General features: G+C 47.3%; 3 protein-coding genes across 6 annotated transcripts in view; all 3 read left to right on the forward strand.

Moving 5' to 3' along the window:
• Window positions 1–10,449: 10,449 nt before the first annotated feature.
• ARRDC1 (arrestin domain containing 1) lies at window positions 10,450–37,269 on the forward strand. Its single transcript, XM_088460939.1, has 8 exons — window positions 10,450–10,668; window positions 25,436–25,546; window positions 28,014–28,064; window positions 28,942–29,096; window positions 29,535–29,717; window positions 29,809–29,985; window positions 35,467–35,887; window positions 36,875–37,269. The coding sequence occupies exons 1-8, from the start codon at window positions 10,551–10,553 to the stop codon at window positions 36,931–36,933; spliced, it is 1,275 nt and encodes a 424-aa protein (XP_088317065.1). The 5' UTR covers window positions 10,450–10,550; the 3' UTR covers window positions 36,934–37,269.
• A 56,110-nt stretch (window positions 37,270–93,379) lies between these two features.
• On the forward strand, window positions 93,380–206,242 carry EHMT1 (euchromatic histone lysine methyltransferase 1). 4 transcript variants are annotated; one of them, XM_088460943.1, is made up of 27 exons: window positions 93,380–93,465; window positions 137,336–137,405; window positions 139,074–139,603; window positions 142,946–143,117; window positions 145,688–145,824; window positions 145,966–146,145; window positions 146,581–146,676; window positions 149,330–149,426; window positions 150,345–150,437; window positions 152,036–152,181; window positions 154,612–154,755; window positions 155,275–155,504; window positions 159,307–159,474; window positions 160,678–160,760; window positions 166,557–166,663; window positions 167,008–167,130; window positions 167,212–167,313; window positions 167,865–167,969; window positions 169,089–169,243; window positions 169,396–169,551; window positions 169,643–169,787; window positions 169,896–169,973; window positions 170,382–170,497; window positions 195,924–196,010; window positions 200,249–200,327; window positions 201,840–202,015; window positions 203,261–206,242. In XM_088460943.1, exons 1-27 carry the CDS (start codon window positions 93,445–93,447, stop codon window positions 203,445–203,447), a joined length of 3,783 nt encoding a protein of 1,260 aa, XP_088317069.1. In that variant the 5' UTR covers window positions 93,380–93,444; the 3' UTR covers window positions 203,448–206,242. The 4 variants fall into 4 exon arrangements, with proteins under 4 accessions (XP_088317069.1, XP_088317070.1, XP_088317071.1 ...); XM_088460944.1 differs by lacking the exon at window positions 93,380–93,465 and adding an exon at window positions 122,466–122,515; XM_088460945.1 differs by lacking the exon at window positions 93,380–93,465 and adding an exon at window positions 132,473–132,659.
• A 30,355-nt stretch (window positions 206,243–236,597) lies between these two features.
• The window catches only part of CACNA1B (calcium voltage-gated channel subunit alpha1 B), a 364,867-nt gene continuing 313,106 nt past the window's right edge, over window positions 236,598–288,358 (forward strand). The window contains exons 1-3 of the mRNA XM_088460941.1: window positions 236,598–236,675; window positions 269,483–269,743; window positions 279,430–279,535. Of these exons, the coding sequence (XP_088317067.1) occupies window positions 236,653–236,675; window positions 269,483–269,743; window positions 279,430–279,535 (390 nt within the window). The 5' untranslated portion in view covers window positions 236,598–236,652. The remainder of the gene's footprint in view (window positions 236,676–269,482; window positions 269,744–279,429; window positions 279,536–288,358) is intronic.

Raw genomic sequence — 288,358 nt, forward strand, 5'->3', positions numbered from 1 at the left:
GTACACACATCTCTCTCTCTCTCTCTCTCTCTCTCTCAGTACACACATCTCTCTCTCTCTCTCTCTCTCTCATCTCTCTCATCTCTCTCTCTCTCTCTCAGTACACACATCTCTCTCTCTCTCTCTCTCTCTCTCTCTCAGTACACACATCTCTCTCTCTCTCAGTACACACATCTCTCTCTCTCTCAGTACACACATCTCTCTCTCTCTCTCTCTCTCTCTCTCTCAGTACACACATCTCTCTCTCTCAGTACACACTCTCTCTCTCTCTCTCTCTCTCAGTACACACATCTCTCTCTCTCTCTCTCTCTCTCTCAGTACACACATCTCTCTCTCTCTCTCTCTCTCTCTCTCTCTCAGTACACACATCTCTCTCTCTCTCTCTCTCTCTCTCAGTACACACATCTCTCTCTCTCAGTACACACATCTCTCTCTCTCTCTCTCTCTCTCTCTCTCTCAGTACACACATCTCTCTCTCTCAGTACACACATCTCTCTCTCTCTCTCTCTCTCTCAGTACACCATCTCTCTCTCAGTACACATCTCTCTCTCTCTCTCTCTCTCTCAGTACACACATCTCTCTCTCTCAGTACACACATCTCTCTCTCTCTCTCTCTCTCTCAGTACACACATCTCCTCTCTCTCAGTACACACATCTCTCTCTCTCTCTCTCTCTCAGTACACACATCTCTCTCTCTCAGTACACACATCTCTCTCTCTCTCTCTCAGTACACACATCTCTCTCTCTCAGTACACACATCTCTCTCTCTCTCTCTCTCTCTCTCTCAGTACACACATCTCTCTCTCTCTCAGTACACACATCTCTCTCTCTCTCTCTCTCTCTCTCAGTACACACATCTCTCTCTCTCAGTACACACATCTCTCTCTCTCTCTCTCTCTCTCTCAGTACACACATCTCTCTCTCTCAGTACACACATCTCTCTCTCTCTCTCTCAGTACACACATCTCTCTCTCTCAGTACACACATCTCTCTCTCTCTCTCTCTCTCTCTCAGTACACACATCTCTCTCTCTCAGTACACACATCTCTCTCTCTCTCTCTCTCTCTCTCAGTACACACATCTCTCTCTCTCAGTACACACATCTCTCTCTCTCTCTCTCTCTCTCAGTACACACATCTCTCTCTCTCAGTACACACATCTCTCTCTCTCTCTCTCTCTCTCTCAGTACACACATCTCTCTCTCTCTCTCTCAGTACACACATCTCTCTCTCTCTCTCTCTCTCTCTCTCTCTCAGTACACACATCCTCACTCTCTCTCTCTCTCTCAGTACACACATCTCTCTCTCTCTCTCTCTCTCTCTCTCAGTACACACATCTCTCTCTCTCAGTACACACATCTCTCTCTCTCTCTCTCTCTCTCTCAGTACACACATCTCTCTCTCTCAGTACACACATCTCTCTCTCTCTCTCTCTCTCTCAGTACACACATCTCTCTCTCAGTACACACATCTCTCTCTCTCTCTCTCTCTCTCTCTCAGTACACACATCTCTCTCTCTCAGTACACACATCTCTCTCTCTCTCTCTCTCTCTCTCAGTACACACATCTCTCTCTCTCAGTACACACATCTCTCTCTCTCTCTCTCTCAGTACACACATCTCTCTCTCAGTACACTCTCTCTCTCTCTCTCAGTACACACATCTCTCTCTCTCTCTCTCTCTCTCAGTACACACATCTCTCTCTCTCTCTCTCTCTCTCTCTCTCTCAGTACACACATCTCTCTCTCTCTCAGTACACACATCTCTCTCTCTCTCAGTACACACATCTCTCTCTCTCTCTCTCTCTCTCTCTCTCTCTCTCAGTACACACATCTCTCTCTCTCTCTCTCTCTCAGTACACACATCTCTCTCTCTCTCTCTCTCTCTCTCTCTCTCTCAGTACACACATCTCTCTCTCTCTCTCTCTCAGTACACACATCTCTCTCTCTCTCTCTCTCTCTCTCAGTACACACATCTCTCTCTCTCAGTACACATCTCTCTCTCTCTCTCTCTCAGTACACACATCTCTCTCTCTCAGTACACACATCTCTCTCTCTCTCTCTCTCTCTCTCAGTACACACATCTCTCTCTCTCAGTACACACATCTCTCTCTCTCTCTCTCTCTCTCTCAGTACACACATCTCTCTCTCTCAGTACACACATCTCTCTCTCTCTCTCTCTCTCTCTCTCAGTACACACATCTCTCTCTCTCAGTACACACATCTCTCTCTCTCTCTCTCTCTCTCTCTCAGTACACACATCTCTCTCTCTCTCTCTCTCAGTACACACATCTGTCTCTCTCTCTCTCTCTCTCTCTCTCTCTCAGTACACACATCTCTCTCTCTCTCAGTACACACATCTCTCTCTCTCTCTCTCTCAGTACACACATCTCTCTCTCTCAGTACACACATCTCTCTCTCTCTCTCTCTCTCTCTCAGTACACACATCTCTCTCTCTCAGTACACACATCTCTCTCTCTCTCTCTCTCTCTCTCAGTACACACATCTCTCTCTCTCAGTACACACATCTCTCTCTCTCTCTCTCTCTCTCAGTACACACATCTCTCTCTCTCAGTACACACATCTCTCTCTCTCTCTCTCTCTCTCTCAGTACACACATCTCTCTCTCTCAGTACACACATCTCTCTCTCTCTCTCTCTCTCTCTCTCTCTCTCTCTCAGTACACACATCTCTCTCTCTCAGTACACACATCTCTCTCTCTCTCTCTCTCTCTCTCTCAGTACACACATCTCTCTCTCTCAGTACACACATCTCTCTCTCTCTCTCTCTCTCTCTCAGTACACACATCTCTCTCTCTCAGTACACACATCTCTCTCTCTCTCTCTCTCTCAGTACACACATCTCTCTCTCTCAGTACACACATCTCTCTCTCTCTCTCTCTCTCTCTCTCTCAGTACACACATCTCTCTCTCTCAGTACACACATCTCTCTCTCTCTCTCTCTCTCTCTCTCTCAGTACACACATCTCTCTCTCTCAGTACACACATCTCTCTCTCTCTCTCTCTCTCTCTCTCAGTACACACATCTCTCTCTCTCAGTACACACATCTCTCTCTCTCTCTCTCTCTCAGTACACACACTCTCCTCTCTCTCTCTCTCAGTACACACATCTCTCTCTCTCAGTACACACATCTCTCTCTCTCTCTCAGTACACACATCTCTCTCTCTCAGTACACACATCTCTCTCTCTCTCTCTCTCTCTCTCTCTCTCTCAGTACACACATCTCTCTCTCTCAGTACACACATCTCTCTCTCTCTCTCTCTCTCTCTCAGTACACACATCTCTCTCTCTCAGTACACACATCTCTCTCTCTCTCTCTCTCTCTCTCAGTACACACATCTCTCTCTCTCAGTACACACATCTCTCTCTCTCTCTCTCTCTCTCTCTCTCAGTACACACATCTCTCTCTCTCAGTACACACATCTCTCTCTCTCTCTCTCAGTACACACATCTCTCTCTCTCAGTACACACATCTCTCTCTCTCTCTCTCTCTCAGTACACACATCTCTCTCTCTCAGTACACACATCTCTCTCTCTCTCTCTCTCTCTCTCTCAGTACACACATCTCTCTCTCTCAGTACACACATCTCTCTCTCTCTCTCTCTCTCTCAGTACACACATCTCTCTCTCTCAGTACACACATCTCTCTCTCTCTCTCTCTCTCTCTCAGTACACACATCTCTCTCTCTCAGTACACACATCTGTCTCTCTCTCTCTCTCTCTCTCAGTACACACATCTCTCTCTCTCAGTACACACATCTCTCTCTCTCTCTCTCAGTACACACATCTCTCTCTCACTCTCTCTCTCTCTCAGTACACACATCTCTCTCTCTCAGTACACACATCTCTCTCTCTCTCTCTCTCTCTCTCAGTACACACATCTCTCTCTCTCAGTACACACATCTCTCTCTCTCTCTCTCTCTCTCTCTCTCAGTACACACATCTCTCTCTCTCAGTACACACATCTCTCTCTCTCTCTCTCTCTCTCTCAGTACACACATCTCTCTCTCTCAGTACACACATCTCTCTCTCTCTCTCTCTCTCATACACTCTCTCTCTCTCACACACTCTCTCTCTCTCAGTACACACATCTCTCTCTCTCTCTCTCTCTCTCTCTCAGTACACACATCTCTCTCTCTCAGTACACACATCTCTCTCTCTCTCTCTCTCTCTCAGTACACACATCTCTCTCTCTCAGTACACACATCTCTCTCTCTCTCTCTCTCTCTCTCTCTCTCAGTACACACATCTCTCTCTCTCAGTACACACATCTCTCTCTCTCTCTCTCTCAGTACACACATCTCTCTCTCTCAGTACACACATCTCTCTCTCTCTCTCTCTCTCTCTCTCAGTACACACATCTCTCTCTCTCAGTACACACATCTCTCTCTCTCTCTCTCTCTCTCAGTACACACATCTCTCTCTCTCAGTACACACATCTCTCTCTCTCTCTCTCTCTCTCTCTCAGTACACACATCTCTCTCTCTCAGTACACACATCTCTCTCTCTCTCTCTCTCTCTCTCTCTCAGTACACACATCTCTCTCTCTCAGTACACACATCTCTCTCTCTCTCTCTCAGTACACACATCTCTCTCTCTCAGTACACACATCTCTCTCTCTCTCTCTCTCTCTCTCAGTACACACATCTCTCTCTCTCAGTACACACATCTCTCTCTCTCTCTCTCTCTCTCTCAGTACACACATCTCTCTCTCTCAGTACACACATCTCTCTCTCTCTCTCTCTCTCTCTCTCTCTCTCTCAGTACACACATCTCTCTCTCTCAGTACACACATCTGTCTCTCTCTCTCTCTCTCTCTCTCTCAGTACACACATCTCTCTCTCTCAGTACACACATCTCTCTCTCTCTCTCTCTCTCTCTCTCTCTCAGTACACACATCTCTCTCTCTCAGTACACACATCTCTCTCTCTCTCTCTCAGTACACACATCTCTCTCTCTCTCTCTCTCTCTCAGTACACACATCTCTCTCTCTCAGTACACACATCTCTCTCTCTCTCTCTCTCTCTCTCTCTCTCTCAGTACACACATCTCTCTCTCTCAGTACACACATCTCTCTCTCTCTCTCTCTCTCTCTCTCTCAGTACACACATCTCTCTCTCTCAGTACACACATCTCTCTCTCTCTCTCTCTCTCTCAGTACACACATCTCTCTCTCTCAGTACACACATCTCTCTCTCTCTCTCTCTCTCTCTCTCTCAGTACACACATCTCTCTCTCTCAGTACACACATCTCTCTCTCTCTCTCTCTCTCTCTCAGTACACACATCTCTCTCTCTCAGTACACACATCTCTCTCTCTCTCTCTCTCTCTCTCTCTCAGTACACACATCTCTCTCTCTCTCAGTACACACATCTCTCTCTCTCTCTCTCTCTCTCAGTACACACATCTCTCTCTCTCAGTACACACATCTCTCTCTCTCTCTCTCTCTCTCTCTCTCAGTACACACATCTCTCTCTCTCAGTACACACATCTCTCCTCTCTCTCTCTCTCTCTCTCTCTCAGTACACACATCTCTCTCTCTCAGTACACACATCTGTCTCTCTCTCTCTCTCTCTCTCTCAGTACACACATCTCTCTCTCTCAGTACACACATCTCTCTCTCTCTCTCTCTCTCTCTCAGTACACACATCTCTCTCTCTCAGTACACACATCTCTCTCTCTCTCTCTCTCTCTCTCAGTACACACATCTCTCTCTCTCTCTCTCTCTCTCTCAGTACACACATCTCTCTCTCTCAGTACACACATCTCTCTCTCTCTCTCTCTCTCAGTACACACATCTCTCTCTCTCAGTACACACATCTCTCTCTCTCTCTCTCTCTCTCTCAGTACACACATCTCTCTCTCTCAGTACACACATCTCTCTCTCTCTCTCTCTCTCTCTCTCAGTACACACATCTCTCTCTCTCAGTACACACATCTCTCTCTCTCTCTCTCTCTCTCTCTCTCAGTACACACATCTCTCTCTCTCTCTCTCTCTCTCAGTACACACATCTCTCTCTCTCTCAGTACACACATCTCTCTCTCTCTCTCTCTCTCTCAGTACACACATCTCTCTCTCTCAGTACACACATCTCTCTCTCTCTCTCTCTCTCTCTCTCAGTACACACATCTCTCTCTCTCAGTACACACATCTCTCTCTCTCTCTCTCTCTCTCTCTCTCTCTCTCTCAGTACACACATCTCTCTCTCTCAGTACACACATCTCTCTCTCTCTCTCTCTCTCTCTCTCAGTACACACATCTCTCTCTCTCAGTACACACATCTCTCTCTCTCTCTCTCTCTCTCTCAGTACACACATCTCTCTCTCTCAGTACACACATCTCTCTCTCTCTCTCTCTCTCTCTCAGTACACACATCTCTCTCTCTCTCTCTCTCTCTCTCTCAGTACACACATCTCTCTCTCTCAGTACACACATCTCTCTCTCTCTCTCTCTCTCTCTCTCTCTCAGTACACACATCTCTCTCTCTCAGTACACACATCTCTCTCTCTCTCTCTCTCTCTCTCTCAGTACACACATCTCTCTCTCTCAGTACACACATCTCTCTCTCTCTCTCTCTCTCTCTCTCAGTACACACATCTCTCTCTCTCAGTACACACATCTCTCTCTCTCTCTCTCTCTCTCTCAGTACACACATCTCTCTCTCTCAGTACACACATCTCTCTCTCTCTCTCTCTCTCTCTCTCTCTCAGTACACACATCTCTCTCTCTCAGTACACACATCTCTCTCTCTCTCTCTCTCTCTCAGTACACACATCTCTCTCTCTCAGTACACACATCTCTCTCTCTCTCTCTCTCTCTCTCAGTACACACATCTCTCTCTCTCAGTACACACATCTCTCTCTCTCTCTCTCTCTCTCTCTCAGTACACACATCTCTCTCTCTCAGTACACACATCTCTCTCTCTCTCTCTCTCTCTCTCTCAGTACACACATCTCTCTCTCTCAGTACACACATCTGTCTCTCTCCTCTCTCTCTCTCTCTCTCTCTCAGTACACACATCTCTCTCTCTCAGTACACACATCTCTCTCTCTCTCTCTCTCTCTCTCTCAGTACACACATCTCTCTCTCTCAGTACACACATCTCTCTCTCTCTCTCTCTCTCTCTCAGTACACACATCTCTCTCTCTCAGTACACACATCTCTCTCTCTCTCTCTCTCTCTCTCTCTCTCTCTCAGTACACACATCTCTCTCTCTCAGTACACACATCTCTCTCTCTCTCTCTCTCTCTCTCTCAGTACACACATCTCTCTCTCTCAGTACACACATCTCTCTCTCTCTCTCTCAGTACACACATCTCTCTCTCTCTCTCTCTCTCAGTACACACATCTCTCTCTCTCTCTCTCTCTCTCTCAGTACACACATCTCTCTCTCTCAGTACACACATCTCTCTCTCTCTCTCTCTCAGTACACACATCTCTCTCTCTCAGTACACACATCTCTCTCTCTCTCTCTCTCTCTCTCTCAGTACACACATCTCTCTCTCTCAGTACACACATCTCTCTCTCTCTCAGTACACACATCTCTCTCTCAGTACACACATCTCTCTCTCTCTCTCTCTCTCTCAGTACACACATCTCTCTCTCTCAGTACACACATCTCTCTCTCTCTCTCTCTCTCTCAGTACACACATCTCTCTCTCTCAGTACACACATCTCTCTCTCTCTCTCTCTCTCTCTCAGTACACACATCTCTCTCTCTCAGTACACACATCTCTCTCTCTCTCTCTCTCTCTCTCTCAGTACACACATCTCTCTCTCTCTCTCTCAGTACACACATCTCTCTCTCTCAGTACACACATCTCTCTCTCTCTCTCTCTCTCAGTACACACATCTCTCTCTCTCAGTACACACATCTCTCTCTCTCTCTCTCTCTCTCTCTCAGTACACACATCTCTCTCTCTCAGTACACACATCTCTCTCTCTCTCTCTCTCTCTCTCTCTCTCAGTACACACATCTCTCTCTCTCAGTACACACATCTGTCTCTCTCTCTCTCTCTCTCAGTACACACATCTCTCTCTCTCAGTACACACATCTCTCTCTCTCTCTCTCTCTCTCTCTCTCTCTCAGTACACACATCTCTCTCTCTCAGTACACACATCTCTCTCTCTCTCTCTCTCTCAGTACACACATCTCTCTCTCTCTCTCTCTCTCTCTCTCTCTCTCAGTACACACATCTCTCTCTCTCAGTACACACATCTCTCTCTCTCTCTCTCTCTCTCTCTCTCAGTACACACATCTCTCTCTCTCAGTACACACATCTCTCTCTCTCTCTCTCTCTCTCTCTCAGTACACACATCTCTCTCTCTCAGTACACACATCTCTCTCTCTCTCTCTCTCTCTCAGTACACACATCTCTCTCTCTCAGTACACACATCTCTCTCTCTCTCTCTCTCTCTCAGTACACACATCTCTCTCTCTCAGTACACACATCTGTCTCTCTCTCTCTCTCTCAGTACACACATCTCTCTCTCTCAGTACACACATCTCTCTCTCTCTCTCTCTCTCTCTCAGTACACACATCTCTCTCTCTCAGTACACACATCTCTCTCTCTCTCTCTCTCTCAGTACACACATCTCTCTCTCTCAGTACACACATCTCTCTCTCTCTCTCTCTCTCTCTCTCTCAGTACACACATCTCTCTCTCTCAGTACACACATCTCTCTCTCTCTCTCTCTCTCTCTCAGTACACACATCTCTCTCTCTCAGTACACACATCTGTCTCTCTCTCTCTCTCTCTCTCTCTCAGTACACACATCTCTCTCTCTCAGTACACACATCTCTCTCTCTCTCTCTCTCTCTCTCAGTACACACATCTCTCTCTCTCAGTACACACATCTCTCTCTCTCTCTCTCTCTCAGTACACACATCTCTCTCTCTCTCTCTCTCTCTCAGTACACACATCTCTCTCTCTCAGTACACACATCTCTCTCTCTCTCTCTCTCTCTCTCAGTACACACATCTCTCTCTCTCAGTACACACATCTGTCTCTCTCTCTCTCTCTCTCTCTCAGTACACACATCTCTCTCTCTCTCTCTCTCTCTCTCAGTACACACATCTCTCTCTCTCAGTACACACATCTCTCTCTCTCTCTCTCTCTCTCTCTCAGTACACACATCTCTCTCTCTCTCTCTCTCTCTCAGTACACACATCTCTCTCTCTCTCTCTCTCTCTCAGTACACACATCTCTCTCTCTCTCTCTCTCTCAGTACACACATCTCTCTCTCTCAGTACACACATCTCTCTCTCTCTCTCTCTCTCTCTCAGTACACACATCTCTCTCTCTCAGTACACACATCTCTCTCTCTCTCTCTCTCTCTCTCTCTCTCTCAGTACACACATCTCTCTCTCTCAGTACACACATCTGTCTCTCTCTCTCTCTCTCTCTCTCAGTACACACATCTCTCTCTCTCAGTACACACATCTCTCTCTCTCTCTCTCTCTCTCTCAGTACACACATCTCTCTCTCTCAGTACACACATCTCTCTCTCTCTCTCTCTCTCAGTACACACATCTCTCTCTCTCTCTCTCTCTCTCTCTCAGTACACACATCTCTCTCTCTCAGTACACACATCTCTCTCTCTCTCTCTCTCTCTCTCTCTCTCAGTACACACATCTCTCTCTCTCAGTACACACATCTCTCTCTCTCTCTCTCTCTCTCTCTCTCTCTCTCTCTCTCAGTACACACATCTCTCTCTCTCAGTACACACATCTCTCTCTCTCTCTCTCTCTCTCAGTACACACATCTCTCTCTCTCAGTACACACATCTCTCTCTCTCTCTCTCTCTCAGTACACACATCTCTCTCTCTCAGTACACACATCTGTCTCTCTCTCTCTCTCTCTCTCTCTCTCTCAGTACACACATCTCTCTCTCTCAGTACACACATCTCTCTCTCTCTCTCTCTCTCTCTCAGTACACACATCTCTCTCTCTCAGTACACACATCTCTCTCTCTCTCTCTCTCTCTCTCAGTACACACATCTCTCTCTCTCAGTACACACATCTCTCTCTCTCTCTCTCTCTCTCTCTCTCTCTCTCTCTCTCTCAGTACACACATCTCTCTCTCTCAGTACACACATCTCTCTCTCTCTCTCTCTCTCTCTCTCTCTCTCTCTCTCTCTCTCTCAGTACACACATCTCTCTCTCTCAGTACACACATCTGTCTCTCTCTCTCTCTCTCTCTCTCAGTACACACATCTCTCTCTCTCAGTACACACATCTCTCTCTCTCTCTCTCTCTCTCTCAGTACACACATCTCTCTCTCTCAGTACACACATCTCTCTCTCTCTCTCTCTCTCTCTCTCTCAGTACACACATCTCTCTCTCTCTCTCTCTCTCCATGGTGACAGCTGACGGCGCCCGGAGGCGTGGCTGAGGACAGACATGGGGCGTGACCCTGGTGACGCTGGGGGCGGGGCTGTGACGTTACCGGGGCCGTGCTGCTGCTGCTGCTGCTGGATGCGGCTCCGGTCCCGGGCTCTCAGCCCTCAGTCAGCGCTCAGCACCGGCCATGGGGAAGCTGCAGCTGTTCGAGATCAACCTGCGGGAGAGCCGGGTCATCTACAGCCCGGGGGAGGCGCTGTGCGGCACGGTCACCATCCGGAACACCGCTGCCCTGCCCTACAAAGGTGAGACCCCGGGAGCCCGCGTACCTGGCCCCATCCCTGCCAGGGGCGCCTCTCCCTCTGCCCCATCCCTGCCAGGGGCGCCTCTCCCTCTGCCCCATCCCTGCCAGGGGCGCCTCTCCCTCTGCCCCATCCCTGCCAGGGGCGCCTCTCCCTCTGCCCCATCCCTGCCAGGGGCGCCTCTCCCTCTGCCCCATCCCTGCCAGGGGCGCCTCTCCCTCTGCCCCATCCCTGCCAGGGGCGCCTCTCCCTCTGCCCCATCCCTGCCAGGGGCGCCTCTCCCTCTGCCCCATCCCTGCCAGGGGCGCCTCTCCCTCTGCCCCATCCCTGCCAGGGGCGCCTCTCCCTCTGCCCCATCCCTGCCAGGGGCGCCTCTCCCTCTGCCCCATCCCTGCCAGGGGCGCCTCTCCCTCTGCCCCATCCCTGCCAGGGGCGCCTCTCCCTCCGCTTACACCCAATTCCCCTCTCCCCCAGCACTGTATATGGGACATGCTGAGAGTTGTAGTTCCACAGCAGCAACAACACTTACTGCACATACCTGTATCATGGCTGTCACCTGGGGGTGCTCCCTAGATGGGGGAGGGTCCCACAGCGCCCCCTGCACTGAGTCCCCTTTAATTCCCCCCACCCCCTGTGAGCAGCTCTGACCTCCCCCCTCCTCTCCTGCTAATCCAGATTACAGCCTCTCCTGTATGCTCTCACATTCCATGTAATAAGTCACAATCCCCCCCCCCCCCCCCCCTCATATACAGCTCAGGTTACAGCATGTCCCCCCCTCATATACAGCTCAGGTTACAGCATGTACCCCCCCCCATATACAGCTCAGGTTACAGCATGTCCCCCCTCATATACAGCTCAGGTTACAGCATGTCCCCCCTCATATACAGCTCAGGTTACAGCATGTACCCCCCCCCATATACAGCTCAGGTTACAGCATGTACCCCCCCCATATACAGCTCAGGTTACAGCATGTACCCCCCCCATATACAGCTCAGGTTACAGCATGTACCCCCCCCATATACAGCTCAGGTTACAGCATGTACCCCCCCCCATATACAGCTCAGGTTACAGCTTGTCTCCCCCCCTACCCCCCCCCCTCCTCTGTGCCAGCCAAGCAGGAACTCCCCTGCCCACCAGCGCCTGTGGGATGTGACCCCCGGAATCCCCACACCTGGGGGGTAATGGCCTTGGTGCCGCCGTCTGTGGGATCTGGTTACAGCCTGAGCTCGCCAGGTGCTGCTGACTTGTGCTGTGGTTACAGGAATCGGGGAGAATCCTCCTCCTATTGTATCATTACTGAGAAGATTATTTGGAGACCTCTTTAAATCACACAAGTCCTATGTTTGAGTAGAGTGCAAGCTCTGTGGCTCGCAGAGTACAGTACAGGGAGCCATGATGTTGGTACAGGCTGCGCTAGTCCTTATTTTGTATTTATATAACTGGACATTGCGAGTAGCCGCTGAGCTTGTGATGTACATTACAGTGTCCGTGACACTACAACCCCCATCAGCATCATATGCAGTTTATATGGAATTCTCACTGTCTCCGTGACACTACAACTCCCATCAGCCTCATGTGTAGTTTATATGGTAGTGTCACAGAGACAGTGAGAATACAACTCCCATCAGCCTCATGTGTAGTTTATATGGTATTCTCACTGTCTCCGTGACACTACAACTCCCATCAGCCTCATGTGTAGTTTATATGGTATTCTCACTGTCTCCGTGACACTACAACTCCCATCAGCCTCACGTGTAGTTTATAGGGAAAACTGTCTCCGTGACACAACTATACCTCCCATCAGCCTCGTGGAGCTTATAATGCGTTGTCACGGTCTTCCTGACACAATAGGGAATGATTACTGTATCCCTGACACTACAACTCCCATCATTCTACTCTCTGTATTTCATATCAGGAATTGGACAAAAGTGAATTTAGTATTTGGTACCAGTGATTTGCTGTAAGGCGACAATATAGTTAATATTATGAACCTCTATATAGAGGAACATACGTTACATTGCTCTACAGAGGACGGAAGGAACCCTTGTACACCCTCACCCTTATTTACATGACCTCATCGTTACTGTAATAAATCTTGTCTTCTATGTCGGCCGAGGCGATAGGACTTGTTTTATTGTGGGACTTGTTCATTAGTTTCCATATATTGTGTAACTGTTATCTCTGGTTATTCCATCCATGCCGGATGGGGGAGTGCGCCCATGTGATGGCGGTGAGACTGGTCCTCACGTTTGTTTATATAGTACCCGCTAAAACGACCTTTTTTGGAATGAAGTCTGAGTAAGAGCAGACAACCTTACTTACCTGCGCACCCTCAGCCGCCATACGGACAACTGCCACATCGGGAGATTCTCCCTCTTCTTATTTGTTTTTGGCAACAGCTGGTAACGTTGTCAAGGCCCCTCCCAGCTACATTTTGAGTTAGAGAATGAAGCGCAGGGGGTGGAGCTTTGACAACTACAATGGAGATTGATAGTTTGGCGCTAGAGGGAGGAGCTGCTGTTTGGGTGGTTACCGGCATCGGGGGGGGGCGCGGGCCTTATTTATATCTCATAATAACTACACTTTAAACTACATTTTGAATTTTTATTTCCGAGCAGTCGGGGGACGGTCTAATTTGAAGGGGGGGATAATCTGGGCGCCACAGTTGTAGTTTAGCTTGTTATATAAGATCCCCATATGTTATCGCTTTCCATCAACTTGCACCCCTGTTCTGCAGCACGGAAGCCGTCGCTGTCTCTCAGACCCTAATGGGTTACTACTTTTCAATCCCTATTTCCAAAAGTACAGGGCTGGGCATCATGGTCTATCAGTGCCTACTTCCCTATAGAGTGTAAGCCTGCGAGCACAGAGCGGGGCCCTCTCTCTCGGTCTGTTCTCACCCAGTCGCGTTTTTTTCCCGTTTTTGTAGAGCGCAGCAGAATACACTGGTGCTATATGTGTGATATTTAATAACCAGAATGAGCGCGGTCACCGGTGATGGCAGGTAAACGGCTAATAGCGGACACTTGTGTGACTCTAGTTAGGATCTTTTAAGACGTTCTGGAAGATCGATGGCCATGAAAACCCCTTTTTAGACTCCTTTGCCTTGTTCAGTAAGGATACTGGCCTAGTGCTGGCCGGCAGAGCCACAGTCCCCTCCCCAGCGGAGCTTACAATCTAATTTAGCTAGCACAGGCATGCAGCAGGGTCGGTTTCTCATTATTGGACTTGTATGTCGCTGGACCATGCGTGGAATGGAGGAAATCCGCTGAAACGCAGGGAGAACATACAACACTCATACAGACAGCAGCCTGGGTCACATAGACGCCTAACGTCACATAGACGGAGGCCTCTGAAGTCACTGAAACGCCTTGTACACTACAGGCAGAGATCTTCTGCTTTTGCTGCCACTTTGTCCCCGGAACAAAGCGATTTCCTCATCCCTGTACTTCTCAGAATGATTGTTTATATGTCAGCAGCTTAAACCTTCTCCCAGCAGCCCCCTCTGCCCAGTATTAATGTTTTATCGCATATGAGGCCGGAAATTGAGGTTATGTCACCGTCTATCACAGAGATGAGGCTCCGCTTAGTTTCTCGTCATGTAAGGAAGATCATTTCATGGCTATTTCTGTAGCTTATAGTTTAGAGGAACATTTAGGGCAGGTGGGTGTCTGACATGTGGGCATTGCCGTCCCAATTATTTATTAATAAAGTCTGGGTTGGCAACATGTGGACGGAATGTTTTGTGTATATAATTTATATTCTCTACATAAAGCCTATATAATCTATATAGGATTTATAGCAGATCAGGGACAGCCAGAAAACAACACCATTTATTGGGGCACAGGTCCCAGTACTCACCTGCTGAGAGTTGTAGTTCCCCTAGAGTACTTGGAATTGTGGCGTTAATATGGTAGCTGGCAGCACAGCAGGTGTATATAGCAAACTTTGTGCTATTGCATCTTGTATGTATGATATATATGCAGTAATGTAACGCTCTTTGCAGGAGCGTATAGAGGAACGACATGCATGCGTGATTTACTTTTACTGAACATGCGGCAACAGGCAACTGATACCAGAGAGAGGAAACACGATCTCTGCCAAACCACCACTCCCAGTGTGGACTTTGAGCCATTACGTCAGGCATGCAAGGTGGTTAGTAAATAAAGGGGGTTAGTCTCACACATGTGATTCTCTGAACCCACTGGGGTCTAGCACCTGCGTGATCAATAAATTAGGAGTTCTCAAAGTATCTGCTTGAGAAGGAACCTCGGCCCTCTCTTGTGTGTTGAGAGAACTGATTGGACGCAGTGGTAACCATCCAATCGGTGCTCTTGATACAAGGGGTGTCACCGTGTTCCGCCAGTAGCAGGATTGACGGCTACACAGGTGCCAGTGGGGTGTCCGAGGAGCGGCCGGGCCACACACCCTTCTGTTAGTTGGGTTCAGGGGGATTATACTGTGTAATAAGGGTCGGGGCGGAATTGCTATTGAGTGTAATGGCAGCGTTGCAGTGGTGGTTTGCCGCATCGCATATCGCTGGCTGCGTTGACGTCTGTCACTTTATTTGAATGTCTGGCTCACGCTTGGTTTTGCATCGTTCTAAAAACAAACTGATAGGCGGCTTCGATGTTATAGTGTGCGCCTGTAACTTAGGGAATTCAGGACCTCATTCAGAGTCTCGGTAGCGCTGTGCGCTCGCAAGCGGAGTGATGGTTTGCATGCGCACGCTTCGTTCTGCGCGTGCGCGAACTACTCTGTGTGATCGCAGGCCGCTCGCTCGTCCAGCAAAGACAGCCCAGTGAAATGAGTGACAGGAGAGGCCGTTTGTGGGTGGTAACAGGGGCAGGACACTAATAACGGGGGGAGTGCAGGTGCGAACGCAGGCGTGCCTGAGTGTTCCAACGCCATTTTAGAGGCGTGCATAATTAACACGCAGCGTCATAGTACACGTCACCTGCCTGTTTTTTACACTGAAGTCCTCGCAGTGCTTGCGGCAGGGTAAGGCAACCACAAGCGCTGCGATCGCTTCCGACTGTCCTCGATGTACCAATGTTTTAATACATTTCCTGGAGCTGACGTGTGCTGCTGAGCGGCGCTGCCTGTGCGATTCGGCGTACGCTGGCCGCTTGCTAAGACATGGTGGGCGTGCTTGTGCCTTGGCGAGCGATCGCTTCCCGTGGCGTCACTTTGACAAATTTGCATACGCCGGGGGCGAGATAGCGAGAGACTCTGAATGAGGTCCTCAGACCGTTAGCTCTGAGGGGCAAAGTGATGGGGAAAAAAAGTGCTGAATTATATGTTTGTTATAAAAATAAGGAATAATAATACATAAATATATAAATGCTGCACTTATTACATTATTCTTCTAAATGAGAGAAGTTTTATAAATAAATAGTTGGAAGTCCAGTTGCATCTTATCTATGACGCAGTTGGGTCTGACTATCCAGGTAGTGACGGTAATATCTGCGCAGTGTATACGATGGCGTGCAGGTACCACCTGTTGTGTAAGTCCGCAGCTGCCTTTGGGTGTAAGTACTGTAGCTTTACCTCTAAGTCTGTACCCTCCCCACACTTCTCCTGCCTCGGTACAGCACACCGGGTGATCACCGGGGATGTGGTAGACGTGGGGTTAAATAGCGCTGTTTGTGTGCTGGGAGAGGTGATCTGGAGACCTTGTAATGGGAGAAGTGCAGTTCTGAGGGGGAGGGGGGCCGCTGTGAGTCAGATTCTGGGACTAGGCCCAGATCTCTCCCTTTGTTTACAGCCGGAGTGAGCAGCACTGGAAACAGGCGATCCTTCTGTGTGTAATCCTACCATGGGATAATCCCGGGGTGACTGGACATTCTGGGGGGGGGGGGGGGGGGCTACGGATGGGCTATAGCCTCACTTGTTGCTCTATACATGACCATGATATATGTGGTAGAACTACTCGGCAATTCTTATCATTTACTTGTATAGCACCACCGTATATTGCAGCGGTGTCCTGGCTATTTGCCCCAGTACAACTTCTAACCACCAGGTGGAGCTGTAGACATTCTTGCATTGTGCAATATGTAGAGTGTTGTAGATTAAAATCCTACACCTGCGTATCAGGGAGGGGTGGAGGCAGTGCAGACTCCTGGGCAAAGCAATGCACTGGGGCCCCTATTAAACAATCCTCTGCCGGGACGGTATGCTATCGGTGGAGGCTGTGCCGAGGGGGGGGGGGTCATGGCTATCGGCAGAAAAACAGAAGTCATTTACAGGAAAAAACACAAGTCACAATCTGAACATGTACAGTACAACATTAATCCTATGCAGTGCCCCCAGTAGTGGTCCCCCTATGCAGTGCCCCCAGTAGTGGTCCCCCCCAATGCAGTGCCCCCAGTAGCACCCCCCTATGCTCTGCGAGTCCCCGTGACCTCTTACACACACACTTACCTGATCCCCGCTCCTGCCGACAACCGCATCTGTCCACTCCTCCGGGCCCGCTCTGCACTATGGGCTGGGAGAGACATTACGACGTTTCACTGTGGTCTGCCCTACACTTGGGGCTCAGGGGACACTAGCGGGGGTGGAATGCACCGCCCTCAGCCGGTACCCGCCTCTGCCTCCTCCCCATGCAGGACTATCAGCGGTGCCAGTTTTGCGATGGGGGGGTAGGGGTGCTATCGGCCACAGGCCCTTGGAATCCTGGGGCCCTTGGGCAACTGCCCATTTAGCCTATAGGTAGAGACGGGCCTGGTTGGAGGACAGAAAGTATAGTATAAAACAGGATTTATTTAGTCAAATATACCAGCTAGGAATATGTTTTTTAAAGCCAGTGAATAGGTGCATCCATTGGCCTCATCGTAAGTCCCGAGTAGTCCTTTTCAGCTCCTGGATTGGGATTGGAAATATATTATGTGTAAATTGTACATATCAAAACGATATCTGATCATTGTCTGAACGTCCCGTGTGTACGGGCCATTTGATATGGAAGCTATAAAAGGTTAGGTGGGCGGTTCTGGAATCTGATAAGCTTGTCTGAAGAGGTGAGTTTTCAGAGAACGCTTGAGTGTTTGGAGACTAGTGGAAAGTCTTATTGTGCGTGGGAGGGCAGGTTGGGTGCAGCCCGGAAAAAAGTCCTGTAACCGTGCATGGGAACAAGTAATACGCGGGGATGAGAGACACAGACCTTGTGCAGAACGGAGATGTCGGGTTGGAAGATATTGTGAGATAAGTGAAGAGATGTATGTTGGTGTGGTTTGGTTAATAGCTTTATGTGTGAGTGTAAGTATATTTTATATTGAATACGGTAGAAGACCGGCCGCATTAGAGGGACTGACAGAGCGGATCAGAATGACACTGAACGTTTGGTGAGCGAGATCAGCCTCGCAGCTGCATTCAGGATTGTAATGGCGATAGCCTGTTTTTGGGAAGACCAGTAAGGAGACTATTGCAGTAGTCAATGCGGTAAATAATAAGTGCATGGATTACAGTGTTTGCAGTGTCTTGCGTAAGATATGGTTGAATTTTGGATATATTTTTTAGATGTATGTAACATGATTTAGAGACAGATTGAATGTGGGGAACAAAGGACAGTTCAGAGTCAAGGATGACACCAAGGCAACGAGCTTGTGGGGTTGATTGTTGAGTTGTCAACAGTGATAGAGAGATCAGGTTGGTAACTGTTATTGGCTGGTGGAGATATAATTAATTCTGTTTTAGAAATATTAAGTTTCAGGTGGCGAGATGACATCCAAGATGAAATGGCAGAAATACATTCAGTGACACGGACCAATACAGATGGTGATAAATCTGGAGAGGATAGGTAGATTTGAGTATCATCCGCATACAGATGGTACTGAAATCCAAAAGAGCGGATTAGTTTGCCAAGAGAGGTGGTATAGATTGAGAATAACAGAGGACCTAAGACAGAGCCTTGTGGTCTCCAACTGATAGAGGTAACGAAGAGGAGGCAGAGCCAGAAAAACGAACAGTAAAAGAGCGATCAGATAGGTAGGAAGAGAACCAAGAAAGAGCTGTGTCCTTAGGACCTAGGGATTGTAATGTTTGTATGAGAACAGAGTGGTCAACAGTGTCACATACAGCAGAGAGATCTAGAAGAATTAGGAGTGAGTAATGGCCTTTAGCCTCGGCAGTGACCAGATCATTTACTACCTTAGTCAGTGCTGTCTCTGTGGAGTGTTGGGAACGAAAGCCAGACTGAAGTGGGTCCAATAAGTTGCGGGTGTTAAAGTGTGTGAGGTGAGTGTAGGCAAGTCTCTCCAGTAGCTTGGAGGGGCATGGGAGCTGGGCGATAGACAGTAATTTGAGAGAGTTAGGGTAAGAATTTAGTTTTTTCAAAATGGGAGTGATCACTGCATGCTTGTACAGTGATGGAAATATACCAGTAGATAGAGAGAGATTACAGATTTTAGTTAAGTGTGGAATGAGCACAGGAGACAGAGCTTTACTGATTTCTGAGGGTATAGGATCCGGAGGAGAGGTAGTAGAGTAGGAGGGTGAGAAGAGTGTAGATACTTCATCTTCATTAGTGGGGTCAAATGATGAGAACATGTCACTGGGTTCAGGTATGGAATTGAGCAGGTCCCTGGCTGACGAAGTGCGTACCATTTCATTTCGGATATCAACAATCTATTCCTTGAAATAGGAAGCAAGCTCTTGTGCACAGATTGTAGCAGGTGGGTTGGGTGATGGTGGGGTAAGAAGTGATTTAAATGTATTAAAAAGTCGCTTGGGCAGAGATGACAGATTGGAAATATGTCTGTTTGGCATTATACAGTGCATTACGATAAGTGTTAGATCGTCTTGTATGTGAGGAAGTCACTTGGAGTATGAGATTTACACCACTGACGTTCTACTTTACATAAGCGTTTTTGTAGGTGTCTTGTCAATTTGGAATGCCACGGTTGACGTCTAAGTCTACGTGGTGTGTGATGGGTATCTGGAGCTACTTCATCAAGGATAGAATGAAAGATGGAGTAACTTGTCCCCTGTGTACTCGTGTAGCAGTGTACGCGCTTTTTATGCTTCCTTTCCTACGCTGTACATGCTTTAGCGCCCAAAACCGCTGTCTTGTGTACAAACAGCGCGTAAGCTGGCGTAGTGGTGCAATGATGGGCACCTACTAGACGGGCGCTCACGTGTTACCGCTGAAATGGGTTCTCCTCCACAACTTGGCTTCTGCAATCTTTTCCGTTATGTACATAAATGGAAACTTTTTAATACGTTAATCTGGGTACACAGTATATGATCCGTTATACGCTATATCATCCATCGCCGATCGGAACGATGTATCGTATGGATTGTGCAGTATGTACGCCTGATCCGTACGGCAGCCGTTCATTACATTCTCATTTTCTGTTCTACACGACAGATGGGACGATGCAATGAATGATGCGATACATTCTGCCATTGTACAAGTGTACGACGTGCGCAATGTGTCGTTCCGTCGCTGGGTACACACGTCGTATAGTGTGTACATGGGCCTGGGTAAGCAAGCGGTACCCTTTGGGGGTATTCGGGCAGAGCAGACTCCGTCAGATTAAGGCAAGGACTTTCAACTGGAATATTTATGGGGAATCGGTATGTTATACCGACAGGTGGGATTCAGGCGGTGAGAATCCCAATGCCAGGATCCTGACAGGGTTAACATACCGACACTTGGTGGCCAGTATGCTAACCCTCCCCCTCTCCCTCCCCTAACCCTCCCTCCCTGGTGCCTGAACCTTACTTCCCCCTCCTTAGTGCCTAAAACTAACTTCCCCGCACTGTAAACCTAACACTCTCCCCCCACCCCGCTATTTACCTTCGGCACCCCGACGGTTGGGATGTCGGCGTCGGGATTCTGACCGGCGTCTGTATTCTGGCGCTGATAAAGTAAGTGCTGGCATCCAGACTGCCGGGATGCCGAACGAATACCATTTATGGTAAATATTTGCCAAGCACCCGCTATTAAGGCCAAAATGAAATGGAGGCACCTCGGAAAGGCTCGGGTCTCTATTAGTCTGAATATAAGGTTTGGGATAAATGTAACAGCGGATAGTACGGCTTGGAGAATATGTAACACATTGCCCATCGCTGATCTGACAGATAACGCTTAGTACAATGCATGTAAGTGGGGCCAAATAATACAAAAACATGACGCCCACTTGCTGGTTATATTCTTTTTGTTCCTCTTTCATTTTTTCCCTCTTTAATCACCTCCTGTGAACAGTCGGAGCCCATCCTATATCCTACGGTGAGAGCAGCCACAGCGCACGCAGACTGTTTCCCGGCCTTTTTTTTCTTCCCGACTTCATTCAGTACACGGTATTTTTTCATAATTTAAAATAACTTAATGCGTCTGATAGGCCTTTAAAACCCATCATTTTATTCCTTCCTACATCTCGCGATAGGGATAGGATACGCATTGCAAGCAAATCCCTACAACATCAGGATATAGATATATATGTGTGGTTCATTCTAGCACCCTGCACCTATCACAGCCCGGGCAGTTCCTCTTTTCCGCCTGTGGCGCTGCGCTCTGGTGCTTCTAGCACACTCAGCTGATGCAACAAACTGCCAGCTACAGAGCAGAGAGCGCCACCCCAGGCAGGAAAGAGGAAGTGCGCGGGCTGTGACAAGTGCAGGGTGCTAGAATGATCACCACGTACCCTTACATATAAGGAAGATACTGGTAACTTATTTTAGCTGAGTTTAGGGCAGAGCTCTTCTATGTTTATCGCATAATCCATGCAGATGATACTTGTGTACCGGTGTAAATGGAAGGTAATTTTTATTTCCATTAAATCCCATTATGGTATCTTTCATCTTTCCCTTGTGATGGTGACCGGCGCTGCCTCTCTGTATTTACGGGTTCCCTGCGATTTTACATCTGGGATTAGTCACTGGTGAACGTTGTACATACTAAACACAGGGAGAGCGGGAAATCTCCTGCTGGTTTGTGAAGCGGCGACAACGAGTGTAAGCTCCTGTTCCCCGGTATTAGTCTCCCAATGTGGGGCGTCGTACTACCCTGTGCTCTCCTGGTGCCAGGCGTGCACCCTGCAATATGCCGTACTAGTGATTTGCCAATCCCGTTTATATGAAATAGCAGAAATGGAGAGAGTAACGGAGTTGTGTCTCTGGTTGTCGACAAGATGGTATTTTTCCTGGTGATGACACAAACGGGGCTAATTCCACTCAAAACTTTCAAAAGGGAACGAAACGTCAAATGTTCATGAGCTTTAGCCAGGGCCCTGATGGGAGTAATGGTCTGCAGCTGAAGATCTCCTCTCCTACTTGGCTTGTTCAGTGTTGTCAGAGCCCCGCCCCTGTCAGAGCCCCGCCCCTGTGGAGCGTATTCCCATGAGTATGAAGTTACTTTACTGGAGCCCTTGGCAATTCTGGTGTCAGTGTGAATGGGCCCCTCTGAGCGGGATGGAGGATATTGTGATAACGACCGTTAATTGAATCGGGGAATCCGCCAAACCGCAGTTGGGTATATTGTTTTGTGTTACCCAGGACTATTTTTGTTTTCATGTGGTGTTTATTTTTTTCCTCCGTGTAAAGAATACGCCTGTAGCGCTGTGGATTAGCATTATTATACAGTATACAGCCAGGGAATCCCGCAGGTCACATACAGCAGATTAAGTTGTCAGGTTTCATCCGTTCCGTGTATCCGATTGCCGCCCGTCACAGGACATTATAAAATGTCATCTACGTGTTGTCCTCATGTTCCTGCCCGTGCTGTGTGTTTCCCTTTCTGCTGTGTCTGGATAACGCAGCGTGGCCTAGAGGCCGCGGCGAGGGGAACCGCTTGGCTGAATGCGCCTCGGGTGCCAGCTGCAAATAGATTTATGTATAGGAGCCGCTAGGAGCACGGCAGACCGTGGTAATAGCAGTATCCTTAGTAATAGATGGTGCATGGAGGTTTTGGCGTCTGCGCCGGCTGGTAACACAGCGCCTATTTGCAGGGAGGCAGGTAACAAGGTTATATACAGAACACGCGACTGAAATAAAATGTAATGGTCAGTGTGCGCAATTATTATATACAAGAAAATGTCGCCATTGCGCTCCCTTTGGTCCCACCCATTGGTGATATCGGGGACGCCTGTATTTGACGTAACCATTGTTAATTTATGTTAATAACATTACGTGCACAGACTTGTGTGGATTTCGCATTATATGGAGAAAGGGACTTTACCGAATTACAAATAGCGCTGATATCGGCCCATATCCGGGTGGTTCATATATTTTATCTTGTAAAACGTCTGAGATAAGGGTACAGCGATATGGGCTTATCCTGTCCTCATGAGAAAAGCCCCCCCTAGGTGCGCCCATTGCCCCGTGTAAGTGTCGGTCGCCATTTATGGATGCTGTAAAAGATATAGCGCATTTTTTCTGTCAGAACACAAAGTTTTCCCTGAGTTTAAACACATGACGAAAAAGAGGGTTGTGAGGGAACTGGATACAGGAGAGGGGCTGATATGTTTGCCCACCACACCAGCTGTATTACAGGGCAGAGGGGCCGCACATTACAGGTGAAGCCCACCACGGCCCCCACAGCTGGGAGTCTAGGCCTAGGTACCCACAGCTATTTATAGGCCAGCTTTCTCCATCTGTCCGTGTTACCAGGGGAACCCTGCGCCCCCTCCAATGTAGGGAAAACTGCACAGGAAAACAGGGGCGCAGCGGTGGCATTTAACCCATTGCGTTCTGGATAGGTATTTTCGTCTTTAGCAGGTACACAATACCCTGCGGCATTATCCTGCTCATATTTACATTTCATTATTACAACGGCGTTATGTCCACTTTGGTGAGTGAGACCGGATTCAGCGTTTGGGGGCTGACTATTGGTAATGATGGGGGGGTTTGAGATACCCCCCACCTCCTTCACCGCTATTGTCATTTCTATATAGTGTTGTTATTCAATAGAGGATATTGGATTTGATTCTCTCACATACTATGCTGTAAAAGCAGCTTAAATAGTGATGTATGTTTATGCGGTTTCTGGATGTCCATCTGCGGGGGTGGGGCATAGACTGCGGGGGTGGGGCATAGACTGCGGGGGTGGGGCATAGACTGGACTAATAAGCTTTCATAGCTAATGACCCAGTGTCTGAATTGGACAAATAGGTCACCAATGCAGTTAAGAATCTGATGCGAGGGCGGTGTGAAGGATCCACCCGTACCGCGTGAGAGGAGCTTTTATAGCCGATATTTATATAGACCACACAGATTCCGTAGTACTTTACAGAGAATATTTCAGTCCTTCGCATCAGTCCCTGCGCCAGTGGAGCTTACAATCTATATTCCCTATGCACACACAGACACTAGGGTTAATTTTTGTCAGAATTCAAAAAAACCTACCACTACGTTTGGTTGGAAACCTTAGTACACGGCAAAAACCCACGCAAACATATGGAGAGCATACAAACTCTACACTGATAGCGTCCAATTGAACCCATGCCCCAATACTGTGAGGGAGCAGATCCAACCATTGCACCACCATGATTACATAGAAATCCTACATGTAATGATGTCATGTGACCATGGTTACCATGACGTATGACCTCATCATCTCTGTGACTATGGTTACCATGACGTATGACCTCCTCATCCCTTAAAAAGACCTCGCTGTGCCCGTTGCATGGGTGAAAGCTGCCGGATCTAACCGACCATGTAATCAGACCGCAATAACATCTTTGGTGCTTTACAAACAAAATAGTACAAAAAAGTGAATCCTGCAAATCCAGTATCTAGGGTGCTGATCTGTCCCTAATCTTCATTCATTCTAGCACCTGCCTCACCCCGTGCAGTTGCTCTCTCCTGTCTGGGATGTCGCTCTCTGCTCTGGTGCTTCTAGCACACTCAGCTGATGCAGCAAACTGCTCGGATACATACCAGTGTGTGCTAGAAGCACCAGAACACCACAGACAGGAAAGAGGAAGTGCAGGGAGCTAGAATGAACACTCTCCCTATCCTTCCCCAGAGAGTCCCAGCTACAGGGATACATGGGAGTAGGTCCCTAGAGCTGTTTTTGTTTTGTGGGGTCCTAAAAAGCAGTTTGATGTTTGTCACATGGACGTCACCCTGATTTGTGTTAATTACAGAACGATCGGAGCCCGGATGTGACCCCTGATACTTACGCTCAAACTCGTTCTGGTTTGCCGCCCCTTTATATTCTAGCCGCGCTCCAAGTTAGAAGTGACGAGTTGCAGCTATCACAGACAGACCCAGCAGAGGCCATCATGTCGTGGACTTAATTAAGAGTTAGATGCAGCCTATTTAAGCGCTAGAATGTGGTGACGGCACTGAGGCGCGTCATAACCCACAGACACCCGGAACGGGCTTCCTAGTGAATGGATAGGCTGCCTTCGCCGGAATATGGTCTCCCACGAAACGCCTGCCTTCCCTGTGTACAGGGGAGGGAGCTCTTATACGTGAGGGCAGGATAGTTACCTAAATGGGGCCCTAAATTTCTGAGATAAGGAATCCAGCCCCCGTTACACAGGCTGCAATAATAGCGCCCAAGGAACCAAGAATTTAGACTGTAAAGTGGATTAGACCAGGAGCACAAGATGTGTGTGATACCCTATATCTGTTCTACACTGTTACCATCTCCTCTACCGCGAGCGGAACCGGTGATTTGGCAATTGGTTCTCTCCCATTGCATCGGTCATGAGGTAATCCAGACAATGATGTTTTCTGTCCTGCTCGCCCTCAGTTTCATTTCCTGCGCGTCTACAAGGAGTTGTATTATGTTTGTGTGAGCCCCGTTCTCCCTCCTTCTCACCAGCCATCAAGGTGAACTGCGTGGGGTCGTGCGGAGTGTCCAACAAGGTCAACGAGACATCATGGAACGTGGAAGAGCAATACTTCAACGGGACGTTCTCACTGGCCGACAAAGGTAAACACATGAGGTCTAGGTCGTTTTTCCTTTTCGGAGGTAGAGCCGACTGTATAACCAATGGCTGGAGATGACGTTTTGGAGCAAGTTCATGTCATAGATTTTATGCATATAAACCACAGCCCAGAATTCCACTGACTGAAAGTTCTTTTTAGTGGTCTCTAATACTTTGGCACGACGTAGCCCATTGTCTTTCCTTGGCTGTCTGGTCAGACCAGTGGTTAGAAACTGATATGACTGCGGTAAAACGGCATACTAAGCGCCAGTGTCCGAGACACCGAATTACATCATGCACTCCCCTGATGTGCTGCCTGGCCTGCAGCTTCAGTGTATGCAGTGTCTACAACGCCTCCTATTTTATGTTTTTCCTTTATAAATGCTGCATCTGGTTATACACAAGCATCCGGGTGTCATGAGAGCGACTTCTCTCTCCCCGTACAGAGTTGCTCAGCATTAGCTGTAGAACTGACCGCATTGTACCTTTATATTGTCACAGTGGCTCACACTCCATATTGTCAGTATGCGTAGGGGGCTCATAAACACTGGGGTCAGGCACCGCCTGAGGGTGTCTGTACTTGCCGTACGCCAGCCGCACTCATAATGGAAATCTGGATGGTATATAATCCATCTGTTGCCAACGTGATTCTGCCCTAATCCTGCACTGCACAAGGGGGTACGGATGGTCTTCCTGGGAAATATGCAAATGACATATGCAAAGCGCAGAAGGCGGGAGCTAAATTTAGAAAGATCCGGAGGAAGAGGAGATCTGAACATGTGGCCGCTCCCAGCGCGCTTCAGAAGCTGGAGCTAATGGTACCTGCTGGGTGCCCCACCTAGTGCCATTATGTTACATTATAAGATTAATGCACGGTGACTTTATTATGTAAGCAAATAATCTGCCTTGGTCCAAACAGAGCCAGATAAGCGCCTAATGTGCAGCGGAGCAGTGTTACATCCCCGAGATTGGCATCACTGTATTAGCACTATGCCCTCCTCATACAATAAAGGGCCACCTCATGGCACAAACTGTGCTTCTAGATACATCGCAGGTACCCCATGGCACGGACTGTGGATTTAGCCACATTGCGGGTAGCCCGTGGCACAGACACTGGGTTGAGCCACATTGCATGTAGCCCGTGGCACAGACAGTGGGTTGAGCCACATTGCATGTAGCCCGTGGCACAGACAGTGGGTTGAGCCACTTTGCGGGTACCCCGTGGCACAGACACTGGGTTGAGCCACTTTGCGGGTACCCCGTGGCACAGACACTGGGTTGAGCCACTTTGCGGGTACCAAGTGGCACAGACACTGGGTTGAGCCACATTGCGGGTACCCCGTGGCGCAAACAGTGGATTGTAGCAGAGAGACATAACCGCTGACTTATAACTCTGCGTACACAAAGGAAACTAGCGTACAAGACTGTAGAGCAACCTTGGTTCCTAGTGAGGAGTTTGTAGGTCTGTGCCAGTCCTGCCCATTCTGGCTGCTTTGCCCCTAGAGTCATAGCCCATATCCTGGGCCTAAACACACCTGTCCTGTCCTTTCCTTCTAAGAACAGCGCCCTGTACTGATAGACCTTTAAAGTCATTATAAAGACAGGCAAATGCTTTATTATAACCTTATTGTACGTAATGAGATTACCAGCAGCTGGGTCACGTTCCCAGCAAGTTATGTGGAACCGCAAAGCGTCCTCTGCACAAGAGGTTTGGAGTGGCCGAGTCCCATCTGTTTCATTAACGCTCCTCGCCATTCATGCAATGACGCTGCGTCCATCAGCCACGTAAGCTGCGTTCTCAAACTATAGTGGCCATGACACATTCCTGGTCTGCAGCTTTGCTATAGATTTGTGTTTCGTTATTTCATTTAAAGTTGAGATTTAATCCATACATTCCTCTTCCCACTGCGCATCTTTTCTTGGAAACGTAAAAACAAAAACCCTCAGCGTACGGGATCCATATTAGATGTGAGGTTCTTCTGGTTCTTCTCAAACGTCTAATAAACATAAGCAGAGACCGGCAATCAATCAATCAATCAATCAAGCGTCTGCTTTCATCTAGAAAAGTCTGTTGCTGTGGGTTACGGTTTCCTCGCCGAGCTCCTGTTTTCCCAGATGCCTGCGATACTACGGCGAATGCCTGGACCTTAAAGGATAATGATACACAAGCTCCTTACTGCTATAATGTTATTGTCTCTGGACAAATCTTTAATGTTCGGAGACTCCATGGAGCCTTAGGCAAGAAGCATGACCTCGCTGTCCACATCGATCCCCTCTGTTTTGCAAAAATAACAAAAATGGGTTACAGTACGTGGCCCGCTGGGACCTAGATTCCTACTGGATGATCCGGCCCCGGATTGTGAACCCTCCAGGGTGGTTTTATGACCTGTTTTATTGTGTTTGTGTTATTGCAGACGTGTGGTAAGAGTTTATTCTCTGGCTGCTGTGTAAATAAACTTTGTTGTGTTTCAGGAACCCTCCAGCCAGGAGAACACACCTTCCCCTTCCAGTTTCTGCTACCCGGTAATGTAATGGGCGGGGACGAGTGCTCACATTCCAGACATTAACCGTTTTGTAGGACGTAAATGCTCCGTCCAGCCGTGAAAATTATGTTTTAAAGAAAATTCCACCCAAAAACAAATATAAATATTTTCCCTCCCCCTTACCGTGCTAACTGGAGCCGCACTGACGCCTCTCCAGAGGGGCGAGGGTTCCAAATTGCGCTGACTGTATAGCTAAGTGCTCAGTGCCAGAGTACGCTGCAATGTATAGCATCCCTGCTAGGCTGTTTTACTGGGGCTCGTACCCTGCCCGATGATAAAATCCGCCCTGCCCTTATGGCAGCGCTTTGCTGAAACAGCTGGCCGGGTGCCGTCCCCACCCGCAGGCCGCAGTGTCCTGCGGAGGCTAACATTGCGATGTAACAATCGCCTTCAGGTGAATAGGTGCCATGTGCATGCTTTCGGCACATGCAATAGTGCCCTTGTTACCAACAGGCGCCCTGCCCTAGAGTGACCACTAATGTAGACCCCCAAAGCTTTGCTAGTTGGGGACAAATATAGTTTTATTTAAAAAAATAAAATAAAATTTATTTAGTATTATTTTCAGTAGCTCCTATTAGTAGCAGAGATTGGGGTCCCACTTTGTCCCCCGGGTTATGGCTTTTGTGCCCCATGTGCTGATAATACATAGTGGTGGGGCTACAGCTCCCCCCCCCCCCCCCATGCTGAAATCTGGATAATTCTAGGGCCTTCATCTCCGGATTGGGGGCGTCTTGGGCAAACTCTGCAAAAGATGCCCCAAAATTTATACGTTAACGGTGGGTGATCCTGTAATTTAGCAGCTGGTAATGGTCCCTTGTAAGTGTTCCCTGATGATGCCAACTGTACTTTCTGTGCAGCCTCCGCTCCGACCTCGTTTGAGGGGCCGTTCGGGAAGGTGATGCATCAGGTCAAGGCGGTTATAGAAACCCGGAAACTCTCCAAGGACTACAAAAGTATCAAATCCTTCTACATGCTGAGACCCCTCGACCTGAATGAAATACCCGACATTGAGGTGGGTGCTGTCAGTCCTATCAATGTTTTAAGGGCACAAAGGCGGGTTTCACCTTCAAATGATATCTGTTGACTTTGTACAAGCCCTCTTGTATATTTTACTAAAATCATTGTTTTATCTGCCTGTGTTCTGTGCTTTTCAGCCAAACGTATCATCTGGCAAAATTGACTATTTCACTTTCCCATGGGTACAAAACTTAAGGTACTGTACGTTTTATAATGGTATCCCATGCAAAGTTCTGATGCCTAAAGCCACCAAAAATACAACGGACTATATAAGACATGGCTGAAAAGCACGGAATTTAGTGGCAAAGAAATGGTTAGTAAAAGTTGCCGAGGGCATGTACAAGCCAATAAACTAAGCCGTCCAAAGGTGACCAGCTGTCGCAAAGGCCAGACTGCGATAAGACCGATTTGACGCCTGTTCCTGTTTCTCCAGCAACTCAGCTGTGCGTCCGCCACGAAGAAGTTTAACTACAAGTTGGTGAAGTCTGGTCAGCTGCTGCTCAGTGTGACCTCTGACCTGAGGGGCTACGTGGTGGGACAGGCTATCAAACTCCATACTGAGGTGGAGAACAAGTCTGGCCGGGACACTGGAACGATCATGGCGTGTCTCATCCAGGTGAGGGGACCGCGAACGACTGGAGATTGGGGTACGTCAGAAATGTTCTGCTACGCATCTCCGGGCTTACGCTTTTCTGTTTCTGTCTCAGAAAGTCGCTTACCGCTCCAAACGTTGCATCTATGACCTGAGGACCATTGCGGAGGTGGAAGGGGCGCCGGTTAAGGCCTGGAAACACGCGGTATGGGACGAGCAGATCCTTGTGCCCGCCCTTCCTCAGTCCATTCTACAGGGCTGCAACCTCATCCAAATAGACTATTACCTGCAGGTGAGACTCCGCTGGTGGCTGAGGCTGATGATAGAGGGGGCTGCACAGGTAGGGGGGATGGGAAAGGGGTGGAAGAGTGTCGGATGTTTCTCTGGCACTTTGCGGCCAAAAACATTACAGGAAAATCTGCAATGCTGAGAATTCTCTGGGGAGGGGGCATCCGAACAGCGCGGGGAGCGAGTACAGGATAAAATCAGTACCGACCATCGCCAGCTCCTCCAACACTCATGCTGGGAATGTTAAACTTGGCCGATACGGATTTGAGTTGGTAAAATGCTTCGGGGGGGGGGGGGGGAATGTACATTATGTAAATATATTTTTGCTATGTCAGTAAGATACATTTTTCTATTTTACTGACGTTTCCGCACTAGTGTTCCGTAAATCACATGGAATTATGATCAGATCAGTTATCGTAATGGCTAAAAGTGTTAGAACCCCCCCCCCCAGGCATGTGTGTGTGTATGTGTATATATATATATAGCACTTGGAATCGCTGGGCCGTAATGGAGTCTTCCTGCTCAGCGCCCAATAACTGGGAGAAGCGTCCGTAAAGGCAGCGCAGCGTTATATATGTCCTATAAGCTGCCGCACACTGGGCTGTGGGTGTGTAGGACACGCAGTGCAGCTGCCTGGGGGGAGGGGACGTAACAGGGTATTCTCTTGTTGGGGGCAGGGGGAAGGGGAGTAACGGTATTCTCTTGTTGGGGGAGGGGGTGTAACAGGGTATTCTCTTGTTGGGGGGAGAGGGTGTAACAGGGTATTCTCTTGTTGGGGGCGGGGGAAGGGGAGTAACGGTATTCTCTTGTTGGGGGGAGGGAGTGTAACAGGGTATTCTCTTGTTGGGGGCAGGGGGAAGGGGAGTAACGGTATTCTCTTGTTGGGGGAGGGGGTGTAACAGGGTATCCTCTTGTTGGGGGAAGGGGGTGTAACAGGGTATTCTCTTGTTGGGGGCAGGGGGAAGGGGAGTAACGGTATTCTCTTGTTGGGGGGAGGGAGTGTAACAGGGTATTCTCTTGTTGGGGGCAGGGGGAAGGGGAGTAACGGTATTCTCTTGTTGGGGGAGGGGGTGTAACAGGGTATTCTCTTGTTGGGGGGAGAGGGTGTAACAGGGTATTCTCTTGTTGGGGGCAGGGGGAAGGGGAGTAACGGTATTCTCTTGTTGGGGGGAGGGAGTGTAACAGGGTATTCTCTTGTTGGGGGCAGGGGGAAGGGGAGTAACGGTATTCTCTTGTTGGGGGAGGGGGTGTAACAGGGTATTCTCTTGTTGGGGGGAGAGGGTGTAACAGGGTATTCTCTTGTTGGGGGCGGGGGAAGGGGAGTAACGGTATTCTCTTGTTGGGGGAGGGGTTGTAACAGGGTATCCTCTTGTTGGGGGAAGGGGGTGTAACAGGGTATTCTCTTGTTGGGGGCGGGGGAAGGGGAGTAACGGTATTCTCTTGTTGGGGGGAGGGGGTGTAACAGGGTATTCTCTTGTTGGGGGCGGGGGAAGGGGAGTAACGGTATTCTCTTGTTGGGGGAGGGGGTGTAACAGGGTATCCTCTTGTTGGGGGAAGGGGGTGTAACAGGGTATTCTCTTGGGGGCGGGGGAAGGGGAGTAACGCCATTCTCTTGTTGGGGGGAGGGGGTGTAACAGGGTATTCTCTTGTTGGGGGCGGGGGAAGGGGAGTAACGGTATTCTCTTGTTGGGGGGAGGGGGTGTAACAGGGTATTCTCTTGTTAGGAGAGAAGGGTTCATGGTTTGAGCCTGGGGGTTCCCGTTCCGTCACGCTGGAACCAGTCTTTCTTGTACAACTTCCTCAGTGAGCTCATTACATTGGAGGAATTTATAGCTCCTGTGATTCAATCTGTGCAAACAGTGAGGACGTCAGACCTGTCCTCCAGGAATAACCTAAGAGCGAGATCTCTCCCTGAGACCGTCCCGAGCGGCAGCTTTATCTCCTCCAACTGAATTATTGCTGCGTCACAGGATCAGACCTTGTGATCGTGTCCCGTCCCTGCAGACTATTGCACAGCTCCAAGTACAGGTGCAGTTACATTATGCACCGCTTATGGGTAACGTCCCAGCTCTAATCTCTAGGCACCAGTGTTCCTGTTAGCGCCCTCTGTATGTAGGGCAACACGTGTATAGGTGTAGTGCTCTATTACAGTAACCTTATTATGTGTACCATATATATATATAATGTGTGTGTTACTGAGATTAGCTCTTCAGCCCAACTATTGGTGTCAACAATCTCTCACAATTCTCTTATAATATTATCCTTTATATCGCGCCACAAGGTGTCCGCAGCGCCTTACAGAGTACAGAAACCGAACAAGGAACAAGTGACTTACTGCAGAGAACATAGCAGGACATGGACAAGGGTTATAACATGGCCGCAGCAGTCATAGCACCCACATACGCAGCGGGGCGGCAGAGCCCAAAGGATAGGAGCTACTGTAGGCAGTGAGGAAGAGATGATGGTATAATTGAGGGACGAGGGCCCTGCTCGATCTGATTCCTGTCAGTCTTATTCATGTGCTGTTTTTTTTGTTTTTGTTTAAATGCAGCCGCTTAGAGGCTTTGCCTGGTGCGTGTCTGACATTCGGCGTCATGTTTTGTCAGTGGGATGAGGCCGGGTCCAGGCATGTTATACAGGCGAAGTTCCCCAAGTGTTACAGATGTAGAGTCCGATCATTTCATTTCTGATGTAAGTTTGCGAAGCTTCAATCTATACTTTTCTGTTACTCCCAATACTGCTCTTTATGTGGAACGCACCGTTACCGCCTTCTAATCCACTAAGGAGGCAAATCCCCAACTCGCTGTCAGATTGCAACGGTGTCATTACCATTATTTAGTGTTTTGTCTACTAAAGATCATAGTGCATATAATTCTGCAAGATAGTCGCAGAGAACATTCTTACTATATGCGAGTTATCGCCCTGTCCCATAATGAGCGGCGATGCCATTTTATTGGCGTTTTTCTCCCTCATTAGGCAGAACGCGATCAGGTGCCATTACGCACGCACCAAACTGCGCTGCCTCTGTATGGCTCATTATCCGTCTGTAGCACCTGTGGCCGCTCTTCTGTACTTATATGCACAAACGTAATCCGAATTGTAGGATGCTTTCAGGATGTATAAATGATTTCTATACATTTTATCACAAACTTCTAGATCTCAGTGATGTCACTGGCTCCTAGTGAATCTATAGGCTGCACTCTCACTGATGTCACTGGCTCCTAGTGAATGGATAGGCTGCACTCTCAGTGATGTCACTGGCTCCTAGTGACTGGATGGGCTGCATTCTCAGTGATGTCACTGGCTCCTAGTGACTGGATAGGCTGCATTCTCAGTGATGTCACTGGCTCCTAGTGACTGGATAGGCTGCATTCTCAGTGATGTCACTGGCTCCTAGTGACTGGATAGGCTGCATTCTCAGTGATGTCACTGGCTCCTAGTGAATGGATAGGCTGCACTCTCAGTGATGTCACTGGCTCCTAGTGACTGGATGGACTGCAGTCTCAGTGACGTCACTGGCTCCTAGTGACTGGATAGGCTGCTTTCTCAGTGATGTCACTGGCTCCTAGTGACTGGATAGGCTGCATTCTCAGTGATGTCACTGGCTCCTAGTGACTGGATAGGCTGCATTCTCAGTGATGTCACTGGCTCCTAGTGAATGGATAGGCTGCACTCTCAGTGATGTCACTGGCTCCTAGTGACTGGATGGACTGCAGTCTCAGTGACGTCACTGGCTCCTAGTGACTGGATAGGCTGCTTTCTCAGTGATGTCACTGGCTCCTAGTGACTGGATAGGCTGCATTCTCAGTGATGTCACTGGCTCCTAGTGACTGGATAGGCTGCATTCTCAGTGATGTCACTGGCTCCTAGTGAATGGATAGGCTGCACTCTCAGTGATGTCACTGGCTCCTAGTGACTGGATGGACTGCAGTCTCAGTGACGTCACTGGCTCCTAGTGACTGGATAGGCTGCTTTCTCAGTGATGTCACTGGCTCCTAGTGACTGGATAGGCTGCTCTCTCTGTAGCAAAAAAAGCGGATTTTGTGTCCGCATGGGCATAACTGCACATGATTGCGTCAGCAGAATCCGTAACTTTCCCTTGTAAATGTATATGTACTGTTTGTGTATAGGAAAAGTCAATTTTTCCTTAAAGAAGTGGGGCCTGATACAGAATAATGTGAATGTACATGTGTCTCTCTCTGTAGGAAGGTGTATCTGTATGTCATGCTAAAGTCTAATGTGAGGTGTCAAAACCCTTAGTGTAGGTCTTTGAAGCTGAGATGAATGGCAGATGGGATTTCCTTCCCATAGCATCATAAAACTTGGTCAACTGTTAAAATCTGTGGTTGTGGGTATTGAACACAACGTACAGGGTCTGTTCATAGCCCCAGGGGACCAGGATTTGCGACCACCAGCCATAAAAATCCCTGTGCCCTGTTTAGGAACAGAGATCAAACCAATATTGCTTATACCAGAGACACACTGTCGTTTTAAGGGCGTGTATTTCCTCACCTAAGTCCAGGGGTATGTTTATTGAAATAAGCCTTGGAGCTAAACTTCAGAAAGGGCTGAAAGGTAATTAAAATAACCCCTGTCTGAATGAGAGAGAGACCCCAAAGATCCAACCAGCTGGACAACCCTCTCTGAGTTGACAAGGGTTAAAATCACCTCAGGGAGGGGGGGTTGGGGGGTGCCTGGAGAAACGGGCATAAAACTAGCTGACTTCTGGGTCATAGTTCTTTTCTGAGGGGCTATCGTCAAAGGTACAGACTGAATCTGAGTTCGTCACTAGGGACGGCCCCTGTCCCCAAATCCCCTAAGACAGAAAGTGTGGTTTGTTTTTTTTTCCCTTGATTTTATTTCTGAAATTGTAAGCAACTTGTGTGCAAACTTTTATTTAATATTAGTATAATCTTGTAACTTTTTGTAACTAAGCTTTGAAGGTATTCTTGAATTAAAACATTAATTCTAGTTCTGGAACTGTGTTTTTATGACCCAAAGGCCTCATGTTTGGCATGTTACCTATGTTTAAACATTGATAAGTTGTGTGTACAGGTGAGCGCAGAAGCTTGCCTTGCGCTTTAGCGTTAAATTGGTCTTCTGCTGGTGGCAGTTACCAGGGTTAATAACCACAAGCGCCGAGTTAACTGGTATAAGTCACGGGGGGTGATTCTCAGATTGGCGTATCTGGAGAGTTCGACCGGAGGTCTGTGACACTCTCAGTGATGTCACTGGCACCTAGTGAATGGATAGGCTGTACGGCAGTGGTGTCAACGTCGGGCCCTTAAGCTGCTGTGGGACTACATATCCCAGCATGCCCTAAAACCAAAACTTTGGCAGTGCATGCTGGGACGTGTAGTTCCACTGCAGCTGGAAGGGTCCGAGTTTGACACCACTGCTGTGCGGCCATTAATATTGGTGCAGCCTACAGAATTGCTGCTTCCATAGTGTGTAACTGTCTAACATGTGGGATCTTTCTCTCTAGGTTACCGTTAAAAACCCGGAGGTGTCCGTCACGTTACCAATCTACATTGGAAATATACCAGTGAGCCAGGCACGCCTTGGCCTAAGACATTCTATATCGCATGCCCCATCCCCTATTGTTCCCTCTGCACCCCCTGCTGACGATCAGTGTAGCAGCAGCCAGTCTATGGACAACGTCTCTATATCCACCAAGTGCCACTCGCAGCAGCAGTCAAACGCAAACGCCCCATTCTGCTACGCCTCTGAGCTCAACTTCCCGGACTCGCAGGACGCAGAAACGCTGGGCTCTCCCTCCCGCCCTACTCTCTGCCTATCTACGGGGGCCACAGTCCCTTACTACGCTGACGGAGCAGTTGTTCCAGTACCCACGGCCAGTGCGCTAATTTTACCCCCTGAATACAGCACGTGGGGGTATCCTTATGGTAAGTGCAACACTCAGCAGTGGTCTCTGTGATGAAAGTGATAAATGCAGGACTCCTTCCTTATATGTGACAGTAACTGCTAGTATCCTTCCTTTACCTAATACACACGTTTAATTGCTCAGAGAACCTGGTTACTGTATAATTAAAGTTCTTTAACTCAAGTCCGAGCCGCCACTTAGCATAAGGTCTATTAATATCCGCCGTAGCCTGGTGCAGCAGCGCCCTCTGGTGTTCAGTTCCTGAAACATTTCCTTTAAATGAGTTCCTGCTATTGTTCTGTTCATATTGGAAAACAAGATCGAATGCTGTTATCTCCTTTACTTCCCCAGCCCGGAGGGACTTGTGTACCCAGTTTGTGGATGAGAGGCGAGGGAGGGGGCTTTCGGTCAGGTCCTAAATACTCGACATGTCCTGAATTCCTGTGCCTTAGACATCAGATGTTTTATATGGTGGTTTTGCAGCCAGGAAATTAATGGGAGAATAGAACTAATTAAGTAGATATTTTTTTACAAGTGTTTTTAACCTTTAAATAGACAAAATAAAAACGGTGTATGTGCCAGGGACATTTCTGTGCAGCTTGGGTGGTGAGATTAATCATCAAAGCATTTCATAGGCAGTAACAGCAATAGTGCCCCCTGTGGTCACTTTTAAAAGACAAAAAATGCATTTAAACTTTGCGACTCTATATCTAACCTTCTGTTCACTATTAAATAACACAAGAACATTGTTTTTCTTTTTTTCCTTCCTTTGTTCATAATTTGGTTTTATTCATTATATTCTATTTATTGCATTTGCTGTACGCTTAGAAACTGCGCCAAGGATGGAATTTGTGACTCGTGCCTCTGTGAGATCACTGCTTCCTAGTGACTTGATTGGCAGCAACCTCATGAATATTAGCGTACCTCAAAATGGCTGCCTGTAATGTGAGGACACTTTAACCATTCTATGGCTCCACCCTGACACTTGGTGCACGTGTTTTCTCCGCAGATGCGCCTCCATCGTACGAGCAGAGCTGCAACGAGGCCGCAGTCAGCAACGGCAACTGAATGCTCCGCCCCCCGATGACTTCCGCTGCAGAACACTCCGCCTTTAAGCCGACTGCTCCAGGGACAGTTTTATTTTTAGGGAGGGTTTTATTTTATTTTATTTCCTCTTTTTTGCTACTGTAGGTAACTGGAAACTCTTCCCGAGCAATTTTATTTCAAGTTTTTATTAAATCGGGAGGCGCTGCAGCTGGAACCTATATCGGCAGAGACTCCCGACCTTGTTGTACATTTGTAGACGACCTAAGTTATAGTATTTTAAGCACCTGTGATGCCTTATTAAAACGGAACTTTTAAAATATATGTAAATATACAAATATATACGAATACCGATTGCAAGTTTGTGTTGTGAAATGTTTTTATTTTATTATTTTCTTTTGATTCTCTTTGGTGAATGTTGATTTAAAAAAAAAAAAAAAAAAAAAAACACAAAGATGACGCTTGAACTACAGATCTCCGATTTCTGCTGCGCACAGACGCACCTGTATGTCTATAGCGCAATCTGTACGTTTGTATGGGATCACTGTACTGTACATGCACCTGTATGTCTATAGCGCAATCTGTACGTTTGTATGGGATCACTGTACTGTACATGCACCTGTATGTCTATAGCGCAATCTGTACGTTTGTACGGGATCACTGTACTGTACACGCACCTGTATGTCTATAGCGCAATCTGTACGTTTGTACGATGATCACTACTGTACACGCACCTGTATGTCTACAGCGCAATCTGTACGTTTGTACGGGATCACTGTACTGTACATGCACCTGTATGTCTACAGCGCAATCTGTACGTTTGTACGGGATCACTGTACTGTACATGCACCTGTATGTCTACAGTGCAATCTGTACGTTTGTACGGGATCACTGTACTGTACATGCACCTGTATGTCTATAGCGCAATTTGTACGGGATCACTGTACTGTACATGCACCTGTATGTCTATAGCGCAATTTGTACGGGATCACTGTACTGTACACGCACCTGTATGTCTATAGCGCAATCTGTACGTTTGTACGGGATCACTGAACTGTACATGCACCTGTATGTCTATAGCGCAATCTGTACGGGATCACTGTACTGTACATGCACCTGTATGTCTATAGCGCAATCTGTACGGGATCACTGTACTGTACATGCACCTGTATGTCTATAGCGCAATCTGTACGGGATCACTGTACTGTACATGCACCTGTATGTCTATAGCGCAATCTGTACGGGATCACTGTACTGTACATGCACCTGTATGTCTATAGCGCAATCTGTACGGGATCACTGTACTGTACATGCACCTGTATGTCTATAGCGCAATCTGTACGGGATCACTGTACTGTACATGCACCTGTATGTCTATAGCGCAATCTGTACGGGATCACTGTACTGTACATGCACCTGTATGTCTATAGCGCAATCTGTACGGGATCACTGTACTGTACATGCACCTGTATGTCTATAGCGCAATCTGTACGGGATCACTGTACTGTACATGCACCTGTATGTCTATAGCGCAATCTGTACGGGATCACTGTACTGTACTGTACATGCACCTGTATGTCTATAGCGCAATCTGTACGTTTGTACGGGATCACTGTACTGTACATGCACCTTGTGGCTTTCCACCTTTATTATTATCATCGTTTTATATGGTGCCACAAGGGTTCCCCAGCACCTTACAGAGTACATGGAGAACGGTGACTTGCAGGACATGGTATATAAACATTGCTACTGCAGAAACCAAGGGTTAGGTGCCATTGTAGGCAGTGGGGAGGAGATGATGGTATAAGGAAGGGAAGGAAAAGCATATGAGTGACGAGGGCCCTGCTCGTGAGAGCTTACATTCTAAGGGAGCGGGAGACAGGGGTCACACAGATGGGGGAGACAGTGAGCAAGGAGCAGTGGGTTAAGATGAGAAGTGGGTCTTGAGAGCCCATTTAAGTTTTGTGGAGAGTTTGATGGGAAGAGGGAGAGAGTTCCAAAGGTAAGGAGCAGCACAGGGAAAATCTTGTAGGCGGGAGTGGGAGGAAGTAATCAGTTGGCAGGAGATGCGGCATTTGTAGAGCGAAAAGGGTGGGTGGGGATGTGAAGTGAGATGAGGTCAGAGATGGAAATGGGTGAGGGCTTTGTAAGTGAGTGTAAGAAGGGGAAGGGGAGCCAGTGTAGGGCCTGTAGTAGAGGGGAGGCAGATGTAGAGGGGAAGATGAGCTGAGCAGCAGCATTGAGATCAGACTGGAGTGAAGAGAGATGGGAGTCTGGGAGGCAAGATAGGAGGCGGTAATAGTCCAATCTGGAGATGACCACCAGTGAGTGGATGATGGTCTTGGTAGCATCCTGGGTGAGAAAGGGTCTGATCCTGGGACTATTTCTCAGATGGAAGCGGCAGGACTGTGAGAGATACTGAATGTGTGACGTGAAGGAGAGGGAAGGGTCCAGGATAACTCCAAGACAGCGCACTTGGGGGCTAGAGGAGATCGTTGTGGTGTCAATAGATAATGAAATCGTGGGAAGTGAGGTTAATAGGGTGGAAAGATGATCAGCTCAGTCTTAGACATATTAAGTTTAAGAAAGCGCTGGGACATCCATGAAGAGATATGAGTGAAGAAAGAGGCCAGGGGAGTGGATGTGCTCACCTAAAGAAGATGTATAGAGCGAGAATAGGATGGGTCCAAGAACAGAACCTTGGAGGACATCTACTGGCAGGGGAAGTGGAGTCATGAGAGGATCGGTCAGAGAGGTAGGAGGACAGCCAGGAGAGGGCAGTGTCACATAGACCAAGGGAGTGAAGGATCTGCAGCAGGAGAGGGTGGTCCAAAGTATCAAAAGCAGCAGTGAGGTTGAGGAGAATGAGCAGAGAGTAGTGACCCTTGGATTTGGCAGCAAGGAGGTCGTTGCTCATTTCTATGAGGGCAGTATCAGTGGAGTGGAGAGTACGGAAGCCAGACTGAAATGTTTTAAGCACGGAGTGGGAGGAAAGAGACGGTAAAGTGGTTGTAAACAATACGCTCTATAAGTTTGGAGGCAAATGGGAGGAGAGAGTTGGGTCAGTAGTTGGAGCGAGTGTTGCGGTCGAGGGTGGAATTTTTAAGAAAGAGGGAGACCAGGGAATGAATGCAGAGGAGACAGTGCCAGATGGGAGAGATTGAAGACATGGGCAAGATAGGAACTGACAACATGGGAGGGGATAGGGTTATGGGGGGAGAGTCATGACTTCATCTTCAGATACTGGTGAGAAAGAAGTCAGATTAGGTAAGATGGATGGGGAGGGGTAGGCAGGGTGAGGGCCTGGGGGCTGAAATGCTGGTGGGATGGGATGTTGCGGCGTATGGAGTAAAATTTAGGTGTGAAGTGGGTGGCAAAGTCTTGGGCAAAGAGCGAGGAGGGAGTTGAAAGTGGCAAAAAGACAACAGGTTGGAGGATTAGGAGGAGTTTAGGAAGTCTGCATTGAAGAGTGATTTCCTCCATTGTCGCTCTGGGGTTTATGAGCACTTTTGTAGGTATCTGGTGCATTTGGAATGCCAATGTTGAGGATCTGCGTAGTTTAGTGATCGCCGGAGCAGAAGGGAGGCATTGTATAGAGAAGCGGCTTGGTCAGGACAGGTGAGCGGGATAATGGTGGAGAGAAGCGAGTCAAGTAAGGAGGATGAGGATAGACTCAAGGTTATGCTTCGTGTTGGGAGGCAGAGGCATAGGGGTGAGAGAGGAGATGATGGTCAGAGAGGGAATAGCTGTACACAACAGTGAGCAAAAACCAGATCAAGTGAGTATCCACTCACATGGTAGGGTGAGGTGGTCCATTGGGAGAGACCAAATGATGATCTGAATAGAGGCAGATTATTCTGGGGGACATCGATCGAGATATTGAAGTCACCTAAGATGAGGGAGCCAGGAAGCAAAGTTGTCAAAGAATTTGGAGGGAGGTTCAGGGGGACAATAAATGACCGCTACATGACGGCAAACTGGTTCAAAGAGGTGACTAGGATGGATCTCGAACGTAGAGACTGAAAGGGACGATTCTGCGCGTGTGAGTTGGTAGGTTTAACTGGAGGATAGAAGGTCCCCAACACCACCACCATGGTGACCCCCGAGCCGGGGGGTGTGAGAGAAGGTGAGGCCCCCAGAGGAGAGAGCAGCAGTGTCAGGTGGGGGGAGGAGAGTCAGGGAGCTGGAGATGAAGAGGTCATGAGTGGGGACCGGTTTGTTACAGACACATCTGGCATTCCAGATGGCACAAGAGAGAGGGACCTGCTTGGAACTACAAGTCCCAGCATGCTGGGTGTAATACAGTTCCAAAACTAAACCCCAATATCTTTCTTGGGGATCACAGTTATGGAATGTTAATTAGCGGAAGATGCTGCGGTTGTAAGGTCACAACCTTAACGTGAAAGACGTCTATATTTGGAATTAGACCGCGTTGAAGTTTTTTTAGATCAATATTTTAAGTATATTGTTTTGTGAGTTTGACACCTGAAATTAACAAACAAAATACATAAAACGTTGATTTAAACAAACGTCTTTCCGCACTAATTAGGATTATGAAAGATGTTTAACCCCACGGTGGATGGTCTCCCAGAACGCGTTTAGTCAGTCACTTGCGTATTACCGTCTTTGAAGTGCATCCACCACCGATATACCGCAGCACGGCTAATGGTTTCTACACCGTATGCTTACCGTAACATTTCATGTTTCATTTCCGCTTTTTCCAAGTTTAACACACAATACAATCACACACATCTGACCTAATCTCACAGACACGTCTTCCTCATCCGCCATGATGGAACGCACGAAGATCTTCCACTCGCTGTGACTAAACAGATAAGACTACGGCAGTCCCACCGCAGGTTCAGACACATCCATGTATGAGCGTTACAACCAGCATAGCGTTGCCACGTCTACCTATGGGACAGTAACACAGAGGCGGTCTCATTACTTTTCTATCAGCCCTCGTAATACTATAGCGACTGACATCTTTGTTGTGTAGATCTTCGGATGGGGCGGCTGAGAGGTGCGCGCAGACACTTATGGTGCATACACCCGGTCAGACTGGCTAGATCAACGATGAACGATTTTACCAACAATTTCATGAACGATTTCTGACAGCATTTAAATGAATGAAATCGTCCAAATCTGACTGCGAACAGAGTCGATTTCAGAAATCGTTTTCTGACGTGTGGGTACGCGCATCGTAAGTCGTTGCATGCCAACGATGTAACGATTTTTACAATCGTTACTGTTCATATCTTCCAGAAAATCTGACCGTGTGTACCCTGCTTCTGGGGGGTTTATTTACTAAAGTGCGGGTATTTAGAAGAACTTCTGAAGTTGCCCATAGTAACCAATCAGATTCTATTGATCATTAATCTAGCACCTTCTAGACTGAGGATAATACGTAGAATCTGATTGGTTGCTATAGGCAACATCTCCACTTCTAAAAACCCGCACGTTAGTACATATACCCCTTATTGGGTAAGCTATCAGTCACAGGAGCGAGAAGAGTGTGGGCATAGAACAACAACTTTATATCAGATATTTGGTGGGAGAAGCAGCTTTTACTGTATTTCCTTTCTGTTAAATGACTTATTAAATTAGACTGATAAAGAATGTTCTGTATTTGTAGAACTATCATGGTAGATATATACTGTAATAAAGTCGCCCGGACGTTTTGGGCATCATTATAATGGGGTTCTTTTCTCTATTTTTTGTTTTAATGAGAATATAGGATGTTAGCGCAGGAATCGGTTTCAGCGCGGGGCCCTAATGTCTTCCAGGTAGGAGCCCCCTGATGTTTTCTTTGTATTACAGGACAAAGAGCGACCACACAGGAACGCTGGGCAGCAGGTTACAGGCGCGGGGCAGAGACAGATGAATGATTTACATCCTGACCACGCTGTACGGTAACAACGTCCAGATAAACGCAGAATTCACGGCTGTATCGGAGATACGGCTTTTCCAGCTGAATGAGGCAAACGTCGCAGCCATTGAGGATTACGCCTCAGCTTTATAAATATACCAGCGGTACGTGTGAATGGATCCATGTAAGCAATATGAATACACAATACACGTCCCATTAATCTCCACAACAGTGGGACACAGCTTTGGTATAGTGGTTACTCTAGGTCCGGCGCCGGACCTAGAAATTGCACTTCATCAAAATGGGGCGTGACCATGAGAAAAGGGGGTGTATCTTTAAGACGCACTCCCTTTCATCACTCTTGGGGGGAGTGCCCAGCACTGACGGACATGTCGGGCTGCCCCCAGACTATCCTCTCTTTGTGAATAGATGCCATCCTCACCTGTGCTCAGTCTCAGCAATCATCGGTTCATCTGCCAGCCTCACCTGTACTCAGCAATCATCGGTTCATCTGCCAGCCTCACCTGTGCTCAGCAATCATCGGTTCATCTGCCAGCCTCACCTGTACTCAGCAATCATCGGTTCATCTGCCAGCCTCACCTGTGCTCAGCAATCATCGGTTAATCTGCCATCCTCACCTGTGCTCAGCAATCATCGGTTAATCTGCCATCCTCCCCTGTGCTCAGCCTCACCTGTGCTCAGCAATCATCGGTTCATCTGCCAGCCTCACCTGTGTTCAGCAATCATCGGTTCATCTGCCATCCTCACCTGTGCTCAGCAATCATCGGTTCATTTGCCAGCCTCACCTGTGCTCAGCAATCATCAGTTCATCTGCCAGCCTCACCTGTGCTCAGCAATCATCGGTTCATTTGCCAGCATCACCTGTGCTCAGCCTCAGCAATCATCGGTTCATCTGCCAGCCTCACCTGTGCTCAGCCTCAGCAATCATCGGTTCATCTGCCAGCCTCACCTGTGCTCAGCAATCATCGGTTCATCTGCCATCCTCACCTGTGCTCAGCAATCATCGGTTCATCTGCCATCCTCACCTGTGCTCAGCAATCATCGGTTCATCTGCCATCCTCACCTGTGCTCAGCAATCATCGGTTCATTTGCCAGCCTCACCTGTGCTCAGCAATCATCGGTTCATTTGCCAGCCTCACCTGTGCTCAGCCTCAGCAATCATCGGTTCATCTGCCAGCCTCACCTGTGCTCAGCAATCATCGGTTCATTTGCCAGCCTCACCTGTGCTCAGCAATCATCAGTTCATCTGCCAGCCTCACCTGTGCTCAGCCTCAGCAATCATCCAGTCATCTGCCAGCCTCACCTGTGCTCAGCCTCAGCAATCATCGGTTCATCTGCCATCCTCACCTGTGCTCAGCCTCAGCCATCATCGGTTCATCTGCCATCCTCACCTGTGCTCAGCAATCATCAGTTCATCTGCCAGCCTCACCTGTGCTCAGCCTCAGCAATCATCGGTTCATCTGCCAGCCTCACCTGTGCTCAGCAATCATCGGTTCATCTGCCATCCTCACCTGTGCTCAGCAATCATCGGTTCATCTGCCATCCTCACCTGTGCTCAGCAATCATCGGTTCATTTGCCAGCCTCACCTGTGCTCAGCCTCAGCAATCATCGGATCATCTGCCAGCCTCACCTGTGCTCAGCCTCAGCAATCATCGGTTCATCTGCCAGCCTCACCTGTGCTCAGCAATCATCGGTTCATTTGCCAGCCTCACCTGAGCTCAGCCTCAGCAATCATCGGTTCATCTGCCAGCCTCACCTGTGCTCAGCAATCATCGGTTCATTTGCCAGCTTCACCTGTGCTCAGCAATCATCGGTTCATTTGCCAGCCTCACCTGTGCTCAGCAATCATCGGTTCATTTGCCAGCCTCACCTGTGCTCACTCTCAGCAATCATCGGTTCATCTGCCAGCCTCACCTGTGCTCAGTCTCAGCAATCATCGGTTCATTTGCCATCCTCACCTGTGCTCAGTCTCAGCAATCATCGGTTCATCTACCATCCTCACCTGTGCTCAGCAATCATCGGTTCATCTGCCAGCCTCACCTGTGCTCATCCTCAGCAATCATCGGTTCATCTGCCAGCCTCACCTGTGCTCAGCCTCAGCAATCATCGGTTCATCTGCCAGCCTCACCTGTGCTCAGCCTCAGCAATCATCCGATCATCTGCCATCCTCACCTGTGCTCAGCAATCATCGGTTCATTTGCCAGCCTCACCTGTGCTCTCAGCGGGCTACCACACACCTGCCAGCCTCACCTGTGTACTATGCAGCCTTCTGCATTCCGCCCTTCTTAATGCACCCACTGGCTTAATTTTTTTGCGGTTATCACCAGGATTGTCTCCAACATCTAGTGCTTATCTGGAAGTTTGTCCTCCATAGGCTGATACTGTGGCTGGTTACTTCTGTTCTGAGTATCTATACTGAGGCTGTTCCTGGGTTTCAAAAGGTCTGGTTCCAGGGCTGTGGCGGGCTGCAGTTTCCCGCATCGCTCAGCTGTTCCAGTCGGGGGTCCGGGTTAACCTACCTCTCCTCTCAGTCCCGGGTTGGTTCCAGGCTTGTGTGCTGGAGTGTGGGTTCTGAGGTGTTCCAGCCCCTGTGGTAGCTCGTTCTAAGTTCCCCCCATTCCTGACACTGGTTCTGGGTACTATGCAGCCTCCTCAGTAGTGGGTTCCAGCCTTAAGCTCCTGCCACCAGGTACCAGGGCTGAGTTCTGTACGATCGGTTCCGGGTTCTCACGGCTGATTCCAGTTCTGTATCCTGGAGTCTAGAAATGCCGTCTCATGCTGCCAGGCTTGCCAAGGATGCTCAAGCACCTCAGATTCTGCCCATTTCTGCTCCATAAGCAGACAACACATTAAGCCTCCCAGTGTCACCCACACGGTCCCAAGACGGATCTCAAACCATCGATACCCGTGACAATCACTCTTACACAAATAAATGACACACATCACTGACTGAGGGGAGACCAGGCCGCATAGCATGGCACCATTAGCATCAGAGCCAGCCCTGGGGCATAGGCCATATAGGTGACTGCCTAGGCACTACTGCTTCCGGGGCACACCCAGAACGTGCAGCGGAGGCATTGGTTGCACCAGCTAAAATATTACCCAGGGCACCAAATTGGCCAGGGTAGGGCCTGGTTAACACCTTGTGGTTCTGCCATTGTGGAACTACAAGTCTTGTAATGCACGGACATAGGGCCTGATTCAGAGCCACTCGTGAGCGCACAGCGCTCGCAAGCGACTCAATGTTCCCCCCTGCGCATGCGTCGCGTCCGGATGCACGAGCCCCGCCGAGCGACTGAGCTTCGGTCGCTGCGGGGCTCGCAACAAGGCAGGGCGGCTGTCGATGGTGAGTGACAGCTTGCCCAGTTTTGTAGGCGGGGAGGGTGGGTGGCCGGACAAATGCAGGCGTGCCTTGCGTTTGTGGGAGGCCCTACTGACATAATTACGGATGTCAGTAGTAGACTTCTGCTCTATTAGAAGTCCACTCAGCCTTGCGGTAGCCGAGACCCTACCACAGGGTCTCGTCACAAGGCCGATGGTCGCGATAATCATAGACGGCCTCCTGGCCGCTCGCACAAGCTGTGGGAGGTCTCCCACAGCTTAGTGAGTGGCCAGAGAAAAAAAAACCACGCCCATCAGACCTGTCTGAATCAGGCCCATATTGTTCCTAAGCCGCTGCAGAGTCACCGGTGCCCAGCCTATAGCCTGCTTTGTATTATTCTTCCTCTGCCGACATACAAAAATATCCAAAACCAAAACAGTCTACCGGGCAGTGAATGAATGGAAAGCCAAATCCCTGTATTAAAACTGTGAAATGATGTTTATTTTATTTACATTTATTTTTCTATTAGAACGTAGACTGAGATAAATTACATGGAAATGGGTTATGAATTCCACATTCATCTCTTGCTGCTATAATGTGGATGACATACTCTCGGCCTGCCACTTGATGGCGCTGTTGAATCACCTATAGTTATTTATTATGTCACTTCTCAAAGTTTATTCAGACACTATGTGTAATGTAATAAGTTACTCAGACGTACCTGTGCTGTGATCGGGACCAGTAGATGTTGGTATATGGTGACATTTTCATGTGGTTTACACCATATCCTGGTTCTGCCACTGCGGGAACTAGGCGCATTAGAAGTTCCGCCATATCCCAGAATCCATCGTTCTGATTAATCAAAAAGTGCAAAAAAAACCAAAATGGGCAACCAGGGCTTTCTGTGAGGCCGCTGCCCGACCTGGAGGGGATTTGCTTGCTTGTTCCTTCATTATTTAGCCCTTTCACCCAATGGTCCTGCGTGACGCTGGCCCTGCTGTGACTGAGGGGGTGTATTTACCAATAAGCCCCTCTCTCCGTCTATCAGGTTTTTTTTAATCACCACTTATAATCGCAATATACAAAAGACATCACCGGGGCGGCTGAGTGACACTGGCCGGAAGCGGAGAGGGCAGCATCCACAGATAGGCGCAAGCTTGGGCAGGTTTGCGTCTACACAGTGGAAATTAAAACGATGGGGTCTATTTACTAAGTCTTGGATGGAGATAAAGTGCCAACCATACAGCTCCTGTCATTTTCAAACACAGTCTGTGCCATAGCAGTTATTAGCTGATTGGCTGGTACTTTATCTCAGTTCACTTCCATCCAAGTCTTAGTAAATTAACCCCAAAATACGGGAGCCATCGGTGGAGCTACGGCTCTGTTATAATAATAACCCTTTGTTTTATAGGGCAAAAACGGGTGCTCGCCCTTTGGTAAATTGGGCTGTATGAGCAGCGGCATAGTTTGTGGCACAGTAATAGACATACATGGTGCATACAGACATCCAGCATTCTGGCAGCGATGGATGAGAGCCTTTTGTTCGGTCACTTAGAAGTCGCTGGAGGTCTGTAACTGGGGCCAACAGGTTACAGCGCACAAAGGTCACTAGTGGTCATTTCCAGCTGCGCTTATTGGGCATCGCTGTCATAGAGAAGACACATACTGTGTAATGGGGCCATTTGTCTGCGGAAGATGACGGGATTGCAGTAATGTGCTAAACCCCTAAATATTCACATATGAACTTTGAGAGTAAAATATCCAAAAGATACTGTCAGTGTAACCCTGAAATCCCATCGCACGTCTGTGTAATATCCTCTCCCCCCAATACAGAGAGCTGCATCGTCTCACACATCGGAGACTGCAGTCATTGCTCTCATGTATGGGTCTGCCAGGGCGCGCACTGCGCTGGAAATCTGCAAGGGCCATTTATACAAGTGCAACAATCCATAGGAGTTGTGCAGAATGTGGCTGTACCTTGCTATATATAGATTAAGGCCCGCTCGCAGGTCTGATGGGCGGTTTTGTTTTTTTTTTGGTCCGGCCTCAAGGCCGCTCGCACAGCTGTAGGTGACCACCCACAGCTTGTGCGAGCGGCCTGGCAATGGTCACGATTATCTCGACTATCGAGCTTGCAACGAGACCCTTGTGGTAGGGTCTCATCCACTGCAAGCCCCAGTGAACTTCCTGCTCTAATAGAGTACATTAAGTTGGATTAATTAGTAGAAATAGATCGGTCCTACAAAAGGTTGGTCCTAAAGCAGAAATAGGTTGGACTATAGTGGAAGTAGGTTGGTCCTAAAGCAGAAGTAGGTTGGTCCTAAAGCAGAAGTAGGTTGGACTATAGTGTAAGTAGGTTGGTCCTAAAGCAGAAGTTTTACTATAGTGGAAGTAGGTTGGTCCTAAAGCAGAAGTAGGTTGGACTATAGTGTAAGTAGGTTGGTCCTAAAGCAGAAGTAGGTTGGACTATAGTGGATGTAGGTTGGTCCTAAAGCAGAAGTAGGTTGGACTATAGTGTAAGTAGGTTGGTCCTAAAGCAGAAGTAGGTTGGACTATAGTGTAAGTAGGTTGGTCCTAAAGCAGAAGTAGGTTGGACTATAGTGGATGTAGGTTGGTCCTAAAGCAGAAGTAGGTTGGTCCTAAAGAGGCAGTAGGCTGGACTATAGTGTAAGTAGGTTGGTCCTAAAGCAGAAATAGGTTGGACTATAGTGGAAGTAGGTTGGACTATAGTGTAAGTAGATTGGTCCTAAAGCAGAAGTAGGTTGGACTATAGTGGAAGTAGGTTGGTCCTAAAGCAGAAGTAGGTTGGACTATAGTGTAAGTAGGTTGGTCCTAAAGCAGAAGTAGGTTGGTCCTAAAGAAGAAGTAGGTTGGTCCTAAACCAGAAGTAGGTTGGTCCTAAAGCAGATGTAGGTTGGTCCTAAAGCAGAAGTAGGTTGGACTATAGCGCAAGTAGGTTGGTCCTAAAGCAGAAGTAGGTTGGTCCTAAAGAAGAAGTAGGTTGGACTATAGTGGAAGTAGGTTGGTCCTAAAGCAGAAATAGGTTGGACTATAGTGGAAGTAGGTTGGTCCTAAAGCAGAACTAGGTTGGACTATAGTGGATGTAGGTTGGTCCTAAAGCAGAAATAGGTTGGACTATAGTGGAAGTAGATTGGTCCTAAAGCAGAAGTAGGTTGGACTATAGTGTAAGTAGGTTGGTCCTAAAGCAGAAGTAGGTTGGACTATAGTGGATGTAGGTTGGTCCTAAAGCAGAAGTAGGTTGGACTATAGTGGAAGTAGGTTGGTCCTAAAGAGGCAGTAGGCTGGACTATAGTGTAAGTAGGTTGGTCCTAAAGCAGAAATAGGTTGGACTATAGTGGAAGTAGGTTGGACTATAGTGTAAGTAGGTTGGTCCTAAAGCAGAAGTAGGTTGGACTATAGTGGAAGTAGGTTGGTCCTAAAGCAGAAGTAGGTTGGACTATAGTGTAAGTAGGTTGGTCCTAAAGCAGAAGTAGGTTGGTCCTAAAGAAGAAGTAGGTTGGACTATAGTGGAAGTAGGTTGGTCCTAAACCAGAAGTAGGTTGGTCCTAAAGCAGATGTAGGTTGGTCCTAAAGCAGAAGTAGGTTAGTCCTAAAGAAGAAGTAGGTTGGACTATAGTGGATGTAGGTTGGTCCTAAAGCAGAAGTAGGTTGGTCCTAAAGCAGAAATAGGTTGGACTATAGTGGAAGTAGGTTGGTCCTAAAGCAGAACTAGGTTGGACTATAGTGGATGTAGGTTGGTCCTAAAGCAGAAATAGGTTGGATTATAATGGAAGTAGGTTGGTTCTAAAGCAGAAGTAGGTTGGCCCTAAAGCAGAAGTAGTACTATAGTGGAAGTAGGTTGGTCCTAAAGCAGAAGTAGTTTGGACTATAGTGGAAGTAGGTTGGTCCTAAAGCAGAAGTAGGTAGGACTTGATGTGACGTTTTTACTCTTTCCAACAAGGAAATTGGCTCCAATCAAGCGCTGTCCACAGGGTATGGCATTATTTTGGCATGGCTTTGAAAAATGGAGTGATTGCCTTTCTTATTCAAAATCCCTTTTACCTTGTACAAATCTCCCACTTTACCAGCACCAAAGCAGCCCCAGACCATCACATTACCTCCACCATGCTTGACAGATTGCGTCAGGCACTCTTCCAGCACCTTTTCACTTGTTCTGCGTCTCACAAATGTTCTTCTGTGTGATCCAAACACCTCAAACTTCGATTCTTCTGTCCATAACACATTTTTCCAATCTTCCTCTGTCCAATGTTCGTGTTCTTTTGCCCATATTAATATTTTCCTTTTATTGGCCAGTCTCAGATATGGCTTTTTCTTTGCCAATCTGTCTAGAAGGCCAGAATCCCGGAGTTGCCTCTTCACTGTAGATGTTGACACTGGCGTTTTGCGGCTACCATTTAATGAAGCTGCCAGTTGAGGACTTGTGAGGCGCCTATTTCTCAAACTAGATACTCTAATGTACTTGTCTTCTTGCACAGTTGTGCACTGGGGCCTCCCATTTCTCTTTCTACTCTGGTTAAAGCCTGTTTGTGCTGTTCTCTGAAGGGAGAAGTACACACCGTTGTAGGAAATGTTCAGTTTCTTGGCAATTTGCATGGAAGAGCCTTCATTTCTAAGAACAAGAATAGACTGTCGAGTATCACATGAAAGTTCTCTCTTTCTGGCCATTTGGAGAGTATAATCGAACCCACAAATGTGATGCTCCAGATACTCAACTAGCTCAAAGGAAGGCCAGTTTTATAGCTTCTCTAACATGCAAACCCGTTTTCAGCTGTGCTAACCTAATTGCACAAGGGTTTTCAAATCATCCATTAGTCTTCTAACGCGCTTAGCAAACACAATGTACCATTAGAACACTGGAGTGATGGTTGCTGGAAATGGGCCTATATACACCTATGTAGATATTCCTTTAAAAACCAGATATTTGCAGCTAGTATAGTCATTTACCACATTAACAATGTATAGAGTGTATTTCTGATTCATTTAATGTTATATTCATTGAAAAAAACAGTGCTTTTCCTTAAAAAATAAGGACATTTCTAAGTGACCCCAAACTTTTGAACAGTAGTGTAGGTGGTGACATATTTCCCTTTCCAAGTACAAGGAAGTGTGAGCCTTTGGGGCACATGTAAGCCTACAGAAAGGTGGCAGGGTTACCCTATATTTTGCGTACTGTAACAATGGGCCTGATTCAGCAAGGAACGCAAAGGAGAGAACGCAATGCATTTGGCCAATGTTTTTACACTACGGGTGTGCGAACTAGCCAGAGCGATCGGGTTATGGGTATGCAGACCCTTCCAAAATCGATTGACAGGTAGTGCCATTTGTCTGTGGTGACGAGGGGGGTGGTCAGGCGAACGCAGGAGTTAAAACAGCGTTATAGGGGCGTGCATAATTAAGGCAGTGTGGCGGCATACGCAGCCATACCGTAAGGTGTACACAGGAAGCGGACAAATTCCTGCGTCAGGTCAGGTCAACCATTATTGTGCTAATGGGTCCGATGGTTCTCGATGTTACCGATGTTTACGCTATCTTGCGTGCTGATCAGGCTGTGATTAAAGGTAGATGGGCGGCTTAGTATGGGGCTGGGCGTCTGCAACTTGTGTTGCGGTCTCTGTATGCATAGATTCTCGCAGCGGACGGGTGTGCGTTCTGCATTCGTGCGTTCCTTGCTGAATCAGGCCCAATGTCTGCCCCAACTAATGAGTTTACATTAGACATTCTCAACACGTAACTTTAATATGTAATAAAGCAGAGTCTGCAGGACGTGTCTCTGGGTAGCCGGGAACGCAGCTCGGAGTTAGTCAGCCGCAGCACCGGAGGAAATCGCTCATTATCCGGGCACATCCAATTTATCAATTTCTGCTGGAAAACCAAATCTGTGCAAATGTCCCATCTAAGAGGGATTTAATTTGTGGGCAGACGCGGGGCCCTGCTTTATTGGGACGTCAGTCACTGTGTTCATTAGCTGGGAGCAGAGACGAGGACATCTCTGGGGCAGAGACGGCTACAGAGAGACGCAGAGAGATCAGCACTAATTCATTTCTCCTGGTTTAATCGGCAAAGTTTTAACTCTCAATGACCAGTCATCACGTGGACGGCAAAACTCACGTCTTTGGGGTTGTAAAGTAGGGAATAAAGGCCCTCATTCAGAGCCGCTCGCTATTTGCGGTCGTTCGTTCTAAAACAAGGGGTGGCTATTCAAATGAACCGTTCGCTCATTGCGGTCTGTTCACGCCTCTAAGTCTGAACGAGCGAGCAAAACTTGCGGTTGTTATTTTCAAAAAATACGCCCCCTGGCCGCTCGCATCCTACGTCATGTCCGCTATTTAATAGATTAATCGAGTACATCGAACAGCGTATGAACTGCTCGCTATTCTTGTGGTTGGTTTTTTCAACCGCTATTTTGCGAGCAGTTCAGAGTAAAAAAAAAACAAGTGACGTGGTCAATGATGCTGCTGTATTAATTATGCACACCCATAAAACGCCCGTTTTGACCTTTAAGCACTCCTGTGTTCGGATCTCCACTCCCCGTTTTCAAGCACCTTCCCGTTACCACCCACATACGCCTCATTCTATCACTCAAAATAGCAGGCACTCGCTATATAGCGAACAAACGATTTTCGGCCGCACTGACTGGTTCGCGCATGCGTACTAAAAACCGTACGCATGCGCAGATGTGCAAATATCGCTCGGAACGAGCGTACTGCCGCTTACGAGCGGCTCTGAATCAGGGCCAAAATGTGAAAACAACTATTTATTATTCAAAGGCAACCGGTCACAGACACATGGAGGCGGCATCCATTTCATGGGCTGAACTACGATTCATGTGATTGCGGCCAATCCACGTCTGTTTTGTGGATGGAGCCTGCGATTTTGCGCACTGCCATTGTGTCCAAGCCAAGCGTAGGCAACTATGAGCAACTAAGGGTGATTATGAGTCATACAAAACTCTGGGCCTGATTCAGACCGCTCGCAAGCGGGTCGATGTTGCCCAAGTGCGCACGACGGAGGTGACTCCGTCGTGCGCATACGCGAGACCCGAATAACAACGGCTAAGCCAAAAGGGGGCGTGCTGTCGATGGTGATTGACAGCACGCCCCCTTGGTGGGCGTGCTGGGGGCGTGGCTGCCCAGACGGAGGCGTTCCCATGGGAACGCCTACCGTCTGGGGCCGGCCCCACTGACATCACTAGTGATGTCAGTGGGAGTGATTTTGGTTCTGATTGAGCCAAAAGCACTCCTGGGCTTGCGGCAGATGAGACCCTACCACAAGGGTCTCGTCGCAAGCCCGATGGTGGCGATGGTCTTGACCATCGCAACCATCATTTTGGCCGCTCGCTATAGCTGTGGGTGGTCACCCATAGCTATGCGAGCGGACGGGAGGCCGCTCCAAAAAGAAGGAGGGATGGCCCTGAATCAGAGCGAGCGCTCTGTCATAGCGTCCGGCTCTGAATCAGGGCCTCTGTCTCATATCTACATGAGGATAAAAGGGGCATGACTGGGTGACAACTGGGCGTTTGCTCGTAGGGTGTCTTGTGGGCAGAATTGGCGGCACAACAACATAGCGACCCCGCAAATGACGAGTCCGTAATACTAGTATTAATACTTTTCCTGTATTGTTCAACTGTCTCTTACATGGGGAAGAGAGTAACTCAGCGCAGAACATTGACGCTGTAAAATGTGATGGCGGTTTTGCACCCACCATGATATAGAGACCAAAATAACAGCAGCAGAAGCCTGCGCAGATGAGGAGTCGGGCGATATTCTTAGCGCAGTACTGACTCATTGTGCAGAGCGACATTTTATTTTATAGGCCAAGATTATTAGTGTGTGGTAAACAGGTGGAGAAGAAACAAATTAGGGAGTTTCACTTAATGAAAGGTGAGATAATAAGGTGACAGGAGAGAGGACGCTGTAGGTTTTGTCTCCTCTCCGCGCACTTCAGCCAATGTCTGTAGCGAGGAGATAGCAGCCAGGCACCTCCGTTGAGCTTCATAAATGGCTGCCGGCGGAGAAAGATATTGCGTCTGCGCTGCCAGCGTTCACCAGGATGCAGCCTACCAACCCACCTCTTTGCCACCTCACCTTTTAATTCGGGACACCTATGAATTTACACAGGGTCTGCGGCTGACTAAATGCCCCCCCATACACTGGGCCTGATTCAGACCCGGTCGCAAGCGCTGAGCGCTCGCAACCTGGTCGATGTTAGCCTACTGGGCATGTGCATGACTGAACCGGCTCCGTCGTGCGCATGCGCGAGACCTGGCTAGCGATGGGTGCCCTGTCGCTCCGGGTCTCGCACCAAAGGGGACAAGCTGTCGATGGTGATTGACAGCTCGCCCCGTTTGGTAGGCGGGCAGGGAGGGTGGCTGGCCAAACGGAGGCGTTCCTGAAGTAACGCCTGCCGTTCGTGGGCGGCCCCTCTGACATCACCAGTGATGTCAGTGGGAGAGCTTCCGGATCTATTAGAGCCAGAAGCTCTCTGGGGCTTGCGGCCACGAGACCCTACCACAAGGGTCTCGTCGCAAGCCCGAGCGTCGCGATGGTCTTGACCATCGCGACCATCAACCTGGCCGCTTGCAATAGCTGTGAGTGGTCACCCACAGCTATGCGAGCGGCCAGGAGTCCGCACACACAAAAAAAAAAGCCCTGATTCAGAGCGAGCGCTCGTTCAGAGCGTCCGGCTCTGATTCAGGCCCACTATCCGATAGATGGCCAGATCCGGCAATGGAATCGGAAACGTCGATCCGCCGGTCTAAAATGCCGACCGGCGGCCATCGATGTTCTGTGAGCCGTCAGAGGATGAGTGAAATTATACATATAAAATTTCACCAATTTGCAAATCGTGATCGGCAAATCGGTGAAATCCAACATGTTCAATTTCACTGATCCAGAGATGCCGGGGTGGAAGAATTGCAGGAACGCAGGCGATCCATCGCTAGTGTATGGGCCCCTTAACTTCAAGTCTTCATTTCACCTGGCTCTAATCAGCCACAGAACCTGTGTAATTCACTTGTGTCCCGAATGAAAGGACGATCTGGCCGGCCACCGTTACAGGGATCTTACTCAGACTGACTCACAGAGGAATAAAATGGCATTTCTTGTAAGTGAGCAAAGCAAGGAGAACAATTAGCCGGTGTGCAGGAATGGGCTTCATGTTACAGATTCCATTACTCATTGCACACGGACTGATCTTCCCCGATATTTGCTGATTTTTAAGTAGATTTTTTTTTATTGTGTTACAAATCTACGGACGCCACTTGCTTCTACATAATGTAGGTACTTTTATAGGAACGATATATTGTGCGAATCGCAAAGTGTGTACGGCCGTCCGCGGGTCGTTCATGGCATCGTCCCACCTCCTGTGCAGCACTGCAGACGGCACGGTGAGATGAACCACGCTATGCTGATAAATGCAGCATGGACCAACACATCGCTCCGTTATTCACTGCATCGGACGGCGCTATGTATCGCGCCGTCGCATTGTGTCTTTGCTGGGTACGCACATCGTGTCCTGTGTACCCAGCATAAGTCAGTGACTTCAAATGGGGAACTGGACATTCCTAATAATATGGCAACACACAATGAGCAACTTCTAAAGATTATTTTAATAAACAGAATTATGACACTGAAGCTGTTACCTCCATCGATCTGGAGATGTTTCTAGCAGAACTGGAGGAGTTTCTATTGTAAAGCATAAATGTCATTTACTTACTGTACCCCTAATGCCCAGATGCAAAGCTGCTTCTATACAGAGAATAACTTGTGTTTTTAGAGCAGAAACCATCTCAGAAAGGACGCAGTTTATGGCTTAATCCTGCCCATGCGGCCCCCCACTCAGCCTCAGGAGGGCATATATCACCTGCCAGGCTCCCTCTCGCTACAAGTACCCAGAGTTGCCCCCCTGCTGTGCCAGAGGCCTGTACAGTTATTCTAAAAGGACATAAAACACAGCAGACACTTTTTGGGATGGATGGAGAGGTGAACGTATGCCCATTTGTATAGTGTATCTATACCTACACACCGCAGGAGCACAATGGGGGTGTGATTGGGCACTCTCATATAGGCACAGACTGTCTGATCCCATCTATACCTACACACCGCAGGAGCACAATGGGGGTGTGATTGGGCACTCTCATATAGGCGCAGACTGTCTGATCCCATCTATACCTACACACCGCAGGAGCACAATGGGGGTGTGATTGGGCACTCTCATATAGGCACAGACAGTCTGATCCCATCTATACCTACACACCGCAGGAGCACAATGGGGGTGTGATTGGGCACTCTCATATAGGCACAGGCTGTCTGATCCCATCTATACCTACACACCGCAGGAGCACAATGGGGGTGTGATTGGGCACTCTCATATAGGCACAGACAGTCTGATCCCATCTATACCTACACACCGCAGGAGCACAATGGGGGAGTGATTGGGCACTCTCATATAGGCACAGGCTGTCTGATCCCATCTATACCTACAGACCGCAGGAGCACAATGGGGGTGTGATTGGGCACTCTCATATAGGCACAGACTGTCTGATCCCATCTATACCTACACACCGCAGGAGCACAATGGGGGTGTGATTGGGCACTCTCATATAGGCGCAGACTGTCTGATCCCATCTATACCTACACACCGCAGGAGCACAATGGGGGTGTGATTGGGCACTCTCATATAGGCACAGACAGTCTGATCCCATCTATACCTACACACCGCAGGAGCACAATGGGGGAGTGATTGGGCACTCTCATATAGGCACAGACTGTCTGATCCCATCTATACCTACACACCGCAGGAGCACAATGGGGGTGTGATTGGGCACTCTCATATAGGCACAGACAGTCTGATCCCATCTATACCTACACACCGCAGGAGCACAATGGGGGTGTGATTGGGCACTCTCATATAGGCACAGACAGTCTGATCCCATCTATACCTACACACCGCAGGAGCACAATGGGGGTGTGATTGGGCACTCTCATATAGGCACAGACTGTCTGATCCCATCTATACCTACACACCGCAGGAGCACAATGGGGGTGTGATTGGGCACTCTCATATAGGCGCAGACTGTCTGATCCCATCTATACCTACACACCGCAGGAGCACAATGGGGGTGTGATTGGGCACTCTCATATAGGCACAGACAGTCTGATCCCATCTATACCTACACACCGCAGGAGCACAATGGGGGTGTGATTGGGCACTCTCATATAGGCACAGGCTGTCTGATCCCATCTATACCTACACACCGCAGGAGCACAATGGGGGTGTGATTGGGAACTCTCATATAGGCACAGACAGTCTGATCCCATCTATACCTACACACCGCAGGAGCACAATGGGGGAGTGATTGGGCACTCTCATATAGGCACAGGCTGTCTGATCCCATCTATACCTACAGACCGCAGGAGCACAATGGGGGTGTGATTGGGCACTCTCATATAGGCACAGACTGTCTGATCCCATCTATACCTACACACCGCAGGAGCACAATGGGGGAGTGATTGGGCACTCTCATATAGGCGCAGACTGTCTGATCCCATCTATACCTACACACCGCAGGAGCACAATGGGGGTGTGATTGGGCACTCTCATATAGGCACAGACAGTCTGATCCCATCTATACCTACACACCGCAGGAGCACAATGGGGGTGTGATTGGGCACTCTCATATAGGCACAGACAGTCTGATCCCATCTATACCTACACACCGCAGGAGCACAATGGGGGTGTGATTGGGCACTCTCATATAGGCACAGACAGTCTGATCCCATCTATACCTACACACCGCAGGAGCACAATGGGGGTGTGATTGGGCACTCTCATATAGGCGCAGACTGTCTGATCCCATCTATACCTACACACCGCAGGAGCACAATGGGGGTGTGATTGGGCACTCTCATATAGGCACAGACAGTCTGATCCCATCTATACCTACACACCGCAGGAGCACAATGGGGGAGTGATTGGGCACTCTCATATAGGCACAGGCTGTCTGATCCCATCTATACCTACAGACCGCAGGAGCACAATGGGGGTGTGATTGGGCACTCTCATATAGGCACAGACTGTCTGATCCCATCTATACCTACACACCGCAGGACCACAATGGGGGAGTGATTGGGCACTCTCATATAGGCGCAGACTGTCTGATCCCATCTATACCTACACACCGCAGGAGCACAATGGGGGTGTGATTGGGCACTCTCATATAGGCACTGACTGTCTGATCCCATCTATACCTACACACCGCAGGAGCACAATGGGGGAGTGATTGGGCACTCTCATATAGGCACAGACTGTCTGATCCCATCTATACCTACACACCGCAGGAGCACAATGGGGGTGTGATTGGGCACTCTCATATAGGCACAGACAGTCTGATCCCATCTATACCTACACACCGCAGGAGCACAATGGGGGTGTGATTGGGCACTCTCATATAGGCGCAGACTGTCTGATCCCATCTATACCTACACACCGCAGGAGCACAATGGGGGTGTGATTGGGCACTCTCATATAGGCGCAGACTGTCTGATCCCATCTATACCTACACACCGCAGGAGCACAATGGGGGTGTGATTGGGCACTCTCATATAGGCGCAGACAGTCTGATCCCATCTATACCTACACACCGCAGGAGCACAATGGGGGAGTGATTGGGCACTCTCATATAGGCACAGACTGTCTGATCCCATCTATACCTACACACCGCAGGAGCACAATGGGGGTGTGATTGGGCACTCTCATATAGGCGCAGACTGTCTGATCCCATCTATACCTACACACCGCAGGAGCACAATGGGGGGAGTGATTGGGCACTCTCATATAGGCACAGACAGTCTGATCCCATCTATACCTACACACCGCAGGAGCACAATGGGGGTGTGATTGGGCACTCTCATATAGGCACAGACTGTCTGATCCCATCTATACCTACACACCGCAGGAGCACAATGGGGGAGTGATTGGGCACTCTCATATAGGCACAGACAGTCTGATCCCATCTATACCTACACACCGCAGGAGCACAATGGGGGGAGTGATTGGGCACTCTCATATAGGCACAGACTGTCTGATCCCAGCTATACCTACACACCGCAGGAGCACAATGGGGGTGTGATTGGGCACTCTCATATAGGCACTGACAGTCTGATCCCATCTATATCTACACACCATAGGAGCACAATGGGGGTGTGATTGGGCACTCTCATATAGGCACAGGCTGTCTGATCCCATCTATACCTACACACCGCAGGAGCACAATGGGGGAGTGATTGGGCACTCTCATATAGGCACAGACAGTCTGATCCCATCTATACCTACACACCGCAGGAGCACAATGGGGGTGTGATTGGGCACTCTCATATAGGCACAGACAGTCTGATCCCATCTATACCTACACACCGCAGGAGCACAATGGGGGTGTGATTGGGCACTCTCATATAGGCACAGACAGTCTGATCCCATTTATACCTACACACCGCAGGAGCACAATGGGGGTGTGATTGGGCACTCTCATATAGGCACAGACAGTCTGATCCCATCTATACCTACACACCGCAGGAGCACAATGGGGGTGTGATTGGGCACTCTCATATAGGCGCAGACTGTCTGATCCCATCTATACCTACACACCGCAGGAGCACAATGGGGGTGTGATTGGGCACTCTCATATAGGCACAGACAGTCTGATCCCATCTATACCTACACACCGCAGGAGCACAATGGGGGAGTGATTGGGCACTCTCATATAGGCACAGACTGTCTGATCCCATCTATACCTACACACCGCAGGAGCACAATGGGGGTGTGATTGGGCACTCTCATATAGGCGCAGACTGTCTGATCCCATCTATACCTACACACCGCAGGAGCACAATGGGGGTGTGATTGGGCACTCTCATATAGGCGCAGACAGTCTGATCCCATCTATACCTACAGACCGCAGGAGCACAATGGGGGTGTGATTGGGCACTCTCATATAGGCACAGACAGTCTGATCCCATCTATACCTACACACCGCAGGAGCACAATGGGGGTGTGATTGGGCACTCTCATATAGGCACAGGCTGTCTGATCCCATCTATACCTACAGACCGCAGGAGCACAATGGGGGTGATTGGGCACTCTCATATAGGCACAGACAGTCTGATCCCATCTATACCTACACACCGCAGGAGCACAATGGGGGTGTGATTGGGCACTCTCATATAGGCACAGACTGTCTGATCCCATCTATACCTACACACCACAGCACAATGGGGGTGTGATTGGGCACTCTCATATAGGCACAGGCTGTCTGATCCCATCTATACCTACAGACCGCAGGAGCACAATGGGGGTGTGATTGGGCACTCTCATATAGGCACAGGCTGTCTGATCCCATCTATACCTACAGACAGCAGGAGCACAATGGGGGTGTGATTGGGCACTCTCATATAGGCACAGACAGTCTGATCCCATCTATACCTACACACCATAGGAGCACAATGGGGGTGTGATTGGGCACTCTCATATAGGCACAGACTGTCTGATCCCATCTATACCTACACACCGCAGGAGCACAATGGGGGAGTGATTGGGCACTCTCATATAGGCACAGGCTGTCTGATCCCATCTATATCTACACACCGCAGGAGCACAATGGGGGTGTGATTGGGCACTCTCATATAGGCACAGACTGTCTGATGCCAGCTATATCTACACACCGCAGGAGCACAATGGGGGAGTGATTGGGCACTCTCATATAGGCACAGGCTGTCTGATCCCATCTATATCTACACACTGCAGGAGCACAATGGGGGTGTGATTGGGCACTCTCATATAGGCACAGACAGTCTGATCCCATCTATACCTACACACCGCAGGAGCACAATGGGGGTGTGATTGGGCACTCTCATATAGGCACAGGCTGTCTGATCCCATCTATACCTACACACCACAGCACAATGGGGGTGTGATTGGGCACTCTCATATAGGCACTGACAGTCTGATCCCATCTATACCTAACCGCAGGAGCACAATGGGGGAGTGATTGGGCACTCTCATATAGGCACAGACTGTCTGATCCCAGCTATACCTACACACCGCAGGAGCACAATGGGGGTGTGATTGGGCACTCTCATATAGGCACAGACAGTCTGATCCCATCTATACCTACACACCGCAGGAGCACAATGGGGGTGTGATTGGGCACTCTCATATAGGCACAGACTGTCTGATCCCATCTATACCTACACACCGCAGGAGCACAATGGGGGTGTGATTGGGCACTCTCATATAGGCACAGGCTGTCTGATCCCATCTATACCTACAGACCGCAGGAGCACAATGGGGGTGTGATTGGGCACTCTCATATAGGCACAGACTGTCTGATCCCATCTATACCTACACACCGCAGGACCACAATGGGGGAGTGATTGGGCACTCTCATATAGGCACAGGCTGTCTGATCCCATCTATACCTACAGACCGCAGGAGCACAATGGGGGTGTGATTGGGCACTCTCATATAGGCACTGACTGTCTGATCCCATCTATACCTACACACCGCAGGAGCACAATGGGGGAGTGATTGGGCACTCTCATATAGGCACAGACTGTCTGATCCCAGCTATACCTACACACCGCAGGAGCACAATGGGGGTGTGATTGGGCACTCTCATATAGGCACAGACAGTCTGATCCCATCTATACCTACACACCGCAGGAGCACAATGGGGGTGTGATTGGGCACTCTCATATAGGCGCAGACTGTCTGATCCCATCTATACCTACACACCGCAGGAGCACAATGGGGGTGTGATTGGGCACTCTCATATAGGCACAGACAGTCTGATCCCATCTATACCTACACACCGCAGGAGCACAATGGGGGTGTGATTGGGCACTCTCATATAGGCGCAGACTGTCTGATCCCATCTATACCTACACACCGCAGGAGCACAATGGGGGTGTGATTGGGCACTCTCATATAGGCGCAGACTGTCTGATCCCATCTATACCTACACACCGCAGGAGCACAATGGGGGTGTGATTGGGCACTCTCATATAGGCGCAGACAGTCTGATCCCATCTATACCTACACACCGCAGGAGCACAATGGGGGAGTGATTGGGCACTCTCATATAGGCACAGACTGTCTGATCCCATCTATACCTACACACCGCAGGAGCACAATGGGGGGAGTGATTGGGCACTCTCATATAGGCACAGACAGTCTGATCCCATCTATACCTACACACCGCAGGAGCACAATGGGGGTGTGATTGGGCACTCTCATATAGGCGCAGACTGTCTGATCCCATCTATACCTACACACCGCAGGAGCACAATGGGGGTGTGATTGGGCACTCTCATATAGGCGCAGACTGTCTGATCCCATCTATACCTACACACCGCAGGAGCACAATGGGGGTGTGATTGGGCACTCTCATATAGGCGCAGACAGTCTGATCCCATCTATACCTACACACCGCAGGAGCACAATGGGGGAGTGATTGGGCACTCTCATATAGGCACAGACTGTCTGATCCCATCTATACCTACACACCGCAGGAGCACAATGGGGGTGTGATTGGGCACTCTCATATAGGCGCAGACTGTCTGATCCCATCTATACCTACACACCGCAGGAGCACAATGGGGGGAGTGATTGGGCACTCTCATATAGGCACAGACAGTCTGATCCCATCTATACCTACACACCGCAGGAGCACAATGGGGGTGTGATTGGGCACTCTCATATAGGCACAGACTGTCTGATCCCATCTATACCTACACACCGCAGGAGCACAATGGGGGAGTGATTGGGCACTCTCATATAGGCACAGACAGTCTGATCCCATCTATACCTACACACCGCAGGAGCACAATGGGGGGAGTGATTGGGCACTCTCATATAGGCACAGACTGTCTGATCCCAGCTATACCTACACACCGCAGGAGCACAATGGGGGTGTGATTGGGCACTCTCATATAGGCACTGACAGTCTGATCCCATCTATATCTACACACCATAGGAGCACAATGGGGGTGTGATTGGGCACTCTCATATAGGCACAGACAGTCTGATCCCATCTATACCTACACACCGCAGGAGCACAATGGGGGTGTGATTGGGCACTCTCATATAGGCACAGACAGTCTGATCCCATCTATACCTACACACCGCAGGAGCACAATGGGGGTGTGATTGGGCACTCTCATATAGGCACAGACAGTCTGATCCCATTTATACCTACACACCGCAGGAGCACAATGGGGGTGTGATTGGGCACTCTCATATAGGCACAGACAGTCTGATCCCATCTATACCTACACACCGCAGGAGCACAATGGGGGTGTGATTGGGCACTCTCATATAGGCGCAGACTGTCTGATCCCATCTATACCTACACACCGCAGGAGCACAATGGGGGTGTGATTGGGCACTCTCATATAGGCACAGACAGTCTGATCCCATCTATACCTACACACCGCAGGAGCACAATGGGGGAGTGATTGGGCACTCTCATATAGGCACAGACTGTCTGATCCCATCTATACCTACACACCGCAGGAGCACAATGGGGGTGTGATTGGGCACTCTCATATAGGCGCAGACTGTCTGATCCCATCTATACCTACACACCGCAGGAGCACAATGGGGGTGTGATTGGGCACTCTCATATAGGCGCAGACAGTCTGATCCCATCTATACCTACAGACCGCAGGAGCACAATGGGGGTGTGATTGGGCACTCTCATATAGGCACAGACAGTCTGATCCCATCTATACCTACACACCGCAGGAGCACAATGGGGGTGTGATTGGGCACTCTCATATAGGCACAGGCTGTCTGATCCCATCTATACCTACAGACCGCAGGAGCACAATGGGGGTGATTGGGCACTCTCATATAGGCACAGACAGTCTGATCCCATCTATACCTACACACCGCAGGAGCACAATGGGGGTGTGATTGGGCACTCTCATATAGGCACAGACTGTCTGATCCCATCTATACCTACACACCACAGCACAATGGGGGTGTGATTGGGCACTCTCATATAGGCACAGGCTGTCTGATCCCATCTATACCTACAGACCGCAGGAGCACAATGGGGGTGTGATTGGGCACTCTCATATAGGCACAGGCTGTCTGATCCCATCTATACCTACAGACAGCAGGAGCACAATGGGGGTGTGATTGGGCACTCTCATATAGGCACAGACAGTCTGATCCCATCTATACCTACACACCGCAGGAGCACAATGGGGGTGTGATTGGGCACTCTCATATAGGCACAGACAGTCTGATCCCATCTATACCTACACACCGCAGGAGCACAATGGGGGTGTGATTGGGCACTCTCATATAGGCACAGGCTGTCTGATCCCATCTATACCTACACACCACAGCACAATGGGGGTGTGATTGGGCACTCTCATATAGGCACTGACAGTCTGATCCCATCTATACCTAACCGCAGGAGCACAATGGGGGAGTGATTGGGCACTCTCATATAGGCACAGACTGTCTGATCCCAGCTATACCTACACACCGCAGGAGCACAATGGGGGTGTGATTGGGCACTCTCATATAGGCACAGACAGTCTGATCCCATCTATACCTACACACCGCAGGAGCACAATGGGGGTGTGATTGGGCACTCTCATATAGGCACAGACTGTCTGATCCCATCTATACCTACACACCGCAGGAGCACAATGGGGGTGTGATTGGGCACTCTCATATAGGCACAGGCTGTCTGATCCCATCTATACCTACAGACCGCAGGAGCACAATGGGGGTGTGATTGGGCACTCTCATATAGGCACAGACTGTCTGATCCCATCTATACCTACACACCGCAGGACCACAATGGGGGAGTGATTGGGCACTCTCATATAGGCACAGGCTGTCTGATCCCATCTATACCTACAGACCGGAGGAGCACAATGGGGGTGTGATTGGGCACTCTCATATAGGCACAGACTGTCTGATCCCATCTATACCTACACACCACAGCACAATGGGGGTGTGATTGGGCACTCTCATATAGGCACAGGCTGTCTGATCCCATCTATACCTACAGACCGCAGGAGCACAATGGGGGAGTGATTGGGCACTCTCATATAGGCACAGACTGTCTGATCCCATCTATACCTACAGACAGCAGGAGCACAATGGGGGTGTGATTGGGCACTCTCATATAGGCACAGACAGTCTGATCCCATCTATACCTACACACCATAGGAGCACAATGGGGGTGTGATTGGGCACTCTCATATAGGCACAGACTGTCTGATCCCATCTATACCTACAGACCGCAGGAGCACAATGGGGGTGATTGGGCACTCTCATATAGGCACAGACTGTCTGATCCCATCTATACCTACACACCACAGCACAATGGGGGTGTGATTGGGCACTCTCATATAGGCACAGGCTGTCTGATCCCATCTATACCTACAGACCGCAGGAGCACAATGGGGGTGTGATTGGGCACTCTCATATAGGCACAGGCTGTCTGATCCCATCTATACCTACAGACAGCAGGAGCACAATGGGGGTGTGATTGGGCACTCTCATATAGGCACAGACAGTCTGATCCCATCTATACCTACACACCATAGGAGCACAATGGGGGTGTGATTGGGCACTCTCATATAGGCACAGACTGTCTGATCCCATCTATACCTACACACCGCAGGAGCACAATGGGGGAGTGATTGGGCACTCTCATATAGGCACAGGCTGTCTGATCCCATCTATATCTACACACCGCAGGAGCACAATGGGGGTGTGATTGGGCACTCTCATATAGGCACAGACTGTCTGATCCCAGCTATATCTACACACCGCAGGAGCACAATGGGGGAGTGATTGGGCACTCTCATATAGGCACAGGCTGTCTGATCCCATCTATATCTACAGACCGCAGGAGCACAATGGGGGTGTGATTGGGCACTCTCATATAGGCACAGACAGTCTGATCCCATCTATACCTACACACCGCAGGAGCACAATGGGGGTGTGATTGGGCACTCTCATATAGGCACAGACAGTCTGATCCCATCTATACCTACACACCGCAGGAGCACAATGGGGGTGTGATTGGGCACTCTCATATAGGCACTGACAGTCTGATCCCATCTATACCTAACCGCAGGAGCACAATGGGGGAGTGATTGGGCACTCTCATATAGGCACAGACTGTCTGATCCCAGCTATACCTACACACCGCAGGAGCACAATGGGGGTGTGATTGGGCACTCTCATATAGGCACAGACAGTCTGATCCCATCTATACCTACACACCGCAGGAGCACAATGGGGGTGTGATTGGGCACTCTCATATAGGCACAGACTGTCTGATCCCATCTATACCTACACACCGCAGGAGCACAATGGGGGAGTGATTGGGCACTCTCATATAGGCACAGACAGTCTGATCCCATCTATACCTACACACCATAGGAGCACAATGGGGGTGTGATTGGGCACTCTCATATAGGCACAGACAGTCTGATCCCATCTATACCTACACACCGCAGGAGCACAATGGGGGTGTGATTGGGCACTCTCATATAGGCGCAGACTGTCTGATCCCATCTATACCTACACACCGCAGGAGCACAATGGGGGTGTGATTGGGCACTCTCATATAGGCGCAGACAGTCTGATCCCATCTATACCTACACACCGCAGGAGCACAATGGGGGAGTGATTGGGCACTCTCATATAGGCACAGACTGTCTGATCCCATCTATACCTACACACCGCAGGAGCACAATGGGGGGAGTGATTGGGCACTCTCATATAGGCACAGACAGTCTGATCCCATCTATACCTACACACCGCAGGAGCACAATGGGGGTGTGATTGGGCACTCTCATATAGGCACAGACTGTCTGATCCCATCTATACCTACACACCGCAGGAGCACAATGGGGGAGTGATTGGGCACTCTCATATAGGCACAGACAGTCTGATCCCATCTATACCTACACACCGCAGGAGCACAATGGGGGGAGTGATTGGGCACTCTCATATAGGCACAGACAGTCTGATCCCATCTATACCTACACACCGCAGGAGCACAATGGGGGTGTGATTGGGCACTCTCATATAGGCACAGACAGTCTGATCCCATCTATACCTACACACCGCAGGAGCACAATGGGGGTGTGATTGGGCACTCTCATATAGGCACAGACAGTCTGATCCCATTTATACCTACACACCGCAGGAGCACAATGGGGGTGTGATTGGGCACTCTCATATAGGCGCAGACAGTCTGATCCCATCTATACCTACACACCGCAGGAGCACAATGGGGGTGTGATTGGGCACTCTCATATAGGCGCAGACTGTCTGATCCCATCTATACCTACACACCGCAGGAGCACAATGGGGGTGTGATTGGGCACTCTCATATAGGCACAGACAGTCTGATCCCATCTATACCTACACACCGCAGGAGCACAATGGGGGAGTGATTGGGCACTCTCATATAGGCGCAGACTGTCTGATCCCATCTATACCTACACACCGCAGGAGCACAATGGGGGTGTGATTGGGCACTCTCATATAGGCGCAGACTGTCTGATCCCATCTATACCTACACACCGCAGGAGCACAATGGGGGTGTGATTGGGCACTCTCATATAGGCGCAGACAGTCTGATCCCATCTATACCTACAGACCGCAGGAGCACAATGGGGGTGTGATTGGGCACTCTCATATAGGCACAGACAGTCTGATCCCATCTATACCTACACACCGCAGGAGCACAATGGGGGTGTGATTGGGCACTCTCATATAGGCACAGGCTGTCTGATCCCATCTATACCTACAGACCGCAGGAGCACAATGGGGGTGATTGGGCACTCTCATATAGGCACAGACTGTCTGATCCCATCTATACCTACACACCACAGCACAATGGGGGTGTGATTGGGCACTCTCATATAGGCACAGGCTGTCTGATCCCATCTATACCTACAGACCGCAGGAGCACAATGGGGGTGTGATTGGGCACTCTCATATAGGCACAGGCTGTCTGATCCCATCTATACCTACAGACAGCAGGAGCACAATGGGGGTGTGATTGGGCACTCTCATATAGGCACAGACAGTCTGATCCCATCTATACCTACACACCATAGGAGCACAATGGGGGTGTGATTGGGCACTCTCATATAGGCACAGACTGTCTGATCCCATCTATACCTACAGACCGCAGGAGCACAATGGGGGTGATTGGGCACTCTCATATAGGCACAGACTGTCTGATCCCATCTATACCTACACACCACAGCACAATGGGGGTGTGATTGGGCACTCTCATATAGGCACAGGCTGTCTGATCCCATCTATACCTACAGACCGCAGGAGCACAATGGGGGTGTGATTGGGCACTCTCATATAGGCACAGGCTGTCTGATCCCATCTATACCTACAGACAGCAGGAGCACAATGGGGGTGTGATTGGGCACTCTCATATAGGCACAGACAGTCTGATCCCATCTATACCTACACACCATAGGAGCACAATGGGGGTGTGATTGGGCACTCTCATATAGGCACAGACTGTCTGATCCCATCTATACCTACACACCGCAGGAGCACAATGGGGGAGTGATTGGGCACTCTCATATAGGCACAGGCTGTCTGATCCCATCTATATCTACACACCGCAGGAGCACAATGGGGGTGTGATTGGGCACTCTCATATAGGCACAGACTGTCTGATCCCAGCTATATCTACACACCGCAGGAGCACAATGGGGGAGTGATTGGGCACTCTCATATAGGCACAGGCTGTCTGATCCCATCTATATCTACACACCGCAGGAGCACAATGGGGGTGTGATTGGGCACTCTCATATAGGCACAGACAGTCTGATCCCATCTATACCTACACACCGCAGGAGCACAATGGGGGTGTGATTGGGCACTCTCATATAGGCACAGACAGTCTGATCCCATCTATACCTACACACCGCAGGAGCACAATGGGGGTGTGATTGGGCACTCTCATATAGGCACAGGCTGTCTGATCCCATCTATACCTACACACCACAGCACAATGGGGGTGTGATTGGGCACTCTCATATAGGCACTGACAGTCTGATCCCATCTATACCTAACCGCAGGAGCACAATGGGGGAGTGATTGGGCACTCTCATATAGGCACAGACTGTCTGATCCCAGCTATACCTACACACCGCAGGAGCACAATGGGGGTGTGATTGGGCACTCTCATATAGGCACAGACAGTCTGATCCCATCTATACCTACACACCGCAGGAGCACAATGGGGGTGTGATTGGGCACTCTCATATAGGCACAGACTGTCTGATCCCATCTATACCTACACACCGCAGGAGCACAATGGGGGAGTGATTGGGCACTCTCATATAGGCACAGACAGTCTGATCCCATCTATACCTACACACCATAGGAGCACAATGGGGGTGTGATTGGGCACTCTCATATAGGCACAGACAGTCTGATCCCATCTATACCTACACACCGCAGGAGCACAATGGGGGTGTGATTGGGCACTCTCATATAGGCACAGACTGTCTGATCCCATCTATACCTACACACCACAGCACAATGGGGGTGTGATTGGGCACTCTCATATAGGCACAGGCTGTCTGATCCCATCTATACCTACAGACCGCAGGAGCACAATGGGGGTGTGATTGGGCACTCTCATATAGGCACAGGCTGTCTGATCCCATCTATACCTACAGACCGCAGGAGCACAATGGGGGTGTGATTGGGCACTCTCATATAGGCACAGGCTGTCTGATCCCATCTATACCTACAGACCGCAGGAGCACAATGGGGGTGTGATTGGGCACTCTCATATAGGCACAGACAGTCTGATCCCATCTATACCTACACACCATAGGAGCACAATGGGGGTGTGATTGGGCACTCTCATATAGGCACAGACTGTCTGATCCCATCTATACCTACACACCGCAGGAGCACAATGGGGGAGTGATTGGGCACTCTCATATAGGCACAGACTGTCTGATCCCAGCTATACCTACACACCGCAGGAGCACAATGGGGGTGTGATTGGGCACTCTCATACAGGCACTGACAGTCTGATCCCATCTATATCTACACATCGCAGGAGCACAATGGGGGAGTGATTTGGCACTCTCATATAGGCACAGACTGTCTGATCCCAGCTATACCTACACACCGCAGGAGCACAATGGGGGTGTGATTGGGCACTCTCATACAGGCACTGACAGTCTGATCCCATCTATATCTACACATCGCAGGAGCACAATGGGGGTGTGATTGGGCACTCTCATATAGGCACAGTCTGATCCCATCTATACCTACACACCGCAGGAGCACAATGGGGGTGTGATTGGGCACTCTCATACAGGCACTGACAGTCTGATCCCATCTATATCTACACATCGCAGGAGCACAATGGGGGTGTGATTGGGCACTCTCATATAGGCACAGACAGTCTGATCCCATCTATACCTACACACCGCAGGAGCACAATGGGGGTGTGATTGGGCACTCTCATACAGGCACTGACAGTCTGATCCCATCTATATCTACACACCGCAGGAGCACAATGGGGGAGTGATTGGGCACTCTCATATAGGCACAGACTGTCTGATCCCATCTATACCTACACACCGCAGGAGCACAATGGGGGTGTGATTGGGCACTCTCATATAGGCACAGACAGTCTGATCCCATCTATACCTACACACCGCAGGAGCACAATGGGGGAGTGATTGGGCACTCTCATATAGGCACAGACAGTCTGATCCCATCTACACCTACACACCGCAGGAGCACAATGGGGGTGTGATTGGGCACTCTCATATAGGCGCAGACTGTCTGATCCCATCTATACCTACACACCGCAGGAGCACAATGGGGGTGTGATTGGGCACTCTCATATAGGCACAGACAGTCTGATCCCATCTATACCTACACACCGCAGGAGCACAATGGGGGTGTGATTGGGCACTCTCATATAGGCGCAGACTGTCTGATCCCATCTATACCTACACACCGCAGGAGCACAATGGGGGAGTGATTGGGCACTCTCATATAGGCACAGACTGTCTGATCCCATCTATACCTACACACCGCAGGAGCACAATGGGGGTGTGATTGGGCACTCTCATATAGGCACAGACAGTCTGATCCCATCTATACCTACACACCGCAGGAGCACAATGGGGGAGTGATTGGGCACTCTCATATAGGCACAGACAGTCTGATCCCATCTATACCTACACACCGCAGGAGCACAATGGGGGTGTGATTGGGCACTCTCATATAGGCACAGACAGTCTGATCCCATCTATACCTACACACCGCAGGAGCACAATGGGGGTGTGATTGGGCACTCTCATATAGGCACAGACAGTCTGATCCCATCTATACCTACACACCGCAGGAGCACAATGGGGGAGTGATTGGGCACTCTCATATAGGCACAGACAGTCTGATCCCATCTATACCTACACACCGCAGGAGCACAATGGGGGTGTGATTGGGCACTCTCATATAGGCACAGATCAGTAAGGGCGTGCAGCCGTATTCAAGTAGAAGCGAAAAGCCGAGATCCGCGAAGTATCGCCGATTGCGACTTTTCACCTGTCGGAAAATTATCGCCGTATTCAATTCCATCCGCTTTTTGTGTACACGGTAACTCAATGCAATGTAATAGGCAAAAAAGATTCGCCTCTGAATAGGTGGAGAAAAGTGCAACATTTATTTGGGGGTGCAAAGGTGAAGAAACCACTCAGCACCCTTGGGACAACCAAAGAACCCCCAAAGGACAACTGCGTCAAAAAATTCCTAAAAACCTTAAGAACACCCCAAAAAAGTACTTTGAATTTGGGGGTGAAAAAGTGCAAAGTGAGAAGTTCACAAACTAGCGAAATAAGGTTCTGGGGGTGCTCTAAGAAGGGGTCAAGTGTTTTGGGGGTTGTAGGTGCATTTTTGGGGGTGGAATTTCATTTTATTTAAAAGTTCACTTTAGAGACATTAAAATATGCTCGCACCCATTTTCTGGTACCCCAAATGTACCAGGACTACTTACTTTCTCCAAAAAATCCTGCTTTATGCCATTCTTCACCACTTGTGCAAAGACGCTAATTAGAGACAATTGTGCGAACTTAAGTTTTATTAGGGGTAATCGGGCACTGCTACATTGACCCCCAATGTTTCTGCATCTTTTTGGGGGGGTTCAGGCTGATTTCCCAGATTCTGACACCACTTTTTGCCTGTTCTGACTTCACGTGTCACCGTTTTCGTGTGTTTTGGAATTAAATACGGCGAATAGTGGGGGCGTGCACAATAAGTTTCCGCGGCTAAAAAACGCGATGTAGGCAAAGTCTGGCAGACAAAACTTTGAGGGTGCAAAACTAATTGACTACGGCCCATAGCGTATATACGCCTATTAGGAGCTATATCTGTTACACCCATATAGGACAGATGCAAAATGCAAAGACGGAACATACAGAAAAGCGTACCGTGCTGCTTGTGTGCTAAAATACGCTATTTTTCCCACGCGCAATTCTTGCGAGTACTGTGAGTTACTTCCAACTGTAATGGCCCCTAAATGAGGAACCTGCTCACTTACACCCTAAAGGAGAAACAGGGACTGGTATTCCGGGGGTCCCCTTCCAGCATCGGTGGGAATATACAGTGCATCCGGAAACGCTTCACTTTTTCCACATTTTGTTATGTTACAGCCTTATTCCAAAATGGAATAAATTCATTTTTGTCCTCAAAATTCTACACACAGTACCCCATAATGACAACGTGTAAAGTTTCTTTGAGATTTTTGCAAATTTAATAAAAAAAAAAACCCACTAAGTAATCACATGTACATAAGTATTCACAGCCTTTGCCATGAAGCTCAAAATTGAGCTCAGGTGCATCCTGTTTCCACTGATCATCCTTGAGATGTTCCTACAGCTTATTTGGAGTCCACCTGTGGTAAATTCAGTTGATTGGACATGATTTTTAAAGGCATACACCTGTCTATATAAGGTCCCGCACTTGACATTGCATGTCAGAGCACAAACCAAGCATGAAGTCCAAGGAATTGTCTGTAGACCTCCGAGATAGGATTGTCTCGAGGCACAAATCTGGGGAAGGGTACAGAAAAATATCTGTTGTTTTGAAGGTCCCAATGAGCACAGTGGCCTCCATCATCCGTAAATGGAAGAAGTTCGGAACCAACAGGACTCTTCCTAGAGTTGGCCGGCCGTCTAAACTGAGTGATCAGGGGAGAAGGACCCTAGTCAGGGAGGTGACCAAGAACCCGATGGTCACTCTGTCAGAGCTACAGCATTCCTCTGTGGAGAGAGGAGAATCTTCCAGAAGGACAACCATCTCTGCAGCAATCCACGAATCAGGCCTGTATATTAGAGTGGCCAGACGGAAGCCACTCCTTAGTAAAAAGCACATGGCAGCCCGCCTGGAGTTTGCCAAAATGCACCTGAAGGACTCTCAGACCATGAGAGACAAATATTGAACTCTTTGGTGTGAATGCCAGGCGTTATGTTTGGAAGAAACCAGGCACCGCTCATCACCAGGCCAATACCATCCCTACAGTGAAGCATGGTGGTGGCAGCATCATGCTGTGGGGTTGTTTATCAGCGGTAGGAACTGGGAGACTAGTCAGGATAGAGGGAAAGATGAATGCAGCAATGTACAGAGACATCCTGGATGAAAACCTGCTCCAGAGCGCTCTTGACCTCATACTTGGGCGACGTTTCATCTTTCAGCAGGACAACGACCCTAAGCACACAGCCAAGATAAGGAGTGGCTGCAGGACAACTGTGAATGTCCTTGAGTGGCCCAGCCAGAGCCCAGACTTGAATTCGATTGAACATCTCTGGAGAGATCTGAAAATGGCTGTGCACCGACGCTTCCCATCCAACCTGATGGAGCTTGAGAGGTACTGCAAAGAGGAATGGGCGAAACTGCCAAAAGATAGGTGTGCCAAGCTTGTGGCATCATATTCAAAAAGACTTGAGGCTGTAATTGCTGCCAAAGGTGCATCAGCAAAGTATTGAGCAAAGGCTGTGACTACTTATGTACATGTGTTTTCTTTTTTTTTTTTAATTAAATTTGCAGAAATAGCAAATAAACTTTTTACACGCTGTCGTTATAGGGTATTGTGTGTAGAATTTTGAGGACAAATATGAATTTATTCCATTTTGGAATAAGGCTGTAACATAACAAAATGTGGAAAAAGTGAAGCGTTGTGAATACTTTCCGGATGCACTGTAACCGGTGGGACTCATGAACTCGGCAATCCTTTGTTCCATGGGAGTAGCAGAACAGGCACAAATCAGATTCAGAACTACAACTCCCAGCATTCTGTGACATCTCCAGGATTAACCACCAACAATAACTCAGTACCATTATAGAATTATTATTATTATAAGTACTTTTTCTATAAAACATACACAGTGGTACTAACCTGCTGACGGTCCCTTGGCCACATTAGTGTCTCCCTGGTCTTCTAAGTAGCTGGATGATGGAGATGGGTGGTAAATACAGCAACAATGATGGTTCTCAGTACCGCGAAGTATGTTACACAATACTGATTAATATCTATTATTATAGCGCATGCAACCTACTAGTATATTTTTTGAGACTGAATGGAAAAGATGGATCCCAGTGGAGAGAACATAAAGACTCTGCACAGATAGGGCAATGGTGGGTATCAGAACCCATGGTTGTGAAGGCACCAATATGATGCACTATGTCACCACGCATTGGTTGTGAAGGCACCAATATGATGCACTATGTCACCACGCATGGTTGTGAAGGCACCAATATGATGCACTCTGTCACCACGCATTGGTTGTGAAGGCACCAATATGATGCACTATGTCACCACGCATTGGTTGTGAAGGCACCAATATGATGCACTATGTCACCACGCATTGGTTGTGAAGGCACCAATATGATGCACTATGTCACCACGCATTGGTTGTGAAGGCACCAATATGATGCACTATGTCACCACGCATTGGTTGTGAAGGCACCAATATGATGCACAATGTCACCACGCATTGGTTGTGAAGGCACCAATATGATGCACTATGTCACCACGCATTGGTTGTGAAGGCACCAATATGATGCACTATGTCACCACGCATTGGTTGTGAAGGCACCAATATGATGCACTATGTCACCACGCATTGGTTGTGAAGGCACCAATATGATGCACTATGTCACCACGCATTGCCTAGTGGCCAGCAGACCCATTATTACATTTGTCAGCTTAGGTACTTTATCTCTCGCAGTGTCCAGCAGACTCCATAGAAGGCGCATTCCAGTGATCCAGGCAGACGGGCACATGACGCCACCAGTGTCATCAGCCCCTGCCAACCTCTATGGTAGGGGTGTGATGTCATGAAGTGCTCATCGGCAGCGCCATCCATTGTTTGCAGAGGTGGGTTGGCCTTAATGGAATGACGGGTTATCCATTTAATGACGAGGCATGCCATCCGGTCCTCCCAACCTCCTCCTCTTCTACCTCGCCCACGTATCTGGCTAAAAATGAGGTAGAATAGTCCAGTGTTTGTTAAAAGGGCTGATGGGCCGGAGTGAGGACTGGGTGCCCCGCGGCTGCTCACACATATTCCATGGCCTGCTTTTATCAAACCAGACTTGGGCCACGGCCATTGTGCTGTATGAGCCCTTACTGGTGACTTGGGCCACGGCCATTGTGCTGTGCGAGCCCCTACTGGTGACTTGGGCCACGGCCATTGTGCTGCATGAGCCCCTTCTGGTGACTTGGGCCACGGCCATTGTGCTGCATGAGCCCCTACTGGTGACTTGGGTCACGGCCATTGTGCTGTATGAGCCCTTACTGGTGACTTGGGCCACGGCCATTGTGCTGTATGAGCCCCTACTGGTGACTTGGGCCACGGCCATTGTGCTGTATGAGCCCCTTCTGGTGACTTGGGCCACGGCCATTGTGCTGTATGAGCCCTTACTGGTGACTTGGGCCACGGCCATTGTGCTGTATGAGCCCCTACTGGTGACTTGGGCCACGGCCATTGTGCTGTATGAGCCCCTACTGGTGACTTGGGCCACGGCCATTGTGCTGTATGAGCCCTTACTGGTGACTTGGGCCACGGCCGTTGTGCTGTACAAGCCCTTACTGGTGACTTGGGCCACGGCCGTTGTGCTGTACGAGCCCCTACTGGTGACTTGGGCCACGGCCATTGTGCTGTATGAGCCCTTACCGGTGACTTGGGCCACGGCCGTTGTGCTGTATGAGCCCCTTACTGGTGACTTGGGCCAACGGTGGTGCTGACAGTCACATTGCTAAGTGAGCGACGGGCCTCTAAGTGACATCATTCAGCTGGAGAAATGCTTGGAGACGCCCATGAATGTAGGTCGACATGCCATCTGCGCCAGGGGTGGCTTCCTATTCCCAATATATTTTGTTGCCCTATTCATTATATTCTGCACAAATTAAAGTCACTAAAAGGATTACAGGATAATGAAACCTGAACGGACTAGGAGACGTCATTTGCGTCCAATGGAGGGAGAGCTGGAAGAGCGGTGTCACAGGGGCAGAGAGATGAGGCCCCACAGTGAGTGCCCCGCATCCCCAGCTGCTGAGAGGCCAATGGGTCTGCTGTTAGGTATAAAATGGGGTGGTATTTACATTTGGCCAGTGTCTCAGTCTCAGACGCTGGTGGATCACCTGGCTTTTGCTCTTGACTACAGGTCTGCTCCTGGGGACTTTTATTTTGGAAAGCTGCCTCCATGACGTATTCTGCACAGTGACCATGAGGTGGCGACCTACCACCGGCTATGTGGGATTCGGTCTCCTGGCTCTGCTGGGATAATGAGAGCTGTATATCGCGGGCTTCTGCATGATCACTCACATGATGGTTGCCCTGGGCCTCTCTCCCCTCTGGAGTCTTTATGTTTCCCCGTCCGTGTGTAACTCAGCTGTCATTTGTCAGAGTCTGGGACGGTGATATCTGTGAGGAGAAGGCGAATGGCCAGATCTGACATTTCCATGCTGCCAGTCCTGTTTTATCCCTGTGATTTGCAGGTCTGAGCGAGTCCCGGCTTCATAACATGGTGCGACATCTCACACACCAGGTAACGGCTCCACGCGCAGCAGAAAACGCCTCGGCTTCCAGGTGCTAACTTGCTCGCCGCTCTGCAGAGACGTCTCCACAGACTAGGAGCCCGGGTCACCTAGAAATATTATTTTTGCACCAGTCTGCAAAGCTAGACAGAGCGATGCTCCTACTCCACGCACCGGCACGAACGCCCTAACCATCGTCCCACGCAGTTCTGCTTTTTCACCAGCAGCAGGCTCCACCGACCCACGCCTACGGGGTGCAATCCAGAAGCACCTGTAGAAATCGGGGTGCTCCAGGACAGACGTATCAATGCTGCCTGCACAATTCCATGAGCGTATCAGCCGACGCAGCACAACGGGCGCTTATAGCCTGGTGTGTGCGCTATTTCTAGTTTGCACATGAAATTTCCCACATTTGCTTCACACATTGCACCTGGTGCGAGGAGGACTTTGCCAAAATCGCTCCCTCTGTATCGCTCGCCATTCCGTTTCTAACCTTGGTCTACGTGACAGCGCTCCGTTACGCCTACTCAGTTGGCATTGCAAACAAAATGCGCTCCAATCTGCATTGCCCGTACCGGTGCTTACGCTCAGTCACATCTGTAGATGCATCCAGCTTTATAACCCTAACGTGCGCCAGGATGAGCAAGTGGGAATTACGCCAAAGGACAGCGCAGAGACGTGACATAACAGTGTTACTAGACAAATGTGAAATTCGCATCACCCTATTTGTTCCCGGTATAATACTGTAATGAAGCGTCACATACAGACAGAATCGTGTTATAAATAAATACAGAAGTCTCGCTTACAAGGTAATACACAAAGTACAAATTTAATTACACAAACATCGACACACCCGCACATAACACGCCTCCTGATCCCCACACAACACACCTCCTGACACCCCCCGCACGACACGCCTCCTGACCCCCACACATGACACGCCTCCTGACCTGCGCACATGACCGCCTCCTGACCCCCACACGTCACACCTCCTGACACCCCCCGCACATGACACGCCTCCTGACACCCCCCGCAGCACATGACACGCCTCCTGACCTCCACACATGACACGCCTCCTGACCCCCGCACATGACACGCCTCATGACACCCCCCGCAGCACATGACACGCCTCCTGACCTCCGTACATGACACGCCTCCTGACCTCCACACATGACACGCCTCCTGACCTCCACACACGTCACGCCTCCCGACCCCGGCACACCTCCAGACCCTCACACGACACACCTCCTGACCCCCACACATGACACGCCTTCTGACCTCCACACATGACACGCCTCCGGACCCCCACACATGACACGCCTCCGGACCCCCACACATGACACGCCTCCGGACACCCCCCGCAGCACATGACACGCCTCCTGACCCCCGCACATGACACGCCTCATGACACCCCCCGCAGCACATGACATGCCTCCTGACCTCCACACGACATGCCTCCTGACCCCCACACATGATCGCCTCCTGACCTCCGCACATGACATGCCTCCTGACCCCCGCACATGAAACGCCTCCTGACACTCCCTCCGCACATGACACACCTCCTGACACTCCCTCCGCACATGACACGCCTCCTGACCTCCGCACATGACACGCCTCCTGACCCCCACACATGACACGCCTCCTGACCTCCACACATGACACGCCTCCTGACCTCCACACACAACACGCCTCCCGACCCCGGCACACCTCCTGACCCTCACACGACACACCTCCTGACCCCCACACATGACACGCCTTCTGACCTCCACACATGACACGCCTCCGGACCCCCACACATGACACGCCTCCGGACCCCCACACACGACACGCCTCCGGACCCCCACACACGTCACGCCTCCTGACCCCCACACACGACACGCCTCCTGACCCCCACACATGACACGCCTCCTGACACTCCCTCCGCACATGACACACCTCCTGACACTCCCTCCGCACATGACACGCCTCCTGACCTCCGCACATGACACGCCTCCTGACCCCCACACATGACACGCCTCCTGACCTCCACACACGACAAGCCTCCCGACCCCGGCACACCTCCTGACCCTCACACGACACACCTCCTGACCCCCACACATGACACGCCTTCTGACCTCCACACGACACGCCTCCGGACCCCCACACATGACACGCCTCCGGACCCCACACACGTCACGCCTCCTGACCCCCACACATGACATGCCTCCTGACAAGTGTTTGTGTGTCCAGGTCTGACTCATTTATGAAAATACTACATTAAAGCGTTGACCTACATTTGCGCAGCCCCCATTCCGCCTCTCTACGTGTAAGGAGCTGTAAGATGTGTCTGAATCTGCGTACGGAAAAGCTTATATTTTTGTGCGCGTGCGCAGTACATAAATGCGTGTTCTAAACAAAAAAGAAACACAAGTCATAAGGCCATGGGTGTCCAGCAATGAGACGATTGTTAGCTCCATGTACACAGTACAGCGTTCTACCAACCAATCCTTTGGTTCATCCTTCTTTGCCCTCTATGTTATACCGTTACACCGCCATCTTTTCCCGTTTCTGCCCCTTTCTATGTTAATGAGCAAAAAAGTGGGCGTGGCTTAGTTGCAGCAATAATAATAATAATAATAAAAACAGAGTCACTTTCCCTAATTCACCTCAATGAATGAAAAGTTACTGGAATCTATTCCCACTAAAAATGGAAGAGATCGTAGCCACTGAGCCACCTCATTAGCCTGTACATGGCAGCGCACGACTGCATCATGCCGCCAGCCGGTGATTGTGATGTGACTCTGGCGTCTGATCCCAGTCTTATTACCGCTATAGGGACTGATTTTCAGGGGACATGTGACCGTCCTATTTTACACGCAGTTATTCTAGGCCTCCTGCTCCTGTACAGAGGGATCCTGAGCCGTGCGCTGCAGAATAAATGGTGACACTTCGCAGCAGTAATTACATAGATGGGGATCTTATTACTGCGCACGGCTCGGATGAGATGCTTTGTATGACTGGACAGAGGAGACAATGAGGTTTATCATGATAATGTAGAGACTTATGGAGTAGGTCACATGCCAATTATGCTGGTGGGTTAGACATGGACGTATACGTCTCATGTCCTCAGGTTACCTGCAGTTATCGGTCTTCTCTACCAGGATTCCCAGCGGCCTTCGCTCCAGCCAAATCCCCTCTCTAGCCAAATCCCCTCTCCAGCCAAATCCCCGCTGCAGCCAAATGGCGTCTCCAGCCAAATCCCCTCTCCAGCCAAATCTCCGCTCCAGCCAATGGCGTCTCCAGCCAAATCCCCTCTCCAGCCAATGGCGTCTCCAGCCAAATCCCCTCTCCAGCCAAATCCCCGCTGCAGCCAAATCCCCGCTGCAGCCAAATCCCCTCTGCAGCAAAATCCCCTCTGCAGCAAAATCCCCTCTCCAGCCAAATCCCCTCTGCAGCCAATGGCGTCCCCAGCCAAATCCCCGCTCCAGCCAAATCTCCTCTGCAGCCAAATCCCCTCTCCAGCCAAATCCCCTCTCCAGCCAAATCCCTGCTGCAGCCAATGGCGTCTCCAGCCAAATCCCCGCTCCAGCCAAATCTCCTCTGCAGCCAAATCCCCTCTCCAGCCAAATCCCCTCTCCAGCCAAATCCCCGCTGCAGCCAATGTCGTCTCCAGCCAAATCCCCGCTCCAGCCAAATCCCCTCTCCAGCCAAATCCCCTCTCCAGCCAAATCGCACCTCCAGCCAAATCGCACCTCCAGCCCGGTTTATGGAAAGCTTTGTTAAAGGAGACAAAAATGACTGGCCGGCACTGTTTTGGAGATGGGTTTGCGATTATTAGCACTGCGAATCCCCCGTGGCTGAGGGAACGCATCTATGAGCAACTACGGAGACATACGTGTCTCGGTCCCATCTCCATATGTAGTTGTAACTAGGAGCCTGCGCGTAGGCTACGTGCTCCGGGGGGCGATGGTCAGTATTCCGGACGGATCTCTTACGCCAGATATAGGCGCTGACAGTGATGACGGAACTTCAACAAGCAGATGGATTAGGGAGGTGTAGCCACATAAATGCGGCAACTGACAGAGTCTCCGCATTTATTTCTGCACACGCAATACGCTCATGCTTGCATGCAACTGTGACCCAGCCCCATAGATTAGGGCGACAGACAATTCCCTCTGCTCTGCAGTATGACTGGTGAGGAATTTAACAGACAAATGCACCATATAAATAAATGTTAATAATAATAATACTACAAATATTACATAGAAGAGTCTTTAAAATGCGGCTCATCTATAGCTGGGAGAATAAATTCTGCATTTCAGAGTAATGACAGTCACTTTCCACCCGCGCTCTCAGTAACATACTCCGCACTGAACCACCCAGAAAGGACATTTCATTTCAAATGAGGAACTTCACTAACAACCCGAAAATGACAGCAGCATTTTTCTTTCTCCCAGCGCAGGATAAGCAGCCGCCATCTTCCTAGAGACCGCTTCTAATGGCGATGTCCTCCGAGTCGTATAAAATCATATGTCTTTAGTTGCAGACATTTTGCTTTACTACAATAAATATTTGAACCCGATCGTTAAAAAAAATAAATAGTATTTTACGCCATGTTTCTTTGACAGTGACAATCTATACAATGTATCACGGTAGGGACAATTGGAAACGGATGGATCCCCCTTTTAAAAAATTGGTTTCATTTATTCATTCAACACAGCTATAAATCCAGGCATTAGTGGCATTTATATACATGGTGGCTATACGAGTGCACCTCCCTGTATAACATCATTCTGTTATTGCCTGGCATTAACGGCTCAGGCGGAAATATTGTATTAATAGGAATTTTTTATTTATGTTAGTGAATTTGTTTCCCTGCGATTTATGAACAGTGCTGGGACTATCTCTGCTGATAAATAATTTATCTTGCAGAAAACCCAATTACATTATAATCAGTAGAACGCGGGACTCCCTGTAGCCAGGACATCAGCCGTTGAGCATCGTAGCAACGTCCTGTTTATATAAATGGTTTACATGCCATTTTACTACATATTAATGGTCTGGAAAGCTTATAACTGTCATAAGTAAATACCAGGGCCGGGCGCGGGAGTTGTGGGTGACCCAGACCACCCCTTTTGTCCTCGCATGGTGAATAGAGATCAGTTAGGGTAGGGTTGGTTAGTAGGCTCCTTCTGTGGTAATTGCTTGAAAAGAACACTATAATCCCGAGTGTATTCTTGTTACCACAGTGACTATTAGCGCTATTACCAAAATGTTTCACCTAAAGATACTGTATAACCTAAGGAGGCTGACACATAAAGGTGGCTCGGTGTAACCGGCCAGCTGGCATGTAAGAGCCAATATCTACCTAGTATGCTCACGTTAGGGCCCACGTTTCCCTCACATGTTAGTACCCATGTTTCCCTCACATATTTGTGCCCATGTTTCCCTCACATATTTGTGCCCATGTTTCCCTCACATGTTAGTACCCATGTTTCCCTCACATGTTAGTACCCATGTTTCCCTCACATGTTAGTACCCACGTTTCCCTCACATATTAGTACCCATGTTTCCCTCACATATTTGTGCCCATGTTTCCCTCACATGTTAGTACCCATGTTTCCCTCACATGTTAGTACCCATGTTTCCCTCACATGTTAGTACCCATGTTTCCCTCACATATTTGTGCCCATGTTTCCCTCACATGTTAGTACCCATGTTTCCCTCACATATTTGTGCCCATGTTTCCCTCACATGTTAGTACCCATGTTTCCCTCACATGTTAGTACCCACGTTTCCCTCACATATTAGTACCCATGTTTCCCTCACATATTTGTGCCCATGTTTCCCTCACATGTTAGTACCCATGTTTCCCTCACATGTTAGTACCCATGTTTCCCTCACATATTTGTGCCCATGTTTCCCTCACATGTTAGTACCCATGTTTCCCTCACATGTTAGTACCCATGTTTCCCTCACATATTTGTGCCCATGTTTCCCTCACATGTTAGTACCCATGTTTCCCTCACATGTTAGTACCCATGTTTCCCTCTCGTTAGTGCCCATGTTTCCCTCACAAGTTAGTGCCCATGTTTCCCTCACACCTTAGTGCCCATGTTTCCCTCACACCTTAGTGCCCATGTTTCCCTCACACCTTAGTGCCCATGTTTCCCTCACACCTTAGTGCCCATGTTTCCCTCACATGTTAGTGCCCATGTTTCCCTCACATGTTAGTGCCCATGTTTCCCTCTCGTTAGTGCCCATGTTTCCCTCACATGTTAGTGCCCATGTTTCCCTCACATTAGTGTCCATGTTTCCCTCATATGTTAGTACCAATGTTTCCCTCACATGTTAGTACCAATGTTTCCCTCACATGTTAGTACCCATGTTTCCCTCACGTTAGTACCCATGTTTCCCTCACGTTAGTACCCATGTTTCCCTCACACCTTAGTGCCCATGTTTCCCTCACACCTTAGTGCCCATGTTTCCCTCACACCTTAGTGCCCATGTTTCCTTCACGTTAGTACCCATGTTTCCCTCACATGTTAAGGCATACGCTGGATGGAAAGCTCCCCAGAATCTAGGAGAATGCACAAGTGTGAAATGGAAGGACAGACGCCCTCATGTTATCCGCGGGGACAAGGACAGACGCCCTCATGTTATCCGCGGGGACAAGGACAGACTGAACTTAGTATATCACTTGCAAATATGATCAGAAATTCTGGGCTATAATAGAGGTTTCCCCCTGGAGAGCAGGAAATGACCTAACTGTCCTATGGATGGGGAACGTTCTCCTGGCTCCCTAGGTTTATCCTATGTTTGGCAGCGGAACCATAAGGTGTGGCCCAGTAGTGTAATTGGAGGAGAAACATTGGCAAAGATTCAGTTTATGAGGAAAATATAAGGAGCCGTCACTTATACATTAATTTAGTCCTCAGGTCACTGCCCTATCCTGGTTCTCACCCTCCGTCACTGTATGTCTCTGAGAATTCACCTCCACAAATCCTTCCCTACTGGTCTTCTCCTAACCGGACTTCTCATTTATTCCATCGGCTAAACTCATCCTCCTCACTTCTCATTACTGCTCCATTCCCATGTGTAGGGCGTATTCTGTGCTGTACCCACGCTGGGGAATCACACATGGAGGCTCTCTTCCAACCTCCAAACGGTCCTAGAAAACTCACCTCTTATCAAAATCCTGAACCCCCCACATAACCTCCATTAGGTAATCTGCTATAATTACCCCCACAATACACAACGCACTGACCCCCAAATCAGCATTACTGTGAGACTGAAGGGCCCTTTAATTAATAATCGCATTTGCAATGTGGCATGATATTAGCGCCATGATTACACTGCAGGATGCGACCATACCGGCCGGATGCAACCAAAACCACCAGCAGGGGACGAATGCTCTGATAGGATCCTGTCCCGATGATGTGCTGGGAGTGAAGTTGCATTCCAGAAGTTGGTGAATATGGCAGCATTGCACCCACCATAGAAACGTATGGGCGTTGCGACTGCCGCTGGGAATATCTGCTGCAGTCCCTCCGTCACACATTCGAGGGATACTAAATAATTGTGGTTATAAGCCGCAAATATTTATTGATAAATGGGCCATTCTAGGCACCCTGATAGCCAGATGAGGCTAGCAGAATAAAGCGTAGAGGACCAGACCAAATGATTCCGCGGACCTGATATGGCCCCCGAGGCCTGAGGTTCCCCATCCCTGCTCTAAACAGTCAAACAAAGATGCTTCATCAATGAGTAAAGGACAATGGGGGTCATTCAGACCCACTCGCGAGCGGCAGTACGCTCGCAAGTGGGTCGATGTTCCCCACTGCGCATGCGCACGACGGAGTGAGCTCCGTCGTGCGCATGCGCGAGACCCGACGAGCGAAGGACTTTCCTTCGCTCGGAGTGTCTCATCAAAGGGGGCGTGCTGTCGATGGTGACTGACAGCACGCCCCCTTTGGTGGGTGTGCCGGGGGCGTGCCTGCCAGACGGAGGTGTTCCCAAGGGAACGCCTACCGTCTGAAGCCAGCCCCACTAACATCACTAGTGATGTCAGTGGGAGTGATTTTGGCTCTGACAGAGCCAAAATCACTCCTGGCCTTGCGGTTGAGAAACTCAACCGCAGGCTTTTACTCGCAGTTCCGATGGTCGCGATGGTCAAGACCATCGCGATCATCATTTTGCATGCTCGTATATGCTGTGGGTGGTGACCCACAGCTATACGAGCGCCCAGGAGGACGCTCCATATTAATGGAGGTGGGCCCTGATTCAGAGCGAGCGCTCTGGTCAGAGCGTCCGGCTCTGAATCAGGGCCAATGTCTGGGTGTAGTTATACAGCTTGGCATAATAAAATAAATGACATACCAACCCGGTGACTCTGAAAAAACATTATTAATAGAATGGAGACTTTGGGTCGGCCAGCGTGCATTCAGGGCCTGATTCATAACGGATCGCAACTGCGATTACACACGCAGTCTGGCTGCGATGATATGCTAATCCATTGTGATCACTATGGTGTTGCAGCACTACATAGGGACGCCCACTTTACTTTACACACATCCGGAATGTTTAGCAATACTGCGAAACCATCAGTAACATGGAGTACCATCACATCCTCACACACACTTACACAGGCTCTGACCTTACTCAGGAATTACTAACCTCATCACACACAGTGATTACACAAGACTGAGACACCATCAGTAACATGGAGTACCATCACATCCTCACACACACTTACACAGGCTCTGACCTTACTCAGGAATTACTAACCTCATCACACACAGTGATAACACAAGACTGAGATACCATCAGTAACATGGAGTACCATCACAGCCTCACACACACTTACACAGGCTCTGACCTTACTCAGGAATTACTAACCTCATCACACACAGTGATTACACAGGACTGAGATACCATCAGTAACATGGAGTACCATCACATCCTCACACACACTTACACAGGCTCTGACCTTACTCAGGAATTACTAACCTCATCACACACAGTGATTACACAAGACTGAGAGACCATCAGTAACATGGAGTACCATCACATCCTCACACACACTTACACAGGCTCTGACCTTACTCAGGAATTACTAACCTCATCACACGCAGTGATTACACAAGACTGAGATACCATCAGTAACATGGAGTACCATCACATCCTCACACACACTTACACAGGCTCTGACCTTACTCAGGAATTACTAACCTCATCACACGCAGTGATTACACAAGACTGAGACACCATCAGTAACATGGAGTACCATCACAGCCTCACACACTTACACAGGCTCTGACCTTACTCAGGAATTACTAACCTCATCACACACAGTGATTACACAAGACTGAGATACCATCAGTAACATGGAGTACCATCACATCCTCACACACACTTACACAGGCTCTGACCTTACTCTGGAATTACTAACCTCATCACACACAGTGATTACACAAGACTGAGATACCATCAGTAACATGGAGTACCATCACAGCCTCACACACACTTACACAGGCTCTGACCTTACTCAGGAATTACTAACCTCATCACACACAGTGATTACACAAGACTGAGAGACCATCAGTAACATGGAGTACCATCACATCCTCACACACACTTACACAGGCTCTGACCTTACTCTGGAATTACTAACCTCATCACACACAGTGATTACACAAGACTGAGACACCATCAGTAACATGGAGTACCATCACATCCTCACACACACTTACACAGGCTCTGACCTTACTCAGGAATTACTAACCTCATCACACACAGTGATTACACAAGACTGAGATACCATCAGTAACATGGAGTACCATCACATCCTCACACACACTTACACAGGCTCTGACCTTACTCTGGAATTACTAACCTCATCACACGCAGTGATTACACAAGACTGAGACACCATCAGTAACATGGAGTACCATCACATCCTCACACACACTTACACAGGCTCTGACCTTACTCAGGAATTACTAACCTCATCACACACAGTGATTACACAAGACTGAGATACCATCAGTAACATGGAGTACCATCACATCCTCACACACTTACACAGGCTCTGACCTTACTCTGGAATTACTAACCTCATCACACACAGTGATTACACAAGACTGAGACACCATCAGTAACATGGAGTACCATCACATCCTCACACACACTTACACAGGCTCTGACCTTACTCAGGAATTACTAACCTCATCACACACAGTGATTACACAAGACTGAGATACCATCAGTAACATGGAGTACCATCACAGCCTCACACACACTTACACAGGCTCTGACCTTACTCAGGAATTACTAACCTCATCACACACAGTGATTACACAAGACTGAGACACCATCAGTAACATGGAGTACCATCATATCCTCACACACACTTACACAGGCTCTGACCTTACTCAGGAATTACTAACCTCATCACACGCAGTGATTACACAAGACTGAGAGACCATCAGTAACATGGAGTACCATCACAGCCTCACACACACTTACACAGGCTCTGACCTTACTCAGGAATTACTAACCTCATCACACACAGTGATTACACAAGACTGAGAGATCATCAGTAACATGGAGTACCATCACAGCCTCACACACACTTACACAGGCTCTGACCTTACTCGGGAATTACTAACCTCATCACACACAGTGATTACACAAGACTGAGACACCATCAGTAACATGGAGTACTATCACATCCTCACACACACTTACACAGGCTCTGACCTACTCAGGAATTACTAACCTCATCACACACAGTGATTACACAAGACTGAGACACCATCAGTAACATGGAGTACCATCACAGCCTCACACACACTTACACAGGCTCTGACCTTACTCAGGAATTACTAACCTCATCACACACAGTGACTACACAAGACTGAGAAACCATCAGTAACATGGAGTACCATCACATCCTCACACACACTTACACAGGCTCTGACCATACTCAGGAATTACTAACCTCATCACACACAGTGATTACACAAGACTGAGACACCATCAGTAACATGGAGTACCATCACATCCTCACACACACTTACACAGGCTCTGACCTTACTCAGGAATTACTAACCTCATCACACGCAGTGATTACACAAGACTGAGAGACCATCAGTAACATGGAGTACCATCACAGCCTCACACACACTTACACAGGCTCTGACCTTACTCAGGAATTACTAACCTCATCACACACAGTGATTACACAAGACTGAGACACCATCAGTAACATGGAGTACCATCACAGCCTCACACACACTTACACAGGCTCTGACCTTACTCGGGAATTACTAACCTCATCACACACAGTGATTACACAAGACTGAGATACCATCAGTAACATGGAGTACCATCACATCATCACACACACTTACACAGGCTCTGACCTTACTCAGGAATTACTAACCTCATCACACACAGTGACTACACAAGACTGAGAAACCATCAGTAACATGGAGTACCATCACAGCCTCACACACACTTACACAGGCTCTGACCTTACTCAGGAATTACTAACCCCATCACACACAGTGATTACACAAGACTGAGATACCATCAGTAACATGGAGTACCATCACATCCTCACACACACTTACACAGGCTCTGACCATACTCAGGAATTACTAACATCATCACTCACAGTGACTACACAAGACTGAGATACCATCAGTAACATGGAGTACCATCACATCCTCACACACACTTACACAGGCTCTGACCTTACTCAGGAATTACTAACCTCATCACACACAGTGATTACACAAGACTGAGATACCATCAGTAACATGGAGTACCATCACATCCTCACACACACTTACACAGGCTCTGACCTTACTCTGGAATTACTAACCTCATCACACACAGTGACTACACAAGACTGAGAAACCATCAGTAACATGGAGTACCATCACATCCTCACACACACTTACACAGGCTCTGACCTTACTCAGGAATTACTAACCTCATCACACGCAGTGATTACACAAGACTGAGACACCATCAGTAACATGGAGTACCATCACATCCTCACACACACTTACACAGGCTCTGACCTTACTCAGGAATTACTAACCTCATCACACACAGTGATTACACAAGACTGAGACCCCATCAGTAACATGGAGTACCATCACATCCTCACACACACTTACACAGGCTCTGACCTTACCCAGGAATTACTAACCTCATCACACACAGTGATTACACAAGACTGAGACACCATCAGTAACATGGAGTACCATCACATCCTCACACACACTTACACAGGCTCTGACCTTACTCAGGAATTACTAACCTCATCACACACAGTGATTACACAAGACTGAGACACCATCAGTAACATGGAGTACCATCACATCCTCACACACACTTACACAGGCTCTGACCTTACTCAGGAATTACTAACCTCATCACACACAGTGATTACACAAGACTGAGACACCATCAGTAACATGGAGTACCATCACATCCTCACACACACTTACACAGGCTCTGACCTTACTCAGGAATTGCTAACTTCATAGCACGCACTGAGTACTCGAGCTGCGCAAGGCATCGCAGTGGATAATTTATGTACGCCCCTGCAACGGCGTTCAAACGCACAGGCACGCGTGCGTTTTGCCAACTACCCCGTCACCTCCCCCAAGCGGCACTTCCTGTCAATCACTCTGCGTAGTCTCTGATCGCAGTCCCGATCGCAGTGGCTGGTTCACACAATGCATACGCAGAACGCCACGATCGGCCAATTGTGTGTGTAATCGCTGTTGCGGTCCGCACTGAATCTCACCCTCAAGCAGGATATATATGAATAGGACATTGCTAAACATAAGAATATAAAACTTGGGGGGAATTTAATTCCTCGCGATAGCCGCAAAGCGCCTCCGGAACTGTTGAGCAAGGGAACTTCATGACCTGTATCTTCCCCTCCTTTTCCCTGGTCCCCATAAAAGTGCGTAAGGAAAATGACTGAATCTACCGTAATAGACGGCAATGTGCGCAGCTGGACCTCGCAGCGATTTCTGGCTGCAGAGGTCTCCGAAATGAATTCTGCCCTCAGAACAGACAAGTGAGGGTCTAACAAAATATCACACATCCAGCAGGGTGATGTGCCTGGCAGATTACTTCTATACTGACAATCAGGAGTTATCTTTTCCATACTACAGCAATGAGAAGTAAGGAGTGTAATTCGTGTCATAGGACGGTCTGCTTCCATTATGTATCCACAGAAAGTGGCTGTACAGCTCCTGCTGTCTTTAGGTGATTAGTGAGTCAGTCTCCATGGGGTATAGCTGGGATAAACAAGTAAGCAGTATAATATACCCAGCGAATCCGCAGAACATTATTAATATAATGATCAGCAAGAGTTGACTAACAAATCCCATTTTCAACTCTCCAATATTCAGACTATAAGACAGGTGAGATGCGGAACGTCCAGAGAGACTAGCCGCTACTGTGGCTCAAATATAATCATCACCTATAACTCAAGGGTCCCTTATTCTGCTTATATTAATAACTAGTAAAGGGACCTAGCACATGCCGATGCACCTCAGTCAGACCCCGCCGCTTGTAGTCCTTCTGTAGCCTCTCTCAATGACCACCTGGGTACTATCTTAAACAGGGCCAGTTATCCATTAGGCAGAGCAGGCTGCTGCGTAGTATTCTGTTGTACAGCCCAAGGCAGTGTTGGCTAGCCTTGACACTCCAGCTGTTGTGGAACTACATAACCCAGCATGCACTGCTACAGTTTTGCTATTAGGGCATGCTAAAACTGTGGCAGGGCATGCTGGGATATATAGTTCCACAACAGCTGGAGTGTCAAGGTTAGCCAACACTGGCCCAAGGGATATGATGTTAGACAGAGGGGCAGCTTCAATCACTGTAGCTATGGGACCTTCTATGTGGCTGCAGTTCTGCCCTGAGCTATTCATTCACAATAACGGTACTAGAGGGTCTTATATTTGGCGTTACATGGATTGACGCATGCAGGAGATGGACGTGTGAGTGCGGGGGTTCGATGGCAGGCCCTCCCAGAGACATCAGTGTACCAGGCTCATGATTTCTGTTGCCAGCCGTGGCTACAATAGGGTAGGTTGAAGTTGGCATTACTGGGTAACAATGCGCTGGGGGCAAGGTGCAGAGGCCCAGCCCCAGTTAGGCCAAAGCCTTGTTTTCAGGAGGCCATGAAGCACATTAATCCAGAAGGAGGGGAGACAAGAGTATAGCAGGAGCCTCTCCGGTATTTAGACCCAGATGTAATGGTAGGCTGTAGGGCCGGCAGGCACAGTGGTTATAAGGAACAAATCAATGAATGCAGAGAAATAACAGCGGTAAATAAACAGTGTAGAGTCAGCGATGGCAGTTCTGGTATCCAGGACAGCAATGGGGGGAACTAATTTACCTTCTCAAAGAAAGGCCTGAGGACTTCAGGGTGAGAGGTACATCCTTCTGGCTCCGTTTAGATTAATTTATCATTTAAATTACCGAGTGCTACAGCACACTGATGCTATGTTTATTACCCGTGGTTACTTTTGTGATTTAACGTTTTTAATTCCATTGGCTGATGAGTGCCGAGAAATCTGCTTTCTGCTATAAACAGTGTTGGTAGCTGCAAAATGCATTCTTTATAGTATAGGCCTCGGGCCTAGTTTCCGCACCTCCAAAGACGTGTATAAATGATGTAGCACGCGCTAATTGGAGAATGCAATGAACTGCGGGGACGCTCCCATCAAGAGACGCAAAATGCAGCACTACCCCAGACACTGCCATCTTGGACGGCAAATCAAGGGCCTGATACTACTCAGTTCAATGTCAATGACATGTAGCCTGTAAAGATGAATTAATCCAGCAGAGGTAATTACGTGGGGAATTAAGGATCAGGCTGGAGGGTCTCCAAACATGCTGCCTGCAGGTGGAGTCATAGCAATGAGACCATACAGCTGGAGCTAGGACGGCCATCGGGCCAGGACTAATATGAAAGATTAGATAGTCTCTGTCAAATGGCTGCATAATGGTAACATTTATTTATTAACAATTATATAGTGAGAGCCATATTCCATTGCGCGTTAGAAATGGGAACAAAACAGTAATAAAATGAGACTGCGCAATACAGACAGAAAAAGCGGTAAGAGGGCCCTGCTCGCCATCTACAGGCGAATGGTGAGACGATGCGCTGTACGGGGATCTTTAAGTAGTAGACGCATATTACACCACGTCCTGAGTGACGCGGGCTCTTCCTGGGGCACAACTTGCACCTGTGTGTTTGACTTAAAATACGGCCGACCCTACAAGCGTCTGAGCTCTGATAAAGCGGCGCGCAGTCACGCAGATCTCAGCGGCCGATCGCCTATGACTACACTGCCCTGATCTATAGGTGGCTGGCACCGCGGGAGACGCCAGGAATATCACCCTGATAGATAAAGTAATAATAATAATAATAATCATTATTAGAATAATAAATGGAAAAAAGTAAAATTACACCCTGACTTATACAGTTACAGATATTTGTCCTGCCTCCAGTACCGTACAGCCTGCGTCTCTCCGGGGGTTGTGGAACTACAAGTCCCAGCTTGCTCTGCCAGCGGATGCGGTATGCTGGGACTTGTAGTGTCCCAACACTTGGGGAGCCACAGGCAGCTCTGCTAGATGAAAAATGGGGAGTAAACACGATTATAATAATAGATGTATTCTAATATTCTCCCAGTAAATCAGTATAATAACCCACCGTACCCAGCAATCACCATGTCTGCCAGACTATAGCTTTCCAGCTGCTGTGGAACCACAAGTCCCAGAACACCCTGTCAGCTGGATTCTGTCTGTGAGGTAGATATTCTGCGGCCAGGCCCTGGGATGAGTCCCCATCCTCCCACTCACAGGCCCTGGCCAGAGGGAGACTGAGAGAGCCGCTGAGATGCCGGCTGTGGGGGGGAAGAGGACGGATTGGGCGCCGCATTTGTACGTCAAGCAAAGGGCGCCGCCATGTTGTTGTACGGACTGGGCAGCAGCAGCACCTTCCGCGCATGCGCGGGATCCTCATCTCCCCCTCCGGCCCCGGGAGACTGCTCAGCCCAGGTCTGAGGGAGAGTGGGCGGGCTCGGTGACGTAACGGGCGGCAGGGCGGGGCTACGCTCGGGGTCGGAGCCATGGCCACACTGGATGCTGAGGTAAGAGGGATGGCGGGGGACGCGGGAGGGATCTGGGGCTCCGCAGGATGGGGCCCCGGGAGACTGCAGGGGGGACATAGGGCCGCCACGCACCGAGCGTGGGGCAGAGGCGCCGGGGAGGCGGCTGATTGGCCCGTGCGAGGTGCTGGAGGTGGGGACTGGGAAACAATCACACGGCGGCTGTTATTCCATGTGTGGGCCCCCTCCTGGCCGACCTATTATTTACCTGCTACCCCCCTGCTCCTGTGTAACCTGCACCCCAATACCCCCTCTCCCTGTGTAACCTGCACCCCCCATACCCTCTCCCCCTGTGTAACCTGCACCCCCATACCCCTCTCCCCCTGTGTAACCTGCACCCCCATACCCCTCTCCCCCTGTGTAACCTGCACCCCCCATACATCCCTCCCCCTGTGTAACCTGCACCCCCCATATCCCCTCCCCCTGTGTAACCTGCACCCCCCATATCCCCTCCCCCTGTGTAACCTGCACCCCCATACCCCCCTCCCCCTGTGTAACCTGCACCCCCCATACATCCCTCCCCCTGTGTAACCTGCACCCCCCATATCCCCTCCCCCTGTGTAACCTGCACCCCCCATATCCCCTCCCCCTGTGTAACCTGCACCCCCCATATCCCCTCCCCCTGTGTAACCTGCACCCCCATACCCCCCTCCCCCTGTAACCTGCACCCCCCCATACCCCCCTCCCCCTGTGTAACCTGCACCCCCATACATCCCTCCCCCTGTAACCTGCACCCCCCCATACCCCCCTCCCCCTGTGTAACCTGCACCCCCCATACCCCTCTCCCCCTGTGTAACCTGCACCCCCCATACATCCCTCCCCCTGTGTAACCTGCACCCCCCATATCCCCTCCCCCTGTGTAACCTGCACCCCCCATATCCCCTCCCCCTGTGTAACCTGCACCCCCATACCCCCCTCCCCCTGTGTAACCTGCACCCCCCATACTGCCTCTCTCTGTGTAACCAGCACCCCCCATACATCCCTCCCCCTGTGTAACCTGCACCCCCCATGCTCCCTCCCCCTGTGTAACCTGCACCCCCATACCCCTCTCCCCCTGTGTAACCTGCACCCCCCATACATCCCTCCCCCTGTGTAACCTGCACCCCCCATATCCCCTCCCCCTGTGTAACCTGCACCCCCCATATCCCCTCCCCCTGTGTAACCTGCACCCCCATACCCCCCTCCCCCTGTGTAACCTGCACCCCCCATACATCCCTCCCCCTGTGTAACCTGCACCCCCCATATCCCCTCCCCCTGTGTAACCTGCACCCCCCATATCCCCTCCCCCTGTGTAACCTGCACCCCCCATATCCCCTCCCCCTGTGTAACCTGCACCCCCATACCCCCCTCCCCCTGTAACCTGCACCCCCCCATACCCCCCTCCCCCTGTGTAACCTGCACCCCCATACATCCCTCCCCCTGTAACCTGCACCCCCCCATACCCCCCTCCCCCTGTGTAACCTGCACCCCCCATACCCCTCTCCCCCTGTGTAACCTGCACCCCCCATACATCCCTCCCCCTGTGTAACCTGCACCCCCCATATCCCCTCCCCCTGTGTAACCTGCACCCCCCATATCCCCTCCCCCTGTGTAACCTGCACCCCCATACCCCCCTCCCCCTGTGTAACCTGCACCCCCCATACTGCCTCTCTCTGTGTAACCAGCACCCCCCATACATCCCTCCCCCTGTGTAACCTGCACCCCCCATGCTCCCTCCCCCTGTGTAACCTGCACCCCCATACCCCCCTCCCTCTGTGTAACCAGCACCCCCCATACATCCCTCCCCCTGTGTAACCTGCACCCCCATGCTCCCTCCCCCTGTGTAACCTGCACCCCCATGCTCCCTCCCCCTGTGTAACCTGCACCCCCATACATCCCTCCCCCTGTAACCTGCACCCCCCCATACTCCCTCCCCCTGTGTAACCTGCACCCCCATACCCCCCTCCCCCTGTGTAACCTGCACCCCCATACCCCCTCCCCCTGTGTAACCAGCACCCCCCATACATCCCTCCCCCTGTGTAACCTGCACCCCCCACTCCCCTCTCACATGACTATCTTGCACCCCCTCCCCTTGTGTAACCTGCACCCCCCATTCTCTCCCCCTGTGTAACCTGCACCCCACTCCCTCTTTCCTCTGTGTATCCTGCACCCAACTCTCACTGCCCCCTGTGTAACCTGCACCCCCGTCCCATCTCCTCCCGGGTAACCTGCACCCCCCACTCCCCTCTCGCATGACTATCTTGCACCCCCTCCCCTTGTGTAACCTGCACCCCCCATTCTCTCCCCCTGTGTAACCTGCACCCCACTCCCTCTTTCCTCTGTGTATCCTGCACCCAACTCTCACTGCCCCCTGTGTAACCTGCACCCCCGTCCCATCTCCTCCCGGGTAACCTGCACCCCCCACTCCCCTCTCGCATGACTATCTTGCACCCCCTCCCCTTGTGTAACCTGCACCCCCCATTCTCTCCCCCTGTGTAACCTGCACCCCACTCCCTCTTTCCTCTGTGTATCCTGCACCCAACTCTCACTGCCCCCTGTGTAACCTGCACCCCCGTCCCATCTCCTCCCGGGTAACCTGCACCCCCGTCCCATCTCCTCCCGGGTAACCTGCACCCCCGTCCCATCTCCTCCCGGGTAACCTGCACCCCCGTCCCATCTCCTCCCGGGTAACCTGCACCCCCGTCCCATCTCCTCCCGGGTAACCTGCACCCCCGTCCCATCTCCTCCCGGGTAACCTGCACCCCCGTCCCATCTCCTCCCGGGTAACCTGCACCCCCGTCCCATCTCCTCCCGGGTAACCTGCACCCCCGTCCCATCTCCTCCCGGGTAACCTGCACCCCCGTCCCATCTCCTCCCGGGTAACCTGCACCCCCGTCCCATCTCCTCCCGGGTAACCTGCACCCCCGTCCCATCTCCTCCCGGGTAACCTGCACCCCCGTCCCATCTCCTCCCGGGTAACCTGCACCCCCGTCCCATCTCCTCCCGGGTAACCTGCACCCCCGTCCCATCTCCTCCCGGGTAACCTGCACCCCCGTCCCATCTCCTCCCGGGTAACCTGCACCCCCGTCCCATCTCCTCCCGGGTAACCTGCACCCCCGTCCCATCTCCTCCCGGGTAACCTGCACCCCCGTCCCATCTCCTCCCGGGTAACCTGCACCCCCGTCCCATCTCCTCCCGGGTAACCTGCACCCCCGTCCCATCTCCTCCCGGGTAACCTGCACCCCCGTCCCATCTCCTCCCGGGTAACCTGCACCCCCGTCCCATCTCCTCCCGGGTAACCTGCACCCCCGTCCCATCTCCTCCCGGGTAACCTGCACCCCCGTCCCATCTCCTCCCGGGTAACCTGCACCCCCGTCCCATCTCCTCCCGGGTAACCTGCACCCCCGTCCCATCTCCTCCCGGGTAACCTGCACCCCCGTCCCATCTCCTCCCGGGTAACCTGCACCCCCGTCCCATCTCCTCCCGGGTAACCTGCACCCCCGTCCCATCTCCTCATGTGTAACTTGCACCTCACCTCTCATCTCTCTGTGTAGCCTTCACCCCTCCTCAACACCCCCTCTCTCCCCAGGCAACCTACACGATAACACTGTAAACTGCCATCATCTTTACTTCCCCCTGCAGCCCGTACCTCATACCCACACCTCCTCCCATCCTCACCCCAACTCATGTTACCTGCACCTTATCACGCTCCCATGTAACCTGCATGCCCCCACTATCAGCCGTCATTACGTTTCCCCTCAACCCCATCCTGTGTAGTATGTGTCCCCATCAACCACCACTATTACCCCTTCCTGTGTAACCTCCATCCCATATTTCTGTGTGACTTCCTTTGCCCGTCCTACACGGTAATTTTATGGTTTAGTGCTATAAAATAATCCAGCAGCACAGATCTACGTAATAATGTAAATCGGCCATCAGTGTGCCCCATGGCATTGGTATAATCTATAACTACATTTCATGAGTTTATCTTTGATTCATATCTCCTTCCACCCCATGGCCTTCAGCCTCTCCCCCATGATCCCGTACCCCATGGCCTTCAGCCTCTCCCCCATGATCCCGTACCCCATGGCCTTCAGCCTCTCCCCATTATCCCGTACCCCATGGCCTTCAGCCTCTCCCCCATTATCCCATACCCATGGCCTTCAGCCTCTCCCTCATCATCCTGTACCCCATGGCCTTCAGCCTCTCCCCCATTATCCCATACCCATGGCCTTCAGCCTCTCCCCCATCATCCCGTACCCCATGGCCTTCAGCCTCTCCCCCATCATCCCGTACCCCGTGGCCTTCAGCCTCTCCCCCATCATCCCATACCCCATGCCGTTCAGCCTCTCCCCCATCATCCCATACCCCATGCCCTTCAGCCTCTCCCCCATCATCCCATGCCCTTCAGCCTCTCCCCCATCATCCCATACCCCATGCCCTTCAGCCTCTCCCCCATCATCCCGTACCCCATGCCCTTCAGCCTCTCCCCCATCATCCCGTAACCCATGGGTTTCCAACATTTTGGGTGCTGTACCCAACCAGCTGATACGAATGTCACATGGTTTGTTCTAGTCATTACAATAATGTGTTTAATAACCACAAAATCAGATTGTTGGAAAACGAAGAGAATTACAGCTATTTTATTTAGATTACAATGAAACTGTAGTATGCAATTCCAGGGCCACACGCTATATCAGTGCTTCCCAAACCCCGTCCTCATGGAACCCGGTGTATGTTTTCCAGATTATCTAGCTGAAGCCCAGGTGTGTTAATTGACGAATGCAAGAGCTCTACAGGTGGTACTAATTATTTCTCAGGATATCTTGAAAACACGCACTGCTAGGGTTCTGTGAGTTTGAGAAACACTGCACTGTATAATTCAGTTTGCCAGTGCCTGCCATAAATCAGTGTATGTGGACGCTAAATGCAGGAGGCTGATGGCGGTATCTGATCGTGTATTTGGTCATTTTCGAAAATATGGATTGGTAGTATCCAAATTTTCTACCTGAGCGCTATTGGGGTGGATCTATTATATTGCGCTGGACATATAGGACTGTTTATGGCCAACATAAGAGCGTTCACAAAATCCAATAAAGTATAAAATGTGTATGTCCTCCTCGTAGGTTTAATAAGATTTAATTGTGTCTATGGAGCACTCTTTTTCCACATAATAAAGGTACATTGCAGAAACTGATAAATATGACTTACCGTATATACTGGAGTATAAGTCGACCCGAATATAAGCCGAGCTACCTACTTTTACCCCAAAAAACTGGGAAAACTTACTGACTCGAGTATAAGCCTAGTGTGGGAAATGGCAGCAGCTGGTAGTGCCCCCAGTAGTAACCCCTCCTGGTAGTGCCCCCAGTGGTAATCCCCCCTTTCAGTGCCTCCAGTAGTAACCCCCCCTGGTAGTACCCCCAGTAGTAATCCCCCCCTGGTAGTGCCCCCTGTAGTAATCCCCCCCTTGTAGTTCCCCCAGTGGTAATCCCCCCTTTTAGTGCCCCCTGTAGTAATCGCCCCCTGATAATGCCCCTTGGTAGTGCCCCCTGTAGTAATCGCCCCCTGTAGTAATCACCCCCTGGTAATGCCCCCTGTAGTCATCGCCCCCTGGTAGTGCCCCCTGTAGTCGTCCCCCCCCCCCCCCCTAGTAGAGAGAGACGTGAAAAGAATAAAAAAAAAAATAAACACTTACCTTAAACTCCTGGTCCTGCCGCTGTCCGCTCCTCCGGACGCCTTGCATGGGAGAGACGTCGTCATGACGACGTCTCTCCCATTACCCACTGCGGGAGCCGGAAGATGGCTCCCGCAGTGGGAGCAGCAGCAGCCGCTGAGAGTCTGACAGACTCTCAGCGGCTGCTGATTACACCAAACACGCAGCTGCCGGCTCCGGCGGCTGTGTGTTTGGCAGTGTGTAGCGCTGACCGAACTCCGTCCGGTCAGCGCTACACTTGACTCGAGTATAAGCCGAGGGGGTACTTTTTCAGCGCATTTTTTGTGCTGAAAAACTCGGCTTATACTCGAGTATATACGGTAATCTAAAAACAATATTATTAATGTCATTGATTTACAAGGTGTCGTGGTGGTGGTCAGTGGGGAAAACAGTATGCATGGGCAATACAAGGTGTCGTGGTGGTGGGTCTACCAGTGTGAGTAGGATAGCTGGGAGTAGGGGAGGTGTGAGGGTGTATTAGTGGGAGTAGTGTAGGGGAGGTGTGAGGGTGTACCAGTGGGAGTAGTGTAGGGGAGGTGTGAGGGTGTACCAGTGTGAGTAGTATAGGTAGGAGTAGGGTAGGTGTGAGGGTGTACCAGTGTGAGTAGTATAGGTAGGAGTAGAGTAAGTGTGAGGGTGTACCAGTGTGAGTAGTATAGGTAGGAGTAGGGGAGGTGTGAGGGTGTACCAGTGTGAGTAGTATAGGTGTGAGGTTGTACCAGTGTGAGTAGTATAGGTGGGAGTAGGGGAGGTGTGAGGGTGTACCAGTGTGAGTAGTATAGGTGGGAGTAGTACAGGTGGGAGTACGGGAGGTGTGAGGGTGTACCAGTGTGAGTAGTATAGGTAGGAGTAGGGTAGGTGTGAGGGTGTACCAGTGTGAGTAGGATAGGTAGGAGTAGGGGAGGTGTGAGGGTGTACCAGTGTGAGTAGTATAGGTAGGAGTAGGGGAGGTGTGAGGTTGTACCAGTGTGAGTAGTATAGTATGAGGGTGTACCAGTGTGAGTAGTATAGGTAGGAGTAGGGGAGGTGTGAGGGTGTACCAGTGTGAGTAGTATAGGTGGGAGTAGGGGAGGTGTGAGGGTGTACCAGTGTGAGTAGTATAGGTGGGAGTAGGGTAGATGTGAGGGTGTAGCAGTGTGAGTAGTATAGGTAGGAGTAGGGTAGGTGTGAGGGTGTACCAGTGTGAGTAGTATAGGTGGGAGTAGGGTAGGTGTGAGGATGTACCAGTGTGAGTAGTACAGGTAGGAGTATGGTAGGTGTGAGGGTGTACCAGTGTGAGTAGTATAGGTGGGAGTAGGGGAGGTGTGAGGGTGTACCAGTGTGAGTAGTATAGGTGGGAGTAGGGGAGGTGTGAGGTGTACCAGTGTGAGTAGTATAGGTAGGAGTAGGGGAGGTGTGAGGATGTACCAGTGTGAGTAGTATAGGTGGGAGTAGGGGAGGTGTGAGGGTGTACCAGTGTGAGTAGTATAGGTGGGAGTAGGGGAGGTGTGAGGGTGTACCAGTGTGAGTAGTATAGGTGTGAGTAGGGCAGGTGTGAGGGTGTACCAGTGTGAGTAGTATAGGTGGGAGTAGGGGAGGTGTGAGGGTGTACCAGTGTGAGTAGTATAGGTGGGAGTAGGGGAGGTGTGAGGGTGTACCAGTGTGAGTAGTATAGGTGGCAGTAGGGGAGGTGTGAGGGTGTACCAGTGTGAGTAGTATAGGTGGGACTAGGGGACGTGTGAGGGTGTACCAGTGTGAGTAGTATAGGTGGGAGTAGGGGAGGTGTGAGGGTGTACCAGTGTGAGTAGTATAGGTGGGAGTAGGGGAGGTGTGAGGGTGTACCAGTGTGAGTAGTATAGGTTGGGAGTAGGGGAGGTGTGAGGGTGTACCAGTGTGAGTAGTATAGGTAGGAGTAGGGGAGGTGTGAGGGTGTACCAGTGTGAGTAGTATAGGTGGGAGTAGGGGAGGTGTGAGGGTGTACCAGTGTGAGTAGTATAGGTGGGAGTAGGGGAGGTGTGAGGGTGTACCAGTGTGAGTAGTATAGGTAGGAGTAGAGTACGTGTGAGGGTGTACCAGTGTGAGTAGTATAGGTAGGAGTAGGGGAGGTGTGAGGGTGTACCAGTGTGAGTAGTATAGGTGGGAGTAGGGTAGGTGTGAGGGTGTACCAGTGTGAGTAGTATAGGTTGGGAGTAGGGGAGGTGTGAGGGTGTACCAGTGTGAGTAGTATAGGTAGGAGTAGGGGAGGTGTGAGGGTGTACCAGTGTGAGTAGTATAGGTGGGAGTAGTGGAGGTGTGAGGGTGTACCAGTGTGAGTAGTATAGGTAGGAGTAGGGTAGGTGTGAGGGTGTACCAGTGTGAGTAGTATAGGTAGGAGTAGAGTACGTGTGAGGGTGTACCAGTGTGAGTAGTAGGTGTGAGGGTGTACCAGTGTGAGTAGTAGGTGTGAGGGTGTACCAGTGTGAGTAGGGTAGGTGTGAGGGTGTACCAGTGTGAGTAGTATAGGTGGGAGTAAGGTAGGTGTGAGGGTGTACCAGTGTGAGTAGTATAGTGTGAGTAGTATAGGTGGGAGTAGGGTAGGTGTGAGGGTGTATCAGTGTGAGTAGTATAGGTAGGAGTAGGGGAGGTGTGAGGGTGTACCAGTGTGAGTAGTATAGTGTGAGTAGTATAGGTGGGAGTAGGGTAGGTGTGAGGGTGTATCAGTGTGAGGAGTATAGTTGGGAGTAGGGTAGGTGTGAGGATGTACCAGTGTGAGTAGTATAGGTAGGAGTAGGGGAGGTGTGAGGATGTACCAGTGTGAGTAGTATAGGTGGGAGTAGGGTAGGTGTGAGGGTGTATCAGTGTGAGTAGTATAGGTAGGAGTAGGGGAGGTGTGAGGATGTACCAGTGTGAGTAGTATAGGTGGGAGTAGGGTAGGTGTGAGGGTGTATCAGTGTGAGTAGTATAGGTAGGAGTAGGGGAGGTGTGAGGATGTACCAGTGTGAGTAGTATAGGTGGGAGTAGGGTAGGTGTGAGGATGTACCAGTGTGAGTAGTATAGGTGGGAGTAGGGTAGGTGTGAGGATGTACCAGTGTGAGTAGTATAGGTGGGAGTAGGGGAGGTGTGAGGATGTACCAGTGTGAGGAGTATAGTTGGGAGTAGGGTAGGTGTGAGGATGTACCAGTGTGAGTAGTATAGGTGGGAGTAGGGGAGGTGTGAGGATGTACCAGTGTGAGTAGTATAGGTGGGAGTAGGGTAGGTGTGAGGGTGTATCAGTGTGAGTAGTATAGGTAGGAGTAGGGGAGGTGTGAGGATGTACCAGTGTGAGTAGTATAGGTAGGAGTAGGGGAGGTGTGAGGATGTACCAGTGTGAGTAGTATAGGTGGGAGTAGGGGAGGTGTGAGGGTGTACCAGTGTGAGTAGTATAGGTGGGAGTAGGGGAGGTGTGAGGGTGTACCAGTGTGAGTAGTATAGGTGGGAGTAGGGGAGGTGTGAGGGTGTACCAGTGTGAGTAGTATAGGTGGGAGTAGGGGAGGTGTGAGGGTGTACCAGTGTGAGTAGTATAGGTGGGAGTAGGGGAGGTGTGAGGGTGTACCAGTGTGAGTAGTATAGGTGGGAGTAGGGGAGGTGTGAGGGTGTACCAGTGTGAGTAGTATAGGTGGGAGTAGGGGAGGTGTGAGGGTGTACCAGTGTGAGTAGTATAGGTGTGAGGGTGTACCAGTGTGAGTAGTATAGATAGGAGTAGGTTATTAATGATAATGTGTAATACATAGATGTAGTCTCCTGCAGGTAATTTTTCTTCATACTGCCCGGCGGCAATAAATAGTAATATAATAGAACTCCACTACTACCACCCATCCAAATGTCTGCGTTCTCCCTTTAGAAAGTAGGGTGGGGCGAGAGGTTGGGGAAGCATGGTGGCCGGGATCAGACGGCGGTGACAAGTATACCTATAGGTAGTTCACACTTCAGCTTTACGTTTCCGTGGAGAAACCCTTAAGTATACGCCTTTACATTGCTAAAGGGATTTCCCCCTCCTGTGGCTTGATGTGTCCTTTGCTAGTTTTTATACTTTATACTTATCATTATGCAGAGTGGTGGCCCGCAGTGTGATTTAATTTTATTTTATTTTTTATTTAGAGAGCAGCTGTGTATCGTGACCAGTAAACTGGTCTCCCTAATGATATAAATACAAGGATAAAAAGCAGACACGGCTGTGTATTTAGTAAAGGTTGCAGGACATTCCCAGTTGGAAAACCCCTTTAAAAACACTTCATAGTCTTTGAAAAATTGGTTACATAGAGGCTGGCAATATCCGCCAAGTGCCGCCAGGACGGTCGGAACATCAGCACTTCACAACCATCAACATCAGCAAGTTTAGATAGAGATGCACAGGAAAATAGTTATGTGCACAGCTGCCCTTACTGTGATGTCTTCTGGGAGGGTCCCTTACCGTGATGTCTTCTGGGAGGGTCCCTTACCGTGATGTCTCCTGGGAGGGTCCCTTACCGTGATGTCTCCTGGGAGGGTCCCTTACCGTGATGTCTCCTGGGAGGGTCCCTTACAGTGATGTCTCCTGGGAGGGTCCCTTACCGTGATGTCTCCTGGGAGGGTCCCTTACCGTGATGTCTCCTGGGAGGGTCCCTTACTGTGATGTCGTCTGGGAGGGTCCCTTACTGTGATGTCGTCTGGGAGGGTCCCTTACTGTGATGTCGTCTGGGAGGGTCCCTTACTGTGATGTCGTCTGGGAGGGTCCCTTACTGTGATGTCGTCTGGGAGGGTCCCTTACTGTGATGTCGTCTGGGAGGGTCCCTTACTGTGATGTCGTCTGGGAGGGTCCCTTACTGTGATGTCGTCTGGGAGGGTCCCTTACTGTGATGTCGTCTGGGAGGGTCCCTTACTGTGATGTCGTCTGGGAGGGTCCCTTACTGTGATGTCGTCTGGGAGGGTCCCTTACTGTGATGTCGTCTGGGAGGGTCCCTTACTGTGATGTCGTCTGGGAGGGTCCCTTACTGTGATGTCGTCTGGGAGGGTCCCTTACTGTGATGTCGTCTGGGAGGGTCCCTTACTGTGATGTCGTCTGGGAGGGCCCCTTCATGTGATGTCTCCTGGGAGGGTCCCTTACTGTGATGTCTCCTGGATAAGGTCTCTAGAATCAAGTCTATTCAGGATGTAGTCAGCAAGCCGACGGTCTAAATACCAGCCGCCGGCTTCCCGACTCTCTAATCCTGGCGTGGTGCTAATGACAGGCATCGAAAACTCGACGCCTGTCATTATCCATACATCGGAAGACCAACGCCCGGTATACCGAACGAAAGTAAGCGGGCACGGACAGCCCCGAGGGGGGTTAGGTCTTAGGGCTCCTGTGGGGACTTAGGGTTATGCCCCCCCCCCCGGGGAGGGTTAGGTTTAGGCTAGGGGACGGGAGGGTTAGGGTTAGGCACCCCCCCGGGAGACTTAGGTTTAGGCTGCGGGGAAGGCGGGGTTAGGTTTAGGCACTTAGGGGAGGATTAGGGTTAGGCACCCCTAAGGGAGGGTTAGGGGGTAGAATGAGGTTAGCGATACTTACCTCTTGACCGGGATTTTCACCCTTGCCGGGCTGCCACTGTCGGGATTTGAACCCGGCGGTAATACCTACAACACCAGTCTATTCCGCCTTTGTTCATTTACTTATTGCCCTCTGGTTATGGGTCAGTTAAAGTAGAGCTCTATGCGTATTGGTCCACCAGCCTAATATTTTCTGGGTATGGGTCCATTAAACCAGCGCCCTCCAGGTACGGGTCCATTAAACCAGCGCCCTCCAGGTACGGGTCCATTAGACCAGCGCCCTCCGGGTACGGGTCCATTAGACCAGCGCCCTCCAGGTACGGGTCCATTAGACCAGCGCCCTCCGGGTACGGGTCCATTAGACCAGCGCCCTCCGGGTACGGGTCCATTAGACCAGCGCCCTCCGGGTACGGGTCCATTAGACCAGCGCCCTCCGGGTTCGGGTCCATTAGACCAGCGCCCTCCGGGTTCGGGTCCATTAGACCAGCGCCCTCCGGGTTCGGGTCCATTAGACCAACGCCCTCCGGGTACGGGTCCATTAGATCAGCACCCTTTGTGTCCAGGCCCATTAGACCAGTGCCCTCTGGCTATGAGTCGATTAGACCAGCGCCTTCTGGGAATGGGTCCATAAAGCCTGGTACACAATGGAGCGATGGGGGGCATTTCGTAACGACATATCGCCTACATCGCTCAGTGTGTACCGGCCATTGCACGCTCCCATGGTCGCTAGTGACCGTCGCCAGGTTGGCTGTGCTGCACATCAAACCTAGCGATATCTCTAGCAGCCAGTGCATTGTTAATGAATTACGTAACGGTGACCTTTCCGTTGCTCCAGTGTGCACCCAGCCTTTGAACAGCGCCTCTGGGTATGGGTCCCTTAGACCATCACCCTCTGGGAATGAGTCCATTAGATCAGCACCCTCTGGGTATGGGTCCATTAGACCGGTGCCTTCTGGGTATGGGTCCATTAGCCTATTGCCCTTTGGTTATGGTCCATTTGCATATAACCCTCTGGTTATGGGTCCATTAGCTCATTGCCCTCTGGGTATGGATCCATTGGAATAGAACCCTCTGGTATGGGTCAATTAGAATATAACTCTTTGATTATGGGTCCATTAGCCTATTACTCTCTAGGTATGTGTCCATTAGAATAGAACCCTTTGTTATAGGTCCATTAGCCTATTGCCCTGGGTATGGGTCCACTAGAATAGATCCCTCTGGTTATTCATCCATTAGAATAGAACACTCTGGTTATGGGTCCATTAGCCTACAGTTTCTGGGTATGGGTCCATTAGCCTACTGCCCTCTGGGTATGGTCCATTAGAATAGAACACTCTGGTTATGGGTCCATTAGCCTACAGTTCTCTGGGTATGGGTCCATTAGCCTACTGCCCTCTGGGTATGGTCCATTAGAATAGAACACTCTGGTTATGGGTCCATTAGCCTATTGGCCTCTGGGTATGGTCCATTAGAATGGAACACTCTGGTTATGGGTCCATTAGCCTATTGGCCTCTGGGTATGGTCCATTAGCCTACTGCCCTCTGGCTATGGGTCCATTAGCCTACTGCCCTCTAGCTATGGGTCCATTAGCCTACTGCCCTCTAGCTATGGGTCCATTAGCCTACTGCCCTCTGGCTATGGGTCCATTAGCCTACTGCCCTCTGGCTATGGGTCCATTAGCCTACTGCCCTCTGGCTATGGGTCCATTAGCCTACTGCCCTCTGGCTATGGGTCCATTAGCCTACTGCCCTCTGGCTATGGGTCCATTAGCCTACTGCCCTCTGGCTATGGGTCCATTAGCCTACTGCCCTCTGGCTATGGGTCCATTAGCCTACTGCCCTCTGGCTATGGGTCCATTAGCCTACTGCCCTCTGGCTATGGGTCCATTAGCCTACTGCCCTCTGGCTATGGGTCCATTAGCCTACTGCCCTCTGGCTATGGGTCCATTAGCCTACTGCCCTCTGGCTATGGGTCCATTAGCCTACTGCCCCCTGGCTATGGGTCCATTAGCCTACTGCCCCCTGGCTATGGGTCCATTAGCCTACTGCCCCCTGGGTATGGGTCCATTAGCCTACTGCCCCCTGGGTATGGGTCCATTAGCCTACTACCCTCTGTCTATGGGTCCATTAGCCTACTGCCCTCTGGGTATGGGTCCATTAGCCTACTGCCCTCTGGCTATGGATCCATTAGACCAGCGGGTTGGCATACATAATGTGCATCTTTCTATTACTGCGTTATCCCGTTCTTTGCAGTGTCCATGTGGGTGGCCTCCCTGGCTGATGACATTACATATTTCTGGTTGGTCTGATAATTAGAGTTGGCAGACAGCATTATACCCTAGTCCCATCTGTGCAGATTAGTAGTAGGGACGCAGTCAGACAGATGTCTGTACAGTGGGGTGTGCATGGAATCCTTATAGAGAGCTTAGGAGGGGCTCATAGGTTAGGATCACATTACAGAAGCATTTCTGCAAAACATGTTAACCCCTCGTCTGCATTACTGTACTTGTCAGCTCGGGGCTCATCTGTTACACCTAACATAAAGGGACAATATATTCAAATATTCTGTATTCTACAAACAGTGTATGGTTTATGGAGCTAGTAATAGATTAACGGAGGCGTTCGTCTGCAAATGATGTCTCTGGCCACAATAACCTCTTTTGTGTATTTCGGATCCTTATTAAATAGGATTTTTTTTCCTTTTAATCGGATAACAGGCCCCGTGGTTACGTCACATGTGTTTACATCCTGCAGTCACGGGTTAAAATCCTGTCTTCTCCTCAGAGTCTGCAGGCAATTAGCGTGTAATAAGACGGTAATGGCGAGATTAATACTTGCACTCAGGAGACCTGCGTCTCGTAGGGATCGGGACCTGCCAGGTATGGTACAGGTCTGAAAGGGGAGATAAGAGATTGGCTTCTCTTGGGTGGTCCCCATCAGGCACTATAGTCTTATTTTATCAGCGCTGAACACCTTCTGGAAATATAAATGTAGTTAATAGCCTGATTATTCTGCACAGTCCTGTGGTGATAGGAATCAGCAGCCATGTACGGGGCTGTATAGTGCAGGTTATAGCATTCTTGTGTAAATGTTTATTAAACCTGTAGCCCTGCACAAAATAAGACGTTTGCGCTTGTGTGTTTATTCATCAGTATCATGGGGACTCTGATGTTACTGTAATGAGGCAGAATAGCGCCACCAAGTGGTCACATTACCATGAGGAATTGCAGTATGCCTGCGTGGTACCGTTTTTATCCAACTTCCCTTCGGTTTATTGCTGTTTTTCACAACGAGAATTATCTTACAAAGCTTAAAGATACGTTACTGACGGGGGGATTTATTTATAGGGGTTTTCTCCAACACACACAAAACCAACTGAATACCCCTCCCCCCTCCCCTTTGAGACCTTTCAGAGAAAAGTGCTGTATAATTAATAATGATTATTTTATGCAATTGTTACATCTACAGCAAAGTGATGGGAGGATAAAGCAGCTAGGCATTGAGGCCACAGGTGGGGGCTTGGTGGGCATCGCTGGTGTAGCCGATGGAAACAGAACGTCATTTAATGGATAGATGGGGGCCGTGCGCTGCTGAAGGAGCACAAGGGAGGCGAATCGCAGAGCACAGACCTGATTGTAGTCACCAAAATCACCTGTACTGACCGCTAGCAGAGATTCTACAACCCTTTATATAAATGTGCTGTGCATAGGATGCCTGGGGAAGACATTAGTAAATCATCAGAAATGCAAAGAAATATATAAAGAACCTGTATTGTTATGTCCTCCCTATGGACCCTGAGTAACGTATATGGATAATGCCCGCTAGTTAGTGCCCTGTGCTGCCACTATGATTACCTGTAATGGCCATGTCACCCACCTGTCACAGACGCCAGTGTCCAACGTTGGACGCAGGACCGGTCTATGGGCCTCATTCAGATGTGGACGCTAATGCATTAGCAGCTGCAATCCTGTACGCAGCTTCCGTGCGAAAATATACTAACGCTACAGCCACCTGACAATGTACTGAGAGGCCCACCGGCCGCCTCGCAGATCTAAGCTCGTGCGCTTACCAATACACAGCACCCATCGCAGATCCAAGCACGTGCGCTTACCAATACGCAACAACAGTCACAGATCCATGCACGTGCGTACAAATACGCAGACAGACGCAGATCCTTTCATAATGAACCATGGAGAATGGACGCGGGGATGGAGACGCTGGCGCCATATTTACTGCGTATGCAATCGCAGGTGTAGGTAGATACGCACCCTGAAAACAGTCACAGCGCACCGTCATTTTTTGCGCCACTCCCTGCTACCTCCTACAAAAGGGTCCCGGCCTGTCCATCTCTAGCGAATAAATCCTCACTACAACCGTAGTCCCATCTGATCACAATGCAATCACAGCGTGTGCGCATAGCGGCTAAGACACTTGCGCAGTCCACCGATAATCGCGTGCGTGAACACCGAAATAGCGCCCACATCTGCAACAGGCCCTACGTGTACCTGCAGTGTCAGCAGGCGTTTAGCGAATGATGAACGCTGCCGTGTATTAGTACATGTGCTGCACTGTGAGCGCATTCCGCCATGATGGCGCTGTTGCAAAAAGACAATTTAACATTTTGGCACCTTTTATTACTTCTTTCTCTCTATACACCCCCTGCTACCTGCTGTATGGAGATGGTGACTGATAATGGACCTATTACATGGGGTAATAAAGGCGCTGTGTATGAGTGAGGCCTCGGGCCTGGTGACGCAGAGAATGGGGCTTATGCTGTGGGCATTGAGCAGACATGCCTTTTACTGATGGATTTTGTTATCTGACGGCCACTTAGATCATTTATCCTCCGTTTCTCTTCATTGATTCAGATATTGGTCAGATATTTAGCATTGTCTAAACTCTTAATCACTAAACAAATCCGTATAATGATGGGAGAGAATCGTGTACTCTCTCTCTATTTTCTGCTTCTGCCCATTAGTTAGAAAGAAATATTATATTGACGGAAAACTGTTGTACATCCTCTGTGTTTGTGCCCGATATAACCAGCCATGTGTGACGTGCGCCGACCGGACGCACACGCCATCTGCCATTGCTCATCTTACTGCAGCGAACACAATTTTTGGTGTTTTCGCAAACGACCACGGCACAATCTTGCGGCAGCGCTGAGCTGGTCTTCAGTACATTTTTCTCAATGATGTTTTAAATAAAATGTCAGCAATTTCTTCCACAGATTTTACCTTCTCGGGGCAGGCTGGGAGAATTGGGTTAATCCCTACAATCACGGTGTGGGTTATACTCCAGCATGATGGTAGATGGGCCCAATTGTCCAGTCATGTGATTGCCTATAGTTTGGCCCTCCTGAGCCACTTGCTGCGTCGTGTGCACGGTTATTAGTCTGTACATGTCGGTCACACACCGAGAGACGCATCGCCAGCAGTACTTTGGATAGTGAGGGAAACGGTAGCAAGTGTCCAGGTGCCAGAATTAGCAAAATCATATGTACAATATCATATGTAAGCGTTCCAATTCCCAATGTAAAATCCAGAGGCTATAGCTATCCTGGGGACTACAAATCCCAGCAGATAATGTCAGCTAATACTGTAATTACTTGCTTAATTCATTAATTTGTGGGGTTTAATTGGCTGGATAGATCTGCGTAATAGAAATAAATACTTTTAAGGGAGCACTAAACTAAGTGTTTCATGTAAAATGTCTGAGTAATGCATTAATTTACATGGTATAAGACAAGATCACTAGCAGTAATGTTAGGAATAATTAACCTGATTGCCTGTTACAGTAGTGAGGGAATGAGCCACTGAGATAAGCCCTGGTGGTGGCTCCGGCTGACCACAGTGCCTCGTCCTCGGGTAACACTGCTGAGCAAGCTCTTGGACTCGCCAGCCTAGGCCCGGACAGCTCTTGGACTCGCCAGCCTAGGCCCCGGCAGCTCTTGGACTCGCCAGCCTAGGCCCCCGGTAGCTCTTGGACTCGCCAGCCTAGGCCCCCGGTAGCTCTTGGACTCGCCAGCCTAGGCCCCCGGTAGCTCTTGGACTCGCCAGCCTAGGCCCCCGGTAGCTCTTGGACTCGCCAGCCTAGGCCCCCGGTAGCTCTTGGACTCGCCAGCCTAGGCCCCCGGCAGCTCTTGGACTCGCCAGCCTAGGCCCCCGGCAGCTCTTGGACTCGCCAGCCTAGGCCCCCGGCAGCTCTTGGACTCGCCAGCCTAGGCCACAGCAGCTCTTGGACTCGCCAGCCTAGGCCACGGCAGCTCTTTGACTATTAGATAATTAGAGAAATTAGTATTAATAAAGTATAATTTTCTTTATTTTGTGCTTGTCCCATAAAACACCATATTATTGCCACCCTTTGGGTCAATATATTTAGCTGTGAAGTATGCGAGTTGCCGTTGCCATGGCATTAAAACGCTGACAACAGCACCTCATCTCGCACCTGTCGCGGCTCTCTCAGCTCAAATTTGCTCAATTTTGCTGACACTTTTCAGTGATTTCGAGCTGCCGTAAAGTGCAGCTGTTGCTGCAATGACGCTGCTCATTGGATTGACCCCTTTGAGTCTATTTAAATAAACGATTAAACTAAATAGCGTAGATCTGAATCACCTTTTATTATACTTGTTTATTTTTCGCATTCCTGTACAGGAAAAATTTCAGTCATTCCCACCAGCACATGCCCCAGTGGAGCTTACAATCTATATTCCCTATCACATGAGCACATGCATACAAACTAGTGCAGTGGTTCTCAAACTCTGTCCTCTGAACCCCAAAAAGTTCACGTTTCCCAGGTCACCCAGCAGGTGCACAGGTGTACTCATTATTCACGGATACATTTTGCAAGATCCAGAAGTGGAGCTAATTATTTCACTTGTGATTCTGTGAGGAGACCAGGAAAACGAGCACTGCTTGGGGTCCTCAGGACCGTTTGAGAACCTGTGCGCTAGGGGAAATAGTCAGAAACCAATTAGTGTGTTTTTAGGAATGTGGGAAGAAGCCCACACAAACACAGGGAGAACATACAAACTCCAAACAGGGATCTTATCGGGAATAAAATATGTTTTATGTGACAAGCACAAAATTGTAATAAATACTAGCTTCTGTAATTAAACTTTGATTACTGCAATTTTATGGGTAAAAATATTTAGTTCATTATGACTTTGGTCTTAAATTCTTGATATGTCCCTTTTAAAAAAACAAATTTCACCCCAAATGTAAAATATAATACAGTAAATTAAGGTACAATATAATACAGAGTTCCGTTTACCTATTGGTGTAACCATCCGGTGAGTTGCCAGAATGTCTCCCTCTCCTAAAACTGTTGGGCAGTATTGTTAGTGCCCCTCCCGCAAGATCTAGTTGGGGGAGGGGGAGAGGGGTCGAGCACAGAAGCTGTGATACAGCCTTAGGAGGGAGGAGTGTAGGCTTTGGGTCATCAGGAGAGTGCAGGTAATTAGGTTTCTATTATACATTGTGAGTGTAGTTATGCTTTATGTATGGAGAAACATTCTTATCACTGGCATGCAGTCACAAAGCTTGTTCATGTAGTTCACCTTTATTTGACACCACCTGAAGGAATATATTGTATCATGTGGCTCTCACCTGAATTTCCTCATGGTAACATTGAGTATTTTGGGGAAAATTGTGTCCATGTTAATTCCGACCATCGTTCCAGTGACTGAAGCCTTAAGCCGCATATCCACTTGCCGATTAAACAGAGTGATTGAACGATAACGACATCATTATCGTTCAATCGCTCATTAATCGTGCACAAATCTTGTGCACCCCAATGTCGGAAACGACCAGCGATGCGCGTTCCCACTGGTCGTTTTCCACATCAATCATCGCCTGAACATGCCGGTCAATCTGCCGATAATGACACATTGGCCATGTTCGGGGATGAGGGAGGGTGCCTGCACTGAACGTCATATCGGTCAGGGTAGGCACTACAGAGGATGAGGAACAACTGTACGATTACAAAGTTGTAATCGTACTGTCGTTCCAAGATCTGCAAGTGGATACGCACATTTAAAACAAAGAGTTGCTACTAGTTGTAGGGGAGACCTGTATCTTACAGATGGTTGTAATGCTCTGCAGTGCCCCCCAGCTTAAGGAAGCGACAGTCCCTCCTGGGTTTCTCTTTAGGCCCTGTGTAGAGGTAATAGCCGGTGTGGTAGGTAGGTGATACTTTGTAGCCGCTGAAACATTAGGTAGTGAGAATGTTTTGCTGCCATGAGAGGAATTCTCAGTCCCTTGTAACTTTTATACAATCTATCAAACCCCAATAAATAAATACTAAAGGTGCATACACACACAACGATTTTTTGAACGATTATCGTTATTGATATCGTTCAGTTGTTGAAAAAAAATCGTTCACTTTCTGAGTTAGAACGATTATCGTTCATGCGCGTTCACGTTTGTAGTTCAGTCAGACTGACCAACTGAACGATTTTCAGTAAGGGAATATGCAAAAATCGTTTGTAGTTCAAAAAAAAAAATAGTTAATTACATTTATTAAATGAACGATTTTAGTAAACGATTTTCGTTCATATTTCCATTGAATAAATGAACTAAAATCGTTTACTAAAATCGTTAATTTACAAAATCGTTGTGTGTGTACGCAGCTTAAGAATTCTAAGCAGAAGCACACAGGAGATACTCCATAAGCTGTAACAGAGCAGCAGGTGTGACTTTCCTGGTAATTAGTGTAGTCTGCTGCACCAGTGAGGGAATGAGCCACTGAGATGGGCCCTGGTGGTGGCTCCTGCTGATCACAGTGCCTCGTCCTCAGGTGACACATTATAACACAGCAGCCATGAGCTGATTTCCTGCTGGAGGGAAGATCCTCTCACTGAGCTCCTGGCATCAGCCAGCTAGGCCTCATCATCTCTGAACTCACCAGTGTAGGTCCCAGCAGCACCAGTGTAGGCCTCTGCAGCTCCTGGACTCCCCAGCGTAAGTCCCAGCAGCACCAGTTTAGGTCTCTGCAGCTCCTGGACTCCCCAGCGTAAGTCCCAGCAGCACCAGTGTAGGCCTCGGCACCTCCTGGACTCCCCAGTGTAGGCCTCGGCACCTCCAAGACTCCCCAGTCTAGGTCCCAGCAGCACCAGTTTAGGTCTCCGCAGCTCCTGGACTCCCCAGCGTAAGTCCCAGCAGCACCAGTGTAGGCCTCTGCACCTCCTGGACTCCCCAGTGTAGGTCCCAGCAGCACCAGTGTAGGCCTCTGCAGCTCCTGGACTCCCCAGTGTAGGTCCCAGCAGCACCAGTGTAGGCCTCGGCACCTCCTGGACTCCCCAGTGTAGGTCCCAGCAGCACCAGTGTAGGCCTCGGCACCTCCTGGACTCCCCAGTGTAGGCCTCTGCAGCTCCTGGACTCCCCAGTGTAGGTTCCAGCAGCACCAGTGTAGGCCTCGGCACCTCCTGGACTCCCCAGCGTAAGTCCCAGCAGCACCAGTGTAGGCCTCTGCAGCTCCTGGACTCCCCAGCGTAAGTCCCAGCCATGAAAAGACTTCCCATACTATAGGGTGCCATGATTCAAGAAAGTTTGGGAAGCACTGCTCTAGGTGTTGGGTGCTGATTAGTGAGGAGGGCATTTTTTGGACGTGATGTTTCGCTACAGCTACTCCCTGATCAGCACCCTGCACCTAGACGTGATGTATCCCTACAGCTACTCCCTGATCAGCACCCTGCACCTAGACGTGATGTATCCCTACAGCTACTCCCTGATCAGCACCCTGCACCTAGACGTGATGTATCCCTACAGCTACTCCCTGATCAGCACCCTGCACCTAGACGTGATGTATCCCTACAGCTACTCCCTGATCAGCACCCTGCACCTAGACGTGATGTATCCCTACAGCTACTCCCTGATCAGCACCCTGCACCTAGACGTGATGTATCCCTACAGCTACTCCCTGATCAGCACCCTGCACCTAGACGTGATGTATCCCTACAGCTGCTCCCTGATCAGCACCCTGCACCTAGACGTGATGTATCCCTACAGCTGCTCCCTGATCAGCACCCTGCACCTAGACGTGATGTATCCCTACAGCTGCTCCCTGATCAGCACCCTGCACCTAGACGTGATGTATCCCTACAGCTACTCCCTGATCAGCACCCTGCACCTAGACGTGATGTATCCCTACAGCTACTCCCTGATCAGCACCCTGCACCTAGACGTGATGTATCCCTACAGCTGCTCCCTGATCAGCACCCTGCACCTAGACGTGATGTATCCCTACAGCTGCTCCCTGATCAGCACCCTGCACCTAGACGTGATGTATCCCTACAGCTACTCCCTGATCAGCACCCTGCACCTAGACGTGATGTATCCCTACAGCTGCTCCCTGATCAGCACCCTGCACCTAGACGTGATGTATCCCTACAGCTACTCCCTGATCAGCACCCTGCACCTAGACGTGATGTATCCCTACAGCTGCTCCCTGATCAGCACCCTGCACCTAGACGTGATGTATCCCTACAGCTGCTCCCTGATCAGCACCCTGCACCTAGACGTGATGTATCCCTACAGCTGCTCCCTGATCAGCACCCTGCACCTAGACGTGAGCACTATTACGGTCACTATTGTGCTGGGTGTGTGATCATGGAGAGCTGACGCTTATCTGGTCGTAATCACCAATCTTCCTGCCCAGAGCTCTTCTTCCTGCCTGACTCTAGGAACTTTGCACTCACCTCCACCCAACCCCTCAGGCATTTGGCAGCAATTTGCATTTCTTAGCTGGTGTCTTTGTCGTAGACATTGAATAGATAATGGAAAGCTAGTTCCCATCCAGCACCATAGCAGATAGGAGTTTTGTTGTTGTGGTATGAGCCCATGGACCCTGGAGCTTGCAGGAAAGACTGGGATTTTCATTGGTGCCTAATATAAAGGCATTTTACTAATCCTTTGCTGTTACAGCATCAGACTGTGCATACCTCCATGTAAATAGGGTTCTTAATGTGCGCTGGAGGTATTTACGGTGCTGAAATTATTAATGTTCTTATTCCCATTTGTTTCTCTTTCCTGGCTGTCCTGCTTGTTTGCAGCATATCCTGGAATCCCGAGTTTCTCCTGCAAGGGCTCAGTGTGCTCATGTCCTGCTCCAGCCAGCGCTGATAATTGCAGCAACTGGGACTATGATCAGCTGGAGAGATGTCGTCTGACGTGCAGCATAGTGTACAGTGCAGTCGTTAAACAGCTCGGGTTCAGGCATTTAGGCTGCTGAAGTAAAGGCCCCCATACATCAGCAATCTGAGGCAATGACTATAGGCCCCCATACATCAGCAATCAGAGGCAATGACTATAGGCCCCCATACATCAGCAATCTGAGGCAATGACTATAGGCCCCCATACATCAGCAATCTGAGGCAATGACTATAGGCCCCCATACATCAGCAATCTGAGGCAATGACTATAGGCCCCCATACATCAGCAATCTGAGGCAATGACTATAGGCCTCCCCATACATCAGCAATCAGAGGCAATGACTATAGGCCCCCATACATCAGCAATCTGAGGCAATGACTATAGGCCCCCCCATACATCAGCAATCTGAGGCAATGACTATAGGCCTCCCCATACATCAGCAATCTGAGGCAATGACTATAGGCCTCCCCATACATCAGCAATCTGAGGCAATGACTATAGGCCCCCATACATCAGCAATCTGAGGCAATAACTATAGGCCCCCATACATCAGCAATCTGAGGCAATGACTATAGGCCCCCATACATCAGCAATCTGAAAACCACAATTGAACAATTTGAAGATTTGTTGCCCGATATTAGGATTTCCCAATCTACCAATCTGCGCCCATACATTACATTACAGATCTTTCTCAGTGATTTGCAGAACGATTGCAGCAAACACAGATCTGCCAATCTTGAAAGGCTCCATCATTTTACTAGTAACGGTCTGCAAATCTGCTGATCATGTCCATGCACTAGCAATCTACAGCCCCAATCCATCTGTGACATCCAACATGTTGGACAATCTGATTGAACAATTCTAATCACTTTTTGGATGCAATCTGTGACCCCCATACATTGCAGACTTTTATACACAATCATCTGCAATTTGCAGGATTGCCACAATCGATTGCTGATGTATGGAGGCCTTTACATTAGATCTAGAGAAATGTGAAATTAATACTAGTTAGTTGTTACCTGTGCAAAGCTGGCCACACATCTAAAGATTATCTGTCCAACCAGCCAACTAGTTGATTGGTTGGAATGAAAATCTGGTAACGTATGATAGTAAATGACAATCAGCAATTTGCTCCCAAACTCTGGAAAATGGACAAAAACTGTTGATTGAACAAATTGTTTAGATCAAACATTTAACAAACTTGTCTGACGCCATTTTCATCTGTTTTCTGGCATTTAGGAGCAAATTGCTGATCATCAGTTACTCCCATACGTTACCAGATTCTCATTCCAACCAATCACCTAGTTGGCTGATTGGACAGATAATCTTTAGATGTGTGGCCAGGCTCCTAGTTGGGAACTGTATTATCCAGAGAGTTTAGGACTTTGTTTTCCAGATCAGATTTCTTTTTAAAATGTTATACTATGCAGATTTGTTAGCATTCGTGTATATATCGCCCGTGCATGTTCCGTGGTGCTTTACAGTTGAGAATAAACGCAATAATAAAACGAGGCTGAGCATTGGCAGACAGAGGTATAGGGCCACCCTCATTAAGTTGTTGAGATGTGGCTCACTATGTAGGACACCATCACCAGCCATCACAATGCAGGGGCTTATTCACTATCTTGTCATAATAATCGCATACCAGTGTAACTACGGCAAAAATATGCCTGCTGTTCTAATAATGATGCCATATATATCGGTAATAAGGGGGCGATTCAATTCAGCGCGATGTGAATAGCATGGGGAAGAAGTTCCCGGAGCTATACAATTCACTGCGCTGTTAAGTCCAACTAAAAAACTTAAGTCGCAGAATGCCAGTTACCGCGCCTTAAGCTGGGTGTTTAGTCGCGCTAACCGTCATTCTTCGATTCAAGTGCCGGCCGCGAGGCTGTTAGCACCCCACAAAGCCGGAAAACAACATCGCGGTCAGCACTTAAGTCGGTTTTCTGCTCGCACCTCAGGAGCCACGAGAAGAAATCCTGTAGGACTTAACAGCGCAGTGAATTGAATATCTCTGGGAACTACTTCTCGGGGGTATTCAGCATCACGCTGAATGAAATCTCCCCGTAAGCGATGTCCGTGCACGAGCAGGATTGTGTCATTTCTGATCATAAATCTACTCTCGTAGATTCCACCAAAGAATGAAACAAACCCTCTCAAGGTGCGGATCCATTTGATGACTTTGAAACGAGAGCACGATGACGACATTGTAATCGTGCGGTAGTTTCACGGTCTGTGTGGTGCCTACACTGAGCGATCAGTCATTCAGTGTCGGCACATCAATCATCCCCGAACATGGTCAACCAGACGTTATCGTTAGGTTGACTGGCATGTTCGGGCGATGATAGATTTAAAAAAACGGCCAGCGGGCGCACGCATCGCTGGTCGTTTTTGACATTAAACTGCCCGATTAACAGCGATTGAACGATAACATTATCGTTCAATCGCCCTGTTTAATCGCGTAGCGCAGGGGTGGGGAACCTTTTTTCTGCTGAGAGCTATTTTGATGTACATAACATTATTTGCGGGCCTGGTCTAGGCCACGTCTGCTCTGTGTGATGTCACATGGGGGTGGGGCCAAATCGCCGGTGATTATCCGTCATGCCGCTAACTTGGCAGTCTCATGAGTATTGGTTCAGCCTAGAGAACGGTCGCTCCCAGTGTGACTGGGACCATTTAGGACAGGACCAGTCTCTGCAAATGTCCAGAGAGGTTTGCAGACATAATGTATTCGCGACACAGCAAAGTAACGTGGGCCTCTGGGGAAAGTTACGTTACCATTCAATGTACGATGCAAGTTTATGGGACTGAAGCCATCAATCAACTTTGAATATATCTCTACGTCACTGCTAATATCTTGTGTGCCTGATCCGATGTAACGTCTTGCCTATTAGCGCTGTCTGTATTTGTTCAGGTGTGTAAGCTCCTAAAATGCGTTTTTTGCCTGTCTTATGCCATTGTATTGTTCTGAGGTGTATAGTACAGTCCGACCTTCACTTGCAGGATTTGTAATATATATTAGGTAAAATATGGTGACGATTGTGATGAATTTGCCATTATTGTCATGAAAACAAGTCCTGTTGTAGTAACGTATATATTCTAACTCCAGCCAGGATTATATATACACTACAGCTCTCTATCCCTGTATTCATGTCTGTGTCTACACACACACATATATACACTGTTTGAGTTATCTGCTTTGGTATATAGAGTAAACCTATAGACTGGAGACCTCAGCTTCCTAGCTATGCCATGCCTGATGAGATTTAATTAGTCTCAGGAGCTTGCAATTTAGATCCATTCATTAGGCCAATTAGCGGTGTAAATGAAACTACCTCCCCAGGTTTTTCCTGTCCATAGGTACATCTGAACGTTCCCTTTGCATTGGAGCTGGTCTGTTAATGTCATTGTATGCGGTGGAATGGTAAGATGCATTGTGTCATTGTGTGGGATCTGGTTCATGACTACAACAAACTCTTGGATTCCTGAAAGTGAAGGGAATAAAGTTGGTTGCTGCGTTCATGGCCCCATCCCAGGGTGGCCTGTGCCGGGGCGGTGGGCCGCAGGCTGACGGTGGGGCTGCAGCTGGTGGATTAGCTGGTCTCATTTTCATAGCAATCACACTTCCTCTTTTTTTTTTTTTTTTTTGTTTCTGTTGAATGCAATGGCTGAGAAGAGAAGCAGCGTGCACTGAGCATGCCCCAAGTCTGGCTGCACCCACAGTGTGTCTGGAACGTGTGTGCAGCTGTAGTAGGCCTGAAGTCTGGATGAGGTAGGACAATGCATCTAGACGGGGAGCCAGGGAATGGTGATTGAGGAGATAAGAGGTGGCTGGTGCAGTACTGATGGCTCGGAGCCTTGCAGCACAGGCAGCCGTGTGTGTGTGTGTGTGTGTGTGTGTGTGTGTGTGTGTGTGTTAGCCTCCTCTGCGTGGATGTGTGTGAGTGCCTGATGTTGGCCATAGTGATTCCTAACTCCAAGGCAGTCCTGTACAGGGAAATAGCTGCTGATTTCACCTTCTGTATGTCCTGCAATGTCACCCAGGCTGCCTCAGATCAGGGCGAGATCAGTGTCTGCTGCTGTCTGTCTGTCTTCCTGCAGGTGCTGGCAATCTCTCATTAACACTCACTGGTAACTGCTCCAACTCTGCTGGACCTCTGCATGCTGGCTTGTTCTCTGGGCCCTGGAGGGTCTGGGTCTAGGAGTTGCTGTTGTGTTCTAGGTCCTCAGTGGTGGGGTTCTCAGCTCGACCATGTCACGGAGCTTCTAGATGTGCAAGTGGTCTGCAGCCTCCTCGCTCTGGTGCCTAGTGGCCGTAATGAGCCTCTAATGTGGCATTCCGCATAATGAGATGAGGCTGTTGGTGTTACATGTGGCTAAAGCAAACGTCAGAACCGAACGTGTGTTTCCGGGGCAAGTTTGGGGACTTGGGCCTCAAAGCGTGGACCCTGGTAATGAGGGATTGGTCTGTTTGACTGTTCCAGACTATCCTTGTTTTTTGATGTTATCACTGGTGTTTTGTTGACTGAGGGGGTAGAGACAGCCTCCTCCTATTTTACAGCAGATCAGCCAGTTGTATGTGTCAGTCTGTCTGTATTCACTATTAGCTGCTGGAGAAAGTAGGATAGGTTATATGTATGTGTGTATATATATATATATATATATATATATTTTACACTATGCAAATGCATATGCTGGCCAAGCGGCTGTATGGACATGGGCGATTGGCTTTTCATGCCTCATTTTAAAGCCCTGAAATGTGAGTGATTCTTACACTACAATCGTTTACTGTGACCGTTGGGGGTCTGAGAGGTAAATACCGTTGTATAATGTATACAGTGTATTGGAGCGTTGTACATTTATCCAATCCTTATACGATCCCATTAGTGTGAGCACTGTGTAATAACCTATATACAGTTTGTGTTCTGCTTGTGTGATGATGATGATGTTGTTGTAGGGTGTGTGTAGCACATTACATAAATTGCGTTGTTATTATGAAGCCGCAGTTTGTTTTTTACACACCAAACCCATTTTGTTCGATTTTGTTCTTCATCCCCTGTCACAATAGAAGAATATAATGGTCACAAAATAAAAAATATTGCATTTAATTTGTGGGACAGTTCTGTATTTTAGTTCTCAAAGGTACAAGGAGATAAGGTAATATTGTGGGCTGTGTAATTATAAATGATACATCGACTTGTGACATTCTCAGATACAGGTGAGGTTTCTGGAGCTCATATGATGTTTGAGGGATTATTTGTGTGGGAGGATTTGTTTCCTGTGTACATTATGTGTCCTGATAGACTATTAAAGAACATTTCTGAACCTAAAGTGACGGACTAGTAAAGTGAGTTAGTCAACGTCAAACATTTTAAATTATATATATATATTTTTTTAATATAATTTTGTAGATGTTCAATGTTACAGGATGGAGTCTTTCTACGTCACCTTGAATATGGTTAAACGGCCAATTTAATTATCAGAGGCTGATATCTTTGTCTGCTGTGCTTAGTAATTTGGGATCGGCCAATTGGCCGGGTGCAGCCGTTCGGCAATATAGAGTACGGAGACCATGTCTTGTCCTATCCCAGCGGTTCCCAAACTTTCTTGATTCACGGCACCCTAGAGTATCAGGCCAAAAGTTTCTTATTGAGAAATTCAGCTAATATGTATTAAGTTGTGCTTAGCCGTTTTCTTTAGGTTCAGTTATGTGTTGATGGACGGGGTTTTTCTTGTTTGTTCACATATTTCATGATAGGCAAAACCATGATTTATGCCAATCACATAAACCGTAAAAAATGTGATTTGGTACTGGAGCACATACCTGTGGTACCCCTGCAGGCGATGTGCGGGAACCACTGCCCTATTCCCAAATATGTGTTTTTCTTGTACACGGGAGAATGTCCTCCTCTATGGCTACAACGCTGAATAATGGGAGCTTTGCATTTGGTTGATTACGTTCTTGTTGCTATATGTGTAATTGCTGATTCTGCTGTAGTGGAAGGTGACCACGAGTTCCCCTCATTGTACCCTATTCAGTATAAACACCTGTTCTTGATGGTAAATTGTGTCCATGCGGTCACAACAACCTGTTGCTTTGCCCATTCGCTCCCTAGTGCAGAAATAGACCTGCGGCAGATGGAGACCCTTAGCTCGGGCACCTTTTGAAGTGCTTGGAAAGTTCAGAGCCTTATTGCACTATGACGTTGCGTGAAACGATGACTGTAGTGTAAGCACAGGGTAAGCTGCCTGGCTAGGCCTTATCATACAGCATGCTGCGTCATCCTTCCTTATTAAAGTGTGATGTTGCTATTGTGATTAGTTACTGGAGTTGGTTGTGACACCTGGAGTATAGTTATTCTGACACCGCAGTTGCAGCGGATACAGCTTAGAGAAAATAGCTTTGTAAACCGTAATTTCCCTAAGGCCTCCCGTCTTCTGCCTCTTCACGTGCTGCTGCGTGGCCTCAGGTCTGGGCACCCTGGCAGAATGGTTGGGACTGGAGGCAAGAGCCGCAGTGTGTCTCTCCTGGTAATCTCTCTCCCATGGTGCCCCAAACATGCTTGCTGCATGCTCTAGTGTCACCTGTAGAGGGAGCCGGGTCATGTGACTCCCTGCAGAAGCTTTTGTGGCCCAAGGAAGAAGCTGAAGGCAGGAGACGTTACCTGACATTCACAGGCCTGTATGTCTCTCTCTCACCCTGGGGTAGGCGGTGCATTGGCTGGGTGTGCCAGTCCATGAGGGATAGTGTCTGGTGGGTAGGTGCAGAAGACCAGAGCTTCTGTGCTAGGGCTGTATCCCTTAGTGAGAGCTCAGACCTCATCACCCTGTGTGATTCACTGGAAGACCCTTGTCCTGGTAGGGTCTCAGTCTACATAGTGTATCTAGCCATTTCCAGGCCTGCATTGTTGGCAATGGACCCTTCCTGTGCTTTGTACCCCATGCACATTCTGCAGTCTGAGGATTGCTGGCATTGTATCGTTGTCTTGCAGCTTTCCTATCCATCTGCATTTGGTCATCGTGTATGGCTGGATGTTATGTGCAGGGTTTCTGTCTGCCTTGACCTTGTCATGCAGGAACCTGTGCAGTCTTGTCTTGTCCATCTGCACGTTGATGTGAGAGCCTATGTACTGGGCTCTGTGTGTTTTGTCTGAGGCTGGGGCCAGGCCACCTCACTTTGCCATGCCTCTGCATTGCCGTTTGTGCTGTGTAAGCTTTCTCCCTGGACACAAAGGCTACAAGTGCAAAAAATAGCTTTCACGGAGTGAAGAGTAGTCTGTTTACATTGGCTGGTTCCTTCTGGTTAGTGGCCATACTCTCAGGGAATCCAATGTGCACCTACAGATCTTTCCTCTTTCACTAAATGCCCTTTTATTAAGATGTAATTGAGATTATTGTTGCTGCTGACTAGCTGTAGACTCCAGCCCTTGATTTAGTTATGTATTTTATATGTGTGCAAAAGTAGGACACAAGTCTTGCGCTTGCAGTTTCCATGGTGTCTCGCTGCCATCCCTTCCCCCTCACCCCCCTTCCATACCTTCTTTTAGTTGCATCTGTTCCACATTTCGGCTTTGCTGGAGTAGGAACAATACAGATTGCTGAAGATGTAAAATGGAATCTGGGTTGTGAAGGGAGTGGATGTCTTGTGTGTACCAGGCAGACTTTGTGCTCTTCAGATACGACGTTTGCTGTGTCAGGGAATCATACTATGAAGGGTACATCCCATGTCCTCACATCTGCGCTCAGCCATGTCTTTGGGATCCAGGTAGAATGAGACATTGTGTAACGATATGTATTTTATAAAGGGTTACACAAAAGTAACAGTTTCTCACGCTACATATTACACTAACATGCCAGTGAAAGTAACCGGGGCTTAAGCTTATCGTTCCAATTTTTGTTCAGTTGTTGATTTGGTTTACCCAGTATGATCTTGTACAAGGACTCCCTGAAAACACAGCACGTGTGCGCTAATCCTGGCCTAGTCACTTGATATATGCTCTTTTGCGGCCCTGCAGTAGCCTGACCGCAGCACCAATTTCCCTGAACTCTTCATTCCTTGAACTGTATTTTCCAGGGATAAATAGGCCACTTTTCTATTCATCATGTCGGCGAAACCAGTCTCCATGAGAACGCAGCCGATCCGTTCGCCAGCTCCAAGCCATGTCACGCAGGCTTTGTGTATTTGGTTACACCAGAGGTTCCCAAAGTTGGTCCTCAAGGCACCCTAACAGTCCAGGTTTTACGCATATACATCTTTAAGCACAAATTGACTGAAGTACTATTTAAGCCACAAGTGTTCAAGCATGGATATCCTTAAAAGCTGCGCTGTTAGAGTTTGGGAGCCACTAGGTTATACCATCTATACCGATGCCATTGCTCTCTGTTAATGATTTGGTGACTTAAACCCCCCTGTTTGTGGATTTAGCTTGTTTGCAATTTGCTAATCATTCTTATTGTCCATAGCCTGATGGAAAAACATATTAAAATTGCACGGATCCACCTCAAAGTACAATAGGGCCTCTTGGGCCGAGCATTCATTGACATAAAGAATAATTCATGAAACGCAGCGAATGCCAAACATAGGCGAGTATATTTAAACCAGCGTGGGTTGGCTAGATCGCTTTCGTTTTCACCGGGGCCTCTCCAGATATCTCCTATGTTTTGGGCACGAGGCAGATTAATAGACAAGGCCTAGTGAAAACGAGAGAGATCTAGCTGGCCGGAGGGACAGATATTGTGATATTTGCCCAACGTGATTGCAGTTATTGCGGATCAGCCTGAAGAAATAATGGCCGCTGACTTACTTTATTATTCTATATCTCAGCTCTCCTGTCTGCACTGTTATCCACTGACTCAGTGCTGGTTTAGCTTGCTGCATTTGTGCAGGTGAGCCTGGGCTGTATCTGAGACAAGGTTTGCAGATGGGATGAGTTTTGCACGTCGGTGCCTCTGCTGGCATCCTGGCTTCCTCAGAACAGGGCTGTGTAAGGATTGTTCTACTGGAATTTTAGTCCTATCTGTAGATGAAAGGTTTGCGTGACTCCACTGTTAGCGCAGAGAGTCGTCCTTGTCCAGTGAGGATTGTCAGGGCAGCATTGCAGTGAGTGATGTGCATGTTGTAGGCTATTGAGCCTTGCCTGAGCTCTAGCAGAAGGCCACGAGGTTGCACACTGTCTATAAAATGGCTGCTGATCACAGCTGAGTGAAATGGTCTCCACCGAGCGAGCTTGGACAGCAGAGGGAGCTCTGTCACACCAGCTTCCCACATGATCTGCTTACTCTGGAACACTATCTTCTCCTTGAGGTGTCTTGAAGAGCCAGAACACTAATCCAGGTACAGTGTTTTTGCATTGCAGCCTCTTGGCACTCCTCAGTGCTTTGCTTCTCACAATCCGTCTGTAGGAGGAAGGAAGAGGTAGTAGGACTGTCCCAGGCCCTGCTTGGTGTCAGGGTTTGCATATAATGGCCGGTGTATGCGATTGTTTCCTATGGGTCAGAACTTGCTTTGCTTTGTGATGGTTTGCGGGAGATTTGGCTGCTGGATGAGTATTGGAACCTGAGTCACTAGTTGTTGTGCTAAAGGTCACATAACTCCTACAGTGCCTTATTCGTGCTCGTGGAGTTGGCTGAGGTCGTTTATCATTGAACAGAGAGCCTCACGATGAAATATGTATTTTTTCCCCCCTTAAAATCATCTATTGGAATTGTGTGGATAGAGGTCGCTCTAATACCAGACCTTGTAGGGTGAGCCATACTCTGAACGTACAGGTGACAAAGGCGTCCCCCATTCTCCTGTTCTCTGATGCTTTAGCTCCAAAATGAATGTCTGCTTAGGCTGCGATTTCTGCAGATGTATTAATCCTGTGTCACAGACCCAGCCTGTCATGTATTGTATTGTGTTGGAAATAGAAGTTCGCTCTGTCCCCCTCTTCCATGGTCCTTATTTATAGATGAGCATTTATATATCGGCCACGTTTCTGCAGAGCTTTACATTTGGGAACAAACACAGTAATAAATGAGACCTACAAAGCGGCAGGAGGGCGCTGCTCACAGTCTATAGGACCATAGGCCTGTGATACACGAGGGTTCTTGGAGTATAGCCATGAAGATCAGTGACAGGCAACCTCATAGACTACAGGGGACACATTGGGCAGCATTCTAGCGTTTAAAAGGGCCCCATATTACCAGTAATACAATTATACATTTAATCCTAGAAAGAGACCAATCTATAATAATTCATCAGCATGTAATTTGTGCAAATGTTGGGTTGGGCATCGAACACTGATGTGTCCAAAGCATTGGTGTTCCAGGTTCAATAACTGCCCCCCATTGCCCATCTGTGATGTAGAGTGAAAGTTACTGGGTAGAATAGCTTTGTAGGTTATGTGGGTGAGTCGGGAATAAGATAAGCTGCCTGAAGGGGTGAGCTCTTAGGGTTTGGAGACTAAAGGGGGTGCAGCCTGGAAACGTAGTAACCATGACTGGGAGCAGCTGATGAGTGCGGCTGAGAGACTCAGATCTTGCGCAGAGCGAACGGATCGAGCTGGGAGATATTTGGAAATAAGCAAAGTGATATATGTTGATGTAAACCTGTTATTGGCTTGTATGATAGGTAAGGTATTTTATATTGGATTCGGCAAGAGACAACCAATGTAGGGTCTGACAGAGTGGTGCGCATACTGAAGACATGTACTATATATATATATATCTATATATATATCTATATCTATATATATATATATATATATATATATATATATATATATATATAGATATATATTCTAAAAAAATTTAAATCCTCGTTTTAATATCACACATGCAATAAAATTCCACGTGTGATAACACAAATTCTACTCTCCGAGTTAATATTGTTTTTACCTTTCATGTCATAGTTCTTTATGTTTCCAGAGAAATTACCAACAGTCTATTTCCCTGATTGTCCCTGGAGCTTCCTGTTGCTTCATTGACTTGAGGGTTTATGCCTCATGGGTGCGAATGCCAATAATGAGACTTCCCCAGGCAGGATCCTCTTTGTTAGAGTGCGGTGTTCTGCCGATGTAGGCTTACATCCTCTGCGCTGGATACGGCGCGCTGCCGCAGGGTGTGCGGTGTAGTAAGATGTTATTGCTATAGAGAGCCATCCTGTCCCTCACCAGAGGAAGGAGCCGTGCTGTGTAATCATTGCTGTCCGGGCCTCAACAAAATGGCTGCAGGGAGTGACTCGCAGGCTGTCTCCATCCTCATGGTTTATATGTGTCCGCTAGATCCTATATCAAGTGGGGTCATTACTAAAAGTTCTATCCGGTGTTATTGACCTATTCAAGGCTGTAGTACCATTTATTAATATTTTAAAACATAACTTGGCAGAAAATTGGCAGTGATAAAATAAATCTTATACAAATATTTTACTAATGTCTGACAAGTCAATTTCAATATATTTATACGGATCAGTCACTTACATATCAATGTAAAGAGGATTACATTGCTCTACGTCGCCTTTGGGGTTATTGGTTTTTTACTTTTAGTTTTTGTTGTCTTTTAAAGTTGCCTCCTCTCAGTATTGTTAATATTTATTTATATAGTGTTGGCACACTCTACAGCACTTTACTATTGGGGAAATGCCACAACTAAATAAGCCTGGGTAATAGCTATATTTAGCTCGGGGAGGTACACACTGTATATCTCATTAACCCAAAGTTGCACGCACGGCACCATTAATTCAGCCCCGTTACTAGCTCATTTATGGGAATTAATGAATAGGCCTTGTTGTAATGTTGGTGACTGTATCCTTTCCAGTAAGGGATTAACACCAACTCCAAATCAATATCGCCAATACTGGCTAAAGAGGAACAGGCAAGGGCAGTGGGAGCAAAGAGTCCTGTTCTGCAGAGCTTGCAATCTAAAGAAAATGGTAAGAATAAAAAAGGAGACCTAAGCTTGTTGTATGTGGCATTCAGGCTGTGTGTGTATAATATATATTACATACACATACATCCCACAGCTTTGGACTTATTGGAGCAGCCTCCCAGAAATAGGGGCAGATTTACTAAACTATTTGCAGATGATTGACGGCTTCGACCAATGTATATCAAGCAGGCGCTGTAATTACTGCTAGCGCTGATTTAGCACCACCGCTTGAAAAACATTGGTCCAAGCTGCAGATCTTGGGCACCTTCCAAAATCTGATATTTATACCGCTTTTATACCGAAATTCCGGGTCTGACCCGGAGGCTGGAACAGGGTTCCAATCCGGATCAGACCTGGAATTTCTCCGGCGTCGACCCAGGATATTCCGAAGTTGGCGCCGTTCACACTGGAGCCGGGGTCTGCAGAGACCCGGCGTTGAAGTAGACGCTTGGAGATGACGTCACCTCCAAGCACCACTGAAGTCGGCCAATCGGCAGGCAAGCTTCACAATCCAGGTCACTCTGGCCCGGATCGCGCCGTTTACACTGCAGGGTTTCATGGGTTATTCACGTGTTAAACCCTGCAAGTTACCTGGTTGGATTGCCAGCTCACTCGACCCAGGAATCCAACCCTCTCCCCTTTTACACCAAGGAGCTGCCCGGGTTACCCCTTCAATAACCCAGATTTTAGCTCTGGTGTAAAAGGGGTATTAGCAAATCCTCCCCAAAGTCTGTGTTCAGTTAAGGGTCACTCAGCTAAATGTAGGTATGAGGGGATGGATTCTTCAGGTGTCTGCTGGGGATTGTCGCATGATAAAAGCAGATTTACAGGAGGAAGCATTAACTTTTATATAGTTAATAATGTAAAACCTCCTCCTAGCATAAGTGCAGAGGTGGGGAGCTGTCTCTCTGCGTAGATGCTATCACAGTCCTTTCAGGTGTGGTGTTTTGTTGCCTGATTGTTCATTGTTTGCCCCTGGTCGCTGTCCTGTGAGTGCGTGGGGAGGGCATGCTCAGGAGACTCCTGGAGGGGAAGGTGGTTGAGGAATGATCTAAATCATTGGGTATAAAGAGAGAAAACAGCAGGCATCATTATAATGGCAGCACAGCAGCAGTGCTTCAGGGACTGCCCAGCTAGGCCGCAGCCTGCACACCTGGGGGAGCGGGTACTTCCTATCTCTCTGTACAAGGCCTGAGAGCCTGGTGGGGAGCAGTTAGCAATCCCCAGGGCCTGGTCTAGGGAGCCATTGTGTAAGGGCAGCACAGACGGTGTAGTGGTTAGCGTTACTGCCTCACAGCACTGAGGTCGTGGGTTCATATCCTGTATAACTGTGTGGAGTTTGTTTATTCTCCCTGTGCTTGCGTGGGTTTCCTCTGGGTGCTCCGGTTTCCTCCCACACTCCAAAAATATACTGGAAGGTTAATTGGCTCCCAACAAAAATTAACCCTAGTGTGTATGTGTAAGCATGTGATAGACAATATAGAGTGTAAGCTCCACTGGCGCAGGGACTGATGTGAATGGCCAACTATTCTCTGTAAAGCGCTGCAGAATATGTGTGCGCTATATAAATAACTGATGATAATAATGTGTGATCTGTATTATGTAATGATGTCATGTGTGACTGTGACGACTGTGTGGAATTGTTTGTAAGGCGGCAGCGGGGACTGGAGGGGGGAGCAGTTTTACATTGGGGGGTTGTTTGATGACAACTCTGTGCCAGCTTCTTTTGGGGTGTCCGTGACACAAGAATTGAAATAGTTGCATTTTTAGGTTTTAATATTGTCAAGAATTAATAAGAAGAAATTAAATAGTTTTTGCGGCCCGATGGGGCCTTTTCCCCCGTCTAAACTGACGGGATGATATTCAATTTTTTTTCCCACACATATCGAGCAGTTTGGGCTCCCAAAACCAGGACTTTTCCTTTATTTCTGCTCTCACCTTAGGAGGGTGTAAGCAGAAATCATTCTATCGCCCCGTTGGTAGGAACAATTGAATAGCGGCTGTCGGGCACGCAATACTACTGCGGCTGGCAAAAACAATTAAAGTCCCCTCAAAATGCTCCTAATGTGTCTTGCAATGTGCGGCTGTGCTTTGTGGCAGGGGGGGGTATTATGGTGTGTGTGTGTGTCTGTATACTGTCATTTTGTAGTCACGCAAAGGTAGTGCCATGTAGTTGCAATGTTACATCAGCATGTGTCATGTAGTGTTTATCTTTCACCGGTGACACGTCTGTCCTGAATGGGGAATGGAGTTTGTTTTTCATTTTCAGGTGCTGGAATAAATGGCGCGGAAGCATCAGGTGATCCGTATACTGAATAGAATTAATACAATGATTATCGATACTCGTCCTGTATTCTAGCCCGGCCGCTGGTTCTCCAGTTCTCGGTGGCCAACCTGTCGGCACATTTCATTCTTCACTATTATTTTTTGTCCCTCGTGGAGCCCAATTCTATATCTGTACATGTTCTTCTTAAGCGCTTATATCGTCCATCGCAGTTTCTCCAATTCCTGCATATAGTATAAGTATTTTTAGAGCTTTGTTTCCATAAACGTTGGTATTTGTGGGTTTGGCAATAAAGTGTCTTTGCTCCCCGGTTACCAGGGGTTTGCGGTTTTTTTTTTGTGATTATTGGGATTTATGAAAAGTACAAGAGCTGGTCAGGCCCCAGAAGGTCAGTAGCCCTTGTGCCTCACATTGGTGAACCCTTTCTGGTTAGGCCACCGGATGCGCAGCTCCGTAAGTGTTGTCCACTCTCTGGCGATGATGCCTCAGAATGGGGGTAGTTTTCCTTCCCAGGACAACCCTCTGCTATACCTACCTGACTGCAAGGGAGAGCTGGCCCAGTGTTCTGCCATAGGGCTGGCCCAGTGTTCTGCCATAGGGCTGGCCCAGTGTTCTGCCATAGGGCTGGCCCAGTGTTCTGCCATAGGGCTGGCCCAGTCTTCTGCCATAGGGCTGGCCCAGTCTTCTGCCATAGGGCTGTCCTTCCATATTTTCTGCATTGACCTAAATGTCCCTCACTAGTTACATGAAGCGTTGGGAGGTTTATGGTTTATGCAGCATATTGCAGTCTGGGAACAACCAAACCCAAGTGGTGTAGAAAGTAACGCTCTGGGTAATCTCTGTCTTTCCAATGGGCACCAGCTGAGATGTACAATCTGGTCCTTAAATTGACACCCTTGGCATGTAACCCTAAATCACCTTCTCTAACCCAGATATCACCCTGTGCTTGGATTAACCACTTTTTATTATTATTACTATTACAGTTGTTGTTGTTTTTTGGTGGGGCTATATGGCTGTAATGTTACAGCTGCTGCATTGGGCTATAATAATACATTATGGGGCATATGTATCAAAGCTTGATGTGAGATATATAGATATATGACAACCCAATCAGCTTCTAACTTACATTTTGCAGGCTGTGTTTAAAAAATGATAGTTAGGAGCTGATTGGTTGGTGATATATATCTCACAATTTTATCTTGCATCAAGATTTGATACATATGCCCCTCTATTTGGGGAGCACGGTGGCATTGATAATTTAGGAAACTTTTGCCTATTTCTGTATGTCTGTGAATTTTAGATGCACCCATTGAAAGTCTTATTTTTCCATCTCGCATGTTACAGTAAATGTCAGTTTTTGTCCCTGTTCAGGGATTAATTGGCCTAATGAGCTGTGTGTAGTTTGGGTCTCTGTTAATGAGTCGAGTTGCCTTTTACACTGTGAAGTCTTTGATAGCAGCCATGAGAGAGATTTCATTGAACCTACGGCCTTAATTATTTTCTGTTGCACGTTGCTATTACATGTATAATAAAATCGTGAAGTGGAATGGAGCTGTTATTTTCCTCCTTGTATCATGGTGGTTCTAAGATCAGACAGCCAATGATAATGCATCAGATATGGGGCCAGCAACCCTAAGGTCCTAAGCCCTAAAGGACCCAGATGACCCTAGAAATTCTACATCTCGGGGTCAAACCACCTGGGTCCCTCAGAATATTACTGTGTCCCTGCAGCTTTGTCAATCCCCCCTCCCTTAGTGTACGGTGCTCATAGGAAGTGGTGGTCTTGGGGATAGATGAACCTGGCTGCTTATTTTATGTAAAATGTAATTAGTCTGTTAATTTCTAAGACCTGTCATTGGTAGCACACGGTGCCTTAGGATTGCTAAGGAGTTGCTGGAGCTGATCTAGGTCTTACATGAGAATGCATAACTACGGGGATACAATGTTCTGCTGCCCTTATAAAATAATGATGTATCTGCTAAAGAATGCCAGCCCCAACCACTTGTGTCTATGCCTTGTGCCTGTTCACTGTTTGTAGCCTGTGTCCCTAGGAGAAAGAACCTTGACTTCACCCATTTTTAGGGAGATGATTTGATTGGTTGGACAGAGCCCTGTTGGGTTTGTAGTGGGATTCCATGGGTTAAATTGTGTCAACAAGCCTGTGGGTTTTATGATCTTATGTTTGCAGTCTACACTATTCTCTTAATTTGACTTCCTCTCTTCAACGTGTGTTGAGCTTCCACAGTTCCAGCACAAAGCTGCACTGCAGAACAGGGCTCCATGCTCCCAGCCCTATGCTGCTGCTGCAATCCTGTGCCCCCTTCTTCAACTGGAGGAAGACCCCCTTCCAGGGCACAGGCCACCCCTGAGATCCCCCTTGGCTGTGGAGCAGGTCCTGAGCTTTGAGTCTGGCAGCCAGTGCAGGAGGGCTGCTAATCCCTGAGTCAGTGGAATGGGAGGACTCTTATTGTGAAAAGCAGACAGTGCTGTGCAGTTGGCTTTTGTTGGGTCTGATCTACCAGCCGACATTTTCCTGGGAGGGGGCCGTGCTCCCCCTGCCAATCACTAGACGGCTAATGGGTGCCTGTTGGAGTGAAGTCAGGAGGCTGCCTTTGCTCTTGGGGGGAGACTGAAGGTAATGCTTTGTGAAACAAAGTTGCAGAACAGCAAATTTTTGTTTTCTTTTCTTCTTTGCAGATGGGGGGAGGGGTGGTATGCAATCAGCAGGCCAAGATGGAGGGACAGCATGGGCTTGTGGGTAGAGCCTATTGTTTTTTTCATGTTTGCAATGTACAGGTGAGGGGTAGTGCGCACAAATCTGCCTTTATAGGAGATTCCAGCATGTTGTGCAGCATGTGGTGGAGATATCTGCACAACAGCCATATAGACCAGGCTCAGGCTTCGAATGAGACCCCCAGCTACCCTAGGTGGCTCTGCTAGTTGGGTTCTCATGGGGAGTGTGTGAGAGGTGTGTGTGTACCAGTCTAGACATCATTGTCTGCAGTGTTTAAAAGAACTGCAGGAAAGCGGCATTTCCATGCCCAAGATCACTGATCATTTTCAAGGGATCTTTGGACCTGACTGTGCTGCAAGCTCTCAGCTCATTAATCCTGGCTGCCCTGTGACTGTAGGGCCTGCCTTCACCACTGACTGGAGCCATAGGAGATGGGGAATGTCTCTTAGGTAAGAATCACTTTGCGATTGCATTTCGTTGTTTGCATTCAGTTAAAGTGCTTATTGCAGGAGGGTTTTGCAGGTGAGAAGTAATGGATTTATTTCCTCTAAAAATGAATGAGAAAGATGACAGCCGGCAGTGCAGTAAATGAACGGACATCGTGTACAGAACCGATCTCCTCATTGACACTGTGGGCAACAAAAGACCAATAACGGTTTAGCGTTTTCATAGAGCCACTCGCGTGCGGTTCTCCAAATCTCTGTTGGCCGTGGTCTCGCACAACGGGAGCGATGCATGTGCTCTGCCATTTTTATTCGCATTCGCTGCAGCGCATATTTGTAGTCGTCAAGGAAAGAGGCATTTCTACGAGGGCTGATCTGCCAGATTGACATTGTGGCCATTTAATGTTTGGTTTTGGCACTGAACAGAAATTTGATCTGTAATACATTGTCTATGAATTAGTATATTTGGTGACAGGAGGCACTTTGCACCTTGTGCCTTTTATGAGCTAGAACCTTTGTGTCAGCGGACAGGTGACCGGTGGTACCACGTATGGTGACTGACTGCCCTGTATGTTTAGGCTGCGTGGCATGAGAACAAATCTTATATTCCATATATATAATAGCACAAATGTTTATTGAGGGTTGGGCAGCTGGCTGAATGTGAGCTATTGTCTTATTTCACAGCGAGATGCAGGCGTGTGTTATTAAGGAGACTGTTCCGTCTGTGTGTTCCCTCGGCATGGTGAGGTGGGCTGCCGGAAATTGTCGTGATGACCCCTAAATGTCTTGTTGCCAGGGATAATACACAGAAATACCTGTCCTGTGCTTCATCTCTTTGTTTCCATGAAGGAACTGTAGGCTGGCGTATTGCTCTTCTACAATCTCACGCTCGCAACATTCAGCGCTATTCTATAATTTCATCTTTAACCCATTGGAATGTCTACTTGCTTACAAGCCTGTTCCTCTGAAAAACCCAGGCCCCTATTATAGGACAATTAGCCTCTTGGTGAAGTAGTGTAGGAGCAAACCTTAATTTCTAATTCAGTCATGAGATTATTTTTCCCCTCACCAAGGTCATCTGGCCATATATAGAGCATGCAGAGCACAGCGCCTGGGGTATGTGGTTGAGGTTTAGGCTACAGGAGCTGGCGTAGAGCGTGCCTGGAGGGGCAGTTATCCTGGGGCAAGGCTGTAGAGGCGATGAAATGGAATCCGTTTGGTTTATGTGTCCTGGAAGCTTGTAAGGATTTTAAATTCGGCAAATGAAATCCCTTCTTCTAAAAGGGAAGACCCTCTTTGGGAGAGGTCTATTGGCTGGTAAGCTGTAGTTTTGCGGTTCCTCTGACACTGTATGTTCAGCCGCCAATACTGGGCAATTATGTTGTGACTCGAAAACTAAGCATGGCGTAAAAAGCACTTGGCAGATGATGGCGGACCCCAATATCGGCCTCTTGCTGTAAGTGACTTCACAGCTGGACTAGAAGGTCTCTAGGTCACAATCAGTTCTGGCTTTACATTAGCCCTTGGTCTGGTGCTCTGCACTCAGCAGAATGATATCACCGTATGAGATAACTCGCAGTGACCTATTGATTACGTTTAGAGGGGTACTAGCTTAAAATGCTGATAGAACAGGGTGATTCTGGGGCTTGTCCAGCAGAACTCTGTGACCTCCTAGTGAGTTGGTTGTTTGAGTTCCCAGCAAACCTGCACAGATGTGTTGTTGTTTTTAGTTGTTGTTGTTGTTGTTGCAACATTGAGTGAATTGGACATTATGACATCTGTGATGTTCTGAGACCACCATCAATCATCTGTTGTGTTTGCGGTTTATCAGCACTAGTAGGGTGTATGCAATCATCGGTAAGAGTTTAGGCTTCTATGCTGTGTCAGGGAATGCTCAGCCATATGGTACTGGGTGCTGCAGGTTGGTGGGAATGTAGGTGAAATATTTTACATGTAATGCCTGTGGGGGTAGTGACCCGTGGTCACGAGAGAACATGGTCACTCCAGCTAAATATTTGTATCTGCCAGAATGTCCTGTAAAAGAGGAGTTTTAATGTATTTTGTTCCGGGAGCATTTGGCGCAGTGCCCCTAGATCGTCGTACACGTGTACTTAGATTTCTGGAATCAGTACATTAATATGAATAATATTCTAATCTCTTAGGTTATCATGATGTGTCTCTGTGGAGTACCACAGATCCATGCCTTGTACGTACATGTGGCATCACTCACAGACAGTCTCTATTGACCTCTTTGCACAATCGTACAAGGTTCATTATTCTGTGTCTGGCTGTGTACCCTGCTGACCTTGGCGTCACTAGAGGTACCTTACCTGGCCATGTCTCTGCAAAATATTGTATCTTCACCTCTGTCAGGCAGACAGCTGGCCGGAGGTGTTGGTAAGTGCTGGTAACCTGAATAACTACAACTCTCAGCAATTTTGCGACCCTTTATTCTTCTGCTTTGTCATTTATCTTAGTATATCTCATGCCATGTCCCTAGCAGTATATTTTTCTTCCTGCTATTGCCCGGATCTCCAGTGTGGCATCTTGTTTCGGGCACCGATGTCCAGCTTGTTTTCCTCCCTGCCAAGGCTTACAGCAGAGGCCTCCTGTGGTGATCCAGCTGGTCGGGAATGACGTCTCCAAGCATGGTCTACCAGCTGGGACCTGTAGTCCCACAAAGCTGAAAAACCATGAGGTGCCTGCCTTTTGATGAACAGACCAGGTCTGTTGGAGAGAGGAGACTGGTCAGTTGTGACTTGGCAGCCGTGAAACTTAAGAGGGGGGCCTTGGCTATAGTCTGCTTCCGTTAGTTGGGGCAGAGAGACCAATCTCTTTCTCCAGCTTCATGGACCTGAATAATGTCATTTGTACTAGCACTGTTCCTCTGAGACAGATGGTATTTTCCGGTCTGTCTTCGCCCCTTTGCTCTACGACCTCCTGAGGTTAGGGCGAGTGCGCTGCTAAGCATGTTACACCAATCAGATGGTATTATGAGATCAGTAATGGCCATTACATTGGGTTCAGGCTTCTGTGGTTAGTGTCCCAGTAGCGCATATGAGAAGACTTTTTTTTTTTTTTTTTTTTAAAGATAGGTTTGAAACTTTCTTCATGTGAATCTGTCGTGCCGTCCTCCGCAAACCTGTGCTCAGCGCAGCTTTCCATGTACATAAGGAATAAAAACTCTATAAAATCTACTGCGGATTTGAACATTAACGCAAACATCTGATTGGTTATTGAGTGACACCAGTTATGATAATTGTCACAGATAAGGTCCAGTTTAATTTTACGTCTTAACACAAGAGTGACCTGCGGTTATCCAAAGCGCGTTTAAATCAGTTTGCATTTGTAGCCATACTCCACTCTCCATCTGGTCCTGTGGCGTGCGGACATCGGGCATCTGGATAGAGTTTGATTAGTGTCTGGTAGCCATTTGTTAGCCCCTCCCCTTACCACATGCAGCCTATATTGCTCCGCCCCCTGCCAGTATGCAATGTGGCTGCTCTGCACCCTCCGTCTTACCACGGCATGAAGCGCCATTTACCAGCTGGCAGATAACTTTTCCTGTAATGAGTTTTCATCTTGTTGCTATGGAAAGTGAACGCTACACGTTGAATAGGTTTAGCCTGTGACACCGAAACCGCTCTGAGATGTAGAATCGTCAGACTAAACATGAGCGTTCCAATACACGTTATTTTACTACGTTTTCCTCTCCGCAGGTTTTGAGTTCAGTTCACAAAGTTATTACATGTAAATAATTCATGAAAATATTCTGTACTTCACAAAAAGAAGGAAAAATGTGAATTCTTGAGTCTCAGAATTATGTTATAATGTGCAGCTCGTAGTACAAATGCACAAGCCTTTACAATGTAATTTTATTTTACCTAACAATTTTCTAGAATGACTCATTGACAATGATTCAAATAACTCGTGTTTGCTGCATTTCATGGTAAAGTCTCAATAAGTCACATAACAGTGAAAATTAACTTTTTTTTTTTTTAATACGGATTTTAGAAATCTTTAGGAACAGATGTTTGTAAATCCCACTCATTGCTTAAGTAAATGCAGATCTGTTGGTGCCGATCCTGTAACAATATATGTATAGATCTTCTTTCTTTTTTATTTTCCCTGTAGTGGGTCGGTGCAAACAAGGTGGAGTCCAGGAAGGATCTGCTGAAAGATATCACCAACAGCAAGGAGGAAGGTACGAGTCCATGCTTCTGTCTGCCCGCGCCCAGCAGATATACGTCCTTTGTGTCCTCATTTAGAGACCGAGCCATTGCACTGGTGCACTTATACTGTCTCCATCTTTTGATTTGTGTTAGCTAAATGGCCTAGACGCTGGTGATTTCCTCACATACACCCAACGGGTCATGAGTAAAGGTTTTCTTTAATCATTTCCTGGGCAGACAGAAATCCGGAAAACATGACCTGCTGGGCTCGCTTGAGGATTAGAGTTGAAATCCCCTGTATTAAACTGGCCATACACTAAACCAACTTTCATTCAACTTGTCCATCCAACTAAATGATGACTCCATTCACCTAACCAACTAACTTTTTTAGCAGAACATGATTTTTAAGGTAACCAGCACTGGGCTTTGCCAGCCTGGGCCATGGGCCATAGAGGGGACCCGCACAGTGTGGTGGACCCGGCTCAGTTAGTACCAGGGGTGGCTTTCCCAGGGAGGGTCGAGCCCTCAGAAAAATGCATGTGGGCCTCCGCCTGGGTAGAGCCAGCCCTGGCACCAGTAGCACTGCAGCTGTTCTCCTATTACCCCAGGCTGAGATAAGTGGTTAAAATAGGAAAAAATAAGTTTTGTTTTCAGCAAACTACAGGTTCCAGCATGGTCCAGCTGCTAAATATGGCTGTTAAGGCTTACTGCCACTTGTAGAACCACAGGGCCAGCTGGAACCTTTAGTTTTACAAATACACACCGAGCCTTTCTTCAAACATGCAGGCAAAAGCAGACTGTGCCCGCCTTCGCCTCACAGCTAATCAGTCCTTCAGTTGGGCGGAAAGTGTCCACCTTCCCCTTACATTATAGCAATCGTCCAACTAGTTGGGAAAAATCACATTTGTTCGTGTTCTCCAGCTGGTTGGAACAATCATTTCTGTACGTTTTTTAGTGCATGGGAACAAACGGACGTTTATCTTTTTCTCCCATACACTAAAAGGTTATCGTCTCAACTACATTGTTTGATGTCTGTCCAGCTTTAGAGGCCCGTAAGCCGGTGACCCTGACCACTTTGTGTATGCGGCCATCATCCACCACATTAATTGGGCCCTGTTGTATGACTGGATCCACCCACACTGGCCTCTGAGCCAATTATAAATGCACAGCCACCACCCACACTGTCCTCTGAGCCAATTATAAATGCACAGCTACCACCCACACTGTCCTCTCTGCATTATAATTGGCTCAGAGGCCAGTGTGGGTGGTGGCTGTGCATTATAATTGGCTCAGAGGACAGTGTGGGTGGTGGCTGTGCATTTATAATTGGCTCAGAGGACAGTGTGGGTGGTGGCTGTGCATTATAATTGGCTCAGAGGCCAGTGTGGGTGGTGGCTGTGCATTATAATTGGCTCAGAGGCCAGTGTGGGTGGTGGCTGTGCATTATAATTGGCTCAGAGGCCAGTGTGGGTGGTGGCTGTGCATTATAATTGGCTCAGAGGACAGTGTGGGTGGTGGCTGTGCATTATAATTGGCTCAGAGGACAGTGTGGGTGGTGGCTGTGCATTATAATTGGCTCAGAGGACAGCGTGGGTGGTGGCTGTGCATTGTTCTTGTGGTCATCACTGGTGGTTCTTTTATATAAAGCAATTGGTTTCTGCGGAATGGTGGTCTCTAACATGCTAATGGTTATTTTCCAGTGACCGATGCCATGGCTGGGGATGAAAATTTGCCAGAGAAAGTCGGTGACCCTAATGGGGCTTGTGAGAGGAATGACTCGAAGGACCACACGGTTTCCACGCACGGCGCACAGGACTGCGCAAAGCTCCTACAGGACCCTAATTACAAAACCTGCTGGGTGGCAGAGAACGGGGTCTGTGAAAGAGGAACAGCAGACTCCCGACAACACCCCTTGAAAATAAACAATCCCATGCAGACTTCTGTAATGGGGAGCAACGGGTATATTTTAAGCAAATCCGTTCCCCTTCAACAGCCTCTACGGACCTCTAGCTCCTCCCCGCTAAGCGGCCACGCTGCAAAGACTCTGCCCGGAGCTTCCATTAAAGCCAAGGCAGCCTCCACTGTATACGTCCCACCTGCCCCATCGCCCGCTGCCCCACAGATGGGAGACCAGATCAAAGACGAGAGCCCAAAGCTGATAGATTCTTCTGTACCGGACTTGAAAATTCACAGGGCGCGGAAAACCCTCCCTAGGGCCGGCTGCGATTCGGTAAGGGGTTGCGCATAGAGATGACAGTGAGCGGAGTAAATGGCGCTTATTTTTGGTAAAAATAAAAGATGTATAACTCTGGTATATGGAGGAGAACAGACAGGATGTAGAGAGTGATTATTGCGTCATCTGAGTCCAGGTTTGGGTGGTGGCGTCTTCATTGAGATCGGTACAAGTAAGAGGACACTCGTTTAGTAATTATAGAGCAGTTCTCCTGTGCGTGCTGTCCGCTGCGCAGCTTATTCTGCGTAGGACAACCAGAAATCACGCAGCTCTTTACGGGGTATAACTCGATTGACATGATGTAACACTTACTAGATGTATAAACTCCTTCCTTAGTCTTATGTCAAGAGACTGGTATCCTACCAAGAGCTGGGTCAGCGGGAATTATACACCATTAGTAGCGTTTTTATAGGCTCTACGTGGATATGACAGCGGGCGGGGATCAGCGCATGTATAGTGTGACCAGTGTGTACTCAGGAGTCTTCTTAGTCATTTGTAGCCGGTGTATGTTTCGTGTTTGCCTCTCGTACTTCTTCTGGGCGTTCGACCAATCCACTATCCTTTCTGTACAGTAGAACTTTTGTCTGTCGTCTTCATCCTGGTTACAGCAATGGTGCAGCCCGGTCATAATCTGGTCTTGCGCGATGCCCTGACCTAATGTTACGTCTGTTTTTTTGCTTTTTTAAAACCACAATGTTGAGATTTTAGTGCTCAGTTGGGTCAGTGTAGATTCAGCGCCATCAGCCTTGCAGCTAACAGCGATTGTCAGATTTCCAAATCCGATCAGGGGCGAATCCTGATGCCCCTGGCCTGTATCCGCCTGCGGTCATTGAGCAGCAGGTAAAGAGATTGGATAATTGGGAGGTGGCCCCAATCTATTAGGCTGCAGCGAGGGTTCTAGTTCTAATTGTAATCTTATTTTTATTTTAATGTTGTGGAGAATCCAATGTGATTAGTGATTGTGGGACTCACAGCAATCTCCTGTTATGTTTAACGTCGTAGTTACCTTATGTCCATGGGCTTTTTAAAGGCAATTCAATTTATTTTCCTATATGATTTATCCAATGACCCAATGTAGAAATGATGACCTTAGAACGCCAATCCAGCCGTTAAGCATTTAGTAAGCTTACATAACCATGTTGGCCACAGCAGACGGCTGCCCGGGTTTGGGAAATTGCCAGAACTGTTCATGCACGTAGGACTTGGGGTTGGGTGTAGTAATTCATGTATCTTAAAATGTGGTGAAACAAACATCTGATTGGGACATGATTTCTCCATGACAAAACTTGCTATATATTTGTAAGTTACTAAGTCCTGGGAGAGCCATTCCCTCCGTACCCACCCGTACAGCATATAATATACCATACGTGATAGTCGGGAAGATCTAACGCCCCCTATAGTCCATTGTGGCATTACTGCATTCTGCAGCTTCAGATGGGTGACGATGGATTACTGTCTGCTTTGTGTGTGTTATGTTGTATTACATGATTCCATTCCTGCCGGTAGCATTCATATTACTGCAACCTAAGTGTTGTTATAGCTCATTTGTTCTTCCGAGCCTCTAATTCAGTATGACACTTTCCTCCGCTGTAACCCAGGGAAAGTACATTAGCAAACTTTCATTTCTTGTACATGACGACTAAGCGAAGCAAATGAGATGTTCTAGACCTGACTGTAAGATTAAGAGGGGTATTCAATATGAAACGTAAACTTTGCTGTCGAAGTTTACGTTTCATATCGGAGCTTTTACGTGGGATAAAGTATCGGGCGCGTGCCCGCTTATCCCCTTATTCAATATGAAACCTACGAAAACGGGAGCCTGCGAAGTGGGATTTGCGTTAAATTACAAAATTTTCCTTAAAAAAATTGTAGGACCCCCCTAAAGCTGTAAAAACATGGGGGATCACTATGGGTACCCCCGTTGTAGCCTGCAAATGAAAGTCGGGGATTTAAATAGCCGCAGCAGGTGTTTTTTTCCCGACTTTGAAGAAGTGATGCAGAAGAGCATTTACATTTTTTTTTTTCGTTTTTTTAAGTGGTCCCATCAAATTTGGGGTACATGAAAATGGGTACTAGCATATTTTTAAGTCCCTAAAGTAAGTTTTTAAAAATTCTGCATTTGTGCACCTGCCGCTATAATTCTATTCTAGAATACACCTGCCGCTATAATTCTATTCTAGAATACACCTGCCGCTATAATTCTATTCTAGAATACACCTGCCGCTATAATTCTATTCTAGAATACACCTGCCGCTATAATTCTATTCTAGAATACACCTGCCGCATACTTGCAGAATAGCCCTGAACCTATTTCCCTATTGTTTAAGAATTTTTTCCCTTTTTTTTATTTTTCACCCAAAGTTTTAAATTAATTTTTTGGGGTGTCCCTATTTTTTTTTTTGACAGTTATTTTTAAAATGTCATTCCCAGGGGTGCAGGCTATTTTTTTTTAAGCCTGCACCCCTACACCCCAATTCTACACTTTTTTTCACCATCTATTCAATGGTGAAAAGTTATCCCCGTTTTTTTTCAAAGACTTTTCGAACCTGAGAAAAGTCTTTGAGATTGAATACGGTGTAAAACTAAAACCTGCAATAATGACGTCATAGGTGCGATATTAACGCAAAAAACGGACTTATCGCTCCATATTGAATTCCCCTATAAATGTTCTGTCTGATGCCGACTTTTCCATTGTAGCTCTGTTAGGGAAATGCCCTGTTTGTTAATCTTCCATCATATAATAAAGAATGTCTGTTACCTGGGAGACTGCAAGCTTGCCAGCTAGATGTGTGCGGGGTTTCCACTGTCACACTTGTATTGTTACTAATTGCTATATTGTCACTAGAAATGTCGTTTTTGGTGTAGTTCTAAGCTACGGCACTATTACAGACTATACTCTATCAGGTAAGTAATCTCTCCTATGGCAGCATGTTATTGATAAGTAACGCGTGTTATTGATTGAAAATAACATAGATTGTAAGCTCCACTGGGGCAGGGACTGATGTGACTGGCTAAAGCGCTGCGGAATATGTGTGCGCTATATAAATCACTGGTAATAAATAAATTACATGCTGCCTATATGAGATTGTAGCCTATAAAATAACGATTGCATGCTGCCTGCATCCTCACATACTTCCCAGCCTTACACACCGTCCCCTCTAATCAGACACCTCCTCAATCTGACAGGTCCTGAGTACAATGACAACAGTTGGAGGGGCCTGTATTGTATTAGGGCATGGGGCTGTATTGTATCATGTAGCGGTTCTGTAGTAACACAGGCCACACTACACCTCAGCAAAGTATTTTCAACGATAATCGCCAGTTTCTCTTGTCTTGAAGCCCGAGCATAAGGACCCCAACGACCTGCCAGAGCAAACCGAGACCAAGGAAGACAGTGCCCCCAAAAATGGTTTGGAAGGTGGGAAACAGCAGCTGGTATCTCAGCCATCCACACTACAAGAGCTGCTACCTCCGGGACAGAGCTGTGTGACCTCAGCAAAGCCTCAGTCAGGTAAGAGCCTCCGCCCTGCGCCCTATACGGGGGCTGTGCCTCTGTCCTCTCTGTGTAATAACACATCACTATCACACAGTCTGCATACAGAGCCTCAGTCAGGTGAGAGCCTCCGCCCGGCGCCCTATATGGGGACTGTGCCTCTGACCTCTGTGTAATAACACATCACTATCACACAGTCTGCATGTAGAGCCTCAGTCAGGTAAGAGTGTCCTCCCTGCGCCCTATATGGGTACTGTGCCTCTGACCTCTCTGTGTAATAACATATCACTATCACACAGTCTGCATGTAGATCCTCAGTCAGGTAAGAGCATCTGCCCTGCGCCCTATATGGGGGCTGTGCTCTGACCTCTGTGTAATAACACATCACTATCACACAGTCTGCATGTAGATCCTCAGTCAGGTAAGAGTGTCCTCCCTGCGCCCTATATGGGGGCTGTGCTCTGACCTCTGTGTAATAACACATCACTATCACACAGTCTGCATGCAGATCCTCAGTCAGGTAAGAGCGTCCGCCCTGCGCCCTATATGGGGACCGTGCCTCTGTCCTCTCTGTGTAATAACACATCACTATCACACAGTCTGCATGCAGATCCTTAGTCAGGTAAGAGCGTCCGCCCTGCGCCCTATATGGGGACTGTGCCTCTGTCCTCTCTGTGTAATAACACATCACTATCACACAGTCTGCATGCAGATCCTCAGTCAGGTAAGAGCGTCCGCCCTGCGCCCTATACGGGGGCTGTGCCTCTGACCTCTGTGTAATAACACATCACTATCACACAGTCTGCATGCAGAGCCTCAGTCAGGTAAGAGCGTCCTCCCTGCGCCCTATATGGGGACTGTGCCTCTGACCTCTCTGTGTAATAACACATCACTATCACACAGTCTGCATGTAGAGCCTCAGTCAGGTAAGAGCGTCCTCCCTGCGCCCTATACGGGGACTGTGCCTCTGACCTCTCTGTGTAATAACACATCACTATCACACAGTCTGCATGCAGAGCCTCAGTCAGGTAAAAGCGTCCTCCCTGCGCCCTATATGGGGACTGTGCCTCTGACCTCTCTGTGTAATAACACATCACTATCACACAGTCCGCATGGAGATTTCCGTGTGAGGGATTACTGATCTCTGCGCACTCTGCCATGTTTGCTGTTCTGCTGATATCTGTGTGTGGCTCCAATTCACATCCCATAACGAAAAAATAATTACATTGGGTTGTTGTTGGGTAGAAAATGACGCTTATCTGAGTTGGGGCTTGATTCAGAGATGGATGCAAAGGCGATATTTATGCAGACCGAGCAATTGTTTGCTGTTGCGCATGCGTATAAATCGCACTGCGATTGTCTTGTGATTCCACATGCAAAGTGAGTGACAGGCTGTCAGCGTTTGTGGATGGTAACGGGGGATGGTCAGAAAAACGCAGGCGTGTCTGACCGCCGTTACATGGGCATGCATAAATTAGCCATTGCCGTCACATATGCAGCATGAGAGCCCTCTGCGTGTCAGCAGAGCTGCCAATCTGCGTCAGGTCAGACATGCCGCAAGGCCAAGATGGCTGGTTGTTGTGCGTCGATGTTACCGATATTTACACAGGTAAGCGATGTCGTACTAATGCTCGGGTAAGCTTTGGAGCGATTAGCATATTTTTGCATCTGCGTTCCGTGCGCACTCGCAGCTGCGATCGTATTAGCGTCCATCTCTGAATCGGGCTCTTTGTCTGTGGTGATCTTCTGGCCGCAATAAGAAACCCCAATGAGCAGGAGCGCTTCTAGGTGTGTGGCCATATTGGTCGCTGGTTGCATGAAACGTGGAAGAGGACATTTAAAAAATAATGCTAAATATATCATTTTATTCAGTATCTCCGTCCCACTGAGGTTTGATAATGCTATTTGTAATAAAATAACTGGGGGTGTGGGCTGGTGGTCATGCGTGACATCATTGAGGCAGGGCGTGACATCATTGGGGCAGGGTGTGGCCAGGTCCTGAAAGGACTGCAACAAAAATTTTGGGTACTGTCTCTATAATACATAAGCCTCAAATACAGTGCCCAGGTTTTACTGCATCTTGAAACGTAGACCACAGCTCTACCGGTCTGTCTGTCTCATAGCTGCCTGTCTGTCTGTCTCATAGCTGTCTGTCTGTCTGTCTCATAGCTGCCTGTCTGTCTGTCTCATAGCTGCCTGTCTGTCTGTCTCATAGCTGCCTGTCTGTCTGTCTCATAGCTGCCTGTCTGTCTCATAGCTGCCTGTCTGTCTCATAGCTGCCTGTCTGTCTCATAGCTGCCTGTCTGTCTCATAGCTGCCTGTCTGTCTGTCTCATAGCTGCCTGTCTGTCTCATAGCTGCCTGTCTGTCTCATAGCTGCCTGTCTGTCTCATAGCTGCCTGTTTGTCTCATGTCTATCCATCCTAATCCAACATTACCCAACCCTGGTCCTTGAGTGTTCTCTATGCTTCGCAATTTCTGTCTGGGAATATGACTTGTTGGGGTTTCTTGGGCCCGAGCTGAGGATCCGCTGTCTGCGTCCTGTGCCTGAATAGAACATTTGTGGACCTCATGCTTGTTACATTCCAGCTGCTGTGGTGTCTCGAAAGAAGAAGAGGCGGATGGGGACGTACAGCCTGGTGCCCAAGAAGAAGACCAAAGTGTTGAAGCAAAGAACTGTCCTGGAGATGTTCAAAAATATCACTCATTCCTCCTCCAGCCCCAAGGTGAGGGACCTTTCCATCGTCCATTATCTAGAGCAGCGCCGTTCTAGCTCCACTAGTCCTTTCTACCGTAGGTTGTGAGGTAGGTTCAGGTGGTCACGTTCATTTCTGTCTCTCCCCCCCCCCCCCCCCCCCCTATTACAGAGTGAGAAGGACTCTGAGACCCCTCACGTCAATGGAGAAAACGTTGAGATGGACTCAGAAGAAGAATCCTCGGAGGCGGATGAAGAGGACTATCACAGCGGAGAACCAAGCATTTCGGAACAGCCAGAGGAGCACAGCACTTCCAATGAGGCCACGGCAGAGGCAGACCGTCTAAAGAAGGTATTGTCCTCTCTCCCAGATACGTCAGCGATGCATTGGAATAGTACATGTAGTGTAGAACGCTTCATTAGAACAAGGCTACCACCACCGTTCAGTGCGCTGCTTTGTTCAGAATGTTATGAACGTCTTTGTCTTCTAGCCGGCCGATGTCACTGTCTCGGCGCCTGTCCGCCGGCCAATTAGTTTTTTGACAGCAGTTCCAATGGTGACATCTGCAGGCTAAAAGGAGGTACAACATGCAGTTACAATTTAAAAGAAGCAAAATCGAGGCACGGTGTCCAGGCCTCGTGCCATGGTCCCTAGCGTATGGCCCTGGCTAACCGCAAGCGTTCTAAGGACGGGTCGTCGCTGTATATGTGTGATTCAGTGGGGTGAAGACTTTTTTATGGTACTGGTGGTACCAGTGGGTGCTAATAAAGTTTGTGTTTGATACAGGTGGATGATTTGGAATCCGAAGGGGAGGAGGAGGCCGAGTCAGCGGAGTCGCAGGAGGAAGAGGAGGATGATGACGACGGGGATGAGTCTGACTTGGTTAGTATTGAGAGATGCAATTTAAAGAAAGGGGGGAAAAAAAGCTCATCGTCGCTACATTCACCAAACCCACATTATTGTCTTCATGGGAACGTTTTACAGTTTCTACCTTCTGATTACTTTCATTTAATGGCAATGCCTGCACACTCCTGCAATCTTTACTACTAAATACATTGCTTTATCTTTCTGGGTCTCTGCAGTTCAGCCATGTCTTTATATCACCAGGCCAAGGTATTTTGTTACGCTGTGGCCTCTGCATTGGACGCAGCTGTATACATTTCTGAACACAAGGAAGTGGAGGAGAGTACAAATTGCAGGAGTGTGTTTATGAGGCAGTGACGTGACCTTGTCGGAGGGTGTCTCGTCTTTAACTGTACTTAGAGATACTTTACAGATCACCTCAGTCATTGGAGCAGTGTCTGCCGTTTCCTGTCCTCGTGCACCCGCTGCAGCTCATGTTTTCAGGATTTCTTTAATCATGCACGGGCGATTTAGAGGTCTCCTCTGAGTCTTTGGGCAAAATTTACTAAGCGGTGGTTTGACGGCGGGTTCTATTCTATTCTAAACCCCGGCTGTTTGGTGGCGGGTTCTGTTCTAAACCCCGGCGGTTTGGTGGCAGTTTCTATTCTATTCTAAACCCCGGCTGTTTGGTGGCGGGTTCTATTCTGTTCTAAACCCCGGGGCTTGGGTGGCGGTTTTGCAGCGGTTTCTAAATGACAGCATTGTTCTATTCTATTCTACAATGGATTTTGATGGCAGTTTTGGCCTTAGTAAATCTGCAGATAGCAAAACCACAGTCAAAACACATTTTAGAATAGAACAGGGCTGTCATTTAGAAACCGCTGCAAAACCGCCACCCAACCCCCGGGGTTTAGAACAGAACAGAACCTGCCACCAAACCGCCGGGGTTTAGAATATAATAGAACCCGCCGTCAAACCACCGCTTAGTAAATTTTGCCCTTAGTATACTGATTAGAAGAAGAACAGGACGTTCATTATGTAGATTTATTACTCTGAATGGCTGCGAGTTGGGTCAGGGAGTGACAGGCGTCTCTGCCTCACTGGGCTATGGAAGCGGAGAGGAAGTGGGCTGGGAGTAATGATATTATAAGCCCACTGTATGTAATGGGGTGTATTATTATTCCATAATGAATCGCTGCCCCTCGTACATCTCAGCTGTATAAAATGATCATGCCAATCTGATATGAAGTGGAACTGAGCTTAAATCATTGTGACCTGTGGCTGCATTACTGTCCGGTCTTATGTTGGATGTCGAAAAAATCCTGCCTGGAAGCCGCCATCTTTTTTTCAGAGATCCGCCCCGTAAGTCACTGACCTCGTTTATGCCACTGAAGAAATTATAACTGTATTTACGTCTGGCGTTCCTGCATAGACGGTCAGGGTATCGTATAACATCCAGTATTGTATTTGGCTGCCGGTGTACACAGCACAGTACTCTCCCCTTTCAGACTAGTGATTCACTTCTGCAGTGTAATGTCAAAGATCATTCAAAGAAAGTATTTATTTAGCAATTCCACACGTATGACCAGATGGTTTTACCGTGCAGTTTTCCAAACACACCTAGCCTTTTTATAACAGTCCAGTGCAAAGACGTCTAAATCTTTATTTTTTTACTTTAATATTTCCCGAAGACGTAATCTAATGAGAGTCAAGAAGGCCGTTTACAGCTAAACTCCTTTTGTCTAACTAGTTATCTATATATTAATAGCAGAAGGTCGACTTTTAGCAGGGACCGATTTCTATGATGCTGTTGTCTGAGCAGGGCACATCCTATACTAAATTAAAGGCATGGACCCGTAGATTTGCAGAAAAATATTGGCATTGTAATTGGTTGCTTCATTTCGGAGTTATGTGGCAAAACGTCCACCCGCCATTTACAATGCATCACCATTGCGCTCTGGACAATGTGACAGTTGGGGAACTCCCCTTGTGCACCTGCTGGGAAGGGGGATATGGAGCATGTGACCTGCTGGATGGTCTGGAAACTGTCAGTTACTGAACTCTCCCTGTGCACCTGCTAGGTGACCTGGAACATGTGACCTGCTGGGAGTTCTGGAAACTGTGACCATTTTTTGCAGCCACATAAACCATTGGTTCAGTCACTGCGGAGCGCTCAGTTCAAAGATCTCACAGTCAAGAATATTATCGTCACAACCAACATATAACTAGATCAACTGATACGCAGCTTGCACTGGATATGACCTATTTGCCACAATACTACTCTTTGGGTCCTATGGACGAGCAATGTGTGCGCTGCGGTGCCTACACTTCTTGGTACAGGAGATTAACGGCCATTTTTCAGACTGCTCACAAACTCTGGAAAATATCCAAAAATGGTTAAAACACACAAATTAGAACATTTTTTTTTTTTGTCCTTTTTTCAGTGTTTAAAATTATATGATCGACTGTCATTTGCTCCCATACATTACCAGGTTTTTATTCTAACCAGCCAGATTGGACAGATATGTGACAGATAATTGTATAGTGTATGCCCAGCATTAGTAACCAGCCAGATTGGACAGATATGTGACAGATAATTGTATAGTGTATGCCCAGCATAAGACATGCTTTATTTGTTAGGGTTTTATTAAACGCTTCTGCACCCACATTGATTCGTGTCGTCTTGTTGTAGAGCTCAGAGTCCAGTTTACGGAAGAAGAATCAGAAAAAACTGAAAGGCCGCGCCGATAGCCCATGGCTGACGAAACTCAAGAGGAGAAAAGGGAAAAGTAAGTTTACGCTAATACCGCTTATCGGCGATTATCATTTCACCAATGTGGTGCTAAGATTAGCCAGCCTGGGTCCATCCACGTCCCTACTAATGCCAGAGAGGGGGCTGGTTTTTCTCCCCTCTCCCTGATTTTCAGGTGTAAATGAAACCTTGTTATGTTCCCTGAATGCAGCGTAGGGTAACTTCAGGCACGGAACCAGCTTACAGAACAGATGGTCATTAGGGACCCCTAGCGTACCTCGGGGCATTCTATGAATCTCGCTGTTCTGAGCCCTTTTCCTTATGCAGACTAGAAACTACAAAATATTTGACTTGTTTCATTAATGTTAGCAGATCCCGGCCTCTGAGACAGGTTACATCCGCCCATGATAGTCTGGTTATAGATGTATATTCCTTCTCTGCGCTTCTGCTGCTGCTGAATGAAAGCCATTTCTTTGTGCGCTGTTTTGTGGCCCCTGTTCACGTTGCGTTTATGTATTCTATAATAATATATACTATTCCTCAGTCAGCTAAGGTCAGAGTAAAAGGTTGGACACACATGTTGGACAACCACTGACGGATTCTCCCAGAGACCCCACTGAAATAATAAATGTGGGATGGGGGCTGTCCCTAGAGCAGCTTTAGTTATTATGTACATAACCGTTAAACGCATGAGACAAAGCCATTCTGTGCTTAGGTGGTTCTGTATATTTACATATATACAGAACCAGTAATACAAGTAATACAAACTATAATCCACGGGACCAGTCTCCGGCACCTAAGTCTTCTAGTAATTGGTTCCGGCTATGGTTGGTGCTATACCCCTCCCGTCATGGTTGTACTCTCTGTATAATGTGGGATTTATGGTGATCCCTGTATTTCGGTAGCCATACGCACTATCTATGTAACGGACTTCTCTGCTGTGTCGCTTGTGCAGGCGAGGAACAAGAGACCAGCGCGGAGTACACGGAAGTGTCGCTGGACTCGCTGGACCTGCGCGTTAAAGAGATGTTGTCTCCTCAGTCTAAAGGTGAGTGTGCGCAGAGAGTGCGGGATCACTGCCGCTGTTACCGGGACCTGCAGAAATGGCGTTTGTTACGGGGAATTGAACGGGCAGCTTTCTCGCACACAGCGTCCATGTGACCCTGCATATATGGCGGTGTCTTCGCACCATCGCGTCTAGTGGCATCGGCTCCTTGCACTATAATGTAAAGAACCTAAAAAGCAAAGTGATCCAATATGAAATGGCGCCATGTAACCTTCACACATGTATGTAAGAGCTCCCGTGACAGGCTGTTCAATTGCTTGCGGGATAAACTCGCAACTTGTGTATTTTTGGCCGCACTAGTGTCTCTGGGCTAGTCGCGGTGTTACTGCATGCGGTAACCGCATCGCGGCCAGGAGATGCACTCTGCCGAGACTTAGCCCCTGGCATTAGTCGCGGTAAGGTGCAATTTCCGCCTTAAGTGCCGGGCGCGATGCAGTCAATTGAATAGTTCTTGGTACTTAACCTGAGAGCTACATGTAATTCCCCCCTAATGTTTTGGGTTTTTTTTGTAACAAAGGCCTATTCTTCAACGCCCGGGGGCCAGCACTTTCTGTATTTATTACCTGTCAGACCAGGCTCCCACTCCGCCATAATCGCCTGTCGTGTAGGGGCCTCGGTGTGACCGCCGAGGTCACATTCTGTCATTGTGTTCTTGCTGGAATGAGCAGATAATTTGCCTGATCATTTGGAAGCCAGCCGCCTACATCTCAGCGGGGGCACCAGGGGCTGTCAGCGGCCGCTCACAGTTCTCCCTTTCCCAACGAGCCATTTTACGTGTCGTCTTCCTGCATTCATTTCCATCCTCGCTGATGCCCCCTGGTGGCCGGCTCTCGCGTCAAGGATAAATCAACGTAATTTCCCTGTGTCACGAAGCTCCGCCGTTCGTGCTTCGCATCCTGTGCGAGTCGCTTCCCTTAGCAGAATCCTCTTCATGTGAACTCCTCATGTCTTCCCAGAGGGGTCGGTTATGTGAGCGGATTGTAATAAACGCTTCTGTGACAGGAAGAGATTGCAGCAGCATATGGCTCAGTGAGGCATAATCTATTCTGTGGGTAAAGAGTACGGCCTTGGGAGCCATGAACAGACTGTTATTTTGGGCTCCACCAAATTAACCACAGACGTCAATGTGTGCCAATAATTTAAACATCCATACTTTGTGAATAGTCAGAACATTCAGCGTCATATTGGCCCTTGCAGGCCTAAGGTTGTGAAGCCGCGTCAGTCCCAGCAGGTTGCTGTATGTACTAAGGTTCTCCTGTCTGCAGTGGTGATTCAGTATAAACCGTACAAATCACATAGCAACGATCCCATACCAAAACTGGCGATAAAGTGGGCGTCCTGCCTCTGTACTGGCAGCATCACACAGGCCCGAGTAGTAGAGGGGTTCTCAGCGTTGCCCCTATAGAGCCTCTTCCTTGGAAATCCTAATAACAGTCTGATGCCCGTTTCCACTTACAGTTTATATATGACCGGCGATACAAATTCAATGACGAGCGCTGTAATGTTTGTCGCCATCTAGAACCAGCTTGTCTGTGAAAACAATAATGTGTGCGGAGTAACATTTAAGTTCACATCCGTAGGTCTCTCTAATGGACCCGAAAATATGGAAATAGACGGTCTTCAAGGAATCCCGCTCTGTAGCTGTCGGATGGAAACCCCGAAGGAAGATGATGTGACTGCAAAGGCCGAAGAACGCTGCATGGCCATGGAGAGCTCGGACCAGGAGGTGAGGACCTGTCATGGTGGTGACCGGTCAGACTATTGTCTTGTCTTATTGTGTGATTGTAGGCGAGAGCCTTATATCGCCCCTCGTACATACAACAGACCTCACCCGCTTGTCACATCCCTTCTCCTATAACCTACTTTCCAGGGAAATTGTGCAAGTAACACTTAGGGGTAGATTTGCTGAAACTTCTAAAAATGAAAAGTGATGGCATCTTTGAAAATTATAAACAGGATCTGATTGGTTGCTATGGGCAACCACCAGTTTTCATTTTTTAGAAGCTTTAGTAGATCTACCCTTTACACTCTGGCCAAATAATACATTACTGGCGGCCACTGTATAATGGAGTCCTGTCCAGCGTCACTGGTGGCCATTGTATAATGGAGTCCTGTCCAGCGTCACTGGCGGCCATTGTATAATGGAGTCCAGTCCAGCGTCACTGTCGGCCATTGTATAATGGAGTCCAGTCCAGCGTCACTGGCGGCCATTGTATAATGGAGTCCAGTCCAGCGTCACTGGCGGCCATTGTATAATGGAGTCCAGTCCAGCGTCACTGGCGGCCATTGTATAATGGAGTCCAGTCCAGCGTCACTGGCGGCCATTGTATAATGGAGTCCTTTTCCAGCGTCACTGGCGGCCATTGTATAATGGAGTCCTTTTCCAGCGTCACTGGCGGCCATTGTATAATGGAGTCCTTTTCCAGCGTCATTGGCGGCCATTGTATAATGGAGTCCAGTCCAGCATCACTGGCGGCCATTGTATAATGGAGTCCAGTCCAGCGTCACTGGCGGCCATTGTATAATGGAGTCCAGTCCAGCGTCACTGGCGGCCATTGTATAATGGAGTCCTTTTCCAGCGTCACTGGCGGCCATTGTATAATGGAGTCCTTTTCCAGCGTCACTGGCGGCCATTGTATAATGGAGTCCAGTCCAGCGTCACTGGCGGCCATTGTATAATGGAGTCCAGTCCAGCGTCACTGGCGGCCATTGTATAATGGAGTCCAGTCCAGCGTCACTGGCGGCCATTGTATAATGGAGTCCAGTCCAGCATCACTGGCGGCCATTGTATAATGGAGTCCTTTTCCAGTGTCACTGGCGGCCATTGTATAATGGAGTCCTTTTCCAGCGTCACTGGCGGCCATTGTATAATGGAGTCCTTTTCCAGCGTCACTGGCGGCCATTGTATAATGGAGTCCTTTTCCAGCGTCATTGGCGGCCATTGTATAATGGAGTCCAGTCCAGCGTCACTGGCGGCCATTGTATAATGGAGTCCAGTCCAGCGTCACTGGCGGCCATTGTATAATGGAGTCCAGTCCAGCGTCACTGGCGGCCATTGTATAATGGAGTCCTTTTCCAGCGTCACTGGCGGCCATTGTATAATGGAGTCCTTTTCCAGCGTCACTGGCGGCCATTGTATAATGGAGTCCAGTCCAGCGTCACTGGCGGCCACTGTATAATGGAGTCCAGTCCAGCGTCACTGGCGGCCACTGTATAATGGAGTCCAGTCCAGCGTCACTGGCGGCCACTGTATAATGGAGTCCATTCCAGCGTCACTGGCGGCCACTGTATAATGGAGTCCAGTCCAGCGTCACTGGCGGCCACTGTATAATGGAGTCCAGTCCAGCGTCACTGGCGGCCACTGTATAATGGAGTCCAGTCCAGCGTCACTGGCGGCCACTGTATAATGGAGTCCAGTCCAGCGTCACTGGCGGCCATTGTATAATGGAGTCCAGTCCAGCGTCACTGGCGGCCATTGTATAATGGAGTCCAGTCCAGCGTCACTGAATCCCTATGTAATATGGAAACACGGCTGTTTTATGATTTCCTTGTTCTGATGAATGGAGGGAATTGAATACAGCGCGATGCACATGATGTGACGGTGCTTATAACAAGAGTTTAATTATTGGCTTTTTTCCTTAAATATATGTATTGTAATACTATACTGTTATACTAAATGTACAGTAATGCAGCTGCAATGTATCACATGCTTTATGCACAGTTGCAGCGACCTCTAGTTCCACAACGGTTGGAGTGCCTAGTGCTGCTATAGAGATGCCCCTCATTTGCCATGTGCGCAATTGTAGGAAGTGAGCAGGAGAGGGAAGAAACGACCATCTCATTAGGGGGGGGGGGGGGGTCAGTATTTGGGTGCGATCACATAGCCAGCCAATCAGTGGCGGGGGTGGGCACTGACCAGGACTTTAGCGCAGGAGAGATACCACCACACTGGGCTTCGCCCACAGCTGCTCTCTCCGGCTCTGCTTCATGGAGACTCTCTTAGGAGTCTGGGAGACCACCTACTCTCTTGGGAATATCCCAGACAGTCCGCGAGTCTTCGTCCAGCGTGTCCAGAAATGGACGGATAATACCTACTAAAGGCAGATTACAGCTGTGTAACTCTTCTATTCATTTCCTGCCTGTGTTTTGGTTACAGCTGACCCGCTGCGCTAACGAGGTGCTGAAGTACGAGCTAATGAGGCCATCTAACAGGGTGCGGCACCTAGTATTATGCGAGGAGCACCGCGGGAAGATGGTGAAGCACCAGTGCTGTCCCGGCTGCGGCTACTTCTGCACAGCTGTAAGTCACCGACCCCCACGGCTTAGCGATGCGGCATCTTATAGCAATGAATGTGTGTGTCTGTTGTACTGAGTGGTAGGTAATTAACATCTTGTACAGGGCTAAAGGAGCTTGATCTCGGTTGTGGCATTCAGTCGCCTCTTCGCTGACTAACTTACCTGTGATAAATCAGGACATGCAGATAGTCCTGGCTCCGTTTATTCTCAGTGATGATCTAAGTGCATGTTCTGATATTAGTAGGTCACAAGGCACTTTTAGAACAATTCTTATTTATATAAAAGTTTCCATACAGAACTTAAGCTATTTGTAATTGTATTAAAGTTATCACGCAGCGATTTCAGGCTGAATAGAGTCCTCCAATGGGATTAGTGACTGGTATGTGTAAGTGTAGCAGGGAATGCTGGGAGTTGCGGTTCAGTAAACGCTGCAGAGGTGTTGGCTGTGTCTGTTGTACTGAATAAGGATGATTGATGTTGCGGGAGTAGAATAATGGCTGCCGTGTGCCTGTCTCCTGCTCAGGGCACGTTCATGGAGTGCCAGCCGGAAACCAGCATCTCCCACCGATTTCATACCGACTGTGCCACTCTCGTCAACGATTCCAGCTACTGCCCACATTGCGGGGAGGAGATCTCGAAGGCCAAAGAAGTCACCATTGCGAAGGCGGACACCACCTCCACCGCGTCCATCGTGCTGTGTGAGCCGGACAAAGAAGCCCCAGCCGAGGGTCAGGCAGACACCACGACGGAGAGGTGATATTTGGCACCAACAATTCTTACATACATGTGCAGTCATAAACAGCATGAAAACTTCATCAGCCTAAAACCTCTCTAGAACAAAAAGTACAATGTAACATGTTCATCGCTGTCGGGAATAAGCTACATTTTAGTCGACTAGTGAGACATAGAACTGATCTGTATAGTTTATTTGATGGCAACATAGCAAACACTCATTCATGGGGTGGAACCAGTCTCCTCGTATACCTCGTACTTTATTAAGAAGCCTTTTTCATGTACCTCTTCAATACTAGGTAATTGTAAACCAATCACTACCCGCTGACTTTTCAACCCTCTCAAGAGACCAAACACACAGCAATTCCAGAAGTTAAAACACTTTCAGCAATACGGGAATAAAAATTCACTAAAATTATGCTACACATCCCTGCCTCGCGCATTTTCCTAAAAACAAATGCTGCCGGGCATTCTTACCTACACCATGCACACGGACACTCATACTGCTGGGCATTCTTACCTACACCCTGCGCACGGACACTCGTACTGCTGGGCATTCTTACCTACACCCTGTGTATGGACACTCATACTGCTGGGCATTCTTACCTACACCATGCACACGGACACTCATACTGCTGGGCATTCTTACCTACACCCTGTGTATGGACACTCATACTGCTGGGCATTCTTACCTACACCATGCACACGGACACTCATACTGCTGGGCATTCTTACCTACACCATGCACACGGGCACTCATACTGCTGGGCATTCTTACCTACACACTGCGTATGGACACTCATACTGCTGGGCATTCTTACCTACACCCTGCGTATGGACACTCATACTGCTGGGCATTCTTACCTACACCCTGCGTATGGACACTCATACTGCTGGGCATTCTTACCTACACCCTGCGTATGGACACTCATACTGCTGGGCATTCTTACCTACACCCTGCGTATGGGCACTCATGCTGCTGGGCATTCTTACCTACACCCTGCGTATGGACACTCATACTGCTGGGCATTCTTACCTACACCATGCACACGGACACTCATACTGCTGGGCATTCTTACCTACACCCTGCACACGGACACTCATACTGCTGGGCATTCTTACCTACACCCTGCGTATGGGCACTCATGCTGCTGGGCATTCTTACCTACACCCTGCGTATGGACACTCATACTGCTGGGCATTCTTACCTACACCCTGCGTATGGACACTCATACTGCTGGGAATTCTTACCTACACCCTGCACACGGACACTCATACTGCTGGGCATTCTTACCTACACCCTGCGTATGGACACTCATACTGCTGGGCATTCTTACCTACACCATGCACACGGACACTCATACTGCTGGGCATTCTTACCTACACCCTGCACACGGACACTCATACTGCTGGGCATTCTTACCTACACCCTGCGTATGGGCACTCATGCTGCTGGGCATTCTTACCTACACCCTGCGTATGGACACTCATACTGCTGGGCATTCTTACCTACACCCTGCGTATGGACACTCATACTGCTGGGAATTCTTACCTACACCCTGCACACGGACACTCATACTGCTGGGCATTCTTACCTACACCCTGCGTATGGACACTCATACTGCTGGGCATTCTTACCTACACCCTGCGTATGGACACTCATACTGCCGGGCATTCTTACCTACACCCTGCGTATGGACACTCATACTGCCGGGCATTCTTACCTACACCCTGCGAATGGACACTCATACTGCTGGGCATTCTTACCTACACCCTGCGTATGGACACTCATACTGCTGGGCATTCTTACCTACACCATGCACACGGACACTCATACTGCTGGGCATTCTTACCTACACCCTGCACACGGACACTCATACTGCTGGGCATTCTTACCTACACCCTGCGTATGGGCACTCATGCTGCTGGGCATTCTTACCTACACCCTGCGTATGGACACTCATACTGCTGGGCATTCTTACCTACACCCTGCGTATGGACACTCATACTGCTGGGAATTCTTACCTACACCCTGCACACGGACACTCATACTGCTGGGCATTCTTACCTACACCCTGCGTATGGACACTCATACTGCTGGGCATTCTTACCTACACCCTGCGTATGGACACTCATACTGCCGGGCATTCTTACCTACACCCTGCGTATGGACACTCATACTGCCGGGCATTCTTACCTACACCCTGCGAATGGACACTCATACTGCTGGGCATTCTTACCTACACCCTGCGTATGGACACTCATACTGCTGGGCATTTTTACCTACACCCTGCGTATGGACACTCATACTGCTGGGAATTCTTACCTACACCCTGCGTATGGACACTCATACTGCCGGGCATTCTTACCTACACCCTGCGAATGGACACTCATACTGCTGGGCATTCTTACCTACACCCAGCGTATGGACACTCATACTGCTGGGCATTCTTACCTACACCCTGCGTATGGACACTCATACTGCCGGGCATTCTTACCTACACCCTGCGAATGGACACTCATACTGCTGGGCATTCTTACCTACACCCTGCGTATGGACACTCATACTGCTGGGCATTCTTACCTACACCCTGCGTATGGACACTCATACTGCTGGGAATTCTTACCTACACCATGCACACGGACACTCATACTGCTGGGCATTCTAACCCACACCCTGCGTATGGACACTCCAGGAAAGATCCTTTGTAATATTAATGCCTAGAAATGTAAAGGAATCCACCTTCCGTCCAAACAGGACTAATGACCAATGTTCTCATTTGTTCAGTTTCTAAAATCTACTACAATTTAAAATTAAACGACTGCCGTAGCTCCACTTTTGTAATCTTGAAACCTCAGATCTATATTAATATCATCGTTATTCCTAATTTTACCAATTATAGAAATATCTTCTACAAATGTAATTATGTGGACTGAGCCAGAGACACAATAATGGGTACACAGGGAGTATAAGAGAGGACTCAGCGCACGTCTCTGGGGGTCCCCAGTATATATCACAGGAAATTCTGCAGTCTAACAACCAGTGGCCTGTTAGTTGGGAAATCCAAAATCCATTTACAAACAAATTATCAAGGCCCAATTTTGATTAATTTACTCACTAACGACATGGCACGACTGTGTTAAATGCCAAGCTATAATCCACAAATAGGATTCTGACAATAGAAGCCTTTGTTTCCAAGTGATTAAGTAGCTGGTGTATCATCACCCGTAGATCTGTTTGACCCATATTAGTTTGCACATAGGTCTAATGGGGGGTATCCACTTGGCGATATACAAACAAGAGCACGATTGCGACATTGCAATCGTGCTATCGTTTGTATAGCTAGTGATGTGCCTAGACTGAACATTCACTCGTTCAGTACCAGCTCATCCCTCATCCCCGCACATGCAGAACCTGACGAGATAGTCAGGTTGACCTGCATGTACGGGCGATGTCGGAAGCGACCCGCGGGCACGCGCATCGGAAAAGGTTGACACACATGGTTTTTCATGATTTTTAGGGTGAAGGTTTGGGTTAGGCACTTGGTGGAGGGTTAGGCTGTGGAAGGGGACAGGATTAGTCACTAGGGGGAGGGTTAGTGTGAGTATTGGGGTTACAATAATTTAAAAAAATTTGACTACTGTATGTCGACCATTTGACCCTGTCTCGACCTGTTGGTTGTCTATCTAAATACTGTAGATCTTTCAATCCACACCCATCTGGTTGGTGACAGAACCTTCCTTGCAGGTCTGGCAGCATCGATCTGTCCATGACCTGTGCACGGCAATCGCTGACTTACTGTCTCTTTGTGTTTCACGCTAGTGATTTCCCAGCCCAGAAAGCAGCAGACGATTCGGGTAAGACGGACCTTCTGCCTCCTCCATCCTACGACCCCTCTGAGGCGCCTGGCACAGGGAAATATCCGATCTCGTCTCTGGGACCTGTCAAAGAGACTCTGGAAAGTGCTTTACTTGCTCTGGACTCGGAGAAGTAAGAGGGGCTTCCTTTCTCTGCAAAAGTTACTAGAACGCCAGCTTAGCCTCCATCTTCATAGCACTTACACAAAGCACCATCAGGGCAGGCTCACTTTCCACTATGTTCCACTCTACCTATCACGGTTTAATTGTCCTCAACTTACATAAAGATAATGATATTATTTGGATAGAATGATCGGCAGCGGATCTAGTGCAGCTTACAGTATAAAATCCCTGCACCACTCACCAGGGTCCATTTTGTTAGGAAGAAACCTGAGCACCTGGAGGAAACGCAAACACGATGGTTGGGCATATCACCGATTAGCCCAGCACTTTGAGGTAGCAATGCTACCCACTCTGCATCCGTGTATATAGAACAGTCAGGGTCAGACAACAGCCAATCACAGCATCATATTGAACAGTCACAGGACCAGACTAACCTGCAGCCAATCACAGCATCATATAGAGCAGTCACAGGACCAGACTAACCTGCAGCCAATCACAGCATTATATAGAGCAGTCACAGGACCAGACTAACCTGCAGCCAATCACAGCATTATATAGAGCAGTCACAGGACCAGACTAACCTGCAGCCAATCACAGCATTATATAGAGCAGTCACAGGACCAGACTAACCTGCAGCCAATCACAGCATTATATAGAGCAGTCACAGGACCAGACTAACCTGCAGCCAATCACAGCATTATATAGAGCAGTCACTGGACCAGACTAACCTGCAACCAATCACAGCATCATATAGAGCAGTCACAGGACCAGACTAACCTGCAGCCAATCACAGCATCATATAGAGCAGTCACAGGACCAGACTAACCTGCAGCCAATCACAGCATCATATAGAGCAGTCACAGGACCAGACTAACCTGCAGCCAATCACAGCATCCTATGGAGCAGTCACAGGACCAGACTAACCTGCAGCCAATCACAGCATTATATAGAACCGCCCCATTCGGCATCATCTCTGAACGGCACCTCCTGGGGGCATCGTCCTGGTTCTTCTGGATTATTTTTAGTACTAGAACCTTACCCAGTACGTAGACATACGCTGCATTCTGGTAATGAGATGTGGGAAAATCGTACTAACAGTGACAGGCGCTAAAGCTGGGGGGGGGGGGGGGAGACTTTAATGAGACCCATGTGTCGTGCTACGGGACAGTCTCTGCGTTCTTTCCTCTGACGCTCTGTGTCTCCCACCTCACAGGCCTAAGAAGTTACGCTTCCACCCCAAGCAGCTGTATTTCTCTGCAAGGCAAGGAGAGCTGCAGAAGGTGCTGATGATGCTCGGTGAGTACACAATAGGCGTGGGTAAGTGGGTTCCTATACGGCAAATATGTAGTGCCTGTCCCTTATATTTGGGGAGTTGTGATGTCACTCCTGTAACATATATTCCGTCTGTAAAAATGTAAAAAAAAAAAAACCTTCTGCTCTGTGATTGTCCTGCACACAGACACGTCCCTAGAGTTACTGTGAGGAGCTCTGCGGTGCACAGTAATAAGGGGGAGATGTATATAATGTAAGCACAGTGCTCCCAATTACAGCATAAACCTTCTGCTCTGTGATTGTCCTGCACACAGACACGTCCCTAGAGTTACTGTGAGGAGCTCTGCGGTGCACAGTAATAAGGGGGAGATGTATATAATGTAAGCACAGTGCTCCCAATTACAGCATAAACCTTCTGCTCTGTGATTGTCCTGCACACAGACACGTCCCTAGAGTTACTGTGAGGAGCTCTGCGGTGCACAGTAAGGAGGGGGAGATGTATATAATGTAAGCACAGTGCTCCCAATTACAGGATAAACCTTCTTCTCTGTGATTGTCCTGCACACAGACACGTCCCTAGGGTTACTGTGAGGAGCTCTGCGGTGCACAGTAATAAGGGGGAGATGTATATAATGTAAGCACAGTGCTGCCAATTACAGGATAAACCTTCTGCTCTGTGATTGTCCTGCACACAGACACGTCCCTAGAGTTACTGTGAGGAGCTCTGCGGTGCACAGTAATAAGGGGGAGATGTATATAATGTAAGCACAGTGCTCCCAATTACAGGATAAACCTTCTGCTCTGTGATTGTCCTGCACACAGACACGTCCCTAGAGTTACTGTGAGGAGCTCTGCGGTGCACAGTAATAAGGGGGAGATGTATATAATGTAAGCACAGTGCTCCCAATTACAGGATAAACCTTCTGCTCTGTGATTGTCCTGCACACAGACACGTCCCTAGAGTTACTGTGAGGAGCTCTGCGGTGCACAGTAATAAGGGGGAGATGTATATAATGTAAGCACAGTGCTCCCAATTACAGGATAAACCTTCTGCTCTGTGATTGTCCTGCACACAGACATGTCCCTAGAGTTACTGTGAGGAGCTCTGCGGTGCACAGTAATAAGGGGGAGATGTATATAATGTAAGCACAGTGCTCCCAATTACAGGATAAAACCTTTATACTTGACTTCCAAGTTCCAAGACCTCCATGTAATAGATCCCGTGTGTGTATACGTGTAAGCAGCGCTGTAACGAGGGGTCCATGCTGCCATCCCAGGCGCAAGGCCAAGGGAGCGACTACGTGTACTGTACCATTTTGCAGCGCTTTTGTAGGATGCATCATGTGCTGATCTATCTGCTCCTCCAGGGTTCTTTGTTGATGCCATGATGGTGGCCGAGGGCGCTCTTCCTTCGTGCTACAGTGCTCTGTATAAGTGGTATATACAGTGCTCTGTATAAGTGGTATATACAGTGCTCTGTATAAGTGGTATATACAGTGCTCAGCATAAGTGGTATATACAGTGCTCTGTATAGGTGGTATATACAGTGCTCTGTATAGGTGGTATATACAGTGCTCTGTATAGGTGGTATATACAGTGCTCTGTATAAGTGGTATATACAGTGCTCTGTATAAGTGGTATATACAGTGCTCTGTATAAGTGGTATATACAGTGCTCTGTATAAGTGGTATATACAATTCTCTTATAGCCATCACTAACATTGCCATCAACAAATTGTACTATTTACTAATATGTGATAAAGATCTTGAACCTTCCCATGGCTAAATATATAATAATGCTGCTGTGTTCAGACCTCCTGCTATGGGAGTGACTGACAGCTGTACAGGGCAAGCATGGCTGATGACACGGGGCGAGCATGGCTGATGACACGGGGCGAGCATAGCTGATGACGCGGGGCGAGCGAGCATGGCTGATGACACTGGGCGAGCGAGCATGGCTGATGACGCAGGGCGAGCGAGCATGGCTGATGACGCAGGGCGAGCGAGCATGGCTGATGACGCAGGGCGAGCGAGCATGGCTGATTACGCAGGGCGAGCGAGCATGGCTGATGACGCGGGGCGAGCGAGCATGGCTGATGACGCGGGGCGAGCGAGCATGGCTGATGACACGGGGCGAGCGAGCATGGCTGATGACACGGGGCGAGCGAGCATGGCTGATGACACGGGGCGAGCATGGCTGATGACACGGGGCGAGCATGGCTGATGACACGGGGCGAGCATGGCTGATGACGCGGGGCGAGCATGGCTGATGACGCGGGGCGAGCATGGCTGATGACGCGGGGCGAGCATGGCTGATGACACGGGGCGAGCATGGCTGATGACACGGGGCGAGCATGGCTGATGACACGGGGCGAGCATGGCTGATGACACGGGGCGAGCATGGCTGATGACACGGGGCGAGCATGGCTGATGACACGGGGCGAGCATGGCTGATGACACGGGGCGAGCATGGCTGATGACACGGGGCGAGCATGGCTGATGACACGGGGCGAGCATGGCTGATGACACGGGGCGAGCATGGCTGATGACACGGGGCGAGCATGGCTGATGACACGGGGCGAGCATGGCTGATGACACCGAGCGAGCATGGCTGATGACGCGGGGCTTGCGAGCATGGCTGATGACGCGGGGCTTGCGAGCATGGCTGATGACGCGGGGCTTGCGAGCATGGCTGATGACGCGGGGCTTGCGAGCATGGCTGATGACGCAGGGTGAGCGAGCATGGCTGACGCAGGGCGAGCGAGCATGGCTGATGACGCAGGGCGAGCGAGCATGGCTGATGACGCAGGGCGAGCATGGCTGATGACACGGGGCGAGCGAGCATGGCTGATGACACAGGGCGAGCGAGCATGGCTGATGACGCAGGGCGAGCGAGCATGGCTGATAACAGAGAGAAGCACTGATCTGTGAAAGTAGGTTGTAACTGTTACAATTGGCATTTTCTTGTTGCATTAACGTAAGTTCCAGGTCTGTGTTCCCTGCCTGTGACTACAATACCCCTTTCCCTGTATGTCCCACTGCTCATCGTGTTTCGTAATCGGTCCCTCCGTTACCCTCCTGTCTGTTGTGGTGTTTAGGATTTCCTCCCCCCCCCACCGTCCCCCCCCCCCTCCCTCCTCCCCACCTTTGTGGGTAATTTAGATTCTGAATTCCCAGAGCTGCCGACATTTCACGCAAACGTGGGCCGCTGCCTGTTCTGTGCTGGCGGGTACTCTGGGAAATGCTGATGTCTGCACTATTCACAGCTTGCTAATAAGGTTTCTGCAGCTGCACCTGGAATAAAAGAGAATTGGAGATGTGCCTGAGAATCCCTTTATGTTGAACACTGCTAGGGGCTGACCCAGTCTCTGCTGGCGCGGCGTGCCCATCCTCACAGCACTGTGTGGGCAGAGGGGACTTCTCACCCATCTCAGCCTAGTCCCTGTGATGTGCTTACAAGGATGGGGCCAAACTGCAGCAGCGGCTCCGGATCTGTCGAAGAAAAAATAATCTTGATCTCATTTAGCAAAAGGTTCACAAATCCTTTTCTTTGAGAGACGTGACGGCACGGCGCCACCTGGTGGCTAAGAAGTGTACATCCTGTGTATTCTACACCAACGGGGTTTTATTTTTGCTAGATTCCTTTGTGCCATGGTCTGGAATCCCAAACTCCAAGGCGTCGCGTAAATCTGCGTGGTGTTGGGATCTCTTCCTCACCTTCTGCCTCCAGCGCTGTACCTCCGGTGTCAATGCATTGGAAGTATACTAACAGCCCAGCAGTGTACCCACCAGGACTCTAAAGCTGGGTACACGCCGGGATGGCCCGCCACCCTATCTACTGATTGGTAAGTGCATAAGCACTTACCAGTCATTTTTGCCGAAGTGTCTGCTCGGACCTCACAACTGGGCGGGCATTTATATTTGCCCACCAAGTTCAGATGTCAGTCACTAGCCGGTCCCTGCAGCCAGTGTACAGACAATCACGGACAGTCCCACTCAGAGCTCCGATTCATGCGCACCCACCTTTACAGGCTAACTCACCATCCAGGGAACTCCTGTCTACAACATCTACTGGGAAGACACAAAGGCGGCGCTTCTGCTGGAGGTGTCCGGGCAGGGGCATCGGACAGAGCGGCTGGCAGGGCGCACACACTACGCTCTGTGTCTGCTATTGTACTGTCGATTCGGGTGAGAATTCAAATTTTCTTCCGAGAACACATGGATGGTGCATACACGCTCGTACGATCTCGCATGAATGGGACGGGAATCAAAAGAACGGCCTGACGACCGTATAGGTGTGTCACACGGCGTTACCTGTCTGCATGCCCTTGTAACATGTTATTTGGTATATGCTATATTTCCACCAGAAGGCGCAGTAAAGTTAATAGCATATTGCTCATCACCTTATAATTAAGTGAAAAGATGGGCGGCATCTCCGTTTAAATATTGCAGCACCTATTTTATTCCAGACACAAATACGTCCTGATTTTTTAAGAATTTTACCCTAAATACCACCTGGCCATTAAGATACATACCTGCCCAATATGAAAAGTCTTCTATTACATTTACAGTATATGTTTCCATACTTAATAGTAGTTGAGGTGTTTTGTATAGTGTAAGCTATTGTTATCTGTTATCATTTAGAGTGAGAGAGGCAGACTGTCGGGGTAACATAGCCCACAGACCCTGCTGAGCAGCCAGATGTGTGCACAACCGGTCCGCATGCAGGAACTGCCACATTGGTCCGCATGCAGGAACTGCCACATTGGTCCGCATGCAGGAACTGCCACATTGGTCCGCATGCAGGAACTGCCACATTGGTCCGCATGCAGGAACTGCCACATTGGTCCGCATGCAGGAACTGCCACATTGGTCCGCATGCAGGAACTGCCACATTGGTCCGCATGCAGGAACTGCCACATTGGTCCGCATGCAGGAACTGCCACATTGGTCCGCATGCAGGAACTGCCACATTGGTCCGCATGCAGGAACTGCCACATTGGTCCGCATGCAGGAACTGCCACATTGGGCGGCTGCAGGCAGCTAACGGATGTCTCTCAGTGGGCAGAATGTTTCCCGTCACCCACTGACCACCAATGACCATGCAGCTCAGTGTAACTGCGGGCCTGATTCAGCAAGGATCACTATTCTGCTAATACGCACGCAGCGCAATGGCTAATATCAGCGGTGATATGCAAATAATTGCATTCACATTGCGATCGCAGCCTGACATAAGGACGCCCACATCTGTATACTGCGGTAACATAGCGAAATAATCTGTAACATCGGACCCATATATACAGGTAAGGCAGGCCAGACCTCACTCAGGAACTGCGCACGCTATAAGGCCTCAGGCTGCGTATGGTATCGCAGTGGCTAATTTATGCACGCCCCTTGCAACGCCGTTGAAACGCACTCTGGCACGCTGGAGTTTGCCCGACCACCCCCTGTCACAAATGGCACTTCCTGTCAATCACTCTGCGTTGCCACTGCAATCGCAGTTCCGATCGCAGCGGCTTGTTTGAGCACTGCAATGCGTATGCATGCGCAGTGTGATACCGGCCGATTGCGTGCGTATTTGCTGCTGCGATCCAAGTTGAATCAGGCCCTGTGTACGGTGCAGTGCAATTTCTACCGGCTCAGGAAGTCCTCTTGAAGCCACGCGTTCAGCGTCACCAAGTTGCCAATGGTAACCTCTGCATTGACCGCTAAGCATGATCTGCTGTGGAACGCCGTCCAGCACGGTCGCAGCATTGTGGGTAGTTTGTACCTTTATAGTGATCTCTAATGTAAATATCTTGTATTTTTTTTGTCTTTTAAGTGGACGGCATCGACCCCAATTTCAAGATGGAGCAACACGGCAAGAGGACGCCGCTGCACGCCGCCACAGAGATGGGCCACGTGGATACCTGCCACATGCTAGTTCAGGTGATGCCCGCTCACACCACAGACAGGAGGACCTGATGCCCTGTCATTACGGCCATTGTGCATCACGTAGTTAGTGATAGTCCGAGTCATTGTCTGCGTATTTGCGTTCATTAGCAATGGCGGCTACCATTTAAATCCTGATGGCACCCGGTGACTCCAAGGAAGGAGTGTCCCTATTGGTCAGATTAGAGTATGTGTTTGGTTTACTTTTTAGCTACTTTATTCCTTCGGAAATGTAAGAGACACAGACTGACCTTGGGGTGGGACACTCGGGGTATCCGACTGGCTGCTGCCCCCATTGTGGGGCTAATAAGCTGTATGAACGCGTGTTTCTGCTCTCCTAGGCCGGTGCCAACTTGGACAACTGCTCCGAGGACCAGCGAACGCCACTGATGGAAGCCTCCGAGAACAATCACCTAGAAACCGTAAAATATCTGGTCAAGGCTGGAGCATTGCTGGACCTCAAGGTGACCACTTGTATTGTCCGTGGAGGTTGTGTCTAGACCGGTGTAATTAGCCCATGTTCTAACTCTTGTGTCTGGTCCCAGGACGCTGAAGGCTCCACGTGTTTGCATTTGGCTGCTAAAAAGGGCCACTTTGAGGTGGTGAAGTATCTACTCACCAATGAGCAAATGGACGTCAACTGCCAGGTAAGAGCACAGCGCAGGCTTTGGTTATAGGAAGCTGCGTCACGATGGGTCTGTCGCTTGCTCGCCATGGGGGCAGATGCTGAGACAAAAATTGGGACTGCAAATTCTACATTCACAATGAACCAGTGACCACCCAAAATGGCCGCCTCCGCTGAGTGCAGACAGAAGGCGTATTTTAAAGTGCTGGCTCTCACTCCGAGCTGTGTTTGACACCCTGCAACAAGTTTTTCCACACGTTTTGTGTCTGTCTTTTGTCTCGGTTATAATTACTCTGACAATCACTCGTACAGCGGTGCGACATTTCTCATTCATCAAGTGACTGCCTGCAGAGGTGCGTCCAATCACACCCCCAGGGAGACAATTGGTCCCCCGCATAGCTTCCTCCTGATTTGCATATCTCAGATGTTGTTGTTTTTAATATTCTGTTTTTCCTATGGTATTGCTGCATTCTGTGCATCGTGCCGGGGAATAGGGTAATCCTGTAAGAGCTCTGTAGACTGGGTTATAACAAGGAGGTAGCTGCTGTGACTCCCCCTCTGTCTGTACCGTAGGATGACGGTGGTTGGACCCCCATGATCTGGGCTACAGAGTACAAACACGTGGAGCTGGTAAAGCTGTTACATTCCAATGGAGCGGACATCAACATCCGGGACAATGTAAGTCACTCGCCTGGGTGGTAAAGATCCACCTCCCTTACCCATGGCAATGGTGGCACTCCTCCTATTATCCTCCTATTTAATATAATGATTGCAGTAAAATATAGTTTTATGTAATGTACTGTATGATACGTTACCTAGTGACGTATTGGGGGTGATCCTCGCTAAATGCACCCATAGAACAGGGGAATGTGCGCTCATTATTGGGGCAGCTCCCATTAGGTATTGAGTTGCTGTGGAGACGCACGACCACCTGTTACACACTCATGAAGGTGATGTAGATCGGGCGTCAGCCCATGTGTTCAGCGTTTGCAGCAACCAGGCGCTTGTTACACAGAAAAGTGCATTTATAAGCTCACTAATACTACAGTGTTAAAAACATCAAAGGCTACAAATGCGATGTAGTAAAACCAGTCTTTATGTTCCCTCGCAGAACGATTACATGGGTACAGGACACATTTAGGCACAGAAGATTGCACTGCTCGTCCTGATACTTTCGTGGGTAGTTTGTTTTTTCCCAGATAGCAGCGTGTGGTTAGAGCCGTACGTAACCCGTGGCAGCCAATCAGATTATGACCTTTCTAAGCAGTCCTAAAAAAGATGTAAATAAATGTTGGTTATAATTGCTTAGGTTGCTGTTGGTTACAGGATACTGGGGCATATTGTCTGGTGGCATTAAAGCCCCAGAATGTTATTGCCAACTTGTCATGCCTGAGAAAATCTACTAACCGTGAACGGGCAGCAATGTTCCGCTGTGCCCTGTCCCGGGAGCCATGAGGCTGTGGCCTGTCCCGGGAGCCATGAGGCTGTGGCCTGTCCCGGGAGCCATGAGGCTGTGGCCTGTCCCGGGAGCCATGAGGCTGTGGCCTGTCCCGGGAGCCATGAGGCTGTGGCCTGTCCCGGGAGCCATGAGGCTGTGGCCTGTCCCGGGGGCCATGAGGCTGTGGTCTATCCTTGCTCCCTTCATGCTATCTCCAGACTGCTTACAAGAAAACATGAGTCCCTTAAACACCCTTTGTGTGGACGTACTGCTCTCCTACCCAGATTCCTTTTCATGATTACACCGGCCCTTTATTAGTACATGACTATTTGCTGAAACCTTCTCTGCTCCCATCCTAGGAGGAGAACATATGCCTGCACTGGGCGGCTTTCGCCGGCTCCGTTGAAATTGCCGAAACCCTCCTGGCCTCCAAGTGCGACCTCCGAGCTGTCAACATCCACGGGGACTCCCCGCTGCACATCGCAGCCCGGGAGAACCGATACGAGTGTGTCACGTAAGTGAAGAGGATCACTTAGAAACCAACTGGGGTCTTCTGTCCATCAGACTGAGACACGTTGTCCCCTTTTTAAAGTGTGATTGGATTGAGGACCTTTTGGGCTCAATGAGTTTTGGGTGACCCTCCCTTTCCCTTGTATCTTGGTCCAGGCTGTTTCTAGCTCACGGTGCTGAGGTTGGATTGAAAAATAAGGAGGGGGAGACTCCACTGGAATGCTGCTGCCCAAACTCTGAGGTCTGGATGGCTCTCAAGAAGGGCGGTAACTCCTCACAGAAACCCGAAGCGGAGGAGGTGGTGATGAACCGGTAGGTAGATTTCAGTCTTCTGTCCCATCTCCTTGGCGTTGTCTTTGGTTATCTGGTAGTGATTGCTGTTTGCCTTTTTTTTTATTAAAAGGGATATATCAAGGGGCTATGAGAATATCCCGATCCCATGCATCAACGGCGAAGACACGGAACCTTGTCCCACCAATTACAAATACGTCTCTCAGAACTGCGTGACCTCCCCGCTGAATGTGGACCGAAATATTACCCATCTTCAGGTGAGGCCAGGTGACGATGGCAGGGAATGCAGCGCCCTCTAGTGTCCGTACCTTACTCTGCATCACATTTGCCTCGGAGGGGGAAATAACCCAGTCTTTCTGTTCCAGTACTGCGTGTGCATAGATGACTGCTCATCCCGGAACTGTATGTGTAGCCAGCTGAGCATGAGATGTTGGTATGATACGGTAAGTACCCCACGCAGTGCTCTGTAGCCAATAGTTATATGCAGAATAGCGCAGTATATAGAGGTCATATGGGGGCTATGTCTGATTGTGGATGCTTTTATCCTGGAACATTGGGGGATTGTGTCATATATTTGTGTGTGAATATGCAGCAAGTTCTGGCATCTAGCAGGAGACGGGAAGTGCGCTATTTCTCTCAGACGGAGCGCGGATCACAGCGCTTTATAAGTTCTTTGTGTCCTATTGGGGGACGTGCCATAGAAATAAAATTATTGCTGCATACAGATATATATATATATATAATGGGTAATAGCGCACAGAAGCCGGCAGACACAACTCTTGTTACATTATAAATCCTGTGACTGCTGACACTGTACCATCGGATTATTAACCAACGTATTCTCCTCACAGAGTGGACGCCTTTTGCCAGAATTCAACATGGAGGAGCCGCCACTCATCTTTGAATGTAACCACGCCTGTTCCTGCTGGCGGAACTGTCGCAACAGAGTGGTGCAGAATGGCCTGAAGTGAGTCCCCATAATCTCTTCTCCGTGTCTCTAGCTGGGCAGAATGTAGTGCGCTGTGTTACAGTACTGTACATATGTGATGGTTGGTGAGGACCATATATATACAGGTGTGCAGAATGTAGTGCGCTGTGTTACAGTACTGTACATATGTGATGGTTGGTGAGGACCATATATATATACAGCTGTGCAGAATGTAGTGCGCTGTGTTACAGTACTGTACATATGTGATGGTTGGTGAGGACCATATATATACAGCTGTGCAGAATGTAGTGCGCTGTGTTACAGTACTGTACATATGTGATGGTTGGTGAGGACCATATATATACAGCTGTGCAGAATGTAGTGCGCTGTGTTACAGTACTGTACATATGTGATGGTTGGTGAGGACCATATATATACAGCTGTGCAGAATGTAGTGCGCTGTGTTACAGTACTGTACATATGTGATGGTTGGTGAGGACCATATATATACAGGTGTGCAGAATGTAGTGCGCTGTGTTACAGTACTGTACATATGTGATGGTTGGTGAGGACCATATATATACAGCTGTGCAGAATGTAGTGCGCTGTGTTACAGTACTGTACATATGTGGTGGTTGGTGAGGACCATATATATACAGCTGTGCAGAATGTAGTGCGCTGTGTTACAGTACTGTACATATGTGATGGTTGGTGAGGACCATATATATACAGCTGTGCAGAATGTAGTGCGCTGTGTTGCAGTACTGTACATATGTGATGGTTGGTGAGGACCATATATATACAGGTGTGCAGAATGTAGTGCGCTGTGTTACAGTACTGTACATATGTGATGGTTGGTGAGGACCATATATATACAGCTAGGCAGAATGTAGTGCGCTGTGTTACAGTACTGTACATATGTGATGGTTGGTGAGGACCATATATATACAGCTGTGCAGAATGTAGTGCGCTGTGTTACAGTACTGTACATATGTGATGGTTGGTGAGGACCATATATATACAGGTGTGCAGAATGTAGTGCGCTGTGTTACAGTACTGTACATATGTGATGGTTGGTGAGGACCATATATATATACAGCTGTGCAGAATGTAGTGCGCTGTGTTACAGTACTGTACATATGTGATGGTTGGTGAGGACCATATATATACAGCTGTGCAGAATGTAGTGCGCTGTGTTACAGTACTGTACATATGTGATGGTTGGTGAGGACCATATATATACAGCTGTGCAGAATGTAGTGCGCTGTGTTACAGTACTGTACATATGTGATGGTTGGTGAGGACCATATATATACAGCTGTGCAGAATGTAGTGCGCTGTGTTACAGTACTGTACATATGTGGTGGTTGGTGAGGACCATATATATACAGCTGTGCAGAATGTAGTGCGCTGTGTTACCGTACTGTACATGTGTGATGGTTGGTGAGGACCATATATATACAGGTGTGCAGAATGTAGTGCGCTGTGTTACAGTACTGTACATATGTGATGGTTGGTGAGGACCATATATATATACAGCTGTGCAGAATGTAGTGCGCTGTGTTACAGTACTGTACATATGTGGTGGTTGGTGAGGACCATATATATACAGCTGTGCAGAATGTAGTGCGCTGTGTTACAGTACTGTACATATGTGATGGTTGGTGAGGACCATATATATACAGCTGTGCAGAATGTAGTGCGCTGTGTTACAGTACTGTACATATGTGATGGTTGGTGAGGACCATATATATACAGCTGTGCAGAATGTAGTGCGCTGTGTTACAGTACTGTACATATGTGATGGTTGGTGAGGACCATATATATACAGGTGTGCAGAATGTAGTGCGCTGTGTTACAGTACTGTACATATGTGATGGTTGGTGAGGACCATATATATACAGGTGTGCAGAATGTAGTGCGCTGTGTTACAGTACTGTACATATGTGATGGTTGGTGAGGACCATATATATACAGCTGGGCAGAATGTAGTGCGCTGTGTTGCAGTACTGTACATATGTGATGGTTGGTGAGGACCATATATATACAGCTGTGCAGAATGTAGTGCGCTGTGTTACAGTACTGTACATATGTGATGGTTGGTGAGGACCATATATATACAGGTGTGCAGAATGTAGTGCGCTGTGTTACAGTACTGTACATATGTGATGGTTGGTGAGGACCATATATATACAGGTGTGCAGAATGTAGTGCGCTGTGTTACAGTACTGTACATATGTGATGGTTGGTGAGGACCATATATATACAGGTGTGCAGAATGTAGTGCGCTGTGTTACAGTACTGTACATATGTGATGGTTGGTGAGGACCATATATATACAGCTGTGCAGAATGTAGTGCGCTGTGTTACAGTACTGTACATATGTGATGGTTGGTGAGGACCATATATATACAGGTGTGCAGAATGTAGTGCGCTGTTACAGTACTGTACATATGTGATGGTTGGTGAGGACCATATATATACAGCTGTGCAGAATGTAGTGCGCTGTGTTACAGTACTGTACATATGTGATGGTTGGTGAGGACCATATATATATACAGCTGTGCAGAATGTAGTGCGCTGTGTTACAGTACTGTACATATGTGATGGTTGGTGAGGACCATATATATACAGGTGTGCAGAATGTAGTGCGCTGTGTTACAGTACTGTACATATGTGGTGGTTGGTGAGGACCATATATATACAGGTATGCATAATGTAGTGCGCTGTGTTACAGTACTGTACATATGTGGTGGTTGGTGAGGACCATATATATATACAGCTGTGCAGAATGTAGTGCGCTGTGTTACAGTACTGTACATATGTGATGGTTGGTGAGGACCATATATATACAGCTGGGCAGAATGTAGTGCGCTGTGTTACAGTACTGTACATATGTGATGGTTGGTGAGGACCATATATATACAGGTGTGCAGAATGTAGTGCGCTGTGTTACAGTACTGTACATATGTGATGGTTGGTGAGGACCATATATATACAGGTGTGCAGAATGTAGTGCGCTGTGTTACAGTACTGTACATATGTGATGGTTGGTGAGGACCATATATATACAGCTGTGCAGAATGTAGTGCGCTGTGTTACAGTACTGTACATATGTGATGGTTGGTGAGGACCATATATATACAGCTGTGCAGAATGTAGTGCGCTGTGTTACAGTACTGTACATATGTGATGGTTGGTGAGGACCATATATATACAGCTGTGCAGAATGTAGTGCGCTGTGTTACAGTACTGTACATATGTGATGGTTGGTGAGGACCATATATATACAGGTGTGCAGAATGTAGTGCGCTGTGTTGCAGTACTGTACATATGTGATGGTTGGTGAGGACCATATATACAGCTGTGCAGAATGTAGTGCGCTGTGTTACAGTACTGTACATATGTGATGGTTGGTGAGGACCATATATATACAGCTGTGCAGAATGTAGTGCGCTGTGTTACAGTACTGTACATATGTGATGGTTGGTGAGGACCATATATATACAGCTGTGCAGAATGTAGTGCGCTGTGTTGCAGTACTGTACATATGTGATGGTTGGTGAGGACCATATATACAGCTGTGCAGAATGTAGTGCGCTGTGTTACAGTACTGTACATATGTGATGGTTGGTGAGGACCATATATATACAGCTGTGCAGAATGTAGTGCGCTGTGTTACAGTACTGTACATATGTGATGGTTGGTGAGGACCATATATATACAGCTGTGCAGAATGTAGTGCGCTGTGTTACAGTACTGTACATATGTGATGGTTGGTGAGGACCATATATATACAGCTGTGCAGAATGTAGTGCGCTGTGTTACAGTACTGTACATATGTGATGGTTGGTGAGGACCATATATATACAGCTGTGCAGAATGTAGTGCGCTGTGTTACAGTACTGTACATATGTGATGGTTGGTGAGGACCATATATATACAGCTGTGCAGAATGTAGTGCGCTGTGTTGCAGTACTGTACATATGTGATGGTTGGTGAGGACCATATATATACAGGTGTGCAGAATGTAGTGCGCTGTGTTACAGTACTGTACATATGTGATGGTTGGTGAGGACCATATATATACAGGTGGGCAGAATGTAGTGCGCTGTGTTACAGTACTGTACATATGTGGTGGTTGGTGAGGACCATATATATACAGCTGTGCAGAATGTTGTGCGCTGTGTTACAGTACTGTACATATGTGATGGTTGGTGAGGACCATATATATATACAGGTGGGCAGAATGTAGTGCGCTGTGTTACAGTACTGTACATATGTGATGGTTGGTGAGGACCATATATATACAGGTGTGCAGAATGTAGTGCGCTGTGTTACAGTACTGTACATATGTGGTGGTTGGTGAGGACCATATATATACAGGTGTGCAGAATGTAGTGCGCTGTGTTACAGTACTGTACATATGTGATGGTTGGTGAGGACCATATATATACAGCTGTGCAGAATGTAGTGCGCTGTGTTACAGTACTGTACATATGTGATGGTTGGTGAGGACCATATATATACAGGTGGGCAGAATGTAGTGCGCTGTGTTACAGTACTGTACATATGTGGTGGTTGGTGAGGACCATATATATACAGCTGTGCAGAATGTAGTGCGCTGTGTTACAGTACTGTACATATGTGATGGTTGGTGAGGACCATATATATACAGCTGTGCAGAATGTAGTGCGCTGTGTTACAGTACTGTACATATGTGATGGTTGGTGAGGACCATATATATACAGCTGTGCAGAATGTAGTGCGCTGTGTTACAGTACTGTACATATGTGATGGTTGGTGAGGACCATATATATACAGGTGTGCAGAATGTAGTGCGCTGTGTTGCAGTACTGTACATATGTGATGGTTGGTGAGGACCATATATATACAGGTGTGCAGAATGTAGTGCGCTGTGTTACAGTACTGTACATATGTGATGGTTGGTGAGGACCATATATACAGCTGTGCAGAATGTAGTGCGCTGTGTTACAGTACTGTACATATGTGATGGTTGGTGAGGACCATATATATACAGCTGTGCAGAATGTAGTGCGCTGTGTTACAGTACTGTACATATGTGATGGTTGGTGAGGACCATATATACAGCTGTGCAGAATGTAGTGCGCTGTGTTACAGTACTGTACATATGTGATGGTTGGTGAGGACCATATATATACAGGTGTGCAGAATGTAGTGCGCTGTGTTACAGTACTGTACATATGTGGTGGTTGGTGAGGACCATATATATACAGCTGTGCAGAATGTAGTGCGCTGTGTTACAGTACTGTACATATGTGATGGTTGGTGAGGACCATATATATACAGCTGTGCAGAATGTAGTGCGCTGTGTTACAGTACTGTACATATGTGATGGTTGGTGAGGACCATATATATATACAGCTGTGCAGAATGTAGTGCGCTGTGTTACAGTACTGTACATATGTGATGGTTGGTGAGGACCATATATATACAGGTGTGCAGAATGTAGTGCGCTGTGTTACAGTACTGTACATATGTGGTGGTTGGTGAGGACCATATATATACAGGTGTGCAGAATGTAGTGCGCTGTGTTACAGTACTGTACATATGTGATGGTTGGTGAGGACCATATATATACAGCTGTGCAGAATGTAGTGCGCTGTGTTACAGTACTGTACATATGTGATGGTTGGTGAGGACCATATATATACAGGTGTGCAGAATGTAGTGCGCTGTGTTACAGTACTGTACATATGTGATGGTTGGTGAGGACCATATATATATACAGCTGTGCAGAATGTAGTGCGCTGTGTTACAGTACTGTACATATGTGATGGTTGGTGAGGACCATATATATACAGGTGTGCAGAATGTAGTGCGCTGTGTTACAGTACTGTACATATGTGATGGTTGGTGAGGACCATATATATACAGGTGGGCAGAATGTAGTGCGCTGTGTTACAGTACTGTACATATGTGGTGGTTGGTGAGGACCATATATATACAGCTGTGCAGAATGTAGTGCGCTGTGTTACAGTACTGTACATATGTGATGGTTGGTGAGGACCATATATATACAGCTGTGCAGAATGTAGTGCGCTGTGTTACAGTACTGTACATATGTGATGGTTGGTGAGGACCATATATATACAGGTGTGCAGAATGTAGTGCGCTGTGTTACAGTACTGTACATATGTGGTGGTTGGTGAGGACCATATATATACAGCTGTGCAGAATGTAGTGCGCTGTGTTACAGTACTGTACATATGTGATGGTTGGTGAGGACCATATATACAGCTGTGCAGAATGTAGTGCGCTGTGTTACAGTACTGTACATATGTGATGGTTGGTGAGGACCATATATATACAGGTGTGCAGAATGTAGTGCGCTGTGTTACAGTACTGTACATATGTGATGGTTGGTGAAGACCATATATACAGCTGTGCAGAATGTAGTGCGCTGTGTTACAGTACTGTACATATGTGATGGTTGGTGAGGACCATATATACAGCTGTGCAGAATGTAGTGCGCTGTGTTACAGTACTGTACATATGTGATGGTTGGTGAGGACCATATATATACAGCTGTGCAGAATGTAGTGCGCTGTGTTACAGTACTGTACATATGTGGTGGTTGGTGAGGACCATATATATACAGCTGGGCAGAATGTAGTGCGCTGTGTTGCAGTACTGTACATATGTGATGGTTGGTGAGGACCATATATACAGCTAGGCAGAATGTAGTGCGCTGTGTTACAGTACTGTACATATGTGATGGTTGGTGAGGACCATATATATACAGGTGTGCAGAATGTAGTGCGCTGTGTTACAGTACTGTACATATGTGATGGTTGGTGAGGACCATATATACAGCTGTGCAGAATGTAGTGCGCTGTGTTACAGTACTGTACATATGTGATGGTTGGTGAGGACCATATATACAGCTGTGCAGAATGTAGTGCGCTGTGTTACAGTACTGTACATATGTGGTGGTTGGTGAGGACCATATATATACAGGTGTGCAGAATGTAGTGCGCTGTGTTACAGTACTGTACATATGTGATGGTTGGTGAGGACCATATATATACAGGTGTGCAGAATGTAGTGCGCTGTGTTACAGTACTGTACATATGTGATGGTTGGTGAGGACCATATATATACAGGTGTGCAGAATGTAGTGCGCTGTGTTACAGTACTGTACATATGTGGTGGTTGGTGAGGACCATATATATACAGCTGTGCAGAATGTAGTGCGCTGTGTTACAGTACTGTACATATGTGATGGTTGGTGAGGACCATATATATACAGCTGTGCAGAATGTAGTGCGCTGTGTTACAGTACTGTACATATGTGATGGTTGGTGAGGACCATATATATACAGGTGTGCAGAATGTAGTGCGCTGTGTTACAGTACTGTACATATGTGGTGGTTGGTGAGGACCATATATATACAGCTGTGCAGAATGTAGTGCGCTGTGTTGCAGTACTGTACATATGTGATGGTTGGTGAGGACCATATATATACAGCTGTGCAGAATGTAGTGCGCTGTGTTTCAGTACTGTACATATGTGATGGTTGGTGAGGACCATATATATATACAGCTGTGCAGAATGTAGTGCGCTGTGTTACAGTACTGTACATATGTGATGGTTGGTGAGGACCATATATATACAGCTGTGCAGAATGTAGTGCGCTGTGTTACAGTACTGTACATATGTGATGGTTGGTGAGGACCATATATATACAGCTGTGCAGAATGTAGTGCGCTGTGTTACAGTACTGTACATATGTGATGGTTGGTGAGGACCATATATATACAGCTGTGCAGAATGTAGTGCGCTGTGTTACAGTACTGTACATATGTGATGGTTGGTGAGGACCATATATACAGGTGTGCAGAATGTAGTGCGCTGTGTTACAGTACTGTACATATGTGATGGTTGGTGAGGACCATATATATACAGCTGTGCAGAATGTAGTGCGCTGTGTTACAGTACTGTACATATGTGATGGTTGGTGAGGACCATATATACAGCTGTGCAGAATGTAGTGCGCTGTGTTACAGTACTGTACATATGTGATGGTTGGTGAGGACCATATATATACAGCTGTGCAGAATGTAGTGCGCTGTGTTACAGTACTGTACATATGTGATGGTTGGTGAGGACCATATATATACAGCTGTGCAGAATGTAGTGCGCTGTGTTACAGTACTGTACATATGTGGTGGTTGGTGAGGACCATATATACAGCTGTGCAGAATGTAGTGCGCTGTGTTACAGTACTGTACATATGTGATGGTTGGTGAGGACCATATATATACAGGTGGGCAGAATGTAGTGCGCTGTGTTACAGTACTGTACATATGTGGTGGTTGGTGAGGACCATATATATACAGCTGTGCAGAATGTAGTGCGCTGTGTTGCAGTACTGTACATATGTGATGGTTGGTGAGGACCATATATATACAGCTGTGCAGAATGTAGTGCGCTGTGTTACAGTACTGTACATATGTGATGGTTGGTGAGGACCATATATATACAGGTGTGCAGAATGTAGTGCGCTGTGTTGCAGTACTGTACATATGTGATGGTTGGTGAGGACCATATATATACAGCTGTGCAGAATGTAGTGCGCTGTGTTACAGTACTGTACATATGTGATGGTTGGTGAGGACCATATATACAGCTGTGCAGAATGTAGTGCGCTGTGTTACAGTACTGTACATATGTGATGGTTGGTGAGGACCATATATATACAGCTGTGCAGAATGTAGTGCGCTGTGTTACAGTACTGTACATATGTGATGGTTGGTGAGGACCATATATATACAGCTGTGCAGAATGTAGTGCGCTGTGTTACAGTACTGTACATATGTGATGGTTGGTGAGGACCATATATATACAGCTATGCAGAATGTAGTGCGCTGTGTTACAGTACTGTACATATGTGATGGTTGGTGAGGACCATATATACAGGTGTGCAGAATGTAGTGCGCTGTGTTACAGTACTGTACATATGTGATGGTTGGTGAGGACCATATATATACAGCTGTGCAGAATGTAGTGCGCTGTGTTACAGTACTGTACATATGTGATGGTTGGTGAGGACCATATATACAGCTGTGCAGAATGTAGTGCGCTGTGTTACAGTACTGTACATATGTGATGGTTGGTGAGGACCATATATATACAGCTGTGCAGAATGTAGTGCGCTGTGTTACAGTACTGTACATATGTGATGGTTGGTGAGGACCATATATATACAGCTGTGCAGAATGTAGTGCGCTGTGTTACAGTACTGTACATATGTGGTGGTTGGTGAGGACCATATATACAGCTGTGCAGAATGTAGTGCGCTGTGTTACAGTACTGTACATATGTGATGGTTGGTGAGGACCATATATATACAGGTGGGCAGAATGTAGTGCGCTGTGTTACAGTACTGTACATATGTGGTGGTTGGTGAGGACCATATATATACAGCTGTGCAGAATGTAGTGCGCTGTGTTACAGTACTGTACATATGTGATGGTTGGTGAGGACCATATATATACAGGTGTGCAGAATGTAGTGCGCTGTGTTGCAGTACTGTACATATGTGATGGTTGGTGAGGACCATATATATACAGCTGTGCAGAATGTAGTGCGATGTGTTACAGTACTGTACATATGTGATGGTTGGTGAGGACCATATATACAGCTGTGCAGAATGTAGTGCGCTGTGTTACAGTACTGTACATATGTGATGGTTGGTGAGGACCATATATATACAGCTGTGCAGAATGTAGTGCGCTGTGTTACAGTACTGTACATATGTGGTGGTTGGTGAGGACCATATATATACAGCTGGGCAGAATGTAGTGCGCTGTGTTACAGTACTGTACATATGTGGTGGTTGGTGAGGACCATATATACAGCTGTGCAGAATGTAGTGCGCTGTGTTACAGTACTGTACATATGTGATGATTGGTGAGGACCATATATATACAGGTGGGCAGAATGTAGTGCGCTGTGTTACAGTACTGTACATATGTGGTGGTTGGTGAGGACCATATATATACAGGTGGGCAGAATGTAGTGCGCTGTGTTACAGTACTGTACATATGTGGTGGTTGGTGAGGACCATATATATACAGCTGTGCAGAATGTAGTGCGCTGTGTTGCAGTACTGTACATATGTGATGGTTGGTGAGGGACCATATATATACAGCTGTGCAGAATGTAGTGCGCTGTGTTACAGTACTGTACATATGTGATGGTTGGTGAGGACCCATATATATACAGCTGTGCAGAATGTAGTGCGCTGTGTTCAGTACTGTACATATGTGATGGTTGGTGAGGACCATATATACAGCTGTGCAGAATGTAGTGCGCTGTGTTACAGTACTGTACATATGTGATGGTTGGTGAGGACCATATATATACAGCTGTGCAGAATGTAGTGCGCTGTGTTACAGTACTGTACATATGTGGTGGTTGGTGAGGACCATATATACAGGTGTGCAGAATGTAGTGCGCTGTGTTACAGTACTGTACATATGTGATGGTTGGTGAGGACCATATATATATACAGCTGTGCAGAATGTAGTGCGCTGTGTTACAGTACTGTACATATGTGATGGTTGGTGAGGACCATATATATATACAGGTGTGCAGAATGTAGTGCGCTGTGTTACAGTACTGTACATATGTGATGGTTGGTGAGGACCATATATATACAGCTGTGCAGAATGTAGTGCGCTGTGTTTCAGTACTGTACATATGTGATGGTTGGTGAGGACCATATATATATACAGGTGTGCAGAATGTAGTGCGCTGTGTTACAGTACTGTACATATGTGATGGTTGGTGAGGACCATATATACAGCTGTGCAGAATGTAGTGCGCTGTGTTACAGTACTGTACATATGTGATGGTTGGTGAGGACCATATATATACAGGTGTTCAGAATGTAGTGCGCTGTGTTACAGTACTGTATATATGTGATGGTTGGTGAGGACCATATATATACAGCTGTGCAGAATGTAGTGCGCTGTGTTACAGTACTGTACATATGTGGTGGTTGGTGAGGACCATATATATACAGCTGGGCAGAATGTAGTGCGCTGTGTTGCAGTACTGTACATATGTGATGGTTGGTGAGGACCATATATACAGCTAGGCAGAATGTAGTGCGCTTTGTTACAGTACTGTACATATGTGATGGTTGGTGAGGACCATATATATACAGGTGTGCTGAATGTAGTGCGCTGTGTTACAGTACTGTACATATGTGATGGTTGGTGAGGACCATATATATACAGCTGTGCAGAATGTAGTGCGCTGTGTTACAGTACTGTACATATGTGATGGTTGGTGAGGACCATATATATACAGCTGTGCAGAATGTAGTGCGCTGTGTTACAGTACTGTACATATGTGATGGTTGGTGAGGACCATATATATATACAGCTGTGCAGAATGTAGTGCGCTGTGTTACAGTACTGTACATATGTGATGGTTGGTGAGGACCATATATATATACAGCTGTGCAGAATGTAGTGAGATGTGTTACAGTACTGTACATATGTGATGGTTGGTGAGGACCATATATATACAGGTGTGCAGAATGTAGTGCGCTGTGTTACAGTACTGTACATATGTGGTGGTTGGTGAGGACCATATATATACAGCTGTGCAGAATGTAGTGCGCTGTGTTACAGTACTGTACATATGTGATGGTTGGTGAGGACCATATATATACAGCTGTGCAGAATGTAGTGCGCTGTGTTACAGTACTGTACATATGTGATGGTTGGTGAGGACCATATATATACAGGTGTGCAGAATGTAGTGCGCTGTTACAGTACTGTACATATGTGGTGGTTGGTGAGGACCATATATATACAGCTGTGCAGAATGTAGTGCGCTGTGTTACAGTACTGTACATATGTGATGGTTGGTGAGGACCATATATACAGCTGTGCAGAATGTAGTGCGCTGTGTTACAGTACTGTACATATGTGATGGTTGGTGAGGACCATATATATACAGGTGTGCAGAATGTAGTGCGCTGTGTTACAGTACTGTACATATGTGATGGTTGGTGAGGACCATATATATACAGGTGTGCAGAATGTAGTGCGCTGTGTTACAGTACTGTACATATGTGATGGTTGGTGAGGACCATATATACAGCTGTGCAGAATGTAGTGCGCTGTGTTACAGTACTGTACATATGTGATGGTTGGTGAGGACCATATATATACAGCTGTGCAGAATGTAGTGCGCTGTGTTACAGTACTGTACATATGTGGTGGTTGGTGAGGACCATATATATACAGCTGGGCAGAATGTAGTGCGCTGTGTTACAGTACTGTACATATGTGATGGTTGGTGAGGACCATATATACAGCTGTGCAGAATGTAGTGCGCTGTGTTACAGTACTGTACATATGTGATGGTTGGTGAGGACCATATATACAGCTGTGCAGAATGTAGTGCGCTGTGTTACAGTACTGTACATATGTGGTGGTTGGTGAGGACCATATATATACAGGTGTGCAGAATGTAGTGCGCTGTGTTACAGTACTGTACATATGTGATGGTTGGTGAGGACCATATATATACAGCTGTGCAGAATGTAGTGCGCTGTGTTACAGTACTGTACATATGTGATGGTTGGTGAGGACCATATATATACAGGTGTGCAGAATGTAGTGCGCTGTGTTACAGTACTGTACATATGTGGTGGTTGGTGAGGACCATATATATACAGCTGTGCAGAATGTAGTGCGCTGTTACAGTACTGTACATATGTGATGGTTGGTGAGGACCATATATATACAGCTGTGCAGAATGTAGTGCGCTGTGTTACAGTACTGTACATATGTGATGGTTGGTGAGGACCATATATATACAGCTGTGCAGAATGTAGTGCGCTGTGTTACAGTACTGTACATATGTGATGGTTGGTGAGGACCATATATATACAGCTGTGCAGAATGTAGTGCGCTGTGTTACAGTACTGTACATATGTGATGGTTGGTGAGGACCATATATATACAGGTGTGCAGAATGTAGTGCGCTGTGTTACAGTACTGTACATATGTGGTGGTTGGTGAGGACCATATATATACAGCTGTGCAGAATGTAGTGCGCTGTGTTACAGTACTGTACATATGTGATGGTTGGTGAGGACCATATATATACAGGTGTGCAGAATGTAGTGCGCTGTGTTACAGTACTGTACATATGTGATGGTTGGTGAGGACCATATATATACAGCTGTGCAGAATGTAGTGCGCTGTGTTACAGTACTGTACATATGTGATGGTTGGTGAGGACCATATATATACAGGTGTGCAGAATGTAGTGCGCTGTGTTACAGTACTGTACATATGTGATGGTTGGTGAGGACCATATATATATACAGGTGTGCAGAATGTAGTGCGCTGTGTTACAGTACTGTACATATGTGATGGTTGGTGAGGACCATATATATACAGCTGTGCAGAATGTAGTGCGCTGTGTTTCAGTACTGTACATATGTGATGGTTGGTGAGGACCATATATATATACAGGTGTGCAGAATGTAGTGCGCTGTGTTACAGTACTGTACATATGTGATGGTTGGTGAGGACCATATATACAGCTGTGCAGAATGTAGTGCGCTGTGTTACAGTACTGTACATATGTGATGGTTGGTGAGGACCATATATATACAGGTGTTCAGAATGTAGTGCGCTGTGTTACAGTACTGTATATATATGATGGTTGGTGAGGACCATATATATACAGCTGTGCAGAATGTAGTGCGCTGTGTTACAGTACTGTACATATGTGGTGGTTGGTGAGGACCATATATATACAGCTGGGCAGAATGTAGTGCGCTGTGTTGCAGTACTGTACATATGTGATGGTTGGTGAGGACCATATATACAGCTAGGCAGAATGTAGTGCGCTTTGTTACAGTACTGTACATATGTGATGGTTGGTGAGGACCATATATATACAGGTGTGCTGAATGTAGTGCGCTGTGTTACAGTACTGTACATATGTGATGGTTGGTGAGGACCATATATATACAGCTGTGCAGAATGTAGTGCGCTGTGTTACAGTACTGTACATATGTGATGGTTGGTGAGGACCATATATATACAGCTGTGCAGAATGTAGTGCGCTGTGTTACAGTACTGTACATATGTGATGGTTGGTGAGGACCATATATATATACAGCTGTGCAGAATGTAGTGCGCTGTGTTACAGTACTGTACATATGCGATGGTTGGTGAGGACCATATATATATACAGCTGTGCAGAATGTAGTGAGATGTGTTACAGTACTGTACATATGTGATGGTTGGTGAGGACCATATATATACAGGTGTGCAGAATGTAGTGCGCTGTGTTACAGTACTGTACATATGTGGTGGTTGGTGAGGACCATATATATACAGCTGTGCAGAATGTAGTGCGCTGTGTTACAGTACTGTACATATGTGATGGTTGGTGAGGACCATATATATACAGCTGTGCAGAATGTAGTGCGCTGTGTTACAGTACTGTACATATGTGATGGTTGGTGAGGACCATATATATACAGGTGTGCAGAATGTAGTGCGCTGTTACAGTACTGTACATATGTGGTGGTTGGTGAGGACCATATATATACAGCTGTGCAGAATGTAGTGCGCTGTGTTACAGTACTGTACATATGTGATGGTTGGTGAGGACCATATATACAGCTGTGCAGAATGTAGTGCGCTGTGTTACAGTACTGTACATATGTGATGGTTGGTGAGGACCATATATATACAGGTGTGCAGAATGTAGTGCGCTGTGTTACAGTACTGTACATATGTGATGGTTGGTGAGGACCATATATATACAGGTGTGCAGAATGTAGTGCGCTGTGTTACAGTACTGTACATATGTGATGGTTGGTGAGGACCATATATACAGCTGTGCAGAATGTAGTGCGCTGTGTTACAGTACTGTACATATGTGATGGTTGGTGAGGACCATATATATACAGCTGTGCAGAATGTAGTGCGCTGTGTTACAGTACTGTACATATGTGGTGGTTGGTGAGGACCATATATATACAGCTGGGCAGAATGTAGTGCGCTGTGTTACAGTACTGTACATATGTGATGGTTGGTGAGGACCATATATACAGCTGTGCAGAATGTAGTGCGCTGTGTTACAGTACTGTACATATGTGATGGTTGGTGAGGACCATATATACAGCTGTGCAGAATGTAGTGCGCTGTGTTACAGTACTGTACATATGTGGTGGTTGGTGAGGACCATATATATACAGGTGTGCAGAATGTAGTGCGCTGTGTTACAGTACTGTACATATGTGATGGTTGGTGAGGACCATATATATACAGCTGTGCAGAATGTAGTGCGCTGTGTTACAGTACTGTACATATGTGATGGTTGGTGAGGGCCATATATATACAGGTGTGCAGAATGTAGTGCGCTGTGTTACAGTACTGTACATATGTGGTGGTTGGTGAGGACCATATATATACAGCTGTGCAGAATGTAGTGCGCTGTGTTACAGTACTGTACATATGTGATGGTTGGTGAGGACCATATATATACAGCTGTGCAGAATGTAGTGCGCTGTGTTACAGTACTGTACATATGTGATGGTTGGTGAGGACCATATATATACAGCTGTGCAGAATGTAGTGCGCTGTGTTACAGTACTGTACATATGTGATGGTTGGTGAGGACCATATATATACAGCTGTGCAGAATGTAGTGCGCTGTGTTACAGTACTGTACATATGTGATGGTTGGTGAGGACCATATATATACAGGTGTGCAGAATGTAGTGCGCTGTGTTACAGTACTGTACATATGTGGTGGTTGGTGAGGACCATATATATACAGGTGTGCAGAATGTAGTGCGCTGTGTTACAGTACTGTACATATGTGATGGTTGGTGAGGACCATATATATACAGGTGTGCAGAATGTAGTGCGCTGTGTTACAGTACTGTACATATGTGATGGTTGGTGAGGACCATATATATACAGGTGTGCAGAATGTAGTGCGCTGTGTTACAGTACTGTACATATGTGATGGTTGGTGAGGACCATATATATACAGGTGTGCAGAATGTAGTGCGCTGTGTTACAGTACTGTACATATGTGATGGTTGGTGAGGACCATATATATACAGGTGTGCAGAATGTAGTGCGCTGTGTTACAGTACTGTACATATGTGATGGTTGCTGAGGACCATATATATATACAGCTGTGCAGAATGTAGTGCGCTGTGTTACAGTACTGTACATATGTGATGGTTGGTGAGGACCATATATATACAGCTGTGCAGAATGTAGTGCGCTGTGTTACAGTACTGTACATATGTGATGGTTGGTGAGGACCATATATATATACAGCTGTGCAGAATGTAGTGCGCTGTGTTACAGTACTGTACATATGTGATGGTTGGTGAGGACCATATATATACAGGTGTGCAGAATGTAGTGCGCTGTGTTACAGTACTGTACATATGTGATGGTTGGTGAGGACCATATATATACAGGTGTGCAGAATGTAGTGCGCTGTGTTACAGTACTGTACATATGTGGTGGTTGGTGAGGACCATATATATACAGCTGTGCAGAATGTAGTGCGCTGTGTTACAGTACTGTACATATGTGATGGTTGGTGAGGACCATATATATACAGGTGTGCAGAATGTAGTGCGCTGTGTTACAGTACTGTACATATGTGGTGGTTGGTGAGGACCATATATATACAGGTGTGCAGAATGTAGTGCGCTGTGTTACAGTACTGTACATATGTGATGGTTGGTGAGGACCATATATATACAGCTGTGCAGAATGTAGTGCGCTGTGTTACAGTACTGTACATATGTGATGGTTGGTGAGGACCATATATATACAGGTGTGCAGAATGTAGTGCGCTGTGTTACAGTACTGTACATATGTGATGGTTGGTGAGGACCATATATACAGCTGTGCAGAATGTAGTGCGCTGTGTTACAGTACTGTACATATGTGATGGTTGGTGAGGACCATATATATACAGGTGTTCAGAATGTAGTGCGCTGTGTTACAGTACTGTATATATGTGATGGTTGGTGAGGACCATATATATACAGGTGTTCAGAATGTAGTGCGCTGTGTTACAGTACTGTACATATGTGGTGGTTGGTGAGGACCATATATATACAGCTGGGCAGAATGTAGTGCGCTGTGTTACAGTACTGTACATATGTGATGGTTGGTGAGGACCATATATATATACAGCTGGGCAGAATGTAGTGCGCTGTGTTACAGTACTGTACATATGTGATGGTTGGTGAGGACCATATATATACAGCTGTGCAGAATGTAGTGCGCTGTGTTACAGTACTGTACATATGTGATGGTTGGTGAGGACCATATATATATACAGCTGTGCAGAATGTAGTGCGCTGTGTTACAGTACTGTACATATGTGATGGTTGGTGAGGACCATATATATACAGGTGTGCAGAATGTAGTGCGCTGTGTTACAGTACTGTACATATGTGATGGTTGGTGAGGACCATATATATACAGGTGTGCAGAATGTAGTGCGCTGTGTTACAGTACTGTACATATGTGGTGGTTGGTGAGGACCATATATATACAGCTGTGCAGAATGTAGTGCGCTGTGTTACAGTACTGTACATATGTGATGGTTGGTGAGGACCATATATATACAGGTGTGCAGAATGTAGTGCGCTGTGTTACAGTACTGTACATATGTGGTGGTTGGTGAGGACCATATATATACAGGTGTGCTGAATGTAGTGCGCTGTGTTACAGTACTGTACATATGTGATGGTTGGTGAGGACCATATATATACAGCTGTGCAGAATGTAGTGCGCTGTGTTACAGTACTGTACATATGTGATGGTTGGTGAGGACCATATATATACAGGTGTGCAGAATGTAGTGCGCTGTGTTACAGTACTGTACATATGTGGTGGTTGGTGAGGACCATATATATACAGCTGTGCAGAATGTAGTGCGCTGTGTTACAGTACTGTACATATTTGATGGTTGGTGAGGACCATATATACAGCTGTGCAGAATGTAGTGCGCTCTGTTACAGTACTGTACATATGTGATGGTTGGTGAGGACCATATATATATACAGCTGTGCAGAATGTAGTGCGCTGTGTTACAGTACTGTACATATGTGATGGTTGGTGAGGACCATATATATACAGGTGTGCAGAATGTAGTGCGCTGTGTTACAGTACTGTACATATGTGATGGTTGGTGAGGACCATATATATACAGGTGTGCAGAATGTAGTGCGCTGTGTTACAGTACTGTACATATGTGATGGTTGGTGAGGACCATATATATACAGCTGTGCAGAATGTAGTGCGCTGTGTTGTAGTACTGTACATATGTGATGGTTGGTGAGGACCATATATATACAGGTGTGCAGAATGTAGTGCGCTGTGTTACAGTACTGTACATATGTGGTGGTTGGTGAGGACCATATATACAGCTGTGCAGAATGTAGTGCGCTGTGTTACAGTACTGTACATATGTGATGGTTGGTGAGGACCATATATATACAGCTGTGCAGAATGTAGTGCGCTGTGTTACAGTACTGTACATATGTGATGGTTGGTGAGGACCATATATATACAGGTGTGCAGAATGTAGTGCGCTGTTACAGTACTGTACATATGTGGTGGTTGGTGAGGACCATATATATACAGCTGTGCAGAATGTAGTGCGCTGTGTTACAGTACTGTACATATGTGATGGTTGGTGAGGACCATATATACAGGTGTGCAGAATGTAGTGCTCTGTGTTACAGTACTGTACATATGTGATGGTTGGTGAAGACCATATATATACAGGTGTGCAGAATGTAGTGCGCTGTGTTACAGTACTGTACATATGTGGTGGTTGGTGAGGACCATATATATACAGGTGTGCAGAATGTAGTGCGCTGTGTTACAGTACTGTACATATGTGGTGGTTGGTGAGGACCATATATACAGCTGTGCAGAATGTAGTGCGCTGTGTTGCAGTACTGTACATATGTGGTGGTGGGTGAGGACCATATATACAGCTGTGCAGAATGTAGTGCGCTGTGTTACAGTACTGTACATATGTGATGGTTGGTGAGGACCATATATATATACAGGTGTGCAGAATGTAGTGCGCTGTGTTACAGTACTGTACATATGTGATGGTTGGTGAGGACCATATATATACAGCTGTGCAGAATGTAGTGCGCTGTGTTACAGTACTGTACATATGTGATGGTTGGTGAGGACCATATATATACAGCTGTGCAGAATGTAGTGCGCTGTGTTACAGTACTGTACATATGTGGTGGTTGGTGAGGACCATATATACAGCTGTGCAGAATGTAGTGCGCTGTGTTACAGTACTGTACATATGTGATGGTTGGTGAGGACCATATATACAGCTGTGCAGAATGTAGTGCGCTGTGTTACAGTACTGTACATATGTGGTGGTTGGTGAGGACCATATATACAGCTGTGCAGAATGTAGTGCGCTGTGTTACAGTACTGTACATATGTGATGGTTGGTGAGGACCATATATATACAGCTGTGCAGAATGTAGTGCGCTGTGTTGCAGTACTGTACATATGTGGTGGTTGGTGAGGACCATATATACAGCTGTGCAGAATGTAGTGCGCTGTGTTACAGTACTGTACATATGTGATGGTTGGTGAGGACCATATATATATACAGCTGTGCAGAATGTAGTGCGCTGTGTTACAGTACTGTACATATGTGATGGTTGGTGAGGACCATATATATACAGCTGTGCAGAATGTAGTGCGCTGTGTTACAGTACTGTACATATGTGATGGTTGGTGAGGACCATATATATACAGGTGTGCAGAATGTAGTGCGCTGTGTTACAGTACTGTACATATGTGATGGTTGGTGAGGACCATATATATACAGCTGTGCAGAATGTAGTGCGCTGTGTTACAGTACTGTACATATGTGATGGTTGGTGAGGACCATATATATACAGGTGTGCAGAATGTAGTGCGCTGTGTTACAGTACTGTACATATGTGATGGTTGGTGAGGACCATATATATACAGCTGTGCAGAATGTAGTGCGCTGTGTTACAGTACTGTACATATGTGATGGTTGGTGAGGACCATATATATACAGCTGGGCAGAATGTAGTGCGCTGTGTTACAGTACTGTACATATGTGATGGTTGGTGAGGACCATATATATACAGGTGTGCAGAATGTAGTGCGCTGTGTTACAGTACTGTACATATGTGATGGTTGGTGAGGACCATATATATATACAGCTGTGCAGAATGTAGTGCGCTGTGTTACAGTACTGTACATATGTGATGGTTGGTGAGGACCATATATACAGCTGTGCAGAATGTAGTGCGCTGTGTTACAGTACTGTACATATGTGATGGTTGGTGAGGACCATATATATACAGGTGTGCAGAATGTAGTGCGCTGTGTTACAGTACTGTACATATGTGGTGGTTGGTGAGGACCATATATATACAGCTGTGCAGAATGTAGTGCGCTGTGTTACAGTACTGTACATATGTGATGGTTGGTGAGGACCATATATATATACAGCTGTGCAGAATGTAGTGCGCTGTGTTACAGTACTGTACATATGTGATGGTTGGTGAGGACCATATATATACAGCTGTGCAGAATGTAGTGCGCTGTGTTACAGTACTGTACATATGTGATGGTTGGTGAGGACCATATATATACAGGTGTGCAGAATGTAGTGCGCTGTGTTACAGTACTGTACATATGTGATGGTTGGTGAGGACCATATATATACAGGTGTGCAGAATGTAGTGCGCTGTGTTACAGTACTGTACATATGTGATGGTTGGTGAGGACCATATATATACAGCTGTGCAGAATGTAGTGCGCTGTGTTACAGTACTGTACATATGTGATGGTTGGTGAGGACCATATATATACAGGTGTGCAGAATGTAGTGCGCTGTGTTACAGTACTGTACATATGTGATGGTTGGTGAGGACCATATATATACAGCTGTGCAGAATGTAGTGCGCTGTGTTACAGTACTGTACATATGTGATGGTTGGTGAGGACCATATATATACAGCTGTGCAGAATGTAGTGCGCTGTGTTACAGTACTGTACATATGTGGTGGTTGGTGAGGACCATATATATACAGGTGTGCAGAATGTAGTGCGCTGTGTTACAGTACTGTACATATGTGATGGTTGGTGAGGACCATATATATACAGCTGTGCAGAATGTAGTGTGCTGTGTTACAGTACTGTACATATGTGGTGGTTGGTGAGGACCATATATATACAGCTGTGCAGAATGTAGTTCGCTGTGTTACAGTACTGTACATATGTGATGGTTGGTGAGGACCATATATATACAGCTGTGCAGAATGTAGTGCGCTGTGTTACAGTACTGTACATATGTGGTGGTTGGTGAGGACCATATATATACAGCTGTGCAGAATGTAGTGCGCTGTGTTACAGTACTGTACATATGTGGTGGTTGGTGAGGACCATATATATACAGCTGTGCAGAATGTAGTGCGCTGTGTTACAGTACTGTACATATGTGATGGTTGGTGAGGACCATATATATACAGCTGTGCAGAATGTAGTGCGCTGTGTTACAGTACTGTACATATGTGATGGTTGGTGAGGACCATATACAGCTGTGCAGAATGTAGTGCGCTGTGTTACAGTACTGTACATATGTGATGGTTGGTGAGGACCATATATATACAGGTGTGCAGAATGTAGTGCGCTGTGTTACAGTACTGTACATATGTGATGGTTGGTGAGGACCATATATATACAGGTGTGCAGAATGTAGTGCGCTGTGTTACAGTACTGTACATATGTGATGGTTGGTGAGGACCATATATATACAGGTGTGCAGAATGTAGTGCGCTGTGTTACAGTACTGTACATATGTGATGGTTGGTGAGGACCATATATATACAGGTGTGCAGAATGTAGTGCGCTGTGTTGCAGTACTGTACATATGTGATGGTTGGTGAGGACCATATATACAGCTGTGCAGAATGTAGTGCGCTGTGTTACAGTACTGTACATATGTGATGGTTGGTGAGGACCATATATATACAGCTGTGCAGAATGTAGTGCGCTGTGTTACAGTACTGTACATATGTGATGGTTGGTGAGGACCATATATATACAGCTGTGCAGAATGTAGTGCGCTGTGTTACAGTACTGTACATATGTGGTGGTTGGTGAGGACCATATATACAGCTGTGCAGAATGTAGTGCGCTGTGTTACAGTACTGTACATATGTGATGGTTGGTGAGGACCATATATATACAGCTGTGCAGAATGTAGTGCGCTGTGTTGCAGTACTGTACATATGTGATGGTTGGTGAGGACCATATATATACAGCTGTGCAGAATGTAGTGCGCTGTGTTACAGTACTGTACATATGTGGTGGTTGGTGAGGACCATATATATACAGCTGTGCAGAATGTAGTGCGCTGTGTTACAGTACTGTACATATGTGATGGTTGGTGAGGACCATATATATACAGGTGTGCAGAATGTAGTGCGCTGTGTTACAGTACTGTATATATGTGATGGTTGGTGAGGACCATATATATACAGGTGTGCAGAATGTAGTGCGCTGTGTTACAGTACTGTACATATGTGATGGTTGGTGAGGACCATATATATACAGGTGTGCAGAATGTAGTGCGCTGTGTTACAGTACTGTACATATGTGATGGTTGGTGAGGACCATATATATACAGCTGTGCAGAATGTAGTGCGCTGTGTTACAGTACTGTACATATGTGATGGTTGGTGAGGACCATATATATACAGCTGTGCAGAATGTAGTGCGCTGTGTTACAGTACTGTACATATGTGATGGTTGGTGAGGACCATATATATACAGCTGTGCAGAATGTAGTGCGCTGTGTTACAGTACTGTACATATGTGGTGGTTGGTGAGGACCATATATATACAGCTGTGCAGAATGTAGTGCGCTGTGTTACAGTACTGTACATATGTGGTGGTTGGTGAGGACCATATATATACAGCTGGGCAGAATGTAGTGCGCTGTGTTACAGTACTGTACATATGTGATGGTTGGTGAGGACCATATATATACAGCTGTGCAGAATGTAGTGCGCTGTGTTACAGTACTGTACATATGTGATGGTTGGTGAGGACCATATATATACAGCTGTGCAGAATGTAGTGCGCTGTGTTACAGTACTGTACATATGTGATGGTTGGTGAGGACCATATATATACAGCTGTGCAGAATGTAGTGCGCTGTGTTACAGTACTGTACATATGTGATGGTTGGTGAGGACCATATATATACAGGTGTGCAGAATGTAGTGCGCTGTGTTACAGTACTGTACATATGTGATGGTTGGTGAGGACCATATATATACAGCTGTGCAGAATGTAGTGCGCTGTGTTACAGTACTGTACATATGTGATGGTTGGTGAGGACCATATATATACAGCTGTGCAGAATGTAGTGCGCTGTGTTACAGTACTGTACATATGTGATGGTTGGTGAGGACCATATACAGCTGTGCAGAATGTAGTGCGCTGTGTTACAGTACTGTACATATGTGATGGTTGGTGAGGACCATATATATACAGGTGTGCAGAATGTAGTGCGCTGTGTTACAGTACTGTACATATGTGATGGTTGGTGAGGACCATATATATACAGCTGTGCAGAATGTAGTGCGCTGTGTTACAGTACTGTACATATGTGATGGTTGGTGAGGACCATATATATACAGCTGTGCAGAATGTAGTGCGCTGTGTTACAGTACTGTACATATGTGATGGTTGGTGAGGACCATATATATACAGCTGTGCAGAATGTAGTGCGCTGTGTTACAGTACTGTACATATGTGATGGTTGGTGAGGACCATATATATACAGCTGTGCAGAATGTAGTGCGCTGTGTTACAGTACTGTACATATGTGATGGTTGGTGAGGACCATATATATACAGGTGTGCAGAATGTAGTGCGCTGTGTTACAGTACTGTACATATGTGATGGTTGGTGAGGACCATATATATACAGGTGTGCAGAATGTAGTGCGCTGTGTTACAGTACTGTACATATGTGATGGTTGGTGAGGACCATATATATACAGGTGTGCAGAATGTAGTGCGCTGTGTTGCAGTACTGTACATATGTGATGGTTGGTGAGGACCATATATACAGCTGTGCAGAATGTAGTGCGCTGTGTTACAGTACTGTACATATGTGATGGTTGGTGAGGACCATATATATACAGCTGTGCAGAATGTAGTGCGCTGTGTTACAGTACTGTACATATGTGATGGTTGGTGAGGACCATATATATACAGGTGTGCAGAATGTAGTGCGCTGTGTTACAGTACTGTACATATGTGATGGTTGGTGAGGACCATATATATATACAGCTGTGCAGAATGTAGTGCGCTGTGTTACAGTACTGTACATATGTGATGGTTGGTGAGGACCATATATATACAGCTGTGCAGAATGTAGTGCGCTGTGTTACAGTACTGTACATATGTGATGGTTGGTGAGGACCATATATATACAGGTGTGCAGAATGTAGTGCGCTGTGTTACAGTACTGTACATATGTGATGGTTGGTGAGGACCATATATATACAGCTGTGCAGAATGTAGGTTGGTGAGGACCATATACACGTAGTTGGTTGTCTATACTATGTACCCGTTGGAATGCCGTGCCTCTTGATAAAGGTCTTATTTTGACCGAAACATTGAGACTATTTGAGGTGAGGTGACAATTAAAATACTTTAATTCTTTTAACGTTTCTTGAAACCCTGGTTAGTGCCCCCTATATTTTTTTTCGATATATTCGACATCGGTATCATCAAGATATTATCTGTTTTTCATTGATATTTTGTGTTGTCTCCGTTACACCAACGTTACAGTCCGTATGACGCTGCCATCTGTGTGATTAATGTTTCTCTGTTTGTAGCAAATTGCATTTATAGAGATGGAATTATTATTTGTATAATATTTTATTTAGCATGATCCCCAGGTAACCTCATGTTGCGGCAGCTTAGAGTGCCTGTCCCTTCCCCCATCCTCGCGCTGGCAAGCAATCATCCAGTAGGGGGCCCCGTCTATGGGAGGTTAAGTGAGGGCTGAAGTGCCCACACGGTTACTGTGAGCTTCCACAAACCTTCGCAGACATGATTCTGTGACCGGCAGCATAACTCGCATACAGGAAAATCGTACACGCTGTTTTCTGAGTGGTTTGCGGCCATGTGAATGAGCCCCATAACTGACGATCCGATGGATGCTGCACCGCTTTCTGCTACATATAGTGATTGTGTTGCTAGTTGGGCTCGTTTGTACTTGTGATGTTTTTGTTTTTCCCTCTGGCGTGTTTAACCCTTTCATCTTGTTCTTGCAGAGCTAGGTTACAACTATACCGGACCAAGAGCATGGGCTGGGGCGTGCGGTCGCTGCAGGACATTCCTATGGGAACGTTTGTGTGCGAGTAAGTGAGCCAAGCAGCGCCATGTTTGGGGGGGGTGGGATCACCCAGGTTCCTGCACCCTTTGGACCTTGCTGTCCCTGTAAATGGTGCGCGCCCCAATATCTCCAGCAGAGACTTCTTGAAGCATTTTATAATTAAATTTGCATCTTCTCATGAAAGTGTATTTTCTTTTTGATGTTATAAATGTGACGCCTGTCACCTGTGTGTGGCGGCTGGCGTGCGAGTGACGGCTGGCGTGTGTGTGGCGGCTGTGGGTGCCATCCAATGGTGGAAGCCAGTTTGTGGATGGATTCTCTTGGTTTTACGGGAACCAGGGACATTTTATTTATTTATTAACAGTATCTTATATAGCGCAGCATATTCCGTTGCGCTTTACAATTGTAAACATTAATAGAACAAAACTGGGTAATAACAGACAGATATAGAGGTAGGAAAGTCCTGCTCGTAAGCTTACAATCTATAGGGAAACAGGCATTGATACACAAGGATAGGTGCTATATATGATACACAAGGATAGGTGCTATATATGATACACAAGGATAGGTGCTATATATGATACACAAGGATAGGTGCTATATATGATACACAAGGATAGGTGCTATATATATTGCAATTTGGTCCAGCCAGAATGCAGAGTTTCTTGGTTGGCTGCATGATCCAGTCACACAGGAATGTCGGCAAAATGTCAGGAGTATGTGAGAGAAAGACAATATGTGAGATTGTGTGTGGACTGTAAAAGGGGATGTAATTAGATATGGTAACTATGAAGGTTATGTGGGAGGTTCTGGAATCTGATAAGCTTGCCTGAAGAGGTGAGTTTTCAGGGAACGCTTGAAGGATTGGAGACTAGAGGAAAGTCTTATTGTGCGAGGTAGGTCATTCCATAGAGTGGGTGCAGCACGAAAAAAGTCCTGTAACCGTGAATGGGAGAAAGTAATGTATGTGGATGAGAGACGCAGATCTTGTGCTGAGCGGAGAGGTCGGGTTGGGAGATATTTTGAGATGAGTGAAGAGATTTATGTTTTGGTGACATCAGTGAGAGTAATATTTATGGGGGCCCTGCTTAGTATCAAGGGGTCTGAACTGGGTGTGGTTTGATAGATAGACAGTAACTAGATAGACAATCAATAGACGGACACTAGAAGGTAGAATTTGAGTTGTCATCAGGGTCATAAAATTGACACACGAATGGTTGACAGGGTCAAAAGGTCAACATGCAAATGGTCGCTTTTTTATCCTTTGCTATTGTAATGCTGTATACACACGATACAACCTGCACAACCAAAGCTATCGCTGATAGATATCCCTCCAAGTCTCTGTAGTGCCGGGCAAACGACCGATATCACACTGACCGATATCACACTGACCGATATCTATGAAGTCATCTCTTTACAGGCAAATCTTTACACAATCGTCCAAGTTGTGCAGCATGTATCGTTATAGTTCATGCAGGAAAGCACAAGCATATCGTTCAGGAAAATTGCCCCATGTGTATGCAGCATAACCCTAACCCTCCACCTAGTGCCTAACCCTCATTCTACCCCTAACCCTCCACCTAGTGCCTAACCCTCATTCTACCCCTAACCCTCCACCTAGTGCCTAACCCTCATTCTACCCCTAACCCTCCACCTAGTGCCTAACCCTCATTCTACCCCTAACCCTCCACCTAGTGCCTAACCCTCATTCTACCCCTAACCCTCCACCTAGTGCCTAACCCTCATTCTACCCCTAACCCTCCACCTAGTGCCTAACCCTCATTCTACCCCTAACCCTCCACCTAGTGCCTAACCCTCATTCTACCCCTAACACTCCACCTAGTGCCTAACCCTCATTCTACCCCTAACACTCCACCTAGTGCCTAACCCTCATTCTACCCCTAACCCTCCACCTAGTGCCTAACCCTCATTCTACCCCTAACACTCCACCTAGTGCCTAACTCTCATTCTACCCCTAACCCTCCACCGAGTGCCTAACCCTCATTCTACCCCTAACCCTCCACCTAGTGCCTAACCCTCATTCTACCCCTAACCCTCCACCTAGTGCCTAACCCTCATTCTACCCCTAACCCTCCACCTAGTGCCTAACCCTCATTCTACCCCTAACCCTCCACCTAGTGCCTAACCCTCATTCTACCCCTAACCCTCCACCTAGTGCCTAACCCTCATTGTAACCCTCCCCTAGTGCCTAACCCTTACTGTCCCCTAATCCTCCATCTAGTGTCTAACCATTCCCTTCTACAGACTAACCCTCATTCTAACCCTACCCCTAGTGCCTAACACTTACCATCCCCATCCGCAGCCTAACCCTCCGCTAAGTGCCTAACACTTACCCTCATTCTACCCCTAATTCTTCCTCTAGTGGCTAACCCTAACCATTCCCTTTTGCAGCCTAACCCTAAACCTCCACCAATTGCCTAACACTAATCCCAACTCTCATTCTACCCCTATCCTTCCACCTAGTGCCTAACCCTCATTCTACCCCTAACACTACCCCTAGTGCCTAACCCTAATCTTCCCCTTCCGCAGTCTAACCCTCCGCCAAGTGCTTAACCCTAATCCTAAACCTAAAAATCATGAGAAACCATGTCAGCATTTTTGTGTTGACCATTTGCGCGTCGACTTTTTGACCCTGTTGACCTATTCACTGTCTACCTTCTGTTGTCTATCTATTGACGGTCTATCTAGTTACTGTCCATCTACCATCCGGATACCGCCTGGACTAGTATTCATTACAGATGTGTGGTTCGGTTTTCCAGAAAACCGAACACACCTGAACGTTGGGGATCGGAGTAGAACTGAATCCCTTGTCGGGACTGCTGGAAATTCGGAACTATGATTTAAAACCGAATCTCGGGTTATGGATTACATGTAAACAGGTCCAAATGACATTTTTACAATTTAAAGAAATCCAAAGCCGAACCAAAACACCTGAGGGTGGTTTTACCAAAACAAGGGGGTCCGCGCACATCTTTTATCCATGGGGGGCCAGACTAGTATTTAAGGGGCCTGCTTAGTATTTATGGAGGACTAGACTAGTATTTATGGAGGACTAGACTAGTATTTATGGAGGACTAGACTAGCAGTTATGGAGGACTAGACTAGTAGTTATGGAGGACTAGACTAGTAGTTATGGAGGACTAGACTAGTAGTTATGGAGGACTAGACTAGTAGTTATGGAGGACTAGACTAGTAGTTATGGAGGACTGGACTAGTAGTTATGGAGGACTGGACTAGTAGTTATGGAGGACTAGACTAGTAGTTATGGAGGACTGGACTAGTAGTTATGGAGGACTGGACTAGTAGTTATGGAGGACTGGACTAGTATTTATGGAGGACTAGACTAGTAGTTATGGAGGACTAGACTAGTATTTATGGAGGACTAGACTAGTAGTTATGGAGGACTAGACTAGTAGTTATGGAGGACTAGACTAGTAGTTATGGAGGACTGGACTAGTAGTTATGGAGGACTAGACTAGTAGTTATGGAGGACTAGACTAGTAGTTATGGAGGACTAGACTAGTAGTTATGGAGGACTAGACTAGTAGTTATGGAGGACTAGACTAGTAGTTATGGAGGACTAGACTAGTAGTTATGGAGGACTAGACTAGTAGTTATGGAGGACTAGACTAGTAGTTATGGAGGGCTGGACTAGTAGTTATGGAGGACTAGACTAGTAGTTATGGAGGACTGGACTAGTAGTTATGGAGGACTGGACTAGTAGTTATGGAGGGCTGGACTAGTAGTTATGGAGGACTAGACTAGTAGTTATGGAGGACTAGACTAGTAGTTATGGAGGACTAGACTAGTATTTATGGAGGACTAGAGTAGTAGTTATGGAGGACTAGACTAGTAGTTATGGAGGACTAGACTAGTAGTTATGGAGGACTAGACTAGTAGTTATGGAGGACTAGACTAGTAGTTATGGAGGACTAGACTAGTAGTTATGGAGGACTAGACTAGTAGTTATGGAGGACTAGACTAGTAGTTATGGAGGACTAGAGTAGTAGTTATGGAGGACTAGACTAGTAGTTATGGAGGACTAGACTAGTAGTTATGGAGGACTAGACTAGTAGTTATGGAGGACTAGACTAGTATTGATAATGTGCTGTCTCTTAGTAAAATGATAGGTAACATTATTAGTTCAGTCCATGTAGTGGAGTACACTGGTATATATAGCGGCAGGACATGTAGCGTATAGAATGCAGAGCTTACAATTGTCTTTATTGTGCTTCCTGTCAGGTATGTTGGGGAATTAATTTCGGACTCTGAGGCAGATGTACGTGAAGACGACACCTTTTTGTTTGACCTGGACAATAAGGTGAGATTCTGGGTGGCACAGGGTACTTCTGTCGGGGGAGGGGGCCATCGGGGGCTGGAGACGTCGCCAATGTACTAGTATCCGGCTCGTGCTACAGCTGTGCAGGATTATAATTCCACCGCTCCATGAGAGCTTTGCGGAAGGATTGCTGCACCAACGGAGCAGCCTGTGGCGCGATTAGGCGCCTGGCTCCAGGTAAGGGTCATCTACTTCGGCGTAAAGCTGGGTACAAATGTAACGATGTGTACCCAGCACGATCTCACAAGCGACGGAACCCAGCAGGGATCCCAACATCTGCAAGTGCTTACACAGTTACCGATGTCTGAAGCGACGGGGGGGGGGGGGGGGGGGGGGGCATGCTGCATTCGGTAGCATGGCCCTCGCTAATGATGCATGCAGGTCCAACGGGAGATGGCGCTGGCGATGCATCATCTGCGACATAGAGGGTACACGCTGAACGATGTGCCCTATATGTCGTGTGATCCGGCCGGATCGGACGACATATTGTCTAGTGTGTACCGGCCATGAGACTTTGCGCAGGTTTCTGGGGCTGATCACCCAGGCTCTGCAGCACAAGCAGCGCGGCATGGAGGGCACTTCTGTATCTAGAACCTGGGAAGGCCGTGGAGCCTGTCCTGGCGGGGCTGTGCGCAGTGTTCTCTAAGCCGCTACACTTGACTGCTCTCCACCAACCACTTAAACTGTGTGGCATTGACCATCCATTAAAGATCATTATGAACGGGCCCAAAAGGCACGGCCGGCTCCTATAATGCATCTTTCTGCCCGGGGGCCTGACATGGCTGAAATTAGCAGAGGTAATTAAAGTTGAGAAGAAAGGAGCCCCCTCTCCCTCCCTCTTTTCTCTCTATTCCTCGGGATATAAGGGAAACGCGCGGCTCCTCCTCAGACGTGGCCTCATTTGTGTTTTAAGATTTTTTTTTTTACTTTGTAGTTTCAATGAAAAGTCTTATCCTTGGGAAGATTACAGGGGGATTGTATCACTACAGCCCTCCATGCTGGGCGTCAGGCAACCTCCACACAGGGCGCTATACCCGTGAGATGGCGGTTTTATTCCAGTGTTTATATTTTGTTTCCAGTGTTTTATCCTGTAGTTTGGGTTATTATTAGGTTACTACAGCAGATCCTTAGCAGTGTATTCAACTGAAGCAGTATGGGTGTTGGGGTGTTAGCAGTGCATCAGTCATGCATAGCGTCTGGTATTCTGGCTCTGCTAAAGTCATTTAATGCCACGTGGCTTCCAGCTCGTGCTTCTTCCGGTTACCGATAATGTGATTTTAATCTGATCCTTGTAAAGTATATAAAGAAAGTCTGAACTGCATGGGCTGTGAGTGTTCATTCCTCCCACAATCGTTTGCTTATCCGTCTTGGCTGCGTCCTGGTACTTTCATCTGTTGCTGGATTCGGCTTGTACGGCCCTCTGCTCCAGTAACGTAGTATGTACAGAAACGTGCTTCATTTCTGGATCTCATTAATGTCTTCTTTGTACCGCAGGACGGAGAGGTTTACTGCATCGATGCCCGGTTCTACGGCAACATCAGCCGCTTCATCAACCACCTCTGCGAGCCCAACCTGCTCCCCGTCCGGGTCTTCATGTCCCACCAAGATTTGCGCTTCCCGCGAATTGCTTTTTTCAGCAGTCGACAAATCCAGGCAGGAGAGGAGATTGGGTGAGCACCTCCGTCGGAGGGATTGTGAAAAGACATCCCCCTCCCCGGGTCCAGTGTCCTCAATGGGAATGACCTGTAAACATGGTCTGATGTACAAGCAGCGTCCCTCCCTTAGTGCCTCATTATTTTGCTATATAATCTCGTTAATGTTACGGGTTCGATGTATCATTAGTATAAACTCTTGGGGGGGGAGGGCGGTTAAGTTCTCAGTGATGGTCACTAAAAGGGAGATGTATTGAGGACCCATTACTAACAGTATGTATTAAAAAAAAAAAGCTTTTGCCATAGATGTAGATTAGTAACGCACCTCCCTCTTTTGGCATCTGTGACCGGCGCACGTAGTGATTTTGCACATGCGCAGGTCTAAACTTCCTAGCAGCACCTGCGGATGATTTTCTGCGCATAAAGGGAGTAATTATAGCAAAAAAAATGAAGTTATTATATTTTGTATGCACAAACCCTGGCTGCATATTCCGACGGGACAGGGCTGTGTGTTTGCCAGCGACAGCCGTAGCTATCGATATCTGCACAGCAGTCAGTGACCGCTCATAACTTTCGGATCCTGACCGGCGCCCTACCTAGGTATAGCAGCGCGGATAATGACGGGGACGCTTAGCGCCTTATGAACATTTCCCTGCTTTAATACATGCAGGGAGGCAGTAACTCCTGCACATAACATGCACAGTTGCTGGGAACACATTGAACATACTTTCCTACATCTGCCCCTAAGTGCCTCCTGGAACCGTCAGACAAAGGCACTTTGCAACCAATAACCTGAAAGTTTGCAGGAAAATCTCGTTTTTTTTTGTAATATGCGGTGACGTTCGCAGCCGAACGCCATTGCGCACACCACTGAGCATTGAATCTCCCCCTTTCAGTGATGCCTCAGTTTGGGAGACAGGATTTCCCCAGATTCTCTCTCTTTAATTTTTGGATTTTTCTAATCTAATAACAACAAGCAGAAGAATAAATAAGACTGAAGAATATTGTTACATGTGTAAGGGGGGCTGCGCAGAGCTGACGCTTGTACGCTCCCTGCCTCGCTCTGTGTACATACTGAATGTGCATTGGTCTCCCGGGGGTCAGATCCACTACACTAGCTGTCAGGAGGGGGTTTTAGGTCTAAACAACTATTTAAAAAAAAAAGAGAAATCTCCAGTAATAATGTGCACGGTCCTTTGCGCACGGCGTGATCTGTAGTTGCTTTTGCATTTTTCAGACTTAATCGAGGGTCTCTTCTTGCAGGTTTGATTACGGTGAACGTTTCTGGGACATTAAGAACAAGCTGTTCAGCTGTCGTTGCGGTTCTCCCAAATGCAAACGCTCCGTGGTGAAAGCCGTCCCCCAGTGCCAGCCAGATACCCCACCCGAAGCACCACAAGAAAACGGGCTGCCAGACACTAGTTCCGCCACCTCGCTCAGCCTCTGTTGAGAAGGCCACGTGGACATCCCCACTCTCTCTGGTTTTTTTTGTTTTGTTTCCTGACCCCCTTTTTATGTCCAGCGCAAAACAGCGGAAGGAACTTGGACCCTCTGCTGCCGAAAAACGCTGAGATTCCTAAAGACATTGTTCCCTTTTTTAAGAAAACAAATTCCAGCGCGATGTAAACAGCCGACTTGACAATTGAGTCTTCTGGAGCCTTCGCCGCCGCCTGATAAATGGAGAGGCCCCGCGGACTCCTTCACCTTCTTTTTTTTTTTTTAAGAGTAATCACAGACTAAAGTAACACCTTCTCCTGTCAGAGCAAGCCACCGTGCTGTCCTGGCAGTGAAGGGGTTAACGAGTGAAAGTGTTTTCACCCCCTCCCCCCCCCCCCCCCCCCCCAACAATTGTATTAATCCTCCGTCACTCACACAGAACTGGGGCGAGTGAAATGAAACGCGCGACTGTCTCCTCCTGTTCTGCCGCAGGCAACGCGGCGATCGACCAGTAAAAGAAAAACCCTGTTGCTATTTTTTTTCTTAACTGTTATCCGTAAATAATTTTTATTTGGAAGGGAGAATTACCCGCAGTCCAAACAGAGAGGGTCCGAGGACATAACTATACCCGTTCTAGGCCCACCTTTACTTTGAGACTCAGAATCTTCATTAGTTGCCCTCTTGCGAAGAGACACGCATTCTGTGAGGCCATTGTGGAGACCTTGGTTTTACCCCCTTACCGTTTGCAATGACAACATGGCTGAAAACATAACCTCGCGGTCAGGGAAGTACGCTTGCTGAAATCATGAAGTATAATTCTAGGCTTAGGGTGGTGTTGAAAACTGGTGCTGAAAGGGTCACGTTTGCAGGACAGCAGAACATTAACAAGGTGGGGGGGGAAGGGGGCTGTAGATCAATCTGAGCACACTAGACTTGCCAAGCAGACCGTTATTTCCACCAGTTGCCTGGTTTACAGAGAAGAGAGATGTTTAGCTGGAGAACTCATTACGTTACTGAGATATTTGCCTTCTGATCAGTGACTCGTGTTAGTTGCATTCTGTGGCCTGGGAAGGCCGTGGGAGGAAGGGAGTAAATCCCACCCGGGAGAAGTGTCCGGCATAAGGTCATGCCGTGGATCCCAGCAATTTGGCAAGAAGCTCCTGGAAAAGATCACTGTAAAATCTATGTCTAGGGCGGGTGTGGCTCTCCAGACACTGTAGAACTACAAGTCCCAGCTTGCTGGATAATTCCGTAGGCTGTTACTCATGGTTAACCTAGACCAGGCATAGTCAGCCTTTGGCTCTGGGGGAACTATGAGGTCCTGCTGGGGCTTCTAGTCCCACGTCAGCTAAAAAGCCATTCAAAATAAATAGGTAATAAATCATGGAATCCTCCCGTCTCCAGGTAACCGCGTAGGTGCGATTTCTACACTCCGACCTTACGCCATTTTGTCGGGGAACGGCCATAACGTTTGGGTGCCTTTTAGTGTCCGCCAACGCCCTCTCACAGACAACCAATAATACCAGCACATACATAAACGTTCTGTTTTAAGAGGATGTTGAAGTTCTTTCTTTCTACTGGTCAATTCCCTGCTTCCGGAAAAAAAGTAAATGATGTAATAATGTAACCTTCATCAGCAGAATCCATGTCCGTCCTTCGTACCTTCCAACCAGTGGGGTGCGGTCTCCTCTGCGGCCCTAGTGTCTGTCTCATGCTGTCTTCGCGACTGCCTTCCTATAGGTTGTCGGGGTGCGCGCCCTCTATTTCACCGTGCGTGCTGCGCGGATCCGTTTATCTCACGGACGTTCAATATCTTCTAATGAAAGCACATTATAAATATTTACTTTTTTTTTTTTTTTTTAATTGGGAAGTTGATTATTTAAAAACGTTAATGGAACAATTTTGTCTTTTAAAACCATTAAAAAAAAAAAAACAATTTGAGAGGCGCAGGAGATTTTTCCGCTGGTCTCGGTTAGCTTGGAGAGATTTATGTTGGTATTTTACCATTCAACCGTGGTTTGTTGTGCGATATCTCCACATTCATTACCTGCGCTGTAACACTTGGCGGCCTCCTAGTCGTTGCTGCTCCATTCTGGTAAGGGCGGCCATACATCCCGCAATAAGTTGGCAGCGTTTCTCTGCGTGAGATAAACTGGTCACAAATACACCAGAGACGTTTTAGGCACCTCGTTCTCCTGCGCAGCCAAAAGGTATCAGTTGCGGCTCGGCAGAACAGAAAACCTGCTCAACAATTTCCATGGCTGATGGCGTGAGGGACACTCGTTTTTTTTCCATGCTACCACAAAATGAATTCTTACGACAATTTTTATGACAAAGTTTTGGAAGTTACAGAGAAAAAAAAAAAGGTGCTGAAACTCCTGATTTATATACTGAACAGAAATGTTAACAATTGTACCATAAAAAGTCTGATTTTAGAATGAACTACCATAAACCTTTTTTTAAACAAAAATGTTAGCAGTACCATAGTGTGAATAAAGTTCTTTTTGTATTTTTTTTTTTTTTTTCCCGGTTTCCTTTTTAAAATGGCTGCAGTTGTTTTTGTTTTTTGTTTTCATTTGGTTTATTTTTTGTTCTGTTTTTTTTTTTTTTTTCTTCCAGTGGGTTTTAATTTTTCAAGTTATTTTTAATACTTCGGCCACCTCTGTTGTGTTTATTTTTTTCCGTTCATCCATTATTTTTAACTGCCCCTATCCCCAAATTCACCCAACACCCTTGGACCATTGCCAGCCCTCACTCTTGGTTTCCTGTTTTGTTTTCAGTAAAACAATAAAAGTCTTTAAATCTGCATTGATGTGATCTGTCCAGTGACTTATGGCGGGGATGTGTGTGGGGACGAGCGTTGGGAATGCCGAGGAGGGGTCCGCAGAGCATCATTAGAAGCTGCTAATATAAGACGCTCAATATGCGATGGCCACAGCTACAAGTGATGATCTAGGTAGTGACTGGAGTACATCAGTATCTGTATTTTCCGGGAGCTGTGATGTCCCCTCAGACTTATACATTTGTACTTTTATGGGCCACAAAACTCACTGACTTCCTATATTCCTAGAATTTATTGCAGCAAGTGTATTCTATTGTGTGTTAAGACCATACTCTCGTAGCATAAATTGGATGAAGAGAGATGAAATACATATGGAAGAATATGTTCAAAGTACCAGTGGTATTGTCTCCCAGTGAAGGTGGTGTAAATTCTGCCAGTTAAAGAAGTTCCTGCTGCCTCCAGTCCCCTCCCTGTCACGTGCTAACACATCACTCATCTCCTGATATACTCTGTGCTGCTGGGGACACTGCTCCTCCCACTATATAACTCTCTGTGGCTTCCTGCTGCCCCCATTCCCCTCCTCACATCATGTCACTGCCCCTGTCACATGCAGCCCTGTCCTCACTAACACATCACTGATCTCCTGATATACTCTGTGCTGCCGGGGACCCTGCTCCTCCCACTATAGAACTCTGTCTGTGGCTTCCTGCTGCCCCCATTCCCCTCCTCACATCATGTCACTGCCCCTGTCACATGCAGCCCTGTCCTCACTAACACATCACTCATCTCCTGATATACTCTGTGCTGCTGGGGACCCTGCTCCTCCCACTATATAACTCTCAGTCTGCGACTTCCTGCTGCCTCCATTCCCCTCCTCACATCATGTCACTGCCCCTGTCACATGCAGCCCTGTCCTCACTAACACATCACTCATCTCCTGATATACTCTGTGCTGCTGGGGACCCTGCTCCTCCCACTATATAACTTTCAGTCTGTGACTTCCTGCTGCCTCCATTCCCCTCCTCACATCATGTCACTGCCCCTGTCACATGCAGCCCTGTCCTCACTAACACATCCCTCATCTCCTGATATACTCTGTGCTGCTGGGGACCCTGCTCCTCCCACTATATACCTCTCAGTCTGTGACTTCCTGCTGCCTCTATTCCCCTCCTCACATCATGTCACTGTCCCTGTCACATGCAGCCCTGTCCTCACTAACACATCACTCATCTCCTGATATACTCTGTGCTGCTGGGGACCCTGCTCCTCCCACTATATACCTCTCAGTCTGTGACTTCCTGCTGCCCCCATTCCCCTCCTCACATCATGTCACTGTCCCTGTCACATGCAGCCCTGTCCTCACTAACACATCCCTCATCTCCTGATATACTCTGTGCTGCTGGGGACCCTGCTCCTCCCACTATATAACTCTCAGTCTGTGACTTCCTGCTGCCTCCATTCCCGTCCTCACATCATGTCACTGCCCCTGTCACATGCAGCCCTGTCCTCACTAACACATCACTCATCTCCTGATATACTCTGTGCTGCTGGGGACCCTGCTCCTCCCACTATATAACTCTCAGTCTGTGACTTCCTGCTGCCCCCATTCCCCTCCTCACATCATGTCACTGTCCCTGTCACATGCAGCCCTGTCCTCACTAACACATCCCTCATCTCCTGATATACTCTGTGCTGCTGGGGACCCTGCTCCTCCCACTATATAACTCTCAGTCTGTGACTTCCTGCTGCCTCCATTCCCGTCCTCACATCATGTCACTGCCCCTGTCACATGCAGCCCTGTCCTCACTAACACATCACTCATCTCCTGATATACTCTGTGCTGCTGGGGACCCTGCTCCTCCCACTATATAACTCTCAGTCTGTGACTTCCTGCTGCCCCCATTCCCCTCCTCACATCATGTCACTGTCCCTGTCACATGCAGCCCTGTCCTCACTAACACATCACTCATCTCCTGATATACTCTGTGCTGCTGGGGACCCTGCTCCTCCCACTATATACCTCTCAGTCTGTGACTTCCTGCTGCCTCCATTCCCCTCCTCACATCATGTCACTGCCCCTGTCACATGCAACCCTGTCCTCACTAACACATCACTCATGTATACAATGATTGCTCACTTGCTGTTGTGTTTTCCTAGGTGGGAATTGGGATAAAGGAAATCCTAAAACAAATCTATTTCATAAATACCGGTAGTGGAAAGTACACACACATCTTAATAGGCTTCTGCGGAGGGTTAGTAACGTACAACAGAGCTTGGGAAGGTAAGCAAGATGGGCTTTGATTGGTCTTTAACAGCGCACAACCTCTCCATTGTTCTTCATAGATCATGGTTGAGCATTTACACTGTGAGAGGAGACACTATATCCTGTGTAGTATAGTGTGGCTCTCTAGCTCTGGTGGAACTACAAGTTCCAGCATACTTCTGCCACATAGGGATGCGTAGTTCTAACGCAACGACAGGTCCATAGGCTGCCTAGTTCTGCTGCAAATGTCACAGAGGGGGTGGTGTATAAATGATGTATGGGGTGTATGCCTGCTGTATACGGTAATCGGGCCCCATACATACTGTATAGGGCACTGGATTGTTGTCAGTACATAGGAGGCTGGAGTTCTATGAACATGGTGGGTATAGATTGGTGGTCCCGGGAATATTAGGACTGTTGCATAATGTATTACAGAGGAGGGGGCGCTCAGGAAACCATATTATTGACCATACCCATCTATCAGTAGTAATCTCACAGTCCTTCACCTTTTGACTAATCACACTAGTAGGACAATCCGAGCACAGTATTCCCATTGGTATGATGTCTGCATTCCTCGTTTTCTCACTCTTAAGGCACACGTCCACTAGACGACAGGCAAAAGACTGCACGATTACGACATTTGTCTGTGATGTGCCTACGCTGAACGAGCAGTCGTTCAGTGTGGGCACATCAATCATCGTACATCGTCTATCATCGTACAACATATTTGTACAATGCTAGATGTCTAAACGACCAGCGGGAGCGCGCATCGCTGGTCGTTTTAGATATTTTTTTAAACAATCTGCAAACAATTATCAAACGATAATGTTATCGTTCAGTCGCTCAATTTAATCGTCTAGTGGATGGGCACCTTTAGAGAAACATTAAATAATATTAACATCCCACGCTGGAATGTCCACTTCCTGCAGGACCTGGACAGTTGGGTTAGGCTGCAGCAGCGGAGGTCATGATTAGGCTGCAGCAGCGGAGGTCCATGATTAGGCTGCAGCAGCGGAGGTCCATGATTAGGCTGCAGCAGCGGAGGTCCATGATTAGGTTGCAGCAGCGGAGGTCCATGATTAGGCTGCAGCAGCGGAGGTCCATGATTAGGCTGCAGCAGCGGAGGTTTAGGGTTAGGCTATGGGAGGGGAGAGACTGCAGAAGGGGAGGTTAGGGGTTAGCGATATACAGCCATGGCCAAAAGTTATGAGAATGATACAAGTATTGGTTTTCACAAATTTTGCTGCTTCAGTATTTTTAGGTCCTGATTCAGACCCGCTCGCAAGCAGGTCGATGTTGGCTCCGGCGTGCGCATGCGCGAGACCCGGATAGCGACGGGCAAGCCGTCGCTCCGGGTCTCGTACCAAAGGGGGCGTGCTGTCGATGGTGAGTGACAGCACGCCTCCTTTGGTGGGCGTGGCTGCCCAGACGGAGGCGTTCCCATGGGAACGCCTACCGTCTGGGGCCGGCCCCACTGACATCACTTGTGATGTCAGTGGGAGTGCTCTCGGCTCTGATAGAGCCGAAAGCACTCCAGGGCTTGCGGCAATGAGACCCTACCACAAGGGTCTCGTCGCAAGCCCGATGGTCGCGATGGTCTTGACCATCGCAACCATCTTCCTGGCCGCTCGCTATAGCTGTGGGTGGTCACCCACAGCTATGCGAACTGCCAGGAGGCCGCTCTAAAAATTAAGAAGGATGGCCCGGATTCAGAGCGAGCGCTCTGTTAGAGCGTCCGGCTCTGAATCAGGGCCTTAGACCTTTTTGTCAGATGTTACTATGGTATACTGAGGTAATATTACAGCATTTCATAAGTGTCAAAGGCTTTTATTGACCATTACATTACGTTTATGCAAAGAGTCAATATTTGCAGTGTTTTCAAGACCTTTGCAATTTGCCCTGGCATGCTGTCACTCACCTTCTGGGTCACATACTGACTGATGGACGCCTATTCTTGCCTAATCAATGCTTGGAGTTTGTCAGAATTGTGGGTTTTTGTTTGTACACCCGCCACTTGAGGATTGACCACAAATTCTCAATGGGATTAAGGTTTGGGGTTTCCTGGCCATGGAACCAAACTTTTGATGTTTTGTTCCCCGAGCCATTTAGTAATCACTTTTGTCTTATGCCAAGGTTCTCCATCATGCTGGAAAGGCGGTGTTCCTCACCAAACTGTTCTTGGATGGTTGGGAGAAGCTGCTCTTGGAGGATGTTTTGGTACCATTCTTTATTCATGGCTGTGTTCTTAGGCAAAATTGTGAGTGAACCCCATTTTCTTGGCTGAGAAGCAACCCCACACATGAATGGACTCAGGATGCTTTACTGTTGGCATGACACAGGACTGATGGTAGGGCCCACCTTTCCTTCTCTGGACAAGCGTTTTTCCAGATGCCCCAAACAATGAGAAGAGGGGATTCATCATAGACTTTACCCCAGTCCTCAGCAGTCCAATCCCTGTACCTTTTGCAGAATGTCAGTCTGTCCCTGATGTTTTTACTGGAGAGAAGTGGCTCCTTTGCTGCCCTTCTTGACACCAGGCAATCCTCCAAAAGTCTTCGCCTCACTGTGCGTGAAGATGCACTCACACCTGCCTGCTGCCATTCCTGAGCAAGCTCTGCACTGGTGGTGCCCCGATCCCACAGCGGAATCAACTTTAGTAGACGGTCCTGGTGCTTGCTGGATGTTCTTGGGCACCCTGAAGTTCTTGATGATCCGATAAATGGTTGACTTAGGTGCAATCTTACTAGCAGCAATAACCTTGCCTGTGAAGCCCTTTTAGTGCAAAGCAATGATGACTGCACGTGTTTCCTTGCAGATAACCATGGTTAACAGAGGAATAAGAATGATTTCAAGCTCCACCCTCCTTTTAAAGCTTCCAGTCTGTTATTCTAACTCAATCAGCATGACAGAGTGATCTCCAGCCTTATCCTTGTCACTCACCTGTGTTAACGAGAGAATCGCTGACATGATGTCCGCTAGTCCTTTTGTAGCAGGGCTGAAATGCAGTGGAAATGTTTTCGGGATTAAGTTCATTGTCATGACAAAGAGGGACTTTGCAATTGCAATTCATCTGATCCCTCTTCATGACATTCTGGAATATATGCAAATTGATGTGAATACTATGTATAACAACAAGAATATTTAGTTTCATATAATCTGTATTACAAGAAATACATTATTGTATCTATGCTGAAAATATTGCATGTTCTATGAAAATGTTTGAAAACCCAAATAAAAACATTTTGAAAAAAACAAAAACTGAAGCAGCCGACTTTGTGACAACCAATACTAGTGTCATTCTCAAAACTTTTGCCCATGGCTGAAGTCACCACCTGAAACGCCGCAGGTTCCACCGTTCTAGGTAAGTCACCACTAGACCACCAGGAACGTTTTGTAGACCTTGTAATCATGTCAACGTTTCATCAGTGTCAGCAATATGAATGTTGACAACTGGGGCAGCTTAGTAATTGGCACCCAGCCCATCATCCTCATTGCTGTAGGGTTTCTCCTCCGGGCCCTCACCTCAGAGGCAGTAATAAATCCCTGCACGTCCTGACAATGCGAGGTGTGAGGTGTGCACCGTTTTCTGTACATCTTATTGCCCGATAATAGGTGACTGAGGATTCACTCTGTGCTTGTGGCAGGGAACGATTCCTGCTTGTTTCTTTCCTGTGACCCATTAAAAGGTTTCAGTAGCTGCATCGCTAACAGCTTTTCCGAAGTATTTGCTAGAACGTGTCCCGGGGGGGGGGGGGCTGTTCCTGCCGTCTGTGCGGAATCCGGTATTGTCTGTAGGTATGCGCAGCTCAGCTCTATCACTGGGCATAGCAGAGAGGATTTTGTTATTTTTAAAATACAGGTTATGAAGTTCTCCGATTTAATGTTTATACATTTTCAAACCAGCAGCTGTATATGAGCGCCCTTATTATTTTTATTTTCTGTTCCTATTATATATAGGTGTCCAGACCTACACTATGTAGACAATAATGATTTGACACTGACAGTAAATACATCAGTGAGATGTTATAGTGAGGTCAGTACTGTGTAGGTCACCACGTGCAGTGAGATGTTATAGTGAGGTCAGTACTGTGTAGGTCACCATGTGTGGTGAGATGTTATAGTGATGTCAGTACTGTGTAGGTCACCACGTGCAGTGAGATGTTATAGTGACGTCAGTACTGTGTAGGTCACCACGTGCAGTGAGATGTTAGTGACGTCAGTACTGTGTAGGTCACCACGTGCAGTGAGATGTTATAGTGACGTCAGTACTGTGTAGGTCACCACGTGCAGTGAGATGTTATAGTGATGTCAGTACTGTGTAGGTCACCACGTGCAGTGAGATGTTATAGTGAGGTCAGTACTGTGTAGGTCACCACGTGCAGTGAGATGTTAGTGACGTCAGTACTGTGTAGGTCACCACGTGCAGTGAGATGTTGTAGTGACGTCAGTACTGTGTAGGTCACCACGTGCAGTGAGCTGTTATAGTGACGTCAGTACTGTGTAGGTCACCACTTGCAGTGAGATGTTATAGTGACGTCAGTACTGTGTAGGTCACCACGTGCAGTGAGATGTTATAGTGACGTCAGTACTGTGTAGGTCACCACGTGCAGTGAGATGTTATAGTGACGTCAGTACTGTGTAGGTCACCACGTGCAGTGAGATGTTATAGTGATGTCAGTACTGTGTAGGTCACCACGTGCAGTGAGATGTTAGTGAGGTCAGTACTGTGTAGGTCACCACGTGCAGTGAGATGTTATAGTGACGTCAGTACTGTGTAGGTCACCACGTGCAGTGAGATGTTATAGTGATGTCAGTACTGTGTAGGTCACCACGTGCAGTGAGATGTTAGTGACGTCAGTACTGTGTAGGTCACCACGTGCAGTGAGATGTTATAGTGACGTCAGTACTGTGTAGGTCACCACGTGCGGTGAGATGTTATAGTGACGTCAGTACTGTGTAGGTCACCACGTGCAGTGAGATGTTATAGTGAGGTCAGTACTGTGTAGGTCACCACGTGCGGTGAGATGTTATAGTGACGTCAGTACTGTGTAGGTCACCACGTGCGGTGAGATGTTATAGTGACGTCAGTACTGTGTAGGTCACCACGTGCGGTGAGATGTTATAGTGAGGTCAGTACTGTGTAGGTCACCACGTGCAGTGAGATGTTATAGTGAGGTCAGTACTGTGTAGGTCACCACGTGCAGTGAGATGTTATAGTGAGGTCAGTACTGTGTAGGTCACCACGTGCAGTGAGATGTTATAGTGAGGTTAGTACTGTGTAGGTCACCACGTGCAGTGAGATGTTAGTGACGTCAGTACTGTGTAGGTCACCACGTGCAGTGAGATGTTATAGTGACGTCAGTACTGTGTAGGTCACCACGTGCAGTGAGATGTTATAGTGACGTCAGTACTGTGTAGGACACCACGTGCAGTGAGATGTTATAGTGAGATCAGTACTGTGTAGGTCACCACGTGCAGTGAGATGTTAGTGACGTCAGTACTGTGTAGGTCACCACGTGCAGTGAGATGTTATAGTGACGTCAGTACTGTGTAGGTCACCACGTGCAGTGAGATGTTATAGTGACGTCAGTACTGTGTAGGACACCACGTGCAGTGAGATGTTATAGTGAGATCAGTACTGTGTAGGTCACCACGTGCAGTGAGATGTTATAGTGAGTACAGCAGCGTGTAGGTCACCACGTGCAGTGTGATGTTATAGTGACGTCAGTACTGTGTAGGTCACCACGTGCAGTGACGTCAGTACTGTGTAGGTCACCACGTGCAGTGAGATGTTATAGTGAGGTCAGTACTGTGTAGGTCACCACGTGCAGTGAGATGTTATAGTGAGGTCAGTACTGTGTAGGTCACCACGTGCAGTGAGATGTTATAGTGACGTCAGTACTGTGTATGTCACCACGTGCAGTGAGATGTTATAGTGACGTCAGTACTGTGTAGGTCACCACGTGCAGTGAGATGTTATAGTGAGGTCAGTACTGTGTAGGTCACCACGTGCAGTGAGATGTTATAGTGACGTCAGTACTGTGTAGGTCACCACGTGCAGTGAGATGTTATAGTGACGTCAGTACTGTGTAGGTCACCACGTGCAGTGAGATGTTATAGTGACGTCAGTACTGTGTAGGTCACCACGTGCAGTGAGATGTTATAGTGACGTCAGTACTGTGTAGGTCACCACGTGCAGTGAGATGTTATAGTGACGTCAGTACTGTGTAGGTCACCACGTGCAGTGAGATGTTATAGTGAGGTCAGTACTGTGTAGGTCACCACGTGCAGTGAGATGTTATAGTGAGGTCAGTACTGTGTAGGTCACCACGTGCAGTGAGATGTTATAGTGAGGTCAGTACTGTGTAGGTCACCACGTGCGGTGAGATGTTATAGGGACGTCAGTACAGTGTAGGTCACCACGTGCGGTGAGATGTTAATGACGTCAGTACTGTGTAGGTCACCACGTGCGGTGAGATGTTATAGTGACGTCAGTACTGTGTAGGTCACCACGTGCGGTGAGATGTTATAGTGACGTCAGTACTGTGTAGGTCACCACGTGCAGTGAGATGTTATAGTGACGTCAGTACTGTGTAGGTCACCACGTGCAGTGAGATGTTATAGTGAGGTCAGTACTGTGTAGGTCACCACGTGCAGTGAGATGTTATAGTGACGTCAGTACTGTGTAGGTCACCACGTGCAGTGAGATGTTATAGTGATGTCAGTACTGTGTAGGTCACCACGTGCAGTGAGATGTTATAGTGAGGTCAGTACTGTGTAGGTCACCACGTGCAGTGAGATGTTATAGTGACGTCAGTACTGTGTAGGTCACCACGTGCGGTGAGATGTTATAGTGAGGTCAGTACTGTGTAGGTCACCACGTGCGGTGAGATGTTATAGTGAGGTCAGTACTGTGTAGGTCACCACGTGCGGTGAGATGTTATAGTGAGGTCAGTACTGTGTAGGTCACCACGTGCAGTGAGATGTTATAGTGAGGTCAGTACTGTGTAGGTCACCACGTGCAGTGAGATGTTATAGTGAGGTCAGTACTGTGTAGGTCACCACGTGCGGTGAGATGTTATAGTGACGTCAGTACAGTGTAGGTCACCACGTGCGGTGAGATGTTAATGACGTCAGTACTGTGTAGGTCACCACGTGCGGTGAGATGTTATAGTGACGTCAGTACTGTGTAGGTCACCACGTGCGGTGAGATGTTATAGTGACGTCAGTACTGTGTAGGTCACCACGTGCAGTGAGATGTTATAGTGACGTCAGTACTGTGTAGGTCACCACGTGCAGTGAGATGTTATAGTGAGGTCAGTACTGTGTAGGTCACCACGTGCAGTGAGATGTTATAGTGAGGTCAGTACTGTGTAGGTCACCACGTGCGGTGAGATGTTATAGTGAGGTCAGTACTGTGTAGGTCACCACGTGCGGTGAGATGTTATAGTGAGTACAGCAGCGTGTAGGTCACCACATGCAGTGAGATGTTATAGTGAGGTCAGTACTGTGTAGGTCACCACGTGCAGTGAGATGTTATAGTGACGTCAGTACTGTGTAGGTCACCACGTGCAGTGAGATGTTATAGTGACGTCAGTACTGTGTAGGTCACCACGTGCAGTGAGATGTTATAGTGAGGTCAGTACTGTGTAGGTCACCACGTGCAGTGAGATGTTATAGTGAGGTCAGTACTGTGTAGGTCACCACGTGCAGTGAGATGTTATAGTGAGTACAGCAGCGTGTAGGTCACCACGTGCAGTGAGATGTTATGGTGAGGTCAGTACTGTGTAGGTCACCATGTGCAGTGAGATGTTAGTGACGTCAGTACTGTGTAGGTCACCACGTGCAGTGAGATGTTATAGTGACGTCAGTACTGTGTAGGTCACCACGTGCAGTGAGATGTTATAGTGACGTCAGTACTGTGTAGGACACCACGTGCAGTGAGATGTTATAGTGAGGTCAGTACTGTGTAGGTCACCACGTGCAGTGAGATGTTATGGTGAGGTCAGTACTGTGTAGGTCACCACGTGCAGTGAGATGTTATAGTGACGTCAGTACTGTGTAGGTCACCACGTGCAGTGAGATGTTATAGTGACGTCAGTACTGTGTAGGTCACCACGTGCAGTGAGATGTTATAGTGAGGTCAGTACTGTGTAGGTCACCACGTGCAGTGAGATGTTATAGTGAGGTCAGTACTGTGTAGGTCACCACGTGCAGTGAGATGTTATAGTGACGTCAGTACTGTGTAGGACACCACGTGCAGTGAGATGTTATAGTGAGGTCAGTACTGTGTAGGTCACCACGTGCAGTGAGATGTTATGGTGAGGTCAGTACTGTGTAGGTCACCACGTGCAGTGAGATGTTATAGTGACGTCAGTACTGTGTAGGTCACCACGTGCAGTGAGATGTTATAGTGACGTCAGTACTGTGTAGGTCACCACGTGCAGTGAGATGTTATAGTGAGGTCAGTACTGTGTAGGTCACCACGTGCAGTGAGATGTTATAGTGAGGTCAGTACTGTGTAGGTCACCACGTGCAGTGATTACTGCAGACGCCCTTTTTGGGAAACTGGCCACAAGTTCCTGGACAGCAGCCGGCGATATATGTTCTGCCATTCCATTTTGTATATAGTGACCATGTGTGACACTGAGGAAGGAGGAGTCGGCCTAGAACGCACCCGTCTCTCCAATTCATCCCAGAAGTTCTCAGTGGGGATAAGATGTGGACTCTTAGCTGGTCAGTCCATCGGGTTACTGATTTCTCTGTATACCAGTCCAGCGTCAGCGTAACATGACAGGTGACATTGTCGTCCTGATAATAACATTCGTTGTTTCCGTAGAACTGCAAGTGCAGAGGCCTCACTACCAAGTGTCCTTGTCATAGCCGGCACATTAGAGGCCATTTGGAAAACGTGTGTAATGGCCTGCATTTAGCTTGTGTGGGGGCGTCAAAGCCTGCTGTCGGGTTGTCTCCTATCAAAATACTGACAGCGACAACCTAATGGTTGGTAACCTAACCCTATCCCCTTAACCCCTCCCCCCGCCCCCTCTACACCTAACGCTAACCCCACTATGCTATCTAACCCTTCCCCCACAGCTAACACTAAGGGCGCCCCGGATATTCGGGCTGACGTCCTTCTGTGTTCCGTTGTTGGGATTAAGATGGGCATCGGTATTTTGACCCCCATCTTAAATCCCGTGTCCGACTTACAGCGTCGGGATTGAGAAAGGCGGCATCGCGGCCACCGAACTCATAACTACATCCCGTGTATATTGTTGGGACAGCAATAATAGGTATTCATTGGTACATTGGAAACATATAGCACCTACAACTTTTTTGGTTGATTACTTAATGTCAGCACCTGGAGAAGAGCTGGAGAGGGAACTCGGGGCCTGATTCAGACCTGGACGCTAAGCTGCGATCGCACGCTATGGCCGATAGTCGCCCTTCTGCGCATGCATATGCGTCGGAGTGCGTGTGGTCAAGCCAGTCTCTGCGATTGGGAATCGTGCACTCGTAGTACACAGACTGAGCGCTACTTTGAGTGACAGTGCCGGTTGTGGGTGGTAACGGGAAGGTCCTGGAAAACGGGGGAGTGGATGTGCGAATGCAGGCGTGTCTGAGCGTCAAAACGGCGTTCTTTGGGCGTACATAATTAGCATGGAAGCGTCATTGTACACGTCACCTGGTTGTATCTCAGCCTGCAGTGATTACGGTGGGGTAGGGTCTACCTCAATGGCTGAGAGCAGTTCCGCTGGCTCTCGATGTTACTGAATAATCAGACACTTCCTGGAGATGACGTGTGTAAAGTGGGCATCATTACACCGGCGTGCGATCACTCTGCCGTCTTTCGCTAAGATATGGAGGGTATCCTTACGCCTGGCTGTGCGTTCGCGGAATTTGCATACCCGGCCCCTGAAGGCTGCGAAAGTGCGCTGCGTTGCCCACACACGGCTGAACTGGGGCGGTGAGCAGCTCCGGCATTTACAGGCAGATTTCTGGCTAACAATGTTGCAGGGTGCTCTGTTAGTCTCGAAGGGCCTCTATATATATATACACACATACCCAATCAATTTATTGTCTGTAAATAGTAGGCTAAGGCCCACTGGTGCTTGAAAAATGGAAGTTACACCTCCAGGGGGGAGGGGGTGCTCAGGACCCAAGCATGAAGTGGCCAGAAATCCCAGCACACCTTCCTGTGGAAATCCTCTGCTCTGATGAGTGTTCAGTAACGTCCCCAACCAGGAGCCTCGGAAGAGTTTACCAGAGTCTCCTGACCCCCTCAACAAATGTTTCTATTCGTCCTGGTGATGCTACCCCCTGACCCGCAATACTACATGACAAACACCTGTGGTTGTGGGGTCAAGGGATTATACTCGACCACCAAGAGTTCAACCTGCTTTGAACACAAAAAATGGACCCCAAGTATGAAGACGTGATTATGGCGAAGTTAGAAATGGCGGGTGCTAGTGTATACAGATATACTGTACAGGTGTCACATATCACATTACTCAGCGCAGTCTCCTATATACAGACTCAGGAGCACACAGATATACAGGTGTCACCTATCACATTACTCAGCGCAGTCTCCATATACAGACTCAGGAGCACACAGATATACAGGTGTCACCTATCACATTACTCAGCGCAGTCTCCTATATACAGACTCAGGAGCACACAGATATACAGGTGTCACATATCACATTACTCAGCGCAGTCTCCATATACAGACTCAGGAGCACACAGATATACAGGTGTCACATATCACATTACTCAGCGCAGTCTCCCATATACAGATTCAGGAGCACACAGATATACAGGTGTCACATATCACATTACTCAGTGCAGTCTCCTATATACAGACTCAGGAGCACACAGATATACAGGGTCACATATCACATTACTCAGCGCAGTCTCCTATATACAGACTCAGGAGCACACAGATATACAGGTGTCACCTATCACATTACTCAGTGCAGTCTCCTATATACAGACTCAGGAGCACACAGATATACAGGTGTCACATATCACATTACTCAGCACAGTCTCCCATATACAGACTCAGGAGCACACAGATATACAGGTGTCACATATCACATTACTCAGCGCAGTCTCCTATATACAGACTCAGGAGCACACAGATATACAGGTGTCACATATCACATTACTCAGCGCAGTCTCCCATATACAGACTCAGGAGCACACAGATATACAGGTGTCACATATCACATTACTCAGCGCAGTCTCCTATATACAGACTCAGGAGCACACAGATATACAGGTGTCACATATCACATTACTCAGCACAGTCTCCCATATACAGACTCAGGAGCACACAGATATACAGGTGTCACATATCACATTACTCAGCGCAGTCTCCCATATACAGACTCAGGAGCACACAGATATACAGGTGTCACATATCACATTACTCAGCGCAGTCTCCTATATACAGACTCAGGAGCACACAGATATACAGGTGTCACATATCCCATTAATCAGCACAGTCTTCATATACAGACTCAGGAGCACACAGATATACAGGGGTCACATATCACATTACTCAGCGCAGTCTCCCATATACAGACTCAGGAGCACACAGATATACAGGTGTCACATATCACATTACTCAGCACAGTCTCCCATATACAGACTCAGGAGCACACAGATATACAGGTGTCACATATCACATTACTCAGCGCAGTCTCCTATATACAGACTCAGGAGCACACAGATATACAGGTGTCACATATCACATTACTCAGCGCAGTCTCCTATATACAGACTCAGGAGCACACAGATATACAGGTGTCACATATCACATTACTCAGCGCAGTCTCCCATATGCAGACTCAGGAGCACACAGATATACAGGTGTCACATATCACATTACTCAGCGCAGTCTCCTATATACAGACTCAGGAGCACACAGATATACAGGTGTCACATATCACATTACTCAGCGCAGTCTCCCATATACAGACTCAGGAGCACACAGATATACAGGTGTCACATATCACATTACTCAGCGCAGTCTCCTATATACAGACTCAGGAGCACACAGATATACAGGTGTCACATATCACATTACTCAGCGCAGTCTCCTATATACAGACTCAGGAGCACACAGATATACAGGTGTCACATATCACATTACTCAGCACAGTCTCCCATATACAGACTCAGGAGCACACAGATATACAGGTGTCACATATCACATTACTCAGTGCAGTCTCCTATATACAGACTCAGGAGCACACAGGTATACAGGTGTCACATATAACATTACTCAGCTCAGTCTCCTATATACAGACTCAGGAGCACACAGATATACAGGTGTCACATATCACATTACTCAGCGCAGTCTCCCATATACAGACTCAGGAGCACACAGGTATACAGGTGTCACATATCACATTACTCAGCGCAGTCTCCTATATACAGACTCAGGAGCACACAGATATACAGGTGTCACATATCGCATTACTCAGCGCAGTCTCCCATATACAGACTCAGGAGCACACAGATATACAGGTGTCACATTACTCAGCGCAGTCTCCTATATACAGACTCAGGAGCACACAGATATACAGGTGTCACATATCACATTACTCAGCGCAGTCTCCATATACAGACTCAGGAGCACACAGATATACAGGTGTCACATATCACATTACTCTGCGCAGTCTCCTATATACAGACTCAGGAGCACACAGATATACAGGTGTCACATATCACATAACTCAGCGCAGTCTCCCATATACAGACTCAGGAGCACACAGATATACAGGTGTCACACATCACATTACTCAGCACAGTCTCCCATATACAGACTCAGGAGCACACAGATATACAGGTGTCACATATCACATTACTCAGCACAGTCTCCTATATACAGACTCAGGAGCACACAGATATACAGGTGTCACATATCACATTACTCAGCACAGTCTCCATATACAGACTCAGGAGCACACATATATACAGGTGTCACATATCACATTACTCAGCACAGTCTCCTATATACAGACTCAGGAGCACACAGATATACAGGTGTCACATATCACATTACTCAGCACAGTCTCCATATACAGACTCAGGAGCACACAGATATACAGGTGTCACATATCACATTACTCAGCGCAGTCTCCTATATAGAGACTCAGGAGCACACAGATATACAGGTGTCACATATCACATTACTCAGCGCAGTCTCCTATATACAGACTCAGGAGCACACAGATATACAGGTGTCACACATCACATTACTCAGCACAGTCTCCCATATACAGACTCAGGAGCACACAGATATACAGGTGTCACATATCACATTACTCAGCACAGTCTCCTATATACAGACTCAGGAGCACACAGATATACAGGTGTCACATATCACATTACTCAGCACAGTCTCCATATACAGACTCAGGAGCACACATATATACAGGTGTCACATATCACATTACTCAGCACAGTCTCCTATATACAGACTCAGGAGCACACAGATATACAGGTGTCACATATCACATTACTCAGCACAGTCTCCATATACAGACTCAGGAGCACACAGATATACAGGTGTCACATATCACATTACTCAGCGCAGTCTCCTATATAGAGACTCAGGAGCACACAGATATACAGGTGTCACATATCACATTACTCAGCGCAGTCTCCTATATACAGACTCAGGAGCACACAGATATACAGGTGTCACATATCACATTACTCAGCGCAGTCTCCTATATACAGACTCAGGAGCACACAGATATACAGGTGTCACATTACTCAGCGCAGTCTCCTATATAGAGACTCAGGAGCACACAGATATACAGGTGTCACATATCACATTACTCAGCGCAGTCTCCTATATACAGACTCAGGAGCACACAGATATACAGGTGTCACATATCACATTACTCAGCGCAGTCTCCCATATACAGACTCAGGAGCACACAGATATACAGGTGTCACATATCACATTACTCAGCGCAGTCTCCTATATACAGACTCAGGAGCACACAGATATACAGGTGTCACATATCACATTACTCAGCGCAGTCTCCCATATACAGACTCAGGAGCACACAGATATACAGGCGTCACATATCACATTACTCAGCGCAGTCTCCTATATACAGACTCAGGAGCACACAGATATACAGGTGTCACATTACTCAGCGCAGTCTCCCGTATACAGACTCAGGAGCACACAGATATACAGGTGTCACCTATCACATTACTCAGCGCAGTCTCCCATATACAGACTCAGGAGCACACAGATATACAGGCGTCACATATCACATTACTCAGCGCAGTCTCCCATATACAGACTCAGGTGCACACAGATATACAGGCGTCACATATCACATTACTCAGCGCAGTCTCCTATATACAGACTCAGGAGCACACAGATATACAGGTGTCACACATCACATTACTCAGCACAGTCTCCTGGTGCATCCTAGTCGCATCTCAGTGCGATTTAGACGTATTTTCAGAAAACAAAAAAACACCTGACACTAGCGGAGTTGCACTGGACCTGGGGGCTCGCTGACGCCAGGCATATTGTGCTGCATGGCGTATTGAGGCTAGCTGAGTAAGGGCACTTCTGTATAGCAAATATACGCCTACGTTTGCTGAAGGAGCTTCTAAATGGCTTCTCAGCATTGTGTTTAATCACCTAGAAAAAATGACGGTCATGTGTGTTACACTCTATAAGGGATGAGAGTAATGGCGGCAGGGACGGATGGGCCTCAGGGCCTGATTCAGAGCCGGACGCTCTGACCAGAGCGCTTGCTCTGAATCAGGGCCCTCCTATCTAAAAATGGAGCGGCCTCCTGGCCGCTCGCATAGCTGTGTGTGACCACCCACAGCTTATGCGAGCGGCCAAAAAGATGGTCGCGATGGTCAAGACCATCGCGACTATCGGACTTGTGACGAGACCCTGTGCTAGGGTCTCGCTACCGCAAGCCCAGGAGTGCTTTTGGCTCTAAGAGCCAAAAGCACTCCCACTGACTTCACTAGTAATGTCAGTGTGGCCGGCCCCAGACGGTAGGCGTTCCCATGGGAACGCCTCCGTCTGGGCAGCAACGCACCCGGCACGCCTACCAAAAGGGGCGTGCTATTAGTCAACATCGACAGCACGTCCCCTTTGGTGCGAGATCCATAGCGACAGCTTGGCTGACGCTATGCGGGTCTTGCGCATTCGCATGACGGAGCTCCCTCCGTCGTGTGCATGCGCATTAGGGCAACATCGACCCGCTTGCGAGTGCTCAGCGCTCGCGAGCGGGTCTGAATTAGGCCCTGAGTTCTCTGATTGTACAGCGCCGCAGACTAAAAAGCGCCATAAATCGGTTAATGAAAAATATCTCTTCATTGACGAACTCAATGGTAACACGAGAGTGTCGGAGACTGAGATTTCCACTTTGGTGATATGAAAGGGTTAAGAGGGGACTTTCCTTTTCCTCCTGGGAACAGGATTTGGGGTGTGACTTGTGATACATCCTCCGTGGACTCGCCAGGGCTGGGGACATTTCCGTCCATACTTCCAAGATGCTGAAGAAGCTGGTCCGTCTGTCCCAGTGGAAAGAAACCAAGTGTTCGGTGGAGTACGGTAAGCGGGAGCGTATTCCAAGACAAGCAGGGCCAGCATGGGAGCTGTCATGTACGGGATATTTATGGGTTTACACTACAATTTCACAGGAATGAACACATTGGAAACTTTGTTATAATTATATAGACAGGGGAACTGATTCTCCTGTTCATGCATCAATTTCTGTTCTCTTGTAATACTAGATGCCAGCCGCATCCGCGGTCTGTACAGTAGGGTCACCTCTTTACTCCGGTGCAACCTGCAGAAAAGTGGGATCATTCCACAAAAATCTAATTTCCCAGCGCACTTCCCCAGATGCAGCCAGAACTACCGGGCACTGCCCAGGCTACAGTACCCACTAATAATCTGTATCACTAGCAGTGCCCAGGCTACAGTACCCAATAATCTGTATCACTAGCACTGCCCAGGCTACAGCATCCAATCATCTATCACCAACAGTGCCCAGGCTGCAGCACCCAATAACCTGTATCACCAGCACTGCCCAGGCTGCAGCACCCAATAACCTGTATCACCAGCACTGCCCAGGCTGCAGCACCCAATAACCTGTATCACCAGCACTGCCCAGGCTGCAGCACCCAATAACCTGTATCACCAGCACTGCCCAGGCTGCAGCACCCAATAACCTGTATCACCAGCACTGCCCAGGCTGCAGCACCCAATCATCTATCACCAACACTACTCAGGCTGCAGCACCCAATCATCTGTATCTCCAGCACTGCCCAGGCTGCACCACCCAATAATAATCTGTATCCCCAGCACTGCCCAGGTTGCAGCACCCAATAATCTGTAACACCAGCATTGCCCAGACTGCACCACCCAATAATCTGTATCCCCAGCACTGCCCAGGCTTCAGCACCCAATAATCTGTATCACCAGCATTGCCCAGAATGCAGCACCCAATAATCTGTATCCCCAGCATTGCCCAGGTTGCACCACCCAATAATCATCTGTATCACCAACACTGCCCAGACTGCACCACCCAATAATAATCTGTATCACCAGCACTGCCCAGACTGCACCACCCAATAATAATCTGTATCACCAGCACTGCCCAGGCTGCACCACCCAATAATAATCTGTATCACCAGCACTGCCCAGGCTGCACCACCCAATAATAATCTGTATCACCAGCACTGCCCAGGCTGCACCACCCAATAATAATCTATCACCAGCACTGCCCAGGCTGCACCACCCAATAATACTCTGTATCACCAGCACTGCCCAGGCTGCACCACCCAATAATAATCTGTATCACCAACACTGCCCAGACTGCACCACCCAATAATAATCTGTATCACCAGCAATGCCCAGGCTGCACCACCCAATAATAATCTGTATCACCAGCAATGCCCAGACTGCACCACCCAATAATAATCTATCACCAGCACTGCCCAGGCTGCACCACCCAATAATAATCTGTATCACCAGCAATGCCCAGACTGCACCACCCAATAATAATCTGTATCACCAGCACTGCCCAGGCTGCACCACCCAATAATAATCTGTATCACCAGCACTGCCCAGGCTGCACCACCCAATAATAATCTGTATCACCAGCACTGCCCAGGCTGCACCACCCAATAATCTGTATCACCAGCACTGCCCAGGCTGCACCACCCAATAATAATCTGTATCACCAGCACTGCCCAGGCTGCACCACCCAATAATAATCTGTATCACCAGCACTGCCCAGACTGCACCACCCAATAATAATCTGTATCACCAGCACTGCCCAGGCTGCACCACCCAATAATAATCTGTATCACCAGCACTGCCCAGGCTGCAGACTGTCCTTCAACCCCCTTCTCACCTTTTTGTGCGCTCTGAGTTTAGACCAGGCGGGTGGCACATCTGATCAGGCAGCACCCAACCGCACAGCCTCAGTAACATACACTGGATATAAATATTTATGCTAATTAGAAAAAAAATAAAATACGGCAATTAATCCTGCAAGAGCGCTACCCTCATCTATGCCTCCTGGTCGGGGCACATGTCTTGCGCCACCCTAGTTACAGCTCTGGATGTTAGACTACAGACCATTCCATCTCCGCTGTCCCTTTATTGCTAAAAATATAATGCAATATTACCCAATTTTTTTCAATTATTACAGCTCTGCGAATGGTTTATTGATGTTAAAATCCAATTTCTGCTGTTCAGTAGGAGCCATTAATTTATCACCGGGATCACATAATTTATGAATGAGAGTTTGGACATTTAACCCCACTGGCGCCAGATCTAACAGTCATTTTGACTTCATGTACTGACACGATTAGTCCAACAAAAAGACTCCATTAACCCCTTCAGTTCCAAAGGGCCACAGAAGTACAACTTGCAGGCTCCTACCTGATGGAAGGGTTGCACTGTGTGGCGTATAGAATGTCACAAAGTGACTCTTTGCCCAATGACAAAGCTGCGCTCGTATTTAGCCCAGCGCTCAAGGTAAGCTTACTCCATCATTACCTTCTACTAATAATTATAAATAGTAATATGCATTTAAAAAAAAACACTATAAGCAAAATAAAATACAGGCAAAGCATGGGATAGGGCCAGAGGTTCCCAAACGCGGTCTTCAAGGCTCCCGATCAGCTGAGGTGTCAGGGATAACCATGGGTGAGCACAGGTGGTTGAATCAAATTGACTGAGGTACTAATTAACTCGCCTGTGGTGAAGTATGGATATCCTTAAACCTGGACTGTAAAGGCCCCCGTACATCAGAGATTGATTGCAGCAATCGTGCAATTTGCAATCGATTGTGTATACAAATCTTTCCCTTTTCGATCGATTGCAGAATTGCCACAATCGATTGAAAAAGGGAAAGAATCGTATACACAATCGATTGCAAATTGCACGATTGCTGCAATCAATCTCTGATGTATGGGGGCCTTTAGGGAGCCTTGAGGACTGAGGGTCTCATTCAGACCAGGTCGCGAGTGCTGAGTGCTCGCAGCTGGGTTGATGTTGACCCACTGGGCATGCGCACGTCGCAGCCGGCTCTGACATGCGCATGAGCGAGACCCGGCTAGCGACGGGCGCTCCGTCGATACGGGTCTCGCACCAAAGGGGGCGAGCTGTCGATGTTTAATGACTGCTCGCCCTGTTTGGGAGGCAGGCAAGTGGGGTGGCCGGCCAAACGGAGGCATCACCCTGGTCGGTCGCTAAGCTGTGGGTGGTAACCCACAGCTTAGCTAGCGACCAGGAGGCCGCACTTCAAGATGCAAGCGGCCGCCCGCATTCAGAGCGACCGCTTGCATCTTAAGACCGACTCTGAATGAGGTCCTGAGTTTGGAAACCTCTGGATTAGGCATTTAGCTGTTGGTTATATACAGTGTATACATTTTCGGTGCACTGACTAAGGGGCCCACTTTTTAATGATTACATTTGCAATGGTATTACCGCCCATGATCGCATGGCAAAATGCGATATCACCGGAATGTATTATCCGGCACATACAGGGATAGGGGTTCCGAGCAGAGCCCGAAACTGCAATGTGCCCGGAGTGCTACGGATCATGTTCAGTCCCGCTGACCGCACATGTTGGCCGCCATTGCCGAGGGAGGGTTTTCGTATGTGTAGCTCAAAGGCTACAGCGGCTAAAGCCTTCTTCAGAGATACTTGCTGCGGTCTCTCCTTCATACATCTGGGGTAAACCTAATATTTGCGGTTAACCCCCTTAGAGGGTGTTTTCGGGATTAAGTTGCAAATATACAATGATAAATGGGCCCCTAAATGTGATAGTTTAAAAGGTAATCAGTCAGCGTTTATATAATGCTGCTCAGGAGGCGGCAGGAAGTGCCAGTGTTTATATAATGCTGCTCAGGAGGCGGCAGGAAGTGCCAGTGTTTATATAATGCTGCTGAGGAGGCGGCAGGAAGTGCCAGTGTCTATATAATGCTGCTCAGGAGGCGGCAGGAAGTGCCAGTGTTTATATAATGCTGCTCAGGAGGCGGCAGGAAGTGCCAGTGTTTATATAATGCTGCTCAGGAGGCGGCAGGAAGTGCCAGTGTTTATATAATGCTACTCAGGAGGCGGCAGGAAGTGCCAGTGTTTATATAATGCTGCTCAGGAGGCGGCAGGAAGTGCCAGTGTATATATAATGCTGCTCAGGAGGCGGCAGGAAGTTCCAGTGTTTATATAATGCTGCTCAGGAGGCGGCAGGAAGTGCCAGTGTTTATATAATGCCGCTCAGGAGGCGGCAGGAAGTGCCAGTGTTTATATAATGCTGCTCAGGAGGCGGCAGGAAGTGCCAGCGTTTATATAATGCTGCTCAGGAGGCGGCAGGAAGTGCCAGTGTTTATATAATGCTGCTCAGGAGGTGGCAGGAAGTGCCAGTGTTTATATAATGCTGCTCAGAAGGCGGCAGGAAGTGAGGCAGGAAGTGCCAGTGTTTATATAATGCTACTCAGGAGGCGGCACGAAGTGCCAGTGTTTATATAATGCTACTCAGGAGGCGGCAGGAAGTGCTAGTGTTTATATAATGCTGCTCAGGAGGCGCCAGGAAGTGCCAGTGTTTATATAATGCTGCTCAGCAGGCGGCAGGAAGTGCCAGTGTTTATATAATGCTGCTCAGGAGGCGGCAGGAAGTGCCAGTGTTTATATAATGCTACTCGGGGGGCGGCAGGAAGTGAGGCAGGAAGTGCCAGTGTTTATATAATGCTACTCAGGAGGTGGCAGGAAGTGCCAGTGTCTATATAATGCTGCTCAGGAGGCGGCAGGAAGTGCCAGTGTTTATATAATGCTGCTCAGGAGGCGGCAGGAAGTGCCAGTGTTTATATAATGCTGCTCAGGAGGCGGCAGGAAGTGCCAGTGTTTATATAATGCTACTCAGGAGGCGGCAGGAAGTGCCAGTGTTTATATAATGCTGCTCAGGAGGCGGCAGGAAGTGCCAGTGTATATATAATGCTGCTCAGGAGGCGGCAGGAAGTTCCAGTGTTTATATAATGCTGCTCAGGAGGCGGCAGGAAGTGCCAGTGTTTATATAATGCCGCTCAGGAGGCGGCAGGAAGTGCCAGTGTTTATATAATGCTGCTCAGGAGGCGGCAGGAAGTGCCAGTGTATATATAATGCTGCTCAGGAGGCGGCAGGAAGTGCCAGTGTTTATATAATGCTGCTCAGGAGGTGGCAGGAAGTGCCAGTGTTTATATAATGCTGCTCAGAAGGCGGCAGGAAGTGAGGCAGGAAGTGCCAGTGTTTATATAATGCTACTCAGGAGGCGGCACGAAGTGCCAGTGTTTATATAATGCTACTCAGGAGGCGGCAGGAAGTGCTAGTGTTTATATAATGCTGCTCAGGAGGCGCCAGGAAGTGCCAGTGTTTATATAATGCTGCTCAGCAGGCGGCAGGAAGTGCCAGTGTTTATATAATGCTGCTCAGGAGGCGGCAGGAAGTGCCAGTGTTTATATAATGCTACTCGGGGGGCGGCAGGAAGTGAGGCAGGAAGTGCCAGTGTTTATATAATGCTACTCAGGAGGTGGCAGGAAGTGCCAGTGTTTATATAATGCTACTCAAGAGGCGGCAGGAAGTGCCAGTGTCTATATAATGCTACTCAGGAAGTGCCAGTGTTTATATAATGCTACTCAGGAGGCGGCAGGAAGTGCCAGTGTATATATAATGCTACTCAGGAGGCGGCAGGAAGTGCCAGTGTCTTTATAATGCAACTCAGGAGGCGGCAGGAAGTGCCAGTGTTTATATAATGCTGCTCAGGAGGCGGCAGGAAGTGCCAGTGTTTATATAATGCTACTCAGGAGGCGGCAGGAAGTGCCAGTGTTTATATAATGCTGCTCAGGTGGCGGCAGGAAGTGCCAGTGTCTATATAATGCTACTCAGGAGGTGGCAGGAAGTGCCAGTGTTTATATAATGCTACTCAGGAGGCGGCAGGAAGTGCCAGTGTTTATATAATGCTACTCAGGAGGCGGCAGGAAGTGCCAGTGTTTATATAATGCTACACAGGAGGCGGCAGGAAGTGCCAGTGTTTATATAATGCTACTCAGGAGGTGGCAGGAAGTGCCAGTGTTTATATAATGCTTCTCAGGAGGCGGCAGGAAGTGCTAGTGTTTATATAATGCTGCTCAGGAGGCGGCAGGAAGTGCCAGTGTCTATATAATGCTACTCAGGAGGCGGCAGGAAGTGCCAGTGTTTATATAATGCTACTCAGGAGGCGGCAGGAAGTGCCAGTGTTTATATAATGCTACTCAGGAGGCGGCAGGAAGTGCCAGTGTTTATATAATGCTGCTCAGGAGGCGGCAGGAAGTGCCAGTGTTTATATAATGCTGGTCAGGAGGCGGCAGGAAGTGCCAGTGTTTATATAATGCTACTCAGGAGGCGGCAGGAAGTGCCAGTGTTTATATAATGCTGCTCAGGAGCCGGCAGGAAGTGCCAGTGTCTATATAATGCTACTCAGGATGCGGCAGGAAGTGAGGCAGGAAGTGCCAGTGTTTATATAATGCTGCTCAGGAGGCGGCAGGAAGTGCCAGTGTTTTTATAATGCTACTCAGGAGGCGGCAGGAAGTGCCAGTGTTTATATAATGCTACTCAGGAGGCGGCAGGAAGTGCCAGTGTTTATATAATGCTACTCAGGAGGCGGCAGGAAGTGCCAGTGTCTATATAATGCTACTCAGGAGGCGGCAGGAAGTGCCAGTGTTTATATAATGATACTCAGGAGGCGGCAGGAAGTGCCAGTGTTTATATAATGCTACTCAGGAGGCGGCAGGAAGTGCCAGTGTCTATATAATGCTGCTCAGGAGGCGGTAGGAAGTGCCAGTGTTTATATAATGCTTCTCAGGAAGCGTCAGGAAGTGCCAGTGTTTATATAATGCTGCTCCGGAAGCGGCAGGAAGTGCCAGTGCTTATATAATGCTGCTCAGGAGGCGGCAGGATGTGCCAGTGTTTATATAATGCCGCTCAGGAGGCGGCAGGAAGTGCCAGTGTTTATATAATGCCACTCAGGAAGCGGCAGGAAGTGCCAGTGCTTATATAATGCTGCTCAGGAGGCAGCAGGAAGTGCCAGTGTTTATATAATGCTACCCAGGAGGCGGCAGGAAGTGCCAGTGTTTATATAATGCTACTCAGGAGGCGGCAGGAAGTGCCAGTGTTTATATAATGCTACTCAGGAGGCGGCAGGAAGTGCCAGTGTTTATATAATGCTACTCAGGAGGTGGCAGGAAGTGCCAGTGTTTATATAATGCTACTCAGGAGGTGGCAGGAAGTGCCAGTGTTTATATAATGCTGCTCAGGAGGCGGCAGGAAGTGCCAGTGTTTGTATAATGCTACTCAGGAGGTGGCAGGAAGTGCCAGTGTTTATATAATGCTACTCAGGAGGCAGCAGGAAGTGAGGCAGGAAGTGCCAGTGTTTATATAATGCTGCTCAGGAGGCGGCAGGAAATGCCAGTGTTTATATAATGCTACTCAGGAGGCGGCAGGAAGTGCCAGTGTTTATATAATGCTACTCAGGAGGCGGCAGGAAGTGCCAGTGTTTATATAATGCTGCTCAGGAGGCGGCAGGAAGTGCCAGTGTTTATATAATGCTGCTCAGGAGGCGACAGGAAGTGCCAGTGTTTATATAATGCTGCTCAGGAGGCGGCAGGAAGTGCCAGTGTTTATATAATGCTGCTCAGGAGGCGGCAGGAAGTGCCAGTGTCTATATAATGCTGCTAAGGAGGCGGCAAGAAGTGCCAGTGTTTATATAATGCTACTCAGGAGGCGGCAGGAAGTGCCAGTGCTTATATAATGCTGCTCAGGAGGCGGCAGGAAGTGCCAGTGTCTATATAATGCTACTCAGGAGGCGGCAGGAAGTGCCAGTGTTTATATAATGCTACTCAGGAGGCGGCAGGAAGTGCCAGTGTTTATATAATGCTGCTCAGGAGGCGGCAGGAAGTGCCAGTGTCTATATAATGCTGCTCAGGAGTCGGCAGGAAGTGCCAGTGTTTATATAATGCTACTCAGGATGCGGCAGGAAGTGCCAGTGTTTATATAATGCTACTCAGGAGGCGGCAGGAAGTGCCAGTGTTTATATAATGCTGCTCAGGAGGTGGCAGGAAGTGCCAGTGTTTATATAATGCTACTCAGGAGGCGGCAGGAAGTGCCAGTGTTTATATAATGCTGCTCAGGAGGCGGCAGGAAGTGCCAGTGTTTATATAATGCTGCTCAGGAGGTGGCAGGAAGTGCCAGTGTTTATATAATGCTGCTCAGGAGGCGCCAGGAAGTGCCAGTGTTTATATAATGCTGCTCAGGAGGCGGCAGGAAGTGCCAGTGTTTATATAATGCTGCTCAGGAGGCGTCAGGAAGTGCCAGTGTTTATATAATGCTGCTCAGGAGGTGGCAGGAAGTGCCAGTGTTTATATAATGCTGCTCAGGAGGTGGCAGGAAGTGCCAGTGTTTATATAATGCTACTCAGGAGGCGGCAGGAAGTGCCAGTGTTTATATAATGCTGCTCAGGAGGCAGCAGGAAGTGCCAGTGTTTATATAATGCTACTCAGGAGGCAGCAGGAAGTTTGGCATGATTTGCCAGTGTTTCGGATGCCAGCTGGCATTTCCATAGTGGCCTTCACAGTGGGGTTGTTATCAGTCCGATTGGACGTCACTCAAAAGGTCGACACATTCTGAAAGTTGACAGTCAAAAGGTCGACATGGTCTTTAGATCGGCCATCATTCAGTAGACATGTATTCAGGAAGACAGTTAAATGGTCAACACCGTGAACAGGTTAACATTTAACATGTCGACGCAAAAAAAAAAATCATGATTTTTAGGGTTAGGCTAAGATAACAAAAGAAATGTGTTGACATTTTAGTGTCGACATGTTGAATGTCAACCTTTACGATTTGTTGACTATTTAACCCTGTCAACCTAAATACATATCATATGGAAATATGTCATACGGAATACATATGGAATCATGTCCGACCTAATGACCATGTTAACCTATTGACTGTTGATATTAAGAACCAGTCGACCTTTTGGTGTTGACCTTCTGAATGTCAACCTTTTCACTGTCTATCTTGCATACCACACCCGGCTGTCACCTAGGAAGAGCCCCCTATTTATCCACTGTGTCTTCAGTAATGCCGGGTACACACTTGTGCGAGCGGCAACCGTGCCCATGTCCAAGAACACCCTGGATATCGCATGATTGGCGGTACGCGCTGCGGGCATTAATGGCTCGTTCCATCCTGCATTAACAGGCATGGCGCCGCATGCAATATCGTCAGTATCGATGTGCAGCACATCAAACCTGACGACATCGCATGCGAGTGCGGGAGCGCGCAAATCGGGCATACGCACTGCACAATATGCACGATTTGTCCTTAGGATTTGGCCAAATCAGAACGACATCGCTCCAGTGTGGACCCAGCTTTAGAATCACATTGTATCTGTATCCTCTCATCCTGTCTACAGTGTATAAAACCGTGTTACTTTATTCCATAAGATCCCAGCAAACGTTTCCATAACTTAGATCAGGAACTGAGAAGTGCAGAGGTAAATTGTTTCCTCCTGTAGTTTTGGAAGTGAAAGGCACCAGTCTGGACCATGTATTCATGATACAGTGGTTTCCAAAGGGTTAATGTAGGCGAACCGCCATCGCACAGGATTGTACTGTGATCTATAATGATATTAATTATACCGAGGCTGAATTGTAATTGGCTGAAATATTTGCATTTGTCATATAGGTAATTAATTTAATGGATGGCCTAATTAATTCAACTCTGAAAGCTGGTTTATTCATTTAAGAATTACATTTATGAGGAGAAAGAAACCCTCGGAGGGCAGACCGCACAACTTGCCGCAGTTCATAGCGTGCGGAACACTGCTGGAGGCGCATAAACTTCTCACCTACTTTTTCAAGTTAAACGTGATTTTTCCCAATTACGGGTCATAATTTGGAGTTGAACGCAGCTACGTTCTGCAGACGGATCCTGAAATTTTTAGTGTTGCGCATGTTCTAACAGCTGAGTGCGCACACCTCTGGGTGATTCTGATTCGTACAGAAGTCAGACGCTTCTCAGCTTGCGGAGGGATGGACGCAACGGTGTATTAATACATAGGGTAAGATTAGTAAGTGCATCAGAAGCGCGGGCTTTGGGCCTGATTCAGAGATGGACCCAATGCCAATGTTTGCGCAGTTAAGCGATTATCGGTAATCTGCGTGTGCGTATGAGTCACATTGCGCATGCGTCAAGTTTCCTTACCAATGTCGCTCGCATTGAGCATTTATTTGCAAAGTGATTGGGTTTGTGGGAGGCAACGGGGAGGGGACGACTTCATGGCAGGCGTCTTGTGACCGTTTGGGGGCGTGTCTCTGCCTGCGTTCCCATACACAGTAAAAAATGGCTCTGGCATCGCAGTTCTCGCTCCCATTCTGCGCGACCACAAGGTTACTGTGAAAACTGATTATTGACTGATCTGCGACCGAGTGTGAGTGCGATTGCGGTCGGTTTGCGCAGAATTCTGCATCGGCCCCTATGGCTCACGCGCTTTAACAGGTGAGAAGTCTGTTTGGGGGTAACATGGGAGATGTCATTTACAAGGCGGAAAGCTTAAAAATAGATCATTTAAAAAAAAAAATTACTATTTCACCACCACAGGAGGAGCGCCCCCCAAAAAAGAGGATCATTTATCATGCTTACCCTATTGGCTTTAGCAGTATGTAAACATTTTAAAACAGTTTCCAGGGACACTTGCCCACTGAGCCATTAGTAGGTCACGCGTGATATTGTCTCGGCGGATCTTGGAGCACTACAATCCCCACGATCTCGCGTCCACTGAACTTTATTGTAACAAACTTTTTGAGCTGCAATAAATTTGAACTTAGAAAAAGAAGAACGCAATAGTAGCTAACATAGAGGGGAGAGGAGCAGGGCCGAGCGGTTATAGACATGGACTTTTACACTGACAAATCTTTCCAACTAGGGGCCTGATTTAAAGATGGACGCCATTGCACAGCGCAAGGAAGCCACAAAATGTAAATGCATAAGGAGGCGCCTATAGGAAAGACACCTCCTGCGTTGCATTTGCGATCGGAATGCAGTGTCCGTAGACGCTACTTTGGATCACCATCGCGACCATCGTTTGGCCCAGGCTGCTGCGTAAGTTGAGACTTTTACTCAACCTGCCCGACAGACACGAACAGCCCTGTCCAGGAAGTCTGCGTCCATCAATGGAGACCCTGGGCTCGTCACGCCTCCAAAATGAGGGCTGAAGTTCCCGTGTTGGAGAACGGTTCCAATTGCTGCCCCCCCGAATGCCACAGAATGTCAATCATGATGCCGCTAAGGGGGGGGGGGGTCCGTGTGCGAGCTGGCAGGACCCTTTCTGCTCATGCGCAGACCCACAAACATCAGAGATCTATGCTAACCGTCGGGTTACCGTACATCTCTGAATCACAGCCTAGGTTCATGTATGAGGGGTGGTCATTGGCCATCAATGGTTTTGGCATCCATGGCAGAGTCCTGTCCTTCCTCTGATTGGCCCACCGCTTAGCCCCACTCCAAGTTGCGTCGCCCGCTATATCCTACTGCAGGGGATAACTACTGAAGCTTCAAATCATTGCTGGTTCTCCACTGATCGTTTCATGCCATCGATGTTCTACATCGATGATTAACTCTTCGATGGCCATCCCTATCCTGTAACCAGAAGTAGTACTGTGTTTCTATGGAGCCAGCTCAGGGCTGATTCTATGTTGGGAGCAAAGTAAAAGCATCAAGTAATTGGTAATACCATGCTGCCCTGCAGGGGAGAGGGGGGTAGGGGGCAGATATATAATGTGCAAAGAGATTAGATTTGACTCAGATCCATATCGCGGCGTATAAATAAGGCTGTCCAGCACTTGTGGGCTACATGGAAAAGCAGCCAGTATTTACCCCGCATGCAAACATAATAAATGTATTTGCCCCCCTTGCAGGTGCAGAATGGTTTCTCCAGGTGCAAAGTTACCGGCTCCCAAATCAAAATCAGCCCCCAGTGTGTTTTTAGGATGATTCAGTTTAAGCTGGAACAAATATACATAGTTATTAGTTTATATACTGATGACTAACCCTGGCCACGCCTTTATGGCGCACAGATTAGTGCATCCGCCACTTTGCCAAATACATAAATGTTATCTCTTTTCTCAATAAAATACATATAGGGCCATTGCAGGTAAGGAACTGAGGGAAGCTGCCAGGACTGTGAAGGGGTATGGTTATCTGGAGATGGCCGAAAGAGTCTCCACCTACCTGGTGACAGGTATATAGGTATGTCTATAGCGCAATGACTAACTCCTGAAACGTTGTGTCTTGCAGCTCTCCGCTCAGTGGGATATAACAGTTGGAACCTCCTGGCACTGGGTGTAGAATATGGAGGATCTTGGTCTAAATCCAGTAGAGAGAGGCCAGCTGGTGCTTGTGGGGGACAGGAGACAAAGGTCCAGCTGGAAGATAGGAATTCGGAGGGAGACGGCCACCGGTCATGTTACCATGTTGTCCATCAGCTGTGCATTGAGGAAGAAGAAACCTTCCGAGCTCAAGGAGGAGACATAGACCTGGAGGAGCGTGGGCTGGTGGCCTTCCATGAGAGGCATAAGGTCTACATGGCGGATCATGGGGGAGACGGGTGAGAACTTCTAACTCTGGGCTCGTTTAATCATCATGAAGCAACTTAGGGCCTGATTCAGCGATTGTGATCGCAGCTGCGTAATCGCACGCAATGTAGCTGCGAAAATATGTTAATGTCTGCCACAGCTCAGCCAGCATAGATACCATATCTATCTATATACTGTATATATATAATATCTATATACTGTATATCTATCTATCTCATATATAACTCCTATCTATGTATATACTGTATATCTATCTATCTCATATCTATCTAACTCCTATCTATGTATATACTGTATATCTATCTCATATCTATCTATCTATCTATCTATCTCATATCTATCTAACTCCTATCTATGTATATATACTGTCTATCTATCTATCTATCTATCTATCTATCTGTCTCATATCTATCTCATATCTATCTATCTATCTATCTATCTATCTATCTATCTATCTATCTATCTATCTATCTATCTATCGCATATCTATGTATATACTGTATATCTATCTATCTATCTCATATCTATCTATCTATCTATCTATCTATCTATCTATCTATCTATCTCATATCTATTTATATCCTATCTATGTATATACTGTATATCTATCTATCTATCTATCTATCTATATATCTATCTCCTATCTATGTATATCGCATATCTATGTATATACTGTATATCTATCTATCTATCTATCTCATATCTATCTATCTATCTATCTATCTATCTATCTATCTATCTATCTCATATCTATTTATATCCTATCTATGTATATACTGTATATCTATCTATCTATCTATCTATCTATCTATCTATCTATCTATCTATCTATCTATATATCTATCTCCTATCTATGTATATATTGTATATCTATCTATCTCTTATATACTGTATATCTATCTCATATCTATCTGTATACTGTATTTACTGCATATCTATCTAGCTATCTTCTATCTATATACTGTATATACTGTCTATCTATCTATCTATCTATCTCCTATCTATCTATATACTGTATATCTATCTATCTCATATCTATCTATCTCCTATCTATCTATACACTATATACTGCATATCTATCTATTTATCTATCTATCTATCTATCTCCTATTCATCTATATACTGTATATCTATCTATCTCCTATCTATGTATATACTGTATAGCTATCTATCTCATATCTATCTATCTCCTATCTATCTATATACTATATATACTGCATATCTATCTATCTATCTATCTATCTTCTATTCATCTATATACTGTATATGTATCTATCTCATATCTATCTATCTATCTATCTATCTATCTATCTATCTATCTATCTATCGGCAGGCCAGCCACCGGAGCATTAATAGACTCCGGGCACACTCTAGCGCAGAATGCTGAAAAAATGGCCGCAGCGGCCATTTTCCGGTGTTCTGAGCAGCAGCGACACCCGACGCGGCACGGACAGGTAAGTTTAAAAAATATGGGTGCCCCGCACACACTGCACCCATTATAAATACGCCACTGCTCATATCTATCTATCTATCTATCTATCTATCTAATATCTATCTCATATCCTAGCTATCTAATATCTATCTATCTCATATCCTATCTATCTATCTATCTATCTATCTATCTATCTATCTATCTATCTATCTATCTAATATCTATCTATCTCATATCTATCTATCTATCTAATATCTATCTCATATCCTAGCTATCTAATATCTATCTATCTCATATCCTATCTATCTATCTATCTATCTATCTATCTATCTCATATCTATCTATCTCATATCCTATCTATCTATCTATCTATCTATCTATCTATCTATCTATCTAATATCTATCTCATATCCTATCTATCTAATATCTATCTATCTCATATCTATCTATCTCATATCCTATCTATCTATCTATCTATCTATCTATCTATCTATCTATCTATCTATCTATCTAATATCTATATATCTCATATCCTATCTATCTATCTAATATCTATCTATCTCATATCCTATCTATCTATCTATCTATCTATCTATCTATCTATCTAATATCTATCTCATATCCTATCTATCTAATATCTATCTATCTCATATCTATCTATCTCATATCCTATCTATCTATCTATCTATCTATCTATCTCATATCTATCTATCTCATATCCTATCTATCTATCTATCTATCTATCTATCTAATATCTATCTCATATCCTATCTATCTAATATCTATCTATCTCATATCCTATCTATCTATCTATCTATCTATCTATCTATCTATCTATCTATCTATCTATCTATCTATCTATCTATCTATCTATCTATCTATCTATCCCCCTGTAAGTACAAGAGTGAACCTGTTATTAACGAATTAGCTGCCGTGTTTTCACTACTGCGCCAGTTAATTGTCTAAATTCAAACAAATCCGGCTGAATGCAGAGAAAGGGAATGAAATGTAATTTGACCATTTTTTTTTTAATGTCCTGTTGCCCCAGGAGATTTCCCTTCCCTAGAAGTAAGACAGCTAAAAAAATGAGCTGGGGAATAGGGGAATCCTTAACCCCTTACACCACAGCGCACGGTGACTAACGCTGGAGCGCCTGATTCAGAGATGTGCGCAAAACGATGGCGGCCGATGGGTGCGGGCGCCGATCGGTGTCTGTCTGTGCAGCCCCCCCTAAGCTTTGGGGACTGGGGCGGTGAATGTTTTACATGAACCTTTTGTTCATGTCAACCTATTGCATATCGACCAACTGGTGTCGACCTTCTTGCTGTCGATCCTTAATACCACGCCCGAGCCCACAGACCTGTGTCGTGAGCAGAAGACTTTGCCAGTGAACGCACTAATTTAGTTTTATTAATGGGTAGGAACAGCCAAATTCAAACCATTTTGTCATTTCATTCATTGGTACATGTAACTAATTACTATCCTCTTTACTGACCTGGGGGGAGATGTACTTAGCCTTGGATAGAGATAAAGTCCCACCCAATCAGCTCCTAGCTGTCATGTTACAGGCTGTTAGAAAAATTTTAGTTAGGAACTGATTGGTTGGTACTTTATCTCTCTCCCCTTTATCTCCAGGCAAGGCTTAGTACATCTCCATGTTGGTAATCCTAGAGGGTCACAATTTTTTTTCCAATAGAGAAATGTAATGTTGGGTCATTTTAATCAACAAATGAATGCTATCCCCATGTGTGTTATTTCATTCATTGGGATTTCTATATATGTTTATGATCTGAGGGCCTGATTCAGAGCCGGACGCTCTGACCAGAGCGCTCGCTCTGAATCAGGGCCCTCCTCCCTAAAAATGGAGCGGCCTCCCATGGGAACTCCTCCGTCTGGCAGCCATGCCCCTGGCACGCCCACCAAAGGGGGCATGCTGTCAGTCACCATCGACAGCACGCCCCCTTTGGTGCGAGACCCCGTGCGATGTATTCCTCGTCGCTCGCCGGGTCTCGCGCATGCGCAAGACGGAGCTCCCTCCGTCCTGCGCATGCACATTCGGCAAACATCGACCCGCTTGCGAGCGTCCTTTGCTCGCGAGCGGGTCTGAATGACCCCAGAGCTCATTTAAGGCTTATGCAGAAGTTCAGAAACGTCTACAGGGTTCACAAACTTTCTGGCACCAGGCTCCAGGGTATGTGCAGCTTCAATATTTCCGTCCACCCATCTTTTTTTCATGTACAGGTAAATGGACAAAGGGGCTGATTCAGCAAGGGTCACTATTCTGCTAATACACACGCAACGCAGTTGCTAATATCAGCGGTGATATGCAAATGATTGCGATCGCAGCCTGACAAGAGGACGCCCACTTCCCCTCACTCACATCTGTATACTTTGGCAATATAGTGAAATAATCGGTAACATCGAGTAACATCGGACCCATACGCACACTTGCACAAGCCCAGACCTGACTCAGAAATTGATAACTTCTACGCACGCTATGAGACCTCACACTGCGTATGGCATCACAGTGGTTAATTTATGCACGCCCCTGCAACGGCATGCAAACGCACTGGCACGCCTGCATTTCCCCGACCATGCCCACTGCCCGTCACCACCCACAAACGGCACTTCCTGTCAATCACTCTGCGATGGGTCTGTGTAGCCAATGCGATCGCAGTTCCGATCGCAATAGCTAGTTCGTGCATGCGCACTGCAATACATACGCCGATTGCCAGTGTATTAGCAACTGCGTTCCTTGCTGAATCAGGCTCAAAACCCACTACAAGCCTCAGCAAGACCAAAGCTGAATGTACCATGAAAGGCCAACTAGGCAGGTGTCCAGGGCTGTCATTTTCAGGGGGCAACACATCAATAAGTTTCTGTTCATTTCCTTGACTCTCTGCTTGGGACCTGAGCATGTGATGCACATAATTCCTCACTTACGTCTAAAGCTGGCCACACATCTAAAGATTATCTGTCCAACCAGCCAACTAGTTGATTGGTTGGAATGAAAATCTGGTAACGTATTGGAGTAAATGATGATCAGCAATTTGCTCCTAAATGCCAGAAAACAGATGAAAATGGTCGTTAGACAAGTTTGTTCAATGTTTGATCTAAACAATTTATTCAAACAACAGTTTTTGTCCATTCTCCGGCGTTTGGGAGCAAATTGCTGATTGTCATTTGCTTTCATCCCTTAACAGATTTTCATTCCAACCAATCAACTAGTTGGCTGGTTGGATGTAAGTTGGTCTAGTGTGTGGCCAGCTTTATTATCACACATCTACATACAGGACCTGACTTGTACTTTGCATTTTCACCTTTTGACACAAATGACGCACAGTATAAATAGATACCGGGAATTGCACACAGTAATTGGTACAAGGGGCATTATACTGTGCGGCTTCCCATACCTACAGAATAAGAGCAGACTCCCGAGATGGTGCAGCCACACCGCCTTCAGTGGCGCAGAATCAACGAAGGGTGCCCGGCGTCCGCAACAGGGTGTAGCTGTCATGGCGTCCTTGGTTAGACAAAACTAGAACAGGTACTGAGAATTACATCCAGCATACAGGAGGCGGGCATTAGTAATGTGCAAACATTGAAGTTATATGGTGCCACAGGGCGATATTATAACTGGTGCAACATCATGCAGGTGCAAAGCTGAGACATATCGGTAAGTTATATTCTATTGGAAGCATTTGCATAGTAACACGTACGTCTGCGGATGACCAATATATGACAGGACCCCTGTGCCAACACCTCCTATGGTCTGAGGGGCTATACAGAGACTAAGGGAATATGTCACGAATCTGTCAGTGCCGCAGTTTTCTCTGTCCCGTGGCGGTGTATCCAGCAGAGATGGGGTTAAATGTAGCATGTTAGATTTGCGGTAATCACACTAGCTGGGAAATGCCCTCCTCCTCTCGGGTACCCGGTGCCCATCTCCCCTGGGGTTTCTGCCCTAGTTTTACTTGCATGCCTCAGGGCCCTGCAGCTGCTGCTGATGCTCCAAGCCTTAGAAATGAAGGAAAATGCAGAGTCTGCAAACAGCAACTCCCCCCCCCCCCCCCCCCCGCCCACGGCAGCTCAGCTCCCCGGTCTCACCTCCTGCAGGAGCGTAGTCTACACCAACAGGTCACAGGGTGCATGTGAGGGGTGGGGGGGGGGGGCACCATGGAGGGAGGCATGTCATATTACAGATTATTACACAGATGGTGTAATGGTTAGCGTTACTGCCTCACAGCAATGAGGTCATAGGTTCAATTCCCACCATGGCCCTAACTGTGTGGAGTTTGTATATTCTCCCTGTGCTTGCGTGGGTTTCCTCCGGGTACTCCGGTTTCCTCCCACACTCCAAAAATATACTGGAAGGTTAATTGGCTCCCCACAAATTTGACCATAGTGTGTGTGTTTGTGAGCATGTGGTAGGGAATATAGATTGTAAGCTCCACTGGGCAGGGACAGATGTGAATGGTAAGATATTCTCTGTAAAGCGCTGCGGAATATGTGTGCGCTATATAAATAACTGGTAATAATAATAATAATAATAATATATGCACTCGCAAGGGGTCCGCAATGCCTTACATTGGGCCTGATTCACAGATGGACGCAATGGCGATGTTTGAGTGATTATCGGTAATGCGTCAGGTTCCATGACCGTCGTCACTCGCAGCGATGATTTATTCGCAAAGTGATTGACAGGCAGGGACCGTTTGTGGGCAGCTAGGTTGGGTGGCGACTCAAACGCAGATATGTCGCGACTGCAGTGTAGACAGCACCGCTATCTCTGTTCCGATGGACATTCTGCGTGCCCACTCAGAAGACCGCCAACCGGCTGATCTGCGGCCCGAGCTGCGTCTTTGTATGCAGACGCCTGGATTTGCGAAGCCACTAGTGGGCGTCTCTATGCTGGTGGCTGCGACATTGGGGTATTCTCACACAGCCGCGGCGGAATCAGACCCAAAGGACGTAAGCAGACGCAGTGAGAAGAAAAGACTTACAGCACAGTACAATGCATAGCCTGGGATACAAGCTGTGCAGCCATTCTATGTATCTGCCTGTGATCATGTAAAGATCTCCCTACCCCCGACTGGTGTCCCTGCTCCTATGTCACCTGGATTCTACCTCCCCCAGCTCATGTATAAGTTGTATTTAATGTATCGGAATGCTGGGCATAAGCCTCCTACGGACACGAAGACACTACATTGCATGATTCATATAGAGAACACTGATCGTACTATGTAGTTGTCTATATACACAGGTACTAAGAATTCTATCCAACATACCGGACAAGGGAAGTGGCACTAGGCAGTTCCACATGTATACACAATAACAGCAGCTATCGAGAATTGTACCCACCATATAGAATAAGCATAGTAGTACTGTGCATATGCCATAACTACAGCATAAGTATAGATACTGAGAATGACCCAGCATACAGAATAAGGATAGTGGTACTGTGCATATGACATAACTACAGCATAAGTATAGATACTGAGAATGACCCAGCATACAGAATAAGGATAGTGGTACTGTGCATATGCCATAACTACAGCATAAGTATAGATACTGAGAATGACCCAGCATACAGAATAAGGATAGTAGTACTGTGCATATGCCATAACTACAGCATAAGTATAGATACTGAGAATGACCCAGCATACAGAATAAGGATAGAGGTACTGTGCATATGCCATAACTACAGCATAAGTATAGATACTGAGAATGACCCAGCATACAGAATAGGGATAGTGGTACTGTGCATATGCCATAACTACAGCATAAGTATAGATACTGAGAATGACCCAGCATACAGAATAAGGATAGTGGTACTGTGCATATGCCATAACTACAGCATAAGTATAGATACTGAGAATGACCCAGCATACAGAATAAGGATAGTGGTACTGTGCATATGCCATAACTAAAGCATAAGTATAGATACTGAGAATGACCCAGCATACAGAATAGGGATAGTAGTACTGTGCATATGATAGTGGTACTGTGCATATGCCATAACTAAAGCATAAGTATAGATACTGAGAATGACCCAGCATACAGAATAGGGATAGTGGTACTGTGCATATGACATAACTACAGCATAAGTATAGATACTGATAATGATCCAGCATACAGAATAAGGATAGTGGTACTGTGCATATGCCATAACTACAGCATAAGTATAGATACTGAGAATGACCCAGCATACAGAATAAGGATAGTAGTACTGTGCATATGCCATAACTACAGCATAAGTATAGATACTGAGAATGACCCAGCATACAGAATAAGGATAGTGGTACTGTGCATATGCCATAACTACAGCATAAGTATAGATACTGAGAATGACCCAGCATACAGAATAGGGATAGTGGTACTGTGCATATGCCATAACTACAGCATAAGTATAGATACTGAGAATGACCCAGCATACAGAATAAGGATAGTGGTACTGTGCATATGCCATAACTACAGCATAAGTATAGATACTGAGAATGACCCAGCATACAGAATAAGGATAGTGGTACTGTGCATATGCCATAACTAAAGCATAAGTATAGATACTGAGAATGACCCAGCATACAGAATAGGGATAGTGGTACTGTGCATATGCCATAACTACAGCATAAGTATAGATACTGAGAATGACCCAGCATACAGAATAGGGATAGTGGTACTGTGCATATGCCATAACTACAGCATAAGTATAGATACTGAGAATGACCCAGCATACAGAATAAGGATAGTGGTACTGTGCATAAGCCATAACTACAGCATAAGTATAGATACTGAGAATGACCCAGCATACAGAAAAAGGATAGTGGTACTGTGCATATGCCATAACTACAGCATAAATATAGATACTGAGAATGACCCAGCATACAGAATAGGGATAGTAGTACTGTGCATATGCCATAACTACAGCATAAGTATAGATACTGAGAATGACCCAGCATACAGAATAAGGATAGTGGTACTGTGCATATGCCATAACTACAGCATAAGTATAGATACTGAGAATGACCCAGCATACAGAATAAGGATAGTGGTACTGTGCATATGCCATAACTACAGCATAAGTATAGATACTGAGAATGACCCAGCATACAGAATAGGGATAGTGGTACTGTGCATATGCCATAACTACAGCATAAGTATAGATACTGAGAATGACCCAGCATACAGAATAGGGATAGTGGTACTGTGCATATGCCATAACTACAGCATAAGTATAGATACTGAGAATGACCCAGCATACAGAATTGGGATAGTGGTACTGTGCATATGCCATAACTACAGCATAAGTATAGATACTGAGAATGACCCAGCATACAGGATAGGGATAGTGGTACTGTGCATATGCCATAACTACAGCATAAGTATAGATACTGAGAATGACCCAGCATACAGAATAAGGATAGTGGTACTGTGCATATACCATAACTACAGCATAAGTATAGATACTGAGAATGACCCAGCATACAGAATAAGGATAGTGGTACTGTGCATATGCCATAACTACAGCATAAGTATAGATACTGAGAATGAACCAGCATACAGAATAGGGATAGTGGTACTGTGCATATGCCATAACTACAGCATAAGTATAGATACTGAGAATGACCCAGCATACAGAATAGGGATAGTGGTACTGTGCATATGCCATAACTACAGCATAAGTATAGATACTGAGAATGACCCAGCATACAGAATAAGGATAGTGGTACTGTGCATATGCCATAACTACATCATAAGTATAGATACTGAGAATGACCCAGCATACAGAATAGGGATAGTGGTACTGTGCATATGCCATAACTACATCATAAGTATAGATACTGAGAATGACCCAGCATACAGAATAGGGATAGTGGTACTGTGCATATGCCATAACTACAGCATAAGTATAGATACTGAGAATGACCCAGCATCCAGAATAGGGATAGTGGTACTGTGCATATGCCATAACTACAGCATAAGTATAGATACTGAGAATGACCCAGCATCCAGAATAGGGATAGTGGTACTGTGCATATGCCATAACTACAGCATAAGTATAGATACTGAGAATGACCCAGCATACAGAATAAGGATAGTGGTACTGTGCATATGCCATAACTACATCATAAATATAGATACTGAGAATGACCCAGCATACAGAATAGGGATAGTGGTACTGTGCATATGCCATAACTACAGCATAAGTATAGATACTGAGAATAACCCAGCATACAGAATAGGGATAGTGGTACTGTGCATATGCCATAACTACAGTATAAATATAGATACTGAGAATGACCCAGCATACAGAATAAGGATAGTGGTACTGTGCATATGCCATAACTACAGCATAAGTATAGATACTGAGAATGACCCAGCATACATAATAGGGATAGTGGTACTGTGCATATGCCATAACTACAGCATAAATATAGATACTGAGAATGACCCAGCATACAGAATAGGGATAGTGGTACTGTGCATATGCCATAACTACAGCATAAGTATAGATACTGAGAATGACCCAGCATACAGAATAGGGATAGTGGTACTGTGCATATGCCATAACTACAGCATAAGTATAGATACTGAGAATGACCCAGCATACAGAATAAGGATAGTGGTACTGTGCATATGCCATAACTACAGCATAAGTATAGATACTGAGAATGACCCAGCATACAGAATAAGGATAGTGGTACTGTGCATATGCCATAACTACAGCATAAGTATAGATACTGAGAATGACCCAGCATACAGAATAGGGATGGTGGTACTGTGCATATGCCATAACTACAGCATAAGTATAGATACTGAGAATGACCCAGCATACAGAATAAGGATAGTGGTACTGTGCATATGCCATAACTACAGCATAAGTATAGATACTGAGAATGACCCAGCATACAGAATAAGGATAGAGGTACTGTGCATATGCCATAACTACAGCATAAGTATAGATACTGAGAATGACCCAGCATACAGAATAAGGATAGTGGTACTGTGCATATGCCATAACTACAGCATAAGTATAGATACTGAGAATGACCCAGCATACAGAATAAGGATAGTGGTACTGTGCATATGCCATAACTACAGCATAAGTATAGATACTGAGAATGACCCAGCATACAGAATAAGGATAGTGGTACTGTGCATATGCCATAACTACAGCATAAGTATAGATACTGAGACTGACCCAGCATACAGAATAAGGATAGTGGTACTGTGCATATGCCATAACTAAAGCGTAAGTATAGATACTGAGAATGACCCAGCATACAGAATAAGGATAGTGGTACTGTGCATATGCCATAACTACAGCATAAATAATGATACTGAGAATGACCCAGCATACAGAATAAGGATAGTGGTACTGTGCATATGCCATAACTACAGCATAAATAATGATACTGAGAATGACCCAGCATACAGAATAAGGATAGTGGTACTGTGCATATGCCATAACTACAGCATAAGTATAGATACTGAGAATGACCCAGCATACAGAATAAGGATAGTGTTACTGTGCATATGCCATAACTACAGCATAAGTATAGATACTGAGAATGACCCAGCATACAGAATAGGGATAGTGGTACTGTGCATATGCCATAACTACAGCATAAGTATAGATACTGAGAATGACCCAGCATACAGAATAAGGATAGTGGTACTGTGCATATGCCATAACTACAGCATAAGTATAGATACTGAGAATGACCCAGCATACAGAATAGGGATGGTGGTACTGTGCATATGCCATAACTACAGCATAAGTATAGATACTGAGAATGACCCAGCATACAGAATAGGGATAGTGGTACTGTGCATATGCCATAACTACAGCATAAGTATAGATACTGAGAATGACCCAGCATACAGAATAAGGATAGTGGTACTGTGCATATGCCATAACTACAGCATAAGTATAGATACTGAGAATGACCCAGCATACAGAATAAGGATAGTGGTACTGTGCATATGCCATAACTACAGCATAAGTATAGATACTGAGAATGACCCAGCATACAGAATAAGGATAGTGGTACTGTGCATATGCCATAACTACAGCATAAGTATAGATACTGAGAATGACCCAGCATACAGAATAAGGATAGTGGTACTGTGCATATGCCATAACTACAGCATAAGTATAGATACTGAGAATGACCCAGCATATAGAATAGGGATAGTGGTACTGTGCATATGCCTTAACTACAGCATAAGTATAGATACTGAGAATGACCCAGCATACAGAATAAGGATAGTGGTACTGTGCATATGCCATAACTACAGCATAAGTATAGATACTGAGAATGACCCAGCATACAGAATAAGGATAGTGGTACTGTGCATATGCCATAACTACAGCATAAATAATGATACTGAGAATGACCCAGCATACAGAATAAGGATAGTGGTACTGTGCATATGCCATAACTACAGCATAAGTATAGATACTGAGAATGACCCAGCATACAGAATAAGGATAGTGGTACTGTGCATATGCCATAACTACAGCATAAGTATAGATACTGAGAATGACCCAGCATACAGAATAAGGATAGTGGTACTGTGCATATGCCATAACTACAGCATAAGTATAGATACTGAGAATGACCCAGCATACAGAATAAGGATAGTGGTACTGTGCATATGCCATAACTACAGCATAAGTATAGATACTGAGAATGACCCAGCATACAGAATAAGGATAGTGGTACTGTGCATATGCCATAACTACAGCATAAGTATAGATACTGAGACTGACCCAGCATACAGAATAAGGATAGTGGTACTGTGCATAAGCCATAACTACAGCATAAGTATAGATACTGAGAATGACCCAGCATACAGAATAAGGATAGTGGTACTGTGCATAAGCCATAACTACAGCATAAGTATAGATACTGAGAATGACCCAGCATACAGAATAAGGATAGTGGTACTGTGCATAAGTCATAACTACAGCATAAGTATAGATACTGAGAATGACCCAGCATACAGAATAAGGATAGTGGTACTGTGCATATGCCATAACTACAGCATAAGTATAGATACTGAGAATGACCCAGCATACAGAATAAGGATAGTGGTACTGTGCATATGCCATAACTACAGCATAAGTATAGATACTGAGAATGACCCAGCATACAGAATAGGGATAGTGGTACTGTGCATATGCCATAACTACAGCATAAGTATAGATACTGAGAATGACCCAGCATACAGAATAAGGATAGTGGTACTGTGCATATGCCATAACTACAGCATAAGTATAGATACTGAGAATGACCCAGCATACAGAATAAGGATAGTGGTACTGTGCATATGCCATAACTACAGCATAAGTATAGATACTGAGAATGACCCAGCATACAGAATAAGGATAGTGGTACTGTGCATAAGCCATAACTACAGCATAAGTATAGATACTGAGACTGACCCAGCATACAGAATAGGGATAGTGGTACTGTGCATATGCCATAACTACAGCATAAGTATAGATACTGAGAATGACCCAGCATACAGAATAAGGATAGTGGTACTGTGCATAAGCCATAACTACAGCATAAGTATAGATACTGAGACTGACCCAGCATACAGAATAGGGATAGTGGTACTGTGCATATGCCATAACTACAGCATAAGTATAGATACTGAGAATGACCCAGCATACAGAATAGGGATAGTGGTACTGTGCATATGCCATAACTACAGCATAAGTATAGATACTGAGAATGACCCAGCATACAGAATAAGGATAGTGGTACTGTGCATATGCCTTAACTACAGCATAAATATAGATACTGAGAATGACCCAGCATACAGAATAGGGATAGTGGTACTGTGCATATGCCATAACTACAGCATAAATAATGATACTGAGAATGACCCAGCATACAGAATAAGGATAGTGGTACTGTGCATATGCCATAACTACAGCATAAGTATAGATACTGAGAATGACCCAGCATACAGAATAGGGATAGTGGTACTGTGCATATGCCATAACTACAGCATAAGTATAGATACTGAGAATGACCCAGCATACAGAATAAGGATAGTGGTACTGTGCATATGCCATAACTACAGCATAAATAATGATACTGAGAATGACCCAGCATACAGAATAAGGATAGTAGTACTGTGCATATGCCATAACTACAGCATAAGTATAGATACTGAGACTGACCCAGCATACAGAATAAGGATAGTGGTACTGTGCATATGCCATAACTACAGCATAAGTATAGATACTGAGAATGACCCAGCATACAGAATAGGGATAGTGGTACTGTGCATATGCCATAACTACAGCATAAGTATAGATACTGAGAATGACGCAGCATACAGAATAAGGATAGTGGTACTGTGCATATGCCATAACTACAGCATAAGTATAGATACTGAGAATGACCCAGCATACAGAATAAGGATAGTGGTACTGTGCATATGCCATAACTACAGCATAAGTATAGATACTGAGAATGACCCAGCATACAGAATAGGGATGGTGGTACTGGGCAGGTGGGTGTCCATATATGCAAAATAAGAATAGATACTGAGACTGACACCAAACATACATAATACATACAGGGTGAGTGTCATTGGTGCTCAGGGTGGGAGTCAGTGGTGCTCAGTATAGGAGTCAGTGCTGCTCAGGGTGGGTGTCAGTGCTGCTCAGGGTGGGAGCCAGTGCTGCTCAGGGTGGGAGTCAGTGGTGCTCAGGGTGGGAGTCAGTGCTGCTCAGGATGGGTGTCAGTGCTGCTCAGGGTGGGAGTCAGTGCTGCTCAGGGTGGGTGTCAGTGCTGCTCAGGGTGGGAGTCAGTGCTGCTCAGGGTGGGAGTCAGTGGTGCTCAGGGTGAGTGTCAGTGCTGCTCAGGGTGGGAGACAGTGGTGCTCAGGGTGGGAGTCAGTGGTGCTCAGGGTGGGAGTCAGTGGTGCTCAGTATAGGAGTCAGTGGTGCTCAGGGTGGGAGTCAGTGGTGCTCAAGGTGGGTGTCAGTGCTGCTCAGGGTGGGTAACAGTGCTGCTCAGGATAGGAGTCAGTGGTGCTCAGGGTGGGAGTCAGTGCTGCTCAGGGTGGGAGTCAGTGCTGCTCAGGGTGGGAGTCAGTGCTGCTCAGGGTGGGTGTCAGTGCTGCTCAGGGTGGGTAACAGTGGTGCTCAGGGTGGGAGCCAGTGCTGCTCAGGGTGGGAGTCAGTGCTGCTCAGGGTGGGTGTCAGTGCTGCTCAGGGTGGGAGTCAGTGCTGCTCAGGGTGGGTGTCAGTGCTGCTCAGGGTGGGAGTCAGTGCTGCTCAGGGTGGGAGTCAGTGGTGCTCAGGGTGAGTGTCAGTGCTGCTCAGGGTGGGAGTCAGTGGTGCTCAGGGTGGGAGTCAGTGGTGCTCAGGGTGGGAGTCAGTGGTGCTCAGTATAGGAGTCAGTGGTGCTCAGGGTGGGAGTCAGTGGTGCTCAGGGTGGGTGTCAGTGCTGCTCAGGGTGGGTAACAGTGCTGCTCAGGATAGGAGTCAGTGGTGCTCAGGGTGGGAGTCAGTGGTGCTCAGTATAGGAGTCAGTGGTGCTCAGGGTGGGAGTCAGTGGTGCTCAGGATAGGAGTCTGTGCTGCTCAGGGTGGGAGTCAGTGGTGCTCATGGTGGGAGTCATTGCTGCTTAGGGTGGGAGTCAGTGGTGCCTATGGTAGGTGTCGGTGCTATGTACAGACCTCGGCCTTTGTGTGTATATGTGTGTGTTGGGGGTGGGGGGTGGTAATGTGACTGAGGAGGGGGCTGCTGGTTGATGTAAGACTGAGGAGCAGGAGTTGCCCAGGCTGATCCTGTCTTCCTCTTACCATCTTATTTGATTTCCTCCTGACAAGAATGGGGGGGGGGGAGGGGACCCAGGATGTAGCCCAGGGAGCGCACATTTATCTGCTTACACAGATGAGGGAATGAGCTTCCCCAGTACAGGAATAAGGAATAATATGATATGGTCAGAGAGACATATTTAAAAAAACTATATTCAAACATTCTATATATTATTTTCATTATATATATTTAATAAATACACTTATAGTATCAGTAAGAGCCCATCGTCCCTTTCTATCATGTGGATCTCTCATGTGGTCTTTGTGCACTTTGCAGATTGTGCGAGCACTGGGCCAGGCGCAGACTTTCTGTATGTGTAATAGAGACAGTAAGTCAGAGATTGCCTCAGGCCAGGCATCACAGGAAAGGAGAAATGGCGTTTGTGGTGCGCCTGTTTGTGAATGAGCCCCCATACACCAGTTCTGTTGGTGGAATGGGTCCCTGTTACCTGTAGAATAGGGCGCTGCAGCTGCTGAGCGCGGAGTAACCTACAGGTCACTCATGCGCACAAGTGCCCCAACGTCTGGCGGAAGGAGCCGGACAGGGGCGGAGGGATCCAAAAGGATCCCTCATCGCAACCCGGATCTCCTTCCCATAGAGAAGGAGCGAACTGCGATGCCGGGGAAGGAGCATTTGCCATCTGAAGATGGCGAATGCTCCCGCAGTCAAGCTCTGAAAATATAATATTTTCGGAGATTGGTGAATTCTGTCCCCATACTAGTGTACAGGGACAGTGGGCCATTCCGCAAAAGATATCTCCTGCTTTACCTTAGTGATGAATGGCCCGATAACTTAATTTTTACAATTGTGGGTGAGAATGTGCTTTTGTAAAAATTAAGTGATGATGAATAGGCCCCTTTAACTGCAAATATTACGTTTCCTCCAGATGTGTGAAGGAGGGACTGCGGCAGATATCTCCGATACCAGCTGGGATCCCTTCATTGCCGCTGGCAGCCGCCTCCCCTATAGGTCTCTATGGGAGATGCGATGCTGCCAAATTTACCAATATCCAGAGTGCGATAAATTCCTGATGTTGTCCCCCGCAGCTAACGCCATCTGAAAATGGCATTAGCCTGTTGTAGCCTATGGGCTACACTGCGCATAATTAGCCAGCGGAGGGTTCCCCGGAATCATGCCCGGCAATGGCGGCTGCACATGGGTCATCAGTGGGACTGTGCATTCTCAGTAGCCTCAGTAGCGCTCCAGTTACAGTGCAGGGACTGGGGGCCTCATTCAGAGGCGGTCGGAGGATGCAAGCGGTCGCTCAGAAACTGGGGGGCCGCTTGCATCCTGACCACCCGCCTCTGTTTCGGTCGTTAGGCTGTGGGTTTACACACCCACAGCTCTAACGACCGCTAGGGTGAAGGTCGCGATGGTCAGAGACCATCGCGACCATCGGGGCTTATGACAAGACCCTAGGGTAGGGTCTCACTTGTCGTAAGCCCCGGAGAGCTTCTGGCTCTGTGAGAGCCAGAAGCTCTCCACTGACATCACTAGTGATGTCAGTGGGGCCTCCCCCAAATGGTAGGCGTTCCCATGGGAACGTCTCCGTTTGGGCTGCCACCCCCCTCCCGGCCCGCCTTCCAAACGGGGCGAGCTGTCAATCAACATCGACAGCTCGCCCCCTTTGGAAAGAGACCCGCTACGACCGGCGCTGTCGGTCGTAGCGGGTCTCAAGCATGCGCACGAGGGAGCCGGCTCCCTCGTGCGCATGCGCACTGGCCAAACATCGAGGCGGCCGTGCGGTTGTAGACTGAACGGCCGCCTCTGAATTAAGCCCTGGATCTTTCGGAGCCCCTGTCCATGTGGGTGCTGGATGATACATTCTGTCGCTATGATCGCATCTTGCAATGTGATCATGGGTGGTAATGTTATGCCCAGATCACATTGCTAATGCCATCATTAATAATTATTATTATCATTTATTTATATGGCGCCACAAGTGTTCCGCAGCACCTTACATAGTACATAAACAAGTTGTAGACAAGCAATTTACAGAACAATACAATACAGGACAAGGACATGGATAATAGACATTGCTACATTAGTGACCATAACACCCAGATAAGCAACAGAACATAAGCACCAAGTGTTAGGTGCCCTGGTGGGGGGTAAGAAGAAGATGAAAGTAAAGTAGGGAGAAGCACAAGAGGGCAGAGGGCCCTGCTCGTATGAGCTTACATTCTAAAATTTTACATTCTACATTATTCTTGTCTCTTCCTGTTGTGTATCCCATTTATCTCTTATCCGTCTCTTTTACCAGACTTGTCTCTTGTCCCTGTTGTTCGAACCCAACCTATGTGCCCCCTCCCCCCGCCTAGACTGTGCCACTTTGTCTCCATTTGCAGCTTCAGTCTTACATCCTTTATCCCTGAGCCCACATGAGAAGCAGCACTGAAATAATCCTGTATGAGTGTGGTCTAGAGCTGTATAGCGCCCCCTGACTTAGGAAGCCTCCTATTGCAGACACACAGGATGTTCTTGTCTTGTACATCAGCGGGTCCAAAGGGGCGAGGGGGAGCAGCCAGCAGCCGTGTCAGTACATCATCTGTAGGGGGCTGCAGGTGGGCTCCTGAGCCTGGCAGGGATTGTTGCCACCCTGGTTGCTACTCTACACTCCCATGGGGCAGAGTTACTTGGCCTATGCAATTCATTGCTTTCAGCCTGGAAGCCAGTGTAGCACATACATTACCAGCACTGCCTGGTTGGATGTGTACATACATTGCCAGCACTGCCAGGTTGTATGTGTACATACATTACCAGCACTGCCAGGTTGGATGTGCACATACGTTGCCAGCACTGCCAGGTTGGTTGTGTACATACGTTGCCAGCACTGCCAGGTTGGATGTGTACATACATTACCAGCACTGCCAGATTGGATGCGTACATACATTACCAGCACTGCCAGGTTGGATGTGTACATACATTGCCAGCACTGCCAGGTTGGATGTGTACATACATTGCCAGCACTGCCAGGTTGGATGTGTACATACATTACCAGCACTGCCAGGTTGGATGTGTACATACGTTGCCAGCACTGCCAGGTTGGATGTGTACATACATTGCCAGCACTGCCAGGTTGGTTGTGCACATACGTTGCCAGCACTGCCAGGTTGGATGTGTACATACATTGCCAGCACTGCCAGGTTGGATGTGTACATACATTGCCAGCACTGCCAGGTTGGATGTGTACATACATTGCCAGCACTGCCAGGTTGGATGTGTACATACATTGCCAGCACTGCTAGTTTGGATGTGTACATACATTACCAGCACTGCCAGGTCGGATGTGTACATACATTGCCAGCACTGCCAGGTCGGATGTGTACATACGTTGCCAGCACTGCCAGGTTGGATGTGCACATACGTTGCCAGCACTGCCAGGTTGGATGTGCACATACATTGCCAGCACTGCCAGGTTGGATGTGCACATACATTGCCAGCACTGCCAGGTTGGTTGTGCACATACATTGCCAGCACTGCCAGGTTGGATGTGCACATACATTACCAGCACTGCCAGGTTGGATATGCACATACATTACCAGCACTGCCAGGTTGGATATGCGCATACATTACCAGCACTGCCAGGTTGGATGTGTACATACATTGCCAGCACTGCTAGTTTGGATGTGTACATACATTACCAGCACTGCCAGGTCGGATGTGTACATACATTGCCAGCACTGCCAGGTCGGATGTGTACATACGTTGCCAGCACTGCCAGGTTGGTTGTGCACATACATTGCCAGCACTGCCAGGTCGGATGTGTACATACATTGCCAGCACTGCCAGGTTGGATGTGCACATACATTGCCAGCACTGCCAGGTTGGTTGTGCACATACATTGCCAGCACTGCCAGGTTGGATGTGTACATACATTACCAGCACTGCCAGGTTGGATGTGTACATACATTACCAGCACTGCCAGGTTGGATGTGTACATACATTACCAGCACTGCCAGGTTGGATGTGTACATATGTTGGCAGCACTGCCAGGTTGGATGTGTACATACGTTGCCAGCACTGCCAGGTTGGATGTGTACATACGTTGCCAGCACTGCCAGGTTGGATGTGTACATACATTGCCAGCACTGCCAGGTTGGATGTGTACATACGTTGCCAGCACTGCCAGGTTGGATGTGTACATACGTTGCCAGCACTGCCAGGTTGGATGTGTACATACGTTGCCAGCACTGCCAGGTTGGATGTGTACATACGTTGCCAGCACTGCCAGGTTGGATGTGTACATACATTGCCAGCACTGCCAGGTTGGATGTGTACATACATGTCTTGGAATTACATAGCTCCCAATATTCTGCATGTAGCCCCATACACAATGGAACCGTTTCTCCAATTATTTAGGCTGAATGAAATGATTAATGTAAAACAAAGGGAAGCAGGAGGAGAACATGACTACAAATGACCCTCTTGGGTATCAGTTAATTATGAAACATAACAGCAGAATTACATTCAATTCAGCATGTTATGTACATGAAGCCTTTAAGTGTCGTTAGCATTTCTGTATGAGCGCATATAAATAAGTAACACCGGTCACTTCACTGACTAATGGAGTTACTCCCATGGCTGAGAGCTCCATTGTTCTAAGGGTATCGCCTTGCACTGAACTGAAGTGTTCTGCCTGTTGTTATGGTGTAACTGGCAATATGTGACCCCCCCCCCCCTCCTCTCCTCCCGACAGTAAGAATAGCAAATATGTGAGGAGACAGGATTCTACTAAACATTTACAGAAACTAAGCAGTAAACTTCCAACATTGTCTAATTAATGGACAATGGGACTGATTCTCTACCGATCGCAACTGCGATTAAGCACGCAATGGGCCGATTATTGCGTTCTGCACATACGTATGCGCGAGCTGGCCACTGTGTTTTGTACTACGATCGCAGTGACTACGCAGACCCATAGCAGAGTGATTGACAGGAAGTGCTGTGGTGGCATAGCGTTCGCAACGGATTAGCGTACTATCGCAGTTGAACTGCGTGCGTAATGGCTATTGCAATCGCAGTTGTGATCGGCAGAGACTCAGGCCCAATGTGCAGCTCCGCAGTCCTCAGGGGGTTCTGCATCTTGACACATTGACATAGATTTTGTTGTTAGTGCGAATCCTTTGTGTGTTCTCTGCCGGATACAGCGAGCCCCGGTCCTCACTATACCATTGTAGTCATCGAATGGATTTTACCTGCCCCCACACTCACAATACTTACTAGGGGTAGCGCAGTAGCTTAAATATGAGCAAACTGATAGCGATGTAGGATAGGGAGGACCTACACCTGTATATAGTCTGCCAGTTCTTCCGGGCTTAGTCTAGACGATAACAAAGCTGCCCGTATAGGCGCAATTTGCCCTTTTTATTTTTGCAAATTGCATTTTTCTTTAGCAGTTCCTGAGCGCCGTGCTCACTAACGCTCCCTTGCGCTCATAGGGAGGAGACAGGGGTTGGAAGGGGTGTGCTGGCATGGTGAAAGTACTATATGGGTGCGTTTGTGCAAAATTCGTCTCATTGTAACCACAGGAAGACGCCTCTGCCCCGATCTGCAGGGGTAACACTTACCAGTGTTTGATCCCTGTTGCAGAATGTGAGCTGACCTCGGTGACATTCAGCGACAGCTTCTGAGTGACTGACTGCACCTGAATACGTCCCTCTCATACTGTTACTATTAGTAGTGTGGCTGCTGCACATTATTACAGTGATACTAGCAATGGGCTCACAGCAATAAAGCAGATTATCATTTCATCTGATAAAGGGGAAGATGAGGAATTTGCGCATTATTTTAAACTTAATTAGTACTTTCATTTAGTCTTCATGTCATGTTCTAATTTCCTTTTACAGATTAAATATGACTTTACTAGTTAATAATAACACTTTCCAGTCATGTACTATAGGAGCCTATTCATCATCGAAGGTCATTGCTACGGTGAGGGGACAACTGCTCCAAAAAGCAGCTATCCCCCTGGTTAGTATCGCACCTGCAGATGTAGCTCCGTTATTTACCTCCTCCCCGACAGCCCGGCTATGCATGCGTGATCCAGGCACATACACTACTGTTCTCTCCCGGTGTAACCCAGGCGCATATACTACTGTTCTCTCCCGGTGTATCCCAGGCGCATATACTACTGTTCTCTCCCGGTGTAACCCAGGCACATATACTACTGTTCTCTCCCGGTGTAACCCAGGCACATATACTACTGTTCTCTCCCGGTGTAACCCAGGCACATATACTACTGTTCTCTCCCGGTGTAACCCAGGCGCATATACTACTGTTCTCTCCCGGTGTAACCCAGGCGCATATACTACTGTTCTCTCCCGGTGTAACCCAGGCGCATATACTACTGTTCTCTCCTGGTGTAACCCAGGCGCATATACTACTGTTCTCTCCTGGTGTAACCCAGGCGCATATACTACTGCTCTCTCCTGGTGTAACCCAGGCGCATATACTACTGTTCTCTCCTGGTGTAACCAAGGCCCATATACTACTGTTCTCTCCTGGTGTAACCCAGGCTCATATACTACTGTTCTCTCCTGGTGTAACCCAGGCGCATATACTACTGTTCTCTCCTGGTGTAACCCAGGCGCATATACTACTGTTCTCTCCTGGTGTAACCCAGGCGCATATACTAGTGTTCTCTCCTGGTGTAACCCAGGCGCATATACTACTGTTCTCTCCTGGTGTAACCCAGGCGCATACACTACTGTTCTCTCCTGGTGTAACCCAGTCGCATATACTACAGTTCTCTCCTGGTGTAACCCAGTCGCATATACTACTGTTCTCTCCTGGTGTAACCCAGGCGCATATACTACTGTTCTCTCCTGGTGTAACCCAGGCGCATATACTACTGTTCTCTCCTGGTGTAACCCAGGCGCATACACTACTGTTCTCTCCTGGTGTAACCCAGTCGCATATACTACAGTTCTCTCCTGGTGTAACCCAGTCGCATATACTACTGTTCTCTCCTGGTGTAACCCAGGCGCATATACTACTGTTCTCTCCTGGTGTAACCCAGGCGCATATACTACTGTTCTCTCCCGGTGTAACCCAGGCCCATACACTACTGTTCTCTCCCGGTGTAACCCAGGCACATACACTACTGTTCTCTCCCGGTGTAACCCAGGCGCATAAACTACTGTTCTCTCCCGGTGTAACCCAGGCGCATACACTACTGTTCTCTCCCGGTGTAACCCAGGCGCATACACTACTGTTCTCTCCCGGTGTAACCCAGGCGCATACACTACTGTTCTCTCCCGGTGTAACCCAGGCGCATATACTACTGTTCTCTCCTGGTGTAACCAAGGCCCATATACTACTGTTCTCTCCTGGTGTAACCCAGGCTCATATACTACTGTTCTCTCCTGGTGTAACCCAGGCGCATATACTACTGTTCTCTCCTGGTGTAACCCAGGCGCATATACTACTGTTCTCTCCTGGTGTAACCCAGGCGCATATACTAGTGTTCTCTCCTGGTGTAACCCAGGTGCATATACTACTGTTCTCTCCTGGTGTAACCCAGGCGCATACACTACTGTTCTCTCCTGGTGTAACCCAGTCGCATATACTACAGTTCTCTCCTGGTGTAACCCAGTCGCATATACTACTGTTCTCTCCTGGTGTAACCCAGGCGCATATACTACTGTTCTCTCCTGGTGTAACCCAGGCGCATCGCATATACTACTGTTCTCTCCTGGTGTAACCCAGGCCCATACACTACTGTTCTCTCCCGGTGTAACCCAGGCACATACACTACTGTTCTCTCCCGGTGTAACCCAGGCGCATAAACTACTGTTCTCTCCCGGTGTAACCCAGGCGCATACACTACTGTTCTCTCCCGGTGTAACCCAGGCGCATACACTACTGTTCTCTCCCGGTGTAACCCAGGCGCATACACTACTGTTCTCTCCCGGTGTAACCCAGGCGCATACACTACTGTTCTCTCCCGGTGTAACCCAGGCGCATATACTACTGTTCTCTCCCGGTGTATCCCAGGCGCATATACTACTGTTCTCTCCCGGTGTAACCCAGGCGCATATACTACTGTTCTCTCCCGGTGTAACCCAGGCACATATACTACTGTTCTCTCCCGGTGTAACCCAGGCACATATACTACTGTTCTCTCTCGGTGTAACCCAGGCGCATATACTACTGTTCTCTCCCGGTGTAACCCAGGCGCATATACTACTGTTCTCTCCCGGTGTAACCCAGGCGCATATACTACTGCTCTCTCCTGGTGTAACCCAGGCGCATATACTACTGCTCTCTCCTGGTGTAACCCAGGCGCATATACTACTGCTCTCTCCTGGTGTAACCCAGGCGCATATACTACTGTTCTCTCCTGGTGTAACCCAGGCCCATATACTACTGTTCTCTCCTGGTGTAACCCAGGCGCATATACTACTGTTCTCTCCTTGTGTAACCCAGGTGCATATACTACTGTTCTCTCCCGGTGTGACCCACGCACATGTACTACTGATCTCTCCCGGTGTAACCCAGGCACATACACTACTGTTCTCTCCTGGTGTAACCCAGGCACATACACTACTGTTCTCTCCTGGTGTAACCCAGGCACATACACTACTGTTCTCTCCCGGTGTAACCCAGGCGCATATACTACTGTTCTCTCCCGGTGTAACCCAGGCGCATATACTACTGCTCTCTCCCGGTGTAACCCAGGCGCATATACTACTGCTCTCTCCCGGTGTAACCCAGGCGCATATACTACTGCTCTCTCCTGGTGTAACCCAGGCACATATATACTACTGCTCTCTCCTGGTGTAACCCAGGCACATATACTACTGCTCTCTCCTGGTGTAACCCAGGCGCATATACTACTGCTCTCTCCTTGTGTAACCCAGGCGCATATACTACTGCTCTCTCCTGGTGTAACCCAGGCGCATATACTACTGTTCTCTGCTGGTGTAACCCAGGCGCATACACTACTGTTCTCTCCTGGTGTAACCCAGGCGCATACACTACTGCTCTCTCCTGGTGTAACCCAGGCGCATATACTACTGTTCTCTCCGGGTGTAACCCAGGCACATATACTACTGCTCTCTCCTGGTGTAACCCAGGCACATATACTACTGTTCTCTCCGGGTGTAACCCAGGCACATATACTACTGCTCTCTCCTGGTGTAACCCAGGCGCATATACTACTGCTCTCTCCTGGTGTAACCCAGGCGCATATACTACTGTTCTCTCCTGGTATAACCCAGGCACATATACTACTGTTCTCTCCTGGTGTAACCCAGGCACATACACTACTGTTCTCTCCTGGTGTAACCCAGGCACATACACTACTGCTCTCTCCCGGTGTAACCCAGGCACATATACTACTGCTCTCTCCCGGTGTAACCCAGGCACATATACTACTGTTCTCTCCCGGTGTAACCCAGGCACATATACTACTGTTCTCTCCTGGTGTAACCCAGGCACATATACTACTGTTCTCTCCTGGTGTAACCCAGGCACATACACTACTGTTCTCTCCTGGTGTAACCCAGGCCCATATACTACTGTTCTCTCCTGGTGTAACCCAAGCACATACACTACTGTTCTCTCCTGGTGTATCCCAGGCACATACACTACTGTTCTCTCCTGGTGTAACCCAGGCACATATACTACTGTTCTCTCCTGGTGTAACCCAGGCACATATACTACTGCTCTCTCCTGGTGTAACCCAGGCACATATACTACTGTTCTCTCCTGGTGTAACCCAGGCACATATACTACTGTTCTCTCCTGGTGTAACCCATATATACTACTGTTCTCTCCTGGTGTAACCCAGGCACATACACTACTGTTCTCTCCTGGTGTAACCCAGGCACATATACTACTGTTCTCTCCTGGTGTAACCCAGGCACATATACTACTGTTCTCTCCTGGTGTAACCCAGGCACATATACTACTGCTCTCTCCTGGTGTAACCTAGGCACATATACTACTGTTCTCTCCTGGTGTAACCCAGGCACATATACTACTGTTCTCTCCTGGTGTAACCCAGGCACATATACTACTGTTCTCTCTTGGGTAAACCAGGTGCCTACGCTACCTTGCTGAACCAGAATGATTTTTGCTCTTGCGATTTAGATTCAAATTGCTTCCAACACGAGCCCCAATATATTTGTCACATGCATTTTCCAAGTCTATCAGTTTATATGATTCTCCATAACAACCGCTGGGATACTACTTCATGGATTTACTGCCCTTTCCTCCTAATGTCACCTATGTCTTCCTCCCTCCAATATCACAGTGTGTCTCCTTGTTCTGGAATCTCTCTTATTACAGAGATCTGCCTTCCTGACCACTATTATTGCTTCTCTATCATTTTCCCTCCATCCCGTCTCTTCTCTAGATCTCTATGTCTTTCCTGCTATGTACTATGATGCATAACTTGCACCAATTCATTGGCGCTCTATAAATATTTAAATTTCTGTAAATTTGAATATGAGATCTCTATTACTGTACTCTATGCCCAGAGTGAGTCCTTTCCCGTGACCTATAGGGCGGCAATACAACCTCGGTTTTCCTGCCACTAATATCTATTTACTTGTGTCCTACTAGCTTATACGGGTGGTGACCACACTGATCCCTTCCATTCATATCCTCTGGTTCTAGAACTCCAAGGTCCCATCTCTTTGTTGTTGTCATTGCACCAAGATGATTTACTCTGTATTGCTAGCTGTATACTAACCACACATGTAGTCACACACTACATACACAGGTCTAGACCAGCTTGTAGCCAATCACAGCATTAGAGCATTCACAGGTCGAGAGTAACCTGCAGCCAATCACAGCATTAGATCGTTTACAGGTCTAGACCAACCTGTAGCCAATGAGAGCATTCGAACATCCACAGGACTAGGCCAACTTACAGGCTATCAAAAAATCTAAAAATCCACAAGACTAGACCAATTTGCAGCCAATCGGAGCATTAGAATACTGACAGGTCTAGACCAATCTGTAGCCAATCCGAACATTAGAACATCCACAAGGCTAGACCTTGTAGCCAATCAGAGCATTCGAACATTCCATGGGATAGACCAATTTGCAGCAAATCAGAGCATTAGAATACTGACAGGTCAAGACCAACCTGTAGTCAATCTGAGAAGTAAAGATTCCACAGGGCTAGACCTTGTTGCCAATCAGAGCATTAGAACATCCACAGGGCTAGACCAACATTTAGCCAATTAGAGCATTAAAACATCCACAGGGCTAGACCAACTTGCAGCCAATCAGAGCATTAGAACACCCACAGGGCTAGACCATCTTGTAGCCAATCAGAGCATTAGAATAGTCACATAACTAGAACAACCAGTAGCCAATCAGAGCATTAGAACATTCTTAGGACTAGACCACTTTGTAGCCAATCAGAGCATTAGAACATTGAAAGGACTAGACCAACTTGCAGACAATCAGAGCATTAAAACATCCACAGGTCTTGACCACCCTGTAGCCAATCAGAGCATTAGAACATCCACAGGGCTAGACCAACCTGTAGCCAATCAGAGCATTAGAACATCCACAGGGCTAGACCAACATGTAGCCAATCAGATAATTAGAACATCCATATGGCTAGATCAACCTGTAGCCAATCAGATCATTAGAATATCCATAGGGCTAGACCAACCTGTAGCCAATCAGAGCATTAGAATATCCACAGAGCTAGACCAACCTGTAGCCATTCAGAGCATTAGAATATCTGAAGGGCTAGACTAACCTGTACCAATCAGAGCATTAGAACAGTCACAAAACTAGAACAACCAGTAGCCAATCAGAGCATTAGAACATTCACAGGACTAGACCACCCTGTAGTCAATCAGAGCATTAGAATACTCACAGGACCTGACCAATCGGTAGCCAATCAGAGCATTAGAACAGTCACAAAACTAGAACAACCAGTAGCCAATCAGAGCATTAGAACATTCACAGGACTAGACCACCCTGTAGCCAATCAGAGCATTAGAATACTCACAGGACCTGACCCAATCGGTAGCCAATCAGAGCATTAGAACAGTCACAAAACTAGAACAACCAGTAGCCAATCAGAGCATTAGAACATTCATAGGACTAGACCACCCTGTACCCAATCAGAGCATTAGAATACTCACAGGACCTGACCAATTGGTAGCCAATCAGAGCATTAATAATAATAATAATAATAATTTATTTACAGCAGAAATAGTTGTGTCGCTATGTAATGCTTCCATCTAACGCTGCCCTAGGTGGCTACGCAGGGGTTCCTTACAGGTCTATTTGTAGAGAGTACACAGATTCCCATATTCATCCTTCACTATTCACCTTATACTCATTTTATTCATTCTTTTCTGGAAACCTCTCCGGCCTTACAGCCGACAGCAGCGCAAGGCTACACAGGGTGTCGGCACACATAGACTGACAGAAACAGCAGATAAATCTAGGATTACCATTGTAAGGAATACAGGCCTGTACTGGGGAATGCTGATTCTGTAACTGTTACACAGAGGACGGCCTAGTGTTAATAGCATCCAATGCATCTTGTATTATCAACCAAAATCCTCAGGGGCACTTAATGAGTGTAAGATATTGGGGTGGGGGAGGGACGGTGTGAGCGCAGTCTTACAGTAAATATATATTGGAGAGCTCCGCTTTGGCAAGGGATGACATGTTGTCTCCACAGTATGTATGTACATAGAGCTTAGCGTAGCCTACACGCAGTGCTACACATGCTATATGGCAAAGGATTCGCAGGAGAAGAGAGTGCGTGTGCTACAGTGCAATATTATAATACATCATCTGCACCAGAGCAGGCGTCTCATAACCAAAGCTGGGACCTAGTGCCTGAGCCAGTAACATACTAATCCTCCGGTAAAGGCGGAATGATCCCTAACTAACATTGAGACCTACTGTACAGTATATGGAAATATACTAGGTGCTGATGACAATGATAGAAAATCAAGATAACACGACTTTGTGCAATACGTTCCCCATCACTGGAAGGAAGTGACAGGACATTTAGCCTAAATGCCTGATAGGATCAATATCTCAGAGTTACACACACAGCAAAATAATATACGGAGAATATATATACTAGAAATAGGGAGAACGCATAATAGTATGGACAGAAGGGGAGTGGGGTTATATTGGGGGCACTCAGGTTAGTATAGACAGAAGGGGAGTGGGGTTATATTGGGGCACTCAGGTTAGTATGGACAGAAGGGGAGTGGGGTTATATTGGGGGCACTCAGGTTAGTATAGACAGAAGGGGAGTGGGGTTATATTGGGGCACTCAGGTTAGTATGGACAGAAGGGGAGTGGGGGTTATATTGGGGGCACTCAGGTTAGTATAGACAGAAGGGGAGTGGGGTTATATTGGGGCACTCAGGTTAGTATGGGCAGAAGGGGAGTGGGGTTATATTGGGGGCACTCAGGTTAGTATGGATAGAAGGGGAGTGGGGGGTTATATTGGGGGCACTCAGGTTACTATGGACAGAAGGGGAGTGGGGGGTTATATTGGGGGCACTCAAGTTAGTATGGACAGAAGGAGAGTGGGGTTAGATTGGGGGCACTCAGGATAGTATAGACAGAAGGGGAGTGGGGTTATATTGGGGGCACTGAGGTTAGTATAGACAGAAGGGGAGTGGGGGTTATATTGGGAGCACTCAGGTTAGTATAGACAGAAGGGGAGTGGGGTTATATTGGGAGCACTCAGGATAGTATAGACAGAAGGGGAGTGGGTTTATATTGGGGGTACTCAGGTTAGTATAGACAGAAGGGGAGTGGGGTTATATTGGGGACACTCAGGTTAGTATAGACAGAAGGGGAGTGGGGGTTATATTGGGGGCACTCAGGATAGTAAAGACAGAAGGGGAGTGGGTTTATATTGGGGGCACTTAGGTTAGTATAGACAGAAGGGGAGTGGGGTTATATTGGGGCACTCAGGTTAGTATGGACAGAAGGGGAGTAGGGGTTATATTGGGGGCACTCAGCTAAGTATGGATAGAAGGGGAGTGGGGTTATATTGGGGGCACTCAGGTTAGTATAGACAGAAGGGGAGTGGTGTTATATTGGGGCACTCAGGTTAGTATAGACTGAAGGGGAGTGGGGGTTATATTGCAGGCACTCAGGTTAGTATGGACAGAAGGGGAGTGGTGTTATATTGGGGCACTCAGGTTAGTATGGACAGAAGGGGAGTGGGGTTATATTGGGGCACTCAGGTTAGTATGGACAGAAGGGGAGTGTGGGCTATATTGGGAGCACTCCGGTTAGTTTAGACAGAAGGGGAGTGGTGTTATATTGGGGCACTCAGGTTATTATAGACAGAAGGGGAGTGGGTTTATATTTTTTGGGTACTCAGGTTAGTATAGACAGAAGGGGAGTGGGGTTATATTGCAGGCACTCAGGTTAGTATAGACAGAAGGGGAGTGGGGTTATATTGCAGGCACTCAGCTTAGTATAGACAGAAGGGGAGTGGGGTTATATTGGGGCACTCAGGTTAGTATGGACAGAAGGGGAGTGGGGGTTATATTGCGGCACTCACGTTAGTATAGACAGAAGGGGAGTGGGGTTATATTGCAGGCACTCAGGTTAGTATAGACAGAAGGGGAGTGGGGGTTATATTGCAGGCACTCAGGTTAGTATAGACAGAAGGGAAGTGGAGGTTATATTGGGGGTACTCAGGTTAGTATGGACAGAAGTGGAGTGGGGTTATATTGGGGGCACTCAGGTTAGTATAGACAGAAGGGAAGTGGAGGTTATATTGGGGGTACTCAGGTTAGTATGGACAGAAGGGGAGTGGGGTTATATTGGGGGCACTCAGGATAGTATAGACAAGGGGAGTGGGGTTATATTGGGGGCACTCAGGTTAGTATGGACAGAAAGGAGTGGGGTTATATTGGGGGCACTCAGGTTAGAATGGACAGAAGGGGAGTGGGGGTTATATTGGGGGTACTCAGGTTAGTATGGACAGAAGGGGAGTGGGGTTATATTGGGAGAACTCAGGTTAGTATAGACAGAAGGGGAGTGGGGTTATATTGGGGGCACTCAGGTTAGTATGGACAGAAGAGAAGTGGAGGGTTATATTGGGGGAACTCAGGTTAGTATGGACAGAAGGGGAGTGGGGTTATATTAGGAGAACTCAGGTTAGTATGGACAGAAGGGGAGTGGGAGTTATATTGGGGGCACTCAGGATAGTATAGACAGAAGGGGAGTGGGGTTATTTTGGGGCACTCAGGTTAGTATGGAGAGAAGGGGAGTGGGGGTTATATTGGGGCACTCAGGTTAGCATAGACAGAAGGGGAGTGGAGGTTATATTGCAGGCACTCAGGTTATTATAGACAGAAGGGGAGTGGGGTTATATTGGGGTCACTCAGGTTAGTATGGACAGCAGGGGAGTGGGGGTTATATTGGGGGCACTCAGGTTAGTATAGACAGAAGGGGAGTGGGGATATATATTGGGGCACTCAGGTTAGTATGGACAGAAGGGGAGTGGGGGTTATTTTGGGGCACTCAGGTTTGAATGGACAGAAGGGGAGTGGGGGTTATATTGCAGGCACTCAGGTTAGTATAGACAGAAGAGAAGTGGAGGTTATATTGGGGGTACTCAGGTTAGTATGGACAGGAGGGGAGTGGGGTTATATAAGGGTGAATAGTGTGGGCTTGGGGTGCATAGTATGGGCTTGGGGTGCATAGTGTGAGCTTGGGGTGAATAGTGTAGGCTTGGGGTGCATAGTGTGGGCTTGGGGTGAATAATGTGGACATGGTTGGAATAGTGTGGGCCTGGGGTGAATAGTGCGGGCTTGGGGTGCATAGCGTGGGCTTGGGGTGAATAGTGTGGGCTTGAGGTGCATAGTACGGGCTTGGAGTGCATAGCGTGGGTTTGGGGTGAATAGTGTGGGCTTGGGGTGAATAATGTGGGCTTGGGGTGAATAGTGTGGACATGGTTGGAATAGTGTGGGCTTGGGGTGCATCATATGGGCTTGGGGTGAATAGCGTGGGCTTGGGGTGCATCGTGTGGGCTTGGGGTGAATAGCGTGGGCTTGGGGTGCATCGTGTGGGCTTGAGGTGAATAGTATGTGGACGGCACAAATAGTGTGGGCTTGGGGTGCATAGCGTTGGTTTGGGGTTCATAGCATGGGCTTGGGATGCATAGTGCAGGTTTGGGGTGAATAGTCTAGACTTGGGTTGAACCTTCAAAAGAGATGAGGCTAAACCCATTTGGTTTTGCTGCCATTCAGGAAATACTTATGTTGCTGTCATGTCCCCAGCACCACTACCTACCACTGTGCCACCTCTACAGCTGTCTCTCCCCACACACGGCTTATTATAGTGACAGATGTTCTTATTTTCCTGCGCTGGCTCATTTTATCACCGATTTTATAGCAAAACCAAATTAACATTCAACTATCTCCTCACCCCTTAATTCCGATGTGTCACAACAGAGCCACAAATTGCTATCTCCAGTCTATGAGATCCTGTGCTAATTGCAGATCCAGCCTGGCTTGGTGTTTATTAGCAGGCTGTATGAACAAGGAGCCCCCCTCCCCTCCAGGCGTCCCCCAGAGCCAGGCTCTGCGCTGACATTAATGACCACTTCTTCTTGGGGCGTCGGTTCTATGTCCCTGACACATTTCAGGAGCTCTCACGGGCTGGACAGCTCCCCGGCAGAGTGCGCCCTGGCCATCCTTTAGGGCTCCATCACCCAACTCAGCCATCAGTCCATAGGACCCCAGCGCACTGAGACTTGGGAGGGGGGTGCACTGATTAATCAGTCAGCCCATCCTGCCTGTGAATTAGCTTCCTCCATGACCAGCAACCTAGTGCTTGAGATTTCTGTGTCTACAGGCAAAAGGAGGGGGAGGGAGGACGCATTAACTCTTCCCTGCCCCAGTGCACTTACTCCCTGGCATTTGGAAGAGGAAATCACTGCTCCACGGTTTGAGTTGGTGGGGGGTTGCTGTGTAAGGGGTACATGAATTTCCCTTTTGATTTTTGGATTTTTTCTGGAGGAGGGGGGGGCGGAGGTTCTGCAGAGAGTGCCTGGAGAAGAATATTTTGCTTATTCCAGGGGTTGTTAGATTAGGTGGAGTCCCCAGTTCATTGGCTGCCGCTTATCACATGCCTTGCCTCTTATAGGGGGCTGAGGTTCACAAACTGCTTTACTGTGTTCATCTGGTAACTAAGTGTCTGTGCAGGGACCAGCTCCTCTCCCTGCGCTGGAAGCAATCGTTGGAGCAGGGAGGGCATTCCCACTGGGCAGGGGCGCAGCAGCCGGCACATGAGCCAGGCAGGGAGCTGGCAAGGGCACTCTCCAGCCGCAGACTCTTCCCCTCCTGCAGCTGTGATTTCTCTGTGAGGCTGAGTGAGAGGAGAAGCGCTGCTCTGCTCCAGGAGCCCAGCTGGGAGTGCGGTGTCTGCCCAGCACAGGTCACCCCTCATGCCAGGAGGCACAGTGTGAGGGGAGAGGGGGCTGTGCATGGGGATGTGTCTGCACCCCCCAACCTTGGCTGCCAGTTTGGATTTTGACGCTCTCCCCTGTGATTTCCTAGAATGGCCCGGTTTGGAGATGACCTGCCCACCCGCTATGGGACGGGGGTGCCAGGGGGAGCTGGCAGAGGGAGCAGCCGGCAAGGTGGACCCCAGCCCGGACAGAGGATGTACAAGCAGTCCATGGCACAGCGGGCGAGGACCATGGCTCTGTATAACCCCATCCCCGTCAAACAGAACTGCTTCACCGTCAACAGATCCCTCTTCATCTTCAGTGAGGACAATATCATCCGAAAATATGCCAAAAGGATCACTGAGTGGCCATATCCTTTACCCATGGGGTAACAGGGTGTCTATGGGCGAGTGTGGGGGGCTAGCCAATTCCTAACTGCATGGGTCTCACGACACGGGTGGGAGGTGGGGGGCAATGGGGCATGTATGGTACCTGGCTGGTCTGTATGCCGGTGTCAGGGTGATCGATGCCTAGTGACCCCTGACTGTGCCCACTGTCAGGCATTAGGGAGGAAGAGGGTGAGTCTGTATAGCAGGATGAATGGGGCATGGTATGGGAGAGCTAAGGGGCTGGTGGTCCAGCTGCAGGTGCCGGAGCCTTTGGGTGTGTGTTGGTTGCTGTGCTGGGATTGATTCCTTAGTAGGAGCCGCCAGGGCCTCCTGGCAGAAACCTAGCAACCCCTCTGCCACCATCATCTGCTCTACACCCCCTCTCTGTAATGCATGAACAGGCCATTCCCAGCTACCACTAGTCATCCCTCTATGGAATGGCCAGGTACAAGCCATTCCCAGCTACCACTAGTCATCCCTCTAAGGAATGGCCAGGTACAGGCCATTCCCAGCTACCACTAGTCATCCCTCTATGGAATGGCCAGGTACAGGCCATTCCCAGCTACCACTAGTCATCCCTCTATGGAATGGCAAGGTACAGGCCATTAGGTGTGTGCCAGCCAGGTAACCAGGAAACCCTGGCCTGGGGAGTGCCAGCTCTGTGACACAGAGGGGGGAGGGGGTAAGTCATTAGGTGACTGTGATAATGAGAGTGTTTCACCTGACACTGAGGCCTAAACTCCCCAACACTGACCCCCTCAGGCCTTATTCTTTATTAGTGTATGTTTTTGTGTTGTGTGTATGGTGTAGGTGTGTGTACATGTGTTTGTTGTGTGTGTGTGTATATTGGTTGTCTGTATAGCATGTTGTGTTTGTGTCAATATTTGGTGTATGTGTACAAGTCTGTTGTGTGTGTAGTATATGATATGTGAAAATGTATAGTATGGTGTGTGGCATATTGTGTGTGTGTGTGTGTGTGTGTGTATGTGATGTGTTGTGTGTGTAGAATGTGGATGTAGTATGACATTTGTGTATGTGTGTTGTGTATTGTGTGTTTATCATTGTTGTGTATGTGGTATGTCTGAATGTCTGTGTGTAGTATTTTGTGTGTATGGTGTCTGGTGTGTGAATCTCTGTAGTATTGCGTGTGTTGTATATTGTGTGTGTGTAGTCTGTGTGTGAAGTATGTTTAGTGCATGTATGTTGTGTGTGTAGTTTATTGTGTGTTTTTGTCTGTTTGTAGTATGTGTATAGTTTGTTGAGTGTGTGTAGTATATACACTACATGTGTATGTCTTGTTTGTTTTGTGTGTAGTATATGGTATGTGCATGTCTGAGTGTGTGGCAAGTGGTTTGTGTTTTGTGTCTGTATGTGTAGTATATGCTGTTTTATGTTTTGTATTGTATATTGTGTAGTATGTGGTGTGTATTATATGTGTACATATGCCTTTTTTTTGTGTGTAGCATGTACTGTGTGTTATGTGTGCAGTAAGTGGTACTGTGTGTGTAGTATATTGTGTTGTTGTGTGCTTTAAATGGTACATGTGTGTCTAGTATGGTGTGTTGTGTGTGTAGCATGTGCTGTATGTTTTGTGTGCAGTGAGTGGCACTGTGTGTGTAGTATGTGCTGTATTTTATGTGTACAGTATGTGGCACAGTGTGTGTGTACTATGTGGCGTGTTATATGTGCAGTATACGGCAGTGTGTGTGTAGTTTCTGCTGTGTTATATGTGTACAGTATGTGGCACAGTGTGTGTGTAGTATGTACTGTCTATAGTATATAGCACAGTGTGTGTGTATCGTATGTGCTGTGTATAGTATGTGGCACATTGTGTATATAGTATGTGGTGTAATGTGTGTATAGTATTTGTTGTGTATAGTATGCAGCACAGTGTGTGTGTTTGTGTAGTATGCGGCACAGTGTGTGTAGTTTTTGTTGTGTGTCTGTGTGTAGTATATGTTGTGTATACTATGTAGCAAAGTTTGTGTGTGTTTATAGTATGTGTTGTGAATAGTATGTGGTACAGTGTGCGTGTGTAGTTTGTTATGTGTATAGTATGTGACCCAGTGTGTGTGTGTGTGTAGTATGTAGCTTAGTGTGTGTGTAGTTTGTGTTGTGTGCAGTATGTGGCACAGTGTGTGTGTAATTTGTGTTATGTATGTAACAGTGTGTGTAGTATGTGGCACTGTGTGGGTGTGTAAGTGACACAATGTGTGTAGTATGTGGCAGTGTGTGTGTAGTATGTGTTGTGTACAGTATGTGGCACAGTGTGTGTGTGTATGTGAATTATGAGGGAGTGTATGTATTGTGTATTAGGTCGCAGTGTGTGTGTGTGTGTGTAGATTGTGTTGTGTATAATATGTGGCACTGTGTGTGTGTATGTGGTACAGTGTGTGTGTAATTTGTGTATGTGACAGTGTGTGTAGTATGTGGCACTGTGTGTGTGTAAGTGACACAGTGTGTGTGTAGTATGTATTGTGTATAGTGTGTGTGTGTGTGTGTGAGAATTATGAGGCAGTGTATTTGTATTACGGGGCAGTGTGTGTGTAGATTGTGTTGTGTATAGTGTGTGTGTGATAAGGCAGTGTGTACTGTATGTGTAATGTTGGGATTGGGTGGTGCCCGGTGTGTAGCGCTCCCTGATGCTGCTGCCCCTGGTGCTGAACACGCTCCCCGTGCTCCCAGCATTATGTGCAGGCACCACAGCCCCAGTGATACAATGTATCCAGCACCAGTCACCGTGCAGCGGGGGTTACTGTATGGGGCATGTAATAGGGGTTTGCACCAACAACACATTATACAGATTATTATACACAGCTCCTGAACCAACAATTTTACGTACTTTTTTTTAGATTTTATAAGATGCTGTTATACAGTATATACCAATGTAATATTATATAAGATGCGATTATGCAGTATACACCTATGTAATATATGGGATGGATGCTGTTATACAGTATACACCTATGTAATATTGTATGAGATGGTACAGTATACACCTATTTGATGCTGTTATACAGTATACACCTTTGTAATATTATATGAGATTCTGTTATACAGTATACACCTATGTAATATTACATGAGATGATATTATATGGTATACACACCAATATCATATTATATAAAATACTATTACATAGTATACACCAATGTCATATTATATGAGATGCTATTATTAAGATTATAGAAATACTATTATATACACCAATGTAAGATTATAGGAGACGCTATTATATACACCAATGAAAGATTATAGGAGATGCTATTATATACACCAATGTAAGATTATAGGAGATGCTATTATATACACCAATGTAAGATTATAGGAGATGCTATTATATACACCAATGTAAGATTATAGGAGATGCTATTATATACACCAATGTAAGATTATAGGAGATGCTATTATATACACCAATGTAAGATTATAGGAGACGCTATTATATACACCAATGTAAGATTATAGGAGATGCTATTATATACACCAATGTAAGATTATAGGAGATGCTATTATATACACCAATGTAAGAATATAGGAGATGCTATTATATACACCAATGTAAGATTATAGGAGACGCTATTATATACACCAATGTAAGATTATAGGAGACGCTATTATATACACCAATGTAAGATTATAGGAGATACTATTATATACACCAATGTAAGATTATAGGAGACGCTATTATATACACCAATGTAAGATTATAGGAGACGCTATTATATACACCAATGTAAGATTATAGGAGACGCTATTATATACAGTAATGTAAGATTATAGGAGACGCTATTATATACACCAATGTAAGATTATAGGAGATGCTATTATATACACCAATGTAAGATTATAGGAGACGCTATTATATACATCAATGTAAGATTATAGGAGATGCTATTATATACACCAATGTAAGATTATAGGAGATGCTATTATATACACCAATGTAAGGTTATAGGAGATGCTATTATATACACTAATGTAAGATTATAGGAGATGCTATTATATACACCAATGTAAGGTTATAGGAGATGCTATTATATACACCAATGTAAGATTATAGGAGATGCTATTATATACACCAATGTAAGGTTATAGGAGATGCTATTATATACACCAATGTAAGATTATAGGAGATGCTATTATATACACCAATGTAAGATTATAGGAGATACTATTATATACACCAATGTAAGATTATAGGAGACGCTATTATATACACCAATGTAAGATTATAGGAGATGCTATTATATACACCAATGTAAGATTATAGGAGACGCTATTATATACACCAATGTAAGATTATAGGAGACGCTATTATATACACCAATGTAAGATTATAGGAGATGCTATTATATACACCAATGTAAGATTATAGGAGATGCTATTATATACACCAATGTAAGATTATAGGAGATGCTATTATATACACCAATGTAAGATTATAGGAGACGCTATTATATACACCAATGTAAGATTATAGGAGATGCTATTATATACACCAATGTAAGATTATAGGAGATGCTATTATATACACCAATGTAAGATTATAGGAGATGCTATTATATACACCAATGTAAGATTATAGGAGATGCTATTATATACACCAATGTAAGATTATAGGAGATACTATTATATACACCAATGTAAGATTATAGGAGATGCTATTATATACACCAATGTAAGATTATAGGAGATGCTATTATATACACCAATGTAAGATTATAGGAGACGCTATTATATACACCAATGTAAGATTATAGGAGATGCTATTATATACACCAATGTAAGATTATAGGAGATGCTATTATATACACCAATGTAAGATTATAGGAGACGCTATTATATACACCAATGTAAGATTATAGGAGACGCTATTATATACACCAATGTAAGATTATAGGAGACGCTATTATATACACCAATGTAAGGTTATAGGAGATGCTATTATATACAGTAATGTAAGATTATAGGAGACGCTATTATATACACCAATGTAAGATTATAGGAGACGCTATTATATACACCAATGTAAGATTATAGGAGACGCTATTATATACACCAATGTAAGATTATAGGAGACGCTATTATATACACCAATGTAAGATTATAGGAGACGCTATTATATACACCAATGTAAGGTTATAGGAGATGCTATTATATACAGTAATGTAAGATTATAGGAGACGCTATTATATACACCAATGTAAGATTATAGGAGATACTATTATATACACCAATGTAAGATTATAGGAGATGCTATTATATACACCAATGTAAGATTATAGGAGATGCTATTATATACACCAATGTAAGATTGTAGGAGACGCTCTTATATACACCAATATAAGATTATAGGAGATGCTATTATATACACCAATGTAAGATTATAGGAGATGCTATTATATACACCAATTTAAGATTATAGGAGACGCTCTTATATACACCAATGTAAGATTATAGGAGATGCTATTATATACACCAATGTAAGATTATAGGAGATGCTATTATATACAGTAATGTAAGATTATAGGAGACGCTCTTATATACACCAATGTAAGATTATAGGAGACGCTCTTATATACACCAATGTAAGATTATAGGATATCCTATTATATACACCAATGTAAGATTATAGGAGATGCTATTATATACACCAATGTAGATTATAGGAGATGCTATTATATACACCAATGTAAGATTATAGGAGATGCTATAATATACATCAATGTAAGATTATAGGAGATGCTATTATATACACCAATGTAAGATTATAGGAGATGCTATTATATACACCAATGTAAGATTATAGGAGATGCTATTATATACACCAATGTAAGATTATAGGAGATGCTATTATATACACCAATGTAAGATTATAGGAGATGCTATTATATACAGTAATGTAAGATTATAGGAGACGCTCTTATATACACCAATGTAAGATTATAGGAGACGCTCTTATATACACCAATGTAAGATTATAGGAGACGCTATTATATACACCAATGTAAGATTATAGGAGATGCTATTGTATACACCAATGTAAGATTATAGGAGATGCTATTATATACACCAATGTAAGATTATAGGAGATGCTATTATATACACCAATGTAAGATTATAGGAGATGCTATTATATACAGTAATGTAAGATTATAGGAGACGCTCTTATATACACCAATGTAAGATTATAGGAGACGCTCTTATATACACCAATGTAAGATTATAGGAGACGCTCTTATATACACCAATGTAAGATTATAGGAGACGCTATTATATACACCAGTGTAAGATTATAGGATATCCTATTATATACACCAATGTAAGATTATAGGAGACGCTCTTATATACACCAATGTAGATTATAGGAGATGCTATTATATACACCAATGTAAGATTATAGGAGATGCTATTATATACATCAATGTAAGATTATAGGAGATGCTATTATATACACCAATGTAAGATTATAGGAGACGCTATTATATACACCAATGTAAGATTATAGGAGATGCTATTATATACACCAATGTAAGATTATAGGAGATGCTATTATATACACCAATGTAAGATTATAGGAGACGCTATTATATACACCAATGTAAGATTATAGGAGACGCTATTATATACACCAATGTAGATTATAGGAGATGCTATTGTATACACCAATGTAAGATTATAGGAGATGCTATTATATACACCAATGTAAGATTATAGGAGACGCTATTATATACACCAATGTAAGATTATAGGAGATGCTATTATATACACCAATGTAAGATTATAGGAGATGCTATTATATACACCAATGTAAGATTATAGGAGATGCTATTATATACACCAATGTAAGATTATAGGAGACGCTATTATATACACCAATGTAAGATTATAGGAGATGCTATTATATACACCAATGTAAGATTATAGGAGATGCTATTATATACACCAATGTAAGATTATAGGAGATGCTATTATATACACCAATGTAAGATTATAGGAGATACTATTATATACACCAATGTAAGATTATAGGAGATGTTATTATATACACCAATGTAAGATTATAGGAGACGCTCTTATATACACTAATATAAGATTATAGGAGACGCTATTATATACACCAATGTAAGATTATAGGAGACGCTATTATATACACCAATGTAAGATTATAGGAGATACTATTATATACACCAATGTAAGATTATAGGAGATGCTATTATATACACCAATGTAAGATTATAGGAGATGCTATTATATACAGTAATGTAAGATTATAGGAGACGCTATTATATACACCAATGTAAGAGTATAGGAGACACTAATATATACACTAATGTAAGATTATAGGAGATACTATTATATACACCAATGTAAGATTATAGGAGATACTATTATATACACCAATGTAAGATTATAGGAGACGCTATTATATACACCAATGTAAGGTTATAGGAGATGCTATTATATACACCAATGTAAGATTATAGGAGACGCTATTATATACACCAATGTAAGATTATAGGAGATACTATTATATACACCAATGTAAGATTATAGGAGATACTATTATATACACCAATGTAAGATTATAGGAGATGCTATTATATACACCAATGTAAGATTATAGGAGATGCTATTATATACACCAATGTAAGATTATAGGAGATGCTATTATATACAGTAATGTAAGATTATAGGAGATGCTATTATATACACCAATGTAAGATTATAGGAGATGCTATTATATACACCAATGTAAGATTATAGGAGATGCTATTATATACACCAATGTAAGATTATAGGAGATACTATTATATACACTAATGTAAGATTATAGGAGATACTATTATATACACTAATGTAAGATTATAGGAGATGCTATTATATACACCAATGTAAGATTATAGGAGATGCTATTATATACACTAATGTAAGATTATAGGAGATACTATTATATACACCAATGTAAGATTATAGGAGATGCTATTATATACACCAATGTAAGATTATAGGAGATACTATTATATACACTAATGTAAGATTATAGGAGATGCTATTATATACACCAATGTAAGATTATAGGAGATGCTATTATATACACCAATGTAAGATTATAGGAGACGCTATAATATACAGTAATGTAAGATTATAGGAGACGCTATTATATACACTAATGTAAGATTATAGGAGATGCTATTATATACACCAATGTAAGATTATAGGAGATGCTATTATATACACCAATGTAAGATTATAGGAGATGCTATTATATACAGTAATGTAAGATTATAGGAGACGCTATTATATACACCAATGTAAGATTATAGGAGATGCTATTATACACACCAATGTAAGATTATAGGAGATGCTATTATATACACCAATGTAAGATTATAGGAGACGCTATTATATACACCAATGTAAGAGTATAGGAGACACTAATATATACACTAATGTAAGATTATAGGAGATACTATTATATACACCAATGTAAGATTATAGGAGATACTATTATATACACCAATGTAAGATTATAGGAGATGCTATTATATACACCAATGTAAGATTATAGGAGATGCTATTATATACAGTAATGTAAGATTATAGGAGATGCTATTATATACACCAATGTAAGATTATAGGAGATGCTATTATATACACCAATGTAAGATTATAGGAGATGCTATTATATACACCAATGTAAGATTATAGGAGATGCTATTATATACACTAATGTAAGATTATAGGAGATACTATTATATACACCAATGTAAGATTATAGGAGACGCTATTATATACACCAATGTAAGATTATAAGAGACGCTATTATATACACCAGTGAAAGATTATATAAGTTTTGAATCTGCACCATTGCGCTCACTCACACAGGTGACACAGTTGCAGCATTTGGTGTTGTCACATGTAGCAGAAGTTGTGTTTATTCTTTACATAAAAAACTTTTCTCAGCTCCTCAACCAATTTTTATTGTTTCTTTCTACATTTCCCATCACAACACAACAAATGTAACAGAATGACATTCTCACCATAATCCTTTCACGCATAATAAATTCTACATTTTATTTTACTAATAATATTACTATGACAAAGTTCTTATTTGGAAATTCATATACAGGGGCGAAAGTTTAAATTAAATTGTCATCAGAATATAGATGGTTTATTATCCTCCAAACTGCGCAGTTACAATCAGTAAAACATAGAACTTTCAATCTGTTTGTCTAGAATATTATAATTTAATTAGAAAATAAAGGATTACATACACACATACATATAAACACACACACACACACACACACACACACATTACGTACATACACGTTATATCTATAGGTCTCAAACATTAGAACAGAATGCTAAATATAGTCATAACTTTATAAGTTTGTTTATTTAAGTGTGTTTCATTGTTCACATGTTTGTCAGTAAGCATTGTAATAATATACAGTACATTGGCTATAGTTTGCCTCTACTTATTTTGCATTAAAAAAAGCACTATTGGCCTTGTTGGGTTTTCTAATCAACTAAAAAAGTTTATGTGGTCACTCGTGGTGACATTTGCGCCATCTCAGGGTCTAATGACTGTGTGATCTCTTTGTACAATACAATTAGGTGTTACTTCCCTGACATTAATTTCCTTAACCCTACTTACTCCGTTTGAATATATGATTTTAGCCACCATCATTGCCAACTGCATTGTCTTGGCTCTGGAACAGCACTTGCCGGAACATGACAAAACAGATATGTCCGAGAGGCTGGTAAGTAAGAGGCTCACTAGCCACCTTCTTCTCTGTGTAAGTAACTGTTGGTGATGAGGTTCTCTTCTCAATAGCCACCTTCTTCTCTGTGTAAGTCACTGTTGGTGATGAGGTTCTCTTCTCAATAGCCGCCTTCTTCCCTGTGTAAGTCACTGTTGGTGATGAGGTTCTTTGCTCACTAGCCGCCTTCTTCCCTGTGTAAGACACTGTTGGTGATGAGGTTCTCTTCTCAATAGCCGCCTTCTTCTCTGTGTAAGTCACTGTTGGTGATGAGGTTCTCTTCTCAATAGCCGCCTTCTTCCCTGTGTAAGTCACTGTTGGTGATGAGGTTCTTTGCTCACTGGCTGCCTTCTTCCCTGTGTAGACACTGTTGATGATGAGGTTCCCTGCTCAATAGCCGCCTTTTTCCCTGTGTAAGTAACTGTTGGTGATGAGGTTCTCTGCTCAATAGCCGCCTTCTTCCTTGTGTAAGTCACTGTTGGTGATGAGGTTCTCTGCTCACTAGCCGCCTTCTTCCCTGTGTAAGTAACTGTTGGTGATGAGGTTCTCTGCTCAATAGCCGCCTTTTTCCCTGTGTAAGTAACTGTTGGTGATGAGGTTCTCTGCTCACTAGCCGCCTTCTTCCCTGTGTAAGTAACTGTTGGTGATGAGGTTCTGTGCTCTCTGGCCGCCTTCTTCCCTGTGTAAGACACTGTTGGTGATGAGGTTCTCTGCTCACTAGGCGCCTTCTTCCCTGTGTAGACACTATTGGTGATGAGGTTCTCTGCTCACTGGCTGCCTTCTCCCCTGTGTAAGTCACTGTTGGTGATGAGGTTCTCTGCTCACTAGGCACCTTCTCCCCTGTGTAGACACTATTGGTGATGAGGTTCTCTGCTCACTAGCTGCCTTCTCCCCTGTGTAAGTCACTGTTGGTGATGAGGTTCCCTGCTCACTAGGCACCTTCTCCCCTGTGTAGACACTATTGGTGATGAGGTTCTCTGCTCACTAGCCGCCTTCTTCCCTGTGTAAGTAACTGTTGGTGATGAGGTTCTGTGCTCACTAGCCGCCTTCTTCCCTGTGTAAGTAACTGTTGGTGATGAGGTTCTCTGCTCAATAGCCGCCTTTTTCCCTGTGTAAGTAACTGTTGGTGATGAGGTTCTCTGCTCACTAGCCGCCTTCTTCCCTGTGTAAGTAACTGTTGGTGATGAGGTTCTGTGCTCTCTGGCCGCCTTCTTCCCTGTGTAAGACACTGTTGGTGATGAGGTTCTCTGCTCACTAGGCGCCTTCTTCCCTGTGTAGACACTATTGGTGATGAGGTTCTCTGCTCACTGGCTGCCTTCTCCCCTGTGTAAGTCACTGTTGGTGATGAGGTTCTCTGCTCACTAGGCGCCTTCTCCCCTGTGTAGACACTATTGGTAATGAGGTTCTCTGCTCACTAGCTGCCTTCTTCCCTGTGTAAGTCACTGTTGGTGATGAAGTTCCCTGCTCACTAGCCGCCTTCTTCCCTGTGTAAGTCACTGTTGGTGATGAGGTTCTCTACTCACTAGCCACCTTCTTCCCTATGTAAGACACTGTTGGTAATGAGGTTCTCTGCTCACTAGGCGCCTTCTTCCCTGTGTAAGTCACTGTTGGTGATGAGGTTCTCTACTCACTAGCCACCTTCTTCCCTATGTAAGACACTGTTGGTGATGAGGTTCTCTGCTCACTAGGCGCCTTCTTCCCTGTGTAAGTCACTGTTGGTGATGAGGTTCTTTGCTCACTGGCTGCCTTCTTCCTTGTGTAAGTCACTGTTGGTGATGAGGTTCTCTGCTCACTAGCCGCCTTCTTCCCTGTGTAAGTAACTGTTGGTGATGAGGTTCTCTGCTCAATAGCCGCCTTTTTCCCTGTGTAAGTAACTGTTGGTGATGAGGTTCTCTGCTCACTAGCCGCCTTCTTCCCTGTGTAAGTAACTGTTGGTGATGAGGTTCTGTGCTCTCTGGCCGCCTTCTTCCCTGTGTAAGACACTGTTGGTGATGAGGTTCTCTGCTCACTAGGCGCCTTCTTCCCTGTGTAGACACTATTGGTGATGAGGTTCTCTGCTCACTGGCTGCCTTCTCCCCTGTGTAAGTCACTGTTGGTGATGAGGTTCTCTGCTCACTAGGCGCCTTCTCCCCTGTGTAGACACTATTGGTAATGAGGTTCTCTGCTCACTAGCTGCCTTCTTCCCTGTGTAAGTCACTGTTGGTGATGAAGTTCCCTGCTCACTAGCCGCCTTCTTCCCTGTGTAAGTCACTGTTGGTGATGAGGTTCTCTACTCACTAGCCACCTTCTTCCCTATGTAAGACACTGTTGGTAATGAGGTTCTCTGCTCACTAGGCGCCTTCTTCCCTGTGTAAGTCACTGTTGGTGATGAGGTTCTCTACTCACTAGCCACCTTCTTCCCTATGTAAGACACTGTTGGTGATGAGGTTCTCTGCTCACTAGGCGCCTTCTTCCCTGTGTAAGTCACTGTTGGTGATGAGGTTCTTTGCTCACTGGCTGCCTTCTTCCTTGTGTAAGTCACTGTTGGTGATGAGGTTCTCTGCTCACTAGCCGCCTTCTTCCCTGTGTAAGTAACTGTTGGTGATGAGGTTCTCTGCTCAATAGCCGCCTTTTTCCCTGTGTAAGTAACTGTTGGTGATGAGGTTCTCTGCTCACTAGCCGCCTTCTTCCCTGTGTAAGTAACTGTTGGTGATGAGGTTCTGTGCTCTCTGGCCGCCTTCTTCCCTGTGTAAGACACTGTTGGTGATGAGGTTCTCTGCTCACTAGGCGCCTTCTTCCCTGTGTAGACACTATTGGTGATGAGGTTCTCTGCTCACTGGCTGCCTTCTCCCCTGTGTAAGTCACTGTTGGTGATGAGGTTCTCTGCTCACTAGGCACCTTCTCCCCTGTGTAGACACTATTGGTGATGAGGTTCTCTGCTCACTAGCTGCCTTCTTCCCTGTGTAAGTAACTGTTGGTGATGAGGTTCTCTGCTCAATAGCCGCCTTTTTCCCTGTGTAAGTAACTGTTGGTGATGTAGTTCTCTGCTCACTGGCTGCCTTCTCCCCTGTGTAAGTCACTGTTGGTGATGAGGTTCTCTGCTCACTAGGCGCCTTCTCCCCTGTGTAGACACTATTGGTGATGAGGTTCTCTGCTCACTAGCCGCCTTCTTCTCTGTGTAAGTAACTGTTGGTGATGAGGTTCTGTGCTCACTAGCCGCCTTCTTCCCTGTGTAAGTAACTGTTGGTGATGAGGTTCTCTGCTCAATAGCCGCCTTTTTCCCTGTGTAAGTAACTGTTGGTGATGAGGTTCTCTGCTCACTAGCCGCCTTCTTCCCTGTGTAAGTAACTGTTGGTGATGAGGTTCTGTGCTCTCTGGCCGCCTTCTTCCCTGTGTAAGACACTGTTGGTGATGAGGTTCTCTGCTCACTAGGCGCCTTCTTCCCTGTGTAGACACTATTGGTGATGAGGTTCTCTGCTCACTGGCTGCCTTCTCCCCTGTGTAAGTCACTGTTGGTGATGAGGTTCTCTGCTCACTAGGCGCCTTCTCCCCTGTGTAGACACTATTGGTAATGAGGTTCTCTGCTCACTAGCTGCCTTCTTCCCTGTGTAAGTCACTGTTGGTGATGAAGTTCCCTGCTCACTAGCCGCCTTCTTCCCTGTGTAAGTCACTGTTGGTGATGAGGTTCTCTACTCACTAGCCACCTTCTTCCCTATGTAAGACACTGTTGGTGATGAGGTTCTCTGCTCACTAGGCGCCTTCTTCCCTGTGTAGACACTGTTGGTGATGAGGTTCTCTGCTCACTGGCTGCCTTCTTCCCTGTGTAAGACACTGTTGGTGATGAGGTTCTCTGCTCTCTAGCCGCCTTCTTCTCTGTGTAAGACACTGTTGGTGATGAGGGTCTCTGCTCACTGGCCGCCTTCTTCCCTGTGTAAGTCACTGTTGGTGATGAGGTTCTCTGCTCTCTAGCCGCCTTCTTTTCTGTGTAAGACACTGTTGGTGATGAGGTTCTCTGCTCTCTGGCCACCTTCTTCATTGTGTAAGTCACTGTTGATGATGAGGTTCTCTGCTCACTTGCCGCCTTCTTCCCTGTTTAAGTCACTGTTGGTGATGAGGTTCTCTGCTCACTAGCCGCCTTCTTCCCTATGTAAGTCACTGTTGGTGATGAGGTTCTCTGCTCACTAGCCACCTTCTTCCCTATGTAAGACACTGTTGGTGATGAGGTTCTCTGCTCACTAGCCGCCTTCTTCCCTGTGTAAGACACTGTTGGTGATGATGTTCTTTGCTCTCTGGCCGCCTTCTTCCCTGTGTAAGTCACTGTTGGTGATGAGGTTCCCTGCTCACTGGCCGCCTTCTTCCCTGTGTAAGTCACTGTTGGTGATGAGGTTCTCTGCTCACTAGCCGCCTTCTTCCCTGTGTATGACACTGGTGGTGATGATGTTCTCTGCTCTCTGGCCGCCTTCTTCACTGTGTAAGTCACTGTTGGTGATGAGGTTCTGTGCTCTCTAGCTGCCTTCTTCTCTGTGTAAGTAACTGTTGGTGATGATGTTCTCTGCTCTCTGGCCACCTTCTTCCCTGTGTAAGACACTGTTGGTGATGATGTTCTCTGCTCTTTGGCAGCCTTCTTCCCTGTGTAAGTCACTGTTGGTGATGAGGTTCTCTGCTCACTAGCCGTCTTCTTCTCTGTGTAAGTCACTGTTGGTGATGAGGTTCCGTGCTCTCTGGCCACCTTCTTCCCTTTGTAAGTCACTGTTGGTGATGAGGTTCTCTGCTCACTAGCCGCCTTCTTCCCTGTGTAAGACACTGTTGGTGATGAGGTTCTCTGTTCTCTAGCCGCCTTCTTCCCTCTGTAGGACAATGTTGGTGATGAGGTTCTCTGCTCTCTAGCCGCCTTCTTCTCTGTGTAAGACACTGTTGGTGATGAGGTTCTGTGCTCTCTGGCCGCCGTCTTCCCTGTGTAAGTCACTGTTGGTGATGAGGTTCTTTACTCACTAGCCGCCTTCTTCCCTGTGTAAGTCACTGTTGGTGCTGAGGTTCTTTGCTCACTAGCCGCCTTCTGTGTAAATCACTGTTGGTGATGAAGTTCTTTGCTCAATAGCCGACTTCTTCTCTGTGTAAGTCACTGTTGGTGATGAGGTTCTCTACTCACTAGCCGCCTTCTTCCCTGTGTAAGTCACTGTTGGTGATGCGGTTCTCTGCTTACTAGCCGCCTTCTTCCCTGTGTAAGTCACTGTTGGTGATGAGGTTCTCTGCTCACTAGGCGCCTTCTTCCCTGTGTAAGTCACTGTTGGTGATGAGGTTCTCTACTCACTAGCCACCTTCTTCCCTGTGTAAGTAACTGTTGGTGATGAGGTTCTCTGCTCACTAGCCGCCTTCTTCTCTGTGTAAGTCACTGTTGGTGATGAGGTTCTCTGCTCACATGCCACCTTCTTCCCTGTGTAAGTCACTGTTGGTGATGAGGTTCCCTGCTCACTGGCCGCCTTCTTCTCTGTGTAAGTCACTGTTGGTGATTAGGTTCTCTGCTCACTAGGCGCCTTCTTCCCTGTGTAAGACACTGTTGGTGATGAGGTTCTCTGCTCACTAGCTGCCTTCTTCCCTGTGTAAGACACTGTTGGTGATGAGGTTCTCTGCTCACTAGCTGCCTTCTTCCCTGTGTAAGACACTGTTGGTGATGAGGTTCTCTGCTCACTAGCTGCCTTCTTCACCGTGTAAGACACTGTTGGTGATGAGGTTCCCTGCTCACTGGCCGCCTTCTTCCCTGTGTAAGACACTGTTGGTGATGAGGTTCCCTGCTCACTGGCCGCCTTCTTCCCTGTGTAAGTCACTGTTGGTGATGAGGTTCTCTACTCACTAGCCACCTTCTTCCCTGTGTAAGTCACTGTTGGTGATGAGGTTCTCTGCTCACTAGCCGCCTTCTTCCTTGTGTAAGACACTGTTGGTGATGAGGTTCTCTGCTCTCTAGCCGCCTTCTTTTCTATGTAAGTCACTGTTGGTGATGAGGTTCTCTGCTCACTAGCCGCCTTCTTCTCTGTGTAAGTCACTGTTGGTGATGAGGTTCTCTGCTCACATGCCACCTTCTTCCCTGTGTAAGTCACTGTTGGTGATGAGGTTCCCTGCTCACTGGCCGCCTTCTTCTCTGTGTAAGTCACTGTTGGTGATTAGGTTCTCTGCTCACTAGGCGCCTTCTTCCCTGTGTAAGTCACTGTTGGTGCTGAGGTTCTCTGCTCACTGGCCACCTTCTTCTCTGTGTAAGTCACTCTTAGTTCTCTACGCAGCATAAAGGGACAGCACCGGATTTAGGACCTTATTCAGAGTTGGGAATAGAGTAAGAAAGATTAACTTTGCCTTTTGGTAACACCATGCTACACTGCAGGGGGGCAAATATAAAATGTGCAGAGAGAGCTAGATTTGGGAGGGGTCCATAATGAAATCTAAATTGCAGTGTAAGAACAAACCTGTCCAGCATTTGTGGGATACATGCAAAAGCAGCCAGTATTTACCCCACATCAGTGGTGTTTTAAGAGAGGAGAGAGCCCGTGTGCAGACTCAATGCGGGCCCCTCCTCTCTGCGGCGTTCCCGCGGTGCAGTAACTCAGAGCCAGAATCTACTGCGCATGTGTGGGTCTCCGGAAAAAGGCTACCCGCGCCGATTTCCTGGGGATAGCAGTACTGCGCATGCGCTAGTCACCGGGAAAATGGCCACTGCCATTTTCCCAGCCATTTTGCTGCTATGCAACACCAGCTTGGCGATCCAGAGCAGCACTATGAACAGGTAAGTATAAGACTATGGTTGCAGGGTGCACGGTGTGGGCCCCCCAGGACCCAGGGGCCCGTGTGCACCGCACACCCCTGCACCCATTATAGAAACGCCCCTGCCGCACATGCAAAAATATGTATGTATTCTCACCCATTACATTACTACACAGTTTGTCCAGGTGCACAGTTACTTGTTCTATCTTACTCTATTCCCAACTCTACATCAGGCCCTTAATCTGGCTTCAGAATAAATACAGAATGTATCAACCTCTTATATGGTTTGAATGTCCAGTCTATTTGTAATTGCTGTATCTGCCAATATCGGCTGACTGTATAATAGCCATATCTTAGCTAAGGCGCAGTTATCATGGACGCAGGTAACAGAGTACAGTAGCTACAATGTAATCACCTACTTATCCCCCTTGAAAGCAGCACACACAGAGACAGCCACAGTAATAAGGAGGAATATCCATACATTGCCAGCGTTGACATTGGGCTTTTTTTATTCATATTTTAGCAGTTCTACGTAGAAAATGTACTATCAATATATTATTAGGATATATGAGATGAAAAGGACCTTATCTTTTACTGTTTTATATGCTGTATACTATGCATCAAGCTTGTAATGTATCCTAGAAATGATGTATTTACTATTTAGTCATGTTTGTATGCCAGTGGCACACTATGCAAATGAGAATGAAGAACTAGATCCAGCCGCAATTCTGGTTATGTATAAGAAAATCCAGCCTTTGTCACTGTACACTTGGAGTTCCACTTAAAACTTTAGTCTCTACAGATTTTAGTGCAAGTGCATTGTTTTGACTACCCCATACAGCAAGGCTAGGCAATCTGTGGTTCTCCGGATAGGGTGGAACTACATGCCCCAGCATGGGAACTGTAATCCAGCCACCTCTGACACACAGCCTATTGTAGCAGAATCACATAGCTCATAACTAAAACAATTTTATTTTTATTTTCCCCAGGAAACACAACAATCTTGTGGCGATATTCTCAGCTCTTTTTTTTTTACCTGGGTTTTATTGGGTCTTGTAAAATGTCAGAGTAATGTTGTGTGAGAGGGTTACATTGTAAGGGGCAAGATAGAGATCACCAGCCAGCTATGGATTGTGGGGAATGTAGACTGGCAGCCAATCAGATGTTAGCTTTTATTTGTCTACCTTGCATTGGAGTGATGTAGGCCGGTATTGAATTGGTTGCTATGGGTTACAGCACAACAGTCTTTGTGCACAGGTCTTGCTATTAAGTGAGCCTTTAAAGTTAACCTAAAAAAAAAAACCAGAACAATACTTCTTTTAAAATTATCAGGCTCAGATGTCCCTATTCATACATATGTGATTTATGGGTATTCTGTACTTACATCTATACATTTTGCAATATCTATTTTGTACACAGAGCAGAGTCTATTCTTTCAGTGAGAACTTGACTTCTATAGAGTTGCATGAACTTGTATCTATCTAAGTGCGTTTGACACCACAATCTTTTGGCATCAATGTAATGGTACCCTCTCGTCATTATACCTGCTCCTCCTACTATATAACTCTCAGTATGTGGCTTCCTGCTGCCTCCATTCCCCTCCTCACATCTTGTCACTGCCCCTGTCACATGCAGCTCTGTCCTCACTAACACATCACTCATCTCCTGATATACTCTGTGCTGCTGGGGACCCTACTCCTCCCACTATATAACTCTCAGGCTGACATTCTGCTGCCTCCATTCCCCTCCTCACATCATGTCACTGCCCCTGTCACATGCAGCACTGTCCTCACCAACACATCACTCATCTCCTGATATACTCTGTGCTGCTGGGGACCAAGCTCCTCCCACTATATAACTCTCAGGCTGACATTCTGCTGCCTCCATTCCCCTCCTCACATCATGTCACTGCCTCTGTCACATGCAGCCCTGTCTTCACTAACATATCACTCATCTCCTGATATACTCTGTGCTGCTGGGGACCCTGCTCCTCCCACTATATAACTCTCAGTCTGTGGCTTCCTGCTGCTTCCATTCCTCTCCTCACATCATGTCACTGCCCCTGTCACATGCAGCCCTGTCCTCACTAACACA

The sequence above is a fragment of the Taudactylus pleione genome, unplaced genomic scaffold, assembly GCF_031769625.1.
Source record: "Taudactylus pleione unplaced genomic scaffold, aTauple2 ptg000996l, whole genome shotgun sequence".
Taxonomy (NCBI): Eukaryota; Metazoa; Chordata; class Amphibia; order Anura; family Myobatrachidae; genus Taudactylus; species Taudactylus pleione.

Coding starts and splice junctions, on each gene's coding strand:
- ARRDC1 (XM_088460939.1), top strand. CDS start 10,551: ATGGGGAAGCTGCAGCTGTTCGAGATCAACCTGCGGGAGAGCCGGGTC. Junction 25,547..28,013: donor GTTCTCACTGGCCGACAAAG/GTAAACACATGA, acceptor GTTGTGTTTCAG/GAACCCTCCAGCCAGGAGAA. Junction 29,097..29,534: donor ATGAAATACCCGACATTGAG/GTGGGTGCTGTC, acceptor CTGTTTCTCCAG/CAACTCAGCTGTGCGTCCGC.
- EHMT1 (XM_088460943.1), top strand. CDS start 93,445: ATGGCCACACTGGATGCTGAG. Junction 169,244..169,395: donor AACCGATACGAGTGTGTCAC/GTAAGTGAAGAG, acceptor ATCTTGGTCCAG/GCTGTTTCTAGCTCACGGTG. Junction 200,328..201,839: donor TGTTTGACCTGGACAATAAG/GTGAGATTCTGG, acceptor TTTGTACCGCAG/GACGGAGAGGTTTACTGCAT.